Raw genomic sequence first — 288,358 nt, forward strand, 5'->3', positions numbered from 1 at the left:
GGTTGATTGATTTGGGACCTGATTTATGGATACGATGATCATGACATCGACTGAAATGAGGGGGATGTCATGGTGTGAGAATCGAGAATTATTCTTCGTAAATACTAATTGCATGGCAACTATATGAAATTCAAAAATAAATGAAGCATTCAGCGGTAAGATTCTCCAACGCTTAACTTCATCATTTACCAAGTAATTATAGATCAGTTACTATACAGTAGATATGAGTAACACATGGGTAAGTGGCTTTTAGATCTCTCACTGTTTTTTCCTGACCTTCAATTCTCATTAGTAACTATCATGTTACTGAGATAATAGAATGCCAATAATTAAAAATATAGTTACTGTTAATCACTGTCCTGTGTTATAAAGAATATAAGCCATAATAATAAACAGTCCTACTATGGAGCGTTGACTTCAATTCATATAAGGATATTTCTCTTTCCAAAGTCATTTTAAAGTGCTCTGCTCTTGTCCAGTTTTATTTTAAGACATGCACTATTAATGCTGTCTTGCAGTAACCACTTTGGATCACAATGGATCCTCCAAGATTTATGTTGCACCTTTAGCTATAAAATCCTGGCAACATCTATTTTTCTGGAAAGTTTTCATATTATCATTTTTAGCCTCAATCCAGAGTTATTCCTTTAATGTGAAAAAAAGTTATAAACTGGCAACAGCTACTTACTCAGTTCTTTCAGTGCATAACAACATTCTATACTGTTAGATGTTTTTACCTTTATTTATTCACCTTTCCTTTCTTTTTTAGTAAAAGTCTCAAATCCTTATCAAAAAAAGGGAGCAGGCATTTTAAGAATGTCATATGGGGGATCCCTGGGTGGCGCAGCAGTTTGGCGCCTGCCTTTGGCCCAGGGCGCGATCCTGGAGACCCGGGATCGAATCCCACATTGGGCTCCCGGTGCATGGAGCCTGCTTCTCCCTCTGCCTGTGTCTCTGCCTCTCTCTCTCTCTGTGTGACTATCATAAATAAATTAATTAATTAATTAAGAATGTCATATGTAATCATTGTAACTTGTTTCCCTATGGAAATTCCCTGTATATGGATTACATGAAGTAGTATAGATACTCCAACACATACACTTGTTATCTCTTACTTTCTGCTTATAACAACTCTCCATACAGGTAATTCAAAACAATAAGACAACCATAAAAAAAAATCCTATAGTTGTTGTTACAGGTAAGGTAAAACCTATGTACTCAGGAAATTTACAATGCAGATTGATTATGAAAAATAACACAAATTATCCTATACTTATTTTAAGGTAACCATTTCAGGGTAACAAAATGATTTTGGAGGGCAAAATATTTTCTACAAGTAACAGGTTGATAAAATTTATGTAGAATGAATGAAATTCCACAAAAGCTTCAGTTTATAAAGCCTCATTCTCAAAAGCATAAAAAAACAATAAATAATAAAAACAATTCCCAAATGTCACTTTAACTCTGACACTAGGATCACCCATCTTAATAAATTATCTGAGTATGATGAATAATATTAATAATGATGCTTCAGTTGTCCATATTACTAATAGTAGTGGGTGGTTATTACAAAATAAAATCAATTCTTCTAAAATCTTGTTCTTTTCGATAAAAATACTGTAGATGTGGATTTTAGTTGTGTCAAATGGCTTATAATCTGTGCTCATCTGTTCTTACATATGATACTTAAGGCATTGATGTGGTATGCAAATGTTTCTGTATGTGAACGTGTACATAAATGTATACATGGAAGACTTACATAGTGTAGATCTTTCACTCTGAATTTCAGTATATTAAGGGGAATGACACAAGGAGAGACATACTGAGAATATCCAACATGTAAAACATTCTTCCAGAATCAGACCAAGAACCTGTGCCTGAGAAATGAGAGTCAGTACATTTTGGAAAGCATACTAATCCTGTTATTTAGAATAAAGAAAGATTGCTTCCTATTGGTTGGTATTTCAGAGGCTCTGTTTAAAATGTAAAATGTGAGCCAAGACTTGGAGGATTAGTAGGATTTCTACAAGCCCATATAATGATTTAAGTTAATAACAGAGACATATCAGAGTCATGAGGATGTTAAAAGATGCCAAAAAAAAAAAAAAATCTATGCTGCTGGTATGTGAATGTGAATTCTGAGTAAAAACACTGGAAAGGGAATCTGGAAGTGGATGGTTTTTTGTGTTTTATGTTTTATGATGCTATGCTAAAAAGCTGAATATAACTTGGTTCCTTTTGTATAATCACAACTATGAAAAGAAGAATAGACCTAAACAGCAGCTATGGTTGTACAGGAGTCTTAGAATTCTATCTTCCCTTTTCAGTTTTGTTTAGCTTTGTTAATGCTGCCATCTGCACTTTGAATCAACCAAGCCCTACAGAGATTCCAGAAAGAGAACTCTGGTTTAAAAAAAAAAAAAAATTCTATGGTAAGAATTCTTCAATGGTTTTTGCCAGTTCTCCCAGAATCCAATCTGCAGGCTCCCTGGAGAGTGGGGTTTAAAATAGACAGTGTAGCTCTGATATCTACAAAAATTTGGCAAGGTTTTCCATTAATTTTCCTTTGAGTTTCCCTTTGTCTAATGAAAGGAATAACTGGTACCGGCTTACCAGAGAATCCGCTGGAGTCCTGTCAACCCTGGGAGAGGCCCATATGGTGGCCCTCCTGTGAGGGAAGATAAGGGCTATTCCAGGTAGTGGGAAAGGCTTTGATATAACCTGTGAGGATAATCTTTTTTCCCCAGTGTTTCAGTTTTTTCCCCACTGTCTCATCAATGTGTGGGCCAGTGTTTTGATGATAGACTCCTAAGAGGATAAAAAGAGGAACCCTCAGCTATTCGTTTTAGGTTTCTGGTCTTGGAGCTACTACAACTATAAGGCCAAGAGTTGGTAGACATCTGGGTACACTCTTCCAGTCTCTTCAGAGTAGAAAGGTAATTCAGAGGATCAGTAGACTGTGTACTCAGGTTAAAAAAACAGTAAAGTGGTGTAGCAGGGGTCTCAACAGCCTTATACAGTATTTTGTTTTAGGTGCCTCTTGTATCTTTAATTCTTCATTAGGCTTTTGCAATGAATTTTTCAACTAAGCTATTTTAGAATCTTGAAAACTTTTAAAGCCTTCTGCCTGCCAATTAAAATTAGGTATCCCATTCTGTTTGATTTCGGAGGCCTTGCTTTCAAGTACACTTTTTCAATGAACTATTGTATTTAATTGGAACATTTCTCATAGTGGCCACTGTATGCTACATTGTCTTAGCAAAATTTTGCCTTTTTTAAAAAAGAATATCCAGAGCTACCAAAACCACTGTTTTTAAAGATAAAATAAGCAGGTATGCTGGAAGATGACATGCCCTATTCTTGAAACTGGAGGCTCTCATTTATGTAGCTAAATTTTGAGTGTCTCAGAGCTAAACGAATACCTAAAAAGGGGTGCAATGCTGGGTGAGAAACACTGTGGTGTTTCACAGTGTATCTTTATAACAAGAAATTTTATAACAGAAATTTTCTTGAGGTTGGCCAGTGACCTAGTGTCAATCTAATACATTCCATGACCAACTTATCCTAGCACAAGGAGTCTTAAAGTTAGGTGGTGGGTAATCTAACAGCTTTGAAGTCCTTGATGCCTGTCCACCAATTTTGCAACTTGGCTTCTGAGATGTCCACTGACAATAGATTACTCCTTTCACAAGATTTCTTCACAGTGGTGGGTGCCCTAATGGCTTTTCATAGTATGACTTGTGCCCATTGACACTTTGATATGCCATTCGTCAAAACCGTCCAAAAAAAAAAATTTTTTTTTAATTTATTTTCCCAAGTTCCTCAGTGGTCTATACAGTGGACTTACCTCAAGGCTTCTTTGAGTCCCTCCACAGCTGTCTTCAGATCATTATTTTGCCCTGTGGAAATAATCCTCTCTACTTAACCAGACGGTTAAGCTTTCCAGCGGCCTGTGCACGGTTCCCGAGACCTGGGAGGTCCTCCCGGAGACGCTTACCACGTACCTGAGCTCATCCACAAACCCAAACGCTGTGGGCGCCCCACGAGGCCTCCCTGAAAAATTGCGATCCTCACACCGCGATTTTGCGCCCGGAAGGCTGAAAAGCAACAAAACTCGAAGAGCTCGGAACACAAAACAAGAGGAGCCGCGCCTCAGAAAAGCTTACCGGTCTCAGCGAGCGGGAGGAAGCAGAACCCGAACAGCCAGGAGGTCGAGCGTTGCCTGGAGGAGGGCCGCCGTGGAATTTCCAGCGGCTGTCTTGGGTTCCGTCTCCTTGCAAGAACGGCAACATCTCAAAACTAAAACTATTTAGTGACAAGTTTGAGGCCCTTCAGTCAGGGTTAAACAGCGCAAGGACGGAAGGAACCCGGCACCTCACCGTTAGTGCAGTAGAAGCCTGGGGGGGGGGGGGGGGGTGTTTCCCGCGCTCTTTTATACCCTGGAAGCGGAAGCGGAAAGCTGAAACGGTGGGCGGGAACAGCACCTGATTGGCTGGGGGCTTGTGTTTCTGACCTTTAAAAAGATCAAGGACCAAGGCAATGCGTATACAGCCCGAAGTTAGCTTAGCTTTTGGGGGAATTGCCTGACCAAGTCCTTGGTCAAGCAGCTTTTACAGGAACATGAAAATTCAGTTTGCTGACTTTCCAGGGACAGGAGAGGAGAGGCTCCACCTTGGGTCTGGAAGTTTATTTCAACAAGGACAAACATATTTGGTCTGCCCCTACAGCCTGAAAAGTTCTAACTGTTCTAGGCCAATGTCTTCATGTTTTCAGAGTCATAGATGACTGTTCAAAGCAGAAAAATATTGCAAATAAAACTTGAAAGTATTTGAACATAGTAAGTATAATCATATGAATTGGTTTTGTTTCAGTGAATTGTCAAAGTTTGGGAAAGGACGTTTGATCAGTATTTTGATTCACATAATTAGAGAGATGATTTATAAAGACCATTTTAATGAATACCCATGCCAGAGAAACTTTTAAATGCTAGTAATGATAATGAAATAATAATGAAAGCTTTTTAATGATAATAATTAAAACTTTTAAATGATAATAATTAAAATTTAATATTATCCTTTTATCTTTAATATATATTTTATAAATAGTTTTTATTAATATATCAGCATGAATATATATGATCAGAAAATAAAGATAATCATTTTTTTCCAAATGGAAAGTGAAAATTAATATTTCTAGCCTCTGATTCAATAAAATTTTTAAATACACATTTGAGGGACACTTGGGTGGCTCAGTGGTTGAGCATCTGCCTTCAGCTCAGGTCATGGTCCTGGAGTCGGGGGGATGGAGTCCTGCATCGGGCTCCCTGTGGGGAACCTGCTTCTCTCTCTGCCTATGTCTCTGCCTCTCTCTGTGTATCTCTCATGAATAAATAAACAAAATCTTTAAATAAATACACATTTCAAGCTGCAAAATTGGTGGAATTATATAATACAAACTATATTCACATGCCTGGTCATAGAAATTCAGTTCACCAAAATATTTATTTATTCCTCTCTCCATATTTTTCTGTAAAACCTTTTTGATTGTTTGCACTTAAATTACTACATTTTGGTCATTATTGTAACAAATACTATGTTCACCATATTAAAAATAAACTTGTTTTTTACGTATAGTGCTTATTCTGTTGTAAAAGTGAAATTTTAATTATTAAGTTCATGAAATTCAACTTACAATAACTAGAGGAGTTATACCCTCAAGAATTTTTAAATATGTGGAAATCGATCATGAGGGGAAAGCTTATAACTGTATCCAAGAATACCAAGAAACAGTAATTAGCCCAATTATTTATTCACCTGCTATGAGCCAAATGATATGTCAGATGTTATAAGTCTACATTATGGCTAACTCTAACACAATATTGATACCTTGAATCTGTACTACAGAGGATCAGCGTTCAACACTGTTGTCTAATATCAGAGAGCTGATAAATGGCTATGCCGACAACAGAAAACAAAAGTCTACCAAAGCCAGAGATGTTTTACTTCTACATTGTGTGATCTTTCAGGTTAGTTGTGAGCACAATATACATGTACTGGTTTTATTTCCTGTAATCTCTACCTTAAGAAATGCAGTACTTGGATTACTGATGATTTTCTTGACTCTTCTGACCTATAGTTTCATATATTCTGATGTTAGAAGAGATGTAAATTATATTCTATGGTTTGGAGAATAGAGGACCGGCATGATGTGCTTCTTCTTTTTCTAAACATTGAATAATTTTTGCACTAATTTGTCTAAAATTAACATTTACATTTTCTTGCTGTTTTCCACAGAACAGTGTTCCTCAGAAACTCTTTCCTTGTTGATGTCATAATGAGATATTAGAGAAACACTAGTGTTGAATACTAATAAGCATACCAGATTTCCAGCACTAGCACTCCAGTGTCTGTACCCACTACACGCACACACACATAAGTAAAGCATTCCATGGTCTTGCTTTTGTATTTTATAGATATGTTCTAGATAAAATGAAAAGTAAAATACATCCTTAAAAACTGTTTGATTTACTGGAGAAAAAAATACTGAACTCAAAAACAAAACCAAATATCAAGGAAGGAGGAAGTGGGTTATAAGAAAAAAAGAGAGGGGCACCTGGGTGGCTCAGTGGTTGAGCATCTGCCTTTGGCTCAGGTCATGATCCTGGGGTCCTGGAATTGAGTCCCATATCAGGCTCCCCCTGAGGAGCCTGCTTCTGACCTCTGCCTATGTCTCTGCCTCTCTGTGTCTCTCATGAATAAATAAAATCTTTAAGAAAAGAAAAAAAAGAAGAAGATGGGGGAAAATTAATTTACAAAATATTAATGGTATAGGGACACCTGGGTAGCTCAGCAGTTGAGCGTCTGCCTTCAGCTCAGGGTGTGATCCTGGAGTCCGGGGTTGGAGTCCCACATCCCGTGTCTCTGCCTCTCTCTCTCTCTCTCTATCTCTCTCTGTCTCTCATAAATAAATAAATTTTAAAAAATATTAATGTCATAAATTAGTCACAATCTTTTTCTCAAAAGATTTATTTATTTGAGAGAGCTCAAGAGAGCACACACAAGCAGGCGGAGGGACAGAGTGAGAGAAGCAGGCTCTCCACTGAGCTGAGCTGGGAGCCTGAGGACTGAGACTTGATCTTGACTCAGGGCTTGATCTCACAACCTATGACATTATGACTTGAACTGAAACTCAGCTGCTCAACCAACTGAGCCACCTAGGCGCCCTGGTCACCGTCTTTTACTAAACAAAATTAATTGGCTAGAAAAAATATATATGCATATATGCTATGATCCTAATTTTAAAAAATCTAAATGTAAGTGCATTGAAATATTCAAATGTAAAAAAAAGATATATATATATATATATATATATATATATATATATATATATATAGCTATCTAAAATAAAATAGAAGACCATGGGGCAAATAGAGGAATCAGTGGTTTAAATTATCAAAATGTGAAATAGTTTGACATCAAAACTAACATATATAGTATTGAAAATTTATTCTGACTTCAGAACTAAGATTTAGAACATATATGACAGAAAAGAGAAGATGTTCTCAATCTATAAAGAGTTTTAAAATTTGTCTGGTTTTAGTGGTATGATACACTTCTACAAAAAAAAAAGTGGCAAAGGAAAAGAGCAGGCAATTTCCAACTGATGAAACAGGAATAACAACAACAAAAATAATAATATTATAACACAAGAAGTCACAGGCAAATATTAACAATAAGAGATGATTTTCTACTTGTTAACTTGGAAAAGGCAGAAGCTAGTAGCTAATTTAGTGTTAACAATCATACACTTGAATGGATGGTTTCATTCAGTGTTGCAGAGGGTATAAGTTGATTAAAATTTCTAGGGGGCAGATTGACAATGTGCATTGTTAGTCTTTGAATTTTTCAAAAATCTTCATACCAAAACCTCACCTATAATTTAAATTCTTATATAATATTCAGAAGTATGCAGTAATATGGATATCTATGTGGGCTCATTTAAAAATGCCCTGTAAATTATCTAGAAACACCTAAATTTAAAAGTCATAGATTGAATAAATTGTCATACTGACAAAGACATAATATTACAACATTAGTAAAGCATATTTCAAAAATATTCTAATATTCTACATTAGTCATGATATTTTATTAAATATGTTGAGTGAGAAATTGTATATATAATGTTATTCCAATTTTTAAAATCTAAAATGTATATATGCTGAAATATTAGAAAATTTATTACTAAATTTCTACATGTTGGAAACAGAAGTAACAAATTTTCTGCATGTTCTCAACAGAAGCACATTAGAGTTTTATAATCAGATGAAAACCATAAATACTGTTTGAAAAATAAAGTAAAAGGAGTTGAAGTGGAATTAGGTAAACAAACCACTGGCATCATAAGGCATTTCCTTCTCCAGCTGCTCTTCTGGCTCGTCAGCCCATTTGAAGCAGTGAGAAGCCATTGAGCAGGTGGCTGCTCATTTTATTTTGATATGGAAGATTAACCTCAGAATTATTTCTGCATTTACTAGAAAACAGTGAGTCATGACAATTGTAAAAACTATCTCCACCGATATACAATCATATTCTTTTATATCAAGGCTTACTCTCACATGGGATGAGTGTTAGAAAAGGATCTAAATTATTCACAATAGCTAAATTATTATTTTTTTTTAATTTTCAATGTTAGCTACCTCCGTACAAAAATAAAATGAAGAGCAATCATTAGCTATACCACAATATTGTTAGTTTTATTTTTTAAACTGTAAAAGTGAAATTGTAACTAGTAATCTGGTATTGAGGCAAATCAGGAATTTGTCTATAGCCCAAGAGAGTGGATATTTATCAGTTATTTTTATTAAAATTAATCTAAAATAAGTCTTCCATATGTGCATATTCTTTTCTGTTCTCAGTAGTGGCTCTGCTATATTCCCCCCAGATTCCTTTTGTTAATTAAATATCAACACATTTTAGATCAATATTAGTACTGGGGCTATTTTGACCTTGCGTTTGAAAAAGGCTTCTAGTCCACGAATGAGACATGCAAGATAAATTTAGAAGAAAAAAATAATTGACATTTAGTTTGCATCATTTGGTAGGTTCAAAGAATTAGCCTTTGTGAATTTGGCCAGAACATTAATATTATCACACTGCAATCAGCATTTGTCAGCTCACATCAAGAGCGTCATCCACTTCTATAGAACTATCTTTGGTGTTTTGTGGCTATGTAACAAGAAACCAATTAATAATGAAAGGTAGATTGTAGTTAAAAAAAATGTACAACATTTAGGAAATTGCTAAGAATAGAGATTTATCTTGAGAACAAAATAAATGTCTGTTAAGCTACCTCAAACAGATTCCCCATAGATATAATATATATAGTTTATAAATTTATACTGGAAACTACCTTAATTCTTTAATCCTTTAAACCATACATTGCTTTTAATAGTTGAAAGAAGATTATGATTTAATTTTATTAATAGGGACATTCTGTTAGGTTTATTTTATATGATGCTTGATATCTTGGCAAACTATTAAAACCCAAAATGATAAAAAAAAAAAGTAAAACCCCAAATGATCTCAATTCAGTTAATTTTGGGATGAAATATTTAACATGCTAAAAACTTAGTTTATAGCAGTTAATTTTTATATGTCAGCTTAGCTAAATTCTGGTGCCCAGTTATTTGGTCAAACATTAGTCCAGATGTTACTGGGAAGGCTAACTGTTTACAGTTGACTCTAGTTTAAAAAGATTACTTTTTATAATGTGAGTGGGCCTTATCCAATCAGTTGAAGATCTTAAAAGACTCCCATTTCTCGAAACTATTCTGTCTCAAGACTGTAACATAGAATGAGTTTCCAGCATGCTGGCCTGACCTACAGATTTTGGAGACAAGACTGCAATGCCAACTCATAATGAACTTCCAGCCTGCTGGCTTGCACTGTGGATTTTGGGTTTACCCGTCCTTACAATCACATAAGCAAATTCCTTAAGAGAAAAAAAGAAAGAAAGAAAGAAAGAAATCTCTCCCTCCTTTTAACTCCATCTGATGGTTCTGTTTCCCTGGTGAACCCTAATACAGTGAACTTATGTGATTTGAGAGTTTCACTAGGGGGAGTTCACTGTGCTGTAAACTGATACTATAAAATGTTCTCCAAAATGATAATACACATTTGCACCTTGAACAACAGTATAGTAGAGTCCATTTTGCTCTACAATCTCACCGATCCCTGCTATCCTGCTACTGTTACCTTAAAATTATTGTCAGATTGCTGAATGTGAAATGGTAATACCTATTTCTTTCTATAGCATTTGCTTCAAGAAAAATCAGATATGCAAGGATTATCATGCCATTAAAATAAAGAAAAAATAATAATAAGGGAAAAGGAAGTTAAATCATTCATTTTTCAATGTGTTCAGGTCAAATATTGTTTTGGAATTTAATGTATGGAATAGTATTAACCACTTAGGAATCTTACAAACTCCTAAGGCTTACCTATGGTATTGCTGAGATTTAAAGCCAGGTCACACCACTCGTATTGGAACACCCTGCCAGTGGCTCTGGCTGTCTCTGCTAGATGGCAGAGATTGAAAGAGCTAAGAGGCAGTATTAGTAGGAATATTTGGGAGCAACCTGGGTGGCTCAGCGGTTTAGCGCCACCATCAGCCCAGGGCCTGACCCTGGAGACCCGGGATCGAGTCCCACGTCAGGCTCCCTGCATGGAGCCTGCTTCTCCTTCTGCCTGTGTCTCTACCTCTCTCTCTCTCTCCTCTCCGTGTATTCTTATGAATAAATAAATAAAATCTTTTTTTTAAAAAAAGGAATATTTGGTAATATTGCTTTGACAAGGAAGACAGAAGATTCAATATTTTAGTTATTGTGGCCCGTAAAAGTAAAATTTTTGACATAGAATGTTTAGGTTTGAGAGAAAAATGATATATTCAGAGATAAAATGTGTGTGTGTCTGTGTGTGTGTGTGTGTGTGCATGTGTGTATGTTAATAGGTCTAGGAAGCAGTGGGAATGAAGGGCTATGGATCAACAGAAAGGTCAAAAACATAGACAATGCTTTGGAAACATTTATTATTGAGAGTAATAGTTGAAGTCAAGAAACTGACAAAAAGGAGGGTATAGAAAAGAAAGTTGATGAAGAAAAGAAGGTAGTGTCACAGAAGCATAGAGAGAAAAATGTTTCCCATATAAATAGTTTTCTTCATTTTCTATTCCAGTATTGCACTTTGTCCCCACTTCTCATGTCCATTCTTTAAGTGTGCACCTGTCTCAAAATCTTTCAGAACCATATTGTTGGGCGAGAATATGTAATAACAATACCTGGTGAAAGAGGCTTAATATGGTAAGATTTCCAACTTTATCCATTTTATACACAAGGAAAACCTGAATGCTAAATTAATGCAAATCAAGAGGATGAATTTCTTATATTTTTTTGAAACTTTGGTATTTAATATTGATACAAGAGAGCTAGGTTCTTATCTCACAGAATCAAAGAATGTATATATGGACAACAGAGAGTGAGCAAAGCAATAGAAGTTTATTATACAGAGATACAGAGAAAGTTCTCAGAAGGGAGAGGGGTCCCAACAGGGTTGCCACTGAGGGCTTTTAGTGGCTGTCTTTTATTGAGAACCTAGCCAGGGAGCCCACGGCCTTGAGCTTCTTGTGCAGTCTTGGTTTGAGTAGGGACTATTGATAACACATTAATGACATATTTCTTTGCGGTCTGGTGAGTTTCTCTGATTACTTAGTTGCCATTAAAGGGAGATACTCCCTAACATTTTGGAGCTAGGAAGCCATGTTTATTATTTTTCTTTGTTTTTTACTGTCATCTCTATTTTCTTGGGATAGGTAGGAGCCTGACTCTGGGCCTTTCGGTGTCCTTGGGGTTTATGAGAACCCACAGATTTCTGGAAGCCTGAGTCTGGGCCTTTCCCTAATCTTTCCCTGCCTAGCCCCATTTGCTCCGAACTCATTCTTACATCAATATCAGACTAACTGGAAGATAAATTCTGAGAGTGAGCATTTCCTGTTACTCCTAAACTCATCACTTAGATGTTACCTCATTACTAATTTGAACAATAATTTTGCCTATATGCACTGTAAGCTTCAGTAAGGAATGTAAGAAACAGAACTACACATGTTTTTGATCCATTTTTAATGATATAAGGGGTTTATTATAGAGCTAAGAAATTCTAATGGGAATATTTAGGGACTAGTTCCTGAGCAACCCTATCAGTCTTAACATTTTATCTCAAATTGTTTCTATAATGAGGTAAGACATAAACAAACTGTAAGCTTGGCAAAGTATAGACCAATTTCTCTGACTAGCTGTCAGAACAACCTGTTTTGCCTGCAAATTTTCCTCAATATCGTATCTAACCCAGAGTGATTGCCCTTCTGTTCATGTAGCCTTGCTATCAGTTTCTCTCCGTTTTTTCAACAAAACAATACTGCCTTATTTTCGGTTTGCAACAGCCTTGGAAACAATGAATTCTGCTTTGGTTATTGCTTGGTAAAGAAACTCTTACCTCCAAATCATCCAACTGCACTCACCAACTCCTCTGAATGTCTGTACCTTTTTTCTTCAGGGTATCCAGGCTTAAATGAGGTCCTTCCCCTTCAAGAAAGCAGGTGTATATATATATATATTTTTTTTTTTCGTGTATCCCATCTGATCTCACTTGTATGTGGCATCTCAAACAAACACAAGCATATGGATACAGAGGACAGATTTGTGGTTGCCAGAGGGAAGGCGGGGCGGTTAGAACATGAGTGAAATGGATGGTAATCAAAAGGTACAAATTTACATTTATAAAATGAATAAGTCATAGGGATGCAATGTACAGCAAGGGTACTGGTTAATGATACTGTATTGTATATTTTCAAGGTACTAAGAAAGTAGGTATCAAAAGTTCTCATCGAAAAATTTGTAACTATATACAGTGATGGAAGTTGACTAAACTTACTGTAGTGAACATTTCACAATGTATACAAATATCAAATTATTATGTTGCATGCTACATTATACAACTGAAAGTAATATATGTCAATTATATTTCAGTTTAAAAAAAGAAAGCAAGTCTTTTCAAATATTTTTTATTCTTTTTTTCTTTTAAACTTAGGTTAATTTCTCTCTTCAAGTATGTGGGCTCAGTAGCAGATGACATATTTATTTAGGATACTTAAGCATTGCCAGAAATAAATTAGCAGTCTTTTTTTTTCCTTAAAATTCAAGTTCTTTTGTGAGTTATCTTTTTTTTTCAATATGACTAAGCCTCCCAATTAGTTTTTGCTAAAAACAGATATTAGACAAATATTTCATACAGTGAACATCACACCTGAATGAGCTCAGGTAATCATCTCTACTTGCTTTTTTCAGATTCCCATTTCTAGTTAATATTCTTTGGCCGAAGGTGATTTAGAAATTCTTGTTTGAGAGACTTCAGTCTGTCAGCATGTATGAGAGGTTGGAATCTTAGGAACATGTCTTAAAGTAGACTTTTCATAGAAAGCACTACTTACATTGATGGTTCCAGATAAATTAAAACAACAGTTTTTTGAAGCTATCTTTATGCACAGTATAAATAATATTAAGAAGACATCAACTCTCTCTCTGTTTTTATGAATAGATAAATTAAAAAAAAAAAAAAAAAAAAAAAAAGAGCAGCCCTGGCTCAGCGGTTTAGCGCTGCCTTTGGTCTGGGGCGTGATCCTGGAGATCCCCGGATCGAGTCCCGAGTCCGGCTCCCTGCATGGAACCTGCTTCTCCCTTTGCCTGTGTCTCTGCCTCTCTCTCTCTCTCTCTCTCTCTCTCTCAATAGATAAATAAAATTTAAAAAAAGAAGACATCAATTTTCTACATTAAACCATCATATTAAATCTTTGTTATTTAGGGTGTTTTTGTCAACTGATGGAGATGAGAGGTGCTAAAACCTAAGGCCAACCCAATGCCACTTTGGTATTCAGTCTCAGAAGATGATGATTGCATTTACTATAATCCTTTATTTGCTGTGAAAAATACCTCTCAGTAAGTAACTGAATCAAAAGAGAAAACTTCTGAAGTCTCAGATACCCATGGAGACTTCTATAATGTATCTGAGCCTTAGAAACCAGAGAGAAAAATAACATGAAGACTTTGTTTCCTGTTTCAGCTTCATTCTGCATATCTGTTCCAGCCTCTCTTCCTATTCTTCATTCTTCTACACATAGAAGGTGATTTGGGGGATCCCTGGGTGGCGCAGCGGTTTGGCGCCTGCCTTTGGCCCAGGGCGCGATCCTGGAGACCCGGGATCGAGTCCCACGTCGGGCTCCCGGTGCATGGAGCCTGCTTCTCCCTCTGCCTATGTCTCTGCCTCTCTCTCTCTCTCTCTGTGTGTGACTATCCTAAATAAATAAAAGTTAAAAAAGAAAAAAAAAAAAAAAAAGAAAGAAGGTGATTTGGTGGCCAACATTTCTCAATGCTCACATCTAAAAATTTGTTTTTTATCTAGTTCCAATTTGGGTGAATATTATGGAAGAAATCTGATCGTTTTCTCTCTTTTTAAGATTTTATTTATTTATTCATGAAAGACACACATAGAGAGAGGCAGAGACACAGGTAGAGGGAGAAGCAGGCTCCATTCAGGGAGCCAGACACGGGACTCGATCCTGGGCCTCCAGGATCACACCCTGGGCTGAAGGCGGCGCTAAACCACTGAGCCACCCAGGGATCCCCGAAATCTGATCATTTTCATGTGAGTGACATGCCTATTATTGGAGCAATTAACTGTATCTAGGAGAAAGGACTGCATTTATAATTTCCAACCACTAGACCAACCTCACAGACTAGACAATAAGAACGGAAATTTTTTTCTCAGAAGGAAAGGGGTCATCACCCCCTAATTCAAAGGAAAGATATCTACTATAACTACCATTTTCAGATAGCCAGAATTTGCTTAACTGACACATTGAATCTCTGGCAACATTCCTACCAAGGGAAAGAAATGTTTCTACATGACATATTCCTGACTATGTGAGATATAATCTGCTATGCCTTTTCTTACTTAGCTGGGAAAAGAAGAAAATACAACACCTACTTAATGAAGTTGCTGAATGACATAATACAGGAAAAAGAAATAAAGAATTGAAAACAATATTGTATAATTAAAATTCTGTTGCAATTTTACTAACATTATTAAAGCTTTGTTACAAAATTTATTTTGTTTGCCATGTTTTTCTTAAAAATGAAGTAAAAAATACTGATTAATTAAGAGAGCAGTTTCTGTATGCAGATTACCTCGATGCTAAGTATTATTCTGTGACTTACATGATATCACTCAGAGTATGTTCATTGTTTAAGTTACTTGATTTCTTTACAACTCCTCTTTTCATTTGAATAAGTGGGATAAGAATACAACTTTATAGGGTTGTGAGAATTAATAATTATTTAGAATAATACTTGGTTTACAATAATTTCTTAATAAAAACAAAAAAGAAATCTAATATTTTGTTTGCTTGTTTTTACTGCGGTTACATTTTTATTTTTTTCCTATTCACAGTAGATCTGTTTATAGTAGCCCTTTTTTTTGTTGTTTCTCAAGTATATTTTCTCAGAAAAGGAAAAACATAAAATTTGCTGCCTCTAATTTGCATCAACACCACATCTAATCTTTGCCTTGTAAATCCAATTAGTAAGAAATAATATTTAATATTTTTATATAGTATAGAGTCTCAAAAGTTTTAGAAGTATCCATTTCATAAATATTAACTTTAATTTCTAAAGCAGAGCACAGAGTTTATGGAGATTATTGTTTGTCAGATTTTTGTCATGCATCACTGTGGACATCCCCTAGTGATCTTTTAATATCTTGGCTCTTCTCATTGTAAATTGTTATATAAGTCAAGTTTATGTCAGTCTATAGAAATTCATATCTAGTCAGAAATTTATGGATAATTCTTATGGGTAGCAGAATAAACCATAGCTATAGAATAGATAGCCTGTCATTTAAGATTAATAATCTTCCCAAAATGAACAGAATAATATTCACTTTATCACTATGAAATATAACATATAACATTCTTATGATAATCAAAGAAGATGTTTCAGTATTGAAATGTTTAAATAGAAAACAGTAAAAGGATATAATGAGTTCTTAGATATTTCAAATTTTTTCTTTTTTTTTTAATTAATGAGTTTTTATACCTTCTGTATACCCATTTAGGACACAATTAATTTTCACTGGCCTTTTATGGAAAACTCAAGCTTTAAAACATACTACAAATCAAAAGTTAATTTTCTACTTTTTAACAGTGCAGATTTTATCAAAATTAAACTTTGAATAATCTTTTAACATAAAATCTGACAACAAAGTATGAAAATCTTTCTCTGTATTCTATTTTTCAAGATTTTCATTTATGTAGAGTGAACAAAGTATTAACACAGACTAGACTATGAGAAATGTCAGATAAAAAAGATCAAATTGCATAGAGATCGTGTCAGAAGGGTTTGAAGGTATATAGCTTTATAAAGGAGTGAGGGAAGAGTAAACTCTAAGTTAGGACTTTAACAACAAACAGTACTCATAATGGCAATTTGGAAAGATAAATCCCCAAGACTTGAAGATTTTAAATACCTCTTTAAATAAAAATAAACTTGTTATGTGTACCTTAAAATATGAAAGATATTTATAGGTTAAATATTTTGTGTAACCTATATATTTAATTTAAGAACAAAACAGAGCATTGACAAAAGAAAACTAGAAACTAGAATGTCCAACTTACAGCTTTCAAAAAATAATACGGTATTTCATTTTGTTCATTTGTAATCAAATTCAATGACAAGAATTTGTGTTATAATCAACAGGCTTTGTGAAGGAGAAATTAGCCTAAAATTTTAATTTGAAGATAAAATTACAGGTAGTAATCATTCAAATTTGTTTTGACTTCAAGAAGGGTTTTGATTACATCACTAGAAAATTCTGAAGAATTAAGAAGATAAGGATATTAAGCAAATTCTTATCTTAGTAACCCCCAACTGATTGGAGGATAATGTTAAACAGATGGTGATGACAGATCTGGAATTAGCCTGAATCAGTGATATTCCCCAGAGGTCAGACCTGGTTTCATTTTTTAAAAATATCTTCTTGATGACCTGGTTGAAACAGTTTGGAGCATGAATTTTTACATTAAAAAATATTCCTGTGATCATCTGTGTATGTGTGCATTTGTGTGTGTGTGTATTAAGCAGATATAGTTTAAAAGCCTAAAGTCACATAATCCCAATATTCTTATGAGTATCTTTTGAAAATTATGCTCATTATTCTAATAGGTAATAATCATCTATAGAAGAGTAAAATCCTCTCAAATGTTGAAATAATACAATAAAAATATAGTTAACAAGGAACTTCTAAATCTTTACCTATGTAATTTGGATTAAATAAGTAATTTTAGTTTGTACTGAATGACGACTTTTAAGTTACTTGACCAAAAATTAGGAAAAGCCTTAGGCAATGTAGTGAATATTACATTTTTATCACTCAACATCCTGATACCCTGGAGATTTCCTAGTTGTAATGAGTTCATAAAGTCAACCACAAGATGTTCTTTCCTTCAAATGATTAAATTCTGTACACTCTAAATATACTTTTTTCTGCACCTTATAATTATATACATGACAAGTTTTGATGACTATTTCTAAAGTAAGCCTAGTGCTTCAAAACCCACTTTAAATGAAATGTCACAAAATATTCACAGAAGAAAAAAACAACAGAACAAAACAACTAAGTGGATAATATCCTACAATTGCCTGAAAAGAGAGAAGCTTTGTAAAATGATAATTTAATGTCTATCTTCCTAATCATTGGGGCAAAAAAATGTATATACATAAGTATCTTTTTTTACTCCTTGTCCCTGATTGACTAGAAAGGAAACGGCTTTGATAAAACTGGTCAGTCATACCCACAACTGAAACTGTTGAAACAAATCAATGAATTAGAATCCTAGCACAATCAAGGTTTTTAAGCAAAGGTGACATGCACAGAAAAACAACCGATAATAGCTTATTCCTTTGTTGGCAGATACATTCTAAAACATTTTTGAACGAAACCAGTTTCCCCAGTGGTGTAATGATAATGTGTGAATAAGTAAGCATTGCTACTTTATCATAATCTTCTTTCTACACGTATGTACATATAAACTAAACAAAGAAAATTTCCATTCAATACAGTCAGAAAGCAAAATGTCTTCAAACCTTGAGATTGTCCTTGTGAAATGATTGCCTCTGGAAAGAAAAGCAAAGAAAGCAAACACACAGTACCCATTAAAACATTTTGGACTGAATTGAATTGTCTATTGCACACTCAATAAATCTTTTATAAGTTTATGTCTTTTGGTTTCAAACACTTTAATTTACTGTAAAAAGTAATAGGGTTCCTGTCATCAATATATGATTTGTAATGCCTTAATAACGGGTATGATGTCTTATATCCAACTTTTGTGGATAGAATCTAAAGTTTAATGTGCCCTTACAATCTAAGTATTGTGGTGAAAGCTATATATTTTTGTACATGAAATAATAAATATTACATGTGTAATATTTATCTTTTTGGTTCCCTTTTATATTTTTTCTGAAACAAGTAAATATGTCTTATTGTGGGCCATCTTTGAGAAATGTCAATATTCCTACTATTTAATGTATGTTCAGCACCACTTTAATAAAGCTTGGGTACAACAGAGACCCATCTCTTTCCTTAAAGCATTGCAACATTAATAATGAATTTCCTATGGTGCACAAAAATACCAGTGACAGTAAACAAGATGAAACCTGAAAATTTCTTATGTGCATGCTCAAATTGTTTTGTTTTGTTTGTGCAAACAAATGTAGACACACAGAAATGTGGTCTTTAATTGCTAAATATTTTCCTGGAAAAGTGATTTGGTCAATGGGAATAAACCTAAAAGAGGACTTTTTTGAAGTCATTTTTTGTTGTTGTTAGATGCTTTATAATTTATTGTTACTACCACTGGTGAGTTTGAAATATGATGTGTATTTAAAAGACTTAATTCAAAGTTGTATATAATAACTAAAGCTAAACTTATATGCTGGTATAGAGCATATAGAATACATGCTGGTATAGAATAATTAATTATAAATATTTAAACAGAGAAATACTTAATAGTTCTACTTGGATATGAATACCATTAAATATGCCATCTTGCAGCCACGAAAGTGCATATCTCTACCTCAAAATGAGGGAATTAATTTTAAGTTCACAGAAAATCTGCTAACTTATTTTGAGAGTTTAAGCACTGCCAGTATCATTATATTCATCAATATACTCCAAAGGAGACAAACAATTTAAATCCTAAATTCAAATTCAAAGCCTAAGTGGGTCTCAGAAGTTTGACAGATTTTTTAATAATATCTGAAGTACCCTTATTTTTTAGTAAAATATCTTAGAAATGGGCAGATTATAATGAAACTTGAACATTTGCTGATTATCAAAAGTAAACAAAGTTTTCTCTTTGCTTGTGGTGTCAAATACAAACGTCATACATGACATTAGTATTTTATTTTTTAGAATTTGTAAAAACTTTCTTTTCCGGGATCCCTGGGTGGCGCAGCGGTTTAGCGCCTGCCTTTGGCCCAGGGCGCGATCCTGGAGACCCGGGATCGAATCCCACATCGGGCTCCCGGTGCATGGAGCCTGTTTCTCCCTCTGCCTGTGTCTCTGCCTCTCTCGCTCTCTCTGTGTGACTATCATAAATAAATAAAAATTTAAAAAAAACAAAAAAAACAAAAAAAACTTTCTTTTCCATATATACTCATGTGAAATGCTGTGCTTATGTTAACCTACATGATTTATTAAGTATATTAGAAATAAACAAGGGTGCCCGGATGGCTAAGCTGGTTAAGTGCCTGCCTTCGGCTCAGGTCATGATATTGGGGTCCTGGAATTGAGCCCCACATCAGGCTCTCTGCTCAGTAGAGTCTCCTTCCAACTCTCCCTCCACCTTCTCCCCACTCATGCTTTATCTCTCTTAATAAATAAAACCTTAAAAATAAAAAAACAGTACATGAGAAGAGGAATTGTTTACCAAGATTGTTTACTGTAGTTTTATAATAAGACAGGTAATGTAGATTCTATAACTTTGTTCTCTAAGAAGTTATTTTGAAAGTTGTTTAGGCTATTCTTTTTTTTTTTAAGATTTTATTTATTTATTCATGAGAGACAGAGAGAGACAGAGAGAGGCAGAGACACAGGCAGAGGGAAAAGGAGGCTCCATGCTGGGAACCCAACGTGGGATTAGATCCCAGGTCTCCAGGATCATGCCCTGGGCTGAAGGCCGCGCTAAACTGCTGAGCCACCCAGGCCGCCCTGTTTAGACTACTCTAAATCCTGTGCATTTTTACATGAATCATAGTGTCAATTTTTACAAAACATTCTGCTAAGAAATGATTGGGATTGTATGGAGTCTACAGATAAATAGGTATAACAACTGACATCTTAAAAATATTGAGTCTCCTGATTCATGAAAATGAATATCCTTTAATTATGTGTCTTCTTTATTTTTATCATTTTTTTAGTTTTCAGTGTACATTTATTTGTCATATTTATCCCTAAGAATTTTATAAGTGCTATGCTATTGTGAATGATATTGTTTTCAGTTTCTAGTCATCCATTGTTAATATGTAGAAATTCAATTGATTATATATATTGATTCTATATCACAAAATTGCTAAACTCGCTTACTAGTGCTTGTAGATCTTTTGAGATTCCTAAGAATTTCCATATAGATTATAATGTAATCTGCAAATAGAAAGTTTTTTTTTACCATCTGGATTCTTCTTGTGCTTACGTACTGCACTAACTAGAACCTGCAATATAATATGAAATAGAAATGGTAAGAGTTGTTATCCTGTCTTATTTTTCATCTTAAAGTGAATGCATTTATTCTCTCACCATTAACTATGATTTTAGCCATAGGCTTTTCATAGATGCTATTTATCAGTCGCAGAGGTTCCTAGTTTGCTGAGTTTCAAAATCAAGAATAGATGTTAAATTTTTCAAAAGTTTTTTTCTTTTTTGCAACTATGGAAGTGATTGTATAGTTTTTCTAGCCTGTTTTTATGGGGAATTAAACTGTTTTTTAAGTGTTAAACCTACTTATCCTTTCTTATGGTTAATTCCATATGTTCATGTTTGAATTATCTTCTTAATTTACTGTTGTATCTGCATTGCTAAAATTTTGTTACCTATTTGTGCAGATATGTTCATGGGAATTTTTGGTCTGTAGTTTTACTTTTTAGAATGTCTTTTATTTTGGTATCATAGGAATGTTGAACTTAAAAAGGATTGAAAGTATCTTCTCTTCTTCAATCATCTGAAGTATTATGTGCAAAATTAGTATTCTTTTTTCCATAATATTAGGTAGATTTGTTAGGAGCCAACTGGTCCTAAGTTTTCCTTGTGAGATGTTTTAAGTTGCCAATTCAATTTTAATTAGATGTAGAACTATTAAGATTACTATTTCTTTTTGAGTTAGCTTTGATAATTTATTCTACTAAATAACTTATCTATTTCATTGTATTTGTTGAAATTAGGCTAACATTATTCATGATATCCCCTTATCCATTTGAAAATAGATGAAAGTCATAAACAAACATGGCTCTGAAGAGAATATACAGTCATCAAATAAACACATGAAAACATATTCAACATCATTAACCAACAGGGAAATGCAAATTAAAACCACAATGAGATATCACTACACAGCTATCAAAATGGCTAAATTAAATATATACCAACAGTATCAAATGTTGGTGAGGATGCAAAGAAACTGGGTCACTCATACATTTCTGAATAACAGTTTGGTAGTTACTGAAAAAAGAAAAAAGAAAAAGCTAAATATGAAACTGCCATATGACCCAGGAATTGTACATCAGGGCACTTTTCCTGGAGAAATAAAGATTTCTGTTTTGTTCATACAAAAATGGATAACACAATTGTGTATAGCAACTTTATTTGTAACAGCCCAAAAGTGGAGACGGTTCTAATATCATTCAGATGGTAAATTGTTAACAACCTTTGGAGTACTATTCAGTTCATTCAAAAATGAACTACCAAAACATGCAGCAAACTGGTTGAATATCCCAAGAATCATGCTTTATGAAAAAATTCAATCACAAAGGATTATATGCTGTATGAGTTCATCACTCTTGAAATGACAAAATTGTAGAAATGAGAAACTAGTAAACACTAGTAGTCACTAGTGATTTTTTTTTAAGATTTATTTATTTTAGAGAGCATGAGTGAGGCAAGGGGCAGCGGAAGAAGGAGAGATTCCTCAAACAGACTCCCCACTGAGCGTAAGCCCTATGCAGAGATCCCAGGGCCCTGAGATCTTGACTTGAGCCAAAATCAAGAGCCCATTGCCTAACCAACTGAGCCACTCAGGCACCCCAGCAGTTGTTAGTGATTAAAGAAGAGGTAGGGTAGGAGCGTTATGGGTCTGAGTATGAAAGGGTAACTTGTGAGATCCTTATCGTGATGGAAGTAATTTATATCTGGACTGTATCAATATCCTGTATATTACATTAAAATATCATTTTGTAAGATGTTATTGGGAAAAACAGTGTAGTGTACATGGGATTGTTCTGTATTCTTTCTTACAACTGGATGCAAATCTATAATTATCTCAATAAAATGGAAAAAATAGTCACATGTGGATAATAGCTACCAAATTGGGCAGCACAATTCTATATCATAATTATTATGTTCTATACGTATATCTTCCCTTCTATTTTGTAAAGACTTTAAACATAGGTTTTAGGAAATACATGTATTTATTGAGGCATCTAGCATTTGGCTTATAGTATAATAGATAGCAAAAAGATGTTAATTTGGTGAATTTTTTTGCATCTTGTATTTGGTCTCTTTCACCTAAATTAAATTATTAAGGCCAAAGTGCTGAAATAGGAATTGTTGCCTTTAATGTCTGTAGTCCCAGCATAGCAGTGATTTTTTGTAAGTTAAACTTTAGAAATCTTCAGAGCACAGTAAAGTTCTGTGCATTGAACTTACTAGCATAATGAGTAAGATTCTATCCTATAAATTGACCCATTAGCACAAGTCCTGAGAGGGCTGACCTGCTGCTCTCACCAACAAATATGCTTCAGTCTAACCATCAGAGTACCTGCAGAGTACATGTGTATGATTGTTATTAAAGCAGAGAGAGGCCAAATGCTAGAGGTTTTAGAAAAAGTGGATAGAACAGAAGGAGAGACTCTAGGGATAGTCTTTGCATAGGATATATTTATCTGTCAGTGAGTAGGACAGAACAGCCACTGGGTAGTGATGTCGGATTTAACAATCAAATTGTTTGGAGGACAGTCTATGGATAAGAAAGAAACCACTCTTAAAAGAGATTTTAGAAATATATCAAATACCAAGGTGAAACTCCGGGGCAGGGCTAAATTTGGAAGTCAAATTTGATAACCAGAGCATAAAAAAGAGTTAAGGTTAAATTCATAGAATAAAGTGAATTATCCAATTACCAACTCTTTTTCCTTCCATAAATGTGAATTGAAAGGGCCTTAAGTATATCCTATCTCAGGTTATAATTACTCTTATTCAGGTTAAGATTACCCTTAAGAAAATATTTTTAATGTCCTTAGAAATCACCTGAGGTACTAAATTAAAAACGCAGATTCCTGGGCTTATCATAAAATATTACCATTAAGTATGTCTGATGTGCATCCCAGGTATCTGCATAGTTGACAGTTCATATAATAACAGTGCAGGTAATTGGACCAGACTTAGAAAGGAATATTGCTCTACACCTGAGGAAGAACTACTCCTCCAGGAGAGAGAGAAAAAAAAAAATCTCTACCTGTTGAGAAGACAAGGTAATACAGAAGTGGATCTGGCAATATTCACCAAAAATGCCTTTTGATAATTATGCATCTACCAGAATATATATTTATTTTGAATCCAAGACTTGTGGCTTTATACTAATTTGCATGGCTAACTTAAAGAAATAGAGTTAATTATCCATAGAGCATACCTCAATTTGCCTTTCTCTGACAACTCATTTTTCTTCTGTCTCAATATAAGGTATTGGGAAGTAGGGAGCACATGATTTTGGATAATAAGTTGTTGAACCCTGTGGAGAGCCATTTATAATAATGAGTCACCTTTTTGATTTCTGGAACTAAAAGAAACTAGGTTGCTTCTCCAAGGTGTACTGATCATAACCTTTGTAGAATTCACACCAACTAGGTTAAATGAGTGAAGTATGTAAATTATAGCAATATATATGTTGTCACTTTGCCTTGCTAACCTTCACTAAATCTGAAGTCATTGCTCTCATTAATTCTTCATTTTCTCAAGTTAATTAACTAGTATGTGGTTCAGTGTCCTCATTTTAAAAAATGAAATAATAGTACCTTATTAATGTAAGGTGTTGTGGTGGTTGATTACTTTTTCATGAAACTCTGCAAGATTAGTGAAAGAAATGTGCCAAATTTAAATCATGTTAACATTTCAGTTTAACATTTTAATTACTTTTGTAAAATTTACAATTAAATGGTAACTATAGCAGAGGATAAATTCATATCAGCATATTACCTTATTAGTGTAGACTATGTCTCCATACCTGGTTTAAATTCAGGCAAATTCTACTTGCTACTCAAAGCACAGCTTTCACAAATATAAATTAAAATTCTCTTTTCCATTATTATAACATACAGACAAACCCTTTTGGGTATCGTAATGTTTTGAGATAATACGAAATGCTTTTGAAGGGTGATAAAAATTGAAAAATATATATCTGTGGCCACAAGGAAAGTTTGAGCAGGGTCATTCATATTTATATATGAATAATTTCCCTTAAGGGGAAATTTTAAGTTTATTTTTTATTTAGTAAGTAGACAAATATTAAAATCTCATAGTAAACGACTATTTTCCTAGTTACATGCAAATAGGAAAATATTTTTATAACTAGCATATTAATTACAATGGATTTAGCCTGTTTCTGTAGATTTACTGATGTTATGATAATTTCTTTTTTTTTTTTTTTTGATAATTTCTATACATATCTGCCTCTGTAAACTCGTTTTGCATCTAATGTTCTCTGCTTTTTAAGAGCTATTATAACTTCCCAGGATCATCTTCTAGTTCATTTCACATCCTGTGAAATGAGTATACAGAGAATACATCTCCATGTTCTCTAACTGGAAGTCTCATCCACTTCCAACCTAAGGCTATTATTTCCTATACTTATTTCTCCATGCCAGATCATTATCAGGAGCTCCACTCAGTAGCTCTCCCTACCAAACTGCCTATGGGGTTATATAACTGAGATGCCCATAGACAAGTAAAAAATAGAATGAACAGCACAGAAGAAAGTATCTTCTGTTACTAAAATATTCCCTATCCCAGTGAATGTCATAACCATTAGCCCAGCTGGTCAAGTCATGATCTAAGCACCACCTTACTCTTTTCTTCCTGCACTCCTATGTTCTACCAACAAGTTATTTTAATTCCCAAGTTGTTCTCCAGCACCTCTACATCTTTCTACACCTACCCCCACAATCTTTCAGTTATGAAAACATTGCTTCCTCTCACCTAGATTACCAGTCCATCTTTTCCACACTTGCACTTTTCTAATCTACATTTCAATTGCAGCTGAAATGATATTCCTAAACCAAATTCTGATCATGTCGTTATCCTACTTAAAGCATGTCAGTGGCTTCTCACTGACTACACTGGATGAAGTTCGTATTCCTGACTGGGCTTAAAATTCTCTTCATGATGTGGCCCCAGTTTCATTCCTTACATCCTCTGCCACTTGTCTCTTTCTATACTAATCCCAGAATTTTGAATGGTAATCAATTTTCTGAGTATGTCTTATTCTTTTTCTCTTGCAACCCGTATTCAACTCCATCACACCTAAATCTGTTCTTATTAAGAACTTCAGTGCTTCACAGGCAGACAAAGCTAACAAGTCACTTTTATTTTCTTATTGGCTTATTGTCTACTTTCTCTTTCAAGATATACATTTACCCTTTCTTTCTCAACAAATAATAATAATTTTCTTCTTGGCTTTTATAGCATCCTTTTTCGCTTCCTTTGATTTCCCTGGCTGCATTTTCTTAGTCTCCCTCATTGAATGTATCTCCTTTACGTTATCTCTAAGTGGTGATGGGTTAGAGATTAGTCCAAAGTCCCATTTTTACCTTTTTCATATTATCACCAGATAACTTCATTTTGTCCCACTTCTTTTAATGCTGTCTCTGTGCTGATGACTCAAAAAATTATAACTCTGGCTTTCTACTGAATTCCAAATTCATGTACCTAATGGCCTGTAGAGTCTTTGTGAAATACATTATTCATCATTTCTTTCCCAAATGTGTCCATCTGATTAATGGAGCCACCCATCAGTTATTTGTTACAAAATTGTAGAAATAATACTTAATTCCTATTTTTTTAGAACTTTTGTTTAAAATATGTTAGCAACTCCTTCAGCTCTGCATATAGAGAGTTTTCTCTGAGCCTCAAGGTTCCAGGACAGTCACCCTTTCAATACCCTTATTGTTTACTACAATTTTCCTATTAACAGGTAAGCTCTTGATAGCAAGACCAGTGTCTATCTCTTTTACAATTATGCCTGCACAGCCCCTTATCAAACATTACAAAAATAAAAACATACTTTTTTGATAAATGTTATTATTATGCATAGTTATCTTGTGTCCCTTTTACTCTACCTGCACTAGAGTAGTGCAGAATTTTATATGCAGAGTTTCTCAGATAAGTTAAAGAACTAGAAGAAAAAAAAAATCCTAAAATTCGTATGAAAGGACAAAAAATCCCAAATAGCCAAAGCAATCTTGAGAAAACTCCAGATTTCAAGACGTACCATGAAACTATAGTAATCAAAACAGCATAGTACTAGAGCAAATATGGACACACAGACCAATGGAATAGATTGAAAGCCCAGAAATAAATCCATGCATATGTGGCCAACTAATCTATGACAAAGGAGGTAAAAATATACAATGGGGAGAAAATAGTCTCTTCTATAAATTGTGTCAGGAAAATTGGAAGTACATGCAAAGAATGAAACTAGATCACTTTCTTACATGATGCACAAAAATGAACTCAAAATAGATTAAAGACCTAAATGTAACACCTGAAACCAAAAAACCCCTAAAAGAAAACACAGGCCGTAATCTCCTGGACATCAATCTTAGATCTGTCAATTTCTATATCCATGTCCTCAGGCAAGGGAAACGAAAGCAAAAATAAATAATTGAGACTACATCAACCTAAAAAATAGAGCAAAAGAAACTATCAACAAGCAAAAAGGCAACCCACTGGATGAGAAAATATTGGAAACTTATATATCCAATAAGGGATTAATATTCAAAGTATATAAAGAACTCATACAACTCAACACCAAAAACACAAATAATCCAATTAAAAGTGGACAGTAACCTGAATAGATATTTTTCTGAAGAAGACAATACAGATGACCAACAGACACATGAAAAGATGCTCAACATCATTAATAAGGGAAATGCAAATCAAAACCATAATAAGAGTTAGCTTTGATATGAGTTACTTTAATTATAATGTTAGCAGGAGTCTTTCTCTTTAAATACTTTTAATAACAATTCATGTGTTAAGTTCATTTCAACTCACCTGTATGTTAATTTTCCTCTTTCGTGCTAAGCTATGCAAATAAAACATTCTGCTGTAAATAACACCAACATAGGTGATTTTATAAATTGAGGGTAAGATACATGACTTAAGAATTTATCACTCAGTACAAATACGAAGATACTCTTTATTAGATGAATTCTTGGAAGCAATCTTTCACAGTGGTAGAATGTAGTATAAATAAAGCGTACGTTAGTATTACAGTCTCCCAGAAATTGAGATATTTTCTGGGGGAATGTGTCTCTCTAGGTCATTATAAAAGCGGATTAGTAGAACAGTTCTGGGAATTCCACATTTTGCTCCATGCTATGCTTATCAATATTAACAGATAATGTCATTATTATTAATGTCATCATTCTAATTGACTAAATAACATTAAAACTGAAATAAAATATTCAAAAATATATAATTACCAATGAATCCATTCAAAGCTATTATAATTACTAGTTACACTGCACATTATGCTTTAGATTATAACATCAGGCACTCTAAAAATTTTTTGATGATATGCAATTTACATTACTTTAACCTGCTCAGTAAAAAAATAAAACAAATCTGTATGGGGAAAACCAGTCATTTATGCTGTTCAAATTCATGTGCAAATAAATATTTTCTTCTGGTTTTACAACTATACAATAGCATTTATGATTTAATAGTTCTGTAGATATTATTAGCTCTGATAAGAACAATTATAAAATCAAAAATTAATTCCTGTATTTTTAAACATTGTATTCTGAAATAAGCAAAATATTTGCACCTTATACTCATGAAGTTATGGCAAAACAGGGGAAAAGTGGTGTTTAAATACATAATCAAAATTGGAATAAAATTTTGATAAAGCTTTGACTATTATAAGTAATATAGCTTAGTTATGAATATCAAGGTGATAGCCATTTCTAATTATATTTGGCTTATAAAAATACCAGAAAAAAATAACAGATTTTTTCACATTCCTGATATTTTTAATTTATCTTTTCTTCCAACAGGACATTTTAAATACCTGTGAGAAAAATTAAATTTCAATGCATATTCACTTAAGTCTCACACATAATTATGAGAAGCATTTCATAAAAGGTGTTCAAACATAAATTTTTATATTATCAGAGATTTAAATAACTACTTTTATAATGATAGGGGAAGTATTACTTAGAACTTAAAAATGTCTATAAATTAAAGGGCCTTTAAGATAGAAGAAACAGCCTTTTTCTTATAGAGTAGCATATCCTAAAGAAATGCCTATTTTCTCCTTACCTATGAGTAAATGTCCCATCAACAACAGAGGTCCACCGTTGTCCAGTTCTTCCTGTGATAAACGATAACTTAATAAGGAGTGGAATGTGTATGTGTGTTGGGAGCTGGGAGGGAAGGCTAATGGAAGTGTTGAATATTTTCAAGTGCACTTAGCCACAAATCACATCCTTGTTCTGCAAGCAAATTTTAATAGTGATAGGATTGGAAACTTGTTAAATTGATATATGCAAAGAGTACCAAGCAAGATATATGATATGTGCAAATGTTGGCCACTATCATCAATATTATTATATTGATTAGCATATTTTGATCTCCTTATATCTCAGTCTTTTGCTTCAACTAGTTCTATTTAGGAGGGTAAAGGATTGTTGTTACTGATTCATTGAACACGAGGAAAATAATTACATGCTCTATAGAAGAGTAACCTAAAAAAGGCAAAGAGAAAGTATGTAACTTGACCTAGGTCTTGCACTTGGTAAATCACCTAAACTTGGAATCTAATATATCTCTGCCCGATATTAGAGCTTATACCTTACCCTATTCTTCAATGCCTTTCAGAGGTTAAATTATAATGAAGCAAAATATAGCTCTAAGGTATTTTTTCTATGAGTCTAAACAGCAAGAACAACAATAACAAAAATAGACTCCCTTTTCAGATATTTATGTTGAAGAGGGAATCTATCTGAAATGCTAGAAATTGTATTTTTCCATTTAGACTTAAAAATATAGTGATATGGACGCGAACATTACACTAGCACTTGGTTCACCACTTCTGCAAAGCCATTTTTAAACATGAAGTGATGATATTGTTCTCTTTAAAATGTTAGTTGTTGGGACCCCTGGTGGCTCAGCAGTTGAGCGTCTGCCTTTGGCTCAGGGCGTGATCCAAATTCAAGGAACGAGTCCCACATCAGGCTTCCTACATGGAGCCTGTTTCTCCCTCTGCCTATGTCTCTGCCTCTCTCTGTGTCTCTCATGAATAAATAAATAAAATCTTTTGGGGGTCCCTGGGTGGCTCAGGGGTTTGGTGCCTGCTTTTGGCCCAGGGCGTGATCCTGGAGTCCCGGGATCGAGTCCCACATCGGACTCCCTATATGGAGCTTGCTTCTCCCTCTGCCTGTGTCTCTGCCTCTCTCTCTCTCTCTCTCTCTCTCTCTCTGTGTATCTCTTATGAATACATAAATAAAATCTTAAAAAAAATAAGTAAATTCTTTAAAAATAAATAAAATGTAGTTGTTAAGACAAAAGTTCAGGTTGATGTTAATTTTTTTCAGTGCATATTTTTGATGCTATAAGTATAAACATGATCAGTTATCATTTATAGTATATTTTAATCATGACTCGCACTTAAACATTAATTATGATGTTACTGTGATTGTTAATTTTTCACTTTTTGCTTCATTTTCTTATAAAAATTAGAAAATATTTTATTCCAGTGCTCATTTTACTTCAGTTTTATTCCTTCACTTTGAAGTTATGCAATTGTACATCTTTGCAGTAGCCATGTAAGTGTTCCTCACATTGTTCTTTTTTCAGGTCAGTCCAACAGCTATCATGACAAGTATTGCCTCCCTACTGGTATATATGAAAAATTATTTTTTTGTTTATTTTTTTCTCCAATTAGGAAAATTCTCCTTCAAAGATTAAGTGGACACTTAAAGTGGTGCTTTGTACATACCAGCTGATGAATTAATTTTTATTGAATTAAACTGAATTGAATTGAAATAATGCATTTTGCTGTCATCTCTAATTTTTTATTTATTGGGAAACACATTTACCTCTGAACCTTGTGAGATAGGCAATTCCACCAGTAAAAAGGAGTAATTTATGTTTCTTCACTTCACAGATTTCACATCTCTCAGAAACACATGGAGAGGCTTTCAATGAGGCATCCATGAGAAGACTCGGTGGGATACCTGACAGTTTAAAGCAAAGAGAGAGGAGGATCGGGAAATTTGTAGGGATGACCTACAAAAAACACCAACATAAAACAATCTTTCTATTTTTATGTTTCCCTTTGTCAAATAAAAAAAAATGAGGTTTCTAAAGTACAATACAAACATGTGATCTCTGTTTTGGCAATTTCTTATATATCTTTTTAGCTCTGTCACCCTGGACTGATATTTCTGTGTCTTTATGGTGCTATCACATCATATGACACAAAGATAATGTGCCAAACCAATCTATATATGCAGTTGAATAAATGAAACTGAATCCTGTATGAAATCATCTTCAGGGAAATGTTCCATACATAAAAGTATTCAGACTCTTGGAGAAAAAACAAATTTATTTTGTTTAAATGGGTGGCACAGTTTATCCATTGGGTAAGTAACACGTAGATATGTTTACAGGTTTGTTTTGTTTTGTTTTGTTTTGTTTTTTTTAAAGATCTTATTTATTTATTCATGAGAGACAGAGAGAGGCAGAGGCATAGGCGAGGGAGAAGCAGGCACCCTGCAGGGAGCCTTATATGGGACTCTATCCTGGACCCCAAGATTACACCCTGAGCTAAAGGCAGACACTCAACCACTGAGCCACCCAGGCATCCTATTATGCTTACAATTTATCATCACAAGGATAAGCATTCTTTTTGGTATCTTATACGTATAAATACACACACAAAATATATATTCATATCGTTGGTTTGTCATCCCAACTGTCATATAGTGGAAATAAATACAAAAAGGAAGTTGTTTTAAAATTAAATATAAGGTTTTAAAGCAAATTTAAGGAGTATATTTCAGAAATTTGAGTAAAAACTAATATAATGAAAAGGAAAATTTAACAACCAAATTAAAGGTTATTTTTGACATTAAAAAGAAAGCAGTGGCAGCCTTAATCAATTGTTAAAGTGAAAGAAAATTCTGTGTATATTTCTTACTTATTCCTATACCAAAAATATGGAATTTTCCTTGGAAGAGATATTGATTGGCATTATATTGGATATGAATTCATTAAAATACTATTTGTGACTCTCATGCAGAAGCGTGAAGAAGAGTAAGCCTAGAAGTGTACATAAATTTAAGGACAGGAAGAAGAAAAGTAATATGAGGAAAAGGGAACACAACTTAATGAGAAACGCTTAATGTTCTGCTTCTGATTGTGTAGGCAAATTGGATGGTCTTATTTTAATGTTAGTGTGCTAATTAAGTGCATTAACCTCAGGTACCAAAGCAATATTATATTTATAACTTCTTTTTCTGCTCATCAAATATTACTCCAGTTATTTATGACAGGAAAGGTATGGGTAAGCAAACTTTGAAAATATGGTACTTCTGTCAAACGTCCTTTAACTTAGGTTCCTGTCATTTTTATATTTATATTTCATATACCATGCGACATTTTCTTGTGGGACTGTTATAAACTACCCGTGCTTATTTCTCACATGAGCTGTGATCAAAACATCAACATTTTGCCAGAGGCTTTTATTTCAGTTTGTTTTATACCAGCTAACTTCTTCTTTGGAGTCATTAAAAAGCATTCACAGAACATTCTAGAGATGGGTTATGCACGACATGCTCACTGATGATATACTAAAATGCCACATACCATCACTTTGTAACTGGGTTTTAAAGGTTACAGGCAAGGTTGTTAAAGGAAACCAATATAAAACTTAAGAGAAAATTGTATTGTGTTAGTTTTTGAATTTTCTTTTTTTAAAAAACATATTTCGTAGGCTAGATCCTTTTTCCTAAGGCTTGCCATTTTCTCTTGAACTCTTAAATATATTTGAGAAATTTATGATATGAGGAATCATGAGATGTTTAGTAGCTACAGATAAATATGTCAAGGGTGAATATCTATAAGTAAATTGCAAAGGGTGAAAAGCCAAGCATAGCACAGAAAATGTACTAAGTTTGATTTTAAAGTGCTATAACTATATATCTTAAAGAGAGAAGGAATAGCTTGCAGCTAATGTTAAGCTTCTGTCATAGTTGCTCTTTTAAATTTTTATCAAAGTTTTATCCTTCAATTTACACAGAAAGTAAAACATTTTCAACATACTTAATAGTCATAAATTTTGAAAGACACATAGCAAAAAATCATTAATAGCTTTTTAAAGAAAAATATTTGTTTTTAACAAATAAAATTTGTTTTCAAGTGAAATCTCTAGTTAGAAAAGACTTTTCTCCTTCTCTTTTGACATAAGATTTGTACTTAAAACAAATTGATTTGACAAAGTGATTGTCAAAGGATGCACTGAATAAAATGGTAGAAGGGACCCCGCTATTATTTTTATAATCTTAAATTTAAGTCACTTAATTATATATGTCTCCCTCTATTTTTTCTTTTTATAAAAACAAGATTTAAATTAGCACAATGGTTTTCAATCTGCTTATTGGAGCATCTGTTAAGGATTTAGAAAGCATTTTATTTAAATTACCATTGAAACTCAGTATTTTGGAGAGGTTCCTGATCATTGATTGCTTCTAGTACAGGAAGGAGAGGCCAAGGCAGATACCAGTGAAAGGTAATGCCTAACAATGATAGGAATTCCAAAGTCCCTTGGCTTTGGCCATGGTCCCCTGATGTTTCCTAGTTCCTCCAATGCTAGAGTTCCTCAAGATATTTTGTTTGAAAGGTGGAAATTTGCTAAAATAAAACTAGATACTCTTTATTTTATTTCTTTTTATTTCTTTTAATTTAATTTAAATTTTTTTTTTTTTTTTTTTTTTTGAGAGCAAGAGAGAAAGAGAGAGAGAGAGAGATTGTGCACAAGCAGGAGGAGGGGCAAAGGAAGAGGGAGACAGAGAATCTATACAGGTCCCATACCCAGCATGGAGATCATGACCTGAGCCGAAATCAAAAGTCAGATGCTTAACCAACTGAGCTACCCAGGTGCCCTGATACTCTTTAATACTCTTTAATGATTTTTACAATTCTGCCATTCTCTGATGAATTACTCTTTCCTGACCATAAGAAAGCTAGGTTACTCCTGAAACTTTTAAACCACTAAAAGTAATTTTAAACAATTAAAGAATTTAGATTGATAGAATACTGAAATACAACCCATCTGAATTATTGAGAATAATGTAGTCTACCTACTAAAAAGGAATCTGAAGTTTTCTTTGTATAACATAAATTTTTGACAGTAGGTATAAAGGTATGTTTGGGATTAACCATTACCCAGCAACCAAGTAGTGGGGTTAGGCTTAAACCACAGAAAATAGATATTGACCAAAGAGTTAGTTGATATTGGTAAGAATATGATAAAATCCTAATTCCTGGACCAGAATTTACGTTCATAATGAGAAAGATAATGCTAAGTTAACATAACACTTCAGGGCAATATGTATCTCCTTCCTTAGGAAAAGAAGTAGCCCTAAGAGTTTGCAAGATTAAATATATAGGAAAGGATTAATTGTGAGAATTTAGCTCTAGATTTCTTCAAGTATGATCCATGTACCCTCAGGTGTAATGTTTATTGGTATTGCAGGTTTCTAAGCCCACCACCTGCCTTGGGATATGATTTCTTTTTTATAACTGATTAACTTAGATAATGATGTGAGGAAGCCTCAGTTATAGCATGACAAGATTTATAAGTAGTTTACAAATTGTTAAGGAAATTCATTGAAGAAAAAAATAACCTTAGAGAGGAAATAGTGGAAGAAAATCCACAGCATGGGGGAAAGGCAGACTTAATGTATGTTAGAAGAAGAAAAATACAGATAATCCAAGGCAGCAAATTTGAATCATAGAAATGATAAATAGAATGCACTGGATCATGAAAGAAAGGACATATGCTTAGGGTTCAAAGAGTTAATACTCTTACTCCCAAAAACAATAATCACAGGACTAAATATAATACTTTGTCCAGGTAGAAAGAAAAAATGAAATCAAATAGCCCCCTTAAATCCTGTAATTTTACTCTGGTGATAGGAGCAATTAAAATTGCTTATTCTCATACTGCTTTCCAGGTTTTTACATGACAAATGTAAGAATTGGAAGAATTTTAGAGAGAAGGATAGAGAAGAAAGGTTGTGTGTAGAAAGTAAGTGGAAGAATTGGAGGGAGAGAAAGAAACAGCGAAATGAAATGAGCAAGGTGGAGGCTGGATAAGCACACTTAAGATTTATAGTCAGAGTAAAATAATATGTTTAATTACTATGTGCCATCCCTTGTATAAGAATTGTTACAGCCGTTAACTCATTGACTCTTTATACTCCTTTATTTCTTAAATGCAATTTTAATCTTCCTTTTAGAGATTAGGAAAACTGACATAATTTAACTTGCCTTAGGTCACAAGATGGTTAATGCAGAGCTGAGATTTGAACCAAGTAGTCTAGGATACAACCCATTCATTTAACTGCTTCTACAACTTCTGAGCAAAGATACTGTTATGCAAAGAAAAGAAAAGCAGAGAAGTGTGTGGAAGAGAGGAATGACTGCAATGAGACAATGAGTCAGAGGGGTAAAGGCAGAGCAGGATGAGCAGATGTTGAAAGCAAGTGATATATGAATGAGTGATAAGTATATAAGATATACTTAAATAAAGGTACATATCCATATATATGTATATAAAGTATATGAAGTACAAAGATGAGAGAAAGGAAAGATATCTGTGGCCTGAGAAAGAGGGCATAAAAAGGAATGAGTGATAAGTATATAAGATATACTTAAATAAAGGTACATATCCATATATATGTATATAAAGTATATGAAGTACAAAGATGAGAGAAAGGAAAGATATCTGTGGCCTGAGAAAGAGGGCATAAAAAGGAAGAAGGAAGAAAAGAGGAATGAGAGACAGGGAAAGCACGTTGACTCCTAGTATTCTTCTATGGGCATTTAAAATAACATTTCATATGTATTTTTTAGTATGTTAAGATCCAAGTACTTTGAAGAAAGGGGGCTTGCCTAAGGATCTAGAGTACTTGGAAGAGTCAGGGAACCAGCGTCACCAACACTGATAAAGGATATCTAGTTCCACATTAGCTAAACAGATGGTAACCACAAACAGAAAACAATAGGAATCAACAGGAAAGAGTTGAGATAGGAGATGATGCCACTGTTTAGCATCCATCCATCCTTCATTTGTCTGCAAGTATTGAGTGCCTCCACTGTAACAGGTAAAAAGCTAAAGCTATGGAGGGGAATAATGCAAAGCTCCTGGCATCAAAGCACTTAGTCTTGTGAGCATTTGGTGCATATAATGGGGACAAAGGCAATCAGCAGCTTTGGGGTAGATATGTATCAGAAGGGGAATTTCTGTATCAAAGAAATACTTGTTTCACTTTAAGGATCAAACTCAATTTTTAAAATTGATAGCTAGACAACACTCCTAAAGGCCTAGCTTTGTTGAGAAAGAATGCAAAATGAGGGAAAGAACTCAGGGTTTCACAGAATTCTTTTGTGGAGAGAGAGAGAAAACACAAGCTGATAGAAGTTTGGTTAATCTGAGAATATTAGGGCTGGTTCCCCACTTACCCTAGGGGGGCCTGGGAAGTCTAGAAATATTTCAGAGAAGCTCTACATTTGGTATAATGCCAAGTTTTATGTGATGGAATGATTCTAAAGCAGAATTTAACTTTGGCACTATTAATAATTTTGACCATTGAATTATTGATCATAATTCTTCCTTGTAGGGCCTTGTCCTATAAATATCATAGTGTGTTTAACAGTATACTTTACTTTTACTAACCAGCAGCGCCCATTACAGATATGGCCAACAAAAATGTTGTTGATGGATAGGATAAATGAATGGATAGGATTTGCATATACTGAGATAAGAGACACAACATGAAAAACATATTTCCTGGGTAATAGGGGCTATATACATTATGAATACATCTAGAGGAAGTGGTTTATGTTAATGTCACATTTAGAGAGAGATCTTGGATGGAGCCTTTTTTTTTTTTAACAGTAAATATGTGGTACTTGAAATAATACTATTGAGATCATCCAGGAAAAGTATATAGGATAAGGCAAGAATAGAACCCAAAATAAAACACTGAAAAGAACTTCTTGAATGAGTGAGTGAGAGGGAAATTCTGCATAGTAAATACTTTAGAAGACAAATCATAAATATGAAAAAAAGCCTATAGAATAAATTGTTTCATGAAAAGTGTGCTTAAGAGTATCAAACATTGCATCTAAGAAGTAAAAATTGCTTATTTTATTTGACACTAAGGTCACTAGCGATCTCAAACCATTCAGTTTAGTGGCCAGGGACTCTTCTAGAATGTATTAAGTAACAGCTGAGCAGCTAACATAGACAACTCTCCTATAAAATTTGAGGTGGTATCATAGAAATGACTGTGACATGAAGAGAGTTGTTGATTTTTAAGCTATGGGGATTTATATTACAACACGAGAGAAAAACAGATGGATCAAGGCCCTCAAGCAAACAAGAAACAGGAGCCAGAGCACAAGGAAAGGAATCACTTAGGCAATAAGAGAGGAATGTTCTTTGATGTTTTCACCATGACAGGAGGGGAAAAGATTACAGGATTTCTAGAACTGTATGTATGAGCTGCTTGTATGAGAGAGTCTCAGTTTGATGATTTCTATTTCTGTTTAAGAAGTAGTAGAGAAAGAGGCCCTCTTCTCAAGTGAGGGAAATGGGAAGTTGAGGATAATTGAAACATTTGAATTAGCCTCTGTGAAGAATTATAAAAGGCAGGTAGCTTGGGTTATAGAAGTACTTTTAAGGAGCATTGAGAATTTCATTGAAGCAGATCACACAAAAGTACTGTAACTTGTGAGGAAAGTATCTGTCACAAATGATGGATAGAGTTAAGATGAAAAAGAATTTGGGGCATTAATTTTGAAAGGGATAAAATGAAACAAATACTTGGTTAAGAAACACTGAAAGGGTGAAAGTTGCATTAAAAATATGCCTAACACAAACTTAGCTAACTAAAATTTTACTCAAGGGTAGTCCTAAAATCAACTTGCTCAATAGAACTTATTGATAGCACTTGCTGGTTCAAGCAAAAATTCATTGAATTGGACAGATTTATTGAAGAAAATTGAAGGATGAAAGCATGCTGTCTTAGACTGTGATCCCTGGATCTGTGTGCAAATGGTGTATCAGAAATGCTCTAGAGATATGCTTGAAAGTTCAGGAGTGTATCTGTCAGGATTTAACCAGCGAAACAGACCAAGTAGGAGGTATATATTAGATTTACTGCAAGAAATCAGCTTAAGCCATTGTAGGAGCCAGCTGGGTAGTCAAATTCAAAATCCATAGAACAGTCTATCAGGAAGAGCAGGCTGGACCTCTCAGTATAGGCTGAAGCTGCTGTCCACAGTCAAAATTTCTTCATTAGTAAGCCTCAGACTGCTCTGAACACACCTTTCAGCTAATTGAATCAGACCCAATCAGATTACCTATGATTGTCCCTTATTTGTATTCAATTGATTGTGGACTTTAACCATATCTAAAAAAATATTCTCACAGCAATACCTAAATTAGTATTTAACTGAATAGGACCATAGAATACCATCATGGCATCATGGGAAGCTACGATTGGGCCAGACACACCCACAACACAGTTGCAATGGAGGCTTCAGCCCTTCCTCTGGGAGTTCATCTGAACCTTCAGAGTTGCTCCATTTGAAGCATGAGTGTCAGGCTTTTGTATCCCCACATCAGCCAGGTGCTGTGGTACCTCACAATGGAGGATGATTCCTATTGAGTGACCACATGTGGGTCTATTGACCCTAAACAGATGATTTGGGTGGAGGACCACAGTACTTACTACACAAGTATTAATTTAAACTGCTGGTGTGGTTCAACAAAATATTTCATTTTAAAGTAATTAAAATATCACACAGGCAGAGCTTTATTGCAGTATTGGTAGGCTTTGTCTCTAGTGTGCTGTATCAATTTTAATTCAAATCAACACACAAACAGTACAGCCCATGACTATTATGATGACTATAATTCTACCAGGTTTTCCATCAATTTCTCTGCATGGTCCCTTGTTGGCTCCTACTGAAGCAATGGGCAGCTGTAGAAGGAGTGCCCTCTGCAAAAATTAACAGCTGTGTGAATTTCAGCTTTGGAAGCAGACCATCAGTGAAACTGAAAAATAGAGATTTTTTTTTCATCCATTGTCACCCTTCCACTTATTTAAAAGGCTCAAATAAAATGTCAGTATTTACCATTTTTAAATTGTCCAGAGAAATGGTGGGCTCTTTTTCCTCAGCTAAATAGTTTGCTCTTGGTTCTAGAAATCTAGGATCATTTGGTATAATCTACATTTACATAAAAAAGTCTCTTCCTACTCTTTGTGACTTGATTATTAGGATTCATCCAGTAACTGCTCTCTCTCCTTACCTTTGATGTCTTTGATGCTTTTGCAGATGATCTTAGAAGAGTAGATAAGAACTGCATGTTCATGTGTAGGAAAATCAACAAAACAATTAATTAGATAACTGACTTTTTCATCTGAGCTGAATCCATCAAAAGACAGGTAATTCATTACTTTGATCATCTTTTTCTTTTTCTAATAATTGGATCTGGAAACAGCCAATCATAACAGAAATGTCTACAAACACACTGGTGAAATAAACTACCATTTAACTATCTTAGTAACCTGTTAATTCACTGTTTTTTTTTCTAAATATGGTATTATTTTCATTGAAAGTATGGCTTAACTTTATAATCTTATGTCATTTGTCTTTAAAAATCCACATTTATGAATCCACTTTTTCTTAAAAATACAAGAAATGTCTATATAAATATCTATACAAAGATGTGCATACACAATGCTAATAACACCATGATGCTCGGTTCCAACCTTCTAGTCTTTCAACAGTGTCACATTAGAAATAGTGCAAAACATTATTTAAAACCTGATGATCCCCTTTACTATTCTGAAACTGCCCAAATCTCTCAAGATTTTCTCACCTTAAACCCTAACATGACGGCTGTATTCCATCACAGTCATAGTCCTAGGGGTTTATCATGGTCTCTTCATTCATTTTCTCTCCTCTATGCCCAACCATGCTTAGTGTGATCCTTATTGTTCATGGTCATATTCCCAGCCTTCACAGTCTGCTAAGTAGGATCACACTGTCCTTATGGCTCTTTTCTTCCTCGAAAGTGCTATTCTCAGACACCCGGAAGGTCAGGATATGGTGAATAAGTTTCCACACATGTTCATCTTTATCTTGGAAGAAACAAACACTCTATATCTATCTATGTATCTATGGATCTACTTATCTACCTACCTATCTACCCATAAATTGGTCAGTAATTAATGAAAATGAAGAGAATGTTTATAGGAGTGAACTTTATTCAGGCACAAAACTTATTAAAGGACAGTACCTGATGATTCCTAAAACATTGGTAAAGAAAAACAGTTCAAGACAATTGATGTTTTAAGAGTTTGTAGAATACTGAAGAATATCATTAGGAGATATGTAAAAAACTTAAGAGGCATTATTTAAGATAGTAGGATGATGATGAGTTTTGTTTTCCTATATATTTCTCAGTTTTTTAAGATTTTTAAAATTGATCATAGATCAATTTCAATAGGGAAAAATATAAAAATTGATCTCATATTTAAAAGAAATATAGTCTAGTCCAGAAAACAAAAGGAAATAAATATCTAGAATAAATTTATGCTGAGATATGTTTTTGTTTATTTATTTTTAATTTTATTTATTTATTTTACAGAAAAAGAGCACAAGCAGGGGAAGCGACAGGCAGAGGGAGAGGGAGAAGCAGACTCCCCACTGAGCAGGCAGTCCCACGTGGGGCTTGATCCCAGGACTCTGGAATTATGGCCTGAGCTGAAGGCAAAGGCTTAACCAACTGAGCCATCCAGATGCCCCTGAAATATGTTTTGAAATTATATATCTTTCTCAACTGAAGATGAGGTTCCATCCCAATAAACTTGTGGTTACGTTGAATATAGAGTTAAGTAGAAAATGTATTCGATACACCTAACCTACCAACCTACCAAACATCATAGCTTAGCCTCACCTGCCTTAAACATGCCCAGAATGCTTACATAGCCTACTGTTGGACAGAATCATCTAACACATAGACTATTTTATAATAAAATGTTTAATATCTCATGTAATTTATTGGATACTATACTGAAAGTGACAAATAGAATGGTTTTAACTGTCTTGGTTGTTTACCTTCCTGATAATGTGGCTAACTGGCAGCTGAGGCTTTAGTACTGCTGCCCTGCATCACAGGAGAATACCACGCCACCTATATCTTGCCCTGGAGATCAAAATTCAAAATTTGAAGTAGAGTTTCTCTTAAATATATCACTTTTGCACCATTGTAAAGTGAAAAAAAAAAAAAAAAGGAAGTTAAACTCTCACAAGTCAGAGACAGTCTGTCCTCAAAACTTCATACAATTTTAAATATTTAATATGCATTTCTAAATAGTTAATATTTTAATGTTTAATCATTTTCTGAAAAAATTGTTATGGAGTATTTTTCATAGTTTCAGTCTTTTAAAATATTATGTCACTGTAACTATCCTTTCTCTGCTAGACTCTAAATTCAATCAAGCCATGTGTAATGGTATGTGACAGCCAGCAGAGCCCAAAATATACATATATTTTTTTTCCTAGGCAAATATCCCATTTAGTATTGACTAATTTACAGTTGCAATGTTCTGGATTCCATACCACATTTTTAGTTAACCTTTCATTTTGACAGTAATGTTTATCCTTCACCACTTTTTCATCTTCACATCATACCTGTGGAATTCATTATGCTCTCCTTAGTAACAGATGTTGCTTCCTGAATATTCAGTCTTTACATGTGGCATACTTTCAGTATTTCAAAGATAACATATTCTACTGAATTGTGTTAATTTATGGTACTAAAGAGGTTTATCTAGTTTGTCCTGCCTCTTCCTCTGAATCTGAGAAGGATAAAACTCTCCCTGACTCCACTTTGTCGAGATGTAAATATTTAAAAACCATATCCCCAGATTATTCCTCTATTGCATATAAAGCCAGCTGCAGGATGGCTTTGGTGGTATAAATGGCGTTAGCTCTTTTAAGTTTATCTTTTTAGCATTTCCCCTTGATTGTATGCACAGAAACTAAAATAGAATGTGCTTGCTTTGCAGGTACATCTCAAACTGTCTACCCAACTCTACATTTCCAGGTAGATTGATACCACGAGCCATTACTATGTAGACATTTTAGGGTTGCCACTTATAAGAAACATTTATTTTTTATACCCTAAAGTAGCTTAAGTCTAGACATACTTTTTCATTAGGATTGAGTTCAGCTTCTGCATACTTTTATGGTTTTGGTGTCTTCATTATTGATTTGAGTCAAACTCTGGTCCTTTCATCACCTTGAAAATTGGGAATGGAAAGTTAAGGATTGGGAATATGATTTATTTTTTTAAATAGAAGAAAAGATTTATCTTCCCTGACTTATGCATTCTTTGTTATAGAGACTCTTCCTCTAAGTTAACATTGTTTGCAGATAGAGAAAGAGTTAGTCACCGCCTGAAGTTGTGCTTTTCTCTTCACGACTTCATTTAGAAAACATGAAGAGAAAAGTGACTCTTTGGAATAACTACAGGAAGTAAAAAAGTGCTTGAGGAGACCAAAAATATTTTTAATAATTTTTTTAAAAAAAGCAAAAACCACAATCTCATACACACACTATTGGTGAAGTATAACTAAAAACAAAATATCCTGCCAAGCCAAAAAACCTCTCCACAAAGGTAGAAGAGAAAAGAAAACAGTTGCATTATTGAATAAGAATTAAACCAGAATGTGACACCCATCAGACACTGTACTAAAAGAGTGCAAAGACAAAAAGAAAACTCTCCCTTTTATGTAGCCAAACAGATGCCACTCATTTACATACACACTCTCAAGATAAACAATAACTAGTCCTCAAGTAGGAGGATTTGATAGCATCACTTGTTGCACACAGTTCATCCTAGATTCACCTTGCCATTGAGATGACCATTTGTGTTAGCTAATTGGCTTTACCCAAGGGAAAAGAATTTCTTCACATCTTTATGACAGAAGGCATTTTTGCAAATTACAGCAAAGCCCCCACCAAAGTTAGATTCCTACCCTCCCACAGAAACGGGAGGTTAGGAGTGCTGTCTTCCTTGATGATTACATTTCAAAGGTCCTTGAGCAAGATATCCCTGGGTCACAAAGCTGGCAAGAGGCTTATTTAGCTCTTAAAAAGATTTATATGCACTTAAAAGAGACAGAGAAAGAACTTACAATTAATATATTTCTAATGTAAACGTTCCATGAAAAGAGAAATAGAATTTCTTTCCTTATTCTCAATAGGGAGAATTAAGCCTCTTATTTTTAATTTATATTTGTTTTTATGACACACACACACACACACACACCCCACATGCAACAAATGGAAGCTGCCTGAGTACAGAGAATAGCAAAGTAGCATACAAATATGTTGTTTCTCTTTGGTCTTGCCACTCTCTTAAGCTTTTATACCTTACCTTGCTAAAATGGAACAAGCACCCTTTAACAACATTTTTAGATATTTTGCACTGGTCACTTCTACTGATACCACTGCAAAGATTAAAGAGGACTTTGTATCCAGATTGGGTCTTTAGACCTAACCTCTGCTTATTGATTGTTCTGTAAAGTAACACATCCAAAGCATCACACACTCAGCATGACATTTCAGCTATTTTATAAGATATATTTTATGTCTATGGAAGAGATCTCAGGAAACCAACAAGAAAGTGACTGATATGCAGAGTCGTTTCAACAATTTGTTCTCCGACAGCTTGTCTATACCATGAAGCCAGAGAAACTTCCCTCGAGACCATTTCCTTTCTGGAAGCTTTCCACATATTCCACTCCTATTTCGGTCCCAACTATTTCCTTCATAGACATCTGACAATTTTGAGCTAGCTGCTCTTTGGTCTGTGTCTGGAAAGTTTTAAATTTGTTTCTTTTCTAGACTCCCTGCTTGCATCCTGCTGCTAACACATTTGGTTATTAAGCAATTACTCTTGATTGATTCTGTTTGCTCCAGTCTTTTCCTTTCCAACTTCTGTTAGAAATTTCCCTCCATACCTTGTGAATTGATTCCATGTATAATTCAAAGATCTCAGATTATTTCCTTTACTATTTGTGTTTCATTACTAAATATTTATCTCATTAAATCACTAGCATTCTGAATTATTTGCATTACCCCCCAAATATAATACTTATCATTTATAATGAAAAAATATATTTAGGGTAGTGTAGTTTTATACTAGCTGGAAGGAAATACAAGATAAAGCATATAGTGTGTCCCTAGTTTTACTGCCAGATGGGGCCTCCCATGGAAGTTAATTTCATTTGAATTTATAAGGAAGAAATGTTCAAAATCATTTAGAGCTTTAAATTTTATAAAAAAATTTTTTCTACTCCACATCATTTTCCTCAAATTTTACAGAAAATTAAAATAAAGAAAAAATAATTATCAAAACAGATTTAAGCATTTTGTAAGTCATCAGATATAGCTGCTGAGTTAAAGCACAGGAAATGGGTAATCATAACCTTTTACTTTCCCTAAATCTGATCAAATTCCATTGAATTTAATTTTCAAGGACTGTCTGGTTTTAGTTGATAATGAGCAAGCAATAGTCCTGAGCTTCAAAATCATTATTGATTGCCAGAAGGGTTGAATTAATCTGATTGAGTCTACTGCAGTCTGGTTCAAAGATGGTTAGATAAGGTAACAGATTTAAAAACTCACTGGACTGAAAGCTGTTGTAAGGTCATGGTCATCCAGCCTGTCAAATCCTTCTTTATGCCATCTACAGCAATTAAATGTGGAGGTCATAGATATGTATAACTGGGCATAAGTAGTGACACATGATAGATCAATTAATTCTGGAGAATTTTAAAAATTTCAAATTCCTTTGTGATACCTTTTTTGAGAAATGTTTATAGTATTACTGGGCAGTATTTGCTTTTTTATACTTAATGAATGGAGAGCCATGAAGTTAATCACATAGCACTATTGTTAACCAGGAAAGTGCCAGTAGAACTAGGATTTGACTCCTCAATCTTAGTTGAATGAATTTCACTCACGTGGAATTCATTAAATATTTAGTTGGCTCCGTTCTTCACATTTTAGATGCAAAGTAGCTTTCTCAGGAAAACTTTATTCAAGCCCTAACACGCATTAGAATTGATCTCATTGCTGGATTTTTCCAAGTTGCGTATTTCTAGCAGGCATTTATCCCGGATGTGGTTTAATATTTGCTGGATAATCTGTTGTTTGTCCTCCTATTGGAATTTATAAAAGCAATAGCACTGCTGTTTTGGGTAATTTATACTCACAGTGTCTAGACCAATGAATTGTACCAAAGATTTGCTCAAAATTATTGATCAATTAAATGCATTTGTTATATTAATCTTTTTGCTTATGTAAGGGTTGTGTAGAATATCAAGTATAAAAGATACTGAGTTGGAATTAAGCAGTTTTATAGGTTACTCTGCTCCTACAATTCACAACATATCTCTTCATTTCAGTCCATGTAGAATAATGATACACTGGTGTGCTGGAAACATTTGAGAAATTGCTGTTTTTTAAAGTCAGATTGAACTTTTCCTTTTTCCCTACCCCAGAGATGAGCATGGTCATATAAAAATTATTAACCATTAACATTTATATGTTTATTGGCGGATATCAATTTCAAGTGTCTTGAAATAGCAATGTCTCTGTTCAGGAAGAATCACTTGAGTGGACTTTTGGTAAATAGATATTTATTGTCTGGAATGATGGAATTAAACAATTCTGTTCTGTTTTTTTCTGATTTCATGAGATCTGTTTTATTTAATTTTGTTTTGCTCTTTTCCTGCATAATTACCAGTATATTAAGATGAACATTAGTAAAAAAATAAATAAATAAATAAATAAATAAATAAAAAAAACGGGAGTGGATACTGTTAGGAAAGATACGGAAAGAAAATGATTAAGGAAACAAACTTCATTTAGACATTAAACTTTGTAGGGGGCACCTAGGTGTCTCAGTGGTTGAGAGTCTGCCTTCCTCTCAGGTCCTGATCCCAGAGTCCTGCATGGGGCCCCTCACCCGCAGGGAGCCTGCTTCTCCCTCTGCCTGTGTCTCTGCCTCTCTCTCTGTGTCTCTCATGAATAAATAAATAAAATCTTAACAACAACAACAAAACCTTGTAGAAAGTTGAATCAACCCCCATACTTCTGGCAATATAATGTATTTTTAAGTTCTGTAATACATATACTCCATGGTTTTAATTCATTCTGTGGTTAAATTAATAGAAATCATAAAATTTATAGCAATACTGTTTTATATATGAGTAAATTCAGTGAATAAAAAGAACTTAGTAACTCTGCTTAAAATTATCCCTAATGGGAGACTAGCATAATTATCACAGATATGCCAGTAACGAAACACATTTTTCATGATCTTCAGCTTCAAAAATATTCATTCTTTTTTCATTTCTTTGTCAATGTAATTCTGGATTTCTCTCTCCTTCTCTCTCTTTTTCCCCTCTCATTTTTTTCTCATGTGAGTTAGATCCTGTACTATATGTCTTGTTGAAATTAAATTGTCACTTCATCACCATGACACAATATTCACATAGTTTTAGTAAAACTAGAAAACTCATTGTTCTTTTTAGAAAATATGGATAATATTATAGACCACTATTTTTTTATTTTTGTATTTCCCCTTCCCTGTTAAAGAGTAGGTACATCTAGTGAATCTTTGAACTTAAACATCTAGGAAGGGGGAAATCTATGGGCAGAGGAAATCTTTGAACTTGGCCATTGTGATAGCACTGGAGTTGATTTTAATCCAGCATCTGCATCATTTGAGACTAATTTGAATCAATAGAAAAATCATGTTGAGAATGCAGAAACATTAAGAAATTTAATACACATTACCGAAAACATAATTTTAGAAAAAATTGCATTATGAGTGATATTGTCTCTGGACTCATACATATTTTATTCAATAATATGCAGATGGAAATCTTTTATAAAAGGGTTTTTAGACTTGGGGAGCCACAATTAGGCTATCTTCTGATATAAATTTCTAACTCAGTGACATTATGGCCAAAGAACAAAAACCACGTAATACTATTTGAAACAATAAATCAAGCAAATATTCTCAAATCAATATTGGTATTAAAGATAACTTTATATTAAACATACAATTTCAAAGCAACTAAGTGGTTTTCCACAAACTGAAAAAGTCCATTATTTTGGCATCAGCTTGCTCACTTTAAGAATGAGTAAGAGTGAATAACTAAGAATTCTAAACTAACCCACAACTTATTATGGCATAGATATTTTTCTGTACTTTTTGAAGATGAGGACACATTTAACTCAAACCTTAAACATATATTTTTTTGACCTTGTTATCTATCTTCAATAACTTTAACAAGCACATAAAGTTATATCAAAACTTCAAAAGCCACTTTTATTACTTTTTTCTAGAGAGCCTTTATTTTTCCATCACTGAAAATTGCTTTTTGTGATTATCCCAAATGATTTTGTAAATTTCATAATTTTTATATGTTAACTGGTATCCATGAAATAATAAGAGTATAATCCCTATCCAAAGAAACAAAAGCTTTGGACATACTGAAAATCTCTGATTAAATTGATTATTTTCAGGGATAAAACTACATACTGTTTCATTAGTTAGATGGTGGTTTGGTGAAATTTTTATAGACTTTTAATGATTTATGGTTTTCCATGATGTTTTCTTAGGCAAATTCCACCAAATTATAGCTTTCCAAAAGTTGTAGTATTGTGAATAATGCTTTAGTATGATAACATTTTCAATTTAAAACCCAAATCAGGCTGAATGTGCCTTTCTTTTTGAGGGTAAAATTTATTCATAGTGCTTTGAAGACACTGATATCCTAGTTTCCTGTTACCTTTAATCAAAAGTAATTACAGTCTTGTTGAAAAGTATATTACGTATCAAATAATGAAACTTCAAGTTGTAGTAAAAGTGAAAAAAATGTAAAGGAAAAAAAACCTGTCTTTTTGATTAAGGCCTTATGGAATAGGATTTATATTTAATCAGAATTACTAGAGTTCCTTTTTTGGTGATGAGTGCAAAAGAAGCAAGTGGAATTTTTAGATCTCTTGTTTTCTGACATTTTCTTTTATTACAACTTCAGCCAAGTATGGTGTGTTGATATGAGATACTTTTGAAGCTCATAATCTTTTTTTTAAAAAATGGAAACTACACAAAAATCACATATTGCTAGATTGGGTGTTGAAATTATTGGTTTATATTTCTTATAAACATCTTTTCTGGTCAGCATAAATTTCCTTTAATTTCCATTTCTAGTAAGGTTTCATTTTGAGATTTAACATGTATGAAGCCAGTATAAAGTTTTGCAATTTAGTAATTCTGGATGCCAAATCATTTAAGATGAAAATTGAAACGTGATGTTTATGGAAGAAAATTGATTTTCCTCTTCTGTAATGTCTAAATATTTGTCTTCTTCCTCATCTTCTGCTTGTTAATCCTTTCTTAGTTGACAGGTGGATAACTGTTCTGTTCCAGATACACAGTTAGCTGATGGTAATCTTAAAAGAAAAAAAAAAAGATTTATTCATTTGAGAGAGAGAGAGTGAGTGAGAGAGTGGACAAGTGGGGGGGGGGGGCAGAGGGAGAGGGAGAAGCGAACACTGGCTGAGCAAGGAGCCCATGTGGGACTCTATCACAGGACCCTAGAATCATGACTTGGACTGAAGGCAGACCCTTACTGACTGAGCCACCCAGGCGCCCTCACAGTGATCTTTGAAGGGGCCACTTTGAATTTCCTTTAACAATATCTAAACTGAAAAAAAAAATCTAAACTGGATGAATGGTCTGGTGGATATAGAGAATTTTGGAAAACCTCTAAATCCTCCTCATCAATCTTTTGTATGTTCTGGTAGGCAGCAGTGTAGACTTTTAATGCTTTGCCAAGAAATAACATTTTGGTAATGATACATTCTGAAAATACAATCTTTATATCTTTTATTTTCTGCTTTCCAAAATTGTCAAAAATTTCCTCCAGAATGCAAGTTGTTCAGGGAGGATCCATAGAAACTCTCTGCAATTTGGTTTCTGCCTGTGAAATGATATGTTGAACATCAGTGATCAGGGTTTCGCTGACGTGTTCTTCCTGAGTTAACTGTTTAGCTTCTCTATTCCTTTCTATTAATGTCACTTTGAGGTCATCTGCTTTCATTTTTACAAAGGCACCATAAACCTTCAAAGGTTCAACCACTTCAGCTGCAAATCTTTCCATCTCTGTTCATTGATAATCCTAAGGTGTGGCAAACTCATCAAACTTTTCAGGCCCTGCTTTAAATTTGAGGTCTCTGTAGAGGCAAACATGCTTATTTCATGCTCAGTTTGCTTTGTCTCGCAGTCTAGCGGTTTTCTGCACATAAGCAGTGAAGATTTGGCATTGCCCTCCACAATGCGTCTCCACATTTGATAGCATCATGTGGTTCTCTGGTTTGAGCAGACTGGTTTTCCAAGAAGCACCTCCACATCTTGCCTTGTGCTCCACCAGATCCCAGACTGGGGCCTCTGACCTGGACATAAACTGAGGGGCAAACTGCCACTCCCTGGAGCCCCTCATTTTTAATGTTTTATTTTCTAATTTTTCTTATTTTGTTGTAGTAAAAAAAAATCATACAAAACTTATCATCCTAACCACTTTTAAGTGTATAGTGAGGTAGCACAACTATATGCAGTTTGTAGTGCAACACATCTCTATAACTTTTTCATCTTGCAAAGCAAGTTCTAAACCCACAGAACAACTCCCCTTTCTCCCTCTCCCTCACCTCTGGAAATCATCATTCTACTTTATGTTTCTAAGAATTTGACTACTTTAGAGATATCTCATATAAGTGGAGTCATGTAGTATTTGTCGTTTTGTGACTGGCTTATTTCACTTAGCACAATGTCCTTCAAGTTTAGTATTGTAGCACAGAACAGGATTTCCTCAGTAGCATCTAGAATGTCATAATTACTTTGATGTGTTTGTTGAAAAGTTACTTAAGCAATTCAGAATGATTTTTTTTTTTTTTTACATTTTAAAGCAAAGAAACTTCTTTGTGAATGATACCTAAGGAGAACGCCCATTATATAAAGTGATAATAATGATCATTTAAGTATAACTTTTTTATGCGCAGTTTTATTTAATAATATTTTTAAAAAATTAATGAATACAATGAGTCACTAAAATTATCTTAATAATATGATGACACAGCATGCTATGAATTCACTTTTTCATTTGAGTTCTACCTCCTGTGGTGCGCACAGATAGAGCAGATGCTCTCAAACTTTTACTTGCACACAGGCCACATGTATTATAATGACATATTCGATTGAACAGAAAGGAGTAAAATCATTTCCTTTCTAAAAGTGAAATATTTATAGAAAATGGTTGTATTATGCAAAAATTATGTCCATTAAAAGTATATTATGATACACAAAAATTGAATTTAAAAATATCCCCTGTGCCTAAAACAATAGTTATAGATAATAAAAATTCATAAGAGGTCGTGCTTGGTCATGTGTAGGGAACAAAAGAGACAGATCTCAAACTAATTCTTGTTTCTAGCCAGAGTAGATAGCAGTACTATTCATTTTTTAAGAATAAGAAACTTATGGGATGGTACTAGTTTTTAAAGAGGATAATAACTTCAGTTTGGAAAATCTTGGGTTTTGGATATCGATGAGTGTTCCAAGTAGAAATGTTCAGCTAACATTGTATGTATGGATCCAGATTTTAGGAGAACTCTGGACTTAGAGATATTGATTTGGGAGTTAATACCATACAAGGGAAAAATTTACGTAATGAGAAGATAGAGTTCAGTTGTCTATGGGATGAGCTTAGTTCTTAATCCTAGTTAATTTATAATCTAGTCAAGAATAATCAAGAATTAACTACGTATTTTAAAAGAACAAGTGAATCCAAGTTTTGCTGAAGTCCTGTAAAGCCTCTGTGGAAACCTGTTTAAAAAACATTATCTTATAGGATAAACTAAAAGTAAAATTCAATCAAACTTTTCACAGTAGCTACAGTTATCTTTCTAAATACTTCTGTACTTAAAATAATTTAGTGTCTCCTCTCTACATACAGAAGATTTAAAAGATGACCTTGAAATATTTTATGTAGATTTCATTCATATATTATGGATCTCCCTGTATTGTAAACATTTATTTTATTTTCATTTGTTTGCCTTCACAAATTGTGAGATATTTGAGGTCAGGGACAAAATTTTATTTTTAAAGGCTAAATGTCATTGACTTTATTGATAGTGATACTTCTACTTGAAACCCTAAAAACATAGAAATTGTGACTGACATCCAAGAAATGTTGTTGGACTTAAAAATTGACCTAAAAATGAAATTCTACTGATAACGTGTTTGGCAGGCCTATTGCTTCTTCCCACCAACCAACTTACTGCTAATGTTGCTGGTCTCCCAAATGATGAGGAATCATGATTTCTCCATCTGATCAGTCTTCCCTGTTGTGAAATATCTTACTGATCTGCAAGGACTACAGAGTTTACTCAATCAGATAAAACAGAGTTTAGTTGAGTATTGTCTGCGTGTGTGTGTGTGTGTGTGTGCGCGCGCGGGCGCATGTGCTCTGAATTGAGATTCATATAGGGCCAGAGAAATGCTCTCAATTAATGTAACTATCTCATCACAGACTTGGGAATCTCATTCCCTTTGCTCATGTTTATTATGACCCTTCCAGTTTTCAAACAGTGTTCTTAATAGAAAATATAAAACCACATTTGAAGTTGACTGTTTTGTTCTTTGTATATCATCTTTACTTGAGATATTATTTGTCTCAACAATAGTCCCCTTCTTTCTAGTTCTTCTCCTCCTCCTTTCCCATCCCCTCCCTCCCCTCCTCATCTCCTCCTCCTCCTTCTCCATAACATGCTTCACAAAAAGGACTTTTTAAAGGATGTTAGCATTTACCATACTCCTCTCTCATTTTAGCTTCAGATTTTTCTGATTCTGCTCTTAAAGTCCATGCTCTTTATTTGTCTTTGGTTAGACATCACAAACTGCTGTCTTATATACATCTCTTTAAAACTGGGCTGGTCAGAAAATAATCTTTGTAGTTCCATAAATGTCTAGGTTCTTCGTTATCTTTTGTTCTTGTTTTACTTTTTTGTTTGCTTGTTTTTTTGAGTAATAAGGTTGAATGAATCAGAAATAATAACTGTGAAGTCCTGTACTCTGAGGCCTAAGAGCAACCTATGACAACATCTGAATCCAAGCCTCATATTTATGTATATTTCACCTGAATAAAAGTTTAAATGTGCACTTTTTAAAGCATGTATCCTTACTTTCTCATTTTGGATGATATACAGCATACTGCTTGTTAGAAGAGGTTATTTAAAGATTTTTAGACACCTGCAATGCAGTCTGCTTAAGGATTATTACAATAGCCTGATTTAAATATCAATTTGTCAGTTTGAAGAATTAGATTTCTACAGTATATCAAAATTGACTTTTGGTTTTTAATCAGATGGCAAACTAATGTGGGTTGCTGACTCCTTCTTTCCGGTGTAACTCTAGAGATGCTGTAGGTGGAGGACTGACAAAGTTGAGATACTCATATAAAATAAAATAAAAAAAAACTAGGGAAATCGAAGTGTCAGAAAATGGCAGGCCAGAGCAGTTGGAGGGACCATTGTCTCTGAGAAAACCTGTGAGGGGGAGCCTGTTTGTTGTGCAAATTTTGGACCCTCACAATACCCCAAGTTCCTCCTGTTCCACTCTTTCACCACTGAGATGCCAAGCAATAGAATTCCAGCTGTCAGAGGGATGGATTCAATGGGGGAACACTAATATGATTTTATGAGGATCTTATAAGGAAAAGAAAGTCACTGAGCCTGCCCTTGACACTCCTTCGTGAGCCCATCACCATGGAACTGCACAACCAAAGGACATATCAATTCAGAAGTCCAGAGAGCTCCCTGCTAAGCAGAATCCCCTAATGGGAAGGAAATAAATGGCCATCAGATGGTGGATGTGAGCTTGTGAGAGAAGTTGTCGGAACTGAGTCACTGCCTCATCCTCCCACCCTAGCTGGATTTTACCTGGGATAACAAATTGATACGAGAGAAAAAAGAAACAAAAATAATCAGGGAAAAGTTGGATTTTAAATACTGGTAAAAGAAAGATCTGCTCAATAAAATACAATGACCATGAGTATATATTAAAAAAAAGCAATATAGGGATGCCTGGGTGGCGCAGCGGTTTGGCGCCTGCCTTTGGCCCAGGGCGCGATCCTGGAGACCCAGGATCGAGTCCCACATCGGGCTCCCGGTGCATGGAGCCTGCTTCTCCCTCTGCCTGTGTCTCTGCCTCTCTCTCGCTCTCTGTGACTATCATCAAAAAAAAAAAAAAAAAAAGCAATATAATTCATCGAATGTAGTTGGAATAAAACTTCCATCTGTTTCTCAAAAATTGATAGATTTGGCAAACAAAATATAAGCAAAATTATTGAAGATCTGAATAAATAATAATTAGCTAGGATTAATAGCTGTATATTTCCATCACCAATATGAATATATTTATTCTTATTGTGCACACTTGAAACTTGACGCTTTTTTTTAATTTTCTTTTTTTTAAGACTTTATTTACTTATTCATGAGAGACAGAGAAGGAGAGAGAGATAGACAGACAGAGACACAGGCGGAGGGAGAAGCCAGCTCCGTGCAGGGAGCCTAATGCAGGACTCGATCCCGGGACCCCAGGATCATGCCCTGGGAGGAAGGCAGGTACTAAACCACTGAACCATCTAGGGATCCCCTAAAACTTGACAAAATTAAGCAAATATCAGATCATAATGGTACCCCAAAGGAGCCTCAAGTAAAGTCCAAATGAAACAATATCATATTTAATGACCAAATATAAAATACTAGGTGTAGATAAGAAAGGATAAATTAAAAACTAACAATCATAAGACTATGTATCTGGAAAAAAATAAAATGCAAGTAAATAATTTGTCAGTTTTTTAATGGGAAAAATCAGAAAGTAATTATTTAAACCTAAAAACTGAGGTTCAAATCAAGTCTGTAAACCAATATCAAGTAATTAACCTTATTTGACCCCTGAGCAAAATTTAATATCTTTGAGAATTTCCTTTCTCTTTAATACAACTCTTTCCTTGGCCTCTCTGACAATAGCTCTGTCTAGCTTTGTGGCCTGTTGCCTCAGGTCCCTTGCAAAGTAATCCTTCTTAGTCCTTCCATGAAATGCTCTAATTCCTCAAGATCAGCATAAGACTTTATTCTCTAATTTTTCTCTTCTTTATACCTATACAAATCCATACACCTGCCTTTAATGATCAAATGCTTACAAAATACTTCCTAGCTTATACTCTGTTCTATACCTTTCCTTTGAGTGCCAAACCCATATGTCCCATCTGCCTATTGACATCTCGGCTTGATTATCTAAAAGCAGATCCAACTTAAGACTCCCAAGAATATCCCTGTGACCTTTCTCTTAATCAGATTCCTCTCTAATGATGCTGATAATACTGTCCAATATATCAATGTTGTATTAATAAAACATTACTATATTGATATAAATGATACTAGCTTCTTGTGTAGTATACTTTCTATATACTTGATGATGTTCCTAATAATTTATTTATATACTTTCATGTATTCTTTTTCACCACTCCATAACCAGGGTTATTAATTGTAATCAGAACTTAAAGACTTAAAGTGATTTATAGAGAGATTTTGTAACTTGCTCAAAGTCACATAATTAGAGAGTTGCTGAGATGAGCTATGAGCCTAAGTTATCTGACTCCAGAGCCTTCACCATAATCTCTCAGCACACATAATTGAATCCTGCCAAGTCCAACTGAACAATTTCTGAGTCCTGCCTATTCTATAATATTCACTAAATACCTGTATTACTGAGAGTACCTAGATGACTGTAACAAATACCTGCCTAATGTGTAATTGCTCAAATCAACTTAAAAAAGGTATTTCATTCAGAAAATATTCCAAGATGTGATACACTTGCTTGTGCTTGACTCCCTTTCATGCAGTCTCCTTCTGTCATATGGTTTTGTGTTTCCCTATGACCTTACTGCATCTGTATCACGCTGGTAAAAGGGTGAGGGCATAGAGGGTACATGTTGGATGTTTTTTCGATCAGCTACTAACAGAAGTGGCTCATATCCCTTCTGCTCAAAGCCATTAGTTAGAACCCATTCAATAGATAATATTTAATAGGTAACTGAGGAAAGAGTAGGGAAATCTCCCCCCACTGTATAAAGGTATACATCCTTGCTCTTGTATAAAGCTATAGGCACTTCTCACGTGGCTAGCTTATATCCTCTCCCAAGTAATCTCTTTGCATTTTTTCTTATTCTTTTCCAGTGTATTCTCTAATATTAACATAACCTGATCAAGTCCTTTTCTTGCTAAAAATTCTTCAATCCTTTCCATTGCTTGTGAGAAGATCTCAACTCTAGCAAGGTTTGGCCTCCACTTGTATTTTCAACCTCATCACACTTCATACTCTCCTTTTTTGGAGCTCCAGAGCTCCAGACTATCTTTAAGTTGCTTCATCTAGCCACAGATAATCTTTGTATATGATGATGCATCTCCTTGGCATGCTGTCCACCTTCCTGGCCAGTTCTAACTCATTCTTCAAAACTAACAAACACCTCACTACCCCAGGGAAACTTCATAGCATTCTCTTTAGTCAGCACGTCCAAAATTCTGAAGTCAGTTTCTTTCATATTCTTGCTGCATATTTAATGTTCTTTCCTTACATTATAATGCTGCTTTCATTAATTCTAATAATCTAGTGCATATTAACATACATATTAGACTATTTCAGGATGGACATATTAATATCTGTTCTTCGCAAATTTTTCTATCATTCTAATGCCAGAAAGCATGTTTTTTCGAAGGGGCTAAATGGAGACTATATAAGCATTCTTTATGAAAATATGTGTGTGTGTGTGTGTGTGTGTGTGTGTGTGTGTGTGTGTGTTAGAATAAGTGAAACTATTCAAGAAGGACAAGTGGACCCAGAAAATTTTATTTGGAATTTTTGTGGCAAGATTCTAAATTGTACAGGGTATACCAAAATTATGTTAAAAGGGTACATCAAGACAAAAATGATTTCTTAAAAATATTTTATTTATTTATTCACGAGAGACACACACAGAGAGAGAGAGGCAGAGACACAGGCAGAGGGAGAAGCAAGCTCCATGCAGGGAGCCCGATGTGGGACTCGATCCGGGGACTCCAGGATCATGCTCTGGGCCGAAGGCAGGGGCCAAACTGTTGAGCCACCCAGAGATCCCCAAGACAAAACTGATTGTTGTCAGAATCTGATTTGAAATTTGGGTCTTCTAACTTCCAAATCTTTGTTAAGTTGATCACGTTGTCTCAAAGAATTAGTATGCCGGGTTTTTTTGTTTTTGTTTTTGTTTTTTTTTTAGTACATTCTAGTTCATTCATGTTTATAGTCTACCAACTTGCTCAGACATGAACCAGGTAATCATGAAACATACATAGATAGAATTGGCCTTTTAAATCTCAATGAATCCTAAATCATCCTTGCTCTTCACCAGGAAATTCTGAGAGATAGAAAAGAAGTTGGGAAGAAAAATTATTCCTCCCCCTCTATACCCCAAATCAAGAATTCATTAAAATATATCAAGCATTATTTTGTACTTCTTTTTGTACCAAACGTCACGTTTTTGCAAGATACAAGGAATAGAAAGATGAAAAAAATGATGAGGCTCATGCCCTTCAGCTGAATCACTCAGCAAGCAGGATTAGAAGAAAGAATCTTCAATTGTGGGGATTTTTCTCACGGTAAAGGTGGCAATGACAGTAGGAGAGAATCCCAAACAGCTGTTGAAGGATAAGGTGAGATAGGGAAGCCACAGGCATTTGGGCAGAAGGTACTCTTAGCACAACACAAAACAATTTCACATAGTCACGGATGTTTGGAAAGTGAAAGCAGCAGACAGACCACCCTGTGTGTGATCATCTGAGATGCATTGGCTCAATTTCAGCAAAACTGTCATGTAGCCTCAGGGACAGATCCATAAAAGAGAAAGCTGAAATTGGGCGGTAGCTTATAGCTCCTCAAATCCTGTTTGGGGAGAAAGGGAAAAAGGCTTGGAAAAAGGCCATACATCAGCATGTATGAAAGGTCATCCAATATGTTTTCATCAAATTCCTAATAAAAATGATAGTGTCAACACCTGCTAAGAAAAGCAAAGACTAAATCAGTTCTCTGCAACAAAAAGTGTCGAACATTGGCCTCTTCAGCTTCCTCAAAGTTTGTCAAGCAGGTTGTGCTACTGACCACAGCCTGGTTTATGAATATTGAGGACTGAATTCACCACACTGGTCTAGAATGGACATAAATCACCTCTTCAGTTTTCTTAAAACAAATTGCTCCCTTCCTTCCATCACAACCTAGTGAGAAAGAACAAAACACATATATTTCAGTGTGATGGGTGTTTTTAAAAACTCTCTTTCCCAGGTCATTTTTACGAGGTTTTATTTAGTGATTGTCTCGGTGTTCTGAATCCATGGTGCAATTTCTTATTTCAATATTTGACATTGAGACAGAGAATGGCTAAAACTTGAAATTATGCATTTCATGAAATATGTATATACATGTACATATACACACATAGATGTAATTACTACTTGTCATATAAATAAAAGGAATTGACTTTCAAAATTAAAGGTATGAACCCCATGAAATTTTTAAGCCTTTTTTTGGAATCTTTTGTCTCCAAATAATAGAAATTCTATTACATATTACTTAGAGGAAGAAAAGTAGAGAGAAAATGGGCAGAAGGAAGAACAGAAGAAGGATAGAGGGAAAGAAGGAGGAAGAATGAAAAAGAGGGGGAAGGAGGAAAAGTGACATATGTTATTAAAATATCGAAATAAGTGATAGTAGTTCACTGAGATATAGTCCAAACTTCTGAGACTGGAGTAGGAACTAGAAAGCAATTACATCCTAAGGCAGATGTGACTTGGTCCTCTTTACAATGGTGAATGACATCCTATTGAGGTCCTCTCTGAGCATATCCTCCCTTCTGTTTCTCTTCAAGCTAGCTTTCTCCAATTCTCTGTGTGCATGGCTGTATATGGGAGCCTTGCAAATCTAGCATTCAGAGAGAAGCACAAATGTTTCACAATCCCAAATACAATTTTAGAAGACAAAGCTTCTTTTTGACACCATTTGGATCAGGTGCCTAACCCTCTTACCTTCAGGTACGGCTAATGATTAAGGGTCACGGTTCTCAGGGGTCACATCTCAGGGTGGGAAAAATTCTTGGAAAAATGCAGCTGAGTTAGGTTCCAAATAAACCATTTAAAATGCTATTTGTAAATAAATAAAAGCAAATTCCCATTTTAAAGCATACCATTCTCATATATGAAGTTAGTGAGATCTCACATGTCTGTATGAATAGTGTATGATAGAAGTATTCTTTGAGAGCATTCTCCCAAGCTTAATAATCTAGCCTCAATTAGCTACAGACATTTTCAAATCCTTTGTTGAATAATTAACATGTGATTAAACTACACATAGTTAAAAGTGAACTAATTCATAAATTTTTTTTTAATTTATTTATGATAGTCACACAGAGAGAGAGAGAGAGGCAGAGACACAGGCAGAGGGAGAAGCAGACTCTAATTCATAAATTTTGACATTAGATTCACCCATGAAAACACAACAAATCAAGACAATGGACATAGACATACACTCCAAATCTTTCCTCATGCCTGTTTATAATTTTTCCAAATTGCTTTCTTCTCAAGCACTCCCCCATCCCTAGGCAGCCACTGTTATACTTTCTTTTGTTAAAAAACAAATCTTTATTTCTAGAAGCGTATATAAACGGAATAATAAAGAATTGACTCTTTTGTCCCTCCTTTCACTCGGCATACTTCTTCTGAGATACATTCATATTGTTGCATATGTTCAATATTTCATCCCTTTAATTGCTGAGCAGCATCCACTAGTATTAACACTCCAAAATTTGCTTATCCATTCATCTATTAATGGATTTTTTGGGCTACTTCCAGTATTTGCATTATACATACAAACCTGTATGAACATTTTTGCACAACTTTTTGTGTGGGCATATGCTTTTATTTATCTTGGGTAAATACCTGGGTATGGAATGCCAGGACGTTTCTGAAGCAATCTTATCAGTTTGAATTCCCACCAGCAGTGCATGGAAACGCTAATATGCCTGTTTTGCCTATACTTGGTATGATCAATCATTTTAGGTTTAGTCATTCAAATATGTGTGTAGTGGAATCTAATCGTGGTTTTAATTTACAACTCTTTTTTGACTAATCATGGTGACACCTTTGCATGTAACTGATTATTTGCAATCAATATATTTTCCTTTGTGATTCAAATCTTTTGTTCATTTAATAAAATTGGTTGTTTGCTTTCTAATGATTAAGTTACAATAATTCCTTACATATTCTACATACGATCTTTTTGTTTCAAATGTGTTTTGCAAAAGGGACACAGTCTGTCTCTTACCTTCTCATTTTTTGATGAAATTCAATTCATTGGTTTTTTTCTGTTATTGTTCACATTTTAAATCATATTTTAAAATTATTTACCAAAGCTAAAATCATAACTTTTTCCTAATTTTTGCCTAGATATTTTTTATTCTTGCATTTATATTGATGATACATTTATGTTTATTTTTTCTGAATTAAATTTTATTTATCCTAGGGCAAACTCAAAAGGTTTTTTGTTTTCTTTTCTTTTTCGCTAAATCCTAGCACGTTATTATCAAAAATCCCTGAACATTTGCCATGATACACTTGAAAGCAAAGCAAGTAAGACATAAATACAGATATGGATATAACATAAAAAGCCTAATTAAATTTTGAATATGGTATAAGGTAAGTACCAAGTTGTTGGGTTTTTTTTTTGTTTTTTGTTTTTTTTTTTGGTATTGCATAAGGCTATCCAATGTTCCAGTACCATTTGCTGACCGATTTATCATTTTCAAATTGAATCACCTCAGCATATTTATCAAAAACCAATTGCTGATATACGTGTGGGACTATTGTGTTCGACTAATTTATGTGTCTATTTTTAGTACAATATCACAAAAACTTTATAACTGTAGCTATATAAGAAGTGTTGAGGTTAAGGTTAAGTTCTAAAATGTTATTAATCTTTTTAGCATTGCTTTAACTACTTCAGATGCATGGCTCTTCTATATGCATATTAGCTTTTTAACATTATAAATAAGCCTGCTTGTATTTTAACTGGGTTGACTTGAATATATGGGTCAATTTTGAAAGAATTAGCATTTTAATTATATTGAGTCTTCTGAGCCATTAACATAGTATATCTCTTCATTTATTTAGGTCTTTCACTTCTATCAGCAACATTTGTTTTGTAGTAGTCAATGTAAAAGTTATGCCTTTGCTCAAATATATACTTACATATTTGTTAAATATATTCCTAAGACTTCCACATTGTTATACTATTGTAAATAGTTTCTTTTATTTCAATTTCCAGCTTTTCATTGTCTGAGCCACTCCAATTTTTTTTTTCCTAAAGATCTGCTATTTATTTATTTATTTATTTGATAGAGAGAAAGAAAGAGATAGTGATTGAGTGTGAGAGGGGAAGAGAGAGGGAGGGAGAAGCAGGCTCTCTCCTTAGAGCAGATACGGGGCTTGATCCCAGGACCCTGGGATCATGACATGAGCCAAAGGCAGATGCTTAACTGATGAAGCCCCCCAGGCACCCTCCAATTTACTTTTAATAAAAATATATAGATACTAAAAAAAAGAATATAGATACTCCAACTTGCTTTTGATAAGAGTACGATTTATCTTTTTCCATACTTTAAATTATAACCTATCAGTATCTTTATATTTAAATATTTTGGGGTTTTTCTTGTTTGTTTCCTTGTTTTTGTAAACAGCACATAATCAAGTCTTGCGTTTTTATTTAATATGATAGTCTTTGTCTTTTAGTTGGGGATTTGAGACCAGTTGTATTTGACTATGAATGGATAATTCATACTCAATTATTCATATGAATAATAATACGACGAATTAAATCTAATGTCGTATCTCTTATTATTTATTTGACCTCTGTTTTTCTTTGTCCTCTTTACCAATTCCTTTAGATTATTGAATATTTTTTCATGATACCATTTTGATTCATTTTTTTTCACTATTTACCAGAAATTGTTTTGCTCTTTTAGTGATTCCTTAAATTTTCTAGTATATATTTTTAAATCAATTCATTCTACTTTCAATATATATTACACCACTCCACAAATAGTACTAAAAACTTAGAGCAGAATATGTCCATCCTCTCATGGTTTTTCTGCCATTTGTTCTCAGACATTTTATCTCTGTTTTTTTATTAGTCACACAAAAATTGTATGTATGTAGGTATGTATTTTACTGTAAGCAGTCACTTAGCTTTTAAAAAGATTTGAAAGCATAGTATTTTGCATTTAACAAGTTAGTTGTTTCATGTGGAAAGGTAAATCTGTACTCTGTTTTTTCCTCTTGGTCAGAGAAACATGTAAGGTTATCCTTTACATGAGATTTTATGCCTTATTCTTTAGAGTTATATAGTCTGTCCAAAGATAAGTATTATTTATTAATCAGATAAATAATAAGCAAAAACAAAGATAAAAGACTCTAGATTTAATCATCCTTGATACTTCAAACCAAATACTATAGTATTTGGGGATTCTGCAACAGTAAATATTTAAGCTTAAGAATCATTCTGGGTATAATTATGAATCTGAAATATTTTCTACTTTAATTTTTTCAGTTGAAAATTTCAATTTTCAATTTCAAATTTTTGTTTTGGGAAAGTAACAAGACTGTGATATCAAATTGACACCAATTGATTGATAGATGTTTATATAATCCAGAACAAAATTCTGTGGGGCTATATGTATGTTTAATAGGGTCAGACAGTACAAGGGATAATAAATAAAGCTTGGATTTCTGAGAACTGGGTGTCTATGAAACATCTAACAAGTACTTTAGTAGAATGTTTATGTATGTGCCTAGAGTTCATTGGGGAGGTTACAAATTATTGGCAGTATTAAAAATAGCTAGCCAAGTTCTTGAGTATGAGGAAACTGTCAAAGAGAGTTAAAAAGAGAATAAAGAGGCAGCCCGAGTGGCTCATTGGTTTAGCGCCGCCTTCAGCCCAGGGCGTGATCCTGGAGTCCCAGGATCGAATCTCACGTCAGGCTCCCTGCGTGGAGCCTGCTTCTCCCTCTGCCTGTGTCTCTGCCTCTCTCTCTCTCTCTCTCTCTCTCTCTCATGAATAAAGAAATAAAGTCTTTAAAAAAAAGAGAGAGAGAGAATAAAGATTAAATCTGATGTGTGATCCTGGAAAACGCAAGTACACAGCCACCAATTAAAACATAAATCATGTAAGAAGACAGAATGAGATAATGTTTCTAAAGCTTTATTGCATTGTTGAACTAAATTAAAAGAATTCTCTTCTCTAAATAAGAAGACTGTATTTTTCAATTCTATAACTCAAAACAGGATATTTTTCATTTCCAGATTTTAATGTACAAGGAAGGATCAATTGTTTTGAAGATAATACACTCATCCACCCCTTCTTTATTTTGAGGAAAAGAAAGTCATGTTATTAAAATAGACCTAGAAATGGTGAGGGTGTAGATTAGCACATTGTCATGTAGTTGGAGACTTTTATCTGGGCTTGAAGTACATAGTTTAATTTAACAAATATTTACTAAATACCTGCTTATAACCAGTTACTATTTTTGGAGCCAAGATATATGAGTGAGTAAAGAAAAATATCTCTGAACTGATGGAGTCAGGATAGATTACATAATTTGCAGGGTTCAGTGCTAAATGAATATACATAGTCTATTGTAAAAAAAAAAAAAAAGGAATTTCAAGGTGGCGAAGACAAGAGCACTAAACTAACACAAAGAATAGGTCTCTGTAATTTCACAGGTCATCCATCCATAAAGCTATTCCAGTGTGAAGTTAAATCCTGTGGGAAGAAATATATGACGTATAGAATTTTAAGTATATTCCCAATTGTGCCTTAAAATCTCCTCCCTTACATCCTAGATTCTAGATTTAAGAGAAGAATTTTAAAAAGAAGATATTTTTCCCTTAATATGCCTTGAAAATATACTCTGTTGGAACATTAATTTGAGTATTTCAGTAAAATTTCCATAATACTAATAAAGAATAAATACTTCTATAAATATTTAAAATAGTGACATTTCCATATAGGGCACATAGTAAATAAAAATGCAGTTTAAAATTCTCCAACAGCTCACTATCACTTTTCTTATACTTGTCTTCCCAACATTGAGGTTTAATAGGTAACTTAGATTTAATGTACATGCATACACATTTTAGAAGATACTATGGGATGACATACAATTTCATTTTAACAGCCAACTCACCTGCATGTCCCAGATTCAAACATAATTAATACCAGCTTTTGATAGTCTACATTTTGTGAATTGGTTATCCATTGACTAGGTCAGTGCTCAATCATTCTGAATAGGCAATGTGTAAACTATCTGCAAACATTCTAACCTTAGATTCTAGAAACCCATGATATTGTTTTGTCACTGCTTCTATGTAATGATTGTGCAATGGGTTGGAATTTATTTTAGGGAATTTTATTTCCTGTTATTCTAAAGCATGCATCTTAGTTCAAATCCATATTCAAAGTTACAATTTGGTATTCATGTTACCAATTATTTGTATAGAATTATCATCAAATTATGACTCCAAAATATTGATATTTTTTCTTTTTTAAGATGTTATTTATTTATTTATTTATTTATTTATTTGAGACACAGAGAGAGGCAGAGACATAGGGAGTGAGAGAAGCAGGCTTCCCACAGACAGCCCGATGAGGGACTTGATCCCAGGACCCTGGGATCATGACCTGAGCTGAAGGCAGATGCTCAACCACTGAGCCACCCAGGCATCCCTCTAATACTTATATTTTTCTGCAAACATGACATCAGAATATGTATGTTTTGCATATGTATGTATTTTAGCATTACCTTCCCCATTCACATAGGAAGATATATTCCCAATTTACCTTATCATAGAAACAACTTGTTGTTAATTTATCTACATTTTCCTACAAAAGATTTCAGAAGATTCTAATTACATATAGCGTAGAGATGTGCCATTTGAGGATTCAGAATGACATTTAATTATATTTTTAATTCAATTTTCTTCTTTTAAAATAGTTACTCAACTTTCACGGATGTTATCTCAGTTCATATTTAACTTAAATTTCATATTGATTATTCCATTTATTGCTGACTGTGTGGTAAATTGTGTTTATTAGAAAACTCAGAAGATGATTTTTTTGATAAGGTACTATATATGAGGCATACCAAATACTGACTTTTAATATGTTCAACATCCATGTTATTTTATGATAAATTGTTTGGTTAAATTTTCTGAGTTTAATGCCTATTCCTAAAAATACAGTGCTTGATGATGAAAAATTATATGGATATAATTATTTTGCACAAATAAATATTTATTCAAGTTATCTTGTGTGCTAGGCTTTTCATTTCATCTCTAAACTTTATGTTAGCAGACAGAAAAAAGAAAACGTGGAGGAATTATTTAGGAAGTAATGCCAACAAGCTGCTAATAAGCATTAAAGTTAGAATTTTTTCCTTACAAAAAATGTACAAATGTCAAAAATTTGACAAAACTTCCAAATTTCTAATCTATATAATTTGTAATCTTTTTAAATTACTGGAGAAATTTGTATGTCTGCTTGCCAAATTTATGTGGGGTTTTTTTGCCATATACCGCTCTAAGGATTAATACCTCAATATATAGTGGCCACTTTAATTTTCAGACTCCAGCTACTTTAGATGGATGTTCATTATTGTACAGGGTTCCAACTTCTCTCAACTTTTCAGGGACAAGAAAACTCTACAGCAATTTTGATTCAGAACTGGAAATATCAAGATCCAGCTGATGGCAACTTCACAGAGTATAGATCCATAACAGTATTTCCTCCCAGAGTTAGCCTGAAACAATGGAGAAGGTTGAAGCATACTTGAACTGAAAGACTCCTGAAGACATTCTAATGATACCTAAACTCCGGATCTAACGTTCTTGAGGTCATGTTGAAATTCCATCCTTGGTCTAGTGGAAACCAATTATGTACTCATTCAGTTTTTGGCCCATCCTTTCATTCTACGTTAGGGTGTGTGTGTGTGTGTGTGTGTGTGTAAGTAGCAACTATGTACCACCTTGGGTCTCAGCAGGAAAAAGACAGCACACTTGAAAGAGAAAATTGAAAAATATTCAAAAGGAGTATATACAAAGGTGTGTGCAGAGTATAGAGAAATAGCAAGAGATAGCACAGTATGTGGGGAGCTAGCAAGATTGGGAGGTTTTTATCTTCATCCAGATTTTTTTAAAAAGGCAAAAGCATAGAGTGATTTTCTGAACCTGAAGAGAGGATGTGTGAGCTCTCTGCTTCCCACTGGAACTTTGTCCTTTGGTTAAAGAATGCAACCAGCCTAGGAAATCCAGGACAGAGAAAGCTGGGGGAGTAAAAAAAATACTCAGTCCTCATTATCTTGAAGCCTTTTCGCCAGTGCTTTTGGCCAGTAGCCAAACTCAACTAGCAACCTAAAGAAATAATGCAATTATTAAGACAAAACAGACTAGATTTGTTGTTGTTGTTTTGATTTGTTTTTTTTTTAAAGATTTTATTTATTTATTCATGAGAGACAGAGAGAGAGAGGCAGAGACATAGACAGAGGGAGAAGCAGGCTCCAATGCAGGAGCCCGACATGGGACTCAATCCCTGGTCTCCAGGGTCACACCCTGGGCCAAAAGCAGGTGCCAAATCACTGAGCCACCCAGGTGTCCCGAGGGACTAGGTTTTGTTTTTTTTTTGTTTTTTTTTTTCGGGGGGGGACTAGGTTTTAAAGAAGATTTGAGCATCTCAAGTTGAAAACAAAACTATCCAGAATTTGAAATTTATTTTACTTAGCCACTAAGAGGGTATTATCTCTCTAAAAAACATTAAACATGGTGTATGTCCTAATGCAGACTCTAAATCAAACATAATCACTAATATGTACTTTGTGAGATTTTGAAAGAAAACTTACAAAATTTCATATTCAACTTTAGTTCTTATTGGTTTAGTATATACTCACAGACTCATACAAATATGCATACACACACATCAATCATATATTCAGTATCATATGGCAGATAAATACCTTAAATGTAATACATTCACTATTGCAACACTTCATTATAAAAAAGATGAAGACATTTTACGAAATACTAGTTTATTATTTAAAATGCTTTTAAAAGTGGAACGAAAACTCAATTTTCTTAAGAAATTGAAAGCTTTGGCTTGTTGTTTATAGAATATACTTCTGGGGAAGTCTATCATCCCATTTCTTATTTTTCTTTTCCCTCCAGGCTCTGTCCTTACATAAGATATATATTGATGGTCCAACATAAAGACTTGGAGTGTCCAAACTATGGATTAGTTTTGTTCGTATAATGTGAATCACCTAATATATAAGGGATTTTGTTATTTACATGTTTTTTTATAATTTCATACAGCCATCTTGTTTGATAAGATCATAGCCTGGGGACGCCTGGGTGGTTCAGGAGGTTGAGCATCTGCCTTTAGTTCAGGACATGATCCTGGGGTCCTGGTATCAAGTCCCACATTGGGCTCCCTGTAAGGGGCTTGCCTCTTTCTCTGCTTGTGTCTCTGCATCTCTCTTTGTCTCTAATGAATAAATAAATAAAATCTTAAAAAAAAGATCTTAGCCTCAAAGTTGCATAGATTTTATGATCTACTATAATATTTATCAATAAAAAAAAAGCTGGCATTAAGGGCGCCCGGGTGGCTCAGTCCATTAAGCATCTGACTTCAGCTCAGGTCATGATCCCACGGTCTTAGGATGGAACCCCACATAGGGCTCCCTGTTCAGTGGATATCCTGCTTCCCTCTCTTGCTCTCCCTGTTTGTGCTCTCTCTCTCTCTTTCTGTCAAATAAATAAATAATAACTTAAAAAGAAACTAATCTCCAACATTTTTAAGTTATGAAAAAGTAAAAGTAAGATCAAGAATATGTCACAATATTATGTAAAATGCTTCTTCCTTAAATTTTTGTGTTGAATGAGAGTATATTATCAAAAGGATATGGTCATTAGCAATCAATAAATAGCTTAATACTGCAATTCTAAGATACTGAAAAACACTATCGAGTAGTCAAAAACTATAGAGCAATAGTTTATTTTTTATATGTAATATTTTTTTCTGTTCTTAAAATATTAGGGAAGAGATAAATACCATATAGCAAATGTATTTTATATCTTGAACTTATGAAAATTAATGTTTGTAGGTTTTTCAGAAAAAGATGAGAACGCTTTTGAGTTTGTAGGTAAGGAATGTATCATGCAAAAAGCAACACTGAGCTACATTTTGAAGAATGGGTAGGTTTTTGATAGGCAAAGAAAAAAGAAGGGTATGTCATTTATCACTCATGCATGACTCTTGAATGATAAATGGTAAAGCATGTCCAAAATACACTGATTTATGCCTTCATCTAGGTATCTTGATTTGTATCAGTTTCTTTAGAATAGAATTTTTTGTAAGGAAATAATGGGTGATAAACCATAAAAATACTGGAACTAGATTATAAACACTTTGAAAATCATGTTTCTTTCACTGTATTAAAAATGCCTTTGCTGAGGTCACATATCAATAAATTGCATGTTCCTCAGTCCTTCAGGCCTAGTCTCATGGCATCCCTTGAAATGGTTGATTGGTCCACAGTCTTTTTGCCTTCTGTCTTAGTCTATTTGAGCTGGTATAACAGAATACCATAGATTGGGTTGCTTATAAACAACAGAAATGTATTTCCTAAAATTCTGGAGGCTGGGAAATACAAAATCAAAGAGCCAGCAGATTGGGTGTCTGGAAAGGGCCTACTTCCTGATTTGCAAGTGTCCATCTTCTTCTTTTACCCTTATATAGAAGAGAGGTGAAAGAACTTGAGGTCTCTTTTATGAGGACACTATCCTATTCATGAAGACTCCACCCTTATGACCTAATCACCTACCAAAGGCCCTACTTCCTAACATCATCACATTGAGAGTTTCAACATAAAAATTATGGTTAAGGAGGCAGGGAGGGAGACACAAACATTTAGTTCGTAAAAGCTTCCATGTAACTCCATCTCTAGTATTGTTTTCTTTTCTTCTTAAACTTCTATCTCATCTCTCTAATTTCCTTTGTGGGCTTATTTTCCTTTTTCTTTCTTTCTTTCTTTCTTTCTTTCTTTCTTTCTTTCTTTCTTTCTTTCTTTCTTTTTTTTTTAGATTTCTTTTTCTTTGAGAAAGAAAAAGAGAACAAGCAGGAAGGAAAAGCAGAGAGAGAGGGAGAAGTAGATGTGGGGCTTTATCCCAGGATGCTGAGATAATCACTTGAGTGGAAGGCAGATGCTTAATGGCCTGAGCTCCACCCCCCAATGCTGGTGTCCCATGGGTTTACTTTTCTTTCTGAGCCTTAAAAGTTGATATTGTGTATATTGTCCTATGACCTCTTTTTTTCTCATTCTACAGAAATTCCTTAGATCACCACAAATTTTCCTATAATTTTATTTAATTTTGTTTGTTTGTTTGTTTGTTTTTTTAGAAAGGGTCGTGGTGAAGGGCAGAAGGAGATGAAGAGAGAGTATGGAGCTCAATGCAGGGATTGATCTCATGACCCTGAGATCATTACTGGAGCCAAAATCAAGAGTCAAATGCCTAACTTACTGAACCACCCATGTGCCCCAATGTAATTTTATTTTTTAATGTTAATCAGTGAAATGCTTTGTTGATTTTACTTAATTTCTATTTGAACTCTTATGGACCTTCAACACTGTATAGTCAATTATAATAGGTAGATAATAAGAAGAAAGTTATAATTCAATGTGGCTAAAAATCATATTCATAACAAATGTTATATCCTTCCAACTCTGTCTCATCACCAGTCTGAATACTCAAGTTAGAAACATAAGTCATTACTGGCATCTACCTCATGCCTCACAGCCATATCCAATGCATCATAATTGTAGAAGAAGATTCACACATTCTTTTTTAATTATTGATGTTTTGATTGCCCCCTATTCGCTTTATTCTCATCGTGTTCTGACTGAACAAATTTAATAGTTTTTATTTGCCTAGAGATTAACTTTCAAGCTTGCCGACATCTTTTTCATCAATTTCTTCAAACCCAGGTTCATTTTCAAGAACGTTTTTCTGTGTTTACAATCTTTTTAGTCTTGGAAAAAGGAACAGTATATAGGGATTGTTTCATCTACACAACATTCATTATTCGTGGAGAAAATCTTTACTGAATTTTCACAATTAACTCTAGAGATTTGTTTATAAGCCAAGACTCTTCCAAGCCTCCCAATGAACCTTATTGGTTGGAATATACATACTGGAAGAAAGAGTATAAGCAATAAGCAGACATGCCTTGAAAGCTATAATAAACCTATGGCCCATGGATTTTAATGGCATATTCAGAGTAGTGAAAATTTTAGGAATTTTTTTTACCTATTCTGAACAAGATTGGCCATATGCATAAGAGGACTGTCATTGTTGCCCAGGGCCTCCTTTGTGATATGCTTGCTTTGTAATACATTATGATGGGAAAAAATATATTTTACTTAGACAAGAAAGTCCTGTTTCTTCACCCTAACTTTGTAATGTCAACTCCAGATGATTGGTGATTCTTTTGATCATTTCTTTGAGTACCTAGAAGTTTTTATAACATTACACTTAAAAGATTTTTAACTCAGCATCTTACAATTACCCTGAACATGAAAGTCAGTCTGTCTTTTAATTCTTTGAGACCAGTCACTTCTTCTGCTGTAAAAGGAATACACAAAATGGACTGTGCTTTTCAAATTTACTTCATATACCTAGAAAATATTCATTGATTGGTTCTCATTCATCAATACAGTTTTACAAAATGAGACAGTTATATACAAATTACTTCAATGTCAACTATGTTGTTCCCTTTGCCATTTTTGTTATAGACCATGACACAACTCATGAATTTATTCAACCATATAAGGCTTGTTTTTAATATCAACTTCTTTGCTGACTCATGACTCTTCTTCACAAACTCCATCATCAGCTTTGCAAGCAAGGTCATTACCTTCAGCTGGATCAACAAATGAAGGAAGGGATGTTACTATCACTCAGATTCTTCATCCATTTTACTAGTTATTTCACAAGGTTTTCTAGCACATAATTAGGTGTTCCTTTTGTACTCTGCATTTTACTATCAAATACTATCTACAGAGCTTCTTGTTCACTCTTTATGATAGTATGCACTGTGGTAATTGGCATATTCAACATTCATGTTATTGTTTTGCTATGTGCTTCTTTATTAAGACTATTATGTTCTCATTTGCATTTATTCAACACATCTTCTCAATGTTTTTGAGTTCAAATATGGTTCAAGAGATATTAAAAACAAGGACTAAATAAAAAAGCATTGAACAAACACACTGAGAACAAATACAAAACGTCAGATAACTCTCACAGAGTGTGACCCTGGGCTGCCTTAGAGCTAACAACATCTCAGATGCTCTTGTTGAAACTCCCTATGCTTTTCAAAAATAATAGATCCAAACTTCTGTGATTTTGTTTTCAACATAGTTCAAAGATTTCTACATATATATTGCCTTTTTTGGATCAGGGAATCTATTTTTTTTTAATTTGTAGGTATTCAGCTAAAATCATTAAATTAAAAGAGTATGTATTGAAACACATATACTCTATAAAAAGGATATTAAGAAACAAGGAGAATTCTAACAATTTGAAGAAGATGGCAGAGTTGACAGGTTATGCCTATAGTTAAAATTTTACTTCCCACTTGGATATATCCAAAGGAGAAAAACGCCAAAATAATTTTAAATTGGATGTGTTAATCTTATTGTTAGAAATTACGGGAAATTATTATTTTAAATTATTGTATGTATACAACACAAAAAAAGCAAGTAAGTAATTATGCCCAAGTCATTAGGAACCAAGATTTTCAGTATACAAGAAAAGAGATCAAGGCATGAAATCTAGAAAGTTAATTAAAACCTAATAGCCTCTGATTTGAATGGTGATAGTATTATGAACATATGGCTTATTTTTTAACTTTTAAAAATTATGTAATTTTAACTCTGAGCACTGAGAAATCTTTTTTTTACATTTATGTATTTATTTGTTTATTTGTTTGTTTTTAAGATTTTATTTATTTATTCATGAGAGACACAGAGAGAGACGCAGAGACATAGGAAGAGGGAGAAGCAGGCTCCATGCAGGGAGCCTGATGTGGAACTCGATCCCAGCACTCTGGGATCACACCCTGAGCTGAAGGCAGATGCTCAACCACTGAGCCACCCAGGCGTTCCTGCACTGAGAAATCTTAAAAACTATAACAATTAAAAGAATGAGAATCCCTGGGCTCTAAGTTTCTATAAGTACCACTTCCCACTAGAAAAAAAAAGTGGCTAATTCTAGGTTTGGAACAGAAAATATGAAAGATGGGACATGAAGACTATGGGATTTTTATCAATAGAATCTAGGAGCCGGCTTAAAGTGGCTCAAATGGGGTAAAAGATGAGATATTTTGGACACCAAAAACAGTTAAGATGTAATGATTTGAAGTACATTAAATATTTCAAAAATTGGCCTATCCATAATAAAAATCAGCTACAACAAAGTAGAGCCTCACTGGCCATCATTGAGACTGCTAAAACACCAAGTAATTAACCTGAAGATGTTAAATAAAGGTAAAAAAAAAAATTTTAAGGGAAAATGAGGTCACTTCTCATTAGAATTAAAGCAGGATCAGAAAAATGAGAAAGAAATATTTAATCTCTTCTTAGTTTCCCAATGCTTATATGCATATCAAATCCTATATATCAACTTTATAGTTTTGTAAGGGCAATATTAAGACTTACATTTTTCAATTTATTAGCCATTATCCACTCTTATCTCTATTTCCATATAGTAAAATTGTGGTAAGTAGCATTTAAATTTAGGTCTGTTCTATCAAGCAGTATAACTCATTGTTTTGTAAGTCATTGGATTAATAAATAGTAAATTTAAAAATAAATGAATATTTTATGGACTAGGACAATGTTAAATAATTACATCATGAAGACATACTTTTAATATTTTTCTTAAGAGGCCCCAAACTAAAATGCAGTAGGCCTCTTGGCTCCCATGATCACTGATATTCTAAGGTCCAAGAATCTTTATGAAATTTTAACTAGAGATTTGTTTTCATTTTATAAATGTGAGCTGCATCAAACTCTCTTTTTAGCTCCATGAAGGAAATGGTGTGCTCTCTCTGGGAACGTACAAGGTTGTACATTGGATTGTACAATGGGTTGTACAACGTATATTTCATCATTATTAGGAATAATTTAAAACAAATATCTTTCTCTTGTACTCAGAATGAATGTTTCAGATCAAATAATGGTATTTATGCCAAAGGCCTAGGAATGGAACACTGGAAAAAGAAAAATAAGTAATGTGGTATAGATCTTAGGTGTTTTTAATTAACATAGAATCTAATAGGATAGTTTGAATTCAGATGCCTAAATATAACACAAATGGGGTAAAAAGATACATATTCTCTTCTAGTATTAATAAGAACAGAATGTATAGAATATTGATTCAAAAAATAATGTACAGAGCAGCCTGGGTGGTTCAGCGGTTTAGCGCCATCTTCAGCCCAGGGCCTGATCCTGGAGACCTAGGATCGAGTCCCATGTCAGGCTCCCTGCATGGAGCCTGCTTCTCCCTCTGCCTGTGTCTCTCTGTCTCTCTGTGTCTTTCATGAATAAATAAATAAAATCTTTAAAAACAATAATGTACAAATATAGTATCTGTCATTGGGAATACAATAGTTCACAAGATATGTGCATATGATCCCTGTCCTTAAAAGATCATCAAACATTTCAATGTGGAAAGTCCAACGGCAACTACCACCACTTTATTATTTACTCTGTTTCCATGAGTTCAACTTTTATTTTTTAAAGATTTTATTTATTTATTCATAGAGACACAGAGAGAGAGGCAGAGACACAGGCTCCATGCAGGGAGCCCGACATGGGACTGGATCCAGGGTCTCCAGGATCACACCCTGGGCTGCAGGCAGCGCTAAACTGCTGCGCCACCGGGGCTGCCCCAACTTTTATTTTTCCATTTCAGATTCTACTTATGAGTGAGATTATACAACAGCTAGGGAATGGGGAAAACAGATATATGCGGTCAATGGTTGCAAACTTCCAGTTATAAGATGAATAAATTCTGGGGATTGGTGGCTGCAGTGAATAATACTGTACTGCATACTTGAAATTTGCTAAGAGGACAGATCTTAGGCAGTCTTATCACACATACATAATAAAGGTAACTATATGAGGTGATGAATGTGTTAATTAAGTGGTAAAAATTTTTTCACTATATGTATATGTATTAAATCTTCATGTTATAAACTTTAAATAAATATAGTCTTATATTTCAATTATACCTCAATAAAGCTGAGGGAAAGCCATAAATTGAAAAAAAGTGAAAGAGAGAAAGAGAGAGAAATCCCAAGGGTATTATTGTGGAACATTATGTAGCAGTAGGACAAGAGCTATTATATCAACAATATGAAATCACTAAAGATAATGTCCCAAGAGGAATAATTTGAATTCAAGTTGATTAATACAGGACAGAGCATTTTAAGAAGAATAGCTGGCAATATGTCCTAAACAACTTCTGTTAGTAGCCAAAAGGTGTCTGAAGGGAAAAGAAGGTCTCATAATTTGATGAAAAAAACAGAACAGGAAGTAATACTCTTGTGACTTAATGTGCATTTGTTTTACTAATACAGGTATCTTCAGGGCTTAGAGAAATTTGTCTTTATCTCTCAACAGAAGATCTTTAAAAATTGTTTTGATGCCACTCAGAATGAAACACAAATCCTATCTCACCATACCTTTCCATATTCTTTATACCTTCTAATGATACCATAGATATATTCCTTAACTCAGGCCACAGTCATGAATAAAATAACCTCAGTTGCTAGTCTCCTTTAGTCATAACAAAGTACTAAATGTTTATTTCAGCTGGTTTGCTAAAAAATTTGTGCTTTTAGACAGAAGAAACATAAGATGAGAAGGTAGAGGTAGAACTGGAAAATTAGCAGAGTATAGAAGTCAATACTTCATCTTCATACTTGAAGGACTGCACATTGTTTTTGATATGCACTTACTTGACATGTTTGCTTCAGCCCACCATATAATTGATCTTTACAAGTCGACTGACCATTTGTGCCTTCACTTTGAGAGCTGAATTGAGTCATTACCACACATGTCTGGCATCTAATAGACTCCAATGAATGTAATTACTCCAGTTTATTGGGTCAATGATCTGTGAACAAAAAATTATCTATAAAGATTTTGACAATATAGATCCAGTGAGTCATTTTATTTTAAAAATGTATCTTTTTCTTTGGAAGATGAAGAATTGAAAAAAGCCAAATTTTAAAAGTCTTACTAACACTATAATTATTGGATAAGCAGTAAGAAATAAACAATTACTTTGCTGAAAGTCAGTAGGTAATAATCGTCTGATGATACACAACTTAATTTCAGGTGTTGAAGCATACCAAACTGTTAATTTCCTAGGTTTTAAGAAGGGATAATAATATAACATGCTTGCTTACAAGAACATAAAAAGATTTCAAGAATTGAGGAAATATGTAGTAAAATCAATGCTTCTGTTAACTTTAGAGTTTTACTGGGGTTTGCCTTACCAAAGCAGATTACTTTTAAAAAATGTATTTTTCAAGGACTTCAAGGATATGCTTGACAGTTTTCTTTTTCTCCAAAAGGTCATCAGTGTTGTTGATTTGATAGAAAGACAAAAGTCAATTAACTGCTGATCGATAAAAGGTCATTTTTCTGATCTAGATGAGATGTTTAACCAGAAGGTTTTGAAATGTGTTTTTTAACCTGATCATAAATATTTCTGACACTGAAGGTAATGTGATTAAGGTGTATTAAACACATCAAATTATATACAACTTTTAAAAATTATTGTTCCAACTTCATAAACAGGCATTAACATTTTAAACAATATTTAATGAGAAGGGTGGGCTTGTGAATAAAAACTAGCTAGGTAAATATTTTTGCCTTAAACCTAATGTTACTGTAAATATCAATACAATATTGGCTAAATAAGGTCTAACTGCACAACAATAGAAATCATCCTTCAAGGATATTCACAGCCTATTTGTGTGTTTTTCTGTGAGTTATTTTAAACTCTTACCCTTGATTCAAGATATTGATGCATAGTTAGCATATCTGTTTAAGGAATTTAGCCTATAGATTGGTTTTATATTATATTAGATGCATTCTATCATAGCATGATCTTAGAATGTACTATTTGTGGTCTTTCGCATTCTATAATGATCTGTTAAAACATTACCTTTTTTAGTTCCCGGACAATGCTGCCTCAGATAAATTTTCCTTCTCTATTTAAAGATTTGAGGACCTACTAAATGAAGAAGTATAAGAGGATATCCTGCCTTCATGTATCTGCTGTCTTTAGGGTAGATAAGGAGGGAGAGTGTGATGACTCTTCTGTGATGGGTCAGAAGAAAGAGTGGAGGATGGTTAGTGGTGGTTAGTGGTAAAGGTTTGCATATAGACACATTAATGGACAGTTAAGAATACAAAGACCTGAGAGGTACCTGAGTGGCTCAGTTGGTTACGTGTTCTGCTCTCGGTTTCAGGTAGGGTCATGATCTCATGGGTTGTAGGATGGAGCCCTGCTTGACTCTGTACTCAGCAAGGATTTGCTTGGTTCCCTCCCTCTGTCCCTTACTCCACTCATCTGCTCTCTCTCTCTCTCTCTCTCTCTCATACATAAATATTAAAAAAAAAAAGAATAGAAAGGTGTCACATTATACTCAGGAAGAGTAAGATAAAAATGCAAGAATGGGGAATCAGGGCATGCGCTGTGGTAGGAACATCAGAGCCCAGTAGGGCAGCAGAATGCATTCCTAGATGGCCACCTGGAAAGAACTGAATAGCAGGTGATGGAAGGTTGATCTGGGGTTAATGACTTACTATGGGCCCAGATCTGAGGAGCAGATGTGCTCAGACTGGGACCCGAGCTTTCTGTGCAGCTCTCAATTTACAGGAAGTGCATACTGGGCATAAATATAAATACTATTCTTAAGACCTGGAGTGATTGGACATGGGAGGAGGGGAAGGCAGGGATGTAGTCAGAATTAAGCTTGTGGAATCAGAAAATGGAAACTTTTCCAGTGCAGTAGAATTCTCTTCTTGCTTCAGCTGCCAAAAAATTTACAGCCAAGATTATTGCTGGATTGTTGTGTTCTATGCCAAGGACAGAGCTGGAAGTACCTGTCTACCCCCAGCCAGGTAGACCTTCTTTTACTCTTAATGAACCTATTATGCTTATGCCCTGAGTCACCTTGTGTTCTTTTGGAATTGGGTGGGACATGGTTCTTATATAAACAATGTCAGCAGTTCTGAGAAAACAAAAATCAAATTATTTAAGAGACCATTGAAGAAAAATTAAATGTTTATTATATGAAAAAAAGGAAAATAACATCATATGCAGAATATAATTGATTATTTTTAAAGCAATACTAACGATAACCAGTATAATTTCATAGAAGTGATTGAAAGATATCTAGGTCTAGTGGATATTGAATGCCTACTATGTGCCAGGACACTGTGTGGAGAGACTTAAAAATCACTTTTATTACCACAATGAATGGTTACTATTATCATCATTATCATTTTATTTTTACTCTGACATGTGAGAGGCAAAATGTCCAAATAACAAAACAACTATAATAATAAATAACAACTACTATTTAATGTTTCTTAAGCTTATAAATCTTGGCTTTGGAAGAAATGAAAACAAAATGCATTTATTATTATAATTTTCTTATGTGACCACTTATATATTTGACCAAAATCAGAAGGAAACTACTGATAATTCCTTCTCTTTCTTGTCTTATATCTAAATACTTATATAATATTAAGTACAGAAATAGTGGGCTGTGTCATGTAGCAATCAAAGTAGATTAAATGGCAAAAATTCTTTTTTAAACATTTTTATTTAAATCCAATTAATTAACATAAAGTGTATTATTAATTTCAGAGGTAGAGTTCAGTGATTCATCAATTGTATATAATCCTTTGTGCTCATTTTATCACATATGGCAAAAATTCTTATGCATTTACAGACTCATACATTTTATTTACTAAAATAATGTTCTACTGATTTTCCTGTTTTAGTCAGTAATAACTATACCCTCCTCAAATGCTCAGATTGGCTATTTTGATAGCAGTTATGAATGAATGAATTAGGTAGCAGTCACTCTATACAACAGTTGACAAGAACAATAGCAAGAACCTCATCATTAGACATCATAGCAAAGCACTGAATGTTTACTTCAGTTGGTAGCTCAAAACTATGTGTTATTAGAAAAAGGATGAGGTCCAATGGCCCATGCTTTATGACACCATTTTACTAATGACAAAGTGAAATTTGCTAGCTGAATCAAGGAGTACAGAAAATTGGTGCTCAATACAAGATAGAAGTTAAGATTTGGCTGACTACATAGCAACTTCTTTTTTCTCCTAAGATACTGTAACTCTGGGTTCTTTCATGTAAACAACAGAAATTCAACTCATGGTTATTTAACTACAAAAGGGCTATAAAAATCTGAGTTGTTGAGGCACTTGGGTGGCTCAGCTGGTTAAGGGTTTGACTTGATTTTGGCTCAGGTCATGATCTCAGAGCTGTGATATTGAGCCCCGAGTCAGGCTCCTGTCTCTGCATGGAGTCTACTGGAGATTCCCTCCCTCACCCTCCCTCCTCTCCCCCACTTGCTCACGTTCTCTGAAGTAAATAAATAAAATTTTAAAAAATCTGAATTGACTTTCATGGACCATTTCAGATATTTGGAAATGAAAAAAAACTTTGGTAAAGCTATTACATGTCTCATAATTATTAAAAGGGCAAGAGGAAAAATGTTAGCTGGGCTTTGAGAATTTTTCCCAAAATCTAAAGACTGTCCAAAATGAGTGAACCAACTACACACACTTTACAATCTTGAATAGCAGAAAACCACCAGTGAGATTGGTGATTTCAAAACATATCATTAGACTCCTGATGCCAATCAACATGGCATAAGCTAATCACAACCTATCTTTCCCATTGATTACAATTAAAATCCCTAGACAATAGGAGATTGGGAGATTTGAAAGGTAAATAAAGAATAAATTCAGCAGATCCTAGATGTGACCTAGGAGCTCAACATCTTCTGAAACTGATTTGAAACTGAAGTGAAATATGTAAAATACTGGAATATAGTGGAACACATTAGAAACAACATATGTAAACTCCCTCTTTCCTTTCTTTTAAAAATGTTAATAATGTTAACCTACTGATTGTAAATTCCAACTTCTATTCTCTTCACACACACACACACACAAAGCTTGCTCTAGATTCATCTAATCAGGTATCTGAGAAAGACTGCATCCCTTGATCAATCCACATGTAGATTTGATTTTCGTTCTTATTGTTGATGGTGGCTGTAGGATCTGTGTTTGTTTTGTTTCTTGCCCTACATTGAATTTAAGACATTTTCAGCAGAATAAAGAAGTCTTCATGGATAAAAAGACCTATGAGAACCAGAAAAGACTCAGAAGAAGGAAGTTTTATTTAAAAATAGTGTTAGGGCAGCCCGGGTGGCTCAATGGTTTAGCACTGCCTTCAGCCCAGGGGGATCGGGATCGAGTCCTGCATCAGCTCCCTGCATGGAGCCTGCTTCTCCCTCTGCCTGTCTCGGCCTCTCTCTCCCTGTGTCTCTCATGAATTAATAAATAAAATCTTAAAAAATAAAAAATAAAAATAGGATTAGATGGAGTGCCTGGGTGGCTTAGTAGGTTGTGTCTGCTTTCGGCTCAGGTCATCAACCCAGGGTCGTGAGATCAAGTCCCACATGGGGCTCTCTGCTCAGTGGGGAGCCTGTTTTTCTCTCTCCCTCTGCCTGCTGCTCTGCCTGCTTTTGCTCACTCTCTCTCCCTTTGTAAAATACATACATACATACATACACACACATACATACATACATACATAAAATATTTAAGAAATAATTAAAAAAATAAAAATAGGCTTAGAAAAAGAGAGGAGTGCTATGATCAGAAACATTCGTAAGTTCAAAAGTTTCTGTTGAACAGGTCAACAAAAATGTACTGAGTGATAATTTCATACGATTTGTAAAAACTCTTTCATATATTTTTGAACAAGTAATTATACATAATATATATATACACTCTCTCTCTCTCTCTCCATATATATATATATATATATATATGTCCATTATTTCTTTCTCTATTCTATCCATCTATCTGTCCATCCATCCTCACAGTGATGAGTACTTAGAAATTACAGATGAGAACAATTTGTGTGATAACATAGATATTAAGATTAATTGGAATAACTGATCAGCACCATTGGACAAGTTATCCAAGTTGGATCAAAGCAAGAACAGCAAATATTGCTCTTTACTCTCTTTGAACTTAACTACACCTTTTAAAGTGTTACGCATTGGGAGAGATGAGCTACTAAAAGGAGCCTATCTTATAAACAATAGAGATGGAATTACTACCACATAGCATATATTTAAGTAGGTTCGGTAAGTTAAAGGGGTTAAATATTAATTCATTTGTTAGTACTTGAGTTTTATTGTATAAAGTATGTCCATTTTGTTTCCATATAAATATTACTAAAAGTAAGGCTATCAATAAAATTCTGTTCTTAGAAAAGAAAAGCTTAACGTATTTCAATTAACAATCTCCTAGATAATTACCATTATACGAAAATAAATACTAATTAACATGCTAATTTTGGCAATTAATTGATATCCAATCAACTCACTATAGTTGTTTTATTAAACACCAGTTAATTGTTCAAATTCTTTGCTAGTTTAATGTATAAATTTGGGCAATAAAGCACATTTAATGTTTTCCTTGTTGAGACAATTATATGGCAACTAAATTAACTTACTCTTACTCATTTAAGTTTATTACAATATCATGTATTTAGTGTACAATAAATGTGTAAACTAATTTAAATACTGAGTAAGTGCTAAGGTTTATGTAGTTCTTGACTATTTAAGCACAGTTCCATAAACCTTTCCTAGGAAGAATGATATAAACTGTTTTTTGTGGGTCTTATTCATTCTTTGATTATTTAAATTATAGTTATGAATGTGTGTATATTTATATATAGATATTTACAATAAATAAATTTAATGCTCTGGCCTTTGAAATTACTCAGAACTGTCTTATTCATAAAAGTAAGAATATTTGTCCTTCTAATATATGGTAATAATTTTAGAAAACTATCATCTATTAAGTAGATATCTTCAAATTATTCATTACAGTCTTTTATTTATCAGAAATTATTCAGAAGCAAATCTGAGTAAGCAATATATCTTTCTGGGATTGTTAACCACGAAAAGCTTAATGCAGTTAAAAATTACTTAGGAATCAAATGGAAACACAAACATGCTAAAAGTATTTTTTTCTTTTAATTTCTAAACTTTCACAACCTAAATTTAAAATAACTAATAAAGCCTTTTGCTGTTAGGTTTTTTTCCCTGATTAGTCATGTAGACATCTGCCTCTTATTCATATTACAAATACTTTAGGAAAAATTAAGATTTATTATACAAAGTATACATATTAGCCATCTATTTTTTCTGAAATCAGTGAAAATAGTAATATTCACTTTGATAATACAAGTTATTGGCTTCCATCCAGCCCAGCCTCTGCCTCTAATTTGACCTACCTAAAGCCCTTCCCTTCTAGGATGTGTCAGATGAGTAGTCAGCAATCTTGGGGAGATTGAATATATTTGCCTTACAAACATTTGGGCTTTTTCATTTTTATTTTGGGTCAGTTGTGTAAAGCCTATTTCACAAGTTCTTTATGTGTGTGTGTGTGTGTGTGTGTGTGAATAAAACTGCCTTTTATTTATTTCATAATAATGTAGACCTGCACTGATGCCCTTTTCTGTTATATAGTATATGCCCTGTTGGCATTCCACTTAATATTGGTTTGAGCTTTGTAATAAAAATAAAGAACCGACTCTTCTCACTCAATTTTTTTCCTCACAATCTCAGAGTTTTCTCTATGGGCAGAGGGCGTCATTCCTCAGTGTCAAAGTATTCAGCCAGAAACATTTGTTGAATGTATCCACATGAATGAACTAAGCGCGGCTGATGCAGAATTCAGGGATGTAGGTACCACTCAATCCTCAGCTTCTGGTCAGTTCCTAGGAATAAGTAAGGTCCCAAACACATAATTAATAGTGTGATATGGCCCCTGTGTGTTGTCAGGAAGAATCTAAAATATTATCAGGAAAGAGCATAAGAAGCCCCCCCTCCCTGATACGCAAAGTTTAAGCAAAGTCAAAGAAAGGAATTATTTTTCCAAGTTTCATGGTGAGCTCAGGAATAATACTGATTTTGACAGGCAGACAATGAAAATTTCAATGAAAACAGAGTCATATTGAAGCATAGTGATTTTGATTCTTAGAATTACAACATAGAAACTGGTTTTGTGTGAAATACAATGACTTTTGTTTTATAATGCTATCACAATCATGGAGGATAACTTGGAATGATCCTAAAGGCAAGCTATTATAAACATTTTCCATTTGCAGAAATGTAACTGCAAGGAGAAAAAATATATATATTTAGAGTGGAATATGAAAAATGAAATTATGGTAAGTCTATAAGATGTTTACATAAAAGTAGATTTTTTTCTATTGCATGGTATCTTAGGGTTCTCTAGAAAAATAAAACCAGTAGGAGACAGAGAGAAAGGGGGAAGCAAAGAGAGAAGAAGAAAGAGAAAGATTTATTATGAGGAATTGGCTTACATGTTTATGGAGGCTGAGAAGTCCTACAATCTGTCATCTGGAAACGTAGGAAAGCCAGTGTTGTCCTTTCAGTCCAAGTCTAAAAGCCTGAGAACCGGAAGAGCCAATGATGTAAATCCCAGTCCCAGGGCAGGTGAAGACCTCTTTCTCAGCTCTAGCAAACAGGATGGAAGTCAAAGGAATGAATTCCTCCTTTCTTTATGTTTTTGTTCTATTTAAGCCCTAAACAGATTGGATGATTTACTCAGTTTGGGGAGGAAAATCTGCTTTACCATGTCCGCTTCTTCAAATGTTAATCTCATCTGGCTACATCTTCACAGACATAACCACAAATATAAGGAACCCCTCAGCTCAATCAAGTTGACACAGAAAACAATCTTCACACAAGGTAGTTACAGACTATTAGTGACCAATAAAAGCAAATTATAAATAGTATATATCATATGGTCACAGGTTTATATTGTGTATAAATGTCTTTGTATTCAAAGCCATACCTGTATTTATTTATGTCTTGAAGACATATATAAATTTTTAATAGTTTTGTCTCTATATATTGGGATTATAAATAATGTATTTTTTCTTCTCAGAATTTGTACAATTAACAAATATACATTATTTTTGTAATTCTTTGTAGTTACCTGTTGCTTTTATGTGTTTATCTTTCTCTACTCAGAAAGAAAAATTAAGCACAAATGTATTTTTTTTTTTTTTTGTAAGTAGAACATAGAGCCCAATGCAGGGCTTGAACTCACAACTCTGAGATCAAGACCTGAGCTGACATCAAGAGTTGGATGCTTAATGGACAGAACAACCCAGGTACCCCACAAATGTACATTTTTAAATTACTTTTACAAAAGGCATCTCCAATTGAATCAAGAGTAAAAGAAATCTTGTCCATAGAAAAGAGGAGAGTGCCTTCTACATTGTGGATATTCAATGCATGTATATTTATATGAAATAAGATTTCTTATCACTCACTAAATTCCTTAGCCTGTTCTGGTGTATTTATTTACAGAGAAATTATTATTTCATAGTTAGCAACACTTTTGACAGTCCATAATTTACAAAAACATTTCACTTGACAATCTGTAAGTTATAGGAATCACAATACAGATTACTGAAAACAATAATAAATAAATAAATATTCAATAGATTGACATATATATTTCTCATGAATTGCTAATTTCATTCATCCTTAAACTCTGTTATACATCATTTGGAGGAAGTCTATGTATGAAGTTAAAGGGGCACATTTTCTTTTTCTTGATTAATCTTATTTTCCATCATTTATGTCAGGTGATGGCCATAACTCCCATGTAAAATTAAACTACTCCCAGGTTATAGTCATGCCTCTAACCAGAGGCTAAGAATTACACACAGAGACACACACATAGGTGCAGGTAGATATACACAGCTAATATTGTACCCAGATATACTTCATCAATTCTTTGTCAGGTTTAATTTCCATTTCTTTTTCCATAGTTCTTTCTACTTCTTCATAGTTTTTCTCACTTTGCTTATTAGTACTAAGAAATGTGACTGCAGACTGCCTCAAAGTGACACAGATAAGTAGCAGGTCTAAGCCAGTAGAGGATTCCAGATTCTATTCTGTACAATGACAGAGGTGAGAGTATAATTAGCTTTTAAAAAATTTTATTGATTATCCATGCTAAAACAAGATGAGTTATTTTCTGAATAACTTTGGCCTTTCATTTTATACTTTAAGCTTTATGCTGTAACAGTGGTTCTACACAACTGTATGTTTAAGTCATTCTGTTCCTACTATAAGACATATAGATACTTGAACAAAGGCATACAATATATGGTACATTAAAAATATATAAGTGAAAATAATGTTTCCAATTACCTTGTGGATGCACCTTTGGTGCAAAAGAGGTCATTCATCATATGCTTAACACTTGAGAGACAAGAAAAACAAAAATATGTCATTGACTAACCCTGATTTTCCTTGCCCAAACCCAAATCAATTAACATTATGTTATTTTTAATTGGAGTCTTTAAATATGCATTTAGATAAGGAAAAACTTATATCACTGTAAGAGAGAAATCCAATAAAATTGTTTTATATTGTAATATTTGAGCAAACCTATAGTGGCCACATCCGAGGCAACTTCCTCTCTAATACATAGAATGGTGCTATTTTAGAGCTGCAGAAGACTTGAAGATTTTTTTTTAATATCATCATTATAAAAGGAAAGAAAGGAAACAATTCTATGAGAATTACCTGTTTTATCCTAAAGTTTTAAATGTGTTGGCCTTAGAATTGGAACTAAAACTCAGACTTCCTGACTCAATGTACATTAGATAAATCTTTTATGTAGCACATAAATACTTGAACATAAAATTTCAGAATTATGTGTCATCTTAAACATAGACTTCCAAAATTACATATGTTGATACATTTAAAAACTAAATCACACTTTCCCAAAAGTTACAGCTATTTTTGACAGTGAGATAAAATCTGGGCAGTTATGAAACTATAATAAGGTATCACCTCTACTATGAGACAGTAAATAAATAAATGTGTTGTATAAAACAATAAATAAGAGAAACCAACTGTTAATCTAAACTGACCAGTTGTTTATCTGAACTAGTGATGTTTTTAGATTAATATTTTAAAATAATTCTAAAAGAATTTATAAAACCCCAAAGGAGGTAATGCAGTGGGGAAGCAATGAGAAAGGCATTTATTAACTTGTCATTCTAATAAATCTATGTAAACTGTGTAGTCAAACAATTTTTAATAAACTCTTATGTCTATAGACAACTTAAAATTATAAAGATAATATACTTTTATTTATCATTTTCTTTCTTGTTTGAAATATTGGTGCATTTAAACAATAAACCTCCTCCCCCCAAAAGAAAAGAAAATGAAACAAATAAAAAGAAAAAAAATAATGACATGTATCTTTTGGTCCATGGGAAACGATCTTATTTTACTTCTCTTGTATTTCTCAACACAAGGCAAGTAAATAGGATGGCAAATATCATTATATTCTGAAAATTACACCTGGAATACAAATATAAATCATGTCAATATGATGCCACACATACTTGGGCTCAATTTTGTCTTCTAAATATCATCCTTCTCTTCATACTTTAAATGATATGAAAAACATCAGGTTATATTAAAATTTTTTAATAGTTTCTGCTTGGAACTAGGACAAACAAATGAATATAGAGAAGGTGGGCAATGAGTTGAATGAATACTAAAAATCCTAAAAGTAAATTTATGAAGCATGATGCACACATTCATTTGTTGACATCCACTCTATGTCATGTAGCCCAAAAGATAGTGATAACAAAATAGCATGAACAAAATACACTCCCTTACCATAAGAAGATACACACTGATAAGGGAGGCAGGCAAATGAGCAAGATATTACATATTGATGATGACTACAATCATAGAGGTATGTATCAGGTGCTGTGTGAGGCTGGAATGAGGACACTAATCACAGAAGAGGACAAAAGTAACAGTTACAGTCAGCCACTTCAAGAAAGGTGGTGATTTAGCTGAATTTTCAATAATAGTCACAGACAAGAAGAGAGGATACATCCTTCAAAGGAAGCAAGGGGAAAAAAGAAGCAGGAATGTGCAAAGACTGAAAGAGATCTGGGACGATATTTTCAAGGTCACCTAGAGGTCAAAACTGAGGGCCCAAATTAAATGTGTAAATAATGGGACAGAACCTGTCAGTATAGAAAAGTGTACTGTCTAGGGCTTATAAGCTTAAATTTTTATGTCTTCTATACTTGCCTTCAAATTCCTTTCATCTAGGGATGCCTGGGTGGTTCAGCGGTTGAGCGTCTGCCTTTGGCTCAGGGATCGAGTCCCACATCCGGCTCCTTGCAGGGAGCCTGCTTCTCCCTCTGTGTGTGTCTCTCATTAGTAAATAAATTAAATCTTTTTAAAAAAGCAAATTCTTTTAATCTAAATACTAGCTTTTTACAATAAGCAAGTAACAACTTTTTTCAGTGTTCTCAACTGCAAAATGGAGTGAACACTATATATAACTTGCATGTTGTTGAAAACTTCCATGGTAATGTTTTTATTTTTTTTTCATGGTAATGTTTTTAAAGCCCCAACTCTCCAACTAACCAAATCTGTTCATTGTAACCATGATATATGCATTCCCAAATACAAAGGATAGCATTTATATTATCCTCAATCTCTCAATAGCATTGCAATATTTCACGCTCCTTCTTTCTGGAAGGCAATGTAGAGAACTACAATTCCACTTTCTGTTCCTCAAACTTTTCTGACATCTTACAATTAACATGTCTTTTTGTTGGGTCATGTTAATTTTGAAATTTGTCTTTTTGCGTTCTCCTCATTTATAATTCTATATTTTTAGTTTTTTTTATATTTTTAGTTTTATGAATTTCTTTTATTCCCACAATCTCAAAAGCCATATACGTCTTACAAATATATATTCAAGAGCTTAGTTACCTTATCTGAGCTCTAGTCTACATGTCTAAATGTTCACTGAGTATCCCCACTTGGTATCTTGCTAGTATCTCAATCATGGTAAAATAAAAATTATGATATTGACTGCAAAAATACATTAATTTCCTTTGTCCTTTATTCTAGTAAGGACAGTTACTATTCAACCAGTTAAATTCTCAATTCTGAACGCTGGAAGCCAATATTGACAGCTTCATCTTCTTTCTTTCTATTCATTGTCAAATCTTGCTCATCCTGAACACAGTATATGAATTAGATTCCTCAATTTGTAACCATCTCAGCTTTCATAACCCTGTATTAGACTATTATTCAAATAGTCTTTGAACTAATCTCTTTCCCAACTCTTCTCCAATCCTGGCCACCATGTCAAACCATTCCTTAAGTATCGAATAAAATACACAACATCAAGTTTTTCAAATGCTCAATTATTTAGTGACTTTTCTCCACCTGGATAAGATCCTAAATTTTTTTAGCCAAGATTATAAAGCCTTATAACTCTACCTGAAAATATGCCTCCTGACTATTTTTTCCTAGCTAATATCTACAGCTCTGTTAATTACTGTTTCTACAAAGAGGCATTAAGTAACCCAATCAAATTTGACCCTTCCCCCTTACTCTTCATAATGTCTATTGCAGTCTTGAATGTTACATGTATTTGTATACTTTATATTTATCCCCACCACTAGCTTATGAGCTTCAAGAGGTCACGGATTTTGTATGTGACAAAAGCACATAGTAGGTGCTCAAAACAGTCATTGAATATATGTGTGAATGAACAAATTAGTTATCTCTTGTAGGTATGAGTCAGCATGATCACAAGCATGAAATAGCTAGGATATATGAAAAGTTACTCTTTTTTCTTTTTTGCAACAAAGCAAATAAATTGTAAGCTAAATCCTGTGCCCAAGAGTTTTGGTTAGACTATGCTATATAAACAGTAAAATTTTTAAATGAGTTCCTTTTCTGTCCAGGAGAAAAACAAAACAAAACAAAACAAAACAAAACAGCAACAACTACATCATCAATTTGAGCATTGTTTCTTTATAGACAAAGTAATAGTATAAGAAGTAATTTTCCTCAGTTCTTCACCTTCAACCACTACTATGTAAAGTTAAAAACAATGTCATCCTATCTTTCAATTTTTGTAATCTAAGAAACCAATGTTGCTAGAAGTTTACTTTTCATCAGCAAGAGCTTGAGATATTGCTCATATAATATCAAATTGAAAGTGACAAGTTGCTGTTGTTAAGACTTCTGGTCTTTGTAGGTTTTCTAGTCTCAATGCAGATTTCTGACATCGGATCAAAAATAACCTGTTTTGTCAAGATAATAATAAAGAAAAGATGGTCGTGGAACTGGTTTATTAAGGTACTTAATCAGATTTTCTCCATAAAAACAAAATAGTTCTATTAAATCTCTTTGGCTTATTTTTAACAGAAAAAAATTAATGTAGTATATGATAGCTAAATAACTTGTTACAGTAAATATTTTTTTATTTTTTCTCAGACAATAATAATTAGATACAAAATCTAATGTGATCTATGCTACATAAAAGTCTCAAATTTACCTATGAGTACATAGTTTCTTAAATGTATGTTGAAGAACCAAAGATGCCTAAGAGAGAGATGGGAAGCTTTCTTGAACTTGCAGAAAAAGTACTGTCAGACAGATGTTTATGTCTGTGTCTATAACCATTTTTACACCTATATCTATATTTAGATCTATATGTTTTTTCCCCTTCAGACACTTCTCAAACCTGGAAAATGGAAGGACCTTTTAGATGATGACAGCCACAGGGAAGTCTTAGTATTATGCATGAAGGGGTTTCAAAAGGAAGGCATGAATTTTTTATGAAGTGTGAATGAAGGCAACAGAAGATAGTGAATAGAGCCCAGGTCTTTTCTAGTCATAATTGTAGTGAGTCCAAAGAGGTACAGAAAACCAAGTAGAAGGGAAACAGGCAAAATTTGTCTCTATATTTTTGTGTATTATCATTGAACTAATTTGTCTTTTTTTTTCACCTGAGGAAATCAAAGAAAACAACAAAACAATGAAGGATTTGTGCTGATATCAGATTTTTTAAACTAATTCTTCTTTTATTTTTTACTTCAGTTTTTTCTGAATTCTTGCTTGTATAAATATTTTCAGTTGCTAATTAGAAAGTAAAACATAATATTTGTTAAAATTGGCTTATCAAAATGAAATATACATTTAAAAGGATCACAATATAATACTATTTTCAAATAGATCTAGAAGTATATACCCTTAAGCATAATCGATTCACTTTTCATCATTTGTGTGTATATGTATGTTATCCCTAGTATGTACCAAAACCCTATCTTGTGGCTATAAAATGTACAAAAGTGAACACTACATAATCAAAATCAACTCACTGTATTGGCACTGCCACATCCCTGGAAGTATTCTGGAAATGTCACTGGTGAATATTTATTAGCTACATTCAATTGATTTTTAATTATAATACTTGAATCTTATCTGTCATTTGTGACTGTTTCTCCTCCTTAAAATTCTCTGTTTTGTCTCATTCCTCTTCTATATTTATGGCAGCTGATTCCCAAATTTCTGCTAGAAGTTGAAGAGAAATGGAAACTTTTATCTCAGGAATGTGAGAGTTTATGCTCCTATCCTAAAAGTAGTCTTAAATGCCTGCACCACAAAGAGTAAGGATTGGGGAGTGGCCAAAGAGTAGGTCCCGATGCTAGCACAGCGGCTAACACATATAGAAGTTCAATAAATTGGGATGCCTGGGTGGCTCAGTGGTTGAGCATCTGCCTTTGGCTCAGGGCATGATCCTGGAGACCTGGGATCAACTCCCACATCGGGGCTGCATGGAGCCTGCTTCTCCTCTCTCTGCCTGTGTCTCTGCCTTTCTCTCTGTGTCTCTCATGAATAAATAAATAAAATCTTAAAAAAAAAAAAGAAGTTCAATAAATTATAATCTCTCTCTCTCCCTCTCTGTTTTTTTCATACACGAATTATTTTATTGGGCTTTTTGCTTCAATTTTTTGTGTCTTCCTATTCTCCATAAGACAATGTTTCAAGATCTAAGTAAGTCATGAAAGATCCTACATTACTTCACTCATGAAGAGATTTCCTTCTTTATATCTGACTTCACCTACCTTTTCTGTTCTATGCAACAGTGGTGCTCTCTCTCTCTCTCTCTCTCTCTCTCTCTTTTTTGATACATTATCTTATTTTATTCAAATACCAGTCTGATCACATATGGTCCAAGAACACTCAAATAATAAGCCACATAGAAAGATATGTTAAAGATTGGTCTTCAAACATTATAGCCAATGATGCCAATTGGACAGCCCTGTCCAATATGAAGTTCTGAGATGATAGAAATGCTCCACATCTGCATGATCCAATATGGTAACCTCATATTTGTAATTATAGATCCTCTGAGTACTTGTGGCTAGTGCAACTGAGGAACTGAATCTTTAATTTACATTTTTAAAAAGTTGTATTTATTTAAATAATCTGAACACCCAACATGGGGCTCAAATTCACAACCCTGAGATCAAGACTCTCATGTCTTCTGAGTGAGCCAACAGGTGCCCCTGAATTTTTTATTTAAATTTAAATAGCTACACGTGGCTACTAACTATCATATTGAACTGCACAGATCTGGAACTTTTATTTACTAGAGGGTTGAGAATTGCAAATGCATTGGACAGGTGTGCTAAAGGATTCATGATTTGTATAGTAAGTATTTTTCCTTAGATTTTATGTTTATTTATGTCACAGAAGGCAGAGATGATTACAATTATAGGTAAATTAAAACTTTCCTCCATGCTGTTACTAAAACTCCCCCAATTTATATTCCAGGTATAAAATACTGCCTGCAGTTCCCTGAATTCACTATGCTGTTTCACACCTCAAAGACTTTGCTATTGCATATCCTCTAGAATGCCATTCCACCCTTGGCTGCCTGGTGAACACATATTTATCTATCAAAACACAGCTCATTGTCACTTTTTTTTTCTTTTTTTTTTTTTTTTTTTTTTTTTTTTTAATTTTTTTTGTCACTTTTTTTTTCATTGTCATTTTTTAAACATAGGTTTTCCAGAAACATCTAAAATATTTGAGATTCTCTCTAGAATTCCCTATTGCCCTTCATCCCACCATAACAACCTTATATTTCTTTCCTATTTCCATTCTATAGTTTCCTATAATTCTGTCAAGCAGATTTTCTTGGTGACTTAATGTTTTTAGGGAATATGATGACAGTCCAGATGTTACAAATGCTGATTTCTTAATGGCCACATGAAATGCATGCAGTAGCTACTTCAATGAATGCAATAATAAAAAGTAAGCAATACACAACTTCAGATAGAGTTCCATTAAAGTAGTTTTTTATTACACTATTTTCATTCAATTTGTTTTAATTTTTTGCATGACATTTCAGTCCTTTTTAAAACTTACCCAGAAAACTCGAAATGGTGGTAACGTTTTACATTTGCTATGTGTTCTATTACATAAGTTTTATAATAGAAGATATGAAATTTATTTCATCCAATATTTGTTGTTGTTGTTTTGTTTTGTAAGCATCGGTTGTCCTCTTTTCTTGTTTGAAAAGGGCTTACACTGAAGGAGGGCACTATATTACTTGGATTTATCTCTCTCCTTTTGCTAGCAAAACCTTTACTCTTTTATCTTCATCTTTTAAATCTGACAGTTTGAATTTAATTTTTATCAGTTTTGTCATTCCCATTTTTTAGCTACATGGGAGCTTGAATATCTCTCTACGGTGTATTGATTTTTGTCCTCATTTAAATATTGTAAAAATTACTATCGATTGTCTCAAGATGATCCTGATGCGCTTCCTCCCCACCCCAACAGTCTCCTTCATTACCAGTATCTTCATGCTAATGGTGTGAGGGTGACTTTGACTGGGAAAGAGCTAAATTAAACCAGGGTCGTGCTTACTGCTATGTCCTTGGAATACTTTCCTTTGGCAGCAGCACTTCCTTTCTTCCTCCCCCTGCTCTTCCTGCAGTTTTGTACAACAACTTGTTCAGATATGCAAGTATAGTACTGAGTCCAGCTTTGGTATCCATGGCAGCAATTTCTGCCCTAGTTTTATCTGACTTTTCATTTAATTCTTCTGAAAGGGCATTCATCCCTTTGTGGAGGAAGCTAATGAGGCGCTGGTACCAGAGCCCTGGTTCCTATGTGCCAAAAACAGCATCTTGCAAAGCTGCAAGACACATGACCTTGGGGAGTAAGTCTCGTTGAGTAAATTTTGCATTTCAAATATCTTCAAACATTGTCCTACAATATTAAACTTTTTCAAGTATCAGAAATAGAAGTGGATGAATAGATTTTTCACTGAAAATTTTTTTCACTATTAGGGGAAAAAAGCTCTTTTTCCCTCTCTACCCACATTTGTTGAGTTTTATCCACTTTTTGAGAAATACAGAATATTCCACTTCCACTGGATACAGTGCTCCAATGAAAATTTGATAGCTATGGTCAAGAAAACTTCTTGTGCTATTTTATAAATTACAATGGGATTTCATGGTTCATAGAACATTTAAACTCTATTGATACTTTGAAAGATCAACTCTGAAAAAGCCAATACTTGAGAAAAGTATAATACAAAATAGCAATTCATGTAGTAAAGCTATTAAACTTTACCAAATAATACATAAGCAGAAGTGATTAAAAAAATGGATCAATAGTAGGTAATGTCTTTGCCATTGTCCATCTCCTTTTGTGCTAGTTAGCTCAGCTTTACATATTTGTGGCAGAAACAGTGGCTTTAATTCAGTTATACTCTTTTATTTATACTTTATGTAAATTAGTAAAGCTAAGCTAAATAAAGTAGCTTTTTGCCTCTGGATCAGAAATTCCAGGCAGTGTATTTTAAAAGTCATATTAATCTTATACTAATACAGAAAATCACCAAAATTGCTTACAGAAAAAATTACAAAATATTATGCACTTAGGATAAGCATAAATGTCAGTTTTTCATAAAAAAATAAAAAACAGTGACTATGTATCTAAAACGCAAATCTTATTGTCTTTGTTTTATTTATGGTATTTTTATTAGCATTTCTTACTATTTTCCGAAAATGCCACTATTTTTAACATACACTGATCTTATCATTCTAACATATAATTGTAAATAGTACATAGGTTGTATGATATGCTTAGAGATACAAAAACTATTCAATAATATTTTCTTATTAGCACTTGGTATCCTGTATATTTAGAATTTTGAGAAATCCGGTATCATTGCCATAGCAATATAATTATATAGGGCCTTAATTTTCTTAAAATGTCTTCCTGAAAATTAAAAACATATGTATAAAATATACATATCTATTTTAAGAGCAGTTTTCACTTAGAATGCATAATACTATGCATAATAATGTTTGTTCTTTATTTAAGCAATAAAAACAACATTAAAACCAAGAACTCTTTTGTTGAATAGTAACCCAGGGTAATATGAGATAAGAAAGTGTCACTAAATTAATCTCTTAAGAAAATTTAGATTTTAATGACAAGAGAACATATTTTGTTTCCTTTGAATAATATTTTAAGAATCATAATCTCATCTTTTGTATCAGAGACCATAAAGGAGGCAGGACTTGTGTGCTTAATAGTGAGATTTGTCTCCAATTTAATGGGTGGGTAATATTTTAGGTAGAATAAATTTAAAGGGTATTTTTAAACTAATTATTCATTGATGCAGTAATGCTAACTAGCAACCAGAAAAGGAAAAAAAATAGTAATGAGAAAAAAGTACATTCTGACTGAAAAAGTATAAAGGATTAGGTTTCAAGGAAAGGCAGTTGTCACAGTCTGAAAGAAAATATCTTAGAAAACTCTAGGCAAGATAGGTAAAAATTACAGCTTTCAAGGTAAGTCATAAAAACTGCAATTGTTATATAAGATAATTTTTTGCAGAATGCATGTGACATGACAGAAGCCATCCTGCATGGTATGTGTCTCTATTCATACTGTCAGATGGTAAGCCCGTATAACTTGGTAAACATACTTCACTTAAGTTTTTACCCATTAAATTAATTTCCAACTGAAAATGCTTGCCTTTACCTCTCATTTTTCAATCATTGGTAACTCACTAAATTTCACTTGTCCTTCTCTCAGGTTTATCAAAGCCTTTCCAGAGATGCATCACTCGACACCACTAACCCGGTTAACTTGAGATTGTAACACTCTCTGACGTGAAATGGAGCCTCCCTGGTAATCCCCACACTGTCCTTGGGTTTGTGTTATCTCTGCTCCATCATCTTTCTTTCATCTTCTACGTACTAATGTGTTCTATTTGTGTACAAATTAGACTCTTTAAATCTTCTTAAATAACACAATTAAATGTTATTAGGTATTCTGATCACAGTGATCCTTTTTCAAAATAGCTGTTAGTTTAAAATCAACAAACATTTAAAGCACAGTATTTTATTCCCTCTAACTTTCTTCAGATGTTGAATAGAGAGCATGAAAATATGGTTAGAAAAATAATGTGATTTTTCAACATAATCACCTCTTAATATGTGCACACCTACCAAGTTTTTCCAGACTGGAAATCCCAATTTATATTCAATGCAGTTATATCCCTCTTCATTTTGTTAAAATAATTGATACCTTGCATTAACTTCCTAATCACTCCCTAATATTCTCTATGCCTAATTAGCCCTGAATATTCTCAATGCATGCTTATACAATTTCTAACATCTAGCTAATTTTAAATACTTCCATTAGACATCAGTAGATAGCAACTTTTCTTCTGAAAATTATGTCTGCATTTTCACTGTTTACATTATCGTATATGTGAAAGATTATCTAGGCTGATATTTCTATTTCTGACTTGATAATGAATTGTCTTTGTTTTCGTAGCCCTGCTTCCCTGCTCTTTTTCTCAGAATCTTTGGTAAAATGAAATCATGAAAAATCATGAAAAATCCAGATAAAATATATCAAGTAGAATTCTTAAAAGGACATTTCAAAACTAAAACTCTACAGTGAGTTTACTCGAACAACCTAAGTAGTAGCTAACAAAACACAATGTAAAAGATCAGAAAATTAATAGAAAAATAATCTGAACCTGAAGAACCACATAAAAATATGTCTTGAAGCCCAGAGCAACGAATGTGTATGATGGCATATGATCTAGGATTTTGCTGATTTAAAAATGCTTCATAAATTCTATTTTCTTTGGTTTAATTAAAATAAGTGTTTTGGTAATTATGTGTAATGATCAAAGCATTTTTTCTTAATAAGTACTTTTTTTATTCATCATCATCTCTGTGTTCTCATCACTCTCATTCTGTTCTTTAAATTTTTCATAATAGGATTTATTTTATGACTTATTTTTCTCTTTGGGTGTTCCCTATATGTTTTCCAGACCATCAGTATGTTCTTTATAGAGAACAAGAGAACTGTGCCCCAGCTGTGGTTTAATCCTGCTTTATGATTTAAGTTCATGCCTGTGGTTGTATATCCAACTGTTGAATATTTTATCATTTTATGATAAAATTTGCCTTTTGTCCATAGTTCTTCTCTGGCAACTTTTCTGACATTGTTTTAGATCTGAATGCTTAGTGCCTCTTTTTGGCACTCGTATATGCATGCATCTTAAATAACAATGTGCATAATTACATAATTTAATTATATACATATTGAATGCTGTTCAGCTAGAACACATGATTGCAAATCTAACACAAAAAGGAGGCTGTTTAAAGTTCCAATTTAAAATGTTTGCTTCTCCCTTTACTAATGCATGTGCTAAAGCTGACTTCGTACCCTTTCGCCCATTCTTTTAATCTCTGCAGATTTTATTGAATCTTAAATCTTCAAGCATAGTATTTGCTTTTCCTCTCAATTTTGAATCATCTGCTTCTCAGCACTCTATCCAGATTGTTAATAAATATGTTAAATAGCTATGGGCCTGAAACTAATCCTAGAGGGTCTTACTAGATGCTATTTTTTGAAAGCCCAATATGGTTCTATTAATAATAATACCTATTCATTTTAATATGATTCTCCTTTTGATATCCACCATATTATGTTGTACTGGAATAAATTTTAATAAGATATATTTGATAATAGACTTCACAAATCCTCTTTTTTGAAGTTATTATTAAGTTGAAATTGAAAGAATAGTATTCTTCATACCTATACCAAACACAACACGTGTATATAATCCTATTTAAATCCATTTTAAGCAAGTATAATAAATGAAAACATTAAGCCAATGCGGAATCACCCAGGAGGAAACCTCTAGGCAAGACACAGTCAATTACCTAATTTTCTGAACCTTCCTTGGGGTAACCCTGTAAAGCACAACAAGGGCCGTGAGCATTTGAATTGATTATCTTGAGATTTCCTCTTTGGTAACCTGAAAGTGTTGAACTCATATCGAAAGTGACTTCCTTCTTTAAAACCCACAGGGATTAATAAAATCAGCTCCAGAAAGGACACTTTTAGTAAAGACAATCCCCTTGAAATTAAACCTGCATGTAGCTGAAAATGTTGGCAGTCTTAGAGACCTTAATTGTCAGAAGAAATTCTGTACATTTAAGGACCTGGAATTAAAGTTAACTGTAGCTGCAATAAGCTGCCTACAAAAATCTTATCTGGACCTTTACACAAATTACTCTTTCTTTTAGGGTCGTTTCATGTATATGCTTTTAATGTAAGCATACTTTATTTTTGTCTCATTAGCCTTTTCTTATACTTTGATGTCAAGTCAAATATATGGTTATTTCTTGATTATGCATTATTTGGGGGAAGAAACACAGATAAATAATCTGTGTAAACAGAAAACCCAAGACATTTATGTTGAACTTTAAGAGTGATTTCTTATTTGTATTTGCAATTATGTTTACACTAAATGTTCAGTACATGTACATCATGCCAAGCGATGCAGTCATAGCCAAGTCTAAACTTAAGAACAACCCCAGGATCTCTTTATCTTTATGTCTGAATACTTAACTCTTTGCTCTCCTCTATCATCCAGATAGAGAGAAGCAACATAGCTCAATCATAACGCAAAAGCAAAATAAAACACTACTTTCGCAATTCATATTTACTTTGAGAGAGGCAGGTTGAAGATATTTCGGCCAAAAATCCAGGCCCCTTCTCCCTTCCAAAGGGAAGAGATAACAGCAGGTAAAAGCAAAACTGGATAAATCAAGTTATAAAACTGAAACATGCTGGATGAGATTATACATGTAAAACAATCTCAGACATAAAATATTTCCAGAGCTGGAAAACAGGAAAGCAAGAGCCAGTTGTACCTGAAGGGAAACTGCTGTGAAAAGAAAATGTCTGTAAAATGGCAGATGGGTGCCATTGGTCTGTTCCTGAGCCAAGGAAAAGCATTGTTAATTCTGGTGGGTACATTTGTCACTAGAGAGTGCTTCCTCATTACAGGGCAGAGACTGCATTAGTCCAGAGGAAATACCTTTCAGAGATGCCTACTTTTCGCCTTTGCTCCGTGCAATGTTTGGAATGTTATTTTATCTTCCTTGTTAGTTCAATAGAAAGAGGGTGCCTATGTATGGGAGGTTGGATTAATATATTTCCTTTTCAATTGAGTAGAAAGGCAAATGAACATCCTGGACAATAATGCCCGAAAATTCTGAACTAGTGGACAAACATTACAAGGAATTGCATGATTAACTATGAAAGTTAAGTAGTTTGTGAGCAAATCTCAACAGTACTTACTGTATGATCATACTTGTGTTAAGTATTACAGAGGGCACAAAAAGAACATATGGTTCACTTTAGTTTTATAAGCAAAAATGTATAGGAATTTGTAAGAAAAGGCTGAAATACACAGATGTTTTATAGAGGACAGGGAATTTAAGTTGGACCTTGAAGGATGTTACCACTTGTGCATTTCCAGCATGAGAAATGTTAGAAAGCTCTATCATGAGCTAAGTGTAACCTAATATGGTGATGAAGTACTGCTGCTATTATTCACCATTATTTTCTTTTTAAAGATTTTATTTATTTATTGATGAGAAACATAGAAAGAGAGAGGCAGAGACATAAGCAGAGGGAGAAGCAGCTCCCTAAAAGGAGTCCGATGTGGGACTCGATCCCAGGAACCCAAGATCACACCCTGAGCTGAAGGCAGATGCTCAACCACTGAGCCACTCAGGCGTCCCTCATTCACCATTATAGATGGCATTCTTTCGTGTTTGCATTGTGGTTGGTTGTTACGTAATAAATTAGGATTCAGACTGAGTACTGGGTCTAAACGACTAATGTTGGAATTGAGTGAACTGACACGTCACTCAAGTAAATAATATGGCACTTTGTTATGCCAAACCTAATATCTTTCTAAAAGAAATCTACTAAAACAACCATAGACTTTCTTTGGGTGGGGAAAAAAAAGGAGACCTGGAAATAAATTAATTCATTTTAGTCTAAAAAGAAAATAAGCTAGTGTTGCAATGCCACCTTCCCAGGAAATCCATATTAACTATTTTGTTTAATCACATATACATTTTTTATATATTAGCAATTTTTGTTTCCTCCTAGAATTGATTGTTGAGAGTTAAAAGCATTTATGACTAATTCATTCAAATCTTTGAGAAAAGCTTATGAAGCACTACTGATTTTAAATAATTCATTTACATAGATAACTTCAATTGCTTTACCTTTCCAATATGTTTATATTTCTTTATGTTTGTGTGTGTGTATGATTTTGTTAAATAAATATTATATTTAGCATTCTAAAAGATGCTTAGCTACTCCTAACTACTTTATTAAGGAAAAGTTCATATTTTGCACATTCTCTAAACTTACACAAGTTGTTTGGTGGGCTTTACAACTGTCCGTGTAATATTGGCTTTAACTATATCCAATATATTAACATATATTAAAAATACTAATTTTGTAAATGTTATATTCAGATCATTTATCTTTATCTGTGAATTACTACTCCTCTCTTTATCTCCCATTCCTATTTTAGTTACGTTTTAGCAGAAGTAGCATATAATTATAAAACATAGTGAGGCAACCTAAGTTTGGATTTCTGCTCTAACATTTCACTCTATAGTTCCTAAGAAGTTACTTATTTTGCTCTATCTTTGCTTCTTCATCTGTAAAAATGGATACGAATTTCACCTCTTGGGGTGCCTAGGTGGCTTATTCTGTTAAGTGCTGGATTCTTGTTTTCAGCTCAGGTTGTGATCTCATGGGTTGTGGGATCTGATGGAGCCTCACATTGGGCTCCTTGCTTAGTGAGGAGTCTGCGTGAAAGATTCTCTCCCTCTGCCCCCCGCAATTAAATAAATAAATCTTGAAAAAAAATTTCAACTATCTTGTGGGGGTTTTGTAAAGTCTATTATTTTTTGGGGGGGTGGTTGTAAAGTTTAATAGGATCATTTATTAAAGAGCTTGGCAACTGAGGAGTACTCAATGAATATTACTAAGATTATGCTTCTTGTACTTAGAAATCTTTCCTTCTGTCCAGCATATTTGATTTCAGAACCTCATCATCAATCTGCTAGCATTTTTTTGTGGATTATAACCCATTAGATGGCTGTAGAATCAATTCACTGGATCTAATTGAATTATCTATTAAAATGAAAATAAAATCAAATGAAAAATATCAGATCACATCAAATATAGTAAGATTAATAATTTTTATTATGAGACTTATCTTAGTTATATGTGTGTGCATATAAAAATATTTTTATATTCTAAATCACATTAAAATTCTAAAAATCACTTTCAGTGATCCTGTATCTTTCTCTGAGTGTTTATGGAGTATTTAAAGTATCTCTATAACTTGGCGTATTTGAAGTATCCCTACCTATGGAGTATTTGAAGTATCCCTACCACTCCCAATTCCTATTTTTCTAAAGGCTGCCAGAGTTAATTCCCTGAAAGGTGAATCTTCATAACATAACAATCTATGTTTATTTAAAAATGAAGACAAAACATAAAAATCAGCCAAATTTGGAGCTCCAAATTTAGCATGCATACAGAATTCCTTCATAAATGAATTCCAACCTCTCTCTCCTAGGAATTCTATACTCTTGTCACACTGATTTTTGCTCATAACTTCCTAAATGCCATGCACTTTCACCACTCTGAAATACTTGCCTTTCCAATCGTTTGCTTTTATTCATCCTTAAGTCACAACTCAATTATTTTCTACTCAGGGAAGCCTTGGCTAACTTGAAAGACAAGTGCATGCCTCCCTGGCTATCTGTCAACAGTTTGCTCTTTGGTGTTAATACTGATATGTGATTTTGTCTATTTAAAACAAACAGTAAAGTTAATAGTAATGAAATAAATTTTAGCAGTGAATTTTTTCTATTAAAATATTAAATTTGCCTTATATTCAATAGTTATCAGTAATAACTTTATTACTTTGGAGCTAGAAAATGATGTTATATTTATGACAACATGTTGTATTTTTCTCTCTTGCAAGTCAAATAACTTACACAAATAGACCACTAGGAGAGCCAAATTACTAAATCCCATTATTATATTGATCATTTAATTTACATATCAATACAATATTACAGAAATATGGTCACTCTGACACATCTCTACCACTTGAGAATTTAATATTTTCAAAAGCCCACTTAACTCATTTGTTGTGGCAATCTTTCTATTTCTTTCTATATTTAAATGAGTAACGCGTATTTATTTTTCCATAGTACTTTATATTTTTTATAATTTGGGGATCAAGATTAACATCATTTGAGAACAAGACATGATCTTATTTGTGTTTAGCAGGCACGTCTTTATGTCTGTGCTTGTAAGTTTTGTTTTATTTTTTAATTTTTTTTGTTTTTTGTTTCAGTTGAAGTTAAAATATGTTTTATGTCACTCCTTTAGTGGTTAAGAGAAAAATGGGAAAAATAACAGACATAGCAATATAAAAGTAGATTGTCATTCTTCCAGGAATAAGTAGAGTTGAATTAAAATAATTCTGAGCCTGAGGACAATACTACACTCATATCCAAGAGGAGGGAAGGATGTAGATAGGACTTGAAAAGAAGGGGTGCCTTCTTATGCTTGACATAAAACATTTAAAAGCCCATATTTTTGTAAGAGGATCTGAGAAATACCTTCCTCACTGAATTTCACAAAGCTTCCAAGTTATTCTGTATCTGGATCCTTGGGGCTACCCCAATTTATAAAAATCAACAACTCAGAATCATATAACCATAAAGGCATTTTTTTTGCATTTGAATGAAAAACTACAACCAAGGGAAGATACACTTCTTAGCTTGTATAATATATGCAAGAAAGAAAACTTACGTTGCAACAATGAGGTGGGGAGTGATACTAGTGTATGAAATACAGTATTCATTATTACTAACAAAAAAGTAGTCATAGTATAATATGTTGTCTTTATCATTTTATATATTTATAAGACTTGTGAATGCACTTCCAATCTCAGTATAGCAACTCTAATGTGTGAGAAAGATTTTTAATTTCTCAATTTTATCATACTATGGGGATTTTTCAGGAAAATAATCCTTGTACAAATTGCGAGGAAGAAGGATATGCAAGATACAACACATAGTATTTATACTCACAGAACTCATAATTATGTGGAAAATAATAACATTTATAATGATGCAACAATTAGATAAAGGTAGCTGCTAACCCAAATGTATGAATATATAATGGATGGTCATTCAGAGCAGTAGAAAAAGACAAGGTTTTCATGGTTGCTTTCAAGGTGATGAAGTTGAGAAATTTCCCTAAACTGATTAAGATTCAAATAAGCAGATATGAATATAAAGTACATATGTAATGTAAGTATTCAAATACCACTAATAAATTCAATATTTTAAAGTTTTGCACCATTAAAATGAAAAGCAATAGATTAACAGATGGCAATTTAATAAAATGCCTTGAGATATTGAATGTAATAATTTAACAACATAGATACAATGTTATAAGAAAATAAATGATTAAGACCAAATGTGTTTATTCATAAACTTTGTCCAGTTGAGAGAGGAATTATTTTGGGTAGAACATGGTAAAAAGTGTATCTTCATAGTTTTATAATTAATTCAGTTATGACTTACAAAGATATAGTGTGATTTGAGCTGTTCCATACAAAGAGAGTAACATAATTCAAATAATTTTAATAATGGTTTATTCAAAGGCATTGACCAGACTAGATTTGTTCATAAGGGTTTGGTTTAGTAGATAGAGGCAGATTGTCGTGGAATGCCAATGCCCATAAATCCAAACTTTGTGATTCACGATACCCATTGGGTTTATTATCATTACTAGTCCTCAAGTGTGTACAACTTTGCAATGTCAAAATGCACTTATCTATTTTATGTCAGTTTGTTGTTGGGTGACTCAGTTGGTTAAAAGTCTGTCTTTAGCTCAGGTCATGATCTCAGGTCCTGGGATCGAGCCCTGCGTCTGACTGCCCACTTGGCAGGGAGTCTGCTTCTCCCTCTCCCTCTGCCCCCTCCCCTGCTTGTGCTTCTCTCACTCTCTCTCTCTCTCAATAAATCAATAAAATTTTTAAAAATTATTTCTGCAAACTAAGCCAGAGAAAGGTTAAATATTTGCAAGTTATACATCTAGTAAGTGGAGCCTGGTTTTCTTAAGGATTTGAAGGAATATTTTACAGAAGCACATTTTCCTGAACCTCCCTGGGAAACATGCATATTGTTGATAAAGTAACTAGAAGTGAAATGAAATTACTTTTAGACCAAGAAGACCCATCTCTTGAGTTGGTGGCAGAAAGTTCTCTCATGTCATATATCTCACGTCAGATATCTCATGAGGTAGATAATCTGAATGAAATTAGGGTTTTTTTCAGAAGGAAGAAGGTAGTATATGTGCTGTGTATGACTCAAATTGTCAGTCTTGTTCTGTGGTTTTTCTCTGCAACTATAAACATAATATGGTTACTAAATGATCACATACCAAGTGACTAAACTGATACAATGTGTGTGATCTTCATTTTTTTTTTTGTAGGCGCCATACCTGAATGGAGCCCAAACTCGGGCTTGAACTCATAACCCCGAGATTAAGACATGAGCTAAGATCAAGAGCCAGATACTCAACTGAGCCACCCAAGTGGCCTTGATCTTCTTTAAATTAATGGCATTTCATAATTGGAGGGCATTGGTTTCCTATAGATTCTGTAATAACCCATCACAAATATAGCATCTTAAAATAACACTATTATCCTACAGTTTCATCCTTTAAGTTTTGTAATTTACAAATTACACTAAAATACATACTTAAAATGGTCCGAGAGTTGTTTGACTACACTGGATATTTGATGTGTTATTATGAAAAACATTAAGGTGCCAGCCACAACTGCATTTACTGATGTAGTGCAAAAACATTTGTTTGATAATGGGGATACTTGGATTTTGACTCAAATTATGTCGGGGGAAACTTTTAAACATTCTGCAAGCCAATTCATTCCTGTAGCACTCAGTTGTCTCATGTGGTGATTAGACATTATCATTTATGGACGCTTTCAGCTATACCACCTCTAAATGTCAATCTAAAATTCTGGAAAAAAATCCAAGTCTATAGGTCACCATATTATAATGATCAAACTATATGAATTGACATATTTTTATTAGAAGAATATGAATTTAGAACTGCAGAGACTAATAGTTTCTTATAGTTCCAATTCGAGAGATGTTATTTGTTGCGAAATCATTGACTTACCTTAAGTTTGCTAACACAAATAATTCTGTCTTGAGAATCCATTTTCCAAAATACCTACTGTTGTTTAAGATCATCAAGGCCCTTTAGAAAACAACTTAGCAGGTACCATCACCCACACCTGCTTATTTTGTCTTAGATCAGATTTCAGTGTGAAGAAACAAGTTGAAAACAGGTGAGACACATTTCTTTTTAAGGCAAGAAAATTTATAATCTAAACTTACAAATGGGGGCAGCTGGGTGGCTCAGTGGTTGAGTGTCTGCCTTTGGCTCAGGGTGTGATCCCAGAGTCCTGGGATCGAGTCCCACATCAGGTGCCTTGCAGGGAGGCTGCTTCTCCCTCTACCTCTCTCATGAATAAATAAATAAAAATTAAAAAAAAATAAACAAACTTACAAGTGGGAATGGCAGAAGATGGACAGGGCAGATTTGAAAATGTAGAGAAGATTATTTACAAAGGCAGTTTTTCATGTAAATGCACCCAGACCCACACAGATATGCCTACATGCACTTTTCCAAATTTTTTCTCTGTCACACTAGTCCACAATTCAAAGTTTTAATTATTGCTATATCTTTCTAAATAGAATTTGTTTAATATTCAGTGTAGAATTATCTTTAATTGAAGAATTGTGTAGCCATATGATGAGTGGGTGTTCAGAATTACCAAATTCTATCAGTACCCTAATAATTCAGAAACATATAGGTAAAGGGATTGCTTTGCTTTGGGTCAAAATTGGTTGGAAGACTTAGTGTAGATACATTGGGATCTCTGGAATACAAAGATCAAAACAGAATGAAATTTGAGTATGTTGATTTCTAGGGTAGGGATACATACTATTTTAGATTTGACTACATTAAAAAATGCTCACATCACTAAGTCACCATTTATTTTCTTGCAGTGTGTAGGTACCCTTAGCTTTTATTTTTGAAGTAGCCAGTACACAATAAGCAAAACACAACACCATTAACAAATAAAACATTTCTAAATAGAGATGTTCTAGCTCTATTTCTTTTTCAAAGATTTTATTTTTTTAAATTTTAGACACAGAGTGAGAATGGTGGAGGGAGAAGCAGAGGGGGGGTAAGAGGAGGGGGAAAAAAATCTCAAGTTCACTGGGCTCTGAGCACCAAAGCTGAGGCAGGGCTTGATTCCCCTACCCTTAAATATTGACCTGAGCCATGACCGGAACCAAAACCAAGAGTTGGCAGCTTAAACAACTGAGCCACCCAGGAACTCCATGTTACTGTTCTAGTTTTAAATAACCTCCATGGAGGCAACTGAGTTGCCCAGTTAGTTAAATGTCTGCCTTTGGCTCAAGTCATGATTCCAGAGTCCTGGGATCAAGTCTTACATTGGGTTCCCTACTCAATGGGGAGTCTGCTTCCCCCCTCCTGTACCTTTCCCCCCAGTTCCTGCTCTCTCTCTCACTCTCTCACTTCTTTCTCTCAAATAAATAAAATTTTTAAAATAAATAAATAAATAGATAAATAAATAAATAAATAAATAAATAAATAAATAACTAAATAATAAATAACTTCCATGGAGTTTCTTACTGTGTTGCTTTTTTATTCGGTACTGATTAAACAGTAATGTGAAAAGTTTTATTTCAAAACTGTCATGTGTCTATCAGGTAATCCATCCTAGGTGATATCTTATCTTTGATCAGTTACCTTTTTTTGTTGTTGTTTTGAAGCACAATGCCATAAAAATCTTTTCAAAGGAATAGTACTCTTTTAGATTAACTATTTTGATCCCTCATTATGGCTTTTATTAGCTGGACACATTTTTATTAGAGAAACTATCTTCCAAGAAAGGTAAAATTAAAAAAAAATTTAATGTGCAAGTGAAAATTTATTATTTATGATGAAAATTCAGCAGAAGAATTAGCAAGCAGTTTTCTATCTTTAGACTTTAGTTTTCAAAAGACTTTCCTAGTTTTATGGTCCTTTTACATTTCCTCTGATAGGAAAAAATCCTCCTATCCTTCTAGATCTGACTCTAATTAAAATGAGATTATTTAAACAAGAAATAGCTCTATGTGATGGGTTCTTCAGTTGCTACATTTTATTCACTTCAGATGTTTCCCTTCTCTGTGACAACATACTCAGAAGTTCATATAGAATATTCCTCTCCCTGTGAAAAGTCACAGCTATTAATCCCCACTACAACACCAGCCTGTATTTCAATTATTAGGTTGTATGTCATGTAAAAATCTTTAAAATCTAAATTGTTTCTATTGCATAGAAAATGCTAAATATTGATTAAATGAAGTTATCAGAATTAAAGCAAAAAATTTATGGCAGGTTGAGCACTAGTTAAAAATACTGTAAGATTTCCATTACAATAAAACACAAGTCTTCTAAGCTACTTTAATTGTTGTTCCAGATTTGAGCAGCAATTGCAAATACATACAAGTCATTCTGCATGTTTCTCTGTATGTGAACAATGTAACTTACCTTTTCTGGTATTGTTTTTGAATTGTTTAAATGGCCCTTTAAATTATTGAGAAATTATCTGTGTTAAGAGAAGATGTGAAGGGTTCTTTGATTTGGTTGCACCTTAGATTTAATGTCCAGATAGAAGGTTTAGACAGAAGCAATTTTCAATCACAGTTTACATTTTCTTTCACAAAAAAATTTGTGAAAATGTCTGACATTTATAAAAATAACAATTGACGGAGAGTGTGGTATAACTATTATGATCATTTTTGTGTATTTTATGCTGCCTAAGAAATTGCGTCCAAAATTACAATTCTGTCAGACATTATGCTTTAGGAGGAAATAGAGTTACCAGGATTTGAGGCTGCTTAAACATATTCTCTAAATACATACCATTGGAATAGAACTGAAACGATATATAGCAGAATAAATCCACTCATTGTTTTATATCTGGGCTTTGAATAACTTTAACAAACATTTGTCAGAGGAAAATGTCAGAACTTAAGATTTTTTATTGTGGTCAGCTGTGAGTATTCATTGAAATGATAACAGTCTTTGTTCAATCTAGACTTACCATTATTCGAGAAAGACATTTTAATATCTTTTTTGAAAACTTTTATGTATGTTATGCAGAATCTGTATATTGCTCCATTCATTTAAGTCTACTTCACTAAAAACTGAATTCTTGTTGTATGAAAAGATTTTAAAATGGATCAATTAAGTCTTCCACATTATGAGGATAGGATATCAGTAAAACACAGAGAATTGAACAATGATTTCTCTAAAAGTAAATCATTAAAATAACCATCTGCATTTACAAATAGGAAGCACTGACTGGTATATCAATTATTTGCTGTATCAAAAGAAACTATTATTTTTGAAAATCATCAATTATATTCAAATTATTTAATATTTATTAATCTTATAAGACTGCTGGGGAACAGTAGCTTCACAAGGTTCACATAATTACTGCAGTAGAGGGTAGAAAAGTTGTGAGTTTCCCAACTTAAATTCAAAATGCCATGTGGGCTTCTGGTTTAGTAGTCACTTAATTAGAATAATGTCATTGAAAAGAAGTCTGAACTGAAAGGACACCCTAATTTTAACCAATTTGATGAATAATACACAAATTTGTACAAAATTAAGTCACAGTATTTTAACATTTAAAAAAACTAATTACAAATCCCTTTCCTATAAAACTCTCTAAAACCAGCTTTTCCTTCTTAACTCCAATTTGTTGGTTTCATCCAGTGACCAAAGACAGAATCTTATAATCATTTTTAAGCTCCTTTTGCTTCTACTCTCCTATGTCCCTTTATTCCTTACATCTCAGTAGTAAGTGTAAGAAGGTTATGAAAACAGTAATGTAAAGCACAAGTAAGTCTGATGGAAAGACATCCTGTAAATATCCAGGAAGTGGATATTAAACACTGTGGGGATACTGGTACGATTCAGTTGCAAGACGTGAGAGGCACCCGGCCAGTCACACAGCGTACAATGTTCAGTCACGGTGGTGCAGGATATATTTGACAGTCCAGATGGATTCCAGCAGGCAGCTTCAGAGCAGGGAGTACTGAGACCCAAACCAGAAGAGGATTTAGAGACAGTATGCATCAAAAGACATAAGGCAGCAGGTATCAGAGCCCAGATTTTGGGCAGAGAAACAAGGGCAGGAGTCCAGAATCTAATAGGGCTGACAACATTTATCACAGTACTGATGATGAGGTATCCAATACTGATCATGGGGCTCTGAGCAAAGTCTGATTTTTTTGCAGAATTACTCAAGTGTCTGTTCTCAGGATCTTAGTTTGTCTCTAAGGATGAGCTCTGAGTTGTTCCTTTTTGCATTCAAAAGTTATTCAGGATCTTTAAAACTCTTCTTCCTCTGTATCTTCTGTGGAGGAACTCTCTGCTTTACTCCTGTTGTAACAACAACAACAACAAAAACCAAAACACAGTAAAGATTCTGTTTATCCTATTACCTATATTAGTAACCTCTTCAGTGACTACTGTACTTTTACTTCCTTTCTTCTTTAATCCAAAGCAGATAATGTTGCTTGGTTAATCTGCCTGTTAAATTCAGTAACTTTCAATTGCTTGAATTTGTGTACCAAACTGAGTGCAAATTTCTCTTTAGGATATTCAAGATTCTTTACAATAGAAACTCAATTTCCTACTTAAATCTCCTATCTTATTATCTTTAGTGCCATGCTTTACTCAGCCTTTACATGCCAGTTTGCTTCACCTATTTTGAAGAATTAGTATTTACTGGTTAGACATAGATTTTCCAAATGTTTTTCATTCATTCTTTCTGCTGAAAATATAGCCATAAACTCTGTTAAAATTTTCTTTCAATAAAAGTTGAATCTTCCCATAAATTACCACCTACCAAACCAACCTCTCCTTGTGTTCTTTCTTCACCTCCTATTCCAATAAAGAAATATTGTTTTGAACAGTGGAGGTGTGGCAGTAGGGGTTGTGAATTACTTGCAGATCCTTTTCACATATGAAAAAGAAAAATATGAGCTAGCAGAGTGTGGGGAGCATAACAGAACGAATTCAGTCTACATGGCTTCTTCTTAACACTGATTTTTGAAGTTATTTTAATGATGTGGTGATCCAGATAAACCAATGTGACCACCAACAAAAATCTTTATTGATTGATTTTGCTATGGATGCTTTCATTTTTCATCATATATATGTATTTTTTCATAGGTATATACATACATCTCATACATACATTCATATATCCCCATACACATTAAGTTGGGGCTGTGTATTGCTGATTTCTACAGCTTTGGGCCGGATTTGTTTCTAGAATGACATCTGTAGTTAGATTTCTCAAGTTCAGTTGCTTGCCCAGAACTACTTGTTTATTTAATTTCAAATTTATACTCATACAGCTTTATACTTAGATTTCCATATGTTGTGCCATTCTGTCACTGAGTACAGTATGTTGAGTACAAGGTGTCATATATTTATCTCATTTCCATAACTTTTCTTATTCTTTATTAGTCCGGATGCCTAAAATTTAGGATTCTGTATAATTAAAACTCTGCAATAATTTTGGTAAATTAGGAAACATGATTAAGAACTATGAACAAGTGTTATCTACTCCTAATTTTTACAATAGTTAAATATTTCAAAGGAAAAGAATTGCATAAAGATCAGTCAATGGTATCCTAATAGGGCTGTTTTTATTAGTTAATATGTAATTCTCACCAAAAAAAAAAAAAAAGTGAAAATTGAGCATAATCATCTTTATGGAGATCCAAGACCTAAATTCTAATGCATTAGTATGTAGATTTTAGTCAGTATCAAAAAAGGATGGAGAAAAAGGAAAATAAATATTAAAATACACAAAAAATTAATTTTGTTAGTGTTAACTGTCATTAATACATTTTGATTACCTGATATTCTTTATTCCTACCATTGTGTCATTTCTGTGTGAATATTTTAAATATTAATGTATTTTAACATCATTCTTGACCTCCAGTTTAAATTTCAATACAAAGTTCTGTTGTGCAAATATCTCCAAGAACTTCCAAAACAGAAATTCAGAAATAAATTCCTTTTCATCTGAAGGTAAGCAAATCTTAGGGGAAAAAAATTGTTAATATACGTACGACTGTCCTCTTATAAAAACATATAAGGGATTTTATCACAAACAGAACAAAGTATATCAAAACAAAGAAAGTTAGCTAGATGTGGTCAACAAAGAAAGATACTTTAAAAAAAAAAGAAAAGAATCAGCATTTCTGTCAGTGAAATAAAACCTACCAAGAAGATTTTAACCAAGGAAGACATGTTAAAACTTTAAATGCCAATAGGAATATTTATCAAATTAAGTACTTCAAAAACTGTATTTATGTCAGCATTTTTAAATGGTTATTTCCCAACCGTAAATAATAATGTCTTTGAATCACTACAATTCATTTGAATTTGGTTTGCTTATATTTCACAAGAAAGTTTCACTAGTTTTTTCACCGAGCAACTCACCAGACGCCAAGAAAGTGATTTGAGATAACAAAAAATTGCTTTCACAATAAAAATACAGTCAGGACCTGGATTCCTGAATCTGAGGCTGTAAAATGATAAATGTATAACATGAAGAAGAAACATGGGACAACTGAGGTTACCAACAGAGCTTCCTGACCTCACTGGAGTGCTTTTTCATTTACAAAGTGATGCTCACTTAATTCTCCCTGTAACTGAATATCAGGACAAGTTTCCTCAATTGACAAAAGGGGGTAGTTTATACCAACAGCTTCGTGTTCCTTCTTTCTAAACTTATTTCAGAGGTTTAGAGATGCAAAGCACATTGACAAATTAAAAAAAGGACTGTGTAGAGATTCTACCTTTATTCCTTTGCATGAGGATATCCAGGGTCCTGGCATCATTTGATGAAAAAGCTATTATTTCCTCCATTGAATTGTCTTGGCACTTTTGTCAAAAATCAATTGACCATAAATGTGAGGGTTAATTTCTGGATTCTCAATTCTATTCCATTAATCTATATGTTTGTCCTTATGCCAGTACCATACTATCTGGATTTTTGAAGTTAGGAAGTGTGAGCCCTTCAGCTTTGTCCTTTCTTTTCAGGATTGAGTTGGCTGTTCATGGGTCCATATATACTTTCACATAAATTTTAGGATCAGCATCTCAGCTTTTGAAAAAAAAAAATCCAGTGAGGATTTTTATAGGAATTTTGTAGAACCTGTTTATCCGTTTGGGGAGTACTGACATTTTAACAATATTAAGCATTCTGATTCAGGAACTTGATGTGTCTTTCCATTTATTTAGGACTTTTTGAATTTTTTTTTCAATAATGTATTGTATACTCTCAATAAATAAGCCTTGTTCTTGTTTTATTAAATTTATTCCTAAGTGTTTATTAATTTTGATGCTTTTATAAGTGAAATTATTTTTTTAAATCCATTTCTGTATGGTTAATTGCTAGTATGTACAAATAAAACTGGTTGCTACTAGCTGCAGCAAGCCTTTTTATGCTTATAAAAAATAAGTGTAATAATTAAGTGGGCATTTTATATACAACCCACTAGAAGTCGAATTCTGTTTGAAGAGAGGAAGAGAAAAAAAATCAATTCTTGATTTATCCAAGCTCTTCAAGTTCTCTTAAAATAGGTTTCTTTTAAAGCCCTATAGAAAATACATAGTCATATGCACATACTAAATTGTTAAAAGAACAAAAATGGTGCAATAAAAATTATTCCAAATAAATTCTTGGTTACTTACTACCTTTGAAAAAATCTGATATATATATTAATTGATAGATTACTTTTCAATATGGCTTTTGTTTCTAAATATATCTGTTCAATGCTAAGTTCAACTACTATAACAAAATCATCAACAATCACTTGCTTAGTTTTCTGTATGTTTAATTTCCTAGGCCTAATGGAATTATTAGACTTTGTTCTCTAAAACTGTTGAACTGTTTTTAATTCATAACAGAGACCAGACATGTTGAGGTTAATTTATAAAGATTTGCAGTTGTACTTGTGGGTGTGTGCCTATGCATGTGTGTGTAAGTTCTTATACATATATAAGAAAATACACACATATATATGCATCTTCATCTCGTTTTTTCAAATGGATACAGAATCCTTGTCCTCATTTGGTAGCTGTTTTTTTTTTTCCTTGGGATTTTTACTTTAAATCTATGTATAATTTTTAATTATAATTTTACCACTCAATGAACCTCACAATGGCAACATTTTAGCATCTATCCACCATGGCAGATGGCAAACTAATGAGGCCTGCTCTACTTGCATACTGATATCTTTTCTACATAACACTTCTCTGATCCATAGGGAGGTCAAAGAGCAATTCTTTTATAATCTTCTTTGTTTCATTTGGTCCTTAAAAATCATAAGGCTGATTATTAAAGAATGTATATTTCAGGCCTCTTAATTACACTCGTTGATGTTTATTTCATGCATTTGATGAATATGATTGAAGAAATCACTGTCAGTGCCGGAAATGTGTTTTCACAATTTGAAATTTTAAATGCAGTGTTGAGTTAACCTCAGTTACTTTCACATTAATTAAGTAGTCCTTCCGAATGCAGAAAATAAAATTATCTGCCAAATATGTGTGTGTGCATAAAAGACATGTACGTATTTGTATACATAGATTTTTAAAATACTAAGTATGTAATTTTTTGGTGGTGGTTTATTTAAAATGTATCTTATTAATAACTTGTAAATGACTAATCTTTTCTCAGGCTTTTTCAAGCTTTCACATTTAAAGACCAATCCATTAACAACCATTTTAGTCTGAAGATAGCCTAAAATTTATCTCCATAGTCAGTGAATACTCTCAGAAGCAAAATCATCATTAACTGAAATGACTTTCATGTGAGGAGGAGCCTTATCTAGCTTGTCCATCACTATCCTTTACACTCCTTGGCATAGGGTAGCTGTTCATTACAAAATGAAATAAAGTAATCTTAATATTCACTTATCTTGATACTTTTTCATCCTTTTCAAATGTTGGTCAAAGGAATAATTTTGTACAAGGAAGGGTCATCATGAAAAGAGTACAATATTAGCTTGAAGTTTCTTACAAGTATTGAAACAACTTACCTTAAGTCAGAATTACAGATTAAAGGTATTTCCAAACAATATGTAATAAAAACAGTAAAATATGCTGATTCATTTACTATTTCATGCCAATATTATACTTTCCCTCTGTTAATAATATATAATAAGTCAGGCAAAGAAAGTATTTCTATTTGTTTATTCACTTAACAAAATCTTTTTCACCCACTTCTTTTAGCATTTATTTGTTGTTCATGTCTGTCTTTTCTCTCCTCTTTACCTCTGAGCTTAGTGAAATAATTGTGTCTATTTTCTCACCTTTCTTTCCTTCTATGAGTCCAAGCACACATTACTTTCACAAGCTGTGCCCTCTAAAGTTACCAAGGGTCTTATTATTTGCCACTAAGTAGTAACATACACTAAACTTATCTTAAATGACCTCCATACTGGATATTATACCTGGCTCTCCAGTATTGTTTCCAATAATCCAGGTTTGTATGGAGCACAGTCCCACATTCAGATCCTGAAAGGAAGTGTGGTTATGCTAAGCCAACAAAGCTAATGTTACCCACTCAGTACCCAGGCCTGGCCAATTATTGCAAGGCAATGAACTTGCACAATTGATTGTTTCAGAAAAATGACCCAAATCACAAAAATAAGACAGGAGGAGAGATTTGCTGAATGTTCCTGGTAAAGAAATCACCTCATTCCTCACGGAGAGTCAGACTATACATTGCTTCTGGATGTGGTCATGTGCAGATAAGCATTTTGGAACTGCTACAGTCATGAAGGCAGCCATCATTAGGGGAAAAAATTAAACACAGAGAAGAGGATAAACTGAGGGAATGGGCAGACAAACAGCAAGCCATAAGGAGAACAGTGTGCCATTATTTAGGTGAAAGATGAAGAAAGGATACATGGCCATATTTCAGTTGAAGGGTATTTCTTTCTTTTTTTAGAGAGGCAGAGAGAGGGAGGGAGGGGCAGAAGGAGAGAGAGAATCTTAGGCAGGCTCAGCCCACTCCCAGCATGGACCCCAACACTGGGCTTGATCTCACAACCCTGAGATGAATCTGAGCTGAAATCAAGAGTTCAATGTTTAACAGATTGAACCACCTAGGCACCCTCAGTGAAGAGTATTTAAAACAGAATTAAAAAAATACATTATCCAAACAACATTCAATCCTTTATTATCTTGTCTTGACTCTCACTCAAAATATAACTGATCTTTTACTTCTCAGAGACAACTTTGTGTTACATACAAACCTATGTAATTGCACTAGCCTTTGATCTAGTTATTATATGTTTCTTTTTCCTATTAGAACCTGAACCTTTTAGGATAGAGGTCATGGCTTTTGCATCTGTGTACACCCACCTCATGGAACATAATTGACATTGAATCATTTTTACTGGTGACCCTAATGAATTAAAAAAAAGAAAACAGATCCATGAGAAATTGGTGCATGCTTTCACTAAAATAGCATTCATTCCTTAGGAAATTCAGTTCAATTCAGATTATTTATATATTTATTCATCCATGTATTTTCCAACTCATTTGAAAAAAGATGTGACATGGGTTCAGTCTGTAAATATTATAGATGACTGATATGGTTTCCTTGAGCCACGTTTTGAAAAAAAAAAGCCTCAAACAAAATTATGAATTTGATTTCATTAAAAGTATATTGATGTTTCTCTCCTTAGTAATTGCTAGTTATTTGGTAATGTCAATATTTTAAAAATAATATATTTTTCTCTATCTTAAGGCAAACAGAAGAGAAGGATAATGCTAAAAAAGGTAAAGAAAAATACATGCTATAAATTTAATATAGTGATTTTTCAGATTCTAAAGTCCTTGATATTCTTGCAAACTAAGAAGGTAATTATTTTCAGTGTTTTTTAAAAGCCTAGTGGAACTTTAATTAAATAGTAATGAATCTGTCCATAACACATCTTTTGCATTTTTTCTTTTTTGATGCAATTATATCAACTAGGTATGTTGATACAGAAAGAGAGAAAACAAATTGGTAGATTCATAAATAAGCAAATTCATAAATTATTGAATATTAGTAATAACAAATCCTGTTTCAAATGAAAGAATCAAATGAAGTTATTTGCTAGCAATTATGGAATTGTTACAAATTTTACTTTTTTAAAAGATTGTATTTATTTATTCATGAGAGACATAGAAAGCAAGGCAGAGACAGGCAGAGGGAGAAGCAGGCTCCATGCAGGGAACCTGATATGAGACTTGATCCAAGGACCCCGAGATCATGCCCTGAGCCAGAGAGAATATCAACCACTGAGCCACCCAGGCATCCTGGGAATTGCTACAAATTTTAAAAACATTTTTCAAATAATAGGATCTGTAATGCTTAATTATAGATTCAGGGGAAGTTTTTGGCTAATTTACTTATTAAAATTGTCAGTTCTGTAAAAAATTAGAAGTATGTAATCTGGCAACAGAGATAAAGCAAAAGTGTAAAACAGGTACAATAAAAGAAACATTCATACTTTGTCAGATGTCTTTGGAACTGAGTATTTATCATGTTCACTCCTGATTCTGAAGTAGTTATTTCTGGACATTCTCCACGTCAACAGGAGAAAAACTGACATAAGAATCTATTTCCTATTTCTCTCTGACTAGGTGATTGTGAAGGGAACTCAGGTGACCTAATGTAGTTCAAAGAAAGCTTACATTTGAAATGAAGGGGAACTTCACAGAGAATCCTGGCTGGTCTCCCAGAACACTGCATTACCTTGTTCTGTTCAACACAGTCTAAAATTGGCCCTTAGTTTAAAGGCTAAGAAACCTGCTTTGCCAGCAATTGGCCCTGGAGTACGAATCCGTCTGTGAGGGATGGATTCATGTTAGCTAACCTCACAGAAAGGGGGAATATCTCCTTCAGAGTGAGAAATGCTGCTGACATCAGGGCCAGAAGAATTGAATTTCTGTGACTAAGCTTGGTCATCTTTCCCTGTAGAAATTCTACACAAAAGTCAAATCATGCCTAATATGTAAGCACATTTGCATGTAAAGCACTGTCTTAAGTGCCTTGTCTGCATTACCTAATTTAACCCTCCCAATAATCATGAGGAATCTATTATTGGTAGCCTCATTTCACAGATGAGGAAACTAAAAGTCAGAGAGGTTAAGTGAATCCCAGGAAAATAGCTAGAAAATTGGAAGAGACAGAATTTGAATTCGAGTAGTAATCAGGTTCAAGAATCAGAGTTTTAGTGCAACATGCTATACTACCTTTTTGACAGGAAACATGATTTGACTGTTTTATTTTCACCTGCCTAATCCAGATTGATATTAACTTCTCCATGCGAGAGATACATCTGGAACCAGAAGAGCCCAATATTTGGATCAGAACCCTTTTATCCTTAGGCAATTATTCAGTAAGTACTACAAACTTGTGATGGTAATTCTCCATTTTCTAAATTTCCACCATAGATATGCTATTTTAAGATATTTAAATAAAGATATAGAGGGATATTAAATCAATATATATTCTAGTTTCAATTTTAAAGAGTTAAGATGCAGTATCTGGTGGCCTTGTATATCTTTTCTTTGATCCATTGCACATTGACTTTATAATTTAACTCTCAGAGAGTTCTATTAATTGTAAATTATTAAGAGAAAAAACCTTGTGGAATTCTCCTGATAACTACTAGGTCAAGATCTCTTTAACCGTTTGTATGTTGCAAGGAAAGACGGGGAAGTCATCTTTTATGCTTTATCTGCATTAGGGAGATAGGAAGATGCACAAGAGAATATTTCTTTCTTAGTCAGTTTTCCCCTTCTCCATATTCTATGGTGATAGTTAAACCAATATGATAAGCAACTAGAATTTCAGCCTTATTCATTATTATAACCCCTAAGGGATATTCTGCTTGAGGTCTTTTAATTTTGCAATTAACAAAGAAAAATTTGACCTTGTCTGATATTGTGTCTAATTGCCCAAACTTCTAATTTAAAAGACGTTCTCTAAGGATTTACACAGCTGACCCCCCCACACACGTACACACAATCTCTTACTGCTACTGTGACCTCAGAATTTTATTGTATGTTGTGAGAGATTCGAGGTGAAATCGTAGATCTATATTGGCTCTCCCTTTTACAGATAGTATCTCATTGTTCTTTTTCTTTTCTATAAATAGAAGGCGTTATTCTCAAATTAAGTGCTGAACAACTAAAGAATAGAGCAATGAAAGGATTTAAATAACATATATACAGTTTTGGGTCTTAAAAATATTAAGTATGTTCTATTCTAATATTTAATTTGGTCTTCTAATTTGACACTAGAGATTTAAATAGGCCAGATGTTATATTCAACTTACAAATGCAAAAACTGAGTTTCAGATATATTGTGATTGATTCAAAGCTATCAATTTCAAAAGTGAGGAATCAGGAATTTTAAACAATATCTTCCTTATTCCCTTCTTTCCCGATTTCCTCTTTCCATTACCTCAAGATCACACATCTGTTCAATGACATAGATAGCATAGTAGTCTTTTCAGAAACAAACAAAAAAAGCCCTGAAATTTCCAACTTGGATACCTAGATCATCTCTTTATTCAATTTTCTCACAAGTCTCAATTATTTTGTGATTATGAAAAAATTTCTTAAACTAATTGTATATATGTTGCAGTAATATGCTCCAAAGCTGCAAAATACAAAACTTTAACTGTGTAATATTCAGATGTGAGAGTAAAAGTGCAGATAAAATTCGCATGTGTTTCTGGGGATTAAAGGAGCATGCCTTACTATTCACATGATCTACATATTAGGAAAGAATCTACAAACAAGAAAGGTAAAATTCACTTCTGGAAAGCAAAGTGACTCTGGGGCGGGCGAAGGCTTAACAGAATTTGCTTAAAATACTGGATTAGATTTGAAAAGTCTTAAAGTGATAGCACACTGACAGTTAAAAAAAAGGTCAGTAATTTATTCTCGACTTAAAAAATATATGTATTTTGGTCTGTGTTTACACTAAAACGCCCAGGTTAAAAGTAAGAGCATGTTGGAGGTGACAAAAACTTGATGGAGGATCAAATTCGAAACATACATCTTACTTAAGGCAGTTGTGACTTAAGTTGCTTCCTTACTTTTGATTTTAGTTTTTAAATTAATGACAGGCAGTAAGTAATGTGGGATGCTCTCAACAGCCTTTTCCTTATCTGAATGGTTTTTTTCTCTCTGTTTTTGTCAACTATCATGCAGTCTCATGAGTCATGCCCACTAATCTGACTCCTAGTTTTCTGCACGCAGAAAAAGAAGGCATCCGTGCTCTGCTTCATTTCCCTCAGCAGTATTTGAATTATACCAATATTTTTCCTATACTAAGCATCATACTAAATATTTTACATAGATTTCTATACACCTATTAAAAAAAGCTGATTTAGGTATAATTGCTATCCTCATTTTATAGATGAGTGAAGTATGCTTTAGGAAGCTGTAGCAACTTCCCTATATTTATTTTGCTGATGGTAAGCATAAGCTTTGGTCTGATAATATAACTTCATATGTGTGTGATGAATTTCTTAGAGTGAGCTTATTTTTATACATTCAGAAGGAATCCGATCTTACTCCAGGAGAGACAGAACTGGAAATAGAAAGGTAACTTGCTTTGAAGCCAGGTACACCTGGGTTCGAATTACATGTTTGTTATTTCAATAATTTCATTTTTATATTTATGAAAGAGAAACATATCCTACCTTGTAGATACTTTTGGTAGGGCACTGAAGGGGAATTGATATATAAAACTTCATGGACAGTAACCGAGACAAAATACACTACAAACTTGGGGCCAAAGGGAGTCAGTTCACCCCGTGCCTATGTTCTTAAAAGCACCTCATTGGTACCTTAACAATTTCATGGAACACAGATACTTTCTCAAGAAACAAGGAAATTAAAATGTCAAAATTAAGTATTATTTTGCTTGGACTACCACAATCTGTTGCATTATACATTCTATTTTAAAATAATAATATTAATTATTTCTAATTATCTGTTCAATTGAGAAAATAAGCCCGACCCCTTCACTATCATAACTCAGTAGAACAATAGCTATATTTCTGATTCATTGTGGAGTAAGATGTTCATATAATAGGGAAATTAGACTAAACTCCTTAAACTGATTGCAGCTTTTTCATCAGCTGCCACAAACTGAGAGACAGAGTTGCTATTTACATTCATAAACCTAGAATATACTTCTGGTTTTACACAGAAAAAAAAGAAATATATATATATATATTGGTGATAATGAATAAATTCGTTTGAGCTTTAGGGAAGAAATTCTTCATGCCAATTTTGATTGCTCTATATTTTTATGTTTATATGCATGGTATTTAGGAGATTTTTTAAAATATATCTACTCAACATAAGAGGTTTTTATGAATATGATTAAATACACAGTAATCTATTCATTATCTTAATTATTTGCATGGAATGCAAATTATAGTCTGAAGCTGTTCAATCAATGTATTTTTGGAAAAGTCATGCAGAGAATCAACATTAAACAAGTATTTGCTTTCAATTAGGAATGTGTGACTTTCTTAGAGCCAATCATTTGGAAATATAATTTGCACACTAATTGTAAATTGCAAAGTCATCTTCTAGTTACATTGCTTCTTGGTCCTTATATTTTTATGTGAATTTTAACTTTCATCTCTAGATGGTGCTCTAAGTACCTGCTTTGCGGCCAAGCAGGTTAACAACACTATAAAAGGCAAAAGAAACAAAAGTTTAAAAATAAAAAGTGATCGAAAACCAAATAAATTGACTTAGAAAATTTCTGGAACTTTTGCTTTAGGCCAGAAAAGCATATGTTATCAGGTGATTAAGCCCATGACAAAGATGTCTGAGTACTGGCCTTATAAGAATGAGGAAAACAGTGACTGTAGGGAAGTTTTTTACATCTAGTTAGCAAACTCAGAATTGGTATTTCCCCAACTAAATTATATTTCTTTTCTAACATCCACGAATTGTGGTGTTAATCATGTGGTAGAAGAAACTATACCCACATAAATTAACCATAAATCAACTTGTTCAAGTCCTTTAAGATATTTTGGGAGCAAAGCCACAGATTAAATGCATAGATGAAAACAGTTAATCAAAGCTTTATTTAACCACCCACTGGCAAACTAGGGTCTGAAAGCCAAATCCAACCTGCTGCCTGTTCCTGTGGGTCTCATGAGCTAAGAATAGTTTTTACCTGCCTAATATTGTTTTTAAATCAGAAGAGTATGATATTTTGAGACACATAGAAATTGGACCAAGTGTTTCAGTGCCTATAAGGTTTTATCAGAACAGTGCCATGCCCATTTATTTAAGGGTTGTTTTTACGCTAACAACAGAGTCTAGTACTGGGACAGACACCGTATGGTCGGCAAAGCCTAAAATATTTACTATCTGGCTTTTACAGAAAAAGTCTGCTCAGTTCTGTACTAAATGAAAGCCAGACTGTTGCATGATTTAGTTAGCTGCTGATATTTTTATTGGGAAGATAGCCAAAATAAGCAGATCAACTGAGCTTTAACCTGGCATCTTATATTAACATGACATAGTCAAGCCAATAGGAAATTTTTCATAATTTTAAAATTTGGTGTTTTAGAGGATTTCTCACTAAAGGAAATTCTGAATCTTATATCCTCCCAGGAACAAAATACTATGTTCAGAGATTAAAAGTCCATGTATAGTTATCATTTGGTATTGAAAATTGTCATTTGGTGTCATGTAGCTAAGACAATTCCAATGCAAACCACATAGAATTTTAGTGAATTTAAATAGGCTATGAATCTGCTATCTGGACTGTATATTCTCCTATAATTGTCCCCAGTGTGACACTTGCATATTAATGAGAATTTTGGTCTTCCTAAGTATGTTAGTTTTTATCAATTGTTCCAGCAATGTATATCTCTGGAAAGAATTACAGAAATAATGATTTTTGCTGCTACACTTCAGAGCCTTATCATTCCCCTCTCTTATAACCTCTATGGTCTTCATTCTTATAATTGTGTTATCATTACTTTTGGTTTCAAGTGAGTGAAACACAACTCAAAACTACTTTAAGAGAGGAAAAAAATAATTTGTTAGAAGGACACTCAGTCACTTTACGTAATAGAAATGGAAATGAGTGGAGAGATCAGCCTTATTCCCTGAGTGCCATGTCTCTCTTTGGCATTGCTGCGCTCCCTTTTTGCACTAAGGAATGAAATTTAGGAATGGTTAAAACATTAGAAACTAAGCAGAAAGAGCAACTTTGAAAGAAAAGATACTTTATCCCCAACCTATCTTTTGCAAAATGAGGTCTATGTAGAACAATGAATGGCAAAGCAATTATAGGAATAACTGAGACATTATATTTGCTGTTGTCTCAATTCTCCACTCCATTTTGTTACGACAAATTATTTTACTGGGGTTGGAATTGTCTAAATTATGGAAGCACAAGCTGGAAAATATCACATTAGACATTAAACTACTGAGGAGCCTTTAAATTGTGCATCTCTTCAACATAGAGCACTATCTTTGAGACAGATTTTGGAAGCTGCATCTACTGCATTTAATTTGTAGTAAGATTCTACTAGGGACAGAAATTCTAAGCTTCTTACTAGGAAGTTTTATATTAGAGTAATACATAGAAATTTATTGTAATAAATAGAAATTATTGACTCAGCCCATTTCTAGATAATATAAATAAACAGAACACAAGACTTCTGTTCCAGATATTTCCTTTGGCTAAATGGCCAATTCAGGTTGCCACACAGTCAATGTGATCGACTGGGTAGTAATTAATTGGCAATTAACATGGCCCCTAACATAAACAACCATGAACTAATTTGATGAGTGAGTACAGAAATGACCACAAATCTGAACAACATGTTATTGAGTAGAAATGTATGATTACCCTTTCGTAAGCATTCTATTAATCTATACTCATAAAAAATGTATCCTGTAATATGTCAACACAGTTTTTTCTTGTGCCTTTTACTAAGTAGTTTGGATCCAACCCATCGACATTATGAAAAAAAAGTCCAATTCTTTTTCCTTAAAACAACATTTCTAGTAGTTGAACCAAAGATATTACATTTTCCTGATTTTTCTTTTTCCCAGAGTAAAAACTTCAATTTCTAGGTCAATTTCTATTGTGACGTGATTTTGTTTACTATTGTCTGCTATACAAATTCTAGTTTGTCTATGTCTCTTTTAATATGTAGTGCCTGGTAATTAAAATACAGACAGGTTATCAGCATCTCATTTTAGATACCATAATTCTATTAGTACTATACTTTTGGCAGTTACATTACACCTTGTTCACACAGTAACATAGTAGACTAAATTGCCAAAATATATTTCACACTTGCTTCAATTAAATCCTGACTTCCCCATCCTCATTTCTGCATTATTTTCACTATAAAATTAATTATGTTAAGAAAAGAAAGTGACGTCTCATCAATAGGTTACAGACATTTTGTGTACTCCTTGAACCTACTTCTGTTTGCTTTAATTGTGTAATGCATTGAGCAAAAGCCTTCCTGAAAACATTGTGTGCTTTAACTACAATAACTCCAAACTTTTGTGTTCATCTGAGGTGCAAAACATTGCTAAAAATCCACATGCAGAGAGTGAAATTAGACCCTTATCTGCACCATACATAGAAATCAATTCAAATAGATGAAAGACATAAATGTAACGCCTGAAACTACAAAATCCCTAGAAGAAAACGTAGGGAGGAAGTTTCCTAACATTGGTTTTGTTAATGATTTTTCTTGGATATTATACCAAAGCACAGGCAACAAAACCAAAAATAGACAGGTGGGACTCATTAAACAAAAACTACTGTGCAGCAAAGGAAACAACCAACAGAGTGAAAAGGTAACCTACAGAATGGGAGAAAATATTTTCAAACCATGTATCTATAAGAGGATAATAAGCAAAATATATAAAGGCTTACCTTGGCAATATTGTGGGTTTGGTTCCAGATCACCACAATAAAGCAAAATCACAATAAAGCAAGTCAAATACATATCTTAGCTTCCTAGTGTGTATAAAAATTATGTTTTCATATATCATTATTTATTTATTCAGTTAGTTTTTGTATATTGTAATTTATTAAGGGTACAACAGCATTATGTTTTTAAAAAACAATATACTTGGGGATCCCTGGGTGGCTCAGCGGTGTAGCACCTGCCTTTGGCCCAGGGTGTGATCTTAGAGTCCTGGGATTGAGTCCCACATGAGGCTCCCTGCATGGAGCCTGCTTCTCCCTCTGCCTGTGTCTCTGCTTCTCTCTCTCTCTCTCCCTGCATCTTTCATGAATAAATAAATAAACTCTTAAAAAAAAAACAATGTACTTTAACATGAATTAAAAATACATTTTTTGCTTAAAAATCCAAGCCATCATCTGAGCGTTCAATGTGTGTGTCTCAGGAAATAGGGAGGCTCAAGGAGAGGACAAGAGATGGAGGAGTAGCCACTCAGCAAAGCCGTCAGACATACAACATTTATCAAGTTCCTTGTCTTAACGTGGGTATGGTTTGTGATACCCAAGAATAATTATAAATGTGACACTAAAGATCATTGATTACAGATCACCAGAACAATCAAAGTTTGAAATACTGAATTACCATAATGTGACACAATCATGATGTGAGCAAATGCTGTTAGAAAAATGGTACCAATAGACTTGCTCAATGCAGGGTTGTTGCAAATCCTCGATTTGTAAAAAACATGACACCTGTGAAGCCCAACAAAATGAAGCACAATAAAATGACATATGCCTATAAAGAACTCTTGTAACTCGATTGCAAAACAAGAAAAAAACACAACAAAAAACAAATAGCCTGATTAAAAAATCTTCAAAGGACTTGAAAAGACATTTCTCCAAAGAAAATACATAAAATGGATGCTGTCACTAATCATCAGGGAAATGCAAATCAAAACTACAATAAGATATTACCTCACACCTTTTAGGATGAACTTTATAAAAACAAAAACATAAAGTAATAAGTGTTGGTGAGAATGTGAAGAAACCGGGACTGTCTTTCACTGTTGGTGAGAACATAAAAAGGTGCAGCTTTTGAGTTTCCTCAAAAAAGTAAAAGTAGAACTATCATATTATGTAGCGATCCCATTTTTGGGTGTTTATCCAAAAGAATTTTTTAAAAGATCTCAAAGATATACTTGCACTCCCATGTTCATTGCAGCATTATTTACAAAAACCAAGAGGTTGAAACAACCTAAATGGTCACAAAAAGACAAATGGAAATGGAAAATAAAGTACATACATACAGTAGAATATTACTCAGCTTTTAAAAAGAAGGGAGTCTTGTCTTCCACTACAATATGGATGAACCCTAAGGACATCAGACTAAGTGAAATAAGCCAATCACAAAAAGACAAATCATGAGGTTTGAAGTAAATTGAGATGTCTAAAATAGTCAAAATCATAGAAACAGAGAGTAGAATGGTAGTTGCCAGGGACTATGAGAGAGATTAGGGGACTGATGTGTCATAGGAATAAAGTTCCAGAAATGCGATAAAACTTTCTAGTGATCTGCTATGCAACAATGTGCATTTAAGTCAGCAGTCCTGTACACTAACAAATTTAAGAGAGTAGATTTCAGGTTATGTGTTTTTTATTACCTAAATAAATAAATACCAGATAAACAACAACAAACTCAGTTGGAGGAACTAAAGAAAGAAAATATTTCACTTTGAAAATTTTGAAAAATAATCTTAATTAAAATGATCAATGAAACTATGCCTAGTAACTTTCCCTAAAGGTGTACACAAATGATATGATGCACTCTTTCAGCAGTAGAGCATTTTGAGGTACAAAACGGTTCAGACAGGACAGATGAACTATTAGGGGAAAAAGCTCCAGATTTAACTGGTCAGCTTATTATCCAGGAAACCACTGGACAAATTCTTTAACCTTTAGCTTTCTCTTGTCAGATAAGTGAGAATAACACACTACCTGAGGTATTCTTAGATATTAGGTATTAGGTATTCTGTGTTTTTCTTAGATAGCAATGTCCTTCTAAAATTCCCTAAAATTTCTCACACAGCTGCTTCTGCCTGAACGGCCCTCATTCTCAAGTCTGCATGAAATATTTCATTGTATCCTTCAAGTCCCCGCCGCCCAAAACCATTAGTAATTTTCCCATATGCCTTTTGTGACATATGCAGGCACAATATTTCTATCATTGTGCTTTCAAAGACAAGTGAACTTCGAGCAGAGGATGGAAGAAAACATGACATCCCCACTAGGTGATAGATGTTGGTATAGTCATCTTCTGTACATCATAGAGGAGCCTGGTTAAGCCTTGCATTGGAGGACCAATGGGCAGTGGGAGGTGTCACCAGGAAAACCCTTTTGGGGATTATTCTTTGGAATGAAAAGTAAGTCACTGTAACTATTTTCAATAATATCATTTCAAATAAGTGTCACTTTTAATAATCATTTTTAGGCAATTGATTTACCTAAATGTGATGTTTCCAAGAGATCTTTCAGGTATCTGTAAAGTACTTCTGTTTTCACAGAAGTTAACTGTGGCTGCAGACTTCACAGTTCCAGCTCTCTGGGCAAACTTTTGTAGAATACTATCCTACTATTCTACACAAGAGTTTCCTAGTAGTTATCATTTGCACAAAGTTTATATCTTAAGAATGCTTAGCCCCACGTAAACCACATATGTAGAATTTTTAGATACGTAGCTAAATTCATTAGTCTTGCCTGGCTTTTAAATGTGTCTTTAATATCCCATTTTAGTATCATTTCACACCCTGTAAACATAAATACATATAAGGTATGACTTGCAGGGTTATTAATTCAGGTCTATTAAATACATGACAGTCTTGTTTTCTTTTGATTTGATTTTCTTTTGACTTTCAAAGTATTTTATGGCTTTGTGTGTGTCGGCCGCAATATGCGAAGTATTGGCTGAGAGAAGAAACACTATACTCATTGGCATCAGACGGAGCTCTGGACTTAGATCAGCTGATCATTAGCTGAATGATCTTACTAAAAATCCCTCTGATAGTTTTATCCTGAATGAAGCACCCAGTTCCCTTCCTTGAGAATTCTATAGCTTAGTTTCCTTATCTGCAAAATGACTTGGTTGAATTAGGCTATTTCTCAAGTACAATATGAGTTTACCTGGGAGAGATTATGTACTTTATTCAGTACTCCCCAAAAGATAGTTTTGATTTAGTACCTTTAGTTAACATTAAATATAAAAATGTAAACAGAATAAGTACAAACTTGAAAACCATTCAAATACTGACAATTGAAGGCCTGAAGCAGAAGCCTCTCCTGTACCAGAAAGGAAAGAGCTGTTTGTTTTTCATTTAATAAAGGTAATGGAATACCTTGTAAATCCTACGCTTGTAAATTCAAAATTAAAACTCTATGTCTCTAACGGGTATGATAAGTTATTTAATGTAAAAGTTTAGATTGAATGAAGTTTCTTTAATTTGTATAGTACCTAACAGTGTAAAACACTTTTGGCCTGAATATAATTCCATTAGGTCTGCACAGTTACACTGGGGGAATGGAGAGAGGTGGAAGGGAGCCAAGGTGCTGAGGTTAGCTGAGGAATGCATGCTGGTTTTGTTTCTGACACTTTAGCAATGTGTGTGATTTTAGTGCATGCCGCCCCAAAGAAAACCACAGCTGTGGGAGTCAAAAGACTTGCCCAAGGGCATAATCAAATAATTGGAAGAGTTTGCTTTGATTAGAGTTAGGTATTCAGATCCCATATTCTGTTTCTTCCCCTAAAAGATAATGGATCTCAGATACACATGTAATTCTAATTCCATTCCTGTAGCTCAGAGAATGGCAAATCAGGTTTGAAACAAGGAGGAAAAAATGCATTCTTCATCAATGACTAACCTACCAACATCTTATTTTAAACAATTTACAATATAGAAATAAACAGCAAAAATCTCCTTCCATTTAAAATATGAGAAAGCTGTTTTAAATGAGATAGTAGCAATACATCACATGTAAAACAATCACTTAATATAGTTCTTAAAATGTAATTCCTGATGCATTTCAGAATACAGCCTGAATTCCTTGGCTAAAAACACTGGTTCCACCAATTGTTATTCTAAAGAGAAATATAAATGCATCAGTGAGGTGCATGACCAAAAATTTGAAATACTGTCAGGGACCATCATTTTTGCCCCAAATAGGAGCAGTTTCTCCAGTGATTTTGATTGGCATTTTGAAATGTGCTTGTGAATGAAACAGAAAGAAAATGGCATACCTCACATTCCAATGCCCACACAGAGATAATAATGGAAGCAATGTTTTATGGGTCATTGGGGAAGGCAATCCCATCTGAATGTTTGCTTCTGAGGATGATAAGAGCAGAGTGAATATTCTTCTGCATCACATAACCTGGACTAGAGGAAGAACTGATGGATGATGATTGATTTAATACAAAAAGGCTGGGCAACAGAGGATGGAAGACAAGGGAAACAAACAAACAAACTGAACAGGAGTTATTCTAGATTCTTTGGTGTGATAAATTCAAAGCTCTGAATTTACTCAGCCCTAAGAGTACATCTATAACTTTGCCCCCATCTGTGCCCTTAGGTGTAAAAGGATAATGGAATTATAGAGTCAAGGCAGACAAAATGTTAAGAGAGACGAGTTTGTTTATTTGTTTGTTTCCATGACTAGAATAAGTGCTTCCTCCCCAACTTTCTGAAACAGATGGTTGTCTGTTCTAGGATAAAAGATTAGTAGTAAAGGAAATTCTTCAGCCCTGCCCAGAAGCACACAGTCTGTGCTGGCAGGCAGTAATCAGAGACAAACTGCCCCTTTTGAAGCAATGTTTTTAAGAAAGCTTGAATTTGAGAGGTAGAGCAGTAAATAGGATTATTCCATTTCTTACTGTTCTCTCTCCCATCCCCTGAAAACCACCTTGCAGCCCTTCCCTTATCAGTAGTACACTGAATTCACTTAAAATCCTTCTATGTCTTAGAGATCACCTGGAAAAATAAAATTTCTTTCTGTTTTCATACATAGAGTGTAAAACAGGATAAGCCGATCTTATGCATAATAATTGTTTATAAAAGTCATCTGATTGTTTACTATTTTTTAACTAAGAAGTGGAGAAGGAATTATGCATGGTCATAGTCTGAGCTACCTACATTGCTAGGAAGAAAAGAGTCATGTATTAAACACAATAATTACTTAGAACATAGAAAGGAATTTGCCAGATAATGCTTTCTCACAAATAAACACACTGGCACACACTTGAACACACATACATGATTTCATGTGATTTTAGGAGGCAATTTGGTGGGATTTTAAAGTTTGTGTTCATGCCACTTATGAGTTAAGGCCCCCTGACTATATTATACTTCTCATTCAACTTTTGTTATCGGTGACTTCCACATGAACAATGGACTTGTTAATTATCGGTCACTTTTAGGTATATATCTAGTGCATTTGATAATCAAACGTTGGCAAGTCAAATTTTATGACTTTGAGCGGAACTTCTGGGAACAGAGAAGATGTCAAAATAAAACAACAATGTGAGTGATATATGGGCTTAAAAAACAAGGAGTTTTGCTAGGTTTTATGGTATAGAGAAAGATGGACCAAGACATAAGTACTTGATCAGATAAGAAAGCAAACCAAAATGATTTCCTGATATTCTTTTTATTTTTTAAGATTTTATTTATTTATTTATGAAAGACACAGAGGGAGAGGCAGAGATATAGGCAAAGGGAGAAACAGGCTCCCTGAGGGGAGTCTGATGCGGGACTCAACCCCAGCATCCTGGGATCACGAGCTGAGCTGAAGGCAGACACTCAACCACTGAGCCACACAGGCATCTGATTTCATGATACTCTTATGCTTTATGTCTAATAAAGAAGTTGTGTCAACATGAGTTTGGTTTAAGTTCATCAGACATGGAAACTTAGTGTGGGCTGACCAGAAACCAGAAAAATGGGCTTTCTAAAAAGATAGCATAAAATCCAGGATTGTATCTTTCTCTTGGTTGGAGAAGTGCTTCTCACTGTCACACCAGGGGTGAGGCTGAATATCGTTTTGACAATATTGAGACATCTGTGCCATTCTGCTTTATCTCTCTTGTTTTTTTTTTTCCCCTTTTCTTGCATTCAGAAAATTAGACTAATCACTCTGAGAGAATCAGCATTATGACAGTAATATTAGCGTGACCTGTCTAAACATTTCACCATGGTTTTTAAATGCTATTATTTTACTTTCTTTTTTCTGATGTAGCATTAACATACATTCAGTTAAGTTGAAGTAAGTAAACTCAAAGTAAGTTTATAAGTATTTTTTAAATACTAAGTGGTAATTTTATTAATTTTTATCCTGGTCTTCTCCACTGTAGATTAAACAAGTGGAAGCTGTGTTATTCTTGGCCGACATTACATTTTCTGGTTTATAATTTATTTCTAGTACTTATACAACTTCTCCACAACCACATTAAGGAAATTAAAAAATCTTTGTTCAAAGACATGTTATACATGATTATAAAGCCTATGCTTTATTTTACTGAGACTTTAGACAAGAGGGAAAATTTGACCAGACTAGGGATTTTTTTTTTGCATTTATTAAAAAAAACTGTTCCAGCAATGTCCACAATGGCCAAACTATGGAAAAAGCTAAATATCCATTGTGGGGTGAAAGGATAAAGAAGATGTGGTCTATACACACAATGGAATATTAATCAGCCATCAGAAAGGGTGATATCTTACCATTCACATCAATATGGATGGAACTGGAGGGTATTATGCTGAGCAAAATAGGTCAATCAGAGAAAGACAAATATGGTTTCACTCATATGAGAAATAACAGAAATAGTGCAGAGGAATGGGAAGAAGTCAGACAGACAAACTATGAGAGATTCTTAATTATGGGAAAGAAACAGGGTTGCTGGAGGAAAGGAGGTGGAGGGATGGGATAACTGGGTGATGGGCACTAAGGACGGCACATGATGTGATGAGCACTGGGTGATATGTGCAGCTGTTGACTTACTGAGCTCTACATTTGAAACTAATGATGTTTTATATGTTGGCTCATTGAATTTAAATAAAAAATAAAATAACTGTTCCAATAAATATTTTTCAACTTAAGGACAAAATATTATCTCCTTTTTTATTTGTTGAGTTAAGTCACTTAGAAACAGGTGCAAGTTCTTTTTTTTTTTTTTTTTTAAGATATTTATTTGAGGAGAGAGAGGGGCAGGAGAAGGAGAAAGAATCTTAAGCAGACTCCTTGGTGAGTGTTGAGCTGGATGCGGGGCTCAATCTCACAACTCAGAGGTCACGACCCTGACAGCTGAGCTTAAACCAAGAGTCAAATGCTTAACTGACTGTGCCACCCAAGAGGCCCAACAAGTGCAACTTCTTGACACACCTAGCTATGTGCTTCCCTTTGGCATAGCTTTAGGGACAAAGTAAAAATAATTACTTGGGAGTTAGGTTTTCCCAAAAGGTCATGATTAAGTTGAGAAAGACAAATAAAACCAAAACCAAAATTCCAGAGATATTAAGATTGAGAGATCCTGAAGGACAATGGAATTAAGAGACGGCACAAGACATAAAGGTGAGGCAAATGACCATGCATTATTATTATTATCATCATTGAATATAAGGGAAGGGAGAAGAAATGTGTGGGAAATATCAGAAAGGGAGACAGAACATAAAGACTTCTAACTCTGGGAAACGAACTAGGGGTGGTGGAAGGGGAGGAGGGTGGGGGTTGGGGGTGAATGGGTGACGGGCACTGAGGGGGGCACTTGACGGGATGAGCACTGGGTGTTATTCTGTAGGTTGACAAATTGAACACCAATAAAAAATAAATGTATTATTAAAAAAAAAGAAAAAAATAAAAAGAAAATCTCCAAATCTTGAAAATTTGATGGCTAGGATTTTATCTTTTTTCTTCAGTTATTTCAGACATTCATTTAAAACTGTCATACGAAAAAAAAAAAAAAAAAAAAAAAAAACTGTCATACGACATGAAAGATGCAAATTTGTGATAGCTTTACCCTGCACCTGCTCAGTTGGAAATTACTGACTGATTCTTTTTTATGTTTAAGTGGCTTTGTGTAAGATATGGAAACAATGCTAACTCTCATTCTCCTCTAATAAGACAAATGTAAAATATTTCACTTACTTTGTATAATATTTGACCAAGAACAATTAATTAAAAAAAAAAAAAGAATCCTTATGTTTTAAAGTTTCATAGCCCAGGGAAGAGTAAGAGATGAAGAAGAACAATAATTTAAGGAACAATAATAATGATATATGATACAATAATAGAAAACCTATGGAGATATTATTTTGTCATCGAACCTACAGGAAGACCAAAGAGTTCAGAGATTTTCCCTGAGTTTTGTCTATCTCAAAAAGTGGGCTCTCGCTTTCCAAAAAAAAAAAAGAGACCAAAAGAAAACAAAATGCTTACCTGTTGGACACACTGTGAGTACATTTTATAGGGGAAAAAAAAGGGAGAATAAGAGTTCACTTGAAAGAAAACTTATGGCATGATTTAGAGAGGAGAATTTATAGACCATTAAGGGAAAAAGTTTGTAATAAATAGCCAGGTACTTGTAAGCGACTCAGATTTGTTTGTTTAATTATTTCTGTTTCTGAGCAGCAGGGAAATATTTCTGGATTCCTGCTGCTAGTGAATATTTTTTAACATAAATATTTTCCTTCCTTCCTTATTACATGTATTTTCAAGATTGTTCATATAAATTAAAACTTTCCATTCTACTTGCTCTTCTAAACTTGGCTTTGACACAGCCCCCTTGTGCAGGTGAGTTTTCATGGTAGGAGAGAGTATTCTAGGTTCCTCTTCTTGAATCTGGACATGTCTGTGATTCACTTGCATCTAATTGAATGTAGTACAAGTGATGCTGTATGACCTGTAAGGTGAGACTATTCAAAGTGGTGCACTTTGTGTCTGGTTTCTTTGACATCTTGGGCATACAAGGAGCTCTGAGCAAAGGAGCTAGTGTCCTGAAGCCTCAATTCAAGGAAGCTGACACAAGCCCATGCTGAGAGGCTCCAGACTAGGGAGAAAGAGAGAGATGCCTTACCCACTCACTAACTGCTCAAGCCCCCTTCTCTTCCCGCGCTTACCACAGCCTATCAGCAACCTCATGAGACAGAGAGGCGGTACCCTTGAGTTGAGTCTTTCTGAATTCCTGAACCAAGAATTCTTGCTATTTTGAGATGATTTGTAAAATTTGAGATGATTTGTAATACAGAAATAAATACCAGTAAAAGATTTAGTCTTTCTAATGGGCCTATGATTGGAGAGATAGAATGGATAGAGATGAAATGGGTTTGCATTTTCAATTTCTTACCATTTTAACTTTTTAAAATGTTTTCAATGTGTTTAGTTTCTTTCTTTTTCAACAGTTGTAGTTGTTTCTGTGATGAAAACTAAACCATGCAACAATTAGATTTAATTTGATTTTAAAGAATGACTTCAAAGATATGTCATTAATTGAATTTATAGTTCTTTATATTTATAAATCATTACAGTGGCGGGGCTAAAGATGCATTAAGTAGGTATGATACTCCAATAGTATAATGCCTAACATGCTAGAATATTACATTAATTTATCAAAAAGGAAAATAAACATATTTACTGAAAGCCTTCATAACAGATTTTATTCTGGGTATAAGAAGATAATGATAGTATGGACCTCAAGGATTTCTTAGTAAGTTCCAAGAAAAAAATACATTATGTATATATATGGATTATATATCTTATATATGCACAATATGCTACTACATGCCATACTCTATATTACATATAATATATAATATACATTACATGTCTATATAAGTATATGTACTATGCTTGTGCATGTAAATGTATGACACAATAGTATTATATTATATAATGCTTATATATGCAATATATGATGTATTATTAAATATACAACATATAGTCATATACAGCTATATACATTATATATTTATACTATATAATGTTATTTATTATTGTGTACTGTATATTATTTATTGCATATATGTTAGTATTATCTATAAATATAATACTTACATATATGTATTTAACAAATTCAAATAAGTTTTAACCTAGAAAAGAAGTGCTGAGAATCCCCAGAGCTGGGGAGATTTGTGGGGAAAGTTGTCAGTGCTCAGAACCTTGTAGAGCCACAGGGACAGAGGGCATGACTGCTTTAGAAACCAGTGCCAGGCTAAAACAAGATTAAAAGAACTCAGATTTGGCAGGGCTTTGAGAACAAACTTCATCTACTTTATAAATTGTTCTAGAGCTGGTTCCTCACTTCCTGATGGTCTTGATTTTACCTGTTATTGAAGTTAATAGTAACATACAGTGGCTGATTTTCATGAATTTGCATGAATTTATTCACTTTAACTTTACCATTTTAAGCCAAGCACATTTAGCTTGACATCTCATGTTCAGCCAGACCCCAGTGAGCTTCCAAATTGAATGTAAAACAGGTGAACTTCAGCCAGCTCTTTTGGGTTCACCAGGTTTTGACAAGTATTGTCATATTTTAAAAAGAAACCTGGTGATGAACTCAAAAGGAATCACAAAACCTTATGAATTCTCAAGAATTTGCTACAAAAACTGAATGACTAAACTAAATTGAAATAGTGAACCCAGGTTTCAGCTAATCCAGAAACAATGAAATACTTCATTTAGAAACCTAAGCAGGGTCTAGACAAACTTGACTTTTTTCTAAAATTGAACTCCAAGTAGCTGAGTTTGCATGCTATTGGATTTGAAATGAAATCTCTCCTTGACGTTTGCTGAGACTAAAAGTATGAATTTTTAAAAGCCCTAGGAAGAGAGAAAGAGGTATTGCTTAATTCCCTGATTAAACATTAAAGGGAACTTCAAGATCATTTGTCTAAAGAATTATAACTCGGTTCATTTTTGGAGTAAAGATAGCCAAATAGTTTTCAATACTCTTCAACAGCTGGGTTTTATTTCTCTTCCAAATAAAAATGGGCCGGCCAGTAACCTCTGGTGAGTTCCATGAATGTAATTCTATCCCAGTTTCCGCAGGTATAGCCTTCACAACAACTAGCAGGTTCTACGTCCACTATTTTGGAAAATTTATTTTTAGAGCACTGAACTTCATGAAAGTAGTATATTACTGAGGAGACCACTAGGAAAGTCCTAAAACAGGGTTCTAATTTAAGCGAGTCTTCCAGATGACCCTGTGAAGGCACTTGGCATGTAAACAAAATGTTCTCATATCTCTAGACTGGCCCAGAAAGCAAGCGAACAGCTTGAGTCATCATAGACATTCAACTCCACCACGTGAAGAAGTATTGACTTCCAAAGTGCTGCTGAAATTCCTGACCACACTTCATTGGTTTAGGTGGCAAAATTTTGGGGTGCTCCCTTATGCAGCTTAGCTACAATGGATTATATTATTAAATTAACCTCATTATTACTCATTAGAAGGTAAATGAAATACCTTGATTTTAATAACAGCTGTCTTCAATGACATATTCTCCCAAAATTTGACCAGTTTTACAGTTTGCACTGAAAGTGTGAATTTCCTTCAAGGAAGCAATGATGCTAACCAAGAAATGTTTTCAATCTAAGTCACCTCTCAAAGGCAGTTCTCCCATGTGACATCCAAAATACCAGCCCAGAATTCAAAATCAACTTACATCAAAAACAAACAAAATTATATGAAACAATAATAAAAAATAGAGTGATAATATAATGTACGTGAATCATTGTCTAGGATTTCTTCCTGAGGTTATGAAAACAAGTCATCTTAATCTAATATGTGATTTCTCACAAAACTAACAGTCATAGTCAGCTGTTTTTCAATTGATTCTGATTTTTGCAATATAAATGACCAATTTCTGCACCATTGATTCAACTAGTCATGCAGTCAATAGCACAACAGAAAATGCCATGAAGAACAGACTATTTTGGAATCTTTTATTGTAAAAGCTTGGCGATAGTTTGTAAGACCATAAACTAAACTGATGTTTATTCCTTTGTAAAAGTATCGTCCAAGTCTTTGAGAATAATGTCCTAAGAATAACTTTAATATCCCAATAGAGAAATTAATTTAAAACATTTTCAGTTACTTCTAAGTAAAATTATCTGATAAACTGTAAAAAAAATTGTATTAATACAAGTGATGTATTATAAAGAAGTCAAGAGAACATATAGGAAACAAATTTCACTGAAATAAAGAATAAACTATTATTCCTTTATAATATTCACTTACAGAGTTGGAAGGATGATAACAAAAGTTCTGAATCATTCTGTTTAATATTATGTTGTAATTTATCTCAATGATGATGATCATCATAATAATATATATTTTGATATTCTACAAGCTCAAATCACAAAACTTTGAAATCAACCTTTTTCCTTGTCACTGGGTCTAAAGATTTTACCTCTAGGTTCTACTTCTTCGATATTTTAAATTTATTTTTCATAAAATTTTCTGTGTATTGCAATCTAATGTCTTTGTATTTTCTAGTTTAATCTCTAATCCTTTCTTCAATCACTTTTATAACACCCCTGGGAAGAAGTGATGCAAATAATGCTTAAAACGCCACCCTAATTCCTGATGCACCTCTTTCTTCTTGTGGACAGCTCTGAATGTTGGAATGTTCTTTATTATATTGAGCAGAAATTCAATTATTTATTTTACTTCCATTTGTTATACAACCCTTAGAGACATATAGAACATTTTATACATCTTTGCGGATATTTGAGGATATCTATTATATACTTAGTATTGGACCCTTTCCCCATTAAAGATAATAAAATCCTCCAGTTCTTCTTCACTTGACAAAAGGCACTTCACCATCCATATGGCTATTCTGAATCTGATTTTCTCAAAACACAAAACTCAGAATTTATAACATACTAATTCTGACCTAAATAGCATTGGGTAGAATAGATCTATACCATTTTATTTTAGTACTCTAATTAATTCATACAATAAACATTTTTAAGGAGTTATTCTTACCTTGCATTGTCCTGAAACTAGGAATCTAGCAATCTAAAGTGAAGGAGAAAACATCAAAAGTTCTGCTCTTATGAAGCATATTTAGTGTATGTATGTGTGGCGGGTGCTATGGAGGCAACACAATAAAGTGAAACTGAATGAATTATGTACTGTGCTAGAGAATGAAAAGTGCTACAGAAAAAAAAAAAAAGAGAAAATCAAAGGGATAGAGAACAACAGACACGGTGGCTGCAAATGCCATTATAGGAACCACAGTGATAAGAAGATAGTTGAGCAATGGCCTCAAGAGAATGACAAAGAAACATATAGAGGTTTGGGTTATCATATTCCGGGCAAGGAAACTAGTCCAAAAGTTATGAAGAGGGAGCAAGTTTGGCATGTTAGAAAAATGATAGGATGTCATTAAGTGCAAGATGACTGGAGAATGAAATTCTACTCTATTAATACTCTCTCGTCTTGTGCCTCATTTTCTTTTCCCTTATTAGATTTGATCCTTCATTGCAAATATCGTCCCATATATTTGATATTCCTCTTGGAATTTTGTCACCAGTGAATGTGGTATTTTCTATGATGTGACTCACATCATTGATTATATTATCAAACATAATGCTGGCCAGGTCAGACTCCTGAATTATGGCATTAGAAAATGCTTTCTGCTTCTTAAGAGTTATCATCACACATTGATCATGGAAACAATTGTGTTTTTGAGAGCTTTCCCATTTTTTTTATTTAAAGAAATATTTAAATTTTTACTTATATGTATAATAATATCTCCCTATATAAAATTGAATGTTAAAAATAATCAGTAAAATCTTTGTGTAAAACTGTATGTATAATATTCACAGTATTTATATCTGCATATATATAAAAGATATATATTTCAAAGTAGGGTGAAATCACTTCTATTTTGAATAGTTAAGTAGAAAGTTCATGAGGTGGTTGATTATGAACAGGAACTGAAATATGAAGAGGATAACAATGACTATAAATGGAGGGCAGAACAAGAATCAAAGACACATAGATGGGAAAAAAAACGTACATTCAGTGGTTGTAAAGTAGAGCAGTTTGATGTCAAAATGTCACATAGGTAGCTCTGAGGCTAGAAGATATTTTAAGGCTACACTATCCTTAAAAACAACTATAAGGCATTACAACCTGAAAGAGTAATAAGAAGGTTTTGAGTTAAAACGAACAAAGGGAAAAAGAGAGAGAGAAACCAAAAATCAGACTCAACTACAGAGAACAAGTAGATGGTTACTAGAGGGAAGGTGGGTGGAGAGATGGGTGAAACAGTTGAAGGTGGTTAAGAGAGCACAGAGCAATATATAGGATTGTTGAATCACTATATTGTACATTTGAAATTAATATAACGCCGTATGTTAACTATACTGGAATTTAAAAAAATAAAGAAAGAAGATTTGAGTTGGATTCTAAGAACATTACTTAGTTTTTCTATAGTTAAGAATATGCAGGAGAATTTAGAAGGTGTAGTTACCAAGATTACAATAATGCGAAAGGTCTACTGTCAATTGCAATCAGAGGAAAAGATAAAAGTCACAAATTTGGAAGGGTGAAAAAGTTATAATCCCCAAAGACCAGTGTCTATAGTTCTCCTTAGGTTTTAGTAGATGGTTATGAAAAATAATGAATAAATTAATTAAGCTGACTGAATTAATTAGTCTTTGTTAAAATGAACATCAAGATGAAATGGAATGAGGATAAAATTAAATTTCCATGTAAATAAATCAAAACTACAAAAATATATAATGATAAAAATAATCAAGTTTTAAAATAAGAAATACCCAAGAATCTTCATGTCCTCTGTGCTCTGTGTCAGCCAAGTATGTGACATGGCAGCCTAGACACCTAATGCTATTTTAGACTTCAATATTATATAAATAGTACACAGATCAAAAAGGTTACAATCTCTCTGGGTATTGGTCATAGAGCATCTGGTAAACCAGGTATAGTATTTCCTCATATCTCTATTTCTTGTAGGATAAAAGCTAGAGGCATGTTTAAGGCTTTGTTGAATTTAACTCCAACCATTACTTGGAGCCACATCTTTAGTAGCCACCTGTCCTCCACTAATTTATCTGCAAACCTCCTCAGAGCCTTCTCCCTCAAGGCCTTAAAGGGGTCAAGAAGTTAAAGTAAAAAGGAGAGATTAGTGATGAATAATAGAATGAAAAATCCATCTGAAAACAGTCACTTTTTTGGGTAAGCTGTAGGCTGCCTGCTAGCCATCTGTGGCTATTAACTTTGCAAAGAACCTACTTGGCAGTATTCGCCATTCCAGAAATTGTCTTGTTTTCATTTCTTCTCTGATTACATTTATAGTTTTCTCTTACATAGATTTTAATTATTCTCTCAACATTCATGTTCCAAGAAAAATTGAAGCTATCCTATGAAGATTTCTTCTGGTGTACCAATCAGGAAACATCCCTCCTGTTATGTTGCTACAGCAGTTCATAGATAGGTTTGCTTGAAGGATCATAATATTATATTGTATTATTTTTACTTTAAAAAATCTGTTAAATTTTTTCATTACAATTTCATATACACACACCCCAAATCAAAACTTAAATTCAATTAAAAATTAAAATAAAAGCATCTAATTGTTAATAACCTACAAAGATTTATATTCTTCATGGCTTCTTGTTTAGGAGTAAAAACAAAACAGCTTATTTTATTTTTTTAAGATTTATTTATTTATTAGAGAGAGAGAGAGCACGTGAACCTGAGTGGGGAAGGGAGGGACAGAGAGAGAAGAGAGAGAGAATCTCAAGCCAACTCCCTACTGAGCATGGCCTGATTCAGGGCTGGATCCCAGGACCATGAGATCATGACCTGAGCCAAAATCAAGGGTTGAATGCTTAACTGATTGCCACCCAGGTGCCCCAATAGTTTATTTTAATTTTGGGAAGAAAATCAATCTTCCTTAAAACTAAACCATACATCATTGTTTAGGGCTTGGGAGAATTGTAGATAATTCTGGGGCCTGTTTACTAGTGATTTTTTTTTTAATACTGTGGATAACACATATAGGATTGGGTTCAAAGAGATGAGAACAGATCCATCTCAGGGTCCTTGCTGAGTTAATAAAGAGAGAGACAGAGACAGAGAGACAGAGACAGGGAGAGAGAATAAAATCAGAGTTATTTGTGTCTTGTGGACTTTAAATAAATGGAAGGACTTTAGTAACATAAGTGTTAAACAGATGTAGTGAAAGTGAAATAAGGACCAGCTAGAAAATGAAGAGTGTATGATTAGAAAGAGAAATGCTAGAGGTAAACCAAGTTTTAATTAACACAGAGCATTTGCAGATTGTGGCAATATCTAAGGTGGCGCCTTTGGATATAGAAAGCTACCAAGAAATATAGAGAAAGACATATGGGGTAGAAGATAATCAGAAATTCTTAGATTCTGGTGCTGTATTGGTCATTGACATGAGCAATACATCAACAAAGAGAATAGTATAACTTTAAGTAAAACAGAAATAATGAGCTGGGTGCCAAGTATTTCAATTAATTCTGGGAGTATTGTTAAAATGTCAGTAGATTACAGCAATAACTAGCATAGTGGATACTTGAGCCGCCTACCATGAGCCTCAAATGAGGGAGTTATTTTACACAGGTGTTAAAGAGTTTAAACATTTTAATGAGGAGCTAGGTGAATGCTAGCCACCTATCCATGAGACTTGGGAAAGTAAGTGAACTTATTAGATAGGATTTAAGTGAAAACAGTATCTAGGAACTGAACAAGATTTTTTTTTAGCAGAGGCAAGAGTCAGAAGAGTCAGAATTTTAAAAAACTTTAAGTTGCAAGTAGAATTGTTTAGTATGAAATGGATATTCTAAAATGCACTGTGGTACCATTTGGCAAGAAAGAAGCTGTGCAATTATAATTTTGGTAATAAAAGCTACAATACATTTTGCAGACAAAAATAATAAAAATGAAAGAGGAATAGAGTCTTTCATTCACAGAAGTATGAATGGCATGAATATTCACATGTTGACCTTAAACCGGCCTCATATTCCAAAAGAAGTGTGGTCAAATTATGATGTACTCTAGATTTCCTAATATCTAGGTAAGAAATTTAGGATGCTGTGGTTTTTAATAGGCTGTCAGTAGAAATAGTTTACTATTCTAAATGTTCTCCATACTGGATGAGCCACTTTAAGTAATGATTTCACACTTGCAATTTTTTTATACTTTTTGAATTCATGAATATAGCAAGATGTTGTCTTTAAACATTTGTCTTCTCCAAAAGGCCTTATAAGAGACAATTTCCCTATTGATTCAGAGACATGATTATGGCCTTGAGATAAAATAAGTTCTTTATAACATGAATACAGGAAAAAGAAACAGTGTCTAGTTTTGTACCTGCAAATTAGGTTCTAGAAGCTCATGTCAAATCCAACAAAGAGAGATCTCACAACATCTTTAATTTACCAATTTGAACATATGGAAGGGAAACAAAGACACAGAAACCATTGTGGTCATACTTAGCATATGATGCAAAGCCACATTAGCTGTTTTGGGGATTTTTTTCTCCCTATTTTTATATAATTCCCATTAACTATTGAGTGGCACTGAGCTCTGATCCAAGATCATCAACGCCTAAGAGGGGACTCTGGCTTATAGAAACATACTCCTTTTCAATGGTTTGGGGTGCTTATAATTAGGATATTCATTCCTTACATTTATAATCTCAATTTCCACCAGTTTTCTTTCTTTCTTTCTTTCTTTTTCTTTCTTTCTTTCTTTCTTTCTTTCTTTCTTTCTTTCTTTCTTTCTTTCTTTCTTTCTTCTTTCTTTTTCTTTCTTTTCTTTTCTTTCTTTTCTTTCTTTCGTTCTTCTTTCTTTCTTTCTTCCTTTCTTTCTTCCTTTTTTCTTATCTTGCACTTTCAAATGGGACCTGTTGCAGATAATTATCTGATCAGCCTATTCATGAAACGTCCCATCCTCAGTCCCTCTTCTTTCAAAGGAAAGAATTTGATTAAAAAGAATATATCTGACATAATAGTAGTATTAGAAAAAATGGCAATGTATTTATAAAATAATCTTTATAATTTATAAAATAATGTCTTTCTTAGTGTGACTGAAAACTCTGAAGCACTTAAAAGTACTGATAAAGTAAACAAAAATGTTTAAAAATAAAATCAAAGATTACCAACAGATCGTCCTCTATAAAGAGTTTATGAAAATGAAATATCCTAAAACTCACCAGATAACTGAGAAAAAGACATGACTAGAAATATACAAGGACTATAACAAAAATGAATAATTTTAAGTAAATCTTAACCATATGGAAAGATAGTCAATTTCACTCATGGAAAGGTAACTTAAAACTAAAATCAAAACCACTTTTCTCTATCAAATTGGCAAAAAGCAAAATGTTTGACTACTTCATCTGAAAAGACTCAGGGAAATTAGTGGGAGTGTACAAACTATGCTCCATATAAAAAAATATCAGTACAAATGTGAAGATATATTTTCTTCAAGAATTTGAGTAGTTTTACCACAGATATACTTAGCTTTCCGAAATAGCATGTGGTCAATACTTTTCACTGCGACTTTCTGCAATAACTAAACAAAACAGGCCTATCACCACTACATCATCCTGGTATAGTTCTTTCCTGATCACTACCCTTCTGAGTGTCAAGAATTTGATTCCTCTGTCCCATCATTTAAGGCTATTGCTGCCATGCTTGTTTATTCAAGTTCATACCAGCCTTAACCACAGTCCTCTTTCTACCTTTCATTTTTAGTATCAACTAAAATTGTATAAAAAAGGGAAAAATCACATAATTTGATTTTCCTTTGAAGGGAGAGGCACAGAGAGAGAGGCAGAAACGTAGACAGAGAGAGAAGCAGGCTCCTTGCAGGGAGTCCAATGTGGGACTTGCTATGGGAATTGTTGTGGGACTCTATCTGGGACTTAATTCCCAGACACGGGATCACACCCTGAGCCAAAGGCAGATGCTCAACCACTGAGCCACCCAGGTGTCCCTTAGACACCATTTTTATGAGCTCCTTTACACTTTGCATATTGCAACGTTTTCAAGAGTGCTAGGTCCTGTTGCTTCACTAATTATGTTACCGGTATACTGACCAGCAGGCTCCCCAACAAGCAGCACCATCACTTGAGAACTTATAGAAGTGTAAATACAGTGGCCTCAACCCAAAGTGATGCAAGTAAAGTTTGAGAACCACAGTTCTACATCATTAAATTGAATTAATTGACAGTTACCTAAGGAAAGGAATCTGTTTAGAGAGGAAAGGTACATGTAGTTCAAGGAGAAAGACTGTTACAAGTTGTAACCAAGTACCTAAAATGTTTTACCTGCTTCGCAATTTTGCTTAGGGCTACCACGTTTACATCAATGTTTTGACAAGGAAGGATTTTTCAGTATGATGGAAAATGATCACAAGGATTGTATAGGAGTTGCAAGATGAACTAGCTCTAACTATCTTTCCAACAGGGTGGATAGCCAGATATAAATGAGCCTCAGCATTAGCTATTAATCTTAGCTAACTTAATTGGGATTATATATTACTTGTTTCTTATTTACACATCTAAATTTGTTCTTGGATTATACCTACCTTTTTTTCCCTGCTTGATTCTTTCTCTCCTTAAATGTTCAGAGCTTTACATTTTACATTTTATTTGTTGAAACTCAAGCATTTATGTAGTTTAAAATCCATCCACTCTAGTAGTGAAAGCTTGATTATATTAAATAAACAATAAAGCAATTTCAATTCAATTTCAAACAATACAAATTGATATCATCTTCTTTTACACTTTATTACTGTGGTACAGTGACCTTTAAATTGCAGCTTTGGAGTTAACGATAATATAGATGGTGTTGTCAGTGAAATAATTTTTACATTGTTTAATGCCAATTAACAATTTACTCCTCAAAGAGTAAACTCTATATGGGGAAATTATTAGAAGGTTAGAAGCAGAGATCAAAGCAAGTACACTGACTCAGTCATACTAATAAACCTATATCAGTCGGCTGGTAGGTAATAGGCAAAAATAGGTGAAACTGGGGAAATTCAGATTTTCAGTTACTGGGCTGAATAACTCCCCAGATTCCTAGCCTGATTGCTGCCTGAAAACCTGCATTTCTGTTGATGAAAAATCAATAAATATATGCTTCTTGTTCTTGTACAAGTCAACATCAGGAATATGCTAATATTTATAAATCTGACCATTTCAAAGACTTTATTGTATTAAAAGTATTATTTGTTTCATCTTCAAATAAAAATGAGTTATTGGGTTTAAGAACTTAATGGAAAATATATGAAAAAAAAACCCACTTCATCGATTTAGATATATCTGTATTCTAGCATGTAGAATATTATTTCTAATTTAGCAGACACTAAATAAATAATATGTAATCCATCAATAGTTTTCTATGATTTTCATTTATCTCTACAAGTTTAATTGATGCTAAACAATGAATGGTAGTAAGAGGATTGTGGTTAGGGTTGATGTACACTTGAATAAATAACCATGGCAGTAGTAACAATGATAAATGATACAGAGGACCAGAAACAGAGGAAGGATTTATTTTTCTTTTTTTTTTAAGATTTTATTTATTTATTCATGAGAGACACAGAGAGAAAGAGAGAGGCAGAGACACAGGCAGAGGGAGAAGCAGGCTCCCTGCAGGGAGCCCGACGTGGGACTCGATCCCGTGTCTCCAGGATCACACCCTGGGCTGAAGGCGGCGCTAAACCTGAGCCACCAGGGCTGCCCAGGATTTATTTTTCTGACGAGTTCTACATCATCTTGCAACTTAAAAACTATCTTTAGCTTTGGAATACTTGTACTGAGGCAAAACTGACTTGGAAAGACAAGTTTATGGATATTGTCAACAATAACAAATTAAAGTAGAAACTGATCATAGCAGCAGAAATTATCAAGTTAAAATAAGATGATCTGAGCTAGGATTAAAAAAATAATGCATTTAATTTTGAGGATACATGACCAGGAGTTTCAAGTCCAAAATTAATGTCATGACTTCATTGGGAAAACTTCCTAGGAGATAGTGTCAGCTGCTGAGAGAGAGAAAATAGTGAAGTTGGTCATCAGTCAGGAAACACAAAATTTTTATACAAACTGAACTGTAGTTTGAGAACAGACTCATTGGTCAATTTCAAGTTTAAAAAATTCTTCCAAAAAGATTGGATTTATCAATAATGTTTTGTCTTTTTTTTTTTTTCAAATGGATAGGGCTCTGTTTTGGGAGCCTAGCTAGAGGTAATTGATAGATCATGTCCTATTGACTAGAGAACAGTAATAGAAACTTCTTATGAAATTAAAGAAGATATGATCTTTATCAACCTCTTGCATCAAGCACAACATAAGATATAAGAAGTTTTTATTCTTAAATAGTATTCGCCCCTCAAATAAGGAGTGATTTATACAAATAATTTAATGTGTCTGAGTGCTTGACTCTTAGAAAGAGTGCCAATAAAATCCATTACTTACATTTTCATTAGTCTTTGACGATAGAACTGAAATTAATTTGCTCCAAGAGTACAAGATAGAGTCTTTCTTTACATTTTGCTCCATGTAATTTTGTCTTAGCATTTAATTAATCTTTTCAAATACATAGCAGTTAGATGAAAAATGTCTTGTTGATTCTTTTTACTGTAAAATTCAGAGAAACTTGTGCTTGATGTGTAATTGAATCCTATTAAACTAAACAAGAATTTTGTTTGATTCTTAAAGCCAAGAAAATGAAGTTTTAAATAAACGCCTAACAAAATAGAAAGATGTCACCGTCTTTTTTGGTCTCTTTTGTTTCTTTCATCATATTTTGGTTACATAAGAATATAAATAACTGATTTAGCATCAACTTCACTTGAGACAAACTTTTCCATATTATGAAAATAAAACTAAAACAGACCAAAAGACCCCCAAATCCTTGTAATATTTATTAATCATTTAAAATTTTAAAATTCAGAGTTTAGGTCTAAATGGAAAAGGAACATTTGTCTGATTTTTGATCATGTAACCAATACACTTATTCCTATGACACGCTTTTTAATGGAAATTAGCAATTATTATGGATTAAATGACTAGATTTGTTTTTTTGGGAAAAAATACAGTTACAATAATTTTCACTAATTTAGATTAGGAAGAAATGTATTGCCAAATGTATTTTTTTTCCTGCTTATTTTTTGTCATTTGTTTTAGTTTGTTTTTCCATTTTAGCTGCTGTGGTCACAAAAAATTCCACTTCTGTAATATTGTCATTCACTGATCACTCATACATTTTACATGAAAAAAAAAAAACCCACATAACCTCATGTAGGATATATATTCCTTCTTTTACATTCTCCTTAGTTTTTCTATTAAATTTATATGGAAAAAAATTTGATCAGGTACTATTTCTTTATCATAGTGGACTTTCTAGCCCATCAATTAAAAACAGCTCTTTTTTTTAATATGTTTAAAATCATTCTTTTTGTCTCAAACAAAGATCTTTTTGCATAAAAAGATCTCTTAATTGTATGTCTGTCATAGAAATGAAAAGTCTGGTGGTTGCAATGAGGCATTGACAATTTCCTTAGCAACAGCCTGAGTCAGCACCTGCAATAGACACTAGATTGGTTTTACTACATGTAATAGTAGTCAAGCGTGAGTGTGTTCATTCACTATGAGATCTTGCTAATTTTTGTAGTAGTTGTTGTTGAATTTGGAAAAAGTTATCCCAAACTAGTACTCGACAGAAGGATGGAAGGTAATCTGGACTGAGGATTAAGTGACACAGTCATTGTCCCCTCGGACACTGCTTTGGTAACATCACTGCTGCTTTCAAGATTATACTAAGTGCGTCTATAGCAGCAAACACTTCCTGCACACAGAGTTCAGTCACTTACACTGTACATTAAAAAAAAAAAACCCCAAGATATACCAAATATCCACTCATTCTTGATGTTTCTGCTGCCTTAAGATAATACAGAACTATGATATACAGAATATTGTGAAAAAGTCAAAAAAGGCTTATGAGAGGATATACTGTTTGAGCCATAAGGAAAAACAGGTATGAGTCAGATAAAGTCAGATAGATGTTGTGAGGAAATAGCCTTAACAAAGACTTATAGATTAAAAAGATGGCATAGAAATTGTCATAGGAGTTGATTAGGGTTCAAGACCATGAGCAGGGAGGTGAGACTGACAATGTGGGCACTTGTCAGAAGGCAAAACTTGAAGGACAGTCTCTGTCAGCTTAAGGAGGTGAAATTTGATACGAGATAAGGAATAATTGCAGAATTTTACCTGGAATGTGTTGGGATCATATTTGTTTTTGAGGTAGCTAACTCAGTAATTATGAAGAAAATCTATGATAAGAACCATAATGCAGGCAACAAAGAAAATTGAGACTTTTTAGTTATGCAATTAAGAAAAGTAAGTATTCTGATATAGGACATGGAAAGAGCTATATATGTGCTATGAATTTTGAAAATTTTTGAGTTTGATTGAACACTGTGAATATAATAGTGGGAAGAGTTTAACATAAATGTCAGTTTTCTCTTGAGTAACTGGATTGATGGAGGCATCTCCAATCAAGATGTAGAGTAGGGACAAGTTAAGAATAAAATGTGAAAATTAAGTTAATAAATGTCGATTATAAGATGCACATGGAAAATTCAGATATAGATATCTAGAAGCCAATCAAATCCATGGTTTGTGGTTCAGGAAATAGTAATGGCCTTGAGTACTGAATTGAGAAATCAGTAGAGTGTAGGCGGTGGTTGAAACAAAATGAGAATGGGTGAGATCACCTGAGAAAATATATTGCTAAGAACAGTGAGCTAAAAATAAAATTCTGAGTAATAACATTATTTAATGGGTCATGAGAGAAAAAAGAATCTCATCAAGATAAAATGAGGGATTAACCAAAGACATCTGAGGAGAACGAAGATAGTGTGGCAAAAAAAAAAAAGCCAGAGGAGTAGAGATTTATTAAGTGAGCAAGAAAAAAATCCTGACAAATAGCATGTGATTTACAATATTAGGATATTACCGTCAAACATATTAAATTGATGAAAACTCAATTTAGTTGGCAGATGAGTTCCTGGGAAGTAAAGAAGGGAAAGAGCATGTGTGTACTACTCTTTCAAGAAATTTGGATAAAAGGAAACAGAAGTAGATTGGATCTATAACTTAATGCAACGTCCAAGCAGAGAAACTAATCAATAATGGATGAATGAAGAGTGAGACAGAATGGGAAAAAGGATGGGCATCTCTGGATGTTGCAAGTCCCACAGGGAGCCACATATTCAGAATCATTTCATGAGATTTCTGAAAACAAAACCAAAGGCATATGTTCTATTCAGCATATTTAAACTTTCATATCATTTGCTTATTTATGATGTCATATATCCATATAGCAGTTTTTATAGGCAAACTCGTCTATTGTATATTCAGAGTTACAGTTTTGACCAATAAATCTTTTTTTTATTTTATTTATTCATGATAGGCACACAGTGAGAGAGAGAGAGAGAGAGAGAGAGGCAGAGACACAGGCAGAGGGAGAAGCAGGCTTCATGCACCGGGAGCCCGACGTGGGACTCGATCCTGGGTCTCTGGGATCGCGCCCTGGGCCAAAGGCAGGTGCTAAACTGCTGTGCCACCCAGGGATCCCTTGACCAATAAATCTAATCTTAATCAGAAATATAATGAAATAGAAAATTTATATTTAATTTTATTTTTTTTCTAAGCAATTTGAAATGTGGAAAGAAAAGAGGAGAGCCATAAAAACATGTTGACAGAAAATGGAACTTAGCTTCCTTTATGGAATTCAAAAGTTGGTGAGATATTTTGCATCAAAAAATAGTAAACTATTACATGAGTTAATATAAATATTTAATAGACTGGCTGATATATTCTATTCAAGTTCGACTAGCAGCTTCACATCCCTTCAGTCTTTCCACTCCTGGCTGCCCTAACACCTGTTCTACTCAATTCTGAAATAAAATGTACATCAGATTTTCTTAGTGGATTGTAAACATGTTCAAAGGCAGTCCAGGGTGAGGATGTGTGCCTGGTGCAAATTGCTTTTTAATATTTCTAGATATATAAACCTCCCCTTAGCCATCCTCCTCACACAACTTCATATTAACCTAATGATCTGTCTATAACAAATTGTCGAACTACATTTTGCTGCCAAACTGTTTTACAGTTAAGCTGTTGCTTTGTGCTTGCCCCTTTTTGTTCAGCCAAATAATTTGCTACTCAGATCCATGGCATAGTAAAAAGTGATACACAGGGATTTGGAATGGATATTATCATGTACACAGCAAGACAAATACCACCAATTTATTTTTTTTTAATTTTTTTTTAATTTTTATTTATTTATGATAGTCACAGAGAGAGAAAGAGAGAGAGGCAGAGACATAGGCAGAGGGAGAAGCAGGCTCCATGCACCGGAAGCTCGATGTGGGATTCGATCCCAGGTCTCCAGGATCGCGCCCTGGGCCAAAGGCAGGCGCCAAACTGCTGCGCCACCCAGGGATCCCTTTTTTTTTTTTTTTAATTTTTTTTTTAATTTTTCCAATGTATTCCACTATGCATATTTTGTATTTAGGAGTAGGATTACAGCTTTACTGAGGAAACAAAATATAAAGAGACTTATTTTATTATTGTTTAACATTCATAAATAATATTCATAAGTATATCATGATAATTCACAATATTAAATATTGAATAGTATCTCCCTGTTCAAGAAATGTTTTGTAACTCTTAATTCCACTGTTAGATGAATACCTTATAATTATGTAATAATAATATTCATCATCTATGTACCTCAGATTTAATTTTCAACTTTGATTCAAATGACATTTGACCTCCAAAAGAATATAGTATTCCTCCCCTAGGAAGAAATACTATAGCCACAAACACAACACTACAGCTGCATAATACAATAAAGGTAATGAAAGTTACCTGAATAATTTTCCAGCAGCCTTTGTTTTATGAGTTTCTGATTCTTAAGATCACCCACCATTCAATTATTGTATATTTCCTTCACAATTATGTTAACTTTCTCTAGCTTTTGACCAAGAGTTCATATTAAATTATGCTTAACTATTCTTACTTATGTGTAATTTCTTTTAACCCATATTTAGATAAAGGCACAGTTTTCAACTTATTAAGGCTTTTAAAAAATATATTATCCTGAAATTTTCCCACTAATTATGACAAGATTGAATTGGCTGGTTACAATTCATGATTTGGGTGATTTCTGAAAAGACTTGTATCAGAAAATATAGTATCAATTTTCAGGGGGCTGGTTTCACTTATTTATTTTTTAGGTTGATAAATTTTTAATGAGGGGTTAATTTGTTCTTGGCTCTGTGTTAAAACACATTTGCTATTCTCAAGGACCTAATTCATTAAAATGTTCTTGCCCAAGGCTGAAACTAAAAACAATTGCTTTAAAAATAAATGCTCAAAATGAAATGCTTATATGGACATTTATTTATATAAATTATATACATGATACATAGGTAGAATATTTAATGATAGATAAGTCTTAATGAGAATAGAATTTTAGGTATAACAGATTTCTCATTTTCTTATCAATTAGCTCATCAGTTGCATTTTCTTAGTCTTATAAATTTAAATTCTGCCACTGTCTACAAGCAGAAAGTGTTTTCAAGAGCTCTTTGTTTTATAAGACCAGACTAATATTGCAATGAATTTCCCCCTCATCAGTTGATTTTTTCTGATTAACAAGTTCATTATTAATTTGCTAATCAGAAAATTCTACATTTTTTCACTTCTTTCCATTTTACTCTCTGCAACACTAACACTGTCCATAAACCTTCACTCAACAAACTTTCTACTCTTCACATCTATAACCCTCAACTAACCTTTATTTGATTTCTTTTCTTTCTGTTCTTATTCATCCCCTCACCAATTGGTCGGTTAGTCTGTCAATAATGAGAAATAATTAGAAATAAACTTTAGCCTCAGGGAATTCAAAGAAACATAATGCGATATTCCAAACCTCCTTCTTTCTATTAATTTAACAAAGATGTTCAGCCATTTCCACACCTCAAATTCTTTTTTTTTTAAGATTTTATTTATTTATTATTGAGAGACAGAGGGGGGAGAGAGAGAGAGAGAGAGAGGCAGAGACACAAGCAGAGGAAGGAGCAGGCTCCCTGCATGGAGCCTGACATAGGACTTGATCCCCGGTCTCCAGGATCACACCCTGGGCTGAAGGCAGACACTAAACCACTGAGCCACCCGGGCTGCCCCAGACCTCAAATTCTTAAAGACTCTCAAATATTATCTGTGGTTTCAAATTCCACCTGAAGTTCTAATTGCACCCAACTCTTGACTCTTGACAAAAACACTGAGAGCTTGAGAAATGAGTCAAGTGCTAACTTGCTGAAGCTTTAGTCAAGTCCCATAACATTTTAGTCCTCTTTTTCTCCACCAAATAAAAATGAAATTAAACTAGATTACCATTGAAACCCTTTATAAACCTAATATTATATAATGCCACAAGTGGCTTCTGCTTGGGTGTCCCAAACATGCCATCTCTTTCGCCATAAATTAGTCTCCCCTCATAAAGTCTCTGTCAGCTACGACTGCCATGATCTTCATTACTTCATATCTTCAGATAACTTCATATACAAGTTATCTCTTTTTTTGTCCTTTCCTAATCATGAAATCTAATTAGTTGCCCAAATGAAAGAATCAGGGATTTTATTACCTCTATCATTTTGGGCAAAATTCAAGATATCATTCAAGATATAAGACAAAAAATATATTTATTGAGTGATATATATGGGAACTTCCTGATTAGAGTTGTATTTATCATGTTACAGTGTTCAAGAAATGCAAATTGGCATATAGTTTCAGTCATCTTAGAAAAAAATAAACTTTTGGTGTTCAAGTTTTCTAGGGTTCTTTTCAAGCATATGACCCTATAGCTTAGTATATATAAAGTGAGTTTGGAGCACCTGGGTGGCTCATTTGATTAGGCATCCAACTCTTGATTTTGGTTCAGGTCAGGATCTCAGGGTATTGGGATTGAACTCCACATGGGACTCTGCACTCATCAGGGAGCCTACTCAAGGATTCTCTTTCTCTCTCTCTCTGTACTGCCTCCCACTCTCCCACTCTCTCAAATAAATAAAATCTTTAAAAAAGCTTCAAAGCTCTATATTATTAAAAAATAACAAACTAAACTAAACTAAAATGAAATAAAATTAGTTTAAGTCTGGAAAGAAAAGTGTGACATAAAATGAGGATAAAAAACAATGTAGAAGCAAATACTGAAGGACTTTATGTATCATATTATGGGATTTGATTTTTATTTTAAAGGCAAGGTGTTCCCATTGAACTAATTTGTATTGAATTGTGATATGATCATCTTCATTTTAAAAGATAAAATTTTACATCAAGTTACAAAATGAATTGGAGAAAAATGATTGTAAGTAGAAAGACCACTTATGAAGTTTTTGCTGAAACTCAGATATAAGATGATAAAGGCCTATCCAGGGTCTTGTTAGGAGAAATAAGCAAAAAGATATTATTGGAGAAATTTAAAGATCTATAATTAATAGGGCATTTTTATACCAAATTTTATGCGGGAAATAAGACAGGCAGGAGTCAAGGAAGACAACAATGTTATGGTGTAAGCCATATTGTAGTGGATGATTATGCTTCTCACCAAAGTAGGGGATTGATGAAGGGGAGACATCATTGAGGAAATAACTTGCTTGTAGATTTTGAGCTGGGTATGGGATGTGTAAGTAGAGGACTAGAATATGTAGCTGCATGTTTGTTCTCTGTGTCTGCTCAAGAGTTACAAAAGGGTAAATGGGAAGCCAAGTGGTCTGAATTGAGGTTCCCACTTCTACTTCAATAAGAAAAGCTCCATTTTTATATGTTAGATTTCCATGAAGTGTTTCCTATGTACAAATATTTCCAAAGCTTTAATAAAGTCAAATGAGATGACAAGTTGACAAGTTGTGACTTTCCTGCAAACACACATTTTCTGACTTGTGGTCCAGTAATCTCAAACTTATTCATATATATTTATAATTTTTAGAGAACTACACCTGAGTACTATAATGTGACAATAGATATATATCACTGGCAGAAAATCTGTGTGAGATATTGAGAAACTATTTCTATAAAAAGTCAGATAGGTACCCAGGGCAATTTACACATTCAATGCAATCCCTATCAAAATACCATGGACTTTTTTTCAGAGAGTTGGAACAAATAATCTTAAGATTTGTGTGGAATCAGAAAAGCCCCCAAATAGCCATCACAATGCCGGATTTTAAGTTGTACTACAAAGCTGTGATCATCAAGACAGTGTGGTACTGGCACAAAAACAGACACATAGATCAATGGAACAGAATAGAGAATCCAGAAATGCACCCTCAACTCTATGGTTAACTAATATTCGACAAAGCAGGAAAGAACATCCACTGGAAAAAGGACAGTCTCTTCAATAAATGGTGCTGGGAAAATTGGACAGCCACGTGCAGAAGAATGAAACTAGACCATTCTCTTACACCAGACACAAAGATAAACTCACAATGGATGCAAGATCTAAATGTGAGACAAGAATCCATCAAAATCCTAGAGGAGAACACAGGCAACACCCTTTTTGAACTTGGCCACAGCAACTTCTTGCAAGATACATCTATGAAGGCGAGGGAAACAAAAGCAAAAATTATTGGGACTTAATCAAGATAAAAAGTCAACAAAAACTAAAAGACAACCTACAGAATGGGAGAAGATATTTTCAAATGACATATCAGATGAAGGGCTAGTATCCAAGATCTATAAATAACTTATTAAACTCAACAGCAAAGAAACAAACAATCCAATCATGAAATGGGCAAAACATGAACAGAAATTTCACAGAGGAAGACATAGACATGGCCAACAAACACATGAAAAATGCTCTGCATTACTTGCCATCAGGGCAATACAAATTAAACCCACAATGAGATACTACTTCACACCAGTGAGAATGGTGAAAATAAACAAGACAGGAACAACACATGTTGGAGAGGATGTGGAGAAAGGGGAACTTTCTTGCGCTGTTGGTGGGAATGTGAACTGGTGCAGCCACTCTGGAAAACTGTGTGGAGGGTCCTCAAAGAGTTAAAAATAGAGCTGCCCTATGACCCAGCAATTGCACTGCTGGGGATTTACCCCAAAGATACAGATGCATTGAAAAACTGAGACACCTGCACCCCGATGTTTATAGCAGCAATGTCCACAATAGCCAAACTGTGGAAGGAGCCTTGGGGTCCATCAAAAGATGAATGGATAAAGAAGATGAGGTCTATGTATACAATGGAATATTACTCGGCCATTAGAAACCATGAATACCCACTATTTGCTTCAAGGTGGATAGAACTGGAAAGTATTATGCTGAGTGAAGTAAGTCAATTGGAGGACAAACATTATATGGTTTCACGCATTCAGGGAATATAAAAAATAGTGAGAGGGATTAAAAGGGAAAGGAGAGAAAATGAGTGGGAAATATTAGAGAGGGTGGAAAAACAATAGAGACTCCTAACTCTGGGAAACGAACAAGGGGTAGTGGAAGGGGAGGTTGGAGGGGGTTTGGGGTGACTGGATGACGGGCACTGACGAGGACACTTGACGGGATGAGTACTGGGTATTATACTATATGCTGGGAAATCGAACTCCAATAAAAAAATATACCAAAAAAAGTCAGATAGGATAGGTACAAACTTCTAGTTATAAAATAAATGCCATGAAGATGCAATGTACATTATGACAGCTATAGTTAATAATACTGTGTTGCATATTTGAAAGTTGCTAAGAGAGTAAATCTTAAAAGTTCTAATCACAAGAAAAATAATTTTGTAACTATGTGTGGTAAAGAATGTTAACTTGCTGCGATGATTACATCATAATATATACAAATATCAAATCATTGCTCTCCACCTGAAACTGGTATGATGTTATAAGTCGATTATACCTCAATAAAAAGTCAAATAATAGATATTTTAGCTTTTTTCAAGCCAGATAGTGTCTTCACAACTACTCAAATTTGCTGTTTGTAGAGCTAAAGCATCCATAAAGAGTACACAAGCAAATGGGTGTGGCTGTGTTCAAAAAAATTTATTTTACAAGAAATTTTTTTTACCAGCAAGATTTGGCCCACAAGCTACAGTCTGCTGATCTCTGTACTATGTAATTCATTGGTCATGGACTCAGGCTGTAAGACTCATTTAAGAGTAGTTGAATGTGATAAGAAATAGAAAAGAGATTTCTGTTCTAATCTATAGAGTACTAGACTGTAAAGTCATTTTAATATGACAAAAAAGAGGTCTGCTCTTTCAAAGCAGACAGCATTGTAGTTAGGAAAAAAGGGGGAGAATATTGTATTTGCCACCAAAAATATGTGACCGTTATACATCCCAATCCTAGAAAATAGACTACCAGGTTCCATGAGAGGTATTAAAACCTTGGTTCACAATTCTTTAGATGGATAAAGACAAAATAATTATCTATAAGCAACCAGTTTGAGAAAAAGAAAATAAAGTATCCTTAATAGACAACTCAGAATCACATTTAATTCTTACATATGAGTGGGATGAGAGAAATCATCTGTACTTGTACATTTCAGAAGAAATTTATCTTGAATTCATGAAAATTTAAAAAAAAAATTGACACTAGAATGAGGGTGCTGTGTGTTCTTTGCCATTGTGTTGAAAGATTTAAGTATATTTAGCCACGTAGTTCTTTTAAAATTCAGCACTGGGTACTTAGCATTCTCTTCTACTACAACAGAGCTGTTATACAATGAAAAGAAATATGAGGAGGCTGAGGTATCTCTACTACACACTTTTTAATGTTTTTTCTTGCCAGAGAAGTGATTCTTTGGCCCTTCACTATTTGGCTTGCTTGCTCTTTTCTGTTTCCTTTTCAGGGCAATGAATAATGTGTCAAAGTGTGAGGTGCATATGAATTGAACCCAGAAAGGAGAGTTATTATTAACACTCAATTGTTAACATTTTGCATTGTATTTATTGAATTGGAAGGGGAAGGGGATATTTAGAATTTGGCATATATATATATATATATATATATATATATATATATATATATAACTTAATATTCTAACATTCTAGAATTGTTTCAGGAATAAAAATGTGCCTTTTCTTAAAAAAACAGCCTTCTAAATTTTCCCATTAAAAATAAGACAAAATGTCCTTAATACCAAAGATAAACTTAAAATGAAAATTGTGTATATGTAATCACTTAATTTAGGGAAATATATATCTTTGGAAGTGTGAAAAAATAATTCTGCCTTAACTAATAATGCTGTTTTGAAGATTAAAGAGGTAGTAACTTCAGATTTTCTTTTTCTTTTTTAGCAAGGTAAGACAAAAATCACCACAGAAAAAGGAAAAAGCTAAAATGTCCTCATTTATCACTTGTGAGGGTAAGGTGTATCCTACTGTTATTAAATGTTTAATGTAGCTGTTGGCAGGTGTGTATAATGAGCTATGTTTCAAGTCTGGGACACTGTTAATATAACTATTTCTCATTCACCTGCTGCAAAGTGTGGATATTGTCCCTACTCTTTTGAAAATTCATTACAGTATTATTTCCTTATAGTTTAAATGGTTTGTGGCATACAATTGTTTTGGGATCTGTTCAATTTTATCTGCTTTAAATAAAATGGACATTTTTCTTTGTTGAGGAATATAAAACAGCCGCTAGTTTTACTGAATTTAAGACGACTTTGGTTATTAAAGGTCAAGTGCATTGAAGGGTACTTCTTATTTGATAAAACTTTACAGGACCTATTTAAGTCTAAAATTCCTCCAATGAGGGATCCCTGGGTGGCGCAGCGGTTTGGTGCCTGCCTTTGGCCCAAGGCGTGATCCTGGAGACCCGGATTCGAATCCCACATCGGGCTCCCAGTGCATGGAGCCTGCTTCTCCCTCTGCCTGTGTCTCTGCCTCTCTCTCTCTCTCTGTGACTATCATAAATAATAAATAAAAATTTTTTTTAAAAAGGGTAAAAAAAAATAAAAAAAATAAAAAAAATAAAATTTCTCCAATGAAGTTATATGCTGTGTTGTGTCTTATTAAATTCATTTATTTTGGCGGCTCAGTGGTTAAGCATCTGTCTTCAGTCCAGGGCATGATCCTGGAGTCCCAGGATCAGTACCCACATCAGGCTTCTGCATGGAGCCCGCTTCTCCCTCTGCCTGTGCCTCTGCCTCTCTCTGTGTCTCTCCTGAATAAATAAACAAAATATTTAAAAATTAAAAAATTCATTTATTTTAGTTTGACCATCTTTAGAACATCTTGATTTAATTCCTTCAAATGAATGCTATTCCATCAATTCAACTTGTACTCAGATGAAATTAATAAATATATAATAGGAATTATAATTGGGAAATATTAATATGTCAACTTTTAAAGTAGTAAAATATTTTATAGTTATATACTTCACATTAAAGATTCCCAAACTGTAACATGTGTAAGTATAAACTATATAGGTTATTTTTTTTTAAATCCAAGGTATCAAATCCAAAAGGTTTTTTATTCACGAGACTCAACAAAACATGCATTCCTATAAAAAAGTCCAAGTGATTCTGATGCAAAGTGTAAGCCAACTGAACAGAGAAGCACACCTAAATAAATAGTTATAAGGAACCCATTCTGAATATTAAAGACACAACTATAAAACCTCTGCAGAAAAACAGGGAGCAAGGTATTTGCACAAAATCTGTGCTGAACATAAAGGTAGTTTTGAAGAAAACACAAATATCTCCTTTCTCAGAAATATATTTCAATTTTGATGGTATTATAACACTGATGTTATTAATTTCTATAACACTTATTACTAGAAAAAAATAAAAAATAGTGATCTGTTCTTTTAAAGAAATAAAAGAAAAAATGGATATTTGAAGTGAACATCCTAAATTAGATTTTAACATAAAGTCTATATATTTACTCTTTATTTAAAATATGTACTGTATAGTATATCTATATATTCCACACTATATAATAATCACCTGTAGTACTCATTATAAGTGCAGTCTTGATCCCACATTCAAGGCTTCTGATCTGGCAAGTATGGTCAGACAAAAGACTTGCATTTTGTAATCCTCCCTATAACATGGCCCTGATCCAACTGATTTGTCCACCACATTCTGAGAACACTGATCAGGGTAAAAAGACTGCAAATGAAAAAAATTATTCATAAAATACAATTGGTCTGAACTTTACCAGAATAACAAGAGGACTGTGTCTAAATCAAGAAGTAATTCAGGGATCCCTGGGTGGCGCAGCGGGCGCCTGCCTTTGGCCTGGGGCACGATCCTGGAGACCCGGGATCGAATCCCACGTCGGGCTCCCTGCATGGAGCCTGCTTCTCCCTCTGCCTGTGTCTCTGCCTCTCTCTCTCTCTGTGTGACTATCATGAATAAATAAATAAAATCTTTAAAAAAAAAAAAAGAAGTAATTCAGTTGTTTCCACTTTAAGACACTCAAAGTTGCCTAGCTTAACCTATTAGGAAGAATTTCCTACCTACTTCTCAGATATAGTTAAAGAGTCCTCAATAATTATTATAATATTTCTTGAAATAAGAGTATAAAATTAAAATTCATATTGCTTTTGCTTAAAAGCCCTACTCAAGGCCTAGGGGAAATGTGAATGAAATGCAAACAAAAGTAAGTCAAGCCTAGTTAGAAAGAAAGAACACACCATATATGGTCTAAGTTAATGCCCTTTTAGTTTCAAGTAATATAAAGTCAATCAATATATTTGAGCAAAAAAGAGTTTTACTATAAGCCAACAAAGTGTCTTACAGACCCAAGGGACAAACAGCCAGACCTCATCAGAAAATCAGGAGTTATGTTCTGAATTTCTCATTCTTTCCCTCTAGAACCACATAGTCTCACATACTCATATCAATTTTCATATTTACTTCTTACTTTTCTTCAAAATAAGCTTTCCCTGACCACCCACAAGAGTGAGTTTAAAAATAACCATTTGTAGCTCCTATCTTGTCAATTCTCTTCTTCCTTAGTTTTTATACTCTTAAGAATGATTTTTATCACAAATGTAATTTTTAAGACATATTTTAGGTCATATTTTGACAATATTTAAGTCAAATGTTTCCACAATCCTTCAGCCAAGACATTCAACATTTATTTATTTAAGAGACAGTATTTAGAATCAACAATGTTCTTGACATTTGTCATAAATTTGTAAGAAAAAAATACATAACAATTTGCAGTCTAAAAATATTGCAGTCTAAAAGATAAAATAGAGTAGGAAGAGAAGCAAACAACTCAATTACATATAAGTTACACAGTAGGAGACTCTCAGAGAGTGTTCCTAAGTCTTTTTACAGAATGAAATGAGACATCACAAAGGCCATGTTTGAAAAGACATTTGAAGGATAAGTATAGGCTTTTTAGATGGACAAAGCAAAAGAATATCTGAGGCAGAGGGGAGAGAAGATATAAAGTCAAGTGGATATGAAACATCACAGTTTGTGAAGGGAAAGATAAATCTTATACTATGAAAGAGGCATGAGATGTAAATAAGAGAATAGCAAGGATTTTGGTGAGATAAGAAGCCAAAAATTATAGATCAGAATCTATGCAATAGATCAGTAAATCATGAGAATCATACATATCAATCAACATCTTTCATTTTCACACCTAGTATTCATATTATCCTTTTCTGATGTACAATTTTCTTCAGGATACCTCACCTCTATAAGCTTAGTCAAAGATTTGGTGAATATTCTTGGTATCCAGGCTCAGATATGTGAATCAATGTCGGTCAATTAGAACAAATACTTGCCAAACCACAATGACTGGTTAAGAGATGATATCATTACATACAAATTATAGAGATTTTTTTTTCTCTTGTGACTGCTGTGAAAGATATTGGCAATCCACTCAACCACCTGTATTGTTACATATATGAAATGCTTAATTCCTAGGAAATGACGGTGATTTTCATAAAAGAAGATTTTAGCCCTCCTTCCAAATTTCTACAAATAATTTTGTAAATGAAACATCTGGCACACAGTTAGAAATAACCATGCATATAAGGCGACAACAAAATATGAGTGAAAAGCGGAGGTAATAAAAAGAAAGAGCTATATAAAAGAAGACCCACAATGAAACAAATTAAGCAAACAATCACAAATTTCAAATTATATATCCAATGATCAAAGAAGTTAAAAAAAATGAGAATTTTGGTAGAGAACTGGAGATCATGGCAAAAAAAAAAAAAAATACATGGAAACTATAGAATCCAAAAAATAAAATAAGTAGAAAAGTTCTGCTTCCAAACAAAATGATGTCATACAGAATACATTTTTCCTGGAAAAACCAAAGAGAAAAAAGAGAGGAGAAGAGAAAGGGAGGGAAGAGAAGAGGAGAGGAGAGGAGAAGAGAGGAGGGGAGAGGAGAAAGAAAAATATTAAAATTATTTTCATCAGACAGGACAAGATGAAATCAACAATGGCCTTAAATTACAGCCTCGCTAGAGTTCTGGGCTGATGGAAGTGACAGGATAGTGAAACCAAGGAAGCTGGATTTTGCAGAACAAGGTCAGAGAGAGAACTCCAAAGTGCCACAGAAAGCCTACCACTTGTGAACACTAACACTTGTATATAAGGAAAGTACACAAAGCCAAGGAAGAAATCATCTACAAAATTGAGAGGGGAAAAAAGCCTGTAGTTCACACAGAGCTGGGAGAAGTGCCCATTCCCAACTAGAATATATTATTCATGGAGCACTGGTTAGAGTAAACAGAAGATCCTTCTACAAGTGGTAGGGAATAACTATCCCTACACTAAGCACTCTTTTTGGCTCCATTTAATGAATCTTAAAAGCAAAACCAAAGAGAATTGAACTGTTTCCATGTAAGTAAACCATGTACAAAAGATAAAGCAATAATATTTACAGGAATTAAAAATATTCAGCTCCAAGGGCACCTGGGTGGTTCTGTTGGTTAAGCCACCACTCTTGATTTCAGCTCAGGTCATGATCTCAGGGTCATGATCTCAGCCCTGACTCAGGGCTCCATGCTCCGCACAGATTCTGCCAGAGAGTCTTCCTCTCTCTCCCTCTGCCCCTCCCCCCAGCTCTCTCTCTCTCTAAAAATAAAATAAATAAATCTTTGAAAAAAATATCCAGGCCCTAATAGGGTAAAATCACAATGCCTGGTATCCAGTTAAAAACTAATAGGCATATAGGAGCCAGGCAAATGCTCCACATAATGAAGAGAAGAATCAATCCACTGAAACTGACCCAGATATGATACATATATTAAAATCAGCAGATAAGTTATTTAGAATAGTTAATATAACTGAATTACCTATGATCAAATATATAAGTGAAAGCTGAAAAAAGACAAAAATATAATTTCTAGAAATAACACTACACTATGTGAAATAAAAAACCACGCTGAAACATATCACAAGTAGAAGAGACACTGAAGAAAAAATCTTGATAAATTTTAGTCTTGAAGACACGGCAATATAAACAACCCAAAGTGAAACAGAGAAAAGAGAGAAAAAAAATTGGAATATCAGTGAGCGATGAGATAAATTGAAGAAGCCCAATATATGTATATTTTGAGTCACCAAAGGAAAGAAGAGGAGTTACAGAAAAATATTTTAAAAATTAATTGCTAAAAGTTTCCAAACATAATTTAAAAATTCACAAAAATAAGAAAATCAGTGAAACTCAAGATCCACAGACATGAAGAAAACTTCAAGACATCACAATCACATTTCTCAAAATTGGTAGTAAAAAGAATATCTTAAAAGCAGTCAGAAGAAGATGCCAGATTTTGTACAATGGAATAAAATAAGTAATTAGAACATCTGATTTCTTATTCAAAACAATAAGCAAACAAAACAAAACAAAACAATAAGCAAAATATTGTAAAACAACACTTTTAAAGTACTAAAAGCAAAAGACTGGCAACCTTGGGGTTCTATAGCCAGAAAAAATATCTTTTATAAACACAAGTGAAATAAGAACTCTTAAGACCCACAGAAGCAGAAATACTTTATAAACAGCATACCTACATTCTAAAAAATATTGTAAGAACTACTTCAAGCATGAAAAAAAAAAAAGAGTACATGGTAGTACTCTTGTTATATAGGAGTAAGAAACAGAAAATAGTAACTACTTAATAAAGACATAATGTATTTTTCTTATTAATTAAACCCCCTTATAAGAATTGGACTATATAAACAAAAGTAAGAATATAGCATAAAGATTATGATGACTCTAAAAGTAAATTATATGACTACAAAAACACAAAAGCTAGAATGGGAGAAATAAACATATACTCCTGTATGATCTTTTTATGCATAATGTGTTATAATATCTCTTTAAAGGAGACTGTCGTAGGTTAAGGGTGTAACATATACACTGAAGCAACTATCCACGCTTATTATCCAATAACCCAACTGAAGGGATCAAATGGAGTCATAAAAAAATAAATATGCAATCCAAAGGAAAGCACAAAAAGAGGAAAAAGGGAACAAAGAACAGATGGACAAATAAAACTATATAGCAAGCTGATAGATTAAAATCTAACCACATCACTAATCACATTAAATTTAAATAGTCTAAATACCCCAACTAAAAGAAAGATATTATCATATTGGGTAAAATCAAGCCCAAATCAAATGCTTCCCATAAGAAACAAACTTTAAATAAAAAGGCTCAAATGAAGTAAAGTAAAAAGAATTGGAAAATATATTTTATGCTTGCACTAAAAAGCTGGGATAGCTGTATTAATATTAGGAAAATTAGATTTCAGAGGAAAGAATATCACTGAAGATAAAAAAGTTTATAGTCAAAGGGAGTCAATTCATCAAGAATCATAATACATCAAAATTATTTATGTATATAATAAAGATCATAAAGTGAAATGCATAGATTCAAGGAGAAATGGACAAATCTACCATTATAACTAATTCAATATCCTTTCTCAATAATTAATAGAGGTAAACAGAAAATCAGTAAATATGGATTTCAAAAGCACTATCAACCAACTTGTCTTAATTTACATTTAATAGTTTTCCCAACAAACAACAGCAGAATATAGCAAGATAATCCACATTCTGGCCACAATACAATTCTCAATGTACTAGATTTAAGTATTATGAGATATGCTTTCTTGCCACAATGGAATTTTATAAATACCTTTTATGATATAATAAAAATGTCAAATACTTAGAAATAAAAATTTTATTCTTCTGCATATAGAATATTATGGAACATTGAGAAAATAAAAGAATCAAAACAAAGGAAGAAATATGACATGCTGATAAATTCAAAGACTAAATATTATAAGCTGGATCAATATATCAATAGATTCTTTGTGGAACACTACAAGATGTAAAAATATAGAAAAATGAAAATAATAAAGATAAGGTAATACTGAAAAAATAGCTAGGAGGACTTATTCTAGTAGATATTGAGCCTTATTATAAAGTTAAAATAATAAACTGATCAGTTTATCAGTATATTGTAGGTATAAGAATAAGAAAATAAATCTGTGAAAAAGGAGTTCAGAAATATCATCCCTCATATGTAGAAACCTGATTCATAAAAAACAAACCCTGCAAATTAGTAGGGAAAGTATAAACTTCTCATTAAGTGGTACCAAGTCAACTGGTAATCCATATTGAAATAAAAAAAAAAATCAACCCTACATCATTTTATATTGAAGAAGAATAAGCTAAGTTTGAGTGGATTTTAGATGTATATCAGAAAGCTGTAATATAAAAGCTTTTAGATAATCATATAGGAGAAAATTTTAGTGAAGTTATAGTATGGAAAGAGTTTAAAATAGTATCTAATCTGTGATAATCAAATAATAATACATAAAATGATAATAAATTTGGTGATACTCTACTTTGGCAGTTTTGATTATTCAAAAATAATCAAGGGAAGGGGTGCCTGGGTGGCTCAATGGGTTGAGTGGCTGACTCTTGTTTTTGGCTCAGGTCATGATCTCAGGGTGGAGAGATGGAACCCCAGAGCCCCAAGTTGGGTTCCTTGCTCAGCAGGGAAACTGCTTGAGATTCTTTCCTTCCTATTTTCCCTCCATCTCTCCCCCTGCTCCTTCCTCTCTCTCAAATAAATAAATAAAATCTTAAAAAGAGATCAAGTGAAAATTCAAGCCACAATGTCAGAGTAGATATTTTAACACTGATTAAAATATTGCTGATGAAAGCTGGCATCCGGACAACATAACAAACTTGTACAAAATCAAGAAGTAAAAAAAAAACAACTGACTAAAAAAAAATGAGCAAAAATTCTAAAAAGGTGCTTTACAAAACAACAACAACAACAACAACAACAACAAAAGAGATATCTGTATAGTATGATCTGTCTATTTACAAAATTCATTCAATCTCACTAGCAGGAAAATGTAAAGTAGAACAAATAGATTCCTCTTTCATCAAAATAGCTCAGATGGAAAACACTGACTATCTCAACTGCTATCAGGGATGAGGAGCAACTGGACCTCTTTGTATTGCTGCTAACAATAATCACTCAGCAGAGTGCTTTAGCATTATCTGGCAAAATTGAATATATGCACACTATGAACAATTAATTCCATTCCTAGGCATATCTTCTACACAAATACATTATATGCGCATTGGCGAACATTTATAGGAATATTCATGATGGTATATTTTACAATAACCTCAAAGGCAAACAATATACACCTGTACCAACAGTTGAAAAGATACATAAATAATGGTATAGCCATACAACTACATTCTACTGAAAATGAAAATGTATGAAGTACAAATATATATCAAAATGTGGATGAACCGCACATATGTAATATTAAGCAAAGAAAACAACACAAAGGAATACAAAATGTACCATTTTATTAATATCAAATTAAGATTGAAAAAATCATAATATTATAGAACATTCAGATTCATTTTCAAGTGGTGAAAGTACAAAGAAAAATAGCAAAGTTGGGCAGCCTGGGTGGCTCAGCGGTTTAGCGCCGCCTTCAGCCCAGGGCATGATCCTGGAGACCTGGGATCGAGTCCCAGATCAGGCTCTCTGCATGGAGCCTGCTTCTCCCTCAGCCTGTGTCTCGGCCTCTCTCTCTCTCTCTGTCGCTCATGAATAAATAAATAAAACATAAAAAAAAAACAGCAAAGTTTTTACCATAAACAGCAAGATAGTGGCTTCCTGGGAAGGGAGGGAGGTAAAGTGTAAGAAGGGATAATGATTAGGATAGGCTGCAAAGTAGAAGAGTGTTGTCCTATTTCTCAAACTGTGTTGCTTACAATGGTATTAATTTTGTGTGAAATCACTGAGTGGTCCTTTGTTTCGCTTTCTAAGAGGCGGAGGGAAGAAATAAATATTTCTGTATGTGTATTATTTTCATTAGTAAATGTTTAAAAATATATTATTTAATAATCTTAAAGTACACTTGTAAATCAGGAAAAAAATGCATTGTCAAACCATGTGATTGATTCCTAGTTTCTTTAATTCCAGTGTAATGAACTTGGACTTGATATTTATAACTTAGTTTGAAATGCTACACTTATGACCTATATATATATTTCTCCTAGTTACATTTCTCTCTCAGTCTCAGTTTTATCTTTAAGATGAAAGTTAAAACATTTTTTACAAGATAAAGATATATCAGGATGCCTGAGTTGTATCTGTATCAGAATCAAGTCAATTAAGGGATTGCTCTTGGTTTCAGCTCAGGTCATGATCTCAGAGTCACAGGATTCAGCTCTGCATAGGGCTCCACACTCAGTGGGGAGTCTGCTGGAGATTCTTTCCCTCTCCCTCTGCCCATGCCCCTCCTTGTTTGTTCTCTCTTTCTCTTAAATAAATAAATAAATCTTAAACACACACACACACACACACACACACACACACACACACACACGACATATCTTAGAAGTCATATGGATTGAATGGAGTAATGTTGATTTTAACTCAGAAATATATAGGTCAAAGCCTGACTCTTTTTTCCAGTTTTACTGCTAAAACCTTCCGTCAAGGCACCATGGCCTTTTACCAGAATTCCAACGTCTGCATTCCTATGTTTCAGGTGCATTTTCAAACTTAGTTCTCCTTTAAAAACATATTCATAACATCTTTTCCTTCATGTAGCACTTTACTTGAAAACCTTTCACTATAGGATGAAGTTCCATTTCCTTATTATGACAGAGAGGGTTCTTTCCCAATTCTATACATGACTCTCTCTCTATTCACGTTTTTTCACAAACCTGCCTCAAATCTATCCTTCCACCACAAGAACTTTTCACAGTCCCCTATGCTCTTGTTACTCCGTATCTTTGAACAAAGTGATATCTGGCTGAAATGTGTCCTTTCGTTGTCTCTGTCTGACAAATGCTTATTCTTCCTTCAAGATAAAGCTAAAATTATCCTCTTATATAAAATCTTATGGGTTTCCCTTGACATATTCAACATGAACTTCTCTCAGGACATCATCAGTATCTCTGCACAACTCCACTGGGAATTTGGCATGATCTCTTAGTCTCTATCTAGATTAGTAGTTGGCCAAATTTTAGTACTTTGCTGGCATTTCCCTAGAAGTATTTTTTCCCTTTCTCAAACAGGTCCAAGAATAAATAAAAAGGAAGAGATAAGGGCTGGCAAGCAGCAATGACGGCGGGGGGGGGGGGGGGGGGGGGGAAACTATGTCAGTGCTATGGATGGGATGCTTGGGTGGCTCAGTGGTTGAATGTCTGCCTTTGGCTCAGGTTGTGATCCGAGATCTGGGACAGATTCCCTGCATTGGGCTCCCCGCAGGGAACCTGCTTCTCCCTCTGCCTGTGTCTGCCTCTCTCCGTGTGTCTCTCATGAGTTAATAAATAAAATAGTTTTTAAAAAATGCTATGGAGATAAGTCTAAAAGGTGTTTTGTTGTTGTTTTTGTTTTTGTTTTAGCTTTTGTTTTTGCTTTACCTAGCTCTACCCCCCAAATTTTGTGCTGTGTCAGGGTGTTCTCAACAGAAGCAAGTGAAAAAGGGATGATGGACAGCTGTGGTTTTACCACTGAACTTGAAGGAATTTAAATGCCACAACCCTTGAAAGAATAGAAATGAAAGTACTGCCAATGCAGGCTAGAGGCTTTCATACACTTAGACGTCAGGACGAGTCAATTTTGATGTTCAACACCCATATCTAATCTTTTTTTAACCATGTTGCATTCCACTGCTGCTTAACTGAAGATATCACTTCCTTTTAGAATACCAGCCATTTTCACTCTTTTTAAAATATCTGCCCACTGAGTAATGCTCAGGGGAATTGGAAAGCATTCTCCCATGAATAAATCTTGTTCCTACGCAGATAGGCCATACACGAGTTTTGTCCTTGTAAAAAAGAGCTCCATCACCAACCTGTAATTTGGAGTGTGAAATTTGGAAACCTTTTAATAGATTTATCTTTTTGAAGCCAATTCTTTTCACAATTCCAGAATTCTCACAATTAGCATTTACATAGGCCTTTTAGGGAAGCTCAGTTTCAGCTAATTTGGAAGATAATTGCTTATCTCACCTAAATACTCACCTGGGGCATGCAAAGTAAATTTTGGACACCCTATGTTATCCCAAATGATCAGACACAGTTCACCATGGGAATTTCATGTTTTTGTACATCTTGCAAGAGAGGCACTCAACCGCCCTTTTTCCTGGATTATCTTTCAGGATAGTTGTATTATCCTCATTTTTTTACTTTTTTTTTTTTTTTAAATAATAGACTTCATTTTTTTAGAGCCATTTTAGGTTTATAGAAAGTTGAGAAGATACTACATATCTTCTACATACCTCCACTTCCTCATCTGAGTTTCCTCTGCTAGTAACATTTTGCACTAGTGTGGTAATTTGTTAAAATAATGAACCAATATTGGTGCATTATTATTAGCTAAAGTCCATGATTTATGTTAGAGTTCATCCTTTGTGTTGTGCAATTCGATGGGTTTTGGCAAATGCATAATGTCATGTATCCACCATTAGAGTATCATGCAGAATAGTTTCAGTGCCTTAAAAATCTCTGTGCTCTACCTTTTCATTCCTCTCCCACTTCCCAAAGCCCCTGGGAACCACTGATCTTTTTCTTTCTCTGTAGTTTTTGCCTTTTTCTGACTGTCATGTGGATCATACAGTATATAGCAATGATAATAAGAAATATACATTTAGTCTTTGTGCTCTTTTCCTGATACAGAGCTTTAAAAACTCCTGGAATTTCCTGTGTGATAGGGATTATGGGATCATCTTTTGTTATTCCTAACAAGTTCCTTTCAACCCTACCTGAGTTAATAAGGTGACTTTGGGTGGACCCCTTAGATAGCTTCAGGATTGGTGCTGATTGCTTGAGGAAAGAACTATGTGATTAAAGAGTTGAAACTTCATCACCCTGGATCTCCAGGAAGGAGAGTGGGACTGGAGCTTGAGTTCAATGACCAAGGACCAATGATTTAATCAATAATGCTTATGTAAGGGAACCTCCAGATAAACTCCTGAAGGATGGGAGCTTATGGGGTGGTAAACATTATTGAGGTATTGGGAGAGTAACACTCCCAGAGAGGGTATGGGAAGTTTTGTGTCCTTTTCACTATGCCTGCACTATGCAGATCAATTTGGCTATTCCTTTATAGCAAACCAGTAATAGTATATAAAGTGTTTTCTTGAGTTTTGTGAGGCGTTCTAGCAAATTATCAAATACACACAGGGATTTGTGGAAACTTCCTGAATTTATCACCAGTTGCTTAGAAGTACAGGTGGCAACCTGAAACTTCAACTGGTTTCTTTCTTTTTTTTTTTTTTTTAACATTTGTTTTTATTTAAGTTTGATTTGCCAACATATAGTTCAACTGGCTTCTAAAGTGGGAACGGTCTTGTGCTAACTCCAGGCAATTAGAGTCAGAATTGAACTGAATTACAGAATACCCACTTGGTGTCTGCAGAATTAGAGAATCGGTTGAGATCAGAAAAACCCACAGATTTTGTATCAGAAGTGTTGTGAGAAAAAACAGCCCAAAGTAACCTTTTCAGACTTGCTTCTTTCACCTAGTAATATGCACTTACTGTTTTTCCATGTTTTTTTTTTTATTTATTTTTATTGTGGCTTGATAGCTCACTTACTTTTATAGCTGAGTAAAATTCCATTGTATGGAAATATTTGTTTATCTGGTCACTTTCTGAAGGATAATTATGAATAAAGCTGCTCTGAATATTTGTATGCAATATTTTTGTGTGTGGACATAAATTTTCACTTTGCTTGGGTAAATTCCAAGGTAAATCATTGCTGGATCACATGGTGAGAGTATGATTAACTATGTTGGAAACTTCCAAAATGTCTTCCAAAGTGACAGTACTGCTGCATTCCTACCAGCATTGAATGAGTGCTCTTACTGTTCTTCATTCTTGATAGCATTAGTTATTGTCAGTTTTTTATTTAATTTTAGTGATTCCAATAGTTGTATAATAGAATCTCATTTTTGTTTTAATTTAAAATCGCCTAATAACATATGAATTTGGGTGTCTTTAAATGCTTATTTGCCATCTGTATATCTTCTCTGGGGAGTTATCTATTCAGATCTTTTCCCCATTTTTAAATTAGATTGTTGATATTCTTATGGCTGAGTTTTAAGTGTTATTTAGTATATTTTAAATATAAGTGTTTTACCGATTATGTGTTTTGCACATACTCCCTCCAGGGCATAGCTTTTTTTCCCTCACTTTCGTAACAATGTCATTTGCACAGGAGAAGTTATCAATTTTAATGAAGTGCAACTTAACTTTTTCTTTCATGGATCATGCTTTTAGTAGGAACAAGTTCACATAGATTTTCTACTATATTATCTTCCAGAAATAATATAATTTTCTTTTTTATATTTAAGTCTATGATACATTTTGAGATAAATTTTGTGCAAATATAAGGTCTATGTTTAAATTCTGTTTTTTTTTTTTTTTTTGCATATAGATGTCCAATTAGTTTATCACAGTTCATTAAAAATACCGTTTTGTTTTTGTTTTTGTTTTTGTTTTTTTCTCCATTGTAGTACCTTTCTCCTTTGTCAAAGTTCAGTTAACTATATTTGTGACTCTATTTCTGGGCCCCTTATTTTGTTTCATTGACCAATTGATCTATTTATCTGTTCAACAGTGCCATGCTGTTTTGGTTACTAGAGCTATAAAATATGTCTTGAAATTGTAGGTTAATCCTCCAATGTTCTTCATTTAAGTATTATGGTGTTTGGTTTTGTTTGTTCATTTCTGATGAGCAACTGAATGTCATTTATATTCTGTCCTATAGGTAAGGTATGTCTTCCTTCTGGTTTCCTTTTAGATTTTTTCTTTATTGTTTTCCTGCAATTTTGATATGATATACCTATGGGTAGTAGATTTTTAAAAATTTTTATTTATTCATTAGGGATGCAGAGAAAGAGGCAGAGACATAGGCAGGAACAGAAACTGAGATAAATAAACCTTTCTCATGAGGGTTTATATTTATTGGGATATTAGTGACACTGTGTTTAGTCTTTGATGTAATTGTAGATGTCTGGAGCTTTAAACTTCTCCAGTGTTCCTATTTTTGTCTCTCTTGTTTTGGGGATTCTCTAGAAACTTTTGTTTTAAAGATTTTATTTATTTTATGAGAGAGAGAGGGGGGGAGAGAGAGAGAGAGAGAGAGAGAGAGAGAGGCAAAGACACAGGCAGAGGGAGAAGCAGACTTCATGCAGGGAGCCCAACCTGGGATTCCATCCCGGGACTCCAGGATCAGGCCCTGGGTGGAAGGTGGCGCTAAACAGCTGAGCCACCCAGGCTGCCCTAGAAACTCTTTCTTAAATAGAGTCTCAACCTTGTGATTCTATCAGCTGTATCCTCTGCTATTATACAGAAGCCTTGTCAATGCGGTGGTGAAATGTAGGGGAGAAGCACTCTACCATTCTATGATTAATTCTCAGTGTTGTAGGGGGTGTATTCCCAGAGATGTGAATTTAACAAGTGCTCCTTAGCTTTTATTTTTCTTTTTAGGTGAGGAAGACTTGGGCAGACTAAAGTTCTTCTATTTTAGGCAGATAGTTTCTCTTGAGGGCTGATGGACAAAAGTATCTGGTTATATTTCAGAATGTTACCTTTCCTCCTGCTGCTGCATAAGGAGATTTCTCTTTGGTTTTCAACGTAAGAATATGTTAGAGCTTCAGGGGATAAAGCTATGAAAGTGTGTGGCCCACCTAAGACTGGGCCTCCAGAAATCTTTAATTCCCAAACTACTCCCCATTTAGCCTCCAGTAGTTTATCAATTACAATTTGGATTTTTCTACCAGTTCCTGGCTCCTGCTAGTGGTTTTGTTTCCGCTAAGCTACAATTTTCTTTTCTTTTTTTTTTTTTTTAAATTTTTATTTATCTATGACAGTCACACAGAGAGAGAGAGAGAGAGAGAGAGAGGCAGAGACATAGGCAGAGGGAGAAGCAGGCTCCATGCACCGGGAGCCCGACGTGGGATTCGATCCCGGGTCTCCAGGATCGCGCCCTGGGCCAAAGGCAGGCGCTAAACCGCTGCGCCACCCAGGGATCCCCTAAGCTACAATTTTCTGTATTCTAGTTTATGGGGGGTAAGTTTGCCCTGTGACATCAATTCTTTGATGAACCTCCAAAAAGCATTGTTGAATTTTCAGTTTACTATTTTCTTGCTATGATAATGGAAGTGATCATTCCCAAGCTATTTACATGTCAAAGCGAAAAACAGAACTGAACTACCTTTTTAAGGATGTTTCTGTAACAAACAGCCTTGTAAAAAGGAGATAATGTTTCCTCCCAGGAAAAAAGGGCAGGTTTGTATAGCATTTGTGGAATAGTGCTTCCCTCCATATCAAATAGGAGGCATGCATGCAATCTAGAATTGAAAAGATAATATCTCCCTCCAGAGCAAAGGGTAGGCATGTTAACTACCCATTATAAGAGACTGAGATTCCCTATGCTCAGGGGTTTTCTGTAATGCTATCCACTGTGTCTCCAGTGTTATCTGAACCTCTTTCTGTCATTCTGTGAGAATTAGATCTCACAAAAATCATGCAAATATGCTTATACTTTCACTACTATTTTGTTTACAAATAGAGAAAAATCTCAGACACTTCACAGTTCCTCACACAAAACATACCTTCAAAAATTAGAGAAAGATTTTCCAGATATTTTCAGATGATGGCATAATAAGAATACAGACAATTAATAGTATTTACATTGAAAAATTCCAATACCTAGCATAATACAAGATGCAAAATAAATAAATGCCATTTAAATTTTGTGCTGATTAATTTTACTGTCAATTTGGAGGGATTTGGGGATAAGATTAATATTTAAATCAGTGAACTTTGAGTAAACAGATTACTTTGCATAATGTGGGTGGGCCTCTCCAATCAATTGAAGGCCTGAATAGAACAAAAAGAGCAGCCTCCTAGAGCAAGAATGAATAATAGACTACCTTCAGACTTTATCTGGCCTACCTTAGGACAGGAACTGCACCATTAGCTCACTCTGTGTCTCAAGCCTGCCAACCCACATTGCAGATTTTGGACTTCCTAGCCTCTATAATCTCATGAGCTAACTCTTTATGATAAATTTTTTTTCCATCGATATCCACATGCTATCGGTTCTGGTTTTCTGGAAAACCTTGACTGATACAAATGTCTTGAAAATATATGGGACTGTGAGATATAATAGATAATTCAGAGAAATAGGTAGGAAGATGGCAAGTCCATTTGCTTCAGTTCTTTAGCAAAAGAACAGTAAGACAACATATTGAAAGCCCAAAAACTGTGTAAGTATGATTGACTTTTGAAGAGTTTATGAACCTATATACTAAAAAGAACTCACTTCATTTGGAACCTAAAATAAATCTGGTAACTCGCTTTTATTACCCCATTGTTTTTATCCATTTATGTATTAAATAAGAAGATACTAAAGGGATGAGTATACATATTCACAACTCCTCTAAGTGACTACAGTAAACTTGAAAAACCAAAAAGATGAAAAAGGTTCTTTTTTTAATTTAAAATTTATCAACTGGGGATCCCTGGGTGGCTCAGCGGTTTAGTGGCTGCCTTTGGCCCAGGGCGTGACCTGGAGTCCCTGGATCAAGTCCCACGTTGGGGCTCCCGGCATGGAGCCTGCTTCTCCCTCCTCCTGTGTCTCTGCCTCGCTCTCTATGTCTATCATGAATAAATAAATAAATAAATCTTAAAAAAAATTTAAAAAAATAAAATTTATCAACTTAGTGAGTTACTTATGACCTGATTTCTTTCTCCATGAGACTTCAAAGAACAAATACCTGCATAATTTGCATTTTTAATTGATAATCTGCTTATGCTGGACATAGGAATGGAATTAGGTATCAGGATGAGACAGTGTTGAGCCACAGAGCATCAGACGCGACCAAGAGAACCAGTTGGATGGCTATGAAATTGTGAAGCAAAGTAATTAGAATTTTACAAAACCATCAAACAAAATTCAGACATTTCCTGGAGAAAGAAGATTTTAGAAAATAAATTGTCATAAGTACATCAGTACACATAGAATTGAAATATTTATATGAATATGAAATATATCCCATTGAAATTTTGCTTATCATAGGCCAACTGTGATTTTAATAGATTCTTAATGGACTTATTTTCCTAGCAATGTTTAGCCTCCGAAATTCTTTGCATCATTGCTCAACTATTCAGATCCCAACATATGGCTTTATGGTCATATCAAATCTCAAAAAGTTATGTTTTTATATTAATAAAAGCTTAATGTTTACTTAATGTTAATTCAATCTTAAAATCTGTACTTTAGGTGCTTAAGCATGTACAATTAATACAGAAAGCTAATGTTTCTGTTTTGAACAATCAGCAAAGAAAAAGCATGTCAGTGCATTCAGTCACTTTCTAAGAGTTTTCCAATTGCAATTTTTTGTTTTGATAACTTATAGTCCATTGATAATATGAAGCTGCCTTTATAGAATAATATAATCACGGTTTCTATAATGACTTCACTAGGTTACATGAGTCATCTCATTGAATCTGATGGTCCTCATCAAAATTTAAATTTGAAATATCATCATTGATATATTTTTCCATATTTCCTGATTAGATTGGTCAATGTACCAGTTTGTGGGAAGACTTCTGTTGCTCCTAACTTTAAGTAATTACCCACATGGGTTGCTGACACTTTTTACTTGAAAAACATAAAGGAGTTGGATGATATTTCTGGCAATCACTTCTAACAAATGTTTTCATTCTATTGTCAACCTCCTCCTCCTCCTCCTTCTTCTTCTTTCTTCTTCTTTTTTTAAGGAGTTATTTTAGAGAGAAAGAGAGAGTATGAGAGGGGCAATGGGCAGATGAAGAGGAAGAGACAGACTCTTAAGCAGACTCTGCTGAGTGTGGAGCCCAATGCAGGGATTAATCTCACCTCTCTGAGATAGTGACCCGAGCTGAGTCAGCCGTTAAAGTGACTGAGCCACTCAGGTGCCCCTTATTCTATTATGATTCTTACAAAGTAATATGGCACCCACTGAAGTCTTGTGGAGAAAAATTAAGGCCATCCCACCTAAAGTTTAGCATTAGCACAAGTACAGCCATCTTAGGTCCTTGTGAATAAGAACTGAACTTTACGGGGAAAACTGCAGAATGTCCTCAATGTCCTCGGCAGGTAATCCCATATCAGAAAGACAACAGAGCCCACACCCGTGGTAGAAAGTCCCATCTTAGAGTGAGAACAGAGCTCAATGCCCTTGAAAGCCCCATATCAGAATGTAAACAGAACTTGAGAAATTCTTCCATCCCTTCTGAAAGGATGGGATGAAGACCAGCCTAGACCTAGACCTAGACCAGCCTATAAAAAACCCAGCTGTAACCCACTTCGGGGTCCAAGTCCCTGCTCCGCTGTGTCGGGTATACTTGGACCCAAGCTCGAGCTTGCTAATAAACCCTCATGCGCTTGCATCGGTGTCGGCTCCTTGGTGGTTTCTCAGATTCGCAATCTTCGGCACAACAGTCTAACTTGAAAAAAAAATTGTAATAATTCCTAAAATAACCAGTTTATAGTTAAAACTCAAAGTTATTAAGGTGAGACTTTGGACTTAGACTTTAAAGTTGATGCTGGAACTTTGGGGATAGTTGGATGGAATAAACTTATCTTGCATGTGAGAAGGATATGAATTGTGGGGCAGAAGCAGAAAGCTATAGACTGAATATGTCTCCCTCAAGTTCTTATGTTCCAATCTAATCCCCAGTATGATAGTATTTGGGGGTGGGGCCTTTGGGGTGGTTGGGTCATGAGTGTGGACACCCCATGAATGGAACTAATGTCCTTATAAAAGAGACCCCGGAGAGCTCCCTTGCCCCTTTTGCCCTGTGGGGACACATCAAGAAGACAGCTGTCTATGAACTCACCAAACACTGATTCTGCCTAGGCTTTGATCTTGGGCTTCCCAGTTTCCAGACTGTGAGAAATAAATGTGTGTTGTTTATAAGCCACTGAATCTATGTTACTCTTTTACCACAGCCTAAACTAAGACAGGACTTAATATTGCATTGTTGGGGGGCACCTGGGTGGCTCAGTGGTTGAGCTCAGGGTGTGATCCAGGGGTCCTGGGATCTAGTCCTGCTTCTCTGTCTGCCTTTGTCTCCACCTCTCTCTGTGTGTCTCATGAATAAATAAATAAAATCTTAAAAAAATATATAGCATTTTTTAAAGAGTTAAAATGAAGTAGAATACTATTACAACTTGGAATTGTTTAGACCCACAATGCCTTATTGTAAAAGGCATGCAAACTCTGTATGAACCTTCATGCAAAGCAACTATTTAACAACCATGTTTATAGATGATTGGAAAATTATTTAAGTACACCCTTACATGAAAGCATGTTAGTTATACATAGTCGCTTTACCCAATTCAATTATCTTATGGGGAACTGGATGGGGAATTTATAGCTAAGAAATAAGACATTTCGTTTTTTTCCTTTTGAAGAAAATAAACTACCATTGGTGTGATGTTGGGCATAAGTGTCATCTATCCTAAATATATATTATTTTTCCTCTATTTGGATCTTTTAGATTTGCTACTTATCTAATTATTTGTACTGTACCAAAGTTTCTAAATGCTTATACTATTTTCAGAAATTAAAGATTCCTATCAAAAAATAAAGTGGGGGCAGCCCGGGTGACTCAGCGGTTTAGCGCCACCTTCAGGCTAGGACGTGATCTTGAGACCCGGGATGGAGTCCCCCGTCAGGCTCCCTGCATGGAGCCTGCTTCTCCCTCTGCCTGTGTCTGTTCCTCTCTCTCTCTCTCTCTCTCTCTCTCTGTGTGTGTGTGTGTGTGTCTCTCATGAATAAATAAAATCTTTTTTAAAAAAGTGGGCTTTGCACATAAAGAAATACAGTACTGCTTGTTTCCCATTTCTCTATTTCTTTCCAGTTAATTTTAATCAATATTTTATACAATGATATGCAATGATTTGATAGTACTAGGAAAGACAGCTTTAAATGTCCCTTCAGCTTGACTAAACCTTAGGTTTCTTCCCAATTGTAAGCATTTGATCTCCCTTTTCTTAGAAAACTTGCAATTGCAAATCCTCTCTTCCCCTTTGAGATGTAAATCTTCTACAAGCCTAGAGTGTCTTTCTCAAGGATCTGGGAGCCATCCTTTTGAAATGTAATCGTCAGGGAAAGAACCATGCCTATTTGCCAGCCTCTGTGGGAGGGTGGGAGCCTAACTTCAATGAGCACCAATTAGCCAGCACTGATGGCTTAATCACATTCACCAACCTACCCAGTAATGTTCTCCAGTACTTTTCCACTAACTAATTCTAGGGATGCAAGACACTTGCCTTTGTTTTAGAGATGAGTTCAATCTTCTCCCCCCTTGTAATAGTCTTAAATAAATTCTTATTCATTATTTTAACAAGTGTCCGTTATAAATTTTTCATTGGTAATATGGTGCAAAGTCAGCCCATTTACTCACCCTTTAAAATTTTAATAATCTGAAATATTAATTTTAAGAGTAAAGGTATATTAGACAAAAACCAACACTGAAAAAACAATTTTTGTGTTTAAACTTTGAGAAATATATTTTTGTCTTGTTTTTGTCTTCCTTATTCTAAACTCAATTACATCTTTGCCAGTGTGTGGATCTTGTTGATAACAGCTACCAATTTGTGATAATTTAATTTGTAAAATTAAATGTTAAACCATGAAATTTTCAAAAAGAGGCTCAAAAAATTATTTTCTGGAAAATCCAGTGAGTATTAAGTAAAGTGACTACTTTTGGTGAAATAAAAAGGATGCTCTTTACATTACTAATTAAAATCTTTTGATTCATCTCTCAAAATGCCCAGTAGAATAGTCACCTTGTGAATTGTCATACAGACACGTGAGAATTCCCTCCACTGGGGCCATGGCATGTTCTTGCCATTTCCAGTTGTTCCCCTCTGCCCCTCCTAATTAAACCCAAATTATCCAAACAATGGCTGGCAATCAGCAAGAACCATTTCTTCCATTCTGTGAAATTTGTATGACATCTTCCTTCTGTTAAAGCCCTATAAACCATTCCCCCCCTTCTTCGGAGTCTTCTCATGTGGGTCTTTGTTGAATAAAGACTTAAACTGATAATACGTTACTTGATTTTTATTCCCCACTAAAAATATTTCCATGCAATATGTTGTTCTTGTAAAATTCAATTTGTGTGTGTGTGTGTATATATATATATATATGTATAATTATATATTATCGTATGTATATTATATAATGCAATGTTATTCTGTTGTGAGGTTAAAAAATATTACATTGAGTTATAAATATGCTTACCTTTCCACACATTAGAGAAATGCAAAAGAAATTATCCTCAGCTACTATTTCCAAAGTGTTTTTGGCAGACTAATCTCAAGAGGAATTTTGATCAGATAACTCTGAGATCTACTAGAGATTGAAGGCCAGGAACACCAGTGTTGCCACATCACAGCACATGCCAAGTATGATGCTACTTGTGTGTCACAGAGGCTTCAGCTGAAGGCAGTGGGAAGCTTATGCTAGGAACTAGATAGAACCAGCCCAGGGTTGAAAAGGCCCCAGGACTCAACCCACCCCATCATAAGGCACAATTTACATTAGTCTTTTAAAAGCTCTAATAAATTCCGTCTTTTAGAGGAACTCTTTAACTCTTCCTATTGTTGTTTGCTTGCTTGTTTATTTTTTTAATTCCAGCCTAGGTTTAAAGTTTTCTTTTTCTATTTTTAAAATAAAACCTATTCTGGGAAAATATTTTGGAAAATACTGTTCTCATATTTTTATGGGAAATGATCTTTTTATATAAGTTATGACCTTTACTCATAAAAAATGAGAGAGAAAGAAATATAAACAACATTTTATGAAATGTCTTCAAATATTCCTTGGCTGCAAATTCTGGCAATTATTCAAATCTACAAAGGACATTGGGTCAACTGTAACAAATCTAATCACATCTATCCAACAGTTTTAGGAAATGGTCCTTTGCTTTGCAACACTCTACTAATTTCTTCTGTGTTTTTTTTTTAATATTGCATTTTCGTAATGCAATCTTCATATATCTCCTCATAATTCCTCATGCATTCCAGATATTATGTAGTTGATAGAAGGTATATTTGTGAGTCGATTAATGATTTTCCATTTTCTAAAGGAAAGCGTTTAGTGTTTATAGTGTTTTGGTATAAAATTTGCATATTTAAAAATGAATATATGATCACTATATATAATTTTCATTATTTAAGTATATAACATTTCATCATAAATGCTATTAGCACAATTATATTTAACTTACCACTTGTGGTACGAGAAATAATAAAATTTACAAATGTTATCTGTATTACAAGCTTTCTTACAATTCAGCCAAATAAACCCTTTTGATTGAACTTAAATTGAGAATATTTTTCAATGCCATAAATAATGCTTAAATGTTCCCAATTCCGCTAAGATTGCTGTAGAAATAATACATAAAATAGAGTGATTTGCTTTAACAGAGCACTTTTTAGTGAAATAAGACTTTAAAGCACAGTATAGCGAGAGTAGTTATTAAAAAGACATCGAAGCAAAACCAAATAGGAAGAATTTATGCTCTTGAGTGCTTTGCCGAAATCCTTTCAGTCGTGTTGAAGCAAGATTGAGTCTATGCTTTCCCAGTTTTGTGTGTCAGGTAAAACATAGCAGGGGGTGAAATGAATTCATCTTTCTGTCTTCAAGTAAACTAAAAGCAATTTTTGTCTTCCCATGTGGTCACTTGAGGTGCTTGTCATGTTCAAGCTAATGATATCAGGCACCCTCAGGTTGTTTAAGTATTCATGAAGTAATTAAATTCTCATTAACATATAAATAAAAGAAAACTGAAAACAAGTTTAGCAGGCACCTAACATCTGTTCTAATGCTTTTAAGTATTAAAATGTGCCACACACAGAAGGAAAAGTGCATTCTGTTCTGGGAAGTATTTTGCATAGATTATTTATAGAAACTGTAATTAAACTGATTTGGCATATTAAAAAAAGTTAACAGCCGAGCATTATTTAGATCGTTTGTTAGTCTCTGTCACCTCAATAAGGAATTAAAAATAGATATGGGAAAAGTAAAATTGGGTTTTGTTTGTTTTACATTTCAGATAAAATTATCAGAATAGTTGAAGTTTATTTCCATCCTGAAACAAGATGGTTAAATTTCGCTCTATACAGGCGTACATCCCATTTTGCAGCTGCAACCAAAAGCCCTTTTCACTGTAAATTATAAAATGGCTTGGGTGCTTGTCCAAACATGTCACATAAATCTATAAATTTACCTTATTCACATATACAGATGATTTCCTCTTTAGTGCCTTTTATATATGGATTTGTCAAATGGTAAAGTGAAATGTATTAAAGAAAATCTTACCTTTCATTATTAACTGTTTGATTTCATGTTATTTGCCACTTATACTAGATTTTTTTTATGCCATGTACTGTATTTTAAAATTGCACATTTCCCAAACCTTTTGCTGTTTCTTAATTTTTCCAAACAAATCTGCCATTCAAATAAAATAAGTTAACTTGTCTGACCTGGAATTATAAAATCTGTATGTTCACTAAAATAAGGAGGCCATGAGATCAAAATACTGTGCCCCAAGTATGAGTGGGAATTGTAGGAGAGGGAAAGAAATTTTCCCTCTACCCTTCTAAATTTTTGCTTGGGACCCCTGCATCCAATACAGATTAACAAGAGAAAACCATTGGATGCAGGGGACCAGTAAAGGTACTATAGAAACAGTCCACGTGGAAATGATGGCTTGACTATGATGATAGTGGGGAACAGATAAGTTGTCAAATTTTGGTTATGTTTTGAAGATGAAGGCAATGTTACCTGGGGCAGAAGAGGAGTAAAGGGAAAATCCAAGGTTTTTTTTTTTTTTTTTTTTCTGAGAAATTTGAAGAACAGTCATCATTTAATGAGATTAAGACTGGGTAGAGTAGCATTAAGGATCAGTTTTGAATGTGTCACATTTTAAATGTCTCTTATCCAACCAAGCACATTAATCAAATAGGCAATTGAATGTATGGGACTGTTTCAGAGGCAAGATGCAGACCAGTGATATAAACCTTGGTAGGTAGGAGAAAAGTAATGGCATTTAAAATCATTAGACTAGAGGAGATCACAAATAAGATGGATGTAAATAGAGGAGAAAAGAGGCTTGAGGACTGAGCTATTGAGCACGCCAAAATTTTAAGGTCAACGAGATTAAAAGAAATGGTCCAGGAGGTCAGAAAAAATACCAGAAAAATGTGGTTTCTCAGAAGCCCTGTGAAAAAAAGGGTTTCAAGAGGAGGAAATAATTAACACTGCCAAAGGTCAAGTAAGGTGAAGACTGAAAATTTATTATTGAATTTTGCAACATTGAGCTCACTGGTGATTTTGATTAGAAAAGCTTTGTTGAAAGGGTCCAGGTTAATGAGTGATTGAATGGGATAAGAGAAAATGTCAAGAGAAGAATCTGAAACAGGGAATGAATATAGACAACTGAGGATTAGTTTTTAAAAAGTAATATATTAACACATCTGTTTTGTGTAAATCACGTAATCTGCTTAGATAGGTACTTGGGGCACAACCACATGTCTTAGTGGAGCCTCCTGGTGGTCCTAGGACCGCCACCAGCAGCTGTGCCTTCAACAGAAAATTGAAAACCTGTTTCTGGACTAAAGACCATCAGTGGAAAGTTTCTTTATTTTGTACTTGCAATCCATTTCTCCTTTTTACCCCTGAGCCACCACTTGCCCCTGCCCCCCTGCCCTTCCTCTTTTGCTCTCTTCAGTGTATTAGTACACAATTCCCTGTTTTAAATTCCCTGGGTTAAATCCTTCCAGTTGGAATATCTAGCATTTCTTTCGTTCCTGACTAGACCTGAATGTTAAAATGGCTAATTGTGGTCTTCATTTTCATACCTTGCTTATGTTTTCCTTTTTCTAGGAAAGTCTTATAGTTTTTCCCCCTATGAATTTAAAATTTAGAGTACTTTAAGTATTCTGTTATTCTTTTGTGTAGATGTAGAGCTTTCCCCAGTAACTCCAGGTAGGTCACATGGACATTTCCTTCTCCAAACTTGAATGGCAGTCATTAGTTGAAATGTATAACATAGCAGTCACACTGTACATGGATAAACAAAAATATACACCTTTTTAATATTAATTAGATGAATTATTTGTGGAAAATAAAATGTTGTCCTGTAAGTTCTGTATGGTACAGTAATTTAAAAAGTTCTTTAGGTAAAGTTACTGGATTTCTCTGTGTCCTCCCCTCCTCACTCTCACTCAAAACTGTTGCTTGGTCTTAAAAGGTCTTGTAGGGATTAAAGAGAAATAAATGCCCAGATCCATACAATGTCCTCTGTATCCTGGTCTCTTCCAGATTCTCTGGAATCTCAGAGAGATTCCTAACATCTGAACTGATTCTTGGATGGGTGGCAGATTCCATGCACATAATTTTTTTTAAAAACACTTATTTATTTATTGATGACAGAGAGAGGCAGAGACATAGGCAGAAGGAGAAATAGGCTCCTGACGGGGACTAATGCAGGACTCGATCCCAGGACCCCAGGATCACGACCTGAGCCAAAAGCAGAATCTCAACCACTAAGCCATTCAGGTGCCTCTCATGTGCATAAATTTTGTTTGTCCCTTATAGCTTAAGTCTAAGGATGATATGTTTCAGGTCCACATCTCCCTTTCCCCAGAAATTTCCTAATTCCCTATCTATGTGACTTGACCCTTTCTTTCTTCACTCTCACTGACAGGCCACATGTTTCTTTGCTTGCCTGTCATTTGGCATGAGAAGTGAAACCAATATAATTTCCCTTTTCTTATTTTAAACAATACTCAGAATAATGAAAGGAACTTAGCTACGTTCTCTAGGAGATTATTGCTATTGGACAATAAGATTGTGTATCATCTAAAATAGCTTATGTAAGATGACTTAACAGTTGGTGTATCACAATTTTAAGACCTTCATCTCTAGGTTTTTTTTAGCAATTCAAAGATATTATGTAATGATATCTGGCCAATCCCAAACAAAATATTCTGACAGATAACTTCTTCTGAAATATTAGTAAGATTCCATTAAGATAGTATTTTCCCTTACTACTAGGAGTCTAATGAACTTAACTATGCTTGATCAAAAATTATTATTTTTTTATCCTAGAGGTCTTTTAGGAAATCAATTGACTGATAATTAGTCCTTTCTGTTTTAGACAGTCTTCATGATATACCCACTGGGTTCCTGTATAGCTACTCTCTACATGGGAAATGTAGGAAATTCAATGTTTTATAGACAACAAACAAGAATGGTGACTTGAAATAGCTAAATTCTGACCTTACTGCCTATCCACTCTACACCAGCAAGTTTAATTTGATGTGGCCAAGTACAGATTAGTATGAACAGTTTGTAAGGTGGTCTTTTTCCAAAATCTCAAACATTTTGGTGGGGAAAACCTTCTGTCTGTAGAAATGCTCCAACCCATCTAGCAAGTCTGTTTCCTTTGGAACAAAACTCAGAGAGAAGTCAGGCTGGGATTTAGCTCACTATTTCTATTTTTTAAAAAATATTTTAATTATTTATTGATGGGAAACACAGAGAGAGAAAGGCAGAGACATAGGCAGAGGGAGAAGCAGGCTCCATGCAGGAAGCCCAATGTGGAACTCGGTCCTGGGATTCTGGGATCATGCCCTGAGCCAAAGGCAGAGTGCCCAGTCAATGAACCCTCACTACTTCTAAATTCTCCTCCTGATAATCTCTGTGATCAGAAATAAAGATAAGTCTCCATTTCCTTTCTTTTTTACTTCCTTTAGACAAAAATCCACTGTTAAATCCAGTCATTTAATAAACTCAAGAGAAATTTTTGTGGTCAAAAAGCTCAACTTTGAGAGTGATGATAATATATTATGATTCTTTTCCCCCTCCCAAAACAAGAAGTTTTCTACCACAGATAATTTTGGCCTCTGAGGATATTTGGCAACATCTGGAAACATTTGATTGCCACAATTTGGGGGATGTTATGGGTATTTACTGATAAATATTCTTAAATTCACAGAACATCCCCCAACAATAAGGAATTATCTAACACAAAAATGTTGAGGTTGAAAAACACTTTCTAGACAATACCACCCTTTCTTAAAATAGACCATTAATAAATACATTTAGGTAGGGATGCCTGGGTGACTCAGTCAGTTGAGCAATGGACTCTCAGTTTGGGATCAGGTCATTTATCTCATGGATTGTGAAAGTGAGCCGCATGTTTCAGGCTCTGCACTCAGCAGGGAGTCTACTTGAAGATTCTCTGCCCCTGCCGCTCCCCCCCACACTCATGTACACACTCTTTTTCTCAAATAAATAAATAAATCATTAAAATAAATAAATATATTTACATATAGTGATAACTTTTTTTTTTTTTTACTTTATGGACAATGAGGACATTATTTGTTTTTTCTTCATTTATGTATTATTTTTGTCTAGTGTAGCTGAAATATTGATGTATCAAAGTGATTATAATGTATTATTCTTTTCATAAGACTTTCCAGACAAGCAGTATCTTAATTTGCAACACAATTCAGTAAGTATTTACTACACATTTATTATGCATAACTATTCCTGGAGGAACCAAATATGTCTAAATGAAAGTTTCCTTCAGTCTAGGGGCTTAAAATCAGTGAGACCTAATCCAATAAGAACTATAATTAAAGTTTAAAAAAATATATTTGAAAGGAGAGGGGAGCAAAAGATTAATTCTTGCTGGGAAGTTATGGGAAGGTCTTATTCAAGCAATAAGATTTAAGCATGCTGGGAAATAATGTCAAAGTATTCAAGAAAAAGAACATGGTGACAAATGCAGCAATCTAAATTCCACAGTAAAGATGAGTTAATTCTAATCATCTTAACTCATTTAATATGCTTCATATGAGAAGTGAGGATTAAAAGAGATTTAAAGGATATTTTAAAAAGGTAAATTGTCATCTGGGTATTGGAGATTGTCTTTAAGCATATGGTTGCACATGAAAATATGCACAGAAAATGGAAGCAAACTTGGACATGCATAGAAATGGAATATTTGAATTTCAGATTGGTTGTTTTACATGTTGTACACTAATAAGTATTCATTTTGCATTTTCTTTGGAAGAGCAAATTGAAAGCATTTGCCTAATCAACAATATAGGTGTATCTTCAAACTTGTATTTTCTTGTAGACCAAGATTTGATTTAATCACAGGTTAATAAGATATGTTTGGCCTATTCATATGTAAGTTTGATTTTATAGGGTTTTGGAGGCTGTTTGTTAAGATTTTGCTTACATTATGTGGTAAATTAACAAAGATACAGCTAAATTAATTCATTTATACAAATTATTTTTTCCATATTGTAAACTTTGAGAAGTGTAAAAGGAAAATGTTTTCTTTTCATGCTATTATAGGCCAGTAGAATCTCATCAAAAATTTTCTCAAAGGTCAGTAAGTTGTGTTCATAAAAGCAAATTTCAATCATCTTGGACATACTCAGCAATTGCCATGCTTATGTATTATGCTTGACTATTCAAGTTCAAAAAAAAAAAAAAGCATTTTGAGGTCCATTAGATTGTTTTTAGATGGGACAACCTATAAGCTAATTTCACCTCTGAGGAAACTTTTGAGGAATATTTGCTTATTTTATATTACATAATTTGAAACAAAAAATTGCTTATTAACTTCAATTTGCAATCTAAAAATCTTAACATTGCTATTGAAACTATTGTATTTATTGTTTCAAAATTCTATTTTCAAAATTGTTAAATCAATTTTGGAATACTGAGATTTGTAATATTAAAAGTGATAGTAAATAAAAATTTAATAATGTTCACACAAAAATATGTTATTGTAGTCAAATGCTACATGAATTACAACCTGTATCCCTTAAGCAACATTACTGAATAAAACATTATTTTAATAATAACCACTAGTTTGCACATGCTTACCACAAATTTCATATTGATTTAAATTATTTTAACAGAAAATATTTGACAAGTTTAGAAAGCAGCTATTCCTGAATGTTCATACAACTCCTCTAGGTCCATAGAAAGATATTTATCATTTTGAAATATCGGTTTCTGGGAGAAGCAGAATATTTTCTGAAATATGTGTGATCTGTGACACCCAAGACATTTCTATATATGGCTAGCAGAGTGGGCTCATTCCTAGTCAATCCATTTGTTCTTGATATTCAGTGCTAAACACTGAACACAATGATTGAATTACTCAAGTATATATGTTACCTGTTCATGACAGAAATTATCAGATGTGTCTACGTCACAGACATTTGTTCTACACATATGCTGGGCCTGATGTTTCCATTAGAGACACGTTAGCTTTTCAGGTCACTGGGTGAACACTTCATATTTATATAATAGAATCAGAGTTTCTGAAAATATGAATTATGCCATGAAAAAAATCAACATCTTTGGAAGCATACTAATTCTTTTATGAGAGTAGAATATTTTTAAGCAATTTTTTTTGCAACTGCAAAGGTGAGGCAGCAAATAGTGTAAAAATTAACCTTAGTAGTTTAAAATAATTAACTTAGAACCAAATGGTAACTCGATCTCTGTGAGTGGCTCAGTAGTAATTATGTACCATTTTAGAACTAGACTTAAGAAAGCCATTTTAAATGAAATTGATCATAATCATAAAGTGAGTAAATAGGAAAAAAGGGATTTGAACTTTTAGCCTTAGTGACTTTCCATTAGAATCAGAAGAGCTCTTACAATAAAGGCTTTCTTATTTGCCACTTATAGAGGGTCAAATACCCTCTTTCTATTGTCTTATTATCCGGCCTTGTTATTAGAATAATGGTTTTCATGAGAGGTCTGCAGGTTTCCCATTATCAAGCATGGATACAAGATATGTGAATAAGACAACTTGAGTTTTCAGCATCAGAGTTCATGAGGTCACTTAGTTTTGAGGAGGGGGAGCTTCATTTCGGACTAGAACTTCTCAGTTGACAGAATAACTGAATACTTATAGACTGGGCAGCAGTATGAAAGGAGGTTATTATTTTCCATTCTTATTATGTATAAGTATGCAAATCAGGAAAAGATATTTTCTCCTTCTGGGTAGTTCTATAGTTCCTAAAACAGTATTTTGTCTATGGTTACCTATAACGTATGTATGCACACATACAGAAACATATACAAATGTGTATATGTACACACACATACATACACACATATATATGGAAGATGCTAGGGATAATTGTACTAGATAGATGTTTCGATTTTGTTCTCATTCAAATGCCTTTATTTCAGTAAGATGGATCTATTGAATTTCCACCACATGTTCTCTTCTTACCCAAAAAGTTTTAAGAGAAACCATCTCTGTGTACAGTTATTGCTGTGTTATGGTCAAGCATCATGCATTGTAGCAGACAGGAAACAGATAAATTGCACATAACTCATATGTGTCATCTAAGCCAGAGCACTGTTATTCTTTTTTCCAAATGAAATATAATTTGGACCCATATCTAAATAAGTGACTTACAATGAATAAAATGGCACATACAAACATGATTAAAATATATCAACAAAATATATTTAAATTATTTTATTATTTTGCTCATTAAACAAAGCCTGTAAGCACAATTTAAAATATCATTTACGTAAATGATATTTCTTTAGAATATTTTTTTTCAGAGATGTATAGAAATAGTATGAGAATACCATTGCCTCTGGTTTATGTTTTCTTACAACAACTTCAGGGTTCAGTGAATTTTAATGAACACAAATAATAATACCCATATAATAAAATAAATTAAAAGATATAGGCCCAAAGCAGTTATCTGTAACCTAAGTGCATTTTCTTAGAATACTAGGAAAACAAGACTCAGAATAGGCTGCAAATAATTTAATTTGTCTGTAGTTCATGAAAGGCAAATTGTATTTTCCTTTATGTTTTTCCATTTCCTGAATGTCTATTTTTAAAATATAAGAATGTATTTTAAATATATTAAAAATACATTTTTAAAATGGGTGGCATATATTACTATGCTTTTAAAAGTAGGTCTTTCATAGTTGAAATAATCTGCATGTCTATTGGGCTTTCACTGTCTTAAAGTTCTACTGGAAACCAGAATATTCACTGACTAAATTCATGAAATTATATATAGGCTTGACTCTTACTGGCTTCTCTGTGACTCTGTAAGTAACATGTTTTACGTGTAAATGTCTGCTATATTATTTACCTATATAAACTAGCATAATTCAGTAGTTATTTGCACAACTCTAGAGTAAGTTAACTGAGTTCCAAAAGCTTGTCCTACTACACACTAGCTCTTTACAAGCAGTTACCTGTAAAATACAGAAAATAATTATACTAGGATTATTATAAAGGTTAAATAAGGTAATAAATGTAAAACATTTAGAATAACATGTAGCATATGGCAATCTGAATATAAATATTAGCAGTACTTCATTTTCATTTTTAAAACTGAATTTAGTGTTGAACATTGTTTGGGGTGGTGAACCCAAATGGGGCATCCTGGTAAGAAGTCAGTGATACTTTGCCAAATATTGAGGTGCCCTCCCAATAGCAGCTACATTGTAGTTATATATCCTATTTTTATATGCTATTGAACATCTTTACGCATCCTTAGACCTATTGCTTTGAATTTTAGCTCTAAAATGGCACACGCCATAGAGCATCTATCCAGATACTTAACAAATTGTTCTTTGTCCTTAATAAATATCATTGTAGAATCCAAAAAGATCAAAACTAAGACCTATACTATGAGAAGTGGCATAAACTCTGCATGTAGTATAGGGAGTCAGGACAATAATCCAGAAGAAATAACGTTAAAAATAGTTACCAACAGAGAATTATCTACACAGGAAACCTGGTATGGAGGAACAAAAAGATAATGGTCCTGAATAAGGGGTTAAGGACTTGAGGAGTCTCAGGGGTAAGAGAAATCCAGAACCTGTGGAAAAACATCTAACAGTTAATTGTGGGGACACCTGGGTGGCTCTGTGGTTGAGCCTCTGCCTTCTGCTCAGGACGAGATCCTGGGGTCCTACGATGGAGTCCTATATCAGGCTCCCTGCAGGGAGCCTGCTTTTCAGTCTGCCTATGTCTCTGCCTCTCTCTCACTGTGTCTCTCATAAATAAATAAATAAAACCTTTTAAAAAAAGTTCATTTTGGAGTGCAGAGTGTGAGAAGATGGAAACAGATAAAGCTATGTCAAACTATTTAAAATGCACCACTAGAAAGAGAAGATGTTGCTGAAAGAAGTTATACATAAAGGGAAATGGTTAAATTTACCTTTAAGAAAGAGCACTCTAGGAACTTTGTGGCAATAGGCTATGAAAGATAGGCAAATCACTTGGACAAAGGATCAATATTAGTCCTTTTACTGCAATCAGGACTGATTGCTCTCCAGGTCTTCAGCAGAGAAATCAGGTTTGTGATATCCCTTCATCACTGCATTGGGAATCTCCTCAGCCTTTATAATGTAGATCGCTGGTTTTCAGGATCTCAGGACTTTCTCTGTTGCTTTATTTGCAGCTTCTTGAGAACATTCTTATGTGTTTATGTGTTGAAATATCTGAGACTTGCTTGTTTTAAAGTGTCGCCATTTATTCTAATGGTGATTCTATTTTAAGTAGGTATAAAATGCATAGTATAATAATTGGCTCTGATTTAGGAACAGTATCAACATTCAGAAAGTGAAATTTCATTCTCTGTATTGAACCTTTGTTTGGACTAATTTTGGTTCTTGTTATTTTTTTTTCTTTCCCTAGAAGATTTGAAAATGTTATAAAATTATAAAATTTTATAAATCTTTGAAACTTGAATTCTGAAATTTCAATTGATGGTCTTTAATGTAGATATTTTCTATCCATTTTACTGAGCACACTTTTAGTCCTATCAGTGTTGAAAAATATCTATTATTTTAATTAGTTTAAGAGAAAAAACACAGAAGTGATATACTTGGGGGAAAATTGGCAAGGAGCTATCCACAACAGGATGGGCTCAGTCATGATAAAAATCAATATATTTCAAGCCTTACACAACAAATTATTCTCTGGGGATTTAAACTTCTTTGGTTTACAGAAAAGGATGGATGGTGTCCCAATTCTTTTTAAGAAGTTATCATATTGATATCGAAAAGCTTGCATCAAAAATAAAAGGAACTTAAACATATTTAGAAGTAGAAGTGCTAAAACACTAATATTAATGATTTATCTACAAGATACTATAAAAACTATAAGACATTAAGTATTAGTAGGTTAATTAGCATAACGCAAATAAGAGTATTAATATATACTCTTTTAATGGATGTAGAGTAGATCATTTGATAGATTTCACCACTAAGATTAAAACTCATAAAAAAAAAAACTCATAATAAGGTGATCACCTTGGCAATCAAACCTCTAGAAGTCTGAGAAACTCCAAGAATTTTACCTTGTTTGATCTCTTTCTTTAATATAATAAAAATACATATTCATTCGAAATCAACATATACTGTCATATTTAGGTTTGAAACATTGAAGAGATTTTCATTAAAATCTCAAGTAGGCCTTTCTAAACACGATCACAGTTAGAAACTTTTAATTAAATTGAGTGACAGTGTTGACTGCTACAGTAGACATTGTCAGTTGCTTGCTCAAAGCTGTTTTCTCCCACTACTTCAAATTGCATTATCACTGATTCCTCTGAATGCCCATCTGGGTTACAGAGACTGGAGAAGCAATCTTTTGCTGAGCTTCTGGAAAGCTTATAATTCTTAAAAAAAAAAAAAAAAAAAAAAGACCCAGAATTGAAATCATACCCAGGATTAATATAATTTTGTGAAATCTAGAACGGCTGCAAGAATTTTTGCAGGAAACCATGTGAGAAGACAATGCTGAACATTTTTATGTTTACAGAAGTATGCTATATCAAAGATGGACGAATCTTGTCAGAATGCTTCTGCTACCACCACTAAACTCACCAATTTTGCTGGAAAATATCATAATCGCCAATGTTTGCTATTACTGTTAGAAACAAAGGCCAACATTGTTGTTGAAGAATGTGGATGTGAAATATTCTAAGCATTTAAATTGTTGTTTGAATCATTTTAATAAATAGAATAGAAAGTCCAAGTCTATTAGCAAAGTTAGGAGTTACATATAAGTGGACCCACACAGGTTATTTTGTGTGACTTTGTGTGTACATCCTTTGGTATCTGGCTTCTAGCACTCAGCACATTTAATGTTCGATAATGCTGTTGTATGTTTGAGGAGCTTGTCAGTTTTTTACAGCTGATTATTTCTAATTGAATGTACATATCACAGTTTATGCAACTCCTTATGTTGTTAACCATTTTTTTGGCTATTATCTGGAATGCTGCTATGTTGTACTGTTTTCATGTTTTTGGGTAAGCACCTAAGAGTGGAATACCTGAGTTACAAGGTAGATACATGTTAAAGTTTTTAAGAGACCAATTCTCCAAAGTAGTTGTACCATTTTATACTTCCACCACCAATGTATGAGGGTCATGGACTTTTCTAATATTTGGAGTTATCATTTTTTAAATTGATTTAGTACGTGGGTGTATTTCATTGCCTCATTATGATTTAAGCGTTTTTATTTCCCTGATGACTTAATGGTGTTGAACAATTTCTCAAATTCTTCACCATTTTCATATATTTTGTGAAATGTTTTGCTCATTTTTATTGACTTGTCTTTTATAATTGAGTTTCAATAGTTCTTAGTATGTTTTGGCTATAAGTACTTTTTGAGTCTTTAGAATATCTATGGATTTTTTTTAAAGATTTTATTTATTTATTCATAGAGATGCAGAGAGAGAGAGAGAGAGAGAGAGACAGGCAGAGGGAGAAGCAGGCTCCATGCAGAGAGCCTGACATGGGACTCGATCCTGGGTCTCCAGATCACACCCTGGGCTGCAGGCGGCGCTAAACCGCTGCGCCACCGGGGCTGCCCTATCTATGGATTTTGTTAGCGATTTTTTTTTAATGAGGAAAAATTTTGTAATTTTTGATTAAGTCTAATCCATCCTTTTTTTTTCTTTAATAGTTATCTCTTTCTTTGATTGGTTTGAGAAGTATTTAGCTATGCCAAAGTCATAAAGATACTTTCTCCTTCTCTTCTAAAACATTACATTTTTGGTTTTTACATTTATGACTCTGATTCATCTAAAGAGGATTTTTTATTTTTGTGCATGGTGTGAAGTAGAAGGCTTTTTTCCTCCCCATATTGATATTCCAGCACCATTTGGTGAACAGATTTTCTATTCCCCAGTGAGTTGCTTGGCATTCTTGAAGATTACTTGACCATCTATATGTACATTTATTTCTGTACTCTCTATAGTGCTCCACTGATCAATTTGTTTATCTTTCTGGGAGACCACACCGTATGGATTACTGTAGACTTATATTAAACCTTGGATTCCTAGGGTACCTTGTGGCTCAGTCAGCTGGGTCTGCCTTTGAATGAAGTCATGATTCTGGGGTCCTGGGACAGAGACGCGAATCAGGCTTCCTGCTCAATGAGTAGCCTGCTTCTCCCTCTCCCTCTGCTGCTCCTCCTGCTTGTGCTCTCTCTTTCTCCAATAAAGAAATAAAAATCTTTTAAAAAAGTCTTGGATTCCTTCAACATGTTGTGTACATTTCTCTAAATTGCTTTAGCTATTCTTGATCCTTTATCCATTCAAAAAAATTTCAAAATCATCTTCTCAATTTCTAGAAAACAATCCAGCTTGGATTGTGACTGAGATCAGATTTATGCTATAACTCTATTTCAGAAGAACTGATATCTTAATGCTGAGTCTTCTAATCCATGTTATAGAATATGTTAGTTCAAGCCAGAATATTATTATTAAATTTTTAAAAAGTAGAATAAACTTAATTCTAAAAAGTAATAAACTGCACAAAGCTATTTGTGCAAGATATATATTGAACATTGTTCCTAATATTTGTAAGCTGGCACCAATTAAAATCAATAGTAGAATGTTTAACTTTCAGACATTGATATGGAATAATGCCATATCATTAAAATGATGGTAAAGAATAATTGAGTGTGAAAATAGGGTTATGATATGTTCATATGGAAAAAATAGGAAGTAAAACAATATGTATATTATGTATACTTTTTTTTAAAAGGTTTTGTTTATTTATTCATGAGAGACACAGAGAGGCAGAGATATAGGCAGAGGGAGAAGCAGGCTTTATGTGGGGAGCCCAATGTGGGACTTGATCTCAGATCCCTGAGCCGAAGGCAGACACTCAACTGCTGAGCCACCCAGGTGTCCCAATGTACACTATTTTTGTAAACACACATGACTACTGACTACCTAAAATATGATTCTCTTTGATGTTTAGCTTCCAGTTTTTTCAACTAGAAATGCCTTTTGTATATTATAAATGCTTTCAAATTAGAAGTATTTTTACTTTGCATAAAGCCATATCAGTGCAAATTTTGCTGTTTACAATTTTTTTACCTATAATTTCTAATAGAATATAAACTCCCTAGAATGATACACACACCTCCACACATATTTCAGTTCTGCTGAATGAAACCTACATATTTCAGGTACAACAGGTGATATGTAGTTTTCTAAATTAGCTACATATTTACATACCAGCACAATTTTCTATTTTTAAAATAATTTTATCTGAAAAACCATTATATTCATATATATTCAGATAATCTGAAAAACCATTATATCAATATATATTCAGATAAACCTGCTTCCTTTGAGATAGTTTATTCTCTCATCTGGCAGAATTAATGGCTTCGATTGCCTTTCAAGATATGAAAGAGCCATGTGATATCGGTTATGCATAAGAATTGCAGACAGCATTTCGGGCCCAACTGAGTTTTTTAGATTATGAATTAGTAGCAGCAAAGCTGACAGAGTGAAGTACTTTAGTTTTTGGACCACCAAGTGTTCTGAAGATAGGAGGGATCAAACCATTTTACTGATTCAAGGTTGGGTTGTTTTTTTATTTTTAGGAGATAGCACAAAAGGATAAGGAGAAGAACAGAAGTAACGGTATCAATATGAGAATAGTTTTAATACTCGGTTATAAGGATGAGTACAGGAAAAAGTAGAAGAGAAGGTTTAAGGAGACATATGAGAACGGTCAAAAGTATGGAGTGTTTATGTTTAGTGTGATACAGAAGAGGGGTTCTGGTCAGAGTGAGAAATCTTCAATTTAAAATTTCAGAGATGAACCCTTATAGAGGCTGCTGAAAATCAGTTTGCATAGTTGGGAGTAAGTGGTTGAAATTAAGTGAGCATGAACATTTGTATGTAATGAGAATTTAAGAATCTCAGTAATAGTCATCTGTGTGAATATTGTAGTCATTCGAATTATTTAAACGTTGGAGGCCAATCAGGGGCAGACAGAAGGAATCATAAGAAAGCAGAAATCAGAATGCATGTTGTGGGAATAGTCAAATTGCATGATCTTAAAGGACAGAAGATGTTTTTACATATGGCTAGATGCATCACTGTGCAGAAGGAGCCATGAGGTAGGAGGAGAGTGTTCCTCTAATCTCGGATTATCTCAGATGCCAAAAGATGAGGGATGAAGGAAAATAAAAAATAGTTCCTTAAGAAAGCTGCAAAAAAGATGAGACTTGTTTCCATCTGAATTTCAGTAAGACAACAATAAGGGATTATTTGGAAAGAATTATGATAATGTATGGGAGTTTTATTTATTTCTTTTTATCTATGGAATAAGATTCTAAAAAACAGTGAGTTTGGAAAGAGAAAATATCAGTTATGGATTGTCTTCAGCTGCACAAAGTAGATAACAGGTAAAAGTGGCTTGAGAAATGTTTTTGTTTTTAATATAGAAAGAATATCAGAGTTAGGAAGTCCTTCATTAGCTTCAGGAGGTTACCGTTTTCACAGACTTCTTCAATCTCCATGCTCCACCATTCATAGTGACTGCTATAATTCTCATAGTCACCTGTCTCAAGTTGACCTTCAGCCTTGTATTACAGGCTGTAATAAGACACTAACAAGCAAACAACAAGGAAAAAAAGGATGATGAGTATATGAGAACGTAAAACACATCCAAATGTTTCAGTGGACTTCCGCTGATACCTTAGAAAATGTTGCAGTGGCAAGGGAGGCTGGAAAATATAGTTTTATTTTGTTTTATCTTGTTTTAATTTTATTTTTAAATTTTTCTAACAAGGCCCATTGTCTTGTTAATTAAATCAGGAATGTTTACATCTAACTCCACCTTACCTATATGTTTTAACATTTTCATTTTAGGATTTTTTTCCCCACTAAATTTAAATATTTAATTACTGAGACTGATGATTCTTTGTTTCCTACTACCATCCACAAGAACAGAAAAAAGGAAACGATGGGCAGGAAGGTACAGAGAGGACAGAAGAGAGGGGAGAGGGAAAGATGTGATCCTTCATTTCAGCCAGTGCTCCAGTATGTGAAAAATATAGTCTGGTGGTAATGATTACAAGTGTTTTCTCAAAAAGAGTCACAGTGTTCCTAATTTGAATTGATTATACTCTCAACAGATTTGAAGTGTAAGAATTCTAATGAATGTTGTTGAGGATAGGGATGGGAGACAAAAAATTTCCAATCTCAGTAATGAAATATTTAAATTTGATGGGAAAGACCCTAAGATAAAAATGTAGATCTCTAGGTAAGATGAGGTTGATTCTAAGCATCTTGTTTCCCCTTTTACACAACCCCATACTTTTCCATAACCTCATACTATTATAGATTACTTCCTCAAAACCATAGCATAATTATGAGAAATTAGCAGAGGATTACATAATGCTTAAGTAAGAAATAAAATTTAATGATACGGAAAAAGTGTTATAGTATGTTGTTAATGGTAAAAGACTATTACAAAAAAAAAAAAAAGCTTACAAGACTGTGTGTACCTTCTAATTCTTTCTAATTCTTCTCCCCTCTGTACACATAATTGGAGGGATATTTACCCAACTTTCAAAGTTTTTTTTAAACTTTTTATTTAAAAATCAATTTAAATAACATATTGTATTATTAGCTTTAGAGGTAGAGTTCAGTGATTCATCAGTTGCATACAACGAGCACCCAGTGCTCATTACATAACGTGCCCTCTTTAATGCCCATCACTCAGTTACCCCATACCCCTATTTCTCTTCCCTCTAGCAACCCTCAGTTTGTTTCCTATAGTTGAGTCTCTTATGGTTTGCCTCCCTGTTTTCCTCTTATTTTCTTTTTCCTTCTCTTCCCCTATTTTCATCTGTTTTATTTCTTAAATTCTGCATATGAGTGAAATCATATGGTATTTGTCTTTCCAACTATCAAGAATAGTTACACTTGAGTGGAAATAAATTTTATTGTCTCCGTATCTTTTTGTTCTTGCCATATTCAATATGAGTTATTATTTTAATAAAAAATTTCAGCATATATACTTTTAATAAGGGTAAATATTTAAGCTTTTGCTAATTGACACTTTCTGAAAGGTATTTTCCCCTTTAATGACCCATGTCATACATATTCTTTCCTACATTTCTGAGACCAGATCTGATTGCTACTCCTTAAATTGCACTATTTTCAATCATAATCTAATGAAACACTTTATTTGGGGTTAGAGATTAGGACACATTGCTAAACCTTGGGACAGTTTCAGGAAAACTGGTAAATCTAGCTACTTAGTATTAGGAGCCAGAGACAGCTCCATTCTTGCTCATTAGGAAGTTGGAGTGATTACTTGCATTCTAAAGAAACCAAATGTCTTTGAATATTTTATAAATAAGACAAGCCACATAATATGCTATTTTGAATGTTCTAGTGTTGTTGATACTGCATAATGTGATGCAGCCTGACATTACAGAGATCAGCTTCTTTTTTGTTTGATGCTGTTCTTAAAATGTTTTATAGCAAATCATTATGCAACATGTGCATTTATCTTCATATTACAGTGACAATATATTTGTAAATCACAGAATCACTGCATTATATTTGCATTTATTTCCTTTGGTAAAACAATAGTTATATATTTTATTCTTATAATTTATACAACCTTATTCATGCACACACTAACTAAAACAGCAACAAAGAACCCTAAACTTCTTGTAATCACACAGCTATAAACACACTAAGAAAAGGATGTGATAATTAAATGCTTTTGGGTATACAATGAAGATGCTACTGGGAGAGACTCAATAGTTCATTTTAGAATTTCCATTAATTTTTAGGCTTGCTGAAATCTAAGCGGAAGCCAGGGGAAAAATACTTATTTAGTCACTGGGTTGTTCATTCCACAAATAGCTACTGAATGCCTACTATGTGTTATGGTTCTCTATAAGCTCCAGGAATAAGTACAACACTAAAGTAAAAGTAATTGTCCTCAGGGGCATTGCAATTTTTGGCCTCTTTTTACATTTTTTTTCTTAAATAGTGTTTATATTTTAGAGCACATTTAAGGTATCATCAAAATAGAGTGGAAGGAAAAAAAAAAAATAGAGTGGAAGGTACAAAGACATCACATATATAGGTACACACAACTTTCCCCATTATTGACACTTCTACCAGAGTGGAACATTGTTACAATTGATAAACCTACACCATATCATCTAAAGTTCACGTTTACATTAAGGTTTACTTTTGGTGTTGTACATTCTGTTGGTTTGAACAAATTATATTGGTTTATCATGATATGTACCCATCATTGTAGTGTATGTACAGAGTAGTTTTACTACTCTGAAAGTACTTTATGCTTCTGTTTCTCCCTTCCTTCCTCCAAACCCTATCACAGTTTTAGCTAAGAATTCCAGTAAGATGTTGAAAAGAAGTGTTGAAAGGGAACATGATTAGCTTATACCTGATCTCAGTGGGAAAGCTTCTGATTTACAATTAAAAAGTGAGCTATATAGGTTTTTGTATATGTTCTTTATCAAGTTAAGAAAATTCTCCTTTATTCCTAGTTGTTCAGAATTTTTACAATAAATGGGTATTATGTTTCATCAAATGCTTTCTTTGCATCCTTTTTTTGTTTTACTTGTTTTGTGGTTGTAATGTCTATTTACAATGTGTGCAATATACATGGCTATAAACATTAGCAACTAATCCAAATTTGATAATTAACTTTGTGTTAATTTGATGAGCCAAGGGATGCTCATTAAGCTGGTAAAATATTATTTTGGGGTGTGTCTGTGACAGTGTTTCTGGAGGAGATTAGCACTTTATCATTAGACTGAGTAAAGAAGATCCACACTTACCAATGTGCATGGGTATCAACCTATTGGTTGAGGGCCTGAATAAAACAAAAAAAAAGTAAAGGAAGGGTACATTCTTGCTCTCTCTACTTAAGTCTGATGCTTATCTTCTCCTACCCTCTGGCTTTGGAGCTTCTTGCTCTTGGGCCTTGAGATTTGGAATTTACATCAGCAGCCCCCCTTTTCTGAGGCTTTCAGCCTTGGACTGGGAGTTACACCAGTATGAACCCTCTGGTTCTCAGGTCTTCAAACTTGGAGTAAATTAAACCTCTGGCTCCAGGTTTTCCAGGTTTCAGACAACAGATTGTGGAACTTCTCAGCCTCCATAGATGCGTGAGCTAGCTAGCTAACCTAGCTAGCTATCTACCTACCTATCACTTAACCTATATTATCTATCTTCTTTGTATACACTTTTGGTTCTGTTTCTGGAAAACCCCGACTAATACACAAGTCCACTTTCAAATAACACTATACCACTGCACAAATGAGTACTTTATAATACAAAAGAATCCTAATTCCTCTCTTTCATTCCTTGTTATCATTGCTGTCATTTATTTCACTTAATACATAAGCATACATGTGTATATTCTAAAAATATATAATAAATGAGCACATACATTGTTGCTATTATTTTGAACAAACCATTACCTGTTAGACCAATTAAAAATAAAAGTTTTTATTTTATTTTCACTGATTCCTTCTTCAATGTTCTTCCTTTGTGAATAAGGATAATTTTTCAATGTACACAAGTCTATGTCGTTCTCTCAACACTTTAAATATTTTACTTATCTCTCATCTTGCTCACACCAATCATGCAGGAAAGTGATATGTAATTCTTATCTTTGTTCCTCTATAGGTAAAGTGTTTTTCTTCTACTGGCTTCCTTCAAGGTTCTTTTTATCTTCGATTTTTGTTTTTTTTTGAAAATGGTATGCCTAGGTGTGTGTGTGTGTGTATGTGTGTGTGTGTTTCTTTGCACTTAACTTGCTTGGCATTTTTTGAGCTTCCTGGATCTATGGAGTGTTGTCTGAATGACTGGGAAAATTCTCAGCCAGTATTGTTTCAAATATTTTGTCTGTTTCTTTCTTCTTATTATTTTATTCCCATATGTGTATGCCATACAGTGTACAGTTGTCCCATGGTTCTTGGCTATTCTATTTATTTATTTTTTAGTCTTTTTTTTAAATCTGCTTTTCAGTTTTGGAAATTTCTATTGTGAACCTCAATGCCACCTCAAGTTCACCAATTCTTCCCTCAGCCAGTCTCCTAGTAAGCCTATCAAAAGCATTCTTCATGTCTGTTACAATGATTTTGACCTCTAGCATTTTCTTTTGCTACTTTCTTGGTAGTTTCTATCTTTCTGCTCACATTGCCCATCTGTTCTTACCTGCCCTCTGCTTCATGCATTACAGCTATTAGCATATTTATATAATTACAGTTGTTATAAATTTCTGACTTGACAATTCCATCATCCTTGCCATACCTGTATTTGCTTCTGATGCTTTCTCTGTCTCCTCAAACTATGTTGTTTTGCCTTTTAGCAGGTCTTGTGCTTCTTTCTTGACTCAGGCATGATATACTAGGTCAAAGGAATGCGCCCCCTCTTGCCACCCCCCCCCCCTCCCAGCCAAGCCACATAATGCAGCCTCAGGCTCCAGCTGCACCTTGTTTGCCCTTCTGTGAGCACCCTTCCTCCATTCCTCCTCACCAGACTAGGCCCCAGCCCCAGCCTGTGAGCCTCCCTTACGGAAAGAGAACATTTTCTGATGTAGGTAGGGGTGTGGGAGAAGGGGCCAGCTACACTACAGCAGGGTGCTGACGGTCAGGCTTGGTCAGAAAGAGTCAGCAATGCCGTAAGGTTGTTCTTCCAGCGGCAAGATGTGAGGAAGAGGCAGAGATAGTCTCCCGGGTTGAATTCTCGACAACCTGGAGCTGCTGTGGCGGCGGTGGGAACAACTGGCCCGAGAATGTGCAACGGAATGTTGTGTTTAGATCGTCGAGGCTTTGGACCTGGGAGGATGGGGGAAGGGGCCCCGAGTTTCTGATTCAAAACCCTGTGTCCGGGACCCCTGGGTGGCGCAGCGGTTTGGCGCCTGCCTTTGGCCCAGGGCGCGATCCTGGAGACCCGGGATCGAATCCCACATCGGGCTCCCGGTGCATGGAGCCTGCTTCTCCCTCTGCCTGTGTCTCTGCGCCTCTCTCTCTCTCTGTGACTATCATAAATAAATAAAAATTAAAAAAAAAAAAAAAAAACCTGTGTCCTTTCACTGGGCCCTCAGTTCTCCAGGAAGGCCAGACTTGGGCCTGTGCCTGTTCACGCCTCCCATTCTGGCCTCAGGCAATAGCTCCCGGCCCCGGCCTTTGCCTTTGCGCCACCATCTTGGCAGCAAGCACCCTGGGGCTACGTGCCGCTACAGTGTGACACTGAAGGCGACAGGGCGAGGCATCTACAAGGATTAGGGTGTGCCTGACAGACGCTGTGAGGCAGATACCTCACTACTGACCTGGAGAGGACGGTTTTCCCGGCAGCCACTGCACACACAGGTACTGCTCACTCACTGTTCCTTGCGGGGCCCCGCAGATCTCTCAGCATCTCGCGAGATCGGGTTTCCACGGTAGTAGAACAGGGACTGCACAGGGTTTCCGGCGGGAAACTGCAGGGTTTCCGGGTCACCGGCCTCTGAGGCGCCTGTGGTTCCGCGCGTTCCAGCCGGTCCTCTCCCAGCTGCCCGGTACCCAGAGGTGAGGAGCGGAGGCAGGAGGGGCTTTCTGTTGTCCAGTGATTACGTCTGAGTTGGTTTTGTTGTTGTTGTTGTTGTTAAGATTTTTATGTATTTATTCATGAGAGACAGAGAGAGAGAGAGAGAGAGGGGCAGAGACACAGGCAGAGGGAGAAGCAGGCTCCGCGCAAGGAGCCGGATGTGGGACTCGATCCCGGCTCTCTGGGATCCCGTCCTGAGCCAAAGGGCAGGCGCGAAACCGCTGAGCCCCCCGGGGATCCCCACGCCTCAGACTTTCAGCCCGAATCTCTGAATTATTAACTTCGTTAGGTGCTTTTCTGTTTTTAAGACTCTTAAGTGGGGACAGAGGCCGCAGTGGGCTGCAGATGAGGACTTCTTCCCTGTGGAGTGATGGAAGGGCCTGGAATTGCGTATGTCCGTTTCCGCAGGGTATTAGAGCTGTGGTAAAACCTCACAAGATCAGGCTCTGGTTAAACAGCTTCTCTCAGGGCAGTCCTTGTTAACAAGAACAAAATGCTCTGGCATCTATCGATCTCTGGCTTCTTTCTTTCTTTCTTTCTTTCTTTCTTTCTTTCTTTCTTTCTTTCTTTTCTTTCTTTTCGATTGATTGATAAGAGCTCATTTTTCTCAAGAGGGTGGTCAGAGGGAGAATATCTTCAAGGCCACTGGCTGCTTAGCAGGGAGCCATCTGGGGGCTGCGATCCTGGGACCCGTGAGAGAAACCTAGACTCACGGTTGGTTGGACTGCCAACCAACGGAGACACCCAGTAAAGGATAATTTCTGGGAATTTCAACACTGCTTTGCAATGCAGTTTCTTATTCTATCTGTATTCTCGAGGACAGACTATCAAACAGCTACTAGGAAATTCTAGGCAGCAGAATAAAAGGGAAAACATACCCATAGCAGCTTTAATCAGAAGAAAGAAAAAATAAAGGCCTAGTATTACATAGCTGAAATTATAAAAACCAGAGACTTAGCTGACCCGCAAAATATCCACTATCATCAGGCCTGTGTTTGAATGCTTTTCTATGAGAAGCGGTACACTTGGAGGAGTCAGAAGGATGCATATAACTATTAAACGTTTATCACTTCAAATTTTTCTTTCCTTTTACTTTTTTTAAAAGATTTTATTTATTTATTCATGAGAGACACACACAGAGAGAGGCAGAGACACAGGCAGAGGGAGAAGCAGGCTCCATGCGGGGAGCCCGACGTGCGACTCGATCCCGGGTCTCCAGGATCACGACCTGGGCTGAAGGCGGCGCTAAACCGGTGAGCCACCCGTGCTGCCCAAATTTTTCTTAGCTTTGAGGTCAGGAGCATTTGTTGTAATTTAATAAAGTTGGTAAGAGAAGATTGGAGAAGAAAAAGCTACAGTCATTATTCTGTAGCATTTTACACATGTAAATATGTATTTGTAAGGTGTTTATCATTTATGCATAAGCATCTATAAGTGAATTTATTAGATAACAATTCTGTATGTTGTCTTGTCAGTGAATATTTATTTGAATTCTTACACATATAATTGCATTATGTAGCACTTATATTTGTTTATTTTATTCTCCTTGTTTTAGCATACTGGCTCTTGTTCTGACTTGTATTGGCTAATAGGGAGCTGGATAACAACCATCCTGTCTGTCCTTTTAAAAATTAAATATTGTTAAAATTTAATGAAGTTTTAAAAATTAAAATTTAAATAGGAGATTAAGAATGTATTTTTAAAAGAGGAGTATATATGATAGTCTATAATCAATAAGAAAAAATATTTTCATCGAATCAACTAAATAACAGGCAGTTGAGAATACTTGCTCAAAACATTTAATGTGATTTATTCTATTAATTAAAGTATAATTTAGTTTTTGTTACTTGTTTTACAGAATAATTTCTGCATGTTTTTGTTAGTAAATTGATAGACAGTAATTGTATATGGTATCTGTAATCAGTTATTCTGTTTTTATATAAAAATTTATGAGTGAGGGGCACCTGGGTGGCTCAGTGGTTGAGCATCTGCCTTTGGTTCAGGTCGTGATCCCAGGGTCCTGGGATCAAGTCTCTCATCAGGCTCTCTATAGGGAGCTTACCTCTCCCTCTGCCTATGTCTCTGTCTTTGTGTGTCTCTTATGAATAAATAAATAGCATCTTTTAAAAAATTATGAGTGATTTTAATCTAAAGTATTAGGGATAAAAGTTAGGTTTTGAAATAGACTAAAAATGAAATACAGTCATCACACAACTTTTCACTCATGCATTACATGTTAGAGGTCAAGTACTTATTTTTATTTATAATATAGTGATGCTTGATCATTGTTCATAAAATTGCCACTGTATTTATGATTTGGTACTGTTGAGACTGGTGAGGTATGTTCTTTTAGCTATAACTTAAATCAGTTTCACAAATTCTCTAAGCCTCATTTAACTCATCCATAGACCAGCACTACATCTTGAAGTTCTCTAACCTTCTTTTATCTTTTTCCAAGATTTTCAACTATATTAATGAAGAAATTTTAGGTAACAATGATTAGAAATATATACATAAATTATATATGTATATATTTAAAAAATGGCTTTGATAAAAAAATATAAATACATAGTATTACATAACAGACATTCATAAGATAGGGCAAGTACCTACAAATTTATTTAAGTCCACATCCCAATTTACTTCATTAAGGATCTAAATTCTTTCCTTCCTATAAATATATTATTCTCAGGGTATCAATTTTGTTATTGGCTGTTTTTCCCTAATAGTTACAAAATGGCTGTCACAGTTTGTGGCGATAAAAGAAAACAATGTCCAATGTGTCCAAATACACATTTATATGTTTGTATTTATTCTGTGTGTGTGTGTATGTGTGTGCGTGTGTGTGTTGGGAAGTGTCTTTTATTATTTTCTTCCCCCCCCCCCGCAGTCTTGAGGTATACTTGCACATATTTAATGTGTACATTTTGATGAGTTTGGCATAAGCATATACCTGTGACATCATCACCACAGTCAAAGTAAAAACATTCATCACCTCCAAAAGATACTTCTTGTGTTGTTTATTCTTTGTTTCTTCTTCTTTGTTTCTTCTTTTTTTCCTTCTTCTTGTGGTGGTGGTGGTGGTGGTAAGAACATTTAGCATGGAAACTACTCTCTTAAAAGGTTAAGTGACAATACCATATTGTTAACTATGTTGTACAGCAGATCTCTAGAATGTATAGCTATAACTTTATACCAATGAAATAAAGTCAGTCACAAAAGGACCATTCATGATTCCATTTTTAGGAGGTACCTAAAATAGTCAAATTCATAGAAGCAGAGTATAGAATGGTGGTTGCAGGGGATAGGGGCATGAAAATAGGGAACTTGTTAAGTGGTCATTATGTATTTTTAAATTTTCATCACTAAAGATTTCTAAGAGGTCACTCAACAAATTTCCCTTCACAGATTACTTGCCAAACAGCTGTTGATTCAAGCCCAACCAGTACTTCTAGAACCCTATTCTCAGCAGCTTCTGATAGGCAGTTCTTCAGACCTCCAGCCATCAGCCCCTTGTGGCAAGGGGCTTCCAAATTTCCACTCCTATGTTGAAGTAGCCCTCCACTCTGCCTGTGGATGCCTTTGTAATACCAGTTGCTACATATTTTAGAGGTGTACTAGGGAGGAATAGAGTCACTATGCTTCTTGTGAGGAACCCATAGATTTAGGAAGCCAGTGGGTTCCCTGATCAAATCAGAGTTCTGTTGTAAAAGTAGAAAGGAAATGGATGGCAACTAAGCCATCCACAGTATATGCTATAGCACTAGGTGATATAGAAGTCCTTACTATATGTGATAGCACTACGAATGATCTTTTGTGTGTGACCTTCCCCAAGGAATTCCTACATGTTTTATAAATCCTGAGTGTTTTTCACTTATAAGTTTAGCTAACAGCAACAATAGGAAGCTGTGCTGTCCCTTGCAAGTCACTGCTTATTATTCAGTAACTGTTCTGGCTATTGTTCTCAAAATATAGATATATTCCTTATCCATATACTCTTCAATCCTTATACTGGATAAGACCAGTATAAGACAGATAAGACCGGTCTTTTTGTTGTTGTTGTTGTTGTTGTTAAAGATTTTATTTATTTATTCATGAGAGACAGAGAGAGAGAGAGGCAGAGACACAGGCAGAGGGAGAAGCAGGCTCCATGCAGGGAGCCCAACATGGGACTCGATCCTGGGTCTCCAGGATCATGCCCTGGGCTGAAGGTGGCGCTAAATTGCTGAGCCACCTGGGCTGCCCAGATAAGACCAGTCTTAAAGTCCAGCTGTACTTTACTGAGAAGTTAAAGAGTGCAAAATAGAATGCAATACAGGAGTTTTTTTTAAGAACAACGAAAATATAAAACTGAATATGTTTCTTAGAATCCATGAACTGCACAAGATTTTCTATTGCCTTTCTTTTCCTTAGACTTTTGACTGCTGTTTAGTTATAGAAGTCAGTGTCTTTGAACCTTAATGAGATTCCTTAATCATTTCCTCCCTAGTTGGAGCCCAGCCTCTCAACTCTACTGTAAGGTGAGGGGGGTGGGGAAGAATCTTCTACCCCTTGTGTAATTTTGTAAAATAGACTTCAACATCATAATCATCTTCCTGGCAGAGGAAATTTTTCCCAGAGGAAAACAATTCTAGACATTAATATACAGAGCAATTTGATATTGTTTCAGATCCTTATTTTCATTAAAAGAATCTTATTTCTCATTTATATCATCAAAGGCCCATTTAAGCGATTCCCACACTCCCACTTCTCCTAAAAGATGACCTTTTCCTCAAGAACTTTACCTCTAACTAGTAAAACTTAAGAATTACATTTCTCTTAATTCTAGCCATCCGTTATCAGATATTGGGGACAGGTCTCGGAAGACCCTCTGTAACAAGTTCCTTATAAAATGCATCTAGAATTAGTCTCTTCAGTAGAATATAGCATATATTTAGCCTTAAAGATAGCTAAACTGAGGAAGCCTTAAAGCAATATTGAGTATGATTAAATATATCACCAGATTTGCTTACCCTAGACAATAGATAGGAATATCTTTCTATTTCCAAAATCTTTTCAGAAATATGCCAGAAGTGTCCTTTCTTTGGCCAAGACATACACAGGACTGAATAAAGACAACAAAGGAGATTGTTGAGAATGACTCTATACACATAAACATGTGGGTGTTGAGTATATAAGTTTAAAATATTAATAAACTTTCTGATGTCTTCTGATCTCTTTTGTTCTTCATCCATTTCAATGGAACATAAAGTGTTCAATGCTCACTGTTCCAGGAAAGAATATGTTAGCCTGAAGCAGTTTCTTCTAACTTTTGAATTTTATGTAACTAGTCCTGAGCAGAGTAGGAAGAACCCAGGACATGAACAATAGGCTTTTGGAGAGCTACAGGGAGAAATAGAGAGTGTACAATGCTCTTTCAGACTGGGGAAGAAAGTGCCCAAATTATAGTGAGAAGGAGAGGATCATGTAAGCGGTAATGGGTAGATGGAAGCAATTTTCTTTGAAAAGCCTTTGTTTTCCTCTCCCATAATTCACGTCCAAGAGAGATAAAAATATACCAGAATGTTTGCACAGTCTAATAGCAAGAAAACATATACTTTGTTTTTCAGGTAGATCTAGGGGAAGAAGGAAAAGTTAGGGACCCAAGAAAAAAATGGATAACTTTATGAAGAACCTTAGTAGATGATCTTACACAATGCTATAGAGTTTTCTGTGTAGACACATAAGAATGATTTCCTTCAGTGGGACTTTGCGGATTGAAATGAGGGATGATTCAGTGTCAGCCCATATGCACTGACAACTAAGAACATGACAGGATGATGAATGTATTGGTAAATACCATCATGGACAGATGATGATGAGAACCAGATGGCATTCTTTCAGCAGCCAGTAACAAACAACCCAACTGACAAGGACTTAAACAATAAGGACATTATTTACCGTTAGCAAGAACCCCTGAGGTCTGGTCAGTTTAACAGGACAATGATGTCATCAAAACCCTGGGTTTTTATATTCTTCCCAGTCACCCTCAGGTGTTGGCTTTAGTTCTGTTTTTGCCTCAAGGACCATTGGACAGCTACCATAGATCTTGGCATCATATTTACTAAACTGCCTCCAAAGAAAATAAGGTTACTGTCTTGAAAATTTACCTTTATTGGTGAGAGAGAAGCTTGCTTAGGATACCTAATGAAGTTTATCCATTTGTACTTTAGAGGACATGGTATACCTAGCTGAAGTGCAGGCAAAAATTAGTGAATTCTGTTGGCAAGAAAGCAAGGTAAAGGGAGTTTGGGGGAAGAGGAGAGAATGTATCTGGCAGGTAAAAATGTGTCAGCCATATTCATCATTGTGTACTTGTGTACCACAACTATGGAATACACACAACCATGACCCTGAGAAAAAGCGAATAATTTATTCATTGACATTTATTCTTTAATATTGGCAGAATCATTTAAGTAAAAACAGAAGCAAGCCAAAAAAATACAGTAAGTTATATGAAAATATAGCTGTATTTCTTACACAATTATATGGAAAGGGAATCAAGATAAATATAATTGAGAAGGTAGAAACATGAAACCCTATGTATCATGTATTTTTGAGAGGGACAAGTATGCTGACATATTAGCTTATTACTTCCTATGGTGAAGGAAGAAAAACTGTCCATAAGTGACCCAAGATTTTTTTTTTTCTGCTTTGTCTAGATAATGAAGTAGCAGGGATTGAGATTCTTCTTTCTCTTAGCAGCAGTGAGGCTACACCTATGCCCCAGTGTCTTTCTCTGTATTATGGTTATAGTATGGTTGCCAGGTAAAGCACAGGAAGTTCAGTTAAATTTTAATTTCATAAAAAGCAACAAATACTATTTTAGTATAGGTATACCACTAATATTGCACAATGCATATTTAACTAAAATATTTGTCATTGATCTGAAGTTCAAATTTAACTGGGCTTTTTTTGCTTTTATTTGCTAAATCTTACAACCCTACCTTAACCAGAGAAATTGGAATCATCACAAGCTACCCAAGTCTCCAAGGGCTCCTAGGTATCCAGTTTTCCCAAAGATTACTTTTCAGCAACAATCACCTTAAATTCACACAATTTGGCCTAGAGGTAGCTGCAATGCAGGTTGTAACTATACCATTTTTTGTACTTGCCCTAAAAAAGGCAAAACTGTAGGGTGAAGGCTCCTTTCAATGAACTGTGTCCAGCGGAGTACCCTAGTGTTTATATCCTACTTTCTAAGATACTGGGAGATAGAAGCACCATGCCTTCTCTTGTCTCACTGACAAAGCCTCATATACTTTCCTTGCCTCCCTGATTCCAATCCCCCAAGAAGATATCTCTTACTTTTATGAAACTATATTCCACTCTTGAGCCAAGAGACAGGTATGATGTATGTCTGCTCTTCCCACATAGACACAGACTCATACTTTATTTCTTTATAACACATACAAAAAGACTAATTCTTAGGACAGTGCTTGACATATATGAAGCACTTAATAATTTTTTATTGAGTGAATGAATCAATTCATTTTACTTTAGGACTGGGCGTAACTCAAAGGAAATACATTTTAGAAAAATAAGGCTTTTGATATTTCTTAACTGCTTTTAGAAATGATAGGCTGAAGAAGCTCATATATAACTCCTACTAGACACTGATTTACTCTGATGAAGCATAACTTTATGGAGCTGAAACCTAAGTCTACTTGAATCCACTGATCAGAATTAATGCCACCTTTGATGGAAAAAATGGACAGTAGGTGAAACTTAGTAGATTTCAATAAGAACACTGCATTATTTCTGTGATATTCCTGCTAAAAATGCATAAAATGAATCTAAACTGTAATCCTGGGCAGCCCTCGTGGCTCGGTGGTTTAGCGCTGCCTTCAGCCTAGGGCCTGATCCTGGAGACCCAGGATCGAATCCCATGTTGGGTTCCCTCCATGGAGCCTGCTTCTGCCTCTGCCTGTGTCTCTGCCTCTCTCCGTGTGTCTCTCATGAATAAATAAATAAAATCTTTAAAAAAAATAAACTGTAATCCTGAGGAAATATCAGACAAACTCAAATTAAGGGACATTCTCCTAGTCCTGTCATTTTCAAAATTCTGAGTAACTGTTATGAACTAAATGACACTAATGAAAACCCTAACAAAAGCAAAGCTTGATCTTGAATTGGCTTATTTCATTATTGGAGCATTTAATGGAACTTAAATCCAAGTGTTAGATGGTAGCACTAACTTAGTACTAACTTCCTGATATTGATGGTTGTGCATTAGATAAATAGGAGAGTAGGTAGGAGACCCTAGTTTTGTCTGGTCCCAGGAATTCAGCTGGATAGCTATTAAGTCACCCTGAATACTGTGAACTCAACCAGATATCTAAGATAAGAACTGCTGCAGTTCTGCAAATAGAAAAGTGTCCACTTCTGTAAGAATGACAAGACAGAAAAACTCACCCCAATAAAAGAAAACAGGAGGTAGTACTGACTGCTAGGCACCTAATCAGTATGGATATAAGAAAGATGTCAGAAGTAGAGTTCAGAATAACAATTATAAAGATACTAGCTGAGCTTGAATAAAGCATAGACGACCCTAGAGAATCCCTTTCTGGAGAAATAAAGGAACTAAAATCTAATCAAGTTGAAATAAAAAAAAAGGCTATTAATGAGATACAACAAAAAAAATGGAGATTCTAACTACTAAAATAAATGAGACAGAAGAGAGAAATAGTGATATAGAAGACAAAATTATGGTAAATAAAGGAGCTGAGAAAAAGAGAAATAACTACTGAATCATGAGGGGAAAAATTTGAGAGATAAGTGATACCATAAACAAACAATATAAGAATAATTGGGATCCCAAAAGAAGAGGAAAGAGAAATAGGAGCAGAAGGTATATTGAAACAGATTATAGCTGAAAACTTCCCTAGTCCAAGGAAGGAAAGTGGCATTCAAGTCCAAGAGGCACAGAGAAAGCCCCTCAAAATCAATAAAAATAGATCAATATCTTAACATTTAACAGTGAAGCTTGCAAATGTCAGAGACAAAGAGAAAAGCAGATCGGACAAGTGGTCCATAACCTATAAGAGTAGAAACATTAGAATGGCAGCAGACCTAGCCGCAGAGACCTGGCAGGCCAGAAAGAATGGGCATGATATATTCAGCACGCTAAATTTGAAAAATATTCATCCAAGAATACTTTATCCAGCAAGGCTATCATTCAAAATGGAGGGATAAAAAGGTTCCAGGACAAACAGAAACTAAAAGAATTTGTGATCATTAAACCATCCCTGCAAGAAATATTAAAGAGGATCCTTTAAGCAAAGAGAGAGCCCAAAAGTCACATAGACCAGGACAGAGACAATAACAGAAACAGTGATTTTACAGGCAATACCTTGGCATTAAATTTGTATCTTTCAGTAGTTATTCTGAATGTAAGTGGGTTAAATGCTCCAACCAAAGACATAGCATATCAGATTGGATAAAAAAGACCCATCCATATGCTCTCTCCAGGAGACTCATTTTAGATCCTAAGACACCTCCATATTGAAAGTGAGGGGTTGGAAAATGTCCATGCTAATGGACATCAAAAAAGTAGCCATCCATATATCAGATAAATTAGATTTTAAACCAAAGACTATAATGAGATGAGGAAGGACATATCATAATTAAAAGGTATATCCAACAAGAGGATCTAACAATTATAAATATTTATGCCCCTAACATGGGAGCAGCCAGTTATATAAACCAATTTATAACAAAGAAATACATTGATGATAATACAATGACATTAGGGGACTTTAACATCCACTCATAGCAATTGGACAGGTCATCTAAACAGAAGATCAACAAGGAAACAAGGGCTTTGAATGACACGCTGGACCCCATGGACTGCACAGATATATTCAAAGCATTGCATCCTAAAGCAACAGAATACATATTTTTCTCAAGTGCAAATGGGACATTCTCTAGAATAGATCACATACTGTGTCACAAATCAGGGCTCAGCTGGTCCCAAATGATGGGGATCATCCCCTGCATATTTTCAGACTCCAATGCTTTGAAACTTGAACTCAATCACAAGAGAAAATTTGGAAAGAACTCAAATACATAGAGGTTAAAGAGCATCCTACTGAAGAATGAATGAGTCAAGCAGGAAATTAAAGAAGAATTAAAATTAAATTAAAGAAAAAAAATTCATGGAAGCCAATGAAAGTGAAAACATGACAATTCAGAACCTTTGGAATGCAGCAAATGTGGTCCTGAGAGGGAAGTATATGGCAATACAGGCCTTCCTCAAGCAACAAGAAAAGTCTTAAATACACAACCTAATCTTACACCTAAAGGAGCTAGCAAAAGAACAGTAAATAAAGCCTAAATCCAGCAGGAGATGAGAAATAATAAAGATTAGAGCAGAAATCAGTGATACAGAAATGAAAAAAAAAATAACAGTAGACAAAGATCAACGAAGCTAGGAACTGCTTCTTTGAAAGAACTAATAAGATCAATAAACCTCTGGCCCAACTTATCAAAAAGAAAAGAGAAAGGACCCAAGTAAATAAAATCATGAATGAAAGAGGAGAGATCACAAAAACACCAAAGAAACACAATTATAAGAACATATTACGAGCAATTGTATGCCAGCAAATTAGGTACTCTGGAAGAAATGAATGCATTCTTAGAAACATATAAACTATCAAAACAAAACTGAAGAATTAGAAAACCTGAACAGACCCATAGCCAGCAAGGAAATTGAATCAATTATCAAAACTCTCCCAACAAATAAGAGTGCAGGGCCGAGTGGCTTCCCAAGGGCATTCTACCAATCATTTAAAGAATTAATACCTATTCTTCTGAAACTGTCTTGGAAATAGAAGGAAAACTTCCAAACTCGTTCTATGAGGCCAGTGTTACCTTAATTCCAAAAGCAGACAAAGTTCCCCCCAAAAGGAGAATTATAGACCAATATCCCTGATGAATGTGAATGCAAATATTTTCACCAAGATACCAGTAGGATCCAACTGTACATTAAAAGGGCTATTTACCATGACCAAGTGGAATTTATTCCTGGGCTGCAAGGGTGATTGAACATCTGCAAATCAGTCATTGTGATACATCACATTGCTAAAAGAAATAACAAGAACCATATGATCCTCTCCATAGGTGCAGAAGTATTTGACAAAGTACAGCATCCTTTCTTGATTAAAACTCTTCTCAGTGTATGGATAGTGGGAACATACCTCAATATCATAAAAGCCATGTACAAAAAGCCTATTGTAAGTATCATTCTCAATGGGGAAAAACTTGAGAGCTTTTCCTGGAAGGTCAGGAACATGCAGGAATGTCCACTCTCGCCATCTCTGTTCAGCATAGTACTCTAGAAGTCCCAGCTTCAGCAATGAGACAAGAAAAAGTAATAAAAGGCATCCAAATTGGCAAAGAAGAAGTCAAACTCTCGCTCTTCACAGACATGATATTCTATGTGCAAAAGCCAAAAGAGTACACTCTATAATTGCTAGAACTCACAGGAATTCAGCAAAGTGCAGAATGTAAAATCATACACAGAAATCAGTTGCATTTCTATACACTAACAATGAGACAGAAGAGAAATTAAGAAATTAATCCCATTTACAATTGTACCAAAAAACTTTAAATTACCTAGGAATAAACCTAACCAAAAAGGCAAGCGATATGTATTCAGAAAACTATAGAACACTCATGAAATAAATTGAGGAAGACACACACACAAAAAAATGGAAAAACATTCTATGCTCATGGATTGGAAGAACAAATATTGTTAAAATGTTTATGCTACCTAGAGTAATCTATACATTCAATGTAATCCCTATAAAATACCATCAAGTTTTTCTTTTTTCTTTTGCAGGGTAACTCAGAAGCCAGGTTTGAAGGTGACTTCCTTCCATTAGCCACAGTTTGAAGGTCTCCTGAAAAGTGTTGTCCTCATTGTTTGTGAAAAAGGGATGTAAAAATTAGTAAAGATTACTGATTATATTTCTTATAAAAATAACATTTAAGTGTTTTATTATGCAAAGATACTGTTTGTAATGTAGCTGCTTCTGCTGAGGGGAATCGACCGGTTAAGGTCTGGGAAAGGGGGATTTTTACTGTGTGTATGAATTGTGTACTGTGTGCATGCATTTCCCATTCACAAAAATAAATAATAGTTATATAACAATAGTCATTTTTAGTAGATATATGTCTAAATAGGGAATCACTGTCTCTTTTTGTGGTTCCAAGAGAAAATGGATTCTAAATATGGGAATATGTGGTGAGAAAAGAAACAAATGGACCACATTTCTTGTCTCCAGACAAGTTTAGCGTTTTGAGGTTGTGGATACTTTAAATCTTGGTATGCTTTCTTCAATCTATTTACTATTAGCCTTAGGACTAGTGTATATTATGCCTAAATTCCGATACTCTGCTGCCTTTCAGTTTTAGCTTTGTGTGTTGTTTTCTATTTTAGGAAGTAACTATGAGTATTTTGTTATTTATTTATTTTTTATAACTGAGTATTTTAGATACATCCTGATTATGCATCATAGGCTTTTAGCCAAATGCTATTATATGTCAAAATTCATAGACAAATTATTAGAATTGCAGAACAAATGGAATTAACTTTAAATTTTGAGGTTGGAATGAAAAAAAATCTTTAATGATTTCATAAAGAACAACTCCAAAAGTGTAGCATGTAATTATAGAATGTTAGTAAACATACATAGATTGAACACTTTCGATAAAATCATGTGTAATGAAATGCTTTTAAATCATGTTCCAAATTCATTATAAAGTTATTAAATACCTGAAAACTGCTCTATGAGTAGTGAATATTCTATATATTGATTCAGATATATAAAAATCAGTTGACAGTCCACTGGTTTTTTTAGGCACACTCAGATTCTCTTTAAATATGAGAAATATAGCAATATGCTTCCTGTTATTCTAGGAATCAGATTCATAAAATGTAGTCCCAACACTGTCACTTAATATCTATGTTAGCAACAGGATATTAATAACAGGGCAGCCTAACTTACAGAGTGTAGTGAGCATAAAAATACATTTCACATATAATTTTGCAGCTGTGTTTTGAAAATCTTCTCATTCTATGAATATATATGATGATAGGAAATATAACACTGTATGGAGGAGTTTGTAGAAATTATAAACTGAAAAATTATCTGAATAAAATCAACTTCAATTCTCAGAATATTTTCTCATATATTAGCATGTGTGTATTCATGTGTTAAGCATGTCTCACTTGTTTTGTTTTCATTTAAATTCTCAGTTCTGATAAATCATACTAAATATCTTAATATGACTTTTTTATTGTGAAAATTGTTAATTTATTAATTGCTATAATTTTTTTCACTCCTTTCTATGTCATGCTAAAAAACACATAACATAAAGTACATCATTTTAACCATTTTTAAGTGTACAACTTAGTGGTGTTATGTATGCATATTGTGAAGTGGATCTCCAGAACTTTTTTTCCTGCAGAACTGGAACTCTCTACCCTTTAAGCAACAACTCTCATTTCCGCCATCATCCAGTTTCTGGTAACTACCATTTACTTTTTGTTTCTTTGAATTTCACTACTTTAGAGATATCATAAAGAATTCCAACTTGTAGTTTCATTGATGTTTTGCTGCTGTTTTTTTAATTCCTATTTATCTCTGCTCTAATATTTATTATTTGAGTTTTGATAGATTTTGGTTTGGTTGCTTTTTCCCCCTGCCTTTTCTAACTTTTTTCAAGTAAATTTAATTGTTGGTTTGAGATCTTTAATCTTTATTAAATTTGCACTTACAACTCAAAGCTTCCCGTCTTCACACTGCTTGTGTGCTGCATGCAGTTCATAAGTTTTGTGATATTGTGCTTTTTGTTTTCATGTGTCTTAAGGTACTTACTACTTTTTCTTGTGACTACTTTAACTCATCTAAGAATGTGTTGTTTAAAAATGTATTGTTAGGTTTCCATGTATTTGTGGATTTTCCTGTTTTCTTTCTATTGATTTCTAGTATCTAGAAGTGATAATTTGCAGTATTACAATCTTCTAAAATTTGTTGAGACTTGTTTTGTGGCTTAACATAAGGTGTTTACTGGAAAATATTACATGTGTCCTTGAGAAGAATGTGTATTTTGCTGCGGTTGAGTGGAGTATTCTGTGTATATATTTGTTAGATTCTTTGGTCTATATTGTTGAAGCCCTCTATTTCTTTTTCTCTAGTTGTTGTATTCATTGCTGAAAGTGAGGTACTGAAGTCTCCTGCTATTCTGTTGTTTTCTATTATGTCAAAGTTATTTCATATACTAAGGGTTCTGATATTTGGCACATAAATATTTATACTTGTTACCTTATTTTATTTAATCATGTTATTTTCTTTTCTGTCTTTTTTAAGGTTTTGACTTAAAATCTAGTGTATCTGATATTCATGTGGTGACTACTGCCCTCTTTGGTTTACCTTTTGTATGGAATATCTTTTCCATCATTTCACTTTCAGCCTTTATGTGTTTTCATTTCTAATGGGTTTCTTATTAATGGCATTTGGTTGGGCTTTTTAAAATCCACTTAGCCAGTGTATGTGTTTTATGTTGGGGAGTTTAAAAATGTAAATGTTTAATCCATTTACATTTAAACTAATTGTTGATAGAAGACTTATTATTGCTGAGTTTGTTGTTTTCTGTTTTGTAGCTTCTTTGTCTTCCATTTCCTCTTACTGCCTTACTTTAGTTTTTAATAGTTTTTGTAGTGACATGCTTTGATTCTCTTTTCATTTCTTTTTATATATATTGTATAAGTATTTTGTTTGTGGTTACCATTGAATTTATATAAAATATCTTAAGGTTATTGCATTCTATTTTAAACTGTTAACAGTTTAACTGTAGTCACCTACAAAACCCTACTCTTTTACAGCATCATCCCCCCACATTTTGTTATTGATATCACAAATTTCATCTTTAAAGATTGTAAAATCAAGAGCTCAAATCTATATTTTTTAATGTTTTTGTAACTTAAGCTATATTTAAAAGTTAAAAGTGACCAATATTAAAATAAGAGGTTTCTAATTTTTGTCTATGTGTTTATCTTTAATGGAGAAATTTATGTTTTTGTATGGCTTCATGTTCTTACTAGTGTCTTCTCATTTCAACCTGAAGGACTCCTGTTAGCGTTTCTTGTAGAGTAGGTCTGATGGTAATGAACTTTCTCAGTTTTTGTTAATCTAGGAATCTTAATTTCTCCTTTTGCATTTAGTATTTTTTTGCTTGACAGTTTTTTTGTTTGTTTCTTTTGTTTTCTCTCAATACTTTGAATATATCACTCTCCCTTTTGGCCTAAAAGATTTCTGCTGAGAAATCTACTAATTATGAAATTTCCCTTATATATAATAAGTTGCTTTTCTCTTGCTACTTTCAAGACTCTTTCTTTGACTTTTGGCAGATTGGTTATAATGCATCTTTATGTGGATCTCCTTGAGTTAAATCTAGTTGGATTACATTGACCTTTTTAAATTTTTATATTCACTTATTTGTACAGATTTGTGAACTTTTTCAGCATTATTTCTCTAAATAAGATCTCTGCCCCCTTTATTTTCTTCTCCTTTGGTGATCCTATAATACATATTATAATACTTAATATAATAATGAAATTATGGGATCCCTGGGTGGCGCAGCGGTTTGGCGCCTGCCTTTGGCCCAGGGCGCGATCCTGGAGACCCGGGATCGAATCCCACATCGGGCTCCCTGCATGGAGCCTGCTTCTCCCTCTGCCTATGTCTCTGCCTCTCTCTCTCTCTCTGTGTGACTATCATGAATAAATAAATAAAATCTTTAAAAAAAAATAATGAAATTATGAATGTCATAATGAAATTATGAATAAAGCTGTTGTAAAGATCTATGGGGGAGCATCTGAATGAAAATATATTTTTTTAAAAGATTGTATTTATCCATTCATGAGAGACATACAGAAAGAGGCAGAGATGTAGGCAGAGGGAGAAACAGGCTTCCTGCAAGAAGCTTGATGTGGGACTCGACCCTGGAATTCTGGGATCACGCCCTGAGCTAAAGGCAGTCACTCACTCAACCACTGAGCCACCCAGGCATTCCGTGGAAATAATTTTTTAAGTTTATTTGGGTAAATACCAAGGAGTGTGATTGGTGAATTCTATTGTAAGAATATACTTAGTTTTATAAGAAACTTCCAGATTGTCTTCCAGAGTGGCTCCACTATTTTCCCAAGACCAAAAAATTTGATTCCCTTTGATCTGCATCATTGCCAGTATTTGATGTTGTCAGTGTTCTGGATTGGCCACTCATAGCTATATAGTGATATCTCATTGTTTTAATTTCCATTTCCCTGATAACCTATGTTTTGGAGCAACTTTTCATATGCATTTTTGCCATATTTTTATCTTTGATGAAGTAAATGTCTGTTAAGGTCGTTGGCCCATTTCTGAATTGTGTTGCTCATGTTCTATTACTGAGTTACAAGAATTCTGAGTATATTTTGAGTGATAGTCTTTTATCATATATGTTGTTTTGCATATATTTTCTTTCAGTCTGTGGCTTTTAAAAAAACACCTCTTAAAAAACAAAAGAAACCTATTGACTGTCTTTTGCAGAGCTGAAGTTTTTCATTTTAATTTTAATAAAGTGCCTCTTATCAGTTCTTTCTGTCATGAATTATTCCTTTGGAGTTGTATCTAAAAAATCATCACCAAATCCATGATTATATTGATTTTTCCTGTGTTATCTCCTAAGAGTTTTACAGTTTTGCGTTTTTCTGCATGTGTATATACAGTTTTTAAAAAGACTACTCATTTGTTGAAAATGCATCTTTTTCCCCATTGTTTTGCCTCTGTTTCTTTACCAGAGATCAGTTAACTATTGTTTATGGAAGTCTATTTCTGTGCTACTTTGTTCCATTGATCTGTTTGTCTATTCTTTCACCAATACTGCTACTGTCTTGATTACTGTATTAATAGTAAGTGTTGAAGTTGGGTAGTGTCAGTTCTTTAAGTTTGCTCTTCTCCTTTAATATTGTGTTGACTATTCTGGATCTTATGCCTCTGCATATAAACTTTAGAATCAGTTTGTTGATATCTACAAAATAACTTGCTTAGGTTTTGATTGCATTGTATTCATAGAATAACTTGGAAGAACTGATATCTTGGGGGAGGGGCAAGGTGGCAGAAGAGTAGGATCCCCAAGTCACCTGTCGCCATCAAATTGCCTAGATAACTTTCAAATCATCCTGAAAACCTACAAATTCGACTTGAGATTTAAAGAGAGAACAGCTGGAATGCTACAGTGAGAAGAGTTCACGCTTCTGTCAAGGTAGGAAGATGGGGGGGAAGAAACAAAAGGCATCCAAGGGGGTGGGGCCCCGCGAGGAGCCTGGCTAAGGCCGTGGGGAGTGCCCCCATACAGGAAAGCCCCGTCCTGGAGAAGCAGGAGTTTCACCAATCTTCCCGCTCGCAGGGAGTTGGAGCAGGATCCCAGGAGGGGCGGGGATGCCCTCAGGCTCCCAGGGGCACTAACAGAGCACCTGCGCCACAGGGAAAAAGGGCTGTAGCGCGCAGAGCAGGATCCGGGAGCAGCTCGGGGGCAGCTCGGGCAGAGGCTCTGCGCAGACAGAACTGCGAGGCTGGGCGCGCGATTCCAACAGCGCAGACCCGGGAGCTGCAGGGACACAGCCCAAGATCCGGCGCTCCCCCCCCTCCCCCCCCCAAGCAGAGGCTGGGAGGGCCCAGGACAGCAAGGACTCTCCAGCCTCTGGGGCGGCCGGAGCGGAGCAGATCAGTGGCCCCGCCCCCAGAGCATCCAGGCCCCTGCAGACTGAGAGCTCCATAGTTACTGCAGGAGCTGAATCCAGGCCTGGAGAGCTGGCCGCTGCTACTGTTGTTCGTCCTGGGGCCTCTCAGGATAAATAACCCCCACTGAACTTCACAGTGGCCTCACGGGATAAACAGGTTAAACTACTATCACCGAGCCCTGAACCAGGCTGAGGGCTGAGCAGGCCCCTCCCCCAGAAGACCAGCTAGAACGACAGGGGAAAAACAAATTATTGACCAAGCAGCACTGGAAAGTTCCAGGGGAGGTCGAGGGATTTACAGTATACAGAATCAGAGGATACTCCCCCTTGTTTTTTGTTTTTTGATTTGTTTGCTTCCCTCCCCCTTTTTTTTCTTCTCTTCTTTTTTTCCTTCTTTTTTTTTTCTTTTTCTTTTCTTTTTTCTCTTCTCTCTCTTTCTCCTTTTCCCAATACAACTTGCTTTTGGCCACTCTGCACTGAGCAAAATGACTAGAAGGAAAACCTCACTCAAAAGAAAAAATCAGAAACAGTCCTCTTGCCCACAGAGTTATAAAATTTGGATTACAATTCAGTGTCAGAAAGCCAATACAGAAGCACAATTATAAAGCTACTGGTGGCTCTAGAAAAAAGCATAAGGGACTCAAGAGACTTCATGACTGCAGAATTTAGATCCAATCAGGCAGAAATTATAAGTCAGTTAAATGAGATGCAATCCAAATTAAAGGTCCTAATGATGAGGGTTAATGAGGTAGAAGAACGAGTGAGTGACATAGAAGACAAGTTGATGGCAAAGAGGAAAACTGAGGAAAAAAGAGACAACAAAAGATCATGAGGATAGGTTAAGGGAAATAAGTGACAGCCTGAGGAAGAAAAATCTACGTTTAATTGGGGTTCCCGAGGGCGCCGAAAGGGACAGAGGGCCAGAATATGTATTTGAACAAATCATAGCTGAAAACTTTCCTAATCTGGGAAGGGAAACAGGCATTCAGATCCAGGAAATAGAGGGATCCCCCCCACCCATAAAAAAAAAAAAACCGTTCAACACCTCTACATTTAATAGTGAAGCTTGCAAATTCCAAAGATACAGAGAAGATCCTTAGAGCAGCAAGGGACAAGAGATCCCTAACTTATATGGGGAGAAATATCAGATTAACAGCAGACCTCTCCACACAGACCTGGCAGGCCAGAAAGGGCTGGCAGGATATATTCAGGGTCCTAGATGAGAAGAACATGCAGCCAAGAATACTTTATCCATCAAGGCTCTCATTCAGAATGGAAGGAGAGATACAGAGCTTCCAAGACAGGCAGGAACTGAAAGAATTAGGGATCACGAAACCAGCTCTGCAAGAAATTTTAAGGGGGACTCTTAAAATTCCCCTTTAAGAAGAAGTCCAGTGGAACAATCCACAAAAACAGGGACTGAATAGGTATCATGACAACACTAAACTCATATCTTTCAATAGTAACTCTGAATGTGAATGGGCTTAATGACCCCGTCAAAAGGTGCAGGGTTTCAGACTGGATAAAAAAGCAGGACCCATCTATTTGCTGTCTACAAGAGACTCATTTTAGACAGAAGGATACCTCCAGCCTGAAAACAAAAGGTTGGAGAACCATTTACCATTCAAATGGTCCTCAAAAAAAAAGCAGAGGTACCATCCTTATATCAGATAACTAAAGTTTATCCTGAAGACTAGTGAGAGATGAAGAGGGACACTATATCATACTTAAAGGATCTATCCAAGAAGAGGACTTAACAATCATCAATATATATGTCCCGAATTGTGGGAGCTGCCAAATATATCAATCAGTTAATAACCAAAGTTAAGACATACTTAGATAATAATACACTTATACTTGGTGACTTCAATATAGCACTTTCTACACTTGATCGGTCTTCTAAGCACAACATCTCCAAAGAAACAAGAGCTTTAAATGATACACTGGACCAGATGGATTTCACAGATATCTACAGAACTTTACATCCAAACGCAACTGAATACACATTCTTCTCAAGTGCACATGGAACTTTCTCCGGAATAGACTACATACTGGGTCATAAATCAGGTCTTAACTGATACCAAAAGATTGGGATTGTCCCCTGCATATTCTCAGACCATAATGCCTTGAAATTATAACTAAAACACAAGAAGTTTGGAACGGTTTCAAACACATGGAGGTTAAGGACCATCCTGCTAAAAGATGAAAGGGGCAACAAGGAAATTAAGGAAGAATTAAAAAGATTCATGGAAACTAATGATAATGAAGATACAACCATTCAAAGTCTTTGGGATACAGCAAAAGCAGTCCTGAGGGGGCAATACATCGCAATACAAGCATCCTTCCAAAAACTGGAAAGAACTCAAATACAAAAGCTAACCTTGCACCCTAAAGGAGCTCGAGAGGAAACAGCAAATAGATCCTACACACAGCAGAAGAAGAGAGTTAATAAAGATTCGAGCAGAACTCAATGAAATAGAGACCAGAAGAACTGTGGAACAGATCAACAAAACCAGGAGTTGGTTCTTTGAATGAATTAACTTAGATAACCATTAGCCAGCCTTTTAAAAAGAAGAGAGAGAAGACTCAAATTAATAAAATCATGAATGAGAAAGGAGAGATCACTACCAACACCAAGGAAATACAAACTATTTTATAAACATATTATGAACAGCTATATGCCAATAAATTAGGCAATTTAGAAGAAATGGACACATTTCTGGGAAAACCACAAACTACCAAAACTGGAACTGGAAGAAATAGAAAACCTGAACAGGCCAATAACCAGGGAGGAAATTGAAGCAGTCATCAAAAACCTCCCAAGACACAAGATTCCAGGGCCAGATGGCTTCCCAGGGGAATTCTATCAAACCTTTAAAGAAGAAACCATACCTATTCTACTAAAGCTATTTGGAAAGATAGAAAAAGATGGAATACTTCCAAACTCGTTCTATGAGGCCAGTATCACCTTAATTCCAAAACCAGACAAAGACCCCACCAAAAAGGAGAATTATAGACCAATATCCCTGATGAACATGGATGCAAAAATTCTCAACAAGATACTGGCCAATAGGATCCAAAAGTACATTAAGAAAATTATTCACCATGACCAAGTAGGATTTATCCCCGTGACACAAGGCTGGTTCAACACTCATAAAACAATCGATGTGATTCATCATATCAGCCAGAGAAAAACCAAGAACCATATGATCCTCTCATTAGATGCAGAGAAAGCATTTGACAAAATACAGCATCCATTTCTGATCAAAACTCTTCAGAGTGTAGGGATAGAGGGAACATTCCTCAACATCTTAAAAGCCATCTACGAAAAGCCCACAGGAAATATTCTCAATGGGGAAGCACTGGGAGCCTTTCCCCTAAGATCAGGAACAAGACAGGGATGTCCACTCTCACCACTGCTATTCAACATAGTACTGGAAGTCCTAGCCTCAGCAATCAGACAACAAAAAGACATTAAAGGCATTCGAATTGGCAAAGAAGTCAAACTCTCCCTCTTCGCCGATGACATGATACTCTACGTAGAAAACCCAAAAGCTTCCACCTCAAGATTGTTAAAACTCATATAGCAGTTTGGTAGCGTGGCAGGATACAAAATCAATGCCCAGAAATCAGTGGCATTTCTATACACTAACAATGAGACTGAAGAAAGAGAAATTAAGGAGTCAATCCCATTTACAATTGCACCCAAAAGCATAAGATACCTAGGAATAAACCTAACCAAAGAGGTAAAGGATCCTACCCTAAAAACTATAGAACCCTTCTGAAAGAAATTGAGGAAGACACAAAGAAATGGAAAAATATAATATTCCATGCTCATGGATTGGCAGAATTAATATTGTGAAAATGTCAGTGTTACCCAGGGCAATATACACGTTTAATGCAATCCCTATCAAAATACCATGGACTTTCTTCAGAGAGTTAGAACAAATTATTTTATGATTTGTGTGGAATCAGAAAAGACCCCGAATAGCCAGGGGAATTTTAAAAAAGAAAACCATAACTGGGGGCATCACAATGCCAGATTTCAGGTTGTACTACAAAGCTGTGGTCATCAAGACTGTGGTACTGGCACAAAAACAGACACATCGATCAATGGAACAGAATAGAGAACCCAGAAGTGGACCCTGAACTTTATGGTCAACTAATATTCGATAAAGGAGGAAAGACTATCCATTGGAAGAAAGACAGTCTCTTCAATAAATGGTGCTGGGATAATTGGACATCCACATGCAGAAGAATGAAACTAGATCACTCTTTCACCATACACAAAGATAAGCTCAAAATGGATGAAAGATCTAAATGTGAGACAAGTTTCCATCAAAATTCTAGAGGAGAACACAGGCAACAGCCTTTTTGAACTCAGCCACAGTAACTTCTTGCAAGATACATCCACGAAGGTAAAAGAAACAAAAGCAAAAATGAACTATTGGGACTTCATCAAGATAAGAAGCTTTTGCACAGCAAAGGATACAGTCAACAAAACTCAAAGGCAACCTACAGAATGGGAGAAGATATTTGCAAATGACGTATCAGATAAAGGGCTAGTTTCCAAGATCTATAAAGAACTTCTTAAACTCAACACCAAAGAAACCAACAATCCAATCATGAAATGGGCAAAAGACATGAAGAGAAATCGCACAGAGGAAGACATAGACATGGCCAACATGCACATGAGAAAATGCTCTGCATCACTTGCCATCAGGGAAATACAAATCAAAGCCACAATGAGATACCACCTCACACCAGTGAGAATGGGGCAAATTAACAAGGCAGGAAACCACAAATGTTGGAGAGGATGTGGAGAAAAGGGAACCCTCCTGCACTGTTGGTGGGAATGTGAACTGGTGCAGCCACTCTGGAAAACTGTGTGGAGGCTCCTCAAAGAATTAAAAATAGACCTGCCCTACGACTCAGCAATTGCACTTTTGGGCATTTACCCCAAAGATACAGATGCAATGAAACGCCGGGACCCCTGCATCCCGATGTTTCTAGCAGCAATGGCCACAATAGCCTAAACTGTGGAAGGAGCCTCAGTGTCCATCGAAAGATGAATGGATAAAGAAGATGTGGTTTATGTATACAATGGAATATTTCTCAGCCATTAGAAATGACAAATCCCCACCATTTGCTTCAACGTGGTCGGAACTGGAGGGTATTATGCTGAATGAAGTAAGTCAATCAGAGAAGGACAAACATTATAGGTTCTCATTCATTTGGGGTATGTAAGTAATCGTGAAAGGGAATATAAGGGAAGGGAGAAGAAATGTGTGGGAAATATCAGAAAGGGAGACAGAACATAAAGACTCCTAACTCTGGGAAATGAACCAGGGGTGGTGGAAGGGGAGTAGGGCGGGGGGTGGGGGTGAATGGGTGATGGGCACTGAGGGGGGCACTTGATAGGATGAGCACTGGGTGTTATTCTGTATGTTGGCAAATTGAACACCAATAAAAAATAAATTTATTATAAAAAATTATAGAGGATTAGCATAATTTCTTCCTTAAAATAATAAATTTCACCATAAAACTAGCTGGGCATTTTTTTTTTTTTTGGAAGGTTTTTAGTTACTGATTCAATGTCATTAGTCTACATAAGTCTATTCCATGTATGTCTTCTTGTGTGGATTTTTGCCTGTTGTGTTTTTCAAAGAATTGTTGTTACGTTTGATGTTAGTTATCAATTATGTAGGCGTAGAATTGTTCATAGTATTCTTTATTATCCTTTTAATTTCCCTGAGATCTGTAGTGATGTCCTTTCTTTCATTTCTAATGTTAGTAATTTGTATACTCAATTTTTTTTCTTAATTAGCCTGGCCAGAAGCTTATCAATTTTATTGGCCCTTTCAAAGAATTATCTTGGTTTCAGTAATTTTCTACATTAACTTCCTATTTTCAATTTTACTGATTTTGCTGTCTTTTTAATATTCTTTTATATGATTCTTTTAATATAATGAATTTTAAAATATGTTTTCCACTATTGAGCCTTCTTATAGTCCTTGAAGTTTGAACAATACTTGGCATTTTAATGATTCTGTTGATGTAATAATTTTTTCTTTAGTTGTTTATATCTACAGTTGTAATGGAAATTGATTTTAGGGATCCCTGGGTGGCGCAGCGGTTTGGCGCCTGCCTTTGGCCCAGGGCGCGATCCTGGAGACCCGGGATCGAATCCCACGTCGGGCTCCCGGTGCATGGAGCCTGCTTCTCCCTCTGCCTGTGTCTCTGCCTCTCTCTCTCTCTCTGAGTGACTATCATAAATAAAAAAAAAAAAAAAAAAAAAAAAGGAAATTGATTTTAGAATTTTGCCAAAATCTTTGCTAGGTTTGGTGTTTTGTGTAATGGCAGAATTTCCAGAAGTAAATTAAAAATTCTATTTTATCTTGTATTTTATTTGTTTATTTTTCAAAGATTTTACTTATTTATTCATGAGAGACAGAGAGAGAGAGAGAGAGAGAGGCAGAGAGAGAAGCAGGTTCCATGCAGAGAGCCTGATGCAGGACTCCATATCGGGACTGCAAGATCATGCCCTTCAGTTGAGCTGAAGGCAGAAGCTCAACCGCTGAGCCACCCAGGTGTCCCCACTCTATCTTGTTTAAGCAAAAAATGCTTTATAAAAGCACATTAGGTAGCAAACTTCATTATGGAAAACCATCATAAAGTGGCTTGGAGGTAGTTAGAATAACTCATTAAGATAGATAATTCATTAAGATTTTCTGTTTGTTAAAGAGTGTGAGATTAATCACAATTCAGTGTGAGGTGTGCCAACTCAGCAGTGTTTCCAGAAATCCTATAGCCTATAGCAGATAGAAGAAGGAAGGGAGTCAAGTACAGGAATGATAGAGGAGAAATATGTTGGGTCCATGATGAATATGAAACAGTTAAACTCTCAATTGATGGTCTACTTTCTGAATTTTTGTAAGAAGGAAAAAGTAAAGTAAAATTTTCATCTTATTTAAAGTTTGTTTTTATTTATTATTTTAAAATATGTATTTATTTATTTGAAAGAGAGAGAACATGTGAGCAAGCCCATGAATTGGAGAGGGGAAGAGGGAGAGAATCCTCAAGCAGACTCCCCACTGAGCATGAAGGTAATTTGGGGCCAGTCCCATCACCCATGAGATCACAACCTAAGCAGAAACCAAGACCTGGTCACTTAGTCAACTAAGCCACTCAGGTGCCCCTGAGTTTTTATTTTATTTTTTATTTTATTGGTGTTAGTATAGCAGCTAAACTTAATCATAATTGTTACAGATTTCATACCAAAACCTGGCTATTTTTATCTTTTCCTGATTGCCAATTTTGAATAAGTCTTAGAATCTAGAATAATTTCCAGGAGGAGCCAAGTGGAAAGAGCTATAAATCTTCCTATTAATAAAAGAGCAATCCAAATAGACTAATGCATCCCTTTGGGAATCATGGAGATTAATAATCAAAATTTTGAGTAGTACAGCTATAGAGATATTTATACTGTACCCATTAATTTTCCTAGTTTGACCTATGTAGCAATCTGATAGGTTTTAGAAACTGACAATAGATTATAAGGATATTGGTTGGGTAGTGACTGCAATTATAGCTTCTTTTTAAGATATAGTCTCTTTTCTTGGATAATGTGATAAACCTCTGGCATTGGGAGGGACTTATGTGCCTACAAACTTGTTTCTTTTTTTCCTTTCTTAAAAACTTGTCTATTCTCGTAAGTACAGATCACGAGGAATTAAGCCTTTGCATTCCTGCTGTAAGAATAGATGATACTCCATTTTTGTGTCATATTATGGTCTTAAATGACATTTGATAAGTCATTTCTGCAGATCATCATCATGGGACACCTGATTAATAACTTTTTAGTGGACTGTGGGAAAACCAGGAGATCAGGGAGCAGCAAGTTCAAGCCCCCCAAGAGTGGGGTGACATAGTAGTAGTTAATAAGGGAACTATTTATAGATCTTTGGAAGTCATGGAAAAAAAAAAAAAACCAACAAAGAGTATGGAGGCATCCTAGGGTAGCAAAGAGAGGGATTTTCTACATCAGAAGGAATAAAAGTGAAAGACAGCTGTAGAAATCCAGAGATAGTAGCTATACCTAATGGAAGATGTCAGCTTGATAGAAGCTATGTGGTCTTTGTTGTATGGATGTAGCCTTCTCAGAGCAAATAACATGGAATATGCTGTGGAAAACATACTTGGCAAACAGTTAATATCCAGTAATGGGAAGCATACACATCAGTAAGTCTCTATGGGTTTTTGAGGCTAAGTAGATGATATCAACTGTCTAGCTCCTATTCATTGTCCATTTGCTGGATATTAAATTATTAGCAATAGGAACCTTGGGAACCATGCAGCTTTAGCTGACTTTGTGAATTAAGTACTGTCTGTTATTTATCAGCTGAGCTTATTTAGTAGTATTCCATCATCAAGTGCAAGTGGTATGTATTCACAGATCCAAAACAAAAACAAGACTATGGTAAACCACACTGTCCCAGCCTACTTGTTTATGCTATCATCCAGCTGTCAATCATATGTCTAACCTCAGTGATACTCCCATGTGATGCTTACATGAAATAATGGCATTACTTCATTAGTATCTAACTAACCCTTTGGGGGAATAAATGGTCATGATATTGATAATTATTTTCTCTTGCCGAATGATACAAATCTTTTGATCCAGTGAACAATATATGGCACTGTCTCTCTAATTGTCTGGGTGGATATGTATGTGTGTATTTGCTTGTATATGTGTGTATTTACAGTGACCCAAAACTAGAAGTGTGGGTGAATTTTTGCAAGAATATATTAAATGACTCACTTAAAAATTTTGTCTATAACCTTCATGACTCTGACCTCAGTTTTTTCGGGGGTGTTCACAATCAAATTGTGAGAAAAACTTTCACCAAAGAATATAATTAGAAGCCTGATAAAGTGGCTGAGATTGCTGCCTGGCATTTCAGACAACTATTGCCAAGAGGGAAGTGATGAAAGAGAGGATAGGGAGACAGGCTAAAGTGATTGTCATGCTTATGAAGAGAAATAGCATGGTTGCTACACAGTGGTGGCAGGAAAGAGAATAGAACCTGGAGGAAAATCTAGTACAATAACATGCTCATTGAGATTTTATTAAAAACTAAGCTTGCAGTAATTCCAAAACCTCAGATAGAAAACTTCAGAAAGTACTCTTAGATAAAGAATTTTAACTTGAACAGATAGGTAATAGGGGAAGTCATAGTTATTGGCTATAACATTGTAAATAGTTACACAATTTAGAATTATCTTTATTTCTAGCTTCATATGGATTATAACTGAAAATTAGAAAAAAATTTATCCTTCCATATTAATTATATATGGTGTTGGGTATGGTTAAACTTAGTCTGCAGTTTTCCAAATATTGTAAATTAAGAAAAATGAATAGGTAGCTTTCAGAGACCTTGTGTTTGAAGCTGGATACCATCACAGAGAATGACTTTGGATTGCTTATTTTTAGAGAAGGAAATATTGTGTGTGTGTGTGTGTGTGTGTGTGTGTGTGTGTGAGTGAGAGAGAGAGGGAGAGAGAGAGAGAACTACATGAAACAGAATCTAACAAGATAGGGACATTTTAATCGCATCTAAAAATTGCATATGTATTTGAAGGTCTATTTATATGAGGAGTGAAACTTACTCTTTCCCCCCTTTATATACGCTCTGTTCTTACGTTAATAACAACATCATGGGAGCTACATTTTTAACATTCCATGAAGTCATATTGAGACCATCAGTCACCATGCCTCAAGTACCACCAATTTGCCTTTACTAAAGAATGAACTGTGATTCAATCTACTTAGTTTCCACTTCTGAGTATTTGAATGTGGAGTATCACAGATTGCATATACTTTGGAGCTAAATAGAACCAATGATAGTAGCTTAGAAGAGATTCTCCATAAGTTTTTGCAACTGTTTTTTAAGTCTTAATTTTATCTTTTCTTTTGATTTGCTGAGCTGCCAAGGAGTATTCTTTCACTAAATTCCTTTGTTTTTCCAGAGACAGTTTCTATTTTTTTTTTTTTGAGGTATCATTGAAATACCATGTATTTTTTTTAGCTGAACCACATGATTCCACATTTGTTTATATAGCAAAATGATCACAACAAATCTAGTTAACATTCATCACTATACACAGTTAAAAAAGTTTTTTCTTGTGATAAGAATTTTTAAGTTCTGTTGTCTTAGTAACTTTCAAATAGGCAATATAGTATTATTAAGTGTAGTCACCATGCTGACATTACATCTCCATGACTACTTATTTTGTTATGGAAGAGTGTACCTTTTGACTCTTCTTTGCTCATTTGGCTCATCCCAATTCTGTTGTCTTTCTCTGGGAACCACCAATTTGTTCTCTGTGAGCTTCTGTTTGTTATTGTTCTTAAAAGTGCACATATAAGTGAGATCCACATATAAGTGAGATAAATACTTAAAGATAAGTAAATACTTAAAGATAAATACTTATCTTTTTCTGATCTACTAATTTCAATCAGCATAGTGCCCTTAAGATCCATTCATATTGCCACTAATAGGATTTCCCCTTTTTTATTGTAAAATAATATTTCGGTATATGTGTTTATGTGTGTGTGTCTGTATGTATATCACATTTTCTTTATCCATTCATCTATTGATGGACATTTAGGTTATTTCTATTCTTGACTTTTGTAAATAATGTTTCTTATTAATTAATTAATTAATTTGAGAGAGAGAGACAGAGAGACAGAGACAGAGAGATGGAGAGAGGGCATGCATGAGCAGGGAGGAGGGGCAGAAGGAGAGGGAGAGGCAAACTCCCCATTGCGCAGAGAGCCTGAAACAGGGCTAAATCCCAGGACCCTGAGTTCATGACCTGAGTTGAAGGCAGACACTTAACTGACTGAGCCACCCAGGAGCCCCATAAATAATGTTTCAATGAATATAGAGGTTCATATATTTTTGAATTAGTGTTTTTGTTTTCTTTGGATAAGTACCCAGTAGTAGAATTGCTGGATCATATAATAGTTTTTTGTTGTTGTTGTTGTTGTTGTTGTTGTTGTTGTTGTTGGAAGTCCATCCTCTTTTCCATAGTGGCTGCACCAATTCTGCATTCCAGACAACAGTATACAAAGGTTCTCTTTTCTTTACATCTTTATCGACACTTGTTTTTCTTGTATTTTTGTTAACATTTATTCTTACAGTTATGAGTTAATATTATAGCTTTACATTATTTTATTTTCTTTAAAGATTTTATTTTTACATAATCTCTACACCAAGGTTCAATTTAACCTTTCAACCCTAAGATCAAGAATCGCATGCAAAAAAAAAAAAAAAAAAAAGAATTTGCATACTCTACTGACTGAGCCAGCCAAGTGCCTCTATGTCTTTGCATTATTTATAATCAGAGATTCCAGGTTATATTATTGGCCTTTCTTTACCATATAAAGTCGTTACTGTGTTCACCTGCAAAAAACAGAGATCTTACTATAGTGGCTTAAACACAGAAGAGTTAATAATCTTATCTAAAATAATGCTGGTGATAGGCACTTTGAGGCTAATCTGGTAGTTCTACAGTTACCAGTTATCAGGGAAGCAGGCTCCTGTGTGTGTGCATTTTCTTTGCTCCACAGCCCTAGAATCAATCTGATTTCCTCTAACATATAAGTTGGCTACCAGAACCTCATGATTTCCATATTTGAAGTAGAAAGAATAAAAGGAGAATGAAAAAAAAAAATAGCACCTTTCAACAAAGTCACTGTCCTAATATACTTCCTGGTATATCTCATTATCTAGAACTTAGTCAGAAGGCCACTCTGAGCTACCAAGGGAGCTGGGAAATGTGGCCTTCAGTGTGTCCAGCAATGTGTTTAGCTAAAAAACCAAGATTCTGTTACTAAGGAGTATATGGAGAATAGCAATTTTTCTGCTACTTTCTTCCTGAACAATCTTTCTAATTTGTTGTGTGTCTTTTTACTATAACTAAAATGTTTCTGTTTTACAACTCTTACTGCATACTTGAGGATATTCTTTCTTATGCATCTGATCTTAGTTACACTTTGGTAGTTGTATAAATAATGTGTGGAATTCCAAAATAAACCATACCAGAAAAAAAAAATTCAATTCATAATTTCTTACTTGAAATAAGTTTTGTGAGAAAGAACAACCCAACATGTAATCATTGTTTCAGAAATTGGGAATAATTATTGATGACTCTGTTGATTATGTTTTTTTTTGGGAAAAAAGAAACACATTTTATCTCATTTATATTAAAAAAAAAAGCTATGGGTACTTGTATTTTACCATTTAGACGTTTAATTATTTTATCATAATATTTTCTTTTTTTTATAAATGTATGTTTACCTTAAAATAACTCATTTTTAGTAGAAAATTAAAAATTTAGTTTTAATTTCCTAGGAATCAAGGGGAAAACTTTACATAGTTTTTTTCTGTACCGTCTTACTATTAGCTGGTAAAGCATGAAGACAATAGTAATCAGTGATTGATGTAGTATAGTGTATTACTATACCAATAGAATGCTAACATAATTGGACCATTAAGAATGACTTTTCTATGTTGTTTATTCTACACACTCATCCAGTGGATGCAGTGCTTTTAATTTGCCATTCTGGGGACAGCTCCTCCATCTAATGTTCTACCTTTATATGCTTTTACCTGTTGTAGTCTGTCTTAAAACATGTTCTCATTTGGCTTTTCCCCCTTGGCCTTTTTCCCCTTGGCCTTTTCCCCCTTGGCCTTTTTAACTTTTCTGCTACTGTTTTCTCCCATCCAAGTTGTCAGTCTTTCCCTTTCGTATGATTCCATGAATAGGTTTACTAAATAAAGGCTGTAAGGGAGATAGAGGGAAGGGAGGATAAGCTGATATTTTGATTTAGCACACAAATGGATTATTTAAAAATCATCTTTTCACATTTCACAAGGCAAAGATTATCAAATTCTACTCTACCTTCTATAGGCAATTATACTCACATAAGTTCTATTATAAACAGTTCCCAATTATAAATAGTGCTAGTTGCATTAAGTCGGAGATGAGAACAAAAAGAGTGCTCATTTATTCTAGGGTGAGTCTACATGTGTATAATCTTGGGGGTATATACACACACACATATTTATATATTTATATATATTTGTTTTTATAAAAATGATTTTAAGCAAAATCTTACAAATACACAAATACTACATTTATTATGTTCTCTGCCACCTTTATTGTGGAACTTGTATTTTAAGAAGTGAAGTTTTGGCCATGTAATTTTGAACTGAATTAAGTGCATATGTGGCTGATGACAGACTTAATGGAAGTACTAATGAATGCAGTTTGAATATTTTGTTTACCTTAGTAATCAGTTTTTCCAACAGCCTAAAAGACAAATTTGAAGCCTAAATACTATGGCATATATTTTCCTATTCTAGTAATACATACATTACAACTCAAACTAGAGCTTCAGGTTCTATGGAAAATATCCTAACAAACATTGCTGATTTAAATATTTTAAAGGTGAAATTCATCCATTTATCTGTAAGTACTTTGTGTTTTTAAATTGTGAAATTCAGGTTTCACAATAACCAGTTGGTCCAGAAAGTATATTATTATTTTAATTAATTAATTAATTTTAAAGATTTATTTATTTGAGAGGCAGGGAGAGGGATTGAGGGAGAGGCTGAAGGAGAAACCCCAGCAGACTCCCCACTGAGCACAGAACCTGATGCAGGGCTTGATCTCACAACTCTGAGATGGCATGCTGAGGCAAAATCAAGAGTCAGAAGCTTAACTGACTGAGTCATCCAGCTGTCCCCACCCCTTATTTTAAAGCAGGGCTACAGTGTAGTAATTTTTTCTTCTCTGAATTTTTATGCAATATATGATCCTTTGTAGGATATATTTGAAAAGATGTGAAAGTTTGTATTTTCCCTACGATTGAATTATCCTCTATTTGAAAATTTAAAAAGAAGAGAAAATCACTATATTGTATACCCCAAACTCATATAACATTGGATGTTAACTGTACTGGAATTAAAATAAAATGAAATAAATAAAAATATAATGAAGAAAAAGAGAAAAGTACTTCAGGAGCCTTTCTATGGCATTTTTCCTCATGATTGAGTTCTCATACTAATAATCAAACTATGAAGTGAATATTAATTAAAATAGACTATATCTGAAAGTAAAAAAACCAATTAAGTAAATAAAATATTTATTTTATTCATTCAAAATATGCCTCTCTGTTTCTATGGGAATTTCAGAGATTCAATTAGATTAACTCAGACTTTGTGGGAAGAGAATTTGTTGCTGAGGTTCAATAAAGGTTATCTAAGCCTGTAAATTTACTTTGAAAATCATACAGCAAATAGTCTATTTAGTCAGCCAGAAAACATCACTCAGCTTAGTGTTGAGCTTTAAGAATAATAAAGAGCTCAGCATCCCAAATTTATTCACATATCTTATATGAGTGATTAACTTTAACTTCAGAATTATATTTCAAGAATATATGTGTCATACTTTTTTGTATAGTTTTTTCTAATAACCATTTTATAGTGACCCAAATAATCTCATTTCTATAAAATGTCCTTTATCATATATGATTTTGAAAAATACATTCATAAGATTATACCAGATTTTAACAAGAACTTTTCAATTAAAGATGAGGTATCATATTGAATGAGGAAGGGATGTGCATCATCCATGTCAGCTCTAAAAAATTCATAATAGCCTTTTTGTCTAAATTCTAATTTTGAGACATTTTTTGAGTTTTAAAGTTCCCCAGCTTCCTTTAATGTTGAGACAATCAAATATAAATCAGAGACATTTTATTGAGAAATAATGGGCATGGCATTTTTGTGTAAGTGCATTAGTTTCCATGGAAACATATAGCAAATATTCTTTATGCTATTTCTTTTAACAGAATGTGTTACAAATTATTTTTAAAGTTACTTTGTGTGACTTAGATATTATGGTACTAATAGAAGTGTACTGTTGGACTTCATAATAGGCGGCTGTGGCCTGCTAGTGCAGGAAATAATAAAATCCTTTCTTATAAACAATCTTTCAAACTTACAAACATGGCTTCAGTCTTAGGTTTTTCTTTTTTCTTGAACTTCAGTGAGAAAAATAATTTTTAACAAGGAAATTCAACTCTGTTTTATGGCTAACTCTTTAAGGCTGGCTAAGAACAGATTCAGTAGAGTGAGAAATCACCTCATGACTCTTGAACCTTCATAAGCTAAATAAAATTGTTTGTGGTGATCCCTTGAAAACTTTATCTGAGACTCAATACTAGTTGAAGTGGAAAAATCATGGCTCAAAATTCTATAATGCTGTAAAGAAGAAATTGGGTCATATTGGCCAGGGTTAGTGAGGGCATGATTGAAAAGCTGAACAGGAGCGTGGTTTGACTCTGGTGAGATCTCACTAAGCTGTTAGGTCAAAGTTGTGCTGACAGTGAGCTGTACCTGAGAACCAGACAGGACTTTAGCATTTTACTGTGGATTTGCCCAAATAATTTTTCTTAGGCCAGCCAATTGGATAGATTGCATCTAGGTGCATGTAAATATGTAAAGGATTTGATATATAGTGTTTAATGGTAATATGAGTTGGTTTGACAAATTATATGCCTCTCAAGATTTCTTATTCATATGGGGAAGTTGCTGAGAGGTTGAGGAAATAAACTATATGCAAACATACCCGACATATAAAATGTCATATGGATATTTAAGCATGTGAGTTGGAATGTGGGAAAACTATGTAGTTGTTAGGAATTATTCTTCAGTGGACAGTCACAATATTTAAATTGGATTCTGAGGTCTGAAGCCTTACTTTTGGCTGCACAAAGAACATAAAAATACTGTTTTTTAAATATATATTTTACTATTTTTTCTCCATATGCTACTAGACACTAGATGGAAAGAAATGGCCAACACATTTTATTTCATTTTAAATAGACTTTATTGACTTTATTATGTATACATATACATACATACCCAAATGTGTTTAGTTTAATAAATCTTGATACTATCTCTTTAATGAAACCACCACCATAATCAACATAGTCAACATTTCCTTCCCCTCAGAAAGTTCCTTGTGATGCTTTGCTGTCAGTCTTTCTACCTTTAGTCAATAACCAGCCTGTTTATGTTATTTTTGCTTTTATTTTTCCATTTTTTATTTACTTCAAGTTAAGTTTTGGGCACAGTGTGAGGTAAGGGTTGAGGATTATTTTTGAGTTCCATACAGCATTATTTTTTTTTAAAAGACTGTACTTTCTCCAATAACTTTCCTTGGCATATTTGTAAAAATTAGTTGTTGCAGATGTGTTTCTGTTTGTAGACTCTCTTTGTTTTGACCTACATGATTTACCTTCATTTAATTCTTTTTTTAAAAAAATTTATTTATTTATTTGTGAGAGACACAGAGAGAGAGGCAGAGACATAGGAAGAGGGAGAAGCAGGCTCCCTGCAAGGAGCCTGACGCAGGGCTCAATCCCGGACCCTGGGATCATACCCTAAGCCAAAGGGAGACACTCAACTTCTGAGCTACCCAGATGTCCCACCTTCCTGTTAATTCTATACCATTTTTATTACTGTAGCATTTCACTCAAACTTGAAATCAAGTAGTTTAAGTTTTTTAGCCTTACTCTGTATTTCAAAAGTCAAATAAGTTTTGAAAGTGAACTATACAAAATTATCTGCTTATTAATGGAGGACTTTATAGAATTTTTAATATGTTGTGCTTTGTAAATTCTAAGAGGAAGTATTCAGTAAAAGCATTTCCCATGATTATTAGAAACTCATATTTCTCCCCTTCCACATACACAGGATACATTATAAGCTTCTATTTCTTACAAATACACTTTGAAAGGTTTGCATTGGAGGGGTAGTGGCATGCAAAGTGATAGAAGGTAAACAATGCATTTGAATCTAGCAATTGGTGACCTATTCCTATAAGATTAAGAACACGTTGACTGTAAGTGGAGCGCAATACAAACTAGTGGGGTAATATCATTTGTGTATTTAACATATGCAAATTCAATTACTCTTGTCTGGCAGAAAGGGAAGAAAAAAATAAGTTTGAAGGAACAAAATAAAAATTTAAATATTGCCGTAGATTCCCTCTTATAGTAAGCCTCCAAAGCAAATATGAACTGAGAAGCATATGTTCCTACATGAAGAAATAAACTGTCTTGAACTTACTGTGAGACAATATGTTTGATGGTATACTTTGTATGGATGACTGAAGGGTTATTTATAATTTTAAGTATATGTGAATATGCTTCCATATACTGACTTTAACATCTGTAGTCATAAAATGCAACTCATATTGGATGCCTGGCAAATAATCTCTTTATTAAGTGAAGGTCTGGTGCTCTGAAGACTTGGTCACAAAGTCAAGGTAGATAAAGGACAAAATCTGTCTCCCAGTAATAAGAAAAGAGGCAAAGTGACACTGAGGGCTCTGTCTTGATTTAAAGTAATTTCAGGAAGTCCAATACAAGGTCACTAAGATATTCTCTTATGTTTTCTCTAAAAAGTACTGTATTTTAGGTATTGCATTTAGATCTATGATTAGTTTAGATTGTATATATTTTATACATTGTAAGGTATAAGTTAAGTTTATTTCTTCCCATATGTATGTTCAGTTGTTGAACCAAGTGTCCTTTTCTCCATCAAATTGCCTTTGTATTTTACAAAACCAATTAACAAAGTGAATGTAGGCCTATTTTTAGGTTCTCCTTGGCTAATTACTTGATTTATGTGGCTGTCCTTTCATCATTACTATACTGTCTTAGTAATTATGGTTGTAAAGTACATTGTAAAATCAAACACTATGAGACATCAACTTTATTTTTCTTCTTTGGAATTATTTTGGCAATTCTAAGTCCTTTGTATTTTCCCTTAATTTTAGATTAACTTGTAAATTTCTACAAGCATTTCTTCTGATATTTCAGTTGAGATTAATTGGGGAAGAATTGAGACCTTGCCAATAATGAGTTTTCCAACTAACGAATACTGTATTGCTCTCAATGTATTTAGATCTTATTTGACACAACACGTCATTGCTATTGAGTGGGAAGGTGAGTGTGGATGCCATTGTCTTGTTTCCAATTTTGGGAAAGGGGAATTCTATCTTTCACTGTAAAATATGATATTCACTGTTCTATTTTTATTGTTATCGTTTATCAAGTTGAGGATAATTTTTTAGAATGGCTTACAGAAAAATTTAAATACAAAATAAGTAAACTGATAAAATGGACATCACCAACACTTTAAAAACATTTAGCTTTCTGAAAGAAAATAAAAATATTACAGAATACGCAAAAATATTTTTGCAAAGTAGATAAATATTTGCAAAGGAACGCTACTCATAATATGTAAAGAAATTTCATAATTTAACAATAAGAAAACATATTCTAATAAAATTGAGACAAAATTTTAAACAAATGAAGATATGTGAGGATAAACACATAATAAAATGCTTAGTATTAGTCATTAAATTAGACATTAGTCATTAGAAAAAAAAAATAAAAACCACATTGTTATACCACTGAAGAACAACTGGAATGATTAATATGAAAAATGGACAGTACCACAAGAGTATGAAATTGTGGAGTAATTACAATATTCATACATTGATGACAGGAGTTTAAAATCAAAGAATCACTTTGTAAAGTTGAAGTTTCTAATACAGTTATGCATATACATATGAGATAGTCATTCTACTTCTATGTATTACTTGATCTAAATGAAAGCATATGCTGATATAGAACTTTGTATGTGAATGTGGATAGTAGTTTAATTCATAATTGCCAAAAGTCTAAACAAATGTCAGCAAGTTAATGGATAACCTAATTGTAGTGAAATATTGTTTAGTATTAAAAAAAAATGGAGTGGCCTAGATTACTATCAAGAGCATGTGCTGAGTGGTTATATTTATATGATATTCTGGAAATGACAACTATAAGAACAAAACAAATCAATGCTTGCTTACAGTTGGGGTTAAGAAGAGGGAATTCAGGGATCCCTGGGTGGTGCAGCGGTTTGGCGCCTGCCTTTGGCCCAGGGCGCGATCCTGGAGACCCGGGATCGAATCCCACGTCGGGCTCCTGGTGCATGGAGCCTGCTTCTCCCTCTGCCTATGTCTCTGCCTCTCTTTCTCTCTCTGTGACTATCATAAATAAATAAAACTTTAAAAAAAATATTTAAAAAAAAAAAAAGAAGAGGGAATTCAAAAATTTTCAAGAGGGAATTGTTCTATATCCTGATTGTGTTATTGGTTACATGATTACATGAGTTTGTAAAAAATTCATAAATTTGACCAAAATGGATGAATTTTATGATATGAAATTTAATCTCAATAAACCTTACTTTTCAAAAAAAGAAATGGCTCAAATTGTAAAGTCTATTAAAGGTCATTTTGTTTAATACTACATTTGAGCATGCCATGCCCAAAATTCCATGCTCAGTTATGCCTGTGTTGTGATTAAGTTCTGGTGCAACAGTGGTAAACCATTTAGACAAAAATGCTTGGTCTTATTGAGCCACATTCCAGTGAGGAAAAGACTAATAATAAACATATACTAGTTACATATATGATATTTAACATGGTGATAAATACTATAAAATTTTTTTTAAAAAGGGGGATAGAGAAGGTGTTAGGAAAGCAGATTCAGTAGGAAGAAATCATGTGGCCATTGGGGAATTAAAAACTTTCAGATGGAGGAAAAAGAATATACAAAGATCTTGAGTTTTAGCAGATTATAAAAATAGTGTGGAGGTGATGGTTACTAGAATAGAATGAGATACTTTGTATATTTATACACATATACATATTTTCATACTTGGGATAGGATGAACTTACTGTGAGACAATATGAGTATGGTTTAGATAGATGATGAAAGATAAATAATATGATGTATGTGTATATTTTTTCAAGACTCCCAGTTCTTGCATCTTAGATCCCATTATGCATGCTCTTAACCTCACGATAACAACCCAGTGTAGAGTTTCAATATTTTTTCATGATGCAAATAAAGACTTTTATTATTTCCAAAAATAGAATCATAGACTACATGTTTCCCTATGTTTTATTTTCATTTAACTAAAATCACATTTTGATATATCTCTAAAATTCCAGCCTTTGATATAATGTCCCATGCACTCACTGAAGTGAATTAGGAGTAAATTGGTGGAAAGATACTGACTTGCACTCTGACTGGACCTCCTTGGCATCCTAATCTGTTACATAAGCCCACACATGACTGATAAAAAGATACTTAATTAACAGTTCATTTCTCCTTAGTCCCATTTCTGTCAGATTTCTTAATTGCCCACCACTTCATCAGAGAGTAGAACAGCTGTTGGTCTTTTCTTTGAGGGCACATCCTACTTTGAAATTAAGTTCATTTATGTATCTTTGTGTCTTTAGCTCTTTAATTTTCATTTTTTTAAAATCTATGACACTGTAAGTTTATTCAATTTGTTTTAATTCTTAGGCTGAGAGTGAAAGTTTCTTCAAACTTCTAACCAGAGGTCAGTTTGCCTTCTTTGACTTTTTTACCCCCATTTCTTAGTCATAGTAGATTTCTTACAATCATCAACAGCTACAAACCTTAAAAAAGCTTGATTTCAACCACATATTTCTCTAACCATGATCCCTCTTCTTAAACTTAATTGCTCTGGCAGTCCCACTCCGGTAATCATTTCAGTTTGTAAGGAACTTCAGTTCCTTGCAGTGAGATGACAAAAAATATATACATTGGTCTCTGCCTCCTGGCACAGAGCTCTTAAAACTCATGAAATTTGCTAATTGGTAAGAACACTAAGAGCATCTTTTATTCTAATGATGCAACTCCTGGTGGGCATCTGGATGGGGGCTATTCAGTACACTAGAAAGACCAAGCCATGATTAGAAGCTTGGAATTTTAGGCTCTCCCCACCCCTCCTCCACCCCGTAACTTCTCTATCAAGGGGAAAGGGATTGGGAAATGGAGTTAATAGTTGGTCATGCCTATAAAAATCTTAATAGTATGGGGTTCAGAGAGCTTCCAGGTGGGTAAACAGATTCACACCAAGAGGGTGCTCTTGCAAATTAACTGAACCTGAGGAGTGGGTTATAGGAACCTCCAGTTGGTAGCCAAGTCAGACAGAAGCTGTGGGTAACATGGGGACTGAATTCTTGTAACTTGACATCTGAAGTGAGGGTCTTGCCTTGTGGGACTGAGCCTCTAGCCTGTAGTATCTGAAACTATCTCTAGGTATATAGTGTCAGAATTGAGTTAAATTGTAGGACACTCACCTGGTGCCTCAGCGAATTTCTAGATGGGGGAAAAATCTTCTTATATTTGGTGACAAGTGTCAGACATGAAATGTTCTGTGTGAGAGTAAAGACACAGTGGGAGAAAGATTGAAGTTTTTCCTAACATATTTGCCACTGTCACTTTTTAAAAAATTTCTGATCCTGTTCATGTTCTCGCTTCTATCCTAACCCTCTGTTTGGAAAGCATGATAAAAAATACAAAGAAATGTCATAGAAAATCTAGTTTTTATAGGTAGAGTCACCTCAAGGCAATGCAGAATTATTCACCAAAACAACCATAAGTGAGCTAGGTTATTCATGCATGTGTAGCAGTTCTCTAGGGTGAGTAACAGAAGGGATTTATTTATTCAAGAATGGTTCCCATTTCCTTTGAGTATGCTTGATTGGCCAGCTGTTTATAAATATGTAGGATTATATTACAATATCAAAGTGGAAAGTAAATCTAGTAATCATGAACCAGAACAGAAACAAGAACTCATATTAGGAACCAAAACACCTAATTTCTCAAAACCTCTTCAAGGAGTCATGGTCTTGCTTGTTTCTCTGCTTTTCATGGGGAACATGTGTGTCACATCTACCTTGTTCTTTGCAATTCTGTATGCACATGTGCACACATGACCTATTATGCTCACCCAGCTCGAGATAATCCTCAGTTCTATCCATGACTTCAAACCAATTCCAAATTTTTGGAAATGATCCAGTTGTCTCTGTTTGGGCCAGATTTCTAAGCCTGGACTTCTTCCTTTGGCCCAGGAACTGTTAAATGGAACACTCTGGCTCTAAAAGCTCAGTCCTGGGATCCCTGGGTGGCGCAGCGGTTAGGTGCCTGCCTTTGGCCCAGGGCGCGATCCCGGAGACCCAGGATCGAATCCCACATCGGGCTCCCAGTGCATGGAGCCTGCTTCTCCCTCTGCCTGTGTCTCTGCCTCTCTCTCTCTCTATCATAAAAAAAAATTTAAATAAAAAGTAAAATTAAAAAAAAATAAAAAATAAATAAAAGCTCAGTCCTTTGCAAGGGGATAAGGTAACAGCACAAGAGGGTTGGTTGGTATGGACAAGGCAAGAGCAGCAAGAAGTTTCCATTTGGGTAGCATAAATAATGGTTTTAATTTTACTTGATTATAGATTTAATTTATAGATTAATTATATATAATCTCTATATATAATCTACAGATTATAGATTTATCAAGTATGAAATCAAAATAATTAAAATAATTTTATTTTCAATTTCCACAAGACCTCTCACATCTACATGTAGGTGTAGACTCAGTTGGTTTTATGAAGTTCTTAATTTTTATGCTGCTATATTATTATTTTTTGTTTTAAACATTTTTATCACACCTTATTGGGCAAGAATTTACAAAACCTCAGAAAAAGTACAACAAAGAATATTAAAATATGGACACTTGTTGCTCTGCTATATGCCTACATTTTTTTAAACTGAAATGAGGGCAGCCTCGGTGGCCCAGTGGTTTAGTGCCACCTGCAGCCCAGGGCGTGATCCTGGAGACCCTGGATCGAGTCCCATGTCAGGCTCTCTGCATGGAGCCTGCTTCGCCCACTGCCTGTGTCTCTGCCTCTCATTCTCTCTCTGTGTTTCTATGAGTAAATAAAATCTAAAAAAATAAAATAAACTGAAATGAAATGAGACTGAATATTAAGGTGGGCTTAGTCTTCTCTGCTACTATAGTTTTATATGAGAATTATTTTCTTACATTCTTAATTGATTCATCTTTTGGTTTATTGTACTTTATTTTCTTTATTTCTTTTTTTTTCAAGATTTTATTTCTTTATTCATGAGAGACAGAGAGAGAGAGAGACAGAGACATAGGCAAGCCCTGACAGAGTCCTACAGGGAGCCCTGTGCGGGACTTGATCCCAGAACCCTGGGATCACGATCTGAGCCAGAGGCAGACACTCAACGACTGAACTTGAGTGTTCAGGTGCAGGTGCCACTGTACTTAATTTTCAACTAATTTTTATATCAATAAAACGTCATTTTATCTTCCCATATGTAGGTCAAACAACTAGGTATGGAAATTTGTAGAAATAACGTTTTTTTTTCTTTTTTTGCTTTTAAGACAAGACTTCCATCATGAGAATTTTAATTCCATCATGAGAAAATTGTTTCCACTTAATTTTAATAATAATGTTATTCTGCCTGGTGTTATATGTTATTTTTCCTCATGACTGAAGTATAAACATAACATTGCATGTATATATAACTATGTATCTGAATATGTTTCTGAATATGTTTCATAGGAAAGAGAGGTTCACAGATGATAGTACTGAAAGTGGTTTTAAGCATTTCCTGAGACCCTAACCTTGCCAGAGAACAGGGATCATATCTGTCCCCATGTTATATATAGTAAATATATAACAAATATAGTGGATATATAATAATTAAATGAATATTGTATAATAAATATTAGATATGATAAATATAGATATAAATGCTTATTATAAATATACATATTATAGATTAACAAATATATAATGACTATTAAATAAATATATATAATTTCCTTGGATAATCAGTCTGTGAGTAATTTATTGAAAGTTATCTCATTTTGTACAATATATGCAAGGCATATTTTAATTACTATCTCCAGATGAAAAGACATAGGAGAAAGTTTATGTAATTTTGTTAAGGTCAAACAGTAAAGTATAAATTAATAATACCATTCTTTAATTCAGTTCAAATGGTTTTGAAAACCCTAGTGCTTTATTATATTAATAGGTGTTATTTTGTTTTTTATTTTATTCTCTACATTGTGTTATCTCCCTCACTTTCAGAACCTCCGTCCAACCACCTGTGCAGTGCTTGAACTGACTTTAAAACATCCTTTGAAAGTGTTTATCCGTTCCAATAAGTCTATATAAAGTGTAGTGAGTCAGGCCATGGATATTAACCTCTGAGAAAGGTTGGTTTGATCCTGGTTCTATATCCTCATTAGCTGTGGGCTTGGTTTCACTTTCCAAAGGCTCAGATTTTTAATAAATGGAACAAAACAGTAGCACCTACCTGATTAGATAGTTTTGAAGAGAAAAATCATACAAAATGCCTCTCATTACTATCTCATAGCAAGCACACAGTAATTTTACTTAGAGGTAACTCTAATATCTCTTCTATGCATATGTCCTCTAAAAAAAAAGTGTGATGAAATTAATTTCTTAGGTCATAATCCTCTGCAAGTTACATATTTTTTCATGTAATCATTATTTTAGAGTAAAAGAAAAACCTCAGGGAACACAAAATAACTGACCCATTCCTTTCAGTTACCCGATAACAGGATTTTTCCTAATGGCACAAATGTAGTTCATTCTTAAAAGTTCCATTTTATTCTTTAACTTATAGTTATTCATATTCTGACTCATGTCATTTCCAAATGTTGTGTTATCCTGTGTTCTTTAAGACATCTATCACTATTTCAATTACATGTGCTTACTTGCTTGCCTGTTTCATTTTAATTATTCCCCACTAAAATTTAAACTTCATCCAACAGGCTAGTCTGTCTTTATGTCACTGTCTCATTTGTGTTTAGAATTGTACCTGGCACACTTCTGTCATTGTGGTTAAATCTTTATAATTTTATTTAAACAGATTTAATAACAATTTTTTCTTCAGCGTTCATGCTTGTTTGTATATGACTATTTCTCTCTTAGAGTTTCCATAAATGAATAAATTCTCTAGCTAAAAGGAAAACATGATCATCTTATTCCTTTTCCTAAATATTATATAGCTATAGTTGTATCCAAGTTTACATGAGCAATTTTGGCTATGCATCATATATAGGCAAGGGATGAATAGGGAGAAATTGAATATTCAAGGAAGAATTGAGAATATTAATGGAATATAATCCAAAAAAGGTAGGAGGCTATAATTGTAAACATAGGTGATAAGATTAGTCTGAGAAAGACATTGGGCCACCTCTTTTCTGAGACAAAATAATTGGGGAACAGGTAAAATAAAACTAGTGATCTAACAAAGAGGAGAGAAAAGAGATTGCATTATATCATTTTTTTTATTGCCATTAAACTCCTAATGAATGTATAATAGATTTTACACTCCCTTATTGCATTGTAAACCTTTTGGGGCAATGAGTTCAAATGATAACACAAGCCACAAGAGAAACTCCCAATAATAAGAACAATTTTAATATATATATATGTATATAATAGCTGATATTAATTATTTGTTATTTGTAAGACATTTCTCTGTAGACTTTAGTGGGTTATTTAATCCTTGTAATAACAGCATGACATAGTTTTTAAAAAATATTTATATGTCTTTAAATATAGAATACAAAGGGCTTTCAGTCTTTAATATAGGTTATTTATACTTAAGAGAATTATAATTGGTAGTGGCATAGGCTATTTTAAAACAACTTGGATTTGGAATTACTGTCTTTTTTACACTAGTTAATTATTTCATAGATTCTGGTCTTGCTTGTTTACCATGATGAACTATCCCACTTTTTATTCAGCACACCTTAAGGTAAATGATTTAATAAAAATGAGAAAGTGGTTTCTACAGTTCTTATTTCACTGTTCTGAGCATATCAATATTGTGCTTTCTGCTATAATTATTGTCATCAGACTTTCAGCTTCTCTATATAATTAGATGTTATTAGAATGCATATAGATTAGAATTAAACTATAGAATTTTCTGTAACTGGTGCTAATAACTCACAACCTCAGGTAATTTTATTTTATTTTTTTTCCCTATTGAAACTTTCAGTTGCGTCTGAACTGATTTGAGTTTGAAATAATGCCAGGGAACAGTGGAATGCTTTATTTCTTTTTTCTTATTCAGTTTATTACCTTTAGATTCTTTTGAAAAAAAATCAATAAAATTTCTATGAAGATTCAAAGATAATTTACAGAAAATATAATGGTACCTTTTATATTAAAAAAATAACTTTTAAGAACCTTTACTCCTACTAGTGTATTGAAGTGGTGGTCTTTTCTGAAAGGCAGCAGTAGTGCTATCCACAGGGCACACTTCTTCATTTCAATCATTCTTCCTAAACTGCCATTATATTCAGGCTATCACCTCCATTTCTAATGGCTCATTGATTTTGGAAGTCATATCCATTTCTTCCTTCATGTTTCTGTCAAGATAGTTGTGTAGAATAATAAAAATTAGGTAGCCTTACAAGGAATAACTGAATTTGCATACATGACGCATTTTCTCAGGAGACTGAACTGTGAGTGAGAGAATTAGGAATGTAAATCAATGAGACTGATGTTACTGGGTCATATTTTAAGAAATAGGCATCTTTTTAAAAAAGATTTTATTTATTCACTTATTTTGAGAGAAAGTAAGAACGTGCAGGGGGAGGGGCAGAGGAAGAAAATCTCAAGCAGATTGCCTGCTGAGTGCAGAACCCGACTGGGGTACAGTCTCATAACTCCAAGATCATGACCTGACTTGATATTGAGAGTCAGATGCTTAACTGATGGGACCATCCAGGTGGTCCAGAAAAAGGCATCTTTTATTTATTATTTTTATGTTGCCAAGTAATTAATTATCATTAAATGCCTTTTTTTGAGATCCTTCTTATTTTACTACTGTATATTGTTATGGCCTTGATATTCTACAATACTTAATAGTTGAATTTCTATTCAAACTATAGATTTAGCACTGAGATATTTTATTATTTAATATTATTTATAATATTTTATTTATGTACATATTATTTAATTTCAAATTATAGAATTTAACATTTAGATATCAGCATGCCAGAATTTGCTTCAGACCTAAATGTCACTTTCAGTACTTCCACTGTGAGAAATCATTAGAAAAATCTGGGTACAGTGGTCACAACAGCAGGGAAATAGTATATACTCACCAACTTCAACTTCACCTAGCATTGCCACAGATAATCTTTCATAAAGTTTTACCTTGTTATGAAATGATATTTATTATACATATACCTACTTTTAAAATAGAATTGGATTGGGTGCCTGGGTGGCTCAGTCAGTTACATCTCTTGATTTTGTCTGAGGTCATGATCTCAGGGTTTGGAGAAGGAGTCCCCGGTCTTAGGGCTCTGTGCTCATTAGGGTGTCTGCTTGAGCTTCTCTACCTCCCTCTTCCTCTGCCTCTTTCCCCCATGCTCTCTCTCTCTCTCAAATAAATAGTATATAAATCTTAAAAAAAAAGAAAAGAAAAGAATTGGATCACAGGCAGAGAAAGTTTGAATCTATAGCCCTTTCTTATCCAGTGTTGAATCTCCTCAAAGTAGATTAGCAGTACCTATCCACATATTTGCATAATAGCTTTCCCTTTCCCTTTTTGTTATTCCAATTGATTGCTTGAGAACACTACCTCTCTTCCATTAGTCCCCTGATAAAAACCAGCTGCCTGTTATGTAAAATTCATTTAATTTGCTGCTTTAAAGACACTGTCCAAACTATTAGCTTTGGTTTTCATCCTAAAATATCAAAGGAGACAAGGTTCCTGACAAGATTCTATCAGGGATTTCTTCCTTTTCTTAATATTGGTGTTTGAAGGACAAAGTACAGTTGATAAAAGAAGAGAAGTCCTTATAATATTTGGTATTTATAATATCTGATTACTTATCCCCATAAATTGCTGCTTGATTCTCTTGGTGTTAGGGTCAACATATGCCAGTGAAATGAAAACTCTACTGGTCCAAAAATTTTTCTTTGCATTATTCCACAAGTCTCTTAAGTTATGGTTTAATAGGAAAAATAAGAAAACTTCATATTACCTTTGAGATACAGTTGATGCACCTCAACATTTTCCAATATTGTAATCAGGCAATATAGGTATTAAACCATTAATGCAATATGTGTTTGTTGATTATAGAAGTCTACTTAATTTTTTAAAGTATTTTATTTGTTTATTTGAGAGGGAAAGAGTGTGGAAGTGAGCAAGCAGTGGGGAGGAGCAGGTAGAGAGAAATAAGTGGACTCCATGCTGAATGCAGAGCTCGACTTGGGGTTCATGGACACTGAGATTATGACCTGAGCCAAAATCAAGAGTCAGAGGCTTAATAGGCTGAGCAACCCAGACTCCCCTATAGAAGTCTACTTTAGATTGAGAAATACAAAAAAAGGGTAAGCTCTGGTCATTTATTCAAAGAATTTAGTAAAAAAAAGTTAAGAAAAGTAAGATGGAGCTAAAACAGTATCAAGTTGATGGTGCTTAGGTAATAAGAGAGAAGAATATGGTTAAGGAGGAATAGCAGAAATTGTTATTTACAATTAAGCATGTGTGAACACTTCATGAAAGTGAATAGGTATCAGAGTCCCTAGGATTTCAAATTATAGATGGATGCATCCCCATAAGCAGAACATTGCATAAAAATACAATTACAGAAAGGGTAGAGATATATTTCAGAATATATCTCCTTTGTTTGAAATATAGGGAATATTAAAAGCAAAAAGTGAGGCTAGAGCCAAAAGGGTTTGGACTTTTAGGCTAAGGGTTTTCTATGGGCAAATGGCACTTAACAAAAATTTTTGAGTTGAGAAATGGCATACTAAGATCTACATTAGAAAATTTTATTTGTAATCCACTGAAATATTCAAAGTGGGGTGAGGGTTTTGGAGAATGGTGAAAGACATTAGAATTAGGAAATAAAGGACAGACTCATGAATTAACAAAAGACTAAAGAATAGATAAAAATCTTGCAGTTTGAATTTAATTGAAAAAAATATTATATTAAAAAAACTGGGCATTATGTTGTAAGCTGTTGTCAAAAATAAGGATATAAAAGATAACAAGAAGTATGCCTTTATTTTTCAAGATACCTTTTGTCTAAAAATTGATAGAAGAATTTTCTCTATTCATTGTACTAGGTACATGAATACAACAGAATGGAAGGGGTTATGGATATAATGATGGTCAACCACTCACATCTATTATTGATTAAAATGCCAAGTACTTCAAGGCCCCTGGGTGGCTCAATTGGTTAATAAGCATCTGCCTTTGGTTCAGGTTCTGATCCCAGCCAGGCATCCAGCCCCATATTGGGCTCCCTGCTCAGTGGGGGGCCTGCTTCTCCTTTTCCCTCTGCTGCTCCATCTACTTGTGCTCTCTTGCTCTCTCTGTCAAATAAATAAATAAAATCTTTTTAAAAATGCCATGTACTACTTCTATGGGTTAAGTTGTTGAGGACCTGCCTTTATTGCCACATAGTCACAGCAACACTTTTGTTCAAACAGAATTTTCTAGACTCCTAATGCTTCATTTCAACACCATGAGGATTGATTGTATATGGTTTCTAACTGTGCTATAATACCTTCTTTAATGTATATAGCAAACTTATGTTATTTATTTTGTTAATATGTATGTCTGTGTTTGTTCCAGAAAGGATACCTTATTCTGGAAAGGTTGTAAAGTGGCTTCCTAATATGTAACTAACATATTGGGTGAAAAAATTAGGAAAACCAAGGTTGTAAGTACAAAAAATAAAATATCAAAAGGAATTAGACAAATGTAAAATATGCCTTTCATGAAAACCTATATACTTACTTGATTTAGTTAAAACTTTGTTCATATACTTTCTAGTAGCAAGTATAGAGAAAAAAACCTGACCATTACAGGATTCACAGAAAATGACTAATCAATTCCAGAGAAACAAAATTATTCCTGATCTTAAGTACAGAGCTATCTCCTTAGAAGTCTAATAAGGAAGATACAGCTCTTATCTATCATTTTCATATTTAGTTGACAGCACAATCACTGAATTTTATTGTAATGTCATGTACTTTCAAAGATGAAAAAAAGTTTGTTGAATTGTAATTAATGGAAGGTACTGGCTACTGAGTGGGGGGAAAAGTGGTAAGAGAATTTGGGGGTTTTGTCATTTATTTAAAATTTCCTACTCTTATCAGGGCTCAAATTAACCCCATACTTAATATTTTATATACTTCAGTGTCTAGATAATTAATTCATCTTCTCAAAGTGCTTTAACTTTATAAAGTATTATTTCTTTGGGACATAGTTTTACATTCAAAAAGAAGCCCAGAGAAGTACAGAATGAAATAGAGAAAAAAGAGGGCAGAACATACAAATGCTGGCAGACATTTTGGTCTTTATGCCATGACCATTGGTTTTATGTTTTGAAAACAAAAAGTTCCAGAAGAGAAAATTTAGCGATAGAAAGTTCTAAGCTGGCTCTTGCATTTGTTGAGTTTGATGTTTCTCAGAGATATGTAAATGAGAATATCAAGTTGGATTGATGAGAGTAGACTCATTGTAGACAACTGATGATATTGATTTGGGGACCATTGAAATATATATTTTATTAAAGTCGTGACTAGGGAGGAAGTCATCACAGATGACATTATTTTTAACAGGTTCTTCATGTAAAATGTTCCTCTCCTGTGTCTTACATCATTACTTCTGCAGAGAGGTCTCCATGATAGAACTGAACTTTAAATTCTGTCTTGAAAGAAGAATAAGAATTGATAGAGGAGAGCAGATGAGCAAACTAAGCAAACTTCAGTGCTATAGCAGTTTGAATGGGCTTTCAGGGAAGAATGAATGCCTCAAAATTTTTGATGTTCCTCACATATGTAGAAAAACTCTCAAAGGTGAGCTAAAGTATTGGATATAGTTGTTTATTTTCCCCTTGAGTAAGATATTGAAACTTTTTAAAAAGATATATAAACTTTTGGTAAAAAAGTATACCTTTCATGGTCTATATTCTTTTTTAACTGTATATTCAGAATTTACCTGACGTTTATAATTGACAAGCCATTACTTGTGTTCTAATTTGGTAGATTTAGGTCCAGTTTATATTTATTTTAGCAATGCTTTTATTCTGTTTCATTCCCAATCCAATCAATTTAGTCTGATCAACAGAAAAATAATATTCTGAGAATGGAGAGGTGAGTTGTAAGATGGGGAGGAGATAGATGGTGAAGATTTGAAGAGAATAAAAACTTTGGAAAATGTCTTTAGGAAGAACGAAAGGAAAGAACTGTGTGGGTAAATAGATTAATTTCAGTTGAGACAATGGGGACCTAGATAGGGTTCTGATTCCTTTCTATATAGATCTGTGATTTTATATTCCTTTCTACTCATTAATCTAAGTGCATATAAAGAGAAGGGAGTTACTCTGCTGAGTTTTTAATTTCCATGTTCGTCCATATCCAAGGTTGAAGAATAGAATGACATAGGGAAAAAGAATTAATAGCACCAGAAAATTCTTGGTTTTATGTTACAGGTCCGTGGCTTAGAATTGGACAAAGAAAGAAGAGAAACAAGTGATTAATAGATAATGGATATATACCTAGAAAGATAGGTATGGAGTTAAGAGGTAGAACCTAATAGGTCCATTGAAATTAAATAAATAATGACATGGTAATTATTGAAATAGGAACCATGGTAAGTGTGCAGAGTTTACAAGTCAGTTAAATAGTAGTTAGAATTGTTCCACTACAAAAGAAGGTACACTGTATAGTGATGAAAATGGGGGGGGGGGGGGGAGGAAAGGTGATAAAAAGGAACAGAGGTCAAGCAAATGAAAGAGCAGACTTTAAGTGAATTGGCCATTTAACTCTTACAAGACCTTGAGTCTCTATGAGTGTGTATGCATGTGCGTATATGTGACTGTGTGCTATTATTTTTTCTAGTTTGTATTGATAAGGGTGATTTTTGCTGCAAATACATTATGAGAGATGAACAATTCATTGAATGGGCTTACTGTAACATTAAAAATTTAGAAGGAAAGATTGTGAACTTGAAAACAGGACAATTGAAATGACCTAAACATTAACTCTGAAGGAAAAATAAATTAAAATAAATGAGCAGATTTCAGTAACCTAATAGCAAGTTAGCTAGAATATGTCTAATTGGAGTCCAACTATTATACTCTACTAGAAAGTAGAAAATTTTGAAAAAATAATGCATAAAATGTTTTAAATTTTGGAGAAGTCTAATAGTAGAATTGGTTCAGGTTTTATTAGGTCAGGGACTCAAAGTCATCAAGTTAGGGGAATTTTGTCTTTTTCTTTCTGCTTTCTGAGTAGTATGTTCAACTCAGACTAGTCATTCTCATAGTCAAAGAACAGGTCCCTTAGCTCAAAGCATTAAATATATATTTAAAAATGTACACAGAAATAAAGAACTATTTCTCACTTCATTTTAAGGAGAGTGTGAAAGAGCACAAGAGAGCCAAAGCAGGTCAGAATACTTTCTTTTTATGTGTTTTTGGTCACAGCCAAGGCACATACCCATCCGTAACTGAGTTTATCAATGGAATGGAAAGGGACTGTGGATTTCCTGAGACCTCCAGTAGAGGGTAAACAGTGCAAAAGTATTGAAGACTTGCCATATCAAAATAGAAGAAAATGGCTCATGAGCATGCAAATTATAATGTCTGCCATACTCCGTTTTCTTTCCCATTTGGTCACCCATTGGTTTATACAGAGCAACCTCAGATGGTGTCTGCAGACTTGTTTCACTCTTTGATCTCCTTACATTTCTATCTTTTCCTTGACTCCTCTACCTATCCCACTTCCCACTGTATCCTGACTTCTTTTTGCCAAGATTTCAAATACATGAAGTATATATGTCATTGAAGGTTATTTTTCATCATTCATATTCTTGGGATGAATGACACAAAAACACGATAACCATCCACTTGCTAACACTGACTTCCTTTCATAGCATCATTTCATTCATCTTAAATCATAAGATATGTTCCACAATACTCAGTAGAAGTCTTGGAAAAAGAAAAAGAATAGAGCATTAGACTGAGAGGAAAAAAATAATGTGGAAATGAATTCTTACACTTTAGATGGCAGGCAATATGGTGAGTTGGGGATATGTTAACAAATAAACTATGTGAAGACTTAACTTGAAATAATTATATTAAAATATGGGAGAATAATGGAGAATTTTAAAGACCATTCCTAGGAGATAAGTTCAAGACTACATCAAAGGAGTAAAATTTCAGCTTATTCTTTAAAAATAATAATTCACTATAGAGAGAGATGTAAGTTAATTCTTTATTAAAAGAAAAATTGTGAACCAAATACATGAGAAGGATTGTCATTAATATTGAAATGACATTACAGCATTTCAAGAAGTGGGAGATGATGAAACCAGAGAGGTAGATTAAATAATGGTTATGAACTTAATCTTACAACTATTCCAAAGGTATTTAAATTTCTGTTAGAGATGTGAGATCTCATTTATGTTACCGTTTATTATCTGTCAATACTATCTATTCTTGCAACTAAATGCCATGATGTTTAACACATTGTACTTCCTGAACTTGACACATTTGTTACAAAACTTTCTAAAATAAAGACCCGTATATCTTTCATGTGTGGCTATCTCATCATAAGTAATATTTAGTAGTGTACATAGATTGCTTGTAATGTTTTGTCTGTTGGCAGAGGGATGGTTTACTTGTAAAGGTCATTTTTACTATATGGCAATGGCTAGCTGTACATTAAGCTAACATATTCAGAAGGGAGTCTGATACCATTTTGTATGCATTACATGCTTTGGAGAAAAACTGCACGTTGGTAAAAAAGATGGGAGAAGGCCTTTGGAAAATGTGAACTCTAATTTGATTTGGCACATAGCAGTGTTCTAATCTTTGGTAGGCTTGCAAAAATTAATTTAAAATGTACATTTAAAATAAGAAAGCTTGTGAATAGAATCCTAGATTGGGGTTGGAGCTGCATATACTTACTCATGCACGCGCGGGCGTGCGCGAACCCACACACACACACACACACACACACACACACACACACATACTTAGAGATTGAATATTGAGTTTAGGCATTTAAAATTCAAACATTCCACTCAGACCAACTCATACTTTTAGTGCTCGGTATTGCTTTGTAGATTGTCAAGTCCACCTAAGCTTAGGTCCTTATCTTGATGGGAATATAATGGTCTCCAAGTGATTTCCTTCTTTTCCTCAGTAAAGCTGAAAGATTTTCTTTAGTTTTATAGAAAGAAACATTGGCAAAAAGAATGTGTAAATAATTGTGATATACACTAAATGGCTCACAAAAATAGTAAATATACAAGGAAACTGTAAATTTTAGAGCAACAAAACTATTTTTAAAATCTGGAATCCTTTTGGCACACTTTATTTTTTTAATATCATACTTAACTATTGTTAAATATATTTTAAATATGTATGTTACATTCAGTGTATAATTAGTTTTATGCTTTATTCTAACAAAGACCTATAGAATTTTAACATATTTTGAATACTGAAGGCTATTTGTGTAATTAATAGTCCATATGTATTGCCCATGAAGATTTAAGCAGATTACCTATACATGTCATCCAAAACAAATTATGATATATGTATTTTGCTAAAAATCTATTTTGAATTAATTTTGTTGAGACAAAAAGGTGTGCTCTTTGTTTTAATTTAAGGTGCGCTTAATGGTTATCAAACTGAGCATCTCTTTAAAGATTAAATTCATCTAATTGATGAAAGTGCTGCTTCTTATAGTCATCACAGTATGATTCAATTTACTAGTGAAGGCAGGATGCCATTATGAAGAATTTCTCAGTGGGGTTGAAGACTTATTCCCAAACAGTTAGTGTCTATTTTTATACCTGAGTAGGAACAAAAAGAATTCCATGCTGAAAAAGAATAAGAAGTTAGAATACAAAGCAAAAATTGATAAAATTATATGTATTATATTTATGTTTTGAATCGATTAACTTTTGAGAAAATGTTAACCAAGTAAAGATGTATGTTGCTTTCTGCTTTGAATTAAAAATTTTTGATTGAAAGTATATATTTTATTATAACAAAATATAAAATTGAAACGAGCAAATATTCATTATATTTATTTTTATAAAAATTGTATTTTTTCATAAAATGAAAATAAGAGGCATTCCATTATTATAAATGCTTAATGATGTTTTCTTTATCCTAAAAGTCAAATTCAGATAACTATCACTAATGGAGGAAATGTAGTCAATTTAGAGAATTAAAAAAATACAGTTTTCTTCAGAAGAAGGATTACTTAAAATATGGCTAATGTTAAAAAAATAGAGGAAATGTCACCATCATATTCCAGCATATTATGACACAGGGGCTGATGCACCATATCTATACTCCAGTGTTAAGGCTACACAAACTGAATGGAAGACAGTAAAGAAAATATGGACAGATATTGTATATTTTGTGGTTGACCATCAGTGATAACAGAATGTTTCAGTTTTTCACACTAAATGTATAGTTTAATGTAATTAAAAGTGAAGCAATCTTACTACCCAGATTTATAGTTTATCCTAGAACATTCTTGACTCTTATTGGTTGACTGAACTAGTTCATAACTAGGAATGGTAACTTTTCTCTGAAAAAGAAACATCTTTCATGAAGAAGACTAAAATAGTGTGGTTTTAAGCAGATTCAAGAACTATTATTTTCCCTGTTATTTCAGGTGGATATTAAGTTTTGATTAGGATTGAATATTATTTAATACAAAATATTTTAAGAATGGCTTTGAAATTTGTAATTGGTGTTTTGTGTCCTTACATTATTCAAATAGTAGAGAAATATAGATAACTTGTTGCAAAAACAAAATATACTTTAATTTTGGAAATAAGCCTTTATAAACATCTCTTTGGTAGTGATTAACATTTAATATCTGTGGCTCTACCATGGAGAATAGATTTAAAACATTTCTTTAAAAAGACTGTGATTTGAAAAGGAATATGCAATAGAAGATTTAATAGAGTAAGATTCAACAAGCAAATGCATGTTGAAATAATTCCATGCTTTCATTTATGCCTGTAACAGATGCATCCAAATGATAGGAGTGAAAGCCTCTGAACACTGTTTTGACATTAAAGAGCAACAGATTCAGCTACAATGCGTTAATTTGTTTCCACATTTGCTTCTTTGTTGTTTGTCTCAGACTAAAAAGATTGAATGATCTTAAACTTGTGAAATAACTGAATATGCTTTCTCTTATATTTATAAAGAAAGAGTCTTTTTCAGCATGAATGCACATTATTGCTGATTGATATTGTGGCCACTTTTAATTTTGTACACAGTAGCCTTTTCATAAACAATTAGCTTTTGATTAAAACTGCCATGTCAGTGTCTTTCAGTGCTTCCATATTAAAGAAAATATAGCATGATATGCTGCCAGATTTTTCACCAACATTGAAATGTACAACACCAGTTGTTTTATTGTCAATTAACAGTTCAGGCACATGTAAAACTCTTCTTTAAGTACCGTATGTATATAGTAAGTTACTATCTTTTAGAACTTTCATGATTGACTAGGGAAATGGGATTGGATGTTAATCACATCAAGAAGAAAATTTTAACTTTGTTATTTAAGTACTACTAGAGAATGAGAAATGTATTTATTCTTTACTGGGAAAACTGCAAATCCTTCGCTCTTCTGTGACTCTGAGAACTAGGTCACACTAATAATCAATATCCTTGTATTTGATTTTGTTCATTTACATAAATTAGCTTCCATTTCCAGAAATAATGGGTTAGATTATTTGGGAAAACTTTCCTGCTGACAATAACTGGGAAAGTTGGATAACATTTATTTTAAAAATCTTATTAAAAGCATTGAGGGCTGACAAAATAGTAAAAATTATTTGACCAAATTCTAGGGATTGTTTTTGCCTGTCCAAAAGACAAACATCTTGACAGTGCTTTTGGTGCATATTTTACTTACCTTTTGTTGTAAAGAAAGGGCAAACAAACATACGAAAACACCCAAAATCAAAGTCATGAAAAGTGGTACTCTAACAGAAGCCCCATTACACAGAACAAGGATCTCTCGGGGTTAAAGCCCCATGTAAGTGGGCAAGTCTTAGTGAAAAATGAAAGACTAGGTTTTATTTATTTTTTATTTTAATTAATTATTCATCAGAGAGAGAGAGAGAGAGAGAGAGAGAGAGAGGCAGAGACACAGGCAGAGGGAGAAGCAGGCTCCATGCAGGAAGCCCGATGTGGGACCTCATCCAGGGGTCTCCAGGATCACACCATGGGCCGAAGGTGTCGCCAACTGCTGAGGCACACGGGAGGTGGGAAAGACTAGGTTTTAAAAGTCTTTGTGATGTAGAGATAATTGTGCCCTCCTTTGACTTGAAGTGATTTCAGGCTGGTAGTGTCTCTAGGAGATTGGTTGAAGCAAATTTTTAAATATCTTAGAAGAGAGTAACCTCATTCATGGTTGCACATTGTTTCACATTTTTAAAAAATGATATGATAAACATATCAGATAGGAATTGTTGGCACACAAGCAAATTTGACCCCATTATGGAGATCCATTAATAAAGGGAGACAGCCCATGAAAGATACAAAGTCAAACATTAAGAAACCTCATAGATCCCTGTAAGGCTACTCTAAAGAAATTCTAAATTATCTTATTGAACTATAGAAGGTAAATGACAATTAGAAAATCTTAGAAGAATCTGAGTAGTGAGGGTTAATAAAATTACTTGTAAAGGAACAATAGTGAGGCAGTTGAAGGATTTCCCATACGCAACAATGAAAACAAAGAAGAGTGGAATAATATCTTCATGTGCTAACAGGAATAAATGCCATTCTACAATTTTTAATCTAGAAAATATCTTTCAAGTGTTAAACTGATAAAAGTGTTCTCAGATACCAACTTTAAAAAGTAGACTTTAAATTAAGGAATTAAAAAAGTGAGTTTAAAATTAAATTTCAGATAAGCAAATAATGCCATTGAATTGAATGTAAATAAATGTATTTATCTATACAATAAATATTCTAGTTTAAAGAAGGTGGGTTTTACTCTATGTACGCAGAATAGGACAGTTGAGTCAAGAAATAGGAGAAGACTTAAACAAAAACTCACAAAAGCAAAAGACAACCATTATAACTACATGTGGTGGACATAGAGATTCTTGATCCACAATTCTTTCAAAGGAATGACATGTTGCTCTAGTTGCTGTGAATGTTGTCAGCCTACAGGCTTACAGGTCTCAATGACTTCAAGAATTGTTTCAGCTGCAAACAGGGACCTCATGCAAATCATGGCCTTCCAGACCTAACACATCAGATAACATTAAGATAGAGGTATTAAATCCCAGGTAATTTAGCATGAATTGAGTCATTTCAGCTCCAGGGCTCCCTGTAAGGTTTGCCTGAGAATGACAGGCCTGTATCTTTGCTCAGTTTCTCCTTCTGATCAGTCTGGTCCACCCATTATTTCCTTCACAGGGAATTTCTTCTGGAAGCTATAAAAATGAAAAAAAATGTATATATCTAACAACATGCAAACTAGACATGATGAAGGAGAGCCAGCATGTCAAAGAAACTATAAAACTGAAAAAAAAAAAAAAAAAAAAGAGCCCTCTTTCTTTATGTGGGAGATTTTAATGAACTTCTGTCAAATTCATCTGAATACTTAAGTGCTGCACAAAATCTTTCAGGGTAGAAACAGAAGGACCACTACTTAACTGATTATTTAAGGGTTAAAAACAGAATTAAACTAGAACCAAATAAAATAAAGGAAATTCACAAGTATAGGGAAATTAAATAGCACAGTTTTAAGTAGCCCATTCATCAAAGAGGAAATCATAAGAAAACTTATTAAGGTGAGAAAATCATTCATATAAAAATCTAAATAATGGTTGACCTTGGTGTGAGGTCAGTAGAGTATGGGTGTGATGAGAGATACACACTTGAATCTTATGAATTGCTGCCACAACTGCTTTTGTTGATGGACCTGGCCATCATATTAATGCTCATTTATCAAGTATTCATTATTCTGTAATATTTCTATGTATGTTTTATATTTACTATATCAAAAATACTAACATTTAAGGAATTTTTAATCAAAATATAAACTCCAGACAAAAGAAAAATAATCCTAATTATCCTGACGTAACTTGAGAAATTAAATATTCTGAAGTTGAGGAAGAAAGAACTGGAAAGGCAAGGGAATTGTCCAGTTTTCACCTGGGCTCTGGGTTCCATAGACATGGACACAGAAAGCCTCCATTTTAGGAGAAGTAATATTAGGGCTATACTAAAAAAGCTTATCCCCAACCTAGCTTTGCCTCCCGAAATTTCCAAAAAGCCCTGTGAATTGGCAAGTTACCAGAAGTATTCTTGTATTACTAAGCAGTAGTACATATATATTACATGGCCCCCTTACACAAAGTTGACATATTTGTGAATCATATACTACAAAAGCTGTACCATTCCGTTCCAATCTACTGATCTCTGCCATTTGACTATACTCCTAGTTAAGTCAGTTATTAAGCCTTTCAACTTTTATGTATTGAAGATGTTTTAAAAACAATATCAAAATTTTAAACAGTACATTTTTAAAGTATTAGGAGCTACCATATTAAAACAGTTTTCTACTATAGTTCTTTAGTGTAAATACACCATTCCATCATTTTAGTGAAGAATCAAAACACCACCCTCTACCACTGCTCCTAAACAAAAAGGATTCAAGTGGAAAACTTGTTTCCTTTAATTAAAAATCACGATTAGCTCTAGTTTTATTAAAATACTTAGAGTTTTCTGTTTACATGTTCTTATTATTATCATTGTTAACATTAACTGCAGTTTTAACACTGACAAGTGTTAAATGACAAAATCAACTTTACCTTGAAATTCCTAGCAATATCAGGAAAATCATAGATTTCTTCTATACTTTGTCCTATACATTGTGATGCTGTCATCTCTGGGATAGGTTTTTTTTGTGTGTGTATGTTTTTTGTTTGTTTTGCTTTTTTTAAGTTTGGGATAGACAGCAACATTTGAATTTTAATACAATTGTCAGGATATATAAGTTCTTGAGATAGGTACTTGTCTTAAAATGACAAAAAGTTCTTGGAGAAATACAGTAAACAATTCACATTGAGAAAGTAAAGTGCTATTGTTTGCCCTCTGGGTGGATTTAGCAGTAAGTGAAATCTTCAGACAACTCCAAAAAAGAACTAATGTATCTAGTCACTGGTTTGTCTGCAGTAGAGTATAGGCCATCATGATTGCTTCATGTTAAAGGAATTATAAACAAAAGGACTGGAGGAAACCAATATTTTGAGCAATTTTGACAGGCATCCCATGAAGGAGCACATGTATTTACTTTATACCTGTCAGATGCCAGGCGGGTTAGTTCCTTTATCAGAAAAAAAAAAAAAAATTCATGCTGAAAAACTGAGAACAGTTTTCTGAAACATGATGATAGTCACTATTTTTTGTGAATGCATTCTCAGTAGTGGACCACTGCTCTAACTCCTTTTTCTGGCAGGATAATAACAGATTAGAATGAATATTAAAAGAGTTTTCTACCATAGCTCTTTAGTGTAAATACACTATGCCATCATTTTAGTGAAGAATCAAAACACCACCAACTCAATTAGAGGAAACCCTCAATTGAGGAAAGCTTCCTCAATTAGAGGAAACTCTTGTGCATTTCTGGAATGTAAATGCATTGTTTCAGTTTACCTGTGGATATGTAAAATCTAGGATATGTAAAATGATAAAGCCTGTATGTTAGTGGTTCACTTAGACATAATAATGGCTTAAAAAGGAGTTTGGTAAGTGATATTATAGATTATTTCTAGGAAGTGTCTCTGCAGAACAAATCATATATTCTATACCAGTAAAAAAATCTAAATATAAAGGAAGTATTTTGTCTCATGTTATTACTATTAGGAAAAGAAAAAAAAACGTGCTATTATCTAGGATCCCTTTGCATTTCATAGCAAGCATGTACCTTACTCTTAAAAAAAAAAAAAAAGATTTATTTGAGGGAGAGAGAGGGAGAGAGTGTGAGCTGAGGAAGGGGCAGAGGGAGAGGAAGAGAGAGAATCTCAAGCAGATTTCCTGCTGAGCATGGAGCCTGATGCAGGGCTTTATCTCACAGCCCTGAGATCATAACCTGAGTCAAAACCAAGAGTTGGATGCTCAACTGATGGAGCCACCCAGGAGCCCCTTACCTCATTCATTGTAAAAAATAAAACATAAAAAAATAATAGAGGTATAAGGAAAACTTGTGATTTATAATCATAGGGCATTAAGAAAAACAAGTGATTTATAGTTGGTTCCTCTGTGAGGCTAAAGTGTTGACTGTGTAAATTTTACCTATGGCTCTATAGAAGTGAAATAATTGAGCAAGAGGGATGACTGGATGAATTATTTTTAAGTAGCCACGGAATGGTACCTCAAGTACACTATTGCCATGGACATCAGCTAGACACTGAAGAAAGAGAATTTGGAATTATACTTGCCTTTGGTGGGTTTTTAAAGAGTCTCATTTTATCATTTTTGGGAAATGGGAGGTTGAAACTCACTTGACAACTTGCAATCTCCATCCTCACAGGAGAGCTGTTTGATTTTAAGTGAGCAATTGAAGAAAGATGTTGGACTTTTTTATAGGCTGCTTCACAGACTAAAGTCCAGAAGTTGAAGTCCACAGTTACAATTAAATTTATCTTAAGCTCTGCCAGGGACAAATCAAAGTGGTTTATATTACGTGCTTTAAGGATACACTTTGTAAGCTACAATAGCAACTAGAAACATGACATGGGAGTATATATGTTTAAATATATATAATCTGTAATGACTCCAGTTTACAGTTTACAGTATGATTGCAGATTCTCTGAAAATTTTTGATTAAGAAATTTGTACCATGGACATTGGTGTCTTTGACAAGCCTTGAAGTGGTTTCCCTCATACTCAGGGTTTCAAGCATGTTTAGTCAGGAGTTGTATTATAATGCAGAAAAAAATAGCAGTTGAACTAAAATCTGCTTATTTATCACTTATCATTTGAAAGTATTTATTTGAAATATGGTATACCAGAACTTATGATATAGACACAGATTGATCAAACTATGATATATTATGATCTCACTACCATTGTGATCATTATGTAGATGCATGGATAGGATATATTATTTACTTCTCAGAGCTTAGGAACTCAGTAAAATTCCTTTGTGTATGAATAAAGTAAGTGAATGTTATTCTTTATGCTTTAACATTTAGAAAATCCTTGGTTTATGATTTTGTCTCAAAAATATCTCTTGGAAATGACTGAGTGCTTAGTGGAGGGAAAAAAAAGGAATATTTAAAAAAAGATTTAAGAATAATTACTACAATTGTAATCAAGTGAAATAAAAAAATAACTTTCTAAGTAAGTGATCATCAGAATAGTTCTCTAAAAGGGAATTAATCTCCCCCCCTTTTTTGCTGTTGTTTTAATTGTTTTACTTCTTTTAATTTGTCTAAATACAACATTATGAGAACATTATGAGAATAACTAGAAAATGTGAGTATGTTTGTGGGAAAGATGTAGATTTTAGGAAAAAGTTGATTTTGGTGAGCTCATTGCAACTTGGAATTGGCCTGAGGACAGCTAGATAATTGAGGGTAGGTAGACAAAACTAAATATTGAGAATGAAAGAAATGTTTTTTTTTTTTTTGAAAGTCACAAAAAAATATATTAAAACAGCTGTTTTCTTGTCTCTCAGCACTGGCCTCCCTTCCCAGTGACCCTTGCCCACCACTCGCCACAGGCTTTCAGAGAAAAAGGTGCCCAGGGCAGGAAAACAGAGGATCCCTGCTGTAGCCCAGGGTCTGAGGAAGTCCCTCCAGCCTGGGAGTGAGGGTGGCTAACAGTCTCTACAGGCTTATTGCCACCATGAAGGAAGGGGCTGCTGTGAAAGAAATGCTTTAAAGAAAACTGGCTTGATTCACAATTTTACATCACTGTAAAAAGTGTAATTCAGTAGTTCAAAGACAATTGGCAACTGAAAAATACAGGTTCTATAAATATACACAATCTTTAATTTCCAGAAGTCATCAAAGTAATACAACATGTTTATGATATGATTTTTACTCTTGAAATCGATGATTATTACAAAGTATAATAATTACATCAAGGATGGGATAGGAAAATTGTTTGCTAGAAGTGTTACTGATAAGTAAGTAATTTGATACATACTCTGGGTTATAATCTGGCAGTATGATAATCAAAGTGGTTTAAATCCCAAACTTCAGAAGTAGGTTTTGGTTGAAAGCAATTCCAAGTCTGTCATGTACTCTCTCCATGATTATAGGCAAATTATTGAAGTCCTATTTCTCTCATTTTCCTCATATGAGGAATGGAAGCAGTACTAATACTACAAACTTCATAGGGACATTATGAGGTTAGACATGTTAATTTGCATAAAGTCATTAGAACAATGCCTGTCCTGTAATATATGCTCAATAAATGTGATATGGTATTGATAATCTTTAAATGTTCCTACCCAGCAATTCCATTATGTGGACTTGTTTTTGAAAGAAAGGTGTCAGAATACTTACAGAACTATAAGAACAATGCTGTTTTGAATGGTATTTGTATATTATAAACTGAAATAGAAACATCCAGCAATAGGCAACTGGCTAAGTGAATTCATCTATGGAGCCATTAAGTTTTCTCTGTAGAAGAATTTTTAAAATGCCACAGTACTGCATTTTAAAAAAGAACATAAAGAGTATGTATAGAAAAACATATCTTTGGTTAATATTATTATATATTATATGATTATATGTAACACAACAGAAATGGAAGGAAATGCATCAATATGTGAAGAGTAGTTACATTTGGTCAATAGATTATGGGTGAGTTTTCACCATATGCATTGCATATCTAGTAGCACGTTTCTGTGTTTTATGAGTTGAATAGTGTCCCCCCAAATTCATATGTTAATAGTGTCCTAACTTCCTATATACCTCAGAATGTGACCTTGGAAATAGAGTCATCATCCATCTATTTAGTTAAGATGCAGTCACTCTGGAGTCATTGGAGGCCTAATCCAATATGACTAGTGTCCTCATAAGAAGGGAAAAGTTGGAAGTGTAATAGAATAGTCTCCCCAGGCCTTATTCCTCAAGTCACTCTTAAGCTTGATTCCTTGGGTGACCTTAATTCTCTTTTACCATGTGTACAAGAAAAAGTAAGCAGCCTGGATCATGCACACTAGCAAGAAAATCCCGTTTTCAAGACTGGCCCTTGGTCGGCTCCTGAGAAGTGCTACCTAATCTCCCAGACTGTGTAACCTGATGTGAGTGTTTTTTGTGTCTAAGGCCTTGTGCCACACTGTTCCAGTTTGATCAGATCGTTTAACATTATGGTTTATAGTGACCATCTGATTTTACTCTGGGAGTCTGAAGGCTGAGTTGATGGAGCCAGTCATGCAAGTACTGCCTGCCTATGTGAGTGATCCCCCAATAAAACTGTGGAAATCAGGGATCAAGTGAGCTTCCTTGTTGATGACACTTAAAATGTGTTGCTACACATCATTGCTGGGAGAATTAAGTGTATCCTGTGGGACTCAGCTCTGTGGGAACATCTGAAACCTATTGCCTTCTTTCTCCTGACCATTGCTGATGTTAATCTGTATTCTTTCACTGTAATAAACTGTAACCAAGTGTGTGACAGTATCTGAATCCTGTGAGTTCTAACAAATGATGATCTTGATGGTGGTCTTTGTAACCCCAAGGTAGAGCATGTAAATTGATATAATCATAGGTGCCAGGGATTAGGACATGGGAATATTTGAGATCTGTGGTTCTGCCTATAACATAATATTGTTGAATTTTTTTAGTTTACAAATTATGTATGAACATTTTTCTTAACATTAAAACAAAGTCAGACTTCTGATGCACAATCACATGAAGATGTGGAAGCTATTACTGTGATCATAACAGTAAAAATGAAGAAAGCGGAAGGGAAACATGGCAGGGAAAGAGACAGAGGGACAGGGAGAAAAGGGAATTTGAAATTTGCATCTACAGAGTATATTGTAAAATCTGTATTTTTGTATAAAAAATTTAAAGGTAATAAAGCGGACAGTAGTAAATGTCATTGCTAACAAAAGCATAGTGAATTTGATAAGGAGAGTGAAAAAAGATAATGACTCACGGAGGCAAACACTAGCTTTCATGACCCTTTAAAATCTATTACAAACAGAATGTGAGACTAGAAATATTGATCATTTGGAATTTGTTCTAAGTAATCTGACACCCACTATGGGAAATAGGGAATTTAGTATGAATGTCAAACCACAAGAATAGATACTTTGTGTCTCCTTTTCAATATATCATTTTTTATCATCACAGAAACAATAGTTCTCTTGTTAGCTGTCAAGTATTCCAGTTCAATTATCCTCCTCTTTCTTCTTTGAGAGACTAAACATTGTTTAACCTTTTAAATTTCCTAAGTCAAATGTTAGGAAAGCTGTTTGGAAAGGCTATTTCCATGGGCTATAAACATCAACTCAACTCTCTCCTTGAAGACAGTCTTTTTTTTTTTTTTTTCTACTAAGAAATTATGTTTAGGATAAATAAAGAATTTTTATCAGATATTAAGAACTGCTAACACTTTGTACCCAGTCAAATTCAACTCTGAATGAATCCATTTCTCCCAGAAATGGGATACCAAGTAGCATCTTTGAGATCAAAGGTGTTAATGTATATTATCAAAATCCTGCAGTGGATCTGCTTAATTATAGTGGTATATGAGTTTTCCTGTCCATTTTCTTGCCACTACCATATTTTATCCCTGTGTTTCCTAAAAGTTTTTAGTTTTTTGTCCATTCTCTAATCCAGTCACCCTTGTCTTCCTCCAGATGTCTATACATTTCTGCAAATGGGCTCATCTGACCTCGGCCTATAACCTTTTAATGACTTCCTTTAACTTTCATATCAGTCTAGATATAGTACACAATGATGTGATTTAGATACCAGTCATCATTGCAACTCAGTGTCTTCACACATTTTACAATAGTCCCCCCCACTTATGCAAAGGGGTCATGTTTCAGGATCCCCAGTAGATGACTAAAACTGTGATAGTCCTGAACCTTATATATGTTATGTTTTTTTCTTATACATATATGTGTATGGTAAAGTTTAATTTATAAAATAGGCACAGTAAGAGATTAACAATAATAATTACTAATAAAATGGGATTATTTTAACAAAAACACTAATAAAAGTTATGTGAATATGGTCTCTCTATAGATATCCTACTGTATAGTACTTATACTTCTTGTGATGATGTGAGATGATAAAATGCTTACATGACAAGATGAAGCGAAGAGAGTGATGTCAGTATTGTGACTAATATTGACCTTCCAACAGTTTGTCAGAAGGAGGATCATCTATCTGTTTTTGGACTACAATTGGCCCTTGGGTCACTGAAACCACAGAATGCAAAACTGAGGATAAGAGGACTCTTATAATTCCTATTGGGTGGTCCTTCTTCTTCCTCTTCCTCTAGCTACCTGTTTTTTGAATTGATGTTCAAAACTCAAACATTTCTTTTTTTTTTTAATTGGTTACTTAATTTTATTTTTTTATTGAAGTTTGATTTGCCAACATATTGCATAACACCCAGTGCTCATCCCATCAAGTGCCTTCCTCCATGCCCGTCACCCAGTTACCCCAACCCTTCACCCACCTTTCCTTCTGCAACCCTTTGTTCATTTCCCAGAGTTAGGAGTCTCTCTTGGTTTATCTCCCTCTCTAATTTTTCCCACTCAGTTCCCCTCCTTTCCCTTATAATTCCTTTCACTATCAGAAAGGATGAATACCCACCATATGTGTCAACGTGGATGGAACTGGAGGGTATATGATGCTGAGTGAAGTAAGTCAATCAGAGAAGGACAATCATCATATGGTTTCACTCATATGGGGAATATAAGAAAACTCAAACATTTCTTTCGCAGTTTTCTTATGAATCACATGATTTATATTCTCTTACTGCTCTACCATCCTTGAATTGTCTTGTGGTTCTTTTTTTTTTTTTTTTTTTTTTTGTCTTGTGGTTCTTAATATATTTGCCACTGTTTTCCTTACAACAAAATGAGTCTTTCAGGGCATGTGTCATAGCTTATCAGAATTTTTGTTCCTAAAGCCCTCACGTCTGGCGAATATTAGCTATTTAATACACATTTGATAAATGCTTAACAAATACTGGTAAAGTGTTAGAATGCAATATTAAGATTGAAAATGGAGTCATCAACCTGAATTAGCTCCCGAGCTTTCTTTCCCCTTTTATGGATGCTGACACTCTGTGCATATCCCCAAGTTTCTTTAGCATTGTTTCTCAGTTGTATAGGTTATCTATCTACTTTAATCAATTTCAGCAGTGCTTACTACTGTAAAAAGTAGCAATTATTTTAAAAAAGGAAGCACTTGATTACAGATAAAATAATCTGGCACAATGACTCACTCTACAGAATAACTGAATGAACTTAGTATGATGTTTAATTTATATGTTTATAGGAAGTGAAAAGGGGAGAAAGAGAATGAGAGAGGGAGTTTCAGATCCAGGGAAGAATATAGAAAGGGCTGGAAGTGGGGGCCTAGGCCTCTGCACGATCAGTGTTTCTGTTTTTTTTTTTTTTTTCTTCTTTTTTTTTTTAGTGTTTCTGTTTCATGTGGAAACGAATATGAAAAAAAAAAAAAAAAAGCTTTTACCCTTTATTTGAGTGTCACAAGATCTTTTTTTTCCCACAGTACTTCCTTAATGAGTTTCCATTATATATATTTTAGTTTGTCTTAACTTGTTACCTTAGAAATGTTGTAATTTTAGAGGAAATGTGGTCTGGCAGGACACCTGGTCTGGTTTCTAACAGTCCCCTCAGGGGAAGGTGTTCCTCAGTGCATTTGGCACCACTGCAGTGTGAGTATGCAGGTCTCAGCCATTCTGCAGTCAGCGGCAGTAGCACATGTGAAAGCAGATTTGAGAAAAATGGCAAATTCTCAGACCAACACAAGGTACATCGTACACAAGGCAGAGGGTACAAGAATGAGGCTGGAGAACCAAACAAGCCTTGCTAAAAATTGGGTTGTGTCCATATCATTATATCACTGGAAAGAAATGAATATTTCCATAAATAGATGTTTGATGTGATCATATTTTCTTTTTATTGAAAGAAGGACCAGATGCAAGGAGATTTTAATTTTGATGTGATGAAATTAACAGATTTTCATCACATGTCTACTGTATTTGTTGCAGACACTATGCTAAACAAAGTTATGAAGCAAGAAATTTTAAGGGAATCTTTTAAGACAGTTACCATGAAGGTGGAGAGAAACAAAATAAGAGTTACCAATAGAGTTAACAAGATCAGTTGACCAACCAAGACAAAGTATAAAGAAGAGAAAGGAATTAGGGGTAAAAATCAGGTTTTTCTCAGGGGTAGATACATGACAATCTTTAAGATAAAAAAATACAGTTTTATTCAAAAGTTGTAGTAAAGAAAATTTAGTTTTGGACATCTGTGGGTGCAGCATATTTTCATAGCCTGAAGAACATGTAGGCCTGCAATTGGATGTAAGTTCCTGGTACTTCAAAATGAGGAAAAGCTGGGAGAAACATGTAGATTTGACAAATAGTTAAAAAAAAAAAAAAGCAAAGAAGATGTGTATAGTACTTACAAATCCAAGAGTTCTTTTAATACATGAATTATGGCATAAAATACATTTTATATATGTAAAAATTTTAATAATATTTTGATACATGGATATAAAACATAAAGATAAAAAATATCTTGATGAGAATTTTTTGATTAATTTCATCATTCCCCAGAAACTCTGAATTGGTATGACTTCTTAGAAGGTAATTTGATAATTTTATAACAAATTTAAAATATTTATATTATTTCCTATTTCCTATTATTGATAGGAATCTTTTCTGTTTAAATAATCAGATACATAGCATCAAATATTATTTATTATTTTTATAGTATAGCAAGAATTGAATCAACTTTTAAATAGAGGAATTCTTAAATATGGTAAATATTTCTAATAAGGTACCATTTCACAATTTAAAAATTATAGTTCTAAATAATTTTGATGACTTGTAAAAATGGATACATTGAAAGTATCAAATGTATGGTGAAAGAATTAAATTAATAACATGGTAATACAAAACTATATCACTGTGATCCAAAATCTGTCCAGTATAAAATGTTACATATATGCAATAAACATGCACATAGGACAAATAGGTGGGATTTTTTTGACTCATATGGGTGATTTTAATTCCCTACACTATAGTTTTTTGCATTTTGTAATTTTCCTTTCAGAAATATCTGCTAATTTATGAATTAAAGTTTTATACTTCTCTGATACATCATCTTTGTTCTCTGTAGGTAGACTCATAGTAGATGTTAAGATACTAAAATAATGTAAGTAAATTTATATGGGTTTGCAGTCTTGTTTTTCTTAATGAATATGCTGTTTCCATTTGACCTGAGTAATGAATCAGAGTGGGGAAAAGCCTTTGGCAGAGGCCTCAGAAGAGGACATTCTCTGAAGGTATCAGATAAAAAAACTAGAAATAAGGGTAATTGGGTGAAGAATACAGATATGCAGAAGAGTATAATCAGTTAGAGAAGCCTGAGTCCCTCATTATAATTCCCTTTAGAGACTGACATATATGGTCTGTGTACCACATCTGGTGTGGAGAGGGCAGATGTCTCTTGTGAAATCAGCTAGGTAAAGTGTTTTTTTAAGTTCTTAAGGGCATGCTTGAAAAATCACATAGATTGTTAAACCAGACTCCTCAAAATGAAATTTTGAAATATATTTTGCCATAAAAATTTTCACAAATTATGCTGTAGTACCCTAATCTTTGGGGTGATATTCATATCATCTTTACCCATTTGGATATCTTCCTGAAGGAGATTAGCTCTGAAGTAATAAGCAAATATGACTGATTTCTCTGGAAGAGGAATAGGTGTAGAGTTCTACTTTGGGTGTTATTTAACAGACATTTAGTGCTGCATGTTTTCCTTGAGAAAGCAATGACTCATAATTAATAGTAGTACTCTCTGAACAGGGAATGCCAATTTTTCATGATCTGGCAATCATGCATATTAACTCTTAAGGCTAGAATTAAATTAATGCATCAGTGTTACTGAAGGCCAAGTGGTAGTTTATTTCATGATGTAAGATTTAAGTCATTTGTCCATTTGTACATGAGGATGTATATCCTATTTCATGACCAACCAGTGTGACATATTTAGCTTCATGACTGAAATGTGACCTCAGTTTTATTCTTTCTTCTGCTGTTCCTAGAAATTATTATTCACCTATTTCCTAATGGAATGTTTCAATTAGATTATCCCACGAAATTGGAACTCAATAAGATATTTTGGAGTAGCCAGATGACACTTAGAGGTTGAAGGGATTCACAATCTAGCAAATTTATTAGAAACACTAGAGGAAAATATAAAAAATGAACTTTGCAGTTATTACAGTCTAAACTCATGACCTGTTAGATGATCTGAGGAAGGATTTAAAAGTTTAATATTTGTGATATTCTCTCCCTCATTAGTATTTCATTGCTTGGCCTATCTACTGTTTTCTTACTCAAGCAGAGCTTTTTGTAACAGTGTGACTCACCATTCATCTTTTAAAGTTAATTACTGAATAGTGTATTCTTTTAGAATGAACACCTAGACAATTTAGATATTAGTAATCCATTAAATTTAAAATATTGGTATGATGTTCCCTAAAAGAAAGAACAGGTGATAGTACTCACTGCCAGGGATTTAATCAATACAGCTATAAATAGGATGTCTGAACTAGAATTTAAAATGATTACAAAGCTACTAACTGGGCTTGAAAACAGCATAGAAGACACTAGAAAATTCCTTACTGTAGAAATAACTAAAATCCAGTCCGACCAAAATTAAAAACGGTATTACAGAGATGCTGTCCAGATGGAGGTTTTAAAAACAAAGATGAATGAGTCAGAGGAGAGAGTCAGCAATATAGAAAATAAAATGATGGAAAATAAGGAAGCTGAAAAGAAGAGAAAAGGAAAACTGCTGGATCATGAAAGAAGACTTAGAGAACAAAGCAGTTCCACAAAGTGAAATAATATCTGGATAATAGAGGTCCCAGAAGATGAGAAGTGAGAGAGAGGAACAGAAGGCTTTTGGAACAAATTAGAGCTGAGAACTTCTGTAATCTTGGGAAGGAGACCAGCATTCAAGTCCAGGAGGCAAAGAGAACCCCCTTCAGAATCAATAAAAATAGGTTAAACACCTTGACATGTAATAGTGAGGCTTACAAATTTCAAAGATAAAGAGAGAATTCTGAAAGCAGATCAGAAAAACTGGTCTGTATCCTACAAGAGTAGAAACATCAGAATTGTCCACAGAGACCTGATAGGCCAGAAAGGACCAGCATGATATATATATTCAGCATGTTAAATGGAAAAAAATATGCAGCCAAGAATATTTTATCCAGCACAGCTGTCACTCAGTATATAAGGAGAAATAGAGTTTCCAGGACAAACAAAAAATAAAAGAATAAAAAAAAAAAAAGGAATTTATGAACACTAAATCAGGCCTACAAGAAATACTAAAGGGGATCCTTTGAGCAGAGAGAGAGCTCAAAAGTAACAAAGACCAGAAAGGAACAGAAAAAATATACAGGAACAATGACTTTACAGGTAATACAATGGCACTAAATTCGTATCTTTCAATAATTAGTCTGAATGGAATAAATGCTCCAATCAAAAGACATAGGGTATCAGAATATATAAAAAACAAAACCCATCGGGATGCCTGGGTGTCTCAGCAGTTGAGTGTCTGCCTTTGACTCAGGGCATGATCCTGGAGTTCTGGCATCAAGTCCCACATTGGGCTCCCTGCATGGAGCCTGCTTCTCCCTCTGCCCATGTCTCTACCCCTCTCTCTGTGTCTCTCATGAATAAATAAATAAAATCTTCAAAACAAAATAAAACCCATCCATATGCTGCTTACAAGAGACTCATTTTAGACTCAAAGACACCTCCAGATTGAAAGTGAGGGCATAGAAAACCATTTATCATGCCAATGGACATCAAAAGAAAGTTGGACATCCTTATGTCAGACAAAATAAATTTTAAGCCAAAGACTGTAATAAGAGATGAAGAAGGACACTATGACATAATAAAAGGGTTTATCCAACAAGAAGATCTAACAGTTGTAAATATTTATGCCCCTAACATGACACTTCAGAAACTTTGAAATGCAGCAAATGTACTAAGAGGGAAGTATATGGCAATATAGGCCTTCCTCAAGCAACAAGAAAAGTCTCAAATACACAACCTAATCTTACACCTAACAGAGCTAGCAAAAGAGCAGTAAATAAAGCCTAAATCCGGCAAGAGAAGAGAAATAATAAAGATTAGAGCAGAAATCAGTGATACAGAAATGAAAAAAAAAATAACAGTAGACAAAGATCAACGAAGCTAGGAGCTGGTTCTTTGAAAGAACTATTAAGATCGATAAACCTCTGGCCAGACTTATCAAAAAGAAAAGAGAAAGGACCCAAGTAAATAAAATCACAAATGAAAGAGGAGAGATCACAAAAACACCAAAGAAAAACAATTATAAGAACATAACACGAGCAATTATATGCCAACAAATTAGGTACTCTGGAAGAAATGAATGCATTCTTAGAAACATATAAACTAGCAAAACAAAACTGAAACAGGAAAAAATAGAAAATCTGAACAGACCCATAGCCAGCAAGGAAATTGAATCAGTTATCAAAAATCTCTCAACAAACAGTAGTCCAGCGTTGCATGGCCTCCCAGTAGAATTCTACCAAACATTTAAAGAAGAGTACCTATTCTTCTGAATGTGTTTCAAAAAAACAGAAATGGAAGGAAAACTTACAAACTCATTCTGTGAGGCCAACATTACCTTTATCCCCAAACCAGAAAAAGACCCCACTAAAAGGAGAATTACAAAGCAATATCCCTGATGAACATGGATGAAAACATTCTAAGATACTAGCTAATAGGATCCAAGTGAAAGAATTATTCACTACGACCAAATGGGATTTATTCCTGGCCTGAAAGGGTAGTTCAAATCCATGAACCAATGTCATTGATCACATTAAAAAAGAAAGAACAAGAACCATATAATCCTCTCCAAAGATGCAGAAAAAGCATTTGACAAAATACAGCATCCTTTCTTGATTAAATTTATCTTGGGCAGCCCCAGTGACACAGCAGTTTAGCGCTGCCTGCAGCCTGGGGTGTGATTCTGGAGACCCAGGATCGAGTCCCACATCAGGCTCCCTGCATAGAGCCTCCTTCTCCCTCTGCCTGTGTCTTTGCTTCTCTCTCTGTGTGTCTCTATGAATAAATAAATAACATCTTAAAAAAATTATCTGTCATGGAGGTTAGAGGGAACATATCTCAATATCAAAAGCCATATATGAAAAACCCAAAGCGAATATCATCCTCAGTGGGGAAAAACAGAGCTTTCCCCCTAAGGTCGCAAGCATTCAGGGATGTCCACTCACCACTGTCATTCAACATAATACTGGAACTCCTAGCCTCAGTTATCAGGTAGCAAAAATAAATTGCAGAGTAAAGGCATCCAAACTGGCAAAGAAGTCGTCAAACTCTCACTCTTCATAGACAACATCATAGTCTTTTGTAAAACCCAAGGGCTTCACTCCAAAATTGCTAGAACTTATTGATAAAGGGATTCAGCAAAGTGGCAGGATATCAAATCAATGGATAGAATTCAGTTGCATTTCTATACAGTAACGAGACAGAAGAAAGAGAAGTTAAGGAATTCCCATTTACAGTTGCACCAAAAAAACCATGAGATACCTAGGAATAAATCTAACCAAAGAGATAAAGGATCTGTACTCTGAAAACTATAGAACACTTGTGAAAGAAATTGAGGAAGACACAAAGAAATGGGAAAACATTTCATGCTCATGGATTAAAAGAACAAATATTGTTAAATTTTGTTAAAATGTCTGTGCTACCCAAAGCAATCTACACAGTATAATCCCTATCAAAATACCATCAGCATTTTTCTCAGAGGTGGTTTAACAAACCATCTTAAAATTTGTATGGAACCAGAAAAGACCCTGAATAGTTAAAGGAATGTTGAAAAAGAAAACCAAAGCTGGAGGCATCACAATTCTGGACTTCAAGCTGTAATACAATCTATAATCATTAAGACAGTATGGTATCGGCACAAAAACAGACACATAGATTAATGGAACAGAATAGAGAAACCAGAAATGGACCCTCTATAGGACCAACTAATCTTTGATAAGCAGGAAATAATACCAGTCAGAAAAAAATCAGTCTCTTTAACAATTGGTGTTTGGAAAATTGGACGGCCACATGCAGAAGAATGGAACTGGACCACTTTTTTACATCATACACAAAAATAAACTCAAAATGGATGACAGACCTAAATGTGAGATAGGAATCCATCAAAATCTGAAAGGAGAACATAGGCAGCAATCTCTGTGACTTAGGCTGCAGCAACTTCTTGCTAGACAGGTCTTCAAAGACAAGAGAAAGAAAAGCAAAAATGAGCTTTAGGGACTTCATCAAAATACAAAGCTTTTGCACAACAAAGGAAACAGTCAACAAAGCTAAAAGGCAACCTACAGAATAGAAGATAGTTGCAAATGACATATCAGATAAAAGGCTAGTATTTTATTTTATTTTTTTTAAAGATTTATTTATTTATGATAGAGAGAGAGAGGCAGAGGCACAGGAGGAGGGAGAAGCAGGCTCCATGCCGGAGCCCGATGTGGGACTCGATCCCAGGACTCCAGGATCGCGCCTTGGGCCAAAGGCAGGCGCCAAACCGCTGAGCCACCCAGGGATCCCCAAAAGGCTAGTATTTTAAATTTGAAGAACCTATCAAACTCAACACCCAAAAAAGTAAAAATCCAGTTGGGAAATGACAGAAGACATGAATAGACATTTCTCCAAAGAAGAAATTAAAATGGCCAACAGACATATGAAAAAATGCTCAACATCATTTGTCATCAGGGAAATCCAAATCAAAACCACAGTGAGATACCACCTCATATCACAATTGCAAAAATTAACAGCTAAGGAAACAATAGGTGTTGATGAGGATTCACGGAAGGGGAACCTTCACAAACTGTTGATAAGAATGCAAATTGATGTAGCCACTCTGGAAAACATATGGAGGTTTTTCAAAAAGTTAAAAAATAGAGCTAGCCTATGACCCAGCAATTTCACTACTAGGTATTTATCCAAAGGATACAGATATAGTGATTTGAAGGGGCACATGCACCCCAAGGTTTATTAGCAGCAATAGTCAAAATAGCTAAATTTTGGAAAAAAACAGGATGTCCATTAGTAGATGAATGGATAAAAAAGATGTAGTGTATTTCTATATACAATGGAACATTACTCAGCCTTTGAAAATAATGAAATCTTGCCATTTGCAATGACATTTATGGAAGTAGAGGATATTATGCTAAGTAGAATTAGTCAGTGAAAGACAAATATATTGATTTCACTCATATGTGGAATTTAAGAAACAAAACAGATGAACATAGTGGAAGGGAAGGAAAAATAAAGTAAGATGAAAGTATGGAGACAAACCATAAGAGGCAATGAACTCAAATAAGCTGAAGATTGCTGAAAGGGAGGTCAATTGGGAGAAGGGGTAATTGGGAGATGGGCATTAAGGAGGACGCTTGAGTGCAGCCCCAGTGGCGCAGCGGTTTAGCTCCGCCTGCAGCCCAGGGTGTGATCCTGGAGACCCTGGATCGAGTCCCACGTCAGGTTCTCTGCATGGTGCCTGCTTCTCCCTCTGCCTGTATCTCTGCCTCTCTCTCTCTCTCTATGTGTCTCTATGAATAAATAAATTAAAAAAATCTTTAAGGAGGACACTTGATGTAATGAGCAATGGGTATTATATGCGACTGATGAATCCCTAAATTCTACCCCAATAACTAATAATATAGTATATGTTAAGTAAATTGAATTTATTTTTATTTATTTATTTTTTTTAGTAAATTGAATTTAAATAAAGAACTAAAAAATATTGGTATGTTATTAGTCATCTATGGAATGATTTTCTTTTTTTTAATATTTTTTCCTTTATTTATTTATGATAGTCACACAAAGAGAGAGAGGAGAGGCAGAGACACAGGCAGAGGGAGAAGCAGGCTCCATGCACCGGGAGCGCGACGTGGGACTCGATCCCGGGTCTCCAGGATCGCGCCCTGGGCCAAAGGCAGGCGCCAAACCGCGGCGCCACCCAGGGATCCCTGGAATGATTTTCAAAGTAATGCAAAATATTTCTTCATTCTAGGTGTTTATACTCTATAAGAAAGAAACATAAAAAACCCAGAGATGTTTATGAGAGATGATGGTTTTTTACTTCTGGGTGGTAGGGCATAGGATTCTTAGAGGTGATGCCCTAAGATAAGATTTTTATTCATATTATCTTGAAAATAGACAAGATATTCCTAGGGCAGTGAAAGATTACTTATTACTTACAGGCATAACGACATGCATTCACATTTGCCCTAGGTGATTTGATAAGAGCCAGAGGTCTTTGTACACCTACATGTGTCAGTAAGGAATCTCCTATTAGTGAGGAGTACCAGAAATATGAATCTAGGAATTATGTAGATCAGGGACAGTCATCCTTTCACTTTTCCTGAGGGAGGAAGAGAAACTATTGTTCTATCCCATAAACAAGTTCTCTGGAAGGAACAGTGACAGCTTCTTGGTTCTTATTATTGGAACATAAGACAGTATCTTCAGGGGGAGGATAAGACAAGAGTTTTCAAATTAAAAGTGAGATTCATCTCTTTGGAACATAAATACATAGAAAAATAACTCTCTAAACCTTTCAGGAAGATTCTTGGCTACTCAGTTAGTTGCCTTTTCCATCAATCCTCTGAACCTAATTGTCTAAAGGAAATAAGAGAAGGTTTATATCTTTCGAATGGGACCAAATGGCTTTACCATTAAGGAAACAAATGGCTTCCAGTCCAATCCCCATAGCATGTGAGAAGCAAATGTTTTTGGAGAACTAAAAGCAAACATTCTCCATCTTCTAGAATATCCGTTTTGATAGTTCTGGAGGCCAGAACTTTGAAGGAACATTCAGAGATATTTGTCTCCCCACAGTGATACACTTGAATTCAATAAAAATGTTTTTTAGATGGTAATGATAATGAGTAAGGTAATTTCAAGGCAGGTATACTTAGGGAAAAGGGTTTTGCTGTGCTCTTCAATTAGAAACAGGGACATCAAGCTAGTTTGCTTAGTTGTTGGATAAACCATATAGGAAATAAGAGAAACTTTCCCCTTTTTTGGAAGTGAATAGAAAAAAGGTGCCATTTTTCTCTGGAAAAAAAAAAGAATATTTTCCTATATTACTTGGATTAATTACAAAGAATTAGAAATAAACTAATATTTTTATGTCTTTTAATGTAACTGTACTAACATACAGATGTTTTTTAAAGAGCATTAGGTATTATCAGACTGGTAAATGTCTTATAAGTTAAAAAAAAATCAAGCATACTTCTCTAACCCATAAACAGTTATGCTGTTTGACTCTGCACAAATTGCCAGAGCCAGAAAATTTCTGTGAAAAGGCATTTTTTAAAGATGTAATACTGAGTCTTATGATCACAAGGGCATGTATTGTTATTGTGAGCTTGTCAGATGATAAATGAGGATGTAGTTCCAGAAATTAATTAGCTGAAAAGAATATCTACCTATTTCAGTAACTTTCCATGGAAAGTATGCATTCAATTTTATGCCAAAAATTGTCTCTTCTTATAGCTATTAGCTAGTAATTTTTTAGAATCCTAAATCTGATAATGAATAAGTGTTTAAGCCAGCTAAAAAATGTAATTGATATGTTTGAGTAAAAATATCATTATGAGAACATAGTTTTAAGGTTATAAAAATTGATTTTATTTTGCCTTCTAAGTGTCTTTCATATGAAGGTGAATGTGTAATTAAAATGCTTCTTTTTAATTTTTTCTGTCTTCCTAAATGTCATTAATAGTCTACTTAGTGTTGGTTTAAAAAAATGCACAAAATTTCTCTAATCTCAAATTTACCATGGCTTTGTTGCTGTCTATCATAATGTATTATATATATAACTATCACTTAACCTATTCTTCTATACATTTTAAATATTCTGAACTTATGGGTGATAAACTATGTATTTCATTTAATAAAAACATTCTCTTAAAAAACTTGGGCCTTCTCCAAAATGAATATAACTGATAATAAATAATACTAGATTTGATTTTTCTGGTACTTGATTATGTATCAATCTCATAATTTTTTGTTAGTTCATAAGTAAATCTTTGATAAAAGAATGCTTAAGGATCTGCTATGTGTCAGGGACTGGATTAGGTAAGGCTTTATGAAGATGACAGAGCCTAGAAGCAACTATATAGCACAATAATTAATCTCAATGGCTTTTTTTTTTTTTTTTTTTTAATCTCAATGGCTTTGAAACCAAGTAGACTTGGGCACAATTCTGATTCTATCACTTAGTGTTTATGTATTACATTCTGGATGATAATTTTATTATTTTTATTAATTTAGTTTAATCATCAATAAAAATACCAATAGTACCACTATTAAAATCAGAAATATTACTTCAAGTAAATATAGTCACAGACTTTTTGCCTTTTACGAAATCAACTCAAATGTATTAATAGATTTAAGGTAAATTCCAAAAGTATGAAAATCTTGAAAGATGACATGGGCTAAAAACTAGGTAATAAAGGATAAAATCTTGACTTGTTGAGCACTTTTTAGATAAAATAGTAAGTACTCAATTCATTAAATACGGGACAACTGGGTGGCTCAGTGGTTGAGCCTCTGCCTTCCGCTATATAAATGGTAATGCTAAGAAAATGAAAGACATTGGGAGAATACTTTTGCAAAACACATTCAAGATAGGCAAAGAACTCTTGAAACTCAACAGTAAGAAAACAAGCAACATAGTTAAAACATAGACAAATGATCTGAACAGACATTTCACCAAAGAAATATGTAGATGGTAAGTAAGCATATGAAAAAGTGCTCAATATCATGTATCATTAGGAAATTGCAAATCAAACAGCAGTGAAATATCACCATGTACCAGTTTGAATGGCTAAATTCAGAATACAACAAATGCTGAAGAGGATGTGGAGCAACAAAAATTCATTCATTAATGGTGGAAATGCAAAAAGGTACAGGCCCTTTGGAAGACAGTTAATCAATGTCTTTACAAAACTATACATATTCTTTTTCTTTACTTTTTTTCAAAACTACATATATTCTTACCATACAGTAAAGCAATCACACCCCTTGGTACCCACATGTATTGGAAACTTTTGTCGGGGGGAGGGGCAAGATGTTGGAAGAGTAGGGTCTCCAAATCACCTGTCTCCACCAAATTACCTAGAAAACCTTCAAATTACCCTGAAAATCTACGAATTCGGCCTGAGAATTAAAGAGAGAACACCTGGAATGCTACAGTGAGAAGAGTTTGCACTTCTATCAAGGTAGGAAGACGGAAAAAAGAAATAAAGAAACCAAAGGACTCCAAGGGGGAGGGGCCCGCGAGGAGCCGGGCTGAGGCCGGGGCGAGTGTCCCCAGGACAGGAGAGCCCCGTCCCGGAGGAGCAGGAGCTGCACCGACCTTCCCGGGCGGAAAGGGGCTCGCAGGGAGCTGGAGCAGGACCCAGGGGGTCGGGGGATGCCCTCGGGCTCCCGGGGACACTAACAGACACCTGCGCCCCGGAGAGCCCCACACCCCGCGGCCGAGCGTCCCTAAGGGCTCACGCGCACGGCGGGACCCGGAGCAGCTCGGGGGGCTCGGGGGCGGCTCCGCGGAGAGGGGCTGCGTGGGCAGGGAAGCAGTCTCGGGGGGGCCTCGGGGGCGGCTCCGCAGGAGGAGGGAGGGGGCCTGCGGGGCGGGAGCAAGCTCGGGGGGGCTCTGGGGGCGGCTCCGCTGGAGGGGGCTGCGGGGCGGTGAGCAGCTCGGGGGGGGCCTCGGGGGCGGCTCCGCGGATGGGGCTGAAGGGGGCGGGAGCAGCTCGGGTGCTTCCGGGGGGCGGCTCCGCGGAGGGGAGCTGTCTGGGCGGGAGGCAGCTCGGTGGTGGCTCGGGGTCGGCTCCGCTAGAGGGTCCTGCGTGGGCGGGAGACGCAAAGTACAAACAGCACAGGCCCGGGGAGCACTGGACGCCGGGACACAGCCCAGGATCCGGCCTCCCCCGGGACAGGCAGAGGCCGGGAGGGCCCAGGACAGCGAGGACGCTCCTGCCCCAGCTGAGCAGATCAGCGGCCCCGGCCCGGAGCTTCCAGGCCCTGCAGACAGACAGCTCTGGAGTTAATGCGGGAGCTGACTCCAAGGCTCCAGAGCTGCCGCTGCCACTGGGGTTGTTCCTCCTGGGGCCTCACGGGGTAAACAACCCCCACTGAGCCCTGCACCAGGCAGGGGGCAGAGCAGCTCCCCCAACTGCTAAGACCTGAAAATCAGCACAACAGGCCCCTCCCCCAGAAGACCAGCTAGACGGACAAGTTCCAGGGGAAGTCAAGGGACTTAAAGTACACAGAATCAGAAGATACTCCCCCGTGGGTTTTTTTTTTTTTTTTTTTTTTGCTTTTGATTTGTTTCCTTCCCCCAACCCCTTTTTTCCTTTCTTTCGTTTTCTTTCTCTTTTTCTTCTCTTTTTTCTTTTTTCTTCCTTTTTTATTTTTTCTTTTTCTCTTTTCATTCCTTCTTTCTCTCTTCTTTTTCTCCTTTTCCCAATACAACTTGCTTTTGGCCACTCTGCACTGAGCAAAATGACTAGAAGGAAAACCTCACCTCAAAAGAAAGAATCAGAAACATCCTCTCTCCCACAGAGTTACAAAATCTGGATTACAATTCAGTGTCAGAAAGCCAGTTCAGAAGCACTATTATACAGCTACTGGTGGCTCTAGAAAAAAGCATAAAGGACTCAAGAGACTTCATGACTGCAGAATTTAGAGCTAATCAGGCAGAAATTAAAAATCAATTGAATGAGATACAATCCAAACTAGAAGTCCTAACGATGAGGGTTAACGAGGTGGAAGAACGAGTGAGTGACATAGAAGACAAGTTGACGGCAAAGAGGGAAACTGAGGAAAAAAGAGACAAACAATTAAAAGACCATGAAGATAGATTAAGGGAAATAAAGACAGCCTGAGGAAGAAAACCTACATTTAATTGGGGTTCCCGAGGGCGCCAAAAGGGCCAGAGGGCCAGAATATGTATTTGAACAAATCATAGCTGAAAACTTTCCTAATCTGGGAAGGGAAACAGGTGTTCAGATCCAGGAAATAGAGAGATCACGCCCTAAGATCAATAAAAACCGTTCAACACCTCGACATTTAATAGTGAAGCTTGCAAATTCCAAAGATAAAGAGAAGATCCTTAAGAGACAAGAAAGCCCTGATTTTTTATGGGGTCGAGTATTAGAGTAACAGCAGACCACTCCACAGAGACCTGGCAGGCCAGAAAGGGCTGGCAGGATATATTCAGGGTCCTAAATGAAGAAGAACATGCAACCAAGAATACTTTATCCAGCAAGGCTCTTATTCAGAATGGAAGGAGAGATAAAGAGCTTCCAAGACAGGCAGGAACTAAAAGAATATGTGACCTCCAAACCAGCTCTGCAAGAAATTTTAAGGGGGACTCTTAAAATTTCCCTTTAAGAAGAAGTCCAGTGGAACAATCCACAAAAACAAGGACTGAATAGATATCATGATGACACTAAACTCATAATCTGTCAATAGTAACTCTGAACGTGAACGGGCTTAATGACCCCATCAAAAGGCGCAGGGTTTCAGACTGGATAAAAAAGCAGGACCCATCTATTTGCTGTCTACAAGAGACTCATTTTAGACAGAAGGACACCTCCAGCCTGAAAATAAAAGTTTGGAGAACCATTTACCATTCAAATGGACCTCAAAAGAAAGAAGGGGTAGCCATCCTTATATCAGACAAACGAAAATTTATGCTGAAGACTGTAGTGAGAGATGAAGAGGGACACTATATCATACTTAAAGGATCTATCCAACAAGAGGAATTAACAATCCTCAATATATATGCCCCGAATGTGGGAGCTGCCAAATATATCAATCAATTAATAACCAAAGTTAAGAAATACTTAGATAATAATACACGTATACTTGGTGACTTCAATCTAGCTCTTTCTATACTCGATAGGTCTTCTAAGCACAACATCTCCAAAGAAACAAGAGCTTTAAGTGATACACTGGACCAGATGGATTTCACAGATATCTACAGAACTTTACATCCAAACTCAACTGGATACACATTCTTCTCAAGTGCACATGGAACTTTCTCCAGAATAGACCACATACTGGGTCACAAATCGGGTCTGAACCGATACCAAAAGATTGGGATCGTCTCCTGCATATTCTCAGACCATAATGCCTTGAAATTAGAACTAAATCACAACAAGAAGTTTGGAAGGACCTCAAACACGTGCAGGTTAAGGACCATCCTGCTAAAAGATGAAAAGGTCAACCAGGAAATTGAGGAAGAATTAAAAAGATTCATAGAAACTAATGAGAATGAGGATACAACCATTCAAAATCTTTGGGATGCAGCAAAAGCAGTCCTAAGGGGGAAATACATTGCAATACAATGCATCCATTCAAGAACTGGAAAGTCCTCAAATACAAAAGCTAACCTTACACATAAAGGAGCTAGAGAAAAAACAGCAAATAGATCCTACACCCAGCAGAAGAAGAGAGTTAATAAAGATTCGAGCAGAACTCAATAAATCGAGACCAGAAGAACCGTGGAACAGATCAACAGAACAGGAGTAGTTCTTTGAAAGAATTTATAAGATAGATAAACCATTAGCCAGCCTTATTAAAAAGGAAAGAGGGAAGACTCAAGTTAATAAAATCATGAATGAGAAAGGAGAGATCACACCAACATCAAGGAAATACAAACGATTTTAAAAACATATTATGAATTGCTATACACCAATAAATTAGGCAATCTAGAAGAAATGGACGCATTCCTGGAAAGCCACAAACTACCAAAACTGGAACAGGAAGAAATAGAAAACCTGAATAGGCCAATAACCAGGGAGGAAATTGAAGCAGTCATCAAAAACCTCCCAAGACACAAGAGTCCAGGGCCAGATGGCTTCCCAGGGGAATTCTATCAAACGTTTAAAGAAGAAACCATACCTATTCTCCTAAAGCTGTTTGGAAAGATAGAAAGAGATGGGAGTATTTCCAAATTTGTTCTATGAGGGCAGCATCACCTTAATTCCAAAACCAGACAAAGACCCCATCGAAAAGGAGAATTACAGACCAATATCCTTGATGAACATGGATGCAAAAGTTCTCAACAAGATACTGGCCAATAGGATCCAAAAGTACATTAAGAAATTATTCACCATGACCAAGTAGGATTTATCCCCCGGAACACAAGGCTGGTTCAACACCGTAAAACAATCAATGTGATTCATCATATCAGCCAGAGAAAAACCAAGAACCATATGATCCTCTCATTAGATGCAGAGAAAGCATTGACAAAATACAGCATCCATTTCTGATCAAAACTCTTCAGAGTGTAGGGATAGAGGGAACATTCCTCAACATCTTAAAAGCCATCTACAAAAGCCCACAGCAAATATCATTCTCAATGGGGAAGCACTGGGAGCCTTTCCCCTCAGATCAGGAACAAGACAGGGATGTCCACTCTCACCACTGCTATTCAACATAATACTGGAAAGTCCTAGCCTCAGCAATCAGACAACAAAAAGACATTAAAGGCATTCGAATTGGCAAAGAAGAAGTCAAACTCTCCTCTTCGCCGATGACATGATACTCTACCTAGAAAACCCAAAAGCCTCCACCCCAAGATTGCTAGAACTCATACAGCAATTCGGTAGCGTGGCAGGATACAAAACCAATGCCCAGAAATCAGTGGCATTTCTATACACTAACAATGAGACTGAAGAAAGAGAAATTAAGGAGTCAATCCCATTTACAATTGCACCCAAAAGCATAAGATACCTAGGAATAAACCTAACGAAAGATGTAAAGGAATCTATACCCTCAAAACTATAGTACTCTTCTGATAGAAATTCAGGAAGACACAAAGAGATGGAAAAATATTCCATGCTCATGGATTGGACAGACTTAATATTGTGAAAATGTCAATGTTACCCAGGGCAATATACACGTTTAATGCAATACCTATCAAAATACCATGGACTTTCTTCAGAGAGTTAGAACAATTATTTTAAGATTTGTGTGAATCAGAAAAAGACCCCGAATAGCCGGGAAGTTTAAAAAGAAAACCATATCTGGGGGCATCACAATGCCAGATTTCAGGTTGTACTACAAGCTGTCAGTCATCAAGACAGTGTGGTACTGGCAACAAAAAACAGACACATAGATCATTGGAACAGAATAGAGAACCAGAAGTGGACCCTGAACTTTATGGTCAACTAATATTCGATAAAGGAGGAAGACTTCCATTGGAAGAACGACAGTCTCTTCAATAAATGGTGCTGGGAAAATGGACATCCACATGCAGAAGAATGAAACTAGACCCACTCTCTTTCACCATACACAAAGATAAACTCAAAATGGATGAAAGATCTAAATGTGAGACAAGATTCCATCAAAATCCTAGAGAAGAACACAGGCAACACCCTTTTGGAACTGGGCCACAGTAACTTCTTGCAAGATACATCCATGAAGGCAAAAGAAACAAAAGCAAAAATGAACTATTGGGTACTTCATCAAGATAAGAAGCTTTTGCACAGCAAAGGATACAGTCAACAAAAACTCAAAGACAACCTACAGAATGGGAGAAGATATTTGGCAAATGACATATCAGATAAAGGGCTAGTTTCCAAGATCTATAAAGAACTTATTAAACTCAACCCAAAAGAAACAATCCAATCAGGAAATGGGCAAAAAGACATGAACAGAATCTCACAGAGGAAGACATAAGACATGGCCAACATGCATATGAGAAAATGCTCTGCATCACTTGCCATCAGGGAAATACAAATACAAAACCACCATGAGATACCACCTCACGGCAGTGAGAATGGGGCAAATTAACAAGGCAGAAACCACAAAGTTGTGAGAGGATGCGGAGAAAAGGAACCCTCTTACACTGCTGGTGGGAATGTGAACTGGTGCAGCCCCTCTGGAAAACTGTGTGGAGGTTCCTCAAGAGTTAAAATAGACCTGCCCTATGACCCAGCAATTGCACTGTTGGGGATTTACCCCAAAGATACAGATGCAATGAAACGCTGGGACACCCTGCACCCCGATGTTTATAGCATCAATGGCCACAATAGCCAACTGTGGAAGGAGCCTCGGTGTCTGTCGAAAGATGAGTGGATAAGAAGATGTGGTCTTTTGTATACAAGGGAATATTACTCAGCCATTAGAAACGACAAATACCCACCATTTGCTTCAACGTGGATGGAACTGGAGGTAATGCTGCAGTGAAGTAAGTCAGTCGGAGAAGGACAAACATTATATGTTCTCATTCATGTGGGGAATATAAATAATAGTGAAAGGGAAGATAAGGGAAGGGAGAAGAAATGTGTGGGAAATATCAGAAGGGAGACAGAGTGTAAAGACTGCTAACCTTGGGAAACGAACTAGGGTGGTAGAAGGGGGAGGAGGGCGGGGGGTGGGAATTAATGGTGACGGGCACTGGGGGGTTATTCTGTATGTTGGTAAATTGAACACCAATAAAAAATAAATTAAAAAAGAAAAAAAATAAACTTTTGTCTACACGAAACCTGCACACAAGTATTACAGCTTCGGTTTCTGTGATTGTCAAAACTTGAAGCAGTCAAGACATCCTTCAAGAGATGAGTGTACAAATAAACTGTGGCACATCTATACAATCGAATATTTTCAGTGATACAAAATAAATGAGCTATCAAGCCATAAAAAACATGAAGGAAACATAAATGCACACTGCTAAGTGAAAGAAAACCATATGAAAAAGTCTGAATCCTATGTAACTCCATTATATGACTCCTGAAAAGATAACATTGAGACAATAAAAAGATCAGTGGGTTGGCAGGGCCTTGAGGGAAGGGATAGAGAGGTTCAACACAGATTTATAGGGCAGTAAAAATAATTCTGTGTATGCAGCAATGCTGGACACATGCCTTACACATTTGTAAAATCCCACAGGATGTACAACACAGTGAACTCTATGTAAACTATGGATTTTAAGTAATAATAATGTATCAATATGTAGTTCAGCAGTTGTAACAAATGCATCAAACTAATACCTGTTATAAATAATAGGACAAACAGTATGTGGGGACAGAAGAAGTACATAGTAACTTTTGTACTTTCCAATGTTTTCTGTAAACCTAATCTGCCCTTAAAATATTCTAGTTTTGAAAAGGGTAAACATTTAGAGAAAAAAGTGTAAAAAAATATACAGCTTTATGTTAGAATTAATGAGACTTTTTCTATCAAGCTTTTAGCTCAGAGCATGGCACGTAATATATATAAAAATTGGAGCTAAATGATAGGAGTTGTGATGATGAATACGATGATGATGATTGCAAGGAAAAAAAGAATATGATCGGTATGATAGTACCTATTTGCCACAATCAAACAAACAAAACCCACCTCAAATTCAGATTAAATGAATATTTACATCAGGGTTGGGGACTGAATACAATTGGTGTAGAAATTTTCCACAGAAATGAGTCATTTGAGCTTAGATTTGAAGGATAAATAAATCTGACTAAAAAGAGCAGGAGATAAAGAGCTTTACAGAGAAGAATGGCATTTGCAAAGTAATGGATATATCATGTAACTGTAAAATTTGGGAAACTGACTAGAAAACATGTCTAAAACACTGGATTCATGGCAAAAATGGAGATGAATCTACAAGCCCAAGAGCCCTTGAAAGATGTGCTACAAATTATTACTTGATTTATATTTTAAAAGCATAAACAAGGGAGTATTGTATTCCTTTTATTATAAATTAGCTCCTTGCTTTACATATTCAGATAAATGAGTTATTAGAGAAGATTTCTAGGCTGCTTATCCACTGTGCTAATGCATTTATAAAAATGCATTATTTTAGAAGTGATCTTGGATTAAGAATTTTAGGATTAATAGTGACTAGACTAGATAAATATAACTCGAAGTATTTAGCTATTAAGTCTTCAGGAAATTTTCATTGATCACTGAGCACCACACACACACACCACACCACACACACAGGGTGTTCAAGTATTTTGCCTACTTTCTTCATTAAAAACTTCACTGAATGGGCACCTGGGGGCCTAGTTGGTTAAGCAATCAGAAACTTGACTCCTACTTGGGTCATGATCTCAGGGTCATGGGCTCCAGCCCCATTTGGGCCTCACTCTCAGACCGTGTGAACCTGAGATTCTCTCCTCCCTTTCCCTTTGTCCCTCCCCCTGTTCATGGACACAGGTTTTCTCTTCTCTAAATAAAATCTTAAAAAAAAAATTGAGAATGTTTTATGTATTGTTGCTATTAATCTTAAATTTTATTAATATAATCCCTGAGAGGCATGGATGGCATTTTTTGTATGGAATTTGCTACAGAGTAACTTCTGAGGTTTACATGAAAAAAAAAGCATTCTCCATATATGTATGTATATTCAGAAACATTGAATAGAGGTTTTCCTGTACATGACATACATACTGTATTTCATAGATCAGTTAGTGATGAAAATATTTTATAATTATACTTTCATAAGATTCTCCAACATTCAAGTTCCTGATTACTAAAAATGAAAGTCATTAAGAAATCTGCTTTTAAATGTGACATATGCTATAAATGTGTGCTGTGCTATATAAAATATATTTGTTGTTCCTTATACTTTATTATTAAAATTGTATGTATTTTTGTTGATAGTTTCTTTATTGTACTATTTTTCTCTTAAGTATAATGCTATCAGCCTCAAAATTGTTAAGCTTTTTTTCTTTTTTTTTAACTCTAGTAGGACCCTAATAACAGTGATGCATGACTCAAAGATCACAAGGTGACTGATGGCTTCTATAGTGTCTGATAATGACACAGACTGAAATGAAAATACAATTTATCTGGTGTGAAAAATACAGTGGTCCCTAAAGCCTCTAAAGTATCAATGTGGGATGTTCATAGGAAGTAGCAGTAGTGATTATGGTTCAAGTTTACCACAGTTAAATTAGTCTTTGAGGCACCATTTATTACAATCCCAAGTACTTTTTTTTATAGTATCCATAAGCAGAATTCATGGTCATCCAAGAGAGACCAACTTATAAGTTACTATATCAACTTCTAAAGTTAACGAGTAGCCTGGGGAGTATGATTTACTGTCAGTCGCAAGAAATGTCAGTGCCCTAGAATATGAGGGAGGCAAGTGTCATCTAGCCAGATTTGTGAACTTTTCACTTTGCATTCACCAGACAGCAAACAGAAAATTAGTCTATAAATAATTGAACTTGAAATTTTTAAAAAATCTATCACAGCATGTTAAAAGCAATTTTGTTCTCGAATTAGCTCTCCACAAGTAGTAAATATGTCAAACAGCCTTTAAATAATGCAACATATAGAGCAACAGATAAGAAGGTTTAATAAGAATAAGAGAAAAGAAGACATTAGAAAATATACATGATGTATGATTTTGTTGGTTGTATGTTCTTTCTGAGAAAATTGGAATATAAATCTGATTTTAAAATGCCCATTAAAAGTAGACAATTTGCATAATGATGTTTTAAATATTCTAGGAAAATGATAACAAATTTGTAAATAAACATTTCTAATATGCTTTCCCTATTCTGTACACAGAGAACATATGTTTAAAGCTTTCTGAAGAATGAAAACAGAATTGACTCAACTTTCACAAAAATAGAGGAAAAGATGAAGGGTGAAATGTTTCAATAAAAGCTGAACTGTGTGGTTCTGTAAAAGTGTTCTGATCATATATTCAAATAAAAGGACCCCACGTTTTAGGTAGTTTTAGGAAAACCATCTTCATAATACTAACATATTTATTTTTTATCCTTTTATATTTTGATATCTTTAAATATAGAAAAAAATGTGTCACTTAACCCTGATGTTAAAGAAAGTACAGTTGGTTTTGGTATCTGGTATACAATTAAAATTAATTGGCATCAGTAGTAATGAGTATTTTTGAAAACTAAAAGTAACATGGAGTGCTGCATGGCAATATCTACCACAGGAAACATTAGTTTGTATAATATGCTTATTAAGTTTATTTTAATGGTAAACAATTTGAAACTTACCTGAAATGGTAAGAATAGAAGAAATAACCTTCTTATATACGAACGTGCTAAAAGTAAGTTACTGACAAAATGCCCCATTTACCAAAGAATACTTGAATGTATTTTTTTTTTTTTACAAATGGGGTTATTCTATTATATAACCACATATAGCCATCATTGAGGAAACAAACTCACATTGAGGAAGTGATTTAAGACTCTGAAAGTATCTTACTCCTGATCAAACTTTATTACTCATTTTTTTCTTTTTTTCTTTTCTTTTGCTTTTTTTCTTTTTCCTTTCTTTTCTTTTCTTTGCTTTCTTTTTTCTCTTCTCTTTTTTTTTCCTTTTTCTTTTTCTTTTCTTCGTTCTTTCTTTCTCTCTCGCCTCCTTTCTCCTCCTCGTCTCTTCTCCCTGCGTCTCTCTTCTTTTCTTTCTTTCTTTTTTTTGAGAGAGAGAGCACGCACGTGTGAGCAAGTGGTTGGGGGGGCAGGGCAAAGAGAATCTTAAGCAGGCTCCACAGCCAGCAGGAGCCTGATGCATGCTCCACCTTAAAACCCTGAGATCATAACCTTAGCTGAAATCAAGAGTTGGACATTTAACTGACTGAGCCACGAAGGCACTCTTATTTACTCATTTATTTTTATTAGTCTGTTTCCATACATGCCTATTTTAATTAATCATAATTCCTTATTATCATTATTTTGATACCTGAACTATTTCAGATTTGGACATTGAAAGGCCTCTCATGGTTCCTTTTGTGCAATGTTGACATGCCTGCAATCATTCTTTTGAGCAAATCTTAACTTTGTCAGGAGTGTGCATGTGTATATATGCATACATACCACACACACATGCATGATGTTTCAGATCATTTTCTAATTTTTTGCCTCAGTTCTAGAAACAACCCTATTCTCCAAGGAGCCTTGTTCCTATTAGGGGAGAATTGTATTTATAGAACTATTATCCAAGGATAGTTGTGCTCTTTGCTGTTGGGTTGTCACTGCTTCTATGCCTTCTCAGTGGAAAATCCAGGGATTTTCAATATGTATATAAATGTGCTCACACACATATGAATATGATGTAGTGTGTATAATTATACAGATAAAACTTAAAATCCGTGGTGTGTGTAGTGGTGTGTAACAATATATATACATACATATTATATGGATGTACATATATCTAAAATACACCACTGCAGATTCACACTAGCATCTCCAGTTCCACCCAGTACAATAATTTTATTTTAATTTTCTTCCTTAACATATTTATGTTTTTCTCTATCAGTAAGAAACTGGCTATAATGATCTTCAATCAGTTTCGCTTGTTTGAATAAATCATTGTATACAGGTTAATCTCCCATTACTGCTGTCCGTGCTCCTTGTGGAAATACCTTTTCAGTTTATTCAGGTTCTAATCCTGCTCCATTCTGCATGACAGTTCATACGTAGTTCCTGTATTATACCTAGTAAATGTGGGGATAATTGAGAAGATAAATTGTGGGTGGATAATATAGGTTAGTGGTCACCATTCATTTCAATATTCTTCTGACATTCTTTCCTCAGTGGCAAAGTTGAAAATTTAAAAAACTACATTTTCAATACTAATTTGCAGTTATTGTTCTTGGTGTAATTAACTGCTAACCCAAATAGGTTTAGTTTAAACAGTTTGGCCAAGGGAAGGGAGGGCCGATTTTAATCACCACTCTTTCTGCTATTTCTGCAGATTCTGGATGCTCCTAGTTTCTTATATGGGTGCTTCTAATCATGACTGGCTTATTTAGGTTATGCCCAGTTAGTCATAGTACTGTAGCCAAAAGTGTAAATGGCAGCTTCCAGAATGCAGGACAGGCTACAACTGTCTTAGTTACCCCTTGGTTCTTTATAATAAACTGAAAGTCATTTATTAATTCAAACCGAAATTTGTTTCTTTAGAATTCCTAATGGCATTAGAGAGAGAGAAAGTTAATCTTTCTGATATAATCTAGAGTAAGAATAGAAATTTCTTCCACTTATAGACTGGTATGTCCAAACACTTAAAACAGTGCTTGGTCCTAAGACTGTGCTTAAGATGGTGATGTAAGATCTAAACATAATCACTAGATATAATTTTCTTTTCTGTAAAGAAACCCAGTTCAATTAGAAATTCAGTCTATCCCATTCACTGTGGTGTCCTTCTTTCACTATAAATCTTTCAGAGCAGACTTTTGATCTGTTTAAGCCACTTATTTCAAGAAACCAAGGTGAGCCATTGATTACATGACATGAGATGCCATGTTATCTATAGATACA

The 288,358-nt window shown here is 34.4% G+C and overlaps 2 long non-coding RNA genes and 1 pseudogene across 6 annotated transcripts; 1 reads left to right on the plus strand and 2 right to left on the minus strand.

Annotated features, from left to right (window-relative positions):
- Nucleotides 1-48,167: 48,167 nt before the first annotated feature.
- LOC100687963 lies at nucleotides 48,168-49,454 on the minus strand (annotated as a pseudogene).
- A 29,803-nt stretch (nucleotides 49,455-79,257) lies between these two features.
- Nucleotides 79,258-198,676, minus strand: LOC102155857. 5 transcript variants are annotated; one of them, XR_005376356.1, is made up of 5 exons: nucleotides 198,583-198,676; nucleotides 196,082-196,116; nucleotides 83,896-83,946; nucleotides 82,029-82,115; nucleotides 79,258-81,419 (listed from the first exon to the last, which is right to left on the minus strand). It is a non-coding gene; the product is annotated as an uncharacterized LOC102155857 (long non-coding RNA). The 5 variants fall into 5 exon arrangements; XR_005376353.1 differs by having other exon boundaries at nucleotides 82,029-82,182; nucleotides 198,583-198,672; XR_005376355.1 differs by lacking the exon at nucleotides 198,583-198,676 and adding an exon at nucleotides 197,562-198,249 and having other exon boundaries at nucleotides 82,029-82,182.
- Nucleotides 198,677-198,732: 56 nt separating this feature from the next.
- Nucleotides 198,733-216,151, plus strand: LOC111091749. The gene is made up of 3 exons (XR_005376017.1): nucleotides 198,733-198,820; nucleotides 210,721-212,410; nucleotides 216,089-216,151. It is a non-coding gene; the product is annotated as an uncharacterized LOC111091749 (long non-coding RNA).
- The last annotated feature ends 72,207 nt before the right edge of the window (nucleotides 216,152-288,358 follow it).

This window comes from Canis lupus, chromosome 22, assembly GCF_011100685.1.
Source record: "Canis lupus familiaris isolate Mischka breed German Shepherd chromosome 22, alternate assembly UU_Cfam_GSD_1.0, whole genome shotgun sequence".
In the NCBI taxonomy this organism is placed as follows: domain Eukaryota; kingdom Metazoa; phylum Chordata; class Mammalia; order Carnivora; family Canidae; genus Canis; species Canis lupus.